Raw genomic sequence first — 241,745 nt, forward strand, 5'->3', positions numbered from 1 at the left:
AGCAGCCCATTGGACATGGCCGACGACATGCCAAGGCGCCTCCGTGAGTGACTTGAGGTAGCACGACAACACCACTCTAGGGCTGCATGGGGGCAGACGTTTGCATTACCCAACAATGTCTCTCCATCACCGGCCAGTCAAACGACGTTGTTCTGTTCCGAGAAGGGAAACCATTACCAGGAATGAACATTCCTCCACCTGAACAGATCAACCACGATCCCAAACTCACCACTCACCGCAACCCCTCTTACGTCAAAAGGTCCCAAAGGGTCCCCCGTCTCCCGTTCGGGCACACCCGCGCATGGAAACCCCCAACGCTTAGCCGCAAACACCTCTTCAAGAACCACCCCTCCCATGCCAAGCTGATAGTGACGACTCTTGGACTCCAGGGGGATGGGATGTAGTCCTCTGTACTTTTTCCCATCTGGGGCAGACTGCTCAAGTAGGGGGCAGGCTACCTCGGAAGTAGCGGTGCATTTATCGTTCGCGAACTGTCTCATCTGTAGAACATACAGAACAGTGTTGGCCTCGAGACATACATGATGTCGGTCTTGCCGGTAGCAGATAACGGCCCCCATTGCGTTGGCTCGGCAAAGCTGTATTGAAAAGCAAGGGATACAGCAGACCCGTAGTCATCCGGAAAGAAACCCAACCTGGAGACGGTATACTGGGCTGGTGGTTGCGGCCGTGCCAGAAGTTGCAGACCTGATAGTCGAATGCAATCGACGTCAGTCAGCGCAGCCAACGTGGGAAGGCGCCAGCTGACGACACGGGCAGCCTTGTACTCCCCCTATACCCAATAGTCGGGGCGTACCAATCTCTCCCTCTCTGTGATGGGGGTTTCCTCCGGATGGGCCCAGTCCACCACCCGACATTACCGACACCGACAGGCCACTTGCATCCAATATCATCAATACCGATAGCAGGCTAGTCTCTTCATCACACTCTGTGCGGGCATATCTGGAGCCGATCTTAACCTGCCGGAGGGCGAAGCCAGAGCTAACGCTCGAACGCTATCTGGTGTGAGAGAGCGAGGCAAGACTGTCTCGTGGAGAGGACCTGATGAGTACAATGAGACTTTTGAGTTTCGGACGGTCACCTGAGCCTTCACAATCCGCGCAGACCATCTCGGGATGCCTCCTTTGGTTCCTCTGCTCCCCTGCCCCCCCCATACCACACCCTTCCATAAGCCCGGGCTACGAACCCTATGTTCAGGCTGGGCTCGGGTAGTCTGGTTCGGAGGAGTGAATCCATGCCTCTTTCGACAGATGTGACCCAGCCAGGGGACATACCGATACGCCTGGCCAGTCAGGACAAAGGCGTATGTACGGGTGTTTAAACCCCCATGACACGAGAGGGTGTGCAGCAGTGCGTATACCCCATATGTGATGGCTGCGTGTCTTGATGTCGGGAGCTCAGCCGCGGTCATGATTACCAAAAAAGTGCTGTAGTCATGTCATGTTCTCTAACTATATATATATGCCCAGGTCTTATACGACCCGTGCAGACACGTGGGACATGACACTCCATTAGTAGCCCATATCTTCATATCACCTCGGCGTCCTCTTGAACCTGTCTGATTCTTTCCCGTTTTACTGGCATATACCTCTTCCGTATGATCAATATTTCTTCTTGATCCACGACCCACGATCCACTCTCGCATCATGGAGAACGAATACAACCAGGATGTGGAGGCTATCCGGGCTGTGGAGTATCCCCATATGAGCGATGGTAGGTAAGCTGCACACATGGCAGACAGTGAAATAGAGTGCTGACTGCATCGTGCCACCAGGAGTCTATCTCGACCATAGCGGCGCAACCATCTATGCGAAGTCTGCAGTCGAGGGGTTCACCCGCAAGATGCTGTCCAACCTGTACGGGAACCCCCACTCGGAGAACTCGCCGGCCAAGCGGTCGGGCGAGACCGTCGACCAGATCCGGGAAAAGACCCTGAAGTTCCTCGGCGCGGACCCGGCCCACTTCGACCTCGTGTTCGTGGCGAACGCCACGGCCGCCATCAAGCTCGTCGCCGACTCCTTCCGCGACCTGGCGGAGAAAACCAGGTCCGGCCGGTTCTGGTACGGCTTCCACAAGGACGCCCATACCAGCCTCGTCGGGGTGAGGGAACTCACCTATGGATACCACCACTGCTTTGGGAGCGACTACGAGGTCGAAGAATGGCTCGAGTCGCCAAGCAAAGCGTTAGCCGGCCGACACGGCCCCAATGATCTGGGCCTGTTTGCGTACCCTGGTCAGTCGAATATGACGGGACGAAGACTCCCGTCGTCTTGGTGTGGCAGGATCCGCCAGTCTGCCACCCTCCAGAACTGTTGTAAGCAGCCCCTGAGAAAGGGACCCACATATACCCACGGACAAGACCTGTGGCTAACCAACGGTGATGCTAGACACTCTTTTCGATGCCGCCGCTCTCGCCATGACCAGTCCCATGGAGCTCGTCTTCGGCGACCCGGACCAGGCCCCCGACTTTACCTGCCTCTCGCTCTACAAAATCTTCGGCTTCCCCGACCTCGGCGCGCTCGTCGTCCGCAAGGGCTCGGGCCACATCCTGACGCTGCGCAAGTACTTTGGCGGCGGCACCGTCACCATGATCAGCACGCTGAGCGAAACCCCGTGGCACAAGAGCAAGGGGCTCCAGGCGCCCCAGTACCACATCCACGACGGGCTCGAGGACGGGACCCTGCCGTTCCACAGCATCCTCGCGCTGGGCGAGGCGATCGACGTGCACCGGAAGCTCTACGGCGGCGACCGATCCATGAAGACGGTGTCGAGGCATACGTCGTATCTGCTGGCCCGGCTGTACCGGGGCCTCTCGGAGATCCGCCATCCGAACGGGGCGCCCGTCTGTCGGATTTATAGCGAGAATCGGGGCGCTGTGGCGTTCGAGGACCCGCGGAGACAGGGGTCTGTGATGGCGTTCAATGTGCTCAGGGCTGATGGGCAGCACATACCGTATGCGGAGGTCGAGAAGGCGGCTAATGCTGCGGGTATATACATCAGATCAGGAGGTAGGTGGATACGACGCAAAAGTTACATCCCATTAAGCCACGATAGTCTTTGAGAGGTTACGCCCATCAACGATACTAATGTTTGATGCTTATTTATAGGTGTTTGTAACCCCGGCGGTATCTTCACTTCACTTGGGTACGAGCCCTGGATGATTGATCGAGCGCTCTCGGCGGGGCATCATTGCGGATCTCATGGTATTGCCATCATCCATGGTCTCCCTACTGGGTATGTAAATTTGGGTGGTGCGTGTGAAGGATATTCCAAGTTGGCCTACTAACAGCAAACAACAACATCAGAATCGTACGAGCGAGCATTGGTGCCATGACAACGAAACGGGAGATCGACACCTTCCTCGACTTCATGCGCGCGACCTTCGTCGTCGTTAACAACGCTGAGAGCGAATCGACGACCGCTGTTACTTCGAAGGGGTCGCCATCGACGCTCTATTCTCCATCCCCCAATGATAGCGAGGCGGTGGAAATGGCACTCGACCATCCACCGGTGGGCCTGACGGGCAAGTACTACGCCGAGGTCCGGGAGCTGCCGCGGCCGGGGCCGCGTCCGCTGAGCCACATTCCGAGGATGACTTCGTTTCCGGGGCTTGTACGGGCGGGGATATGATGGATGCTTTGCAGGTTGAATACATACATAAAGTACACATACATAACACACGTGTACTAGATAGATGGAGGTTGCTACCCAATAGGTGCGGATATAAGCGGGTAGCTTGTTACAATTGCGACACTATTCAACGTGGAAAAGGGGTAGAAGGAGATCAGGAGCACATCGCTAGACGTGGTAAAACTGAGGTGGGATACATACATTACTTAGTGGCAGAACAACGGGAAATAAGAAATGGCAATACTGCTCAAGTGTCATAGTCACTCTTGTGGAAAAAGTGTGTCCCCTTGGCATGATGATTGCTGCTACTATGATTCAGCCAAAGAAAGAAGCTATCGTCCCCATTTATTACTCAGTGGCTGTCTGCCTTTGCGAGTACATATTTGGTAGTTTCTACCTTTATTCATTCATTCCTGCTGCCGGCTGTCACGACTGTCGATATATCAACATCGTGGTTTAGGGGTCATACATGTATGCTCTAGCTAAACAGCGCTTCCGTGTTAATTGCATGTCTTTGCTGTGAACTGTATTGTGTTGGGATGTTCTCTGGTTATCTTGTCTAGTAGTTATTGGCTTGCCCAATAGCTACCGCCTTCGATCCTACGATATCCACAGCTTCACCTACTTCCGCAAAGTACGGAAACCAAGTAGGTGATCCGCCCATAGGATACTCCAGCCTATGTTGTTTAAGTATGCGAAACAGGGGTGCGTATCTTGATATTGCAAAGGGGCTCCCAACTTTTGCCGAGGTCATTACCACTTAGTGTTGTACGTGCACGTCTGGCCTCTCTACCGTCCTTGCGCAAAAGATCTGTGATTGATCTCGAGCCTTTCGCATTTCTACAATGTCTCAACATGTCGGCCTTATTGATTCGGCGCTGGGTTTTCGCCGCCTCGTTGCAACTCCCCTTGATGCTACGTATGAAGCCACGTAGAGTGATGATTTGCACCAGGATGCGCTGTATTTAGCTTGACACCGGTACTTGGAAACAAGCAACTAGACAGGATCGACGTAGCCTGCATTGCAGATTGCTGTAGCTAGCATATTCTAGAAGCTGATTCGAAGGAATGGGGATGGTTGGTTTGGGTACCTACATCTTGACCGCTGTCAAGCCCTGTGTCTGCATTCATCATTGGCGATGGTCCAGAGTCAAGGGGTGCGACAGATCGTCCAGGCCCGCCACTGGGCCCCCGCTATCCCCGACTCCCAGAACAGTAGCTTGAGATTCCTATGTTGATACTGACCTACAGGGGTGGCAATTGTATGCTTGTAATCGTGCAGCAAAAAGCCGATCGGAATCCGTCCCCGTGTGCGGGACTCCGACAGTGGTCTTGGAAAATTTCGAGATACTGGGTGAGAGCCAGCGTTAGGGGGTTTCATACTCTCGGCCAAACTCCCCGTGTAAGACACATCATGGGTGTCCCTGTTACCTGGTTTTCGTTTCCATCGAGTGTCGCAGGTAACTGGGCTGTGTCTCTCATCTGAGAGCGTCGACTCGCCCCTCTGGTCTGGCGCGTAATGGCATCCGAGGCCTCTGGCAGGTCCACAACCCGCCCGGGTAATGGCCATCGCAGGTCACGGGCGATGAGACACGGGATTACCTGCATATACACACACACCAAGTCAGTGCACCGGTGAGAGGAAAGTCAGAGAGAAAGAGAAAGGAAAAAGGAAAAGAGGATGGTATAAAACATTGGCGGTGAGAGTCGTCGGTAATTGGGGGTTCAAGACATTGCGGTCTCAGGGGCACAGACGAATGCTACGTTTCTTGCAGATGCTCGTCATCACATGCTCTGAAGGGCCACTGGCCAATCAGTCCCAATGGGCCTTTCGGAGAGAGAGTTGCAGCAGATAGCCTATCATCATAGAGGCCTCTCTTCGCCCAAGAGGGCGTGGGAGAAGGCATGCAGGCATGCACAAGCCTCTTATTATTCTCGACGTTTGGACATGCAGGATTGTTGGAGGCTGGCTGAGCCTTCACCGATCCCTTCTCCTTCGAGACTTTAGCTTTTGCGGTCTCGAATAGTGAAGGGCATTGATGGTGGTTTTGTAGGCAAGCCTGCCCATACCGACTTTCCCTTTATCGCAACCCTGTCTGGGCCAGAGAGTACTCGAGCAGGGAAATACCGCCCAGGAAACAGGAATTTACAATGCCACTGCCGACATAGCCCGTCATATACCTTTTGACCTGATCGAATACAGGGAGACGGGATTGTTGTCTGCTTATCCTGTTGGTGATATCTCATATTGATATATCGAAGAGTCCGAGCTGACATGTGCGGGAGGCACTGCATGTCGTACCTCGTTTAGCGAATAACGCTCCATGCTTCTGCCGCTCGACTTTCTGCTTATGTACTTCGATGCATAAAAGAGAACCAAGAGAGAGAGATTTACGGGAGGCGCCGCGCACGCACACGTCACTGAGTCTGACTGAAAGCAAATCTGGCTCTCGCAGAGGCCCGTTCCGCGATCTTCTGCCTGTCCCTTGCCTCTTTCTTCCTGGACCGAAACAGAACCGAGTTTACGTCATAGATCTGCCAACATAGTAGTAATATCGAAATTAAGGCGTCGTGTAGGTATGCAATCTGGAAGAGCGTGTTCTTTTTCCCTACCCAGGTGCCCAGCCAAGGCTATGGGGACCCTTTGGGCATTCGCTTTGGGATTCGGATGGTTGGGGACCGCCAGATTGGCAATCTACCAAAACAATCTTGGTTGGTATGAAGAGCAATGTGGTGCTTCAGGGTGTTGGCCACCTAGTTATCTACATAGGAGACGCGAGTCTAATTACTCATTGACTTCAAACACGATCTTGATGGAGAACAGTTATATCTTGGACGTGGAAAGATGATGTAGATCAAGCTATAGCGTTGGTGTCACTAGGATACGCCCCCCATTCGTTCCGGTAATTCAAATAGGCTCATTAGCATTCGGTGAGCCGCAAGTCCAACCGGCCAGTTTCATATACAATAAACACAAGACACATGGGATGAACCGAACACAACCAGCTAAAAGTCTGCACCACTTCCCGTCGATATTGCTCAGATATACGGCCGGATCGACTTCCCGACAGAACAGCCCCCACGCCAGGTTCATCTCATGACTACCTAGTGCTGAAGAAACGACGTATCACACCGTTCCAGGCTCAACTTGTACCAGCTGAGCACATCATAGCACTATTGGCTTGGATCTCGGCATTTTTGGGAATAAAAGGGAAGCCATTTGATAGTTCTTTGCGTAAGAAATCTCCCATGATGTGGACCGCCTGCTTTGAGGCACAAGACGACAAGGGCATGGAGTAGTAAGAGGTGCATCAAACACCAGGACCATGAGGACCGGTCAAGATTTGAAGCGTGTGAGCCCCAGTCGCCAACCAACAAAATGTCTTGACAGCGGGATCTAAATCTAGCACTACCGTGCCGGTCAGATTCATCAGATGCATACGAGATTGGCATCTTCTGCGTAGACTGGGCACCAAGGCTTGGGCATTCCTCGTCTCCGGGGTCTCCTGATTTGCCTACCTCTGGATACCAATATGGATGGCTGCATTGTTTCTCTCCGGCACCGGGCCTTCTCTCTGAGAGCTTGAAGGGCCAATATGGATGGAGCCTCGGCCCATTTTCCAGAGCGGAAGCTCTTCCGGTCTCCCAGCAGCAAAATTCAAGAGGGTAACCGTCCTGCCAAAGGAACTAGTTTGGCCTGAGCGCTTCCTCCCATCTTGGCGCGCAGCTAAGTTGAGGTTATTCTTCACTGCAGATCTTATTGCTTTTGGCACGACCAGATGTGCACACCAAGCACACTTTGGCGCCATCACTATTGGGGGTGGCTTTCTACTCGCGGCTCTTCCTGCTCATCATCGAACTAGGATACAGTCAGGAATGAGGGTGACGCTGGGATGATGCCAAGATGATGCTGGTCAGCTGCTTTCTCGCAAACGCCCTGGGACGACATGGTGAAGACCTTGAATCCCTGTACCCAGGCGAGGCTCGTTGACCGTATACTTCTGGCTAAAAGACGATCAAACCAGTCAATAGTGTCTTCATTGCGGGTGAAGTACACCGTGGAAACACTTGGCTGACGTTTCAAAAGAGGCTTTTTGGTGGAAAGCCGGTGTGGGCTGGCGCTGGCGGCGGTCAAGAAAGAGTCCAGGCTCGGGACAATGCATTATATTAGAAGCCGACATATGCTGACAGCGCATGATAATGGTGATGGAGGGATTGGGTACTGTACGCGATGATGCGCTTGCTGCACAGGAGCTTGCCCAGGTGCTGTCACGAGTGAGCGGGTCAGGAGTGACGAACCCTTATGCGCAAAGAATCATGCGTGATGTGACAGCCGGGCGACTCGCACGCTGTTGATTTTCATCGTCCATTGACCAACGTGAAGCTTGGCGTTTCTGCTGGAGAAGCGGTTGGCATAGGCCGGGTCAGATCCAGCCCTGTAGGCCGAACGGCTGGCTTGCCTGGTTATACCCGCCGGGGGAGCTGTGAGGATGTACTCGCTTAGTAGAACATTCAAGGATTCATTGAGCAGCAGGTACTCCGTAACTGCTTAAGCTTGTAGAAACAGGCCAATCTGCCCCGCACCCGCCACGGCTGTAACCTTCATACTTCTCCCGATCTACTAAACTAGGTACATCCCTAGCCGGGGGTTTCAAGGTCCCAATTGTGTGTAGGCACAGAACTTGAAGGAAGGTAGGTATACAACGAGTAATAAGGTAATATTGCCTAGTACCTAAAGTAATATGTTTCCATAGTATAATAGTAGCATGCAACTATATTGCTTCTTTGCTGGCTCGGATCCAGATGACTGGTCTGGTCGGCAATCAACAGGCAGAAGAAGAAAAAAGACATCTCTCAACTCAAAGAAGGAGCTAATTTTGTTAGTGGTCAGCTGGGTTGAGCTGGGTTGGAAGGAGACACTAAAACAAGCCTTACCCACCTGGACGGCGTTCGCTCCTGCCGAATAGCATGCTGCCAAAGTTTGACCTGTCACCCTTAAAAATCCTCCGGCGATGCTGCAGCATATGCAAGGAGCAACAAAAGAAAGAGCGTTTTTGTTTTTCTTGCTGCTAGATACAAGTAGCGACTGACCAGTCTCCACTGCGGGTCTTCACGGATCGTTAGCAGCACACGCAGAAGAAAGTGCCAGCAGGGGTCATCTGTTTGCAATTGTATCACCGACATCCTGCGTTCATGTTCATGTGGATGCTGTCAAGTGATGAAGCATAATCGCCAAACATACTTTGGGGCCAGCATTGCTGACACCCCTCTCGACGGATTCCGCCGTGTCCCCAAGAGCACTCACTATACGCATACCATGCCCAATGACATGACATTGACATTGGAGCTGAGATGTTGTTGCATAAACAAAGGTACTTACTCATATGGGCAAGTGGTTATCCGTGCTCTCGGTCTCAGATGCATTGGCAACGCCCGCCCCCGCCGGGGCTGGATCTGCTACGAAACGCTACCCGACTGACGATGTGGCGGCGTAAAGATAGCAAATACAGTAGGTAGGTAGGGTGAAGAGGTAGGTGGTGGTTGTGTTGGATTGGGGAGCCGGGCGACGGGATGACAGGATGACAGGTTTGATCGACACCCGCCAGATGCGATGGCCCAAGATCTGATACAGTAATGCAAACGAGATCGTTAGCTAGCGCTCACTCGTCTCTTCCCATCCGCTCCCCTTATTGCCGTCATCCCATCCATCCTGGCCCTGTTTGGTCAAGATCTTTATTGCCAAGCAACCGCAACCATCAACAGCCCGACCCCGCCGCCCAGTTCGAACGAACGACCCCCGCCCTTGTCGCGCATCTTTCTTGATCGACGGCTAGGTAGCCAAGCACCGAGCATTCTTAACTGCTTTCCTACCTCCTTCCTGTCCTGGCCTGCACCATCGGTACGCGTGCGGCCGGTTCGGTTTCGCTACGCGCTAACTGATTTCCGCATCATCATGGTGTCGTTGGTGTCTGCGTCGTATCGTTCATCCTATCTTTTTCGATCGACTTTAACCCAACGGGATTGCACCACCTCGAGTGCAACATATCAACGAGGATACGTCGATGATCAAGATTACGCGAAAACAACCCGGGCCCGGAGTCTGAGCAACTGCCCAGGCCAGTCAGCTCAGTGGGGCCCGAGGTGGAAGTGATGTCCGGCAAGATTGCGTCTGGTATCAAATCCGTACATGCATATGCCTTGATCATAAGCTGAGCGCTGTCAAGTTGCTAACAGTCCTATTGGAGCTGTTTCAACCGTGATCGGGCCCACTTGTTGAGATTCCGGGGGAGAAGCCCGACATACTCTCTCCATGGACATACCTTGGTGCAGGTATGTACATACAGCTACCGCAATCATCAATAGGTACCCTTGGCAGTGGCCTCTCTCTCTCTCTCTCTCTCTCTCATACCACGCACACACACGATGTCATGCTCTCTTAACGACAGTAACGTCAGGCTCTGATCGCAATTAACTCGCTCCCCGGCTTTCCGGGAGAGGGCGCGACGGCAATCCATCACAGCGAATACTCAAGATCTAATTTCCATCCTATGAGCCCCCCGAAGTCTCTACGCAGCGCCTAAGACCCGATCTGCTGGATCCGCCCCTGAGCTGAGCGGCCGCTCTTCCCTAACGTATGGGTGTAGTACTATTTGAACAATTTACATGGAGCGAGGCAGTTCCGGATTGCTCCTAGATGGGTACTGCCTTACTTGCATCGATCAATCTATCTCTTCAACCACCCATTGTACCGTCGGCTCCGCGGCCGGTCGGGCTGGTCGCGCATTGCATGAGCTTACCGACGTCTCAAACCTTGTCGTTGCGTGACCAAATCAAGCAACGGCAACAGCGACGCTTAGCCTTATCAGAAGTGTGTGTGTGCGCGTGTAGGTATGTTTGTGTGGCAGACCCTGGGTGGATGGGGCGTCCTGCGTGCTGTGCGTCTTTTCACCTTTTCCGCGCCCCAATACCATGCAGAGGGTGCCAGACTTTGCAAATCCATGGGAGGCTAACGGTGTTGCATCAATAGAACCGTCGGGACCTTACGAGCTTTTACGACTTCAGCCATGGCATGTAGCTAATTGCTCCTACTCTACCTCGTAGAATTGCTAATGAGATGGAGAATGCAGGGGCAAAGAAGAGGCAAAATTGCCCGAGTCCGAATGCCCATCTCTCAATGGAAATGCCATTGAAGTTATCATGTAGGAGCATGGATGCGAATTTGGCAGAAATAGCTTGGTATGGCTGGCTCGCGATGTTCCGGCCAGGTAATAAACATTCTGTCCAATGGATTCGCTCCCTTGGCTGTTGTCTTGCGCGCATCTCGCATCTCGCATCTGGTGCTGGAAGGGGAGGGGGTGTCGAACCCATATTCCAGACAACAGCTGCATACAGACCAATGTCCACCGACATCAAATAGGCTCGTCTTGTCTGGAAAAAAGGAATCAAGGAAAGCAAATGCCAGAACATGACCAGGGGAGGGGGTGTTCATCTAGCGACAGGGATGGCACTGGGCTCGGGGATCTGTACTCACGTACCCTTCTTCATCCCAACTCACCTACTCGCGGCGCAGCAGCAGCGCAGAACCCAGCGCGTTCTTCGACTGACACCCATCTGGCACCGGGATCAACACGCTTGACATGTTACCGACAAGGATCTTTTTGACTCCACCAAGGCTCCTCTCACGTCCACCGACCAACTTCGCAGCTGTGTTGGACACATCTATGCTATAGGTAAGTAACTGCTAGCCTACACATATTTCTAAACACGTATCGTAGGTATGTACATCGTGTCCCAGTGCTCCAGTTGCAAGTTGAAATTATAAGGGACCGCATCCGTCTATTTTCGGAAGGGGACAAAGTAAAGCACGCCCGCAAGCGAGTAAGTAAGCGAGCACCGGAGAATTAATTTTCAACTGTTACCTCCACGGCGGGTACAAATCTTACAGGCCTGGAAAATCGGACTGCTGTAATTGCTGGCTCTCCAGCCAAATCCTACTCCGGGGCCTGCTGGCGTTACATACGAACCGTCCCAAGCGAATTGGGCGTGCGTCATTTGCAGGATGCTACCTTAAACAAATCATCTCATCATCTCAGGTGTAAATCTGGGGCAGGCGACATGTTGGGGACGAGGTTATTAAAATGCCCATTAGAAACCCCCGAGACTACATACATAGATACTTGGAAGCGATGGCCGTGGAGACATTGGATAACATTGGTGTATATACGGGAGTGTGTTGTGCAACGGAAAGGGTGCCAAATCTGCCCGGGCAACATTAGACATGAGGTTACTCAAAATCAACCGCCCCGGTAGCCATGCTGCCATACGGTCATGCATCTAGTAACGTTCGGGTACCTGAAGAGGGCACTTGCATTATCAGAACACCGACCCATGGGCTATGTTAAGAGAGACCGAGGAAGAATCGGTGGCCTAGTAAAGAGAAAGAAAAAGAAACAAGTAATATTCGTCTGATAGAGACCTTCCCCCCATCGACGCCGGGAGCCAGCGCCCGCCTGCATCCCCGGCCTGGGCTGGCTATTATGGGCTCAATCAGTCATAGAACGAGTGCAGGGGTGTGTCGTTTTCTGAATCGCCCCATCTGCCCATCCCCATAGCTCAGTAGGCCATCCTTGCCCCTTAGCAGGGTTGTTAATCATTCTTCAAGTTGAATGCATAGAGCGCCAACTGGCGGTTGCCAGAACACATCGGCCCAGGCTCGATGAAAAGGGAAGCCAGCATAACATAGCATCCAGTCTTCTTTTTTCGGCCAATTACCTCCCTCCCCCTCCTCAGCCAGGCAGGCCGGCCTAGGGAACTTTCCTCGCTGTTTCAGACGTAGAAGCCGAGGCGAGAAAAGGTTGAGAGTGTGCCGAGCAGAACAATGCAAAGCAGGGCTCGAGAGCTGGGTGGGAAAAAGAGAGCGTTATGCCGGCGAGACACGCGCACCGTGTGTGGTGCTATCCAAGTGATGATCCCACCTGCACCCCGTCCAGCCAGTGAGTAGGTAGGAAGCGTGGAAGAGGATTGCCTGGGCAGACATGTACATCTTCATGTTCCTTTTCCCACTTCCTAGTTGTATAAGTCAGTAGTCATCGCCGCGTGGGTCCCCAGCTAGGGAAGAAGGTCGAGTGATAAAAAAGAAAATAAGACAGGACGAGTCCCTGGGATCTCCGATATCGAATCGAAAAGGAACAAGAAGAACAAAAAACGCTACTACCACCGTACATGTAGTAGTAGCAACAGCAGCAGCAGTAGTCGACTTATTCGCCCAGCAGCCTCCGGCGTCATCCCTGCTGGCCTATTCAGGGTCCATATCCCTCCTGCCCATCTCTACTTTACCTATTCCCACGCCGCCGGCTACACGGCGAAGACGATCTGGGCGAATCGGACGGTTGAAGTCGAAAGAAGAGAAGAAAGCAGAAAACAAACAAGAAGAAGGAAAAAGAAAGCCGGACGACGACAGCGTGCTCTCGCTCGACCACGCAGACACGCAACCACATCTTCTTAGTCTTGTACAACCATTTGACAGAAAGAACAATGGCCCGTCCCTAGCTCGACCGCACCACAACGCAACGCAACGCAACCCCGTGGCGTCCAGCCATAACCGTCGCCAGGCCACGTACAGTTAGCCCTGTCGCTGTTGAGCTCCCACCACCGGAACAAGCCATGAACAGCAAATATATGCTTCACCTCTTTATATACATGGCCTGCCCTGTTGGCGTGACCACCTGAACAACCTCTCGTCGAGCCCTTAGCGAGTACCTCGCATCTCTTTCTCTCTCTCTCGCTCGCTCGCTCCCTCTACCTCTCCGTCTCTTTTTGTCGCAGCCGGGATACACACAGACACAGCGTATACCTACGCAAGCTGGACGGATACGCTGACCTCCGCACCTGGACTGGACCACGTCAATACCCATCTCACACGATCACACCTCTATACCAGCTTCCCGAGGAGTCCAAGACCAGTTTACCGGACCCAGGTCCCAAATCTTACCAGATTCAGATCATCATTGGCTCCCGCTTTCCCCTCTGGTCCTGCTTCAGATATAATAGTTGATTTAGAAGTGGACACTCTGCTGCGTTGCCGTATCACACATCGAGTTGTGCCGCGTCCAGCAGCATCCTGGCATCCTTGCCACACAGGCTTCTCAAATTGGATGCTGACTCCCTCTGTGGTCGCATCGGAAATCCAAACTCTGGCTCGCGGATCCGCAGCGTAACCGCCTTTACGGACTCGATTGGCCCGCCTCTCCTCGCTTCCCTCTCTCCATCTTCTGCTCCTTCTCTAATAACAACGACCCAACTAAACCCACCAGCCTGTTGGACGGATATCAAGTTATCATATCAGCCATAACTCGAACCCGACCTCTAGTCGCTGCTACTCAAGGACATAAACCCGGTTTGGCCCCCCCTTCCAGGAGAGAGGACCATCGGGCCAGCTAGCCGATGCAACCGACCTGACTGGTGGACTTCCCATCAACAAACACTTAGGAACCAAGCATACACATATCTGTATATGGCCGTCGCCGTCCAGCTGCCATCGAGGAACCAGCCAGTCTTCTTGGAGCCCAAACTTGGATCACACTATCTTCAGAGCTTGTTCAGGCCCATGATAGCTACCATGTCCTACCAATATCCGCCGCCGCCGCAGGACGGCGCCGATATGGACCTCCCACACGCGGGCTACATCAGTAGCTACGCGACGCCTTCCGCTTCCTCGATGGAGGTAAGAAACAGAACTGCCCATCCACCACAGCCTCCAGACCCAGCTCAGGACACCCTCATGCCCCTTGTCCAAAGGCGGGATTCTGTCCAGAAGTCGTACAAGTTACGGAGAGCGTTCTCAACCCCTAACGTAAGAAAACAGGGGGCGAATGATCCAGATAATGGACACATGGCGTTGTCAAGCAGCGAGAAGCGACGCAACAAGCTTGGTTACCATCGCACATCGGTAGCATGCGGTATGTTTTACACCCAAGCTCTTTCGATCTTGTCTTTTGAGGACATCTCCCATGATGCGGCCGTCTTGCTGACACCTCCTCCAAAGGCCATTGCCGGCGTCGAAAGATCAGATGCATCCTACAGCCTGCTGATCCTGGTGGCCGATGCATGAACTGCATCAGACTGAAAAAGGAGTGCAGCTTCTTCCCCGTGGACCAACAGCCACCGGCACTGCCTGGGCAAAAGCAAGGGACGCGCTCATCGGTAGGATCGAAGATCACCTCGACGTCCTCTTCCCCAGCCATGACGACTGGGCAACCACCGGACGCAGCGCGGCACCCAATGTACCCGCAACTCAGCACATCACAGTCGCTGCAGCACATGGGCCCCCCAGCCATGCAAAGCGCATCAGCAAACACTTATTCTGTGGCCCCTGAAGGTAAGTCCAGCTTCTGGCCTGGTTCTTTCCCACCCCCTTCATCAAACCAAGGTGTTCGATGTCGAAACCATAGAAGGCGCTTGCGTGCATATGCTAAAGTGAGAAAACGCTCCAGGAAGTACCCCTGGCACGAGAGCCTACGAGTTTGGTCATGGCGTAAGCGAATGGATGGCGACGGACGCCAGCGGTTCCAGTTCAACCAAGAGCATCGAAGACCTGAACGCGTCGTGGCGGTCGTATCCACAAGCCTCGCCCGTCTCCCCGGCATTCTCTCCCTACACAACCCACGCCGTACCCGGATCGGCCACTTGGTCGGCGGTACCAGGTGCTGTAGGTGAGGAGGCGGGATCGCGCGCGGAAGACGTGCCCTGGAGTTCGTACGCTGCAGCAACGACGAGGTCCATGCCGTATGGCAGCAGCGGCGCTGAGTCCCATGGCACATACTCGCCCATGACGGGATCACGCACCTTTGATAGCAGACGGCTCTCGACGACGGCAGCGTACGCGCCAGCTATCTCCGCGGCAGCTTTGTCGGGCGGAGTGGCAGCCGTAGACAGTGCAGTGGATCAACACGCATCATCGCTTTCAGCAGGGGCCGGAGCGCCGCCGAACTACGGGGCTTGGTCTCCACATTCGTACGGCGGTGCCTACGGGCGCAGGACCGATGGGTACGGCTCGGTATGGTACAGTGAGGGCACCGCTGGGGCCCAGGAGGCTCCTGGCGGCGGCGAGAGCATGCACCACCACGCGGGAGCCTTGTACTACGGTGGAAGATAAAACCGGGCCAGCGAAGAACACGGCTGTGTGGCGGGTTGGGGAGAAAAGGAAGGAATAGGATTTCAGAGACCGGTGGTTTGGTGAAAACGCCCATTGCGGGCATGACTGCTGCTACAATCCCAGCAGCAGCGTCGGCATTGAAGAAGAAATCGCTTGACCGGAGGGGGAAACGAGCTTGCGACGGTTTGAACCTCAATCGGACCCGGGCAACTCCAACCCAGTCCAATCTATCTGCAGGGAACAGAAAGAATCCCCATTCCCAGTTAAGGGAAAAGAATCCCCCGATTCGAACCTAGCGGAGCCACCACGCGAACCTTGTCGGGACTACACCTGCTCCTCTTAACCATTCTACATACAATTCGTGTTCTTGACGAGATCATTTGTTTCCCGAGGTTTCTCGTCCTTGATCTGGACAGACAATGCGACAGGCAGGAGAAAGACACAATATGAGGCCAAGAGAGAAAGAAGAAAAGAAGCCCGCAGAGCCTTCCGGCAAAGAGTTACGAGGCCACGGAGGGAAAAAGGCATACCTATCCGAAATGGGGTTTTGGTACGACTAGGGGTCGTGGCCGCAGCAGTCCTTTCGTACCAGAACGATTTGCGACGCGAAACGTCTCCGAACCAGCACCGCAACCGCAGTGGTAACACGGTCACTGTAACCGCAACCAGCAATTCTGGCCCGATTCGAATAATTGTTTCTTGCCCTCTCTCTCTCTCTTTTATGTTTCTTTGCCTTTCAGTTCGGCCGCCTCCTACGAACTTGTGCCACCTATCACATCACCACTATTGCTGCTACCTACACCATGCACCACCTGTTACATACACTTAACACTTACATATTATATAATCGGGAACGGATCTACCACATACATACATCTATAAAACCTAACTAACTACAATCAATCAATCAATCCTAATTCAACGACCGAGAGCCCCAATTGCATACATTACATATCCAAGAGCGGGCCAACGAACACATAGCCACGCGGAAAGAGGATTTTTGGCGCTTGCTGTGGCAGTGTTTCCACCGAACGATGACCACAGCGGGACTGGACTGAGAAGAAGAGCGAGATTGGATGGGGCGTCGATGAAGCGAAATAAGAGCCGCCGCCTTGGGCAAACCTTTTTAACACACGTACCAAGTACATAAGTATTTACAACTTGTGGCCTAAACGGGGGACGAGGGAAGGACGTGAGAGCGTCAAATTTCCGGGGAAACAAAGGGGCGTACTTCTTGGTCGGCCCGGGCAGGCTCAGACTTTGGTAGCGCAATCGCGTACTCGCGGGCCACCACCCTGCTTCCACTCTCGGATGTCAACCGGCTGGAATGGGGAACGAATGCATTTTACCTCTGGTGGGAGGAAGGAAGGAAGGAGGGAAAAGGATGGGTGGGTGGATTGAATGTTTGCATCTCTCGGCATGGGTACGGAAAATCATGGAAGAAATTTTGCTGCGGTTGGTCTCATTTGCATATTGTAATTTGTCGTCTTTGTTTTGTTTCTCTATCTTCGTGTTGACAACGTTTCTAGTCTCTGGCACAGAGTGTCATGGGAAGAAGGGTTCGACTTGGAAATTTCAACTATTGTTGTAATAATCATATCTATATTGCTCATTACATCTCCCGTGTATGGTTGTTTATATGGCGCTTTCGCACCATACTTCGCTCATCCGATGAGCTGGATTCTCTCTGACCTCAAGAAATACGAGACTCACAGAGTGATCTCTCATCTCCGGATAGCGGAGCCCGGGCACCCTGACTCCTAGGGCCGGACGGGGAGGTTCAGTTGCCGGGCCCTGCGGCACCATCCCGCGGACCGTTGACACCCCCGACGGCTCGCCCCCCACCCCTAAACCCAATCAACCATCAGGAGCTGAGCCGCCACGTGAGCACGATCAGGGTGATGTAGGCGCTCAGGCTCAGGACGGTGAGCAGCACGACGCTGTTGCCGCTGGTCCGGAACTTCTTCTGGACCTCGCCGGTGCCGCCGGAGCCGTCCGCGGCGACGTCCTGGGCGGTGAAGAACTGGCGGTTGCCCTGGTGGCGGCGGTAGATGGCGACGAGCAGGATGGCGGCGCCGTAGCAGGAGAAGAGGGCGCCGATGGCGTAGAACTCGGACGTGAAGATCTTGAGGATGATGAGGGCGAAGCTGAACTGGGAGAGCGCGGTGCGCATGTAGGCGCCTTCGAAGGTGCGCTGGGCGGCGCGGATCTCGACTAGTCTGGAGGAGGTTCGTGAGCAGAGCGAAGTAAAGGGGATGAAAGGAGTGGTTTGGCCAAGGGGTTCAAGGCAAGGCGTGGTAGATAGGATCCGAGAGACAGACACACACACTTACTCGTCATTGGTGAGAACGACCGAACGGGCACGGTGCATGCGAAGGTGCAAGTGGCTGGCAGTAGCAGTATTACATTAGATCGGTCCTGCTATGCCACCACGCGACCACAAGCTGTGGTGGCATTGTAGTTGGAATATACTCACTCTTCTGGATGCGGCTAGATGGGAGAGATCGTCATCTCAACGGGCTGTCTCTTTTGGAACAAATTTCCGTCTAAAAATGGCCACAGCCTGTCTTCTGTTTGGGGGTTGAAAAAGAAGTCGGAGCGACTAACCTGAAACATCTTCCTCGAATTCTATAAACAGTTGGTGATGGGCTGAAGTGTGAGAGAGAAGCTTATGTTACATAATTAGCCGGTAGACGTCTGGTTTTTGGCGCTGCTGTCATTGATCGATTGCTTCCAAGACCGGAAGTATTGAACGATGAAGCGGGAAAAGATGGATCAGGATCAGGTCCAAGTGTCAGCCCCATATGTCTTATGGATTTAGGTGACTGACTAGGTAGGTAAGCTTCGGCCACTACCTTGAATCAAGCACTCATCCCTTGAAGTCGAACTTTGGGGAGACAAGCAAATGGTAAAGTACCCAACTATATTCATACAAGACAGCCAATAGGGAATAAAAGACATGTAACTTAGACTTACATAATGTCCAAGTTGGGGACATAGAATGGAGCAGATCCAAGCAAGTGCACGACCCGCATACCCGAACCGATGAGAGCATAACAGGTACAATGCTATGTCTGCACAATGAAGCCAACGGGAGAGATGCCGTCTTAGTATACATTAGCTTCTGTTAGCGCGCCCGCCCTTTGGTTGTACCTGTCCTCCTGCTTTCCTCGAGTGCTTCAAGGATACGATGTGTCCGGTCCGCAGCTGTGGCTGTGTCCCGCGACATACCACCCCCAAGGACAAACAAAGTGCACCTGCATGAGGTAAGAGGTAGTGATGTCAGCTTGCTACCTACTTTACGTTGGTACCTGCCTGCGCTTTCTCGTCTCACAGTCACGACTAATCTTCTAATATCTGTACAGGACTGCAAAACTCGACAGACGCCGTTGTCCATCCGGTCTGAAAGTAGCCCGTGCATCTCCTCCATCACAAAGGTGGTCCTGTCTTGAGCCTGCAGTGCTTTGCGCCGCGTTGCGATGCGATGGATGCTAACAATTGCGGGGAAAACGGGAGCCTTACCGTTGCCTACTTATTTTCCCCACCTTCGAATATGTAAGATGTACTACTAAGTACATTCTTACAGACTTGAAGGAGCCAGAGGGAGGGGGAAAGTGCCCCCCCATGTCTCGATGGGTGGCGCGACCTGTCTTCGGTGTGCGTACTGCCACAAGTCGCAGCCCGGATGATATTCACGTCGCAACATAGATGAAACACGAATTGGGAAACGCCTAGCTGTAAAACAGGTGTGGTGCGGTTCCTGCTGAGGTATGTTGTATTGTGATTGTGTTGTGTTGGTGTGTGTGGTTGTCTGTTCGGCTGAGCAGAACGCCTAGCTGATAGACGATCCCCGTTTTTCCCGTCCAGAAAAAACTGCCTTGGGACGAGCAGAACCACCGTGGCCGAATGACAATCGGCGGAAGCCACTAAGCGCAGCAGTGTCTTAACTTGATTGGGGACTCTTGAGCCGCAGCAGCGAAGTTCGAACGAGGTACTATTGGGAGCTGGTTCGCCTACCGATCTGCCTACAGGGTCACCTTGTCCAGCCTGGCTCACCATGCCCTGCCACCCTCCAGCCTGCCGGTCTCTCGAGTCCTCTTGTGTTTCGTTTCTTCCGCCTGCACACTGCCAGAAACAACCAACCTTTCCCAAAGACCATTACAGGATTCTTCCTCCGTCATAGTTCGCGCCGCAGCATTCATGCACATCTGATTCGCGCATCGCGTTAGGCAGTATTTCCACATTGTGGCCTCCCTGGTCCCCTGGTCTCCTCGAAGTACCTCGTCCCATCCCGACTTGCGGCTCCACCGTCGCGCTGTGTGTTAAGCGCCGTTCAGGGAAGGAGGAAGTGCAGCCCCCAACTCGCTCTCTCTGCTGTACGGCTGTACAGGACGGGAAGCACACAATACTCGGGCTCTCTGCCCTTCCCTTTTTCGATCTGGAGCGAGCAAGATTTCCACCTTCTCAATCTCACCATCCGTATCATCGAGAGGGATCAATTGAGATCTTGATCGCAATACTCGCGATCCGGGTATTATTATACACGACCCGTCTCTGGCTACACTTTTCCTTGACCTGCGCTTCAGTCTTATCAGCTCACAGGGCTTCATCCAGCTCCGCGCGCGCGCGCTCCTCCACTGATCGCCGCTGGATTTTGCGCCGGAGCATGAACGTTCTCTTGCCTTCCAACACCGGGAGCTGAAGTCCTACAGTCTTTGCGACTCGACATATATACAAACCTCGGGCCACCCCCTTCACTTTCTCCACCATGTCTTCTTCAATATATACAGTTTCGCCGGCCTCATTACATGACCATCGCGGCAGCCCCAGAGACCGGATGAACGTGCCCCACCACAGCCCACCCCAGAACACCTTCTATCACCAATCCCTCAACCCTGTAGATTCACAGCAGCTCCTGTCGCCGCACTCATCCCACTTACAGAGCAACTCGGCTTCTCCCACCGGAGCCTCCAATACACCAGCCGAGTCGACTACCACCTCGACGACCTATCAACCAAGCGACTTTAGTGAGCCCGACGACCCATTCTTCGGTGCTGACTTCAATGACATTGAAGGGTCAGCACCTGCTTTCCTGGGGCCCCAAATAGCACATCTCGGCGGCACGGGGAACCCAGAACTTGCGACTTATACCTCGTCCCTGCCTTTCGCAACCCAAGTTGCAGACTTTGGTACGAAGCCTGCTGAACACCAAAGCCAACCAAATATAGCTTCAAGCTGGGCCGAAAATCAATATAGCCAAACGACATTCGGCCAGTTTAATTCGGAGGAGCCCCCACCACGAGACTCCACCTCATTTGACCACAGCTCTTCGGCCCCCCAGCTCACGCCGGACTCGAACAGCGGCGGCTGGTCCAGTGACGATAACCACGACAGCCTCGCGCCACGACACGCCAACATGGCCGGGCAAAGTCCCCGAGTCACTGTATCACTATGGGGCAAGGACGGCCAACCACCTGTGCATGCAATTGAGCGCACATTTGAACCGGAGGTCCCTGGGTCAGACCCAGCGCATCAATTGGGGAGCATGGATGACAATTTGTCCAATGTTACGCTTCACGGATCATCTTCCAATGTGTCTCATGAAGCACAAGGATGCTGGATACCGGACCATTCAACAAGGCGGCTCGGGCTCGCACCTGAGGCTCGTTCTCAAGACAGAACAACCAGTATCAATCAACTTGCCGCAACTCGTAATATCGAGGAGCGCAACGTAGATGTCGCCGCTTGGGTATCTGATGCCACTGAGAAGACTACTGGATTCCCAATTAGTGATCCAGAGACTTCTTCCACACCTGTCCAGAGTAACGTGATGGATGACAATATACCATCTACGGAGGTTCCTCTAGGAGATACCACCGAAAACAGGCACCAGCCGGGCCGGACGTACTACCAGACTGATGGCTCAGGTGGCCAGATCACCCAGGCCGACCTTGACATCATGCGGCAAGGCCGTAATTGGTCTGACGCACCGGTGGTGCATCCCATATCGCATAACGCATCTGCAAAATTGCAGCCCGAAAGTTCACAGGCCGCTATTCAACGGTTCGAGGAGATGTGTCATGACAATGGCTCGATCGTATCTCGGGCGGCCACTTGGGGACGAGAAGAAGAAGCCTACCAAGCGTTGTAGATGTCGAGGGAGTCGTGAGCGGCAACTTCTTGAAGAAACTTTCAATCAGCAGAGGCAATTCGACTTCTCGTCGGCCAAGTATCCTGCAAAGGATCGTTAGCAAGTCCAGTGCGAGTAACCTTCTCAAACGCAGGAACAGCAGCACCACAGATGATGCTACGTCGGACGAAGCCAATCAGGGCGAGAGGCGAGAGTCGAAAGATAGTCTAGCGCCCCCTTCACGCGCTACCAGTTGGACTAAGCAAAGAGCAATCCCAAGCATAAACACCACTTTGGTGGGAATGGCCCAAAGCGCTGCATCCATTGGCACTGCTCATGCCGGAAGCGGTTCGATCAACGCAGCAACGCCTGTTACTTCTCCCAAGAGCCCATTTGGTTTCCCTGCAACAGTACGAAATACAATCCGAAGGCCGCGGAGCAAGACAGAGATGCCTCAACGTGGAAACCTCGATTCGACGCCAAACATTGTGGGCTTATTAAAGAAACAAGGTGGTCCTCCTGTGGCCCGTCTGGCCGGATCGCAGTCAACGCTAGATGTCGACGATGAAGACGAGGACGAGGACGATGCTTTGGACGATTCGGACATCAAAGTTGAGCCAGGTGAGGTGGAGGACATCGTCCCTACGTTTGAAGGATTCCAGCAGCACATTCTCCGCCTCAACCCCGGCCTAGACAAGACAAACGACTACTTAGTGGAGCGTATTGCACATCAGATGATTGTTCGATACAAGAACCTGCAGAACCTCAAAATCAAGCATCTCAAGGCGGCCAATACCGGGTCATGCATGTGTGGCAGTCTCTGCATGGCCCAGGGCGGGTCTGCGGCTCCTCTTGACAGCAGAGGTGATGCTCGAGGGGTCGATCCCCTTTCCGCTCGCTCAGACTCCCCCGACGGTGAAGCCACTCCACTAGAGAACGGTATAAATGCTGAAAGCTTTCCTTCTGGAATACCAATACCACCGACGTCGTCGCTCCCGGCGGAACTGGAATGTCAGCTTTGCTATACGCACAGAAAGTTTCAGAAGCCATCCGACTGGACCAAGCATGTCCACGAGGATGTCCAGCCTTTCACCTGCACTTGGGCCCCTTGCCGTGATCCGAAGATGTTCAAGAGGAAGGCCGACTGGGTTCGCCATGAGAACGAGGGACATCGTCACCTGGAATGGTGGACTTGCGATGTTGAAGATTGTCACCACGTCTGCTACCGAAGGGACAATTTCTTGCAGCATCTTGTGCGCGAGCATAAATTTACTGAGCCAAAAGTGAAGACCAAGACTGCAATCAAAAGATCTGGCGGCAATGACCCAACCTGGCAAAAGGTAGAAAGATGTCATCAGGAGACCCGAAGTCGCCCTCAGGATGAGCCATGCCGATTTTGCGGCAAGACATTCCCAACTTGGAAGAAACTTACTGTCCACCTTGCCAAACACATGGAGCATATCAGCTTGCCTGTTCTCAGACTCGTCGAGAATGGAGATCTAAAGGAGGACACCATCATCAGCCCAGTCCAGGACCTTCCACCTCGGAACTTCAATCTGCTTCCCGTGTCTAAGCAGGGCCCTCAGCAGTTCAGCCCTTCGCGTCCTCATGCTGTTTCCAACCCTTCCCCTGTCGAGTTCCAGCAAATGAATAATAATATGTATACGTACTCAGACATGAGTCGTGCAACGCTGGACACGTCATATTATAACCAGCCGACTGTCTCGGCGCAGTATAGCGCGCCAATTACACAAAGCCACGGTTTGGCCATGCCCCAGACTGCTGGTGGATTCGTCCAACAAGAGCAGTACCACCCAATGCCTGTATCAACCGCGCCCCCGTACGGCCAGCCAGTGACCACGTTCATGGGCGGTCAGAATCAGCTGGAGGCTTTCCCGGCTTTCAATGCCTTGGGAATGCCAGATCCGATGGGAAATCAAGTATCGTACGACACTTCCACCGATCCTACGATGCAGGACCACTATAGCAACCCCGGATCGGTGTCACCGTATACACATTCGCCTCACCAGGGCCACAGCTCCTTCTATAGCTCTTGAACCGGTGTTCGACTTGCATATTTGTCTTGTTTTTGTCGCGATACATATACCCTTGCATTGGCGCTAAGTGAAAAGGGGGTTGCACGGTGCGGATTCATCGGGATCCGCCACCGTTCATGGAATACGGTGTTATGGATGGAAGCGGCGTTTCTTAGTGAAGTTTGTCTGTGATTTACGGCAATTCTTTTTCAGGACTTATCAGGAGGGGTGTTTACTGTGACTAACCTTGGAAACTTGGCTGCTTGGGGTGACAGGGACTTGAGCCCAGGGATTTCCTATGATCTATCTCACATTACGGTAACGAATATGAAGCGAGGGGCTGGATACATCTTGATTTTCAAACCACATTTATTACCTACAACATGGGCGGTTTTTAAAGAGCAGGCGGCGGCCTGTATTCTTTCTTCCGAGTTGATTCGTTTTGCAATAGACTTTACGCTCTTCAGCATGATTTGATCCCGTTTCCAGTTGTTTCCTCGGGTTGACAACACGCATAAACCTGGTCTCGGTCTCAGCACGAGCCATTAAGCCACCACATATACCATCACGTCTTGTTCAAATTGTCCAGGAAACCAAGTCAATCAAACCGTGATGATATGCCAGACTTTGGCTTGCTGGTTGGCGGCACTAAAGATGGCAATGCATGGAACATGGGTTTTGCGCCACCCCCATGGGCAATGAATGACAAAGGATCATATAGGCCTACTTAGTTTGGCTTTGGCAGATGAAGCTTGAGCCAGCAATACGTCGTTCGGCACGGCGAGCGTCTTACGCAAATTAACCGTCCTTCTTGAGAGTCCCGATGCAGCAAAGACCACACTTGCCATCTCTCCGCGATATATCGTATGCGATGTCATGTCGGAATAGCGGGTCGCACCAACCGGCAACGTTGTTTGTACGAGTACCGTACATGGCACGCCGAACAGCCACGACGTACGTACCACTACCAATGTTGGATGCCTTTCGGGTAGCAAAACCTTGAGATGGCACTGAGGTGCTAAAAATATGTCGGCTCGTAGGCAGATTACTTGGATCTACCAAGCCCGAGCGAGCGGGAGCTTACGTATTTGATGAGGTGATGGGTAGGCTTTATTAGTCGCAAGCCTGCAAGCCTTGGTCGCTTTGATTAGAGGCGAGACAATCTGTAACCTCAAGCAAGATCGGATCTATCATCTCGTCTCCTGTATCTCTGTGGAAAATATGGGTTGATGGGGCACTGGGGGACCAGACGGCTGGCGGAAATCCATTTGTCCAGGTGCCGCGTATTATCCGATATTAGACATGGAAAGCTTCTGGAAGGTCGGCCGAGTCGTCTCTTGTCGTTTGACACGTAGGGAAGGGCTGGCAAACAAGTTTTCGGTGGCCCGTCTTGCCATTTCCGATGATGGTATTTGCATTAACTCGGGTCATGCTCAGCCCCCTTGGGCCATCAATCAACCCTTTTGTTTTGACGCGCAAGATTAGTGGACAGCCACTCCACCGGCGAATGCCTGCCGCCCAGAGTTGGGATGGAGTCATTGGAGTGTGCGGGCTGGGCGTGGTGCGCAGGCCCGCCCACTTGTCATCAAACGGGACAGTGCCTGAGCCAAGGTTGGCAGAAACCGGATGGGCTGCTGCAATTACCGTCGATTTTGGGACGGGGAGGCTGTGGCAGATTGGTGGGATTGGTGGGATTGGGAGGCTTAGTAACCTGCTAATGTAGTTGTCCGTCGTTGTCGACTGCCGATCTGTTGCGACCATGCTACATATCACTATCTCCAGCGAGATCGATCAACCAGTCGCATGACCTTTTGGTCACTATTGGGCCGCCAGAGCACTGGGACTCTGGCTGCTCCTGTGTGTGCTGCAGAGCCAGAGCCAGGAACCCTCCCCTTCGGCTCCCTCATCTCGCCTTAGCGCTCGACTGTGGCCGTTTCAGCAAGAGCCGGACGAGCCTTGGGACGGGGCCCAGAGCCTAGACGGGCCCCCTAAGCCGTCCCCTGCAGCCAACCAGAGCGCTAGGCGGCCTAGTGCTGCTAGCGGCCCCCAGCAGTCCCCAGCAGGCCCCTGCAGGCCCCCTGCCCGCTGGGGTTTCGTGGGCCCAGCTTGGCTTCTCTCCCAAACAGTTATCCGACAAGGGGCTGGCCGCCTCCGAGCCGGGGTCGACTGGACGGGGTCGAACGAACGAACGAACGAACGACGCCCTTCCCGTCCACTAGGCCGTCGTCATATGGATTGAGAGGAGGAGAAGGGATGCGCGTTCGATCATGGATAGCGTCAGGGGGATTTGCTGCAACCAGATGCTGGCCGGTCGTGGATCTCGGGCGCATCTTGGGCCACCCGCTGATCCAGGAGCCTGTCGTTGCGTATCTTGCTTTTGACTCTTCACCAACCATTTTCCCTTCGAGGAACCCATTTGCTTGGCCACTTGGCTGCTATCCCACAACTTACACCCTTCTTTCCCTCTCTATCTCTTTTCCCACTCCAAACAAAGTCAGGATCCCTCTCCACACCACCACACTCATTCATCCCTCTCGTTCGATGGACCGAGTCCGACTTTTGAACCGATAATACAGACTCCTCGTTTCACCTATGCGCCGTGTGCTGTCCCGTCCCCCATCCAAACATCGTCGACCACCTCTCCAGCTCCCACGGTCGACGGCTCAACCACCACCATCATTGTAGACAACCACAGGCGCCCATCCTTTTCCCCAAAGGCATTTTATTGCCTCTTCTTCGTTCCAGGTTGATCCTCGGCCTTTTTCGAACTTCTTTTCTCTTGACTAACACGCCGTTCTTTCTTTCTCATCTTTGTTGCTACCGTTGTTTGGCTGTTGTTCTTTGTGTGTGCACTCTGCGAGTCCCTATTCTTTTCACTTCGCTTTTGAACCCGACGAAACAAAAACCACGGCATCTTGTCTAGGATTATACGGAAAAAAACTGTCGACTTCGAATTGGGTTATTTGGGTTATTACTTTTTGGAATTGCTACGACATCTCTGTAGAGCACAGCTGTCGGCTTTTTTTCAGTTCATCCACCAACACGGTCATCACCACACATCACATATATCGAATTTCCTTGCTACGTTAGGCGACGTTGTGCGCCAAAAGAAGAGTAAGAAAAAGAGAGGAACGAAATCATCATTCACCATGGCCCGGTCCGGCTTAGGGTGGAATATTAGGCGGGCGGCGATATGGGCGACGACTATGGCGGTGGGCGTGGTGGGAGACCAGATCTTGACGGCCAACGACTTCAGCAACTGCAAGACGAGCAGCGACATCGTCATCACCAAATCGAACATGCAGTACAACAACGACGCCAAGAAGGTCACGTTTGACGTGTTAGGGACGAGCAACAAGCGACAAAACGTCACGGCTCTCTTGAAGGTGACGGCATATGGCCAGGAGGTATACGCTAACAGCTTCAACCCGTGCGAGGCGAAGACGTACGTGGAACAGCTGTGCCCCGTCCCGTCGGGCACGTTCGGTGCCAAGGGCAGCCAGGATATTCCCTCCCAGTACACCGATATGATTCCCAGCATCGCCTTCCAGATTCCCGATATTGCCGCCATGGCAACCCTGCAGCTGAAGGCTCTGGACGGCGGACAAGATGTCGGTTGCATCCAATCGCAAGTCACTAACGGCAAGACAGCCCACAATTCAGCCGTCTCATTGGTCGCGGCCGGTGTTGCTGGCGCTGCCTTGGTATTATCCGGCGTCTCGGCCGCCGGAGCTGCCTTCTCGGGTGCGGGAGCGGCAAGCTCAGGCGCTGGTGGAGCGGGCACGGTCAGTCCCAGCTTCACCGAAGTCTTCGGTGTCTTTCAAGGTTTCGCGATGAACGGCATGATGTCGGTCAACGTGCCGCAGGTCTACCGCAGCTTCTCCAAGAACTTCGCCTTCTCGACGGGGCTCATCCCATGGACCCAGATGCAGATGTCGATCGACAACTTCCGCAACTCGACGGGCGGAAACCTGACGATGGACGGCGTTCAGTTTTTGAAGAATGCGACTCTCGTGTTCCCCGACGGATCGACGAACACTGCCAATGGCTCTCTCATCAAGCGCAGCATGCAAGAGTTTGCGCTGGCCATCCGAGATATCGAGACCATCGCGAACCCCACCCAGACCGCGAACGAAACCGCCGCTACCACGACGGAGTCGAGCATCCGGTCTGCTGTATCTGGCATCTCAGGCTACGTCCAGATGCTCAGTGTCCCGAAATCCAACACATTCATGACGGTTCTCCTTATTGTGGCCATTGTTATTGGCGTTATTGTGGTCGGTATTCTGTTGGTCAAGGTGGTCTTGGAGTTCTGGGCTCTGTTTGGCAGCTTCCCCGAGTCTCTGACAGGGTTCCGCAAGCATTATTGGGGTTCTATTGCCCGCGCTGTGACCTCCCTGATCATGCTGCTTTACGGTATTTGGGTTCTGTACTGCATTTTCCAGTTTACGCATGGCGATTCTTGGGCTGCCAAGATTCTGGCAGGTGTGACGCTGGCTCTCTTCACGGCCATTTTGGCGTTTTTCTCCTACAAGATCTGGAGCACGGCCAAGAAGCTGAAGGACACCCAGGGCGACTCGGCTGGCCTTTACGACGACAAGGACATCTGGGTCAAGTACAGTCTATTCTACGAATCCTACAGGAAGGACTACTGGTGGATCTTCGTCCCGACCATCATTTACATGTTCGCCAAGGGCTGTTGCCTTGCCGCGACTGACGGACACGGCATGGTCCAGACCATTGTACAGCTCATAATCGAAGGCTGTATGTTCATCGTGCTGCTTTGGAGCCGACCGTACGAGCGCAAGTCGAGCAACTGGGTCAACATCGCCATCCAGACTGTTCGCGTCCTTTCCGTCGTCTGCATTCTGGTGTTCGTGGAGGAGTTTGGCATTCAGCAAACCACCCAGACCATTACGGGTGTCGTGCTGATTGCTCTGCAATCTGCCCTTACCGGTATTCTCGCCATCCTTGTCGCCTGGAATGCCATTGTTGCCTGCTGCAAGGAGAACCCCCATCGCAAGCGTAGAAAGGAGCTGGGTAAGTCCTCATCATACAGTCTGCCTGTCGAATAAAATTTACTGACCAATACTTTACAGAGAAAATGCAACGTGAAACGGATGCGCTCACTCCTCTCGATGCCCGCAACTCGCTGCTCTTGGATCGTAAGCAGTCGCACGGCAGCACGACGTTCTCGGTGACGGACAACGTCCAGGAGAAGCAGCCGCTTGCTCGCAACACCTCCCCGATCGCTATCTCGGGGCTGAGCCAGCCAACCCGTATGGCAACGCGGCCCAGTTCAACAGCTCTGCCCGCCCTCTAACGCCCAGCACCCCGATGCATGGCGATGAAGAGCGCCTAATTGGCGGCGCCGCGCCCATGGGCCGCGAACCGACCCTACCCAACATGGGAGGCGGTGGCGGCTACGGTGGAAATGCGGGGTATGGCAACAATGGCTACGCCCCCTACCGATACTGAAGAGGACATTGCTTTACCTAGCGAGTCGTCGGAGCACAAACACTCCTTACCACATTACGAACCTAACGACATGATGGGTGGGTATCATATATATAGTCCACATTCGTTCTTCAAAGCATATGCATACGCTTGTACTAGTACCGGATTAGAGAGAGAAGAGAGACAGATTTACAGGGAGAACGGGAGAGGGCGGGAGGCCGGAAAGGAAAAGGGGTGAAGGGATTCCTTTGTGGGTGGTGTATCATAGTGGCGTCAGGCACATTCCGTCCTATAGGACTTGGAAGGTTTTTCACCGTCTTGTCCGTCTAGTAAATAACCAGTATTACCGTATATTAGCACACAACAGCCAATTACACTTTTGAAACTATTATCATTAAAAAAATAACTCAAATCTTCACGGCGGATGATGTGCTTCCCATCCTCAACTCTGAAACCGATTTGATATTCCGGCTGAGCAAGGCAAGGGGGTTCCAGTCACTCGGGAAAGTCAAATTCAGCCACATCTCTAATAAGCTCTGATGTGGCTGAAGCTCCAAACTCAACCATGTCATCCATGTACACAGATAGACACCTACAATACCCTGCCATACCCAAACCATAACACCCTCTCCCACCATTGATATGAGGGCGTCTTTGGTGCGGAACCTCGCCGGCCTGCAGGCTAGGTATCTCAGGACACCTGCCATTCATTCTGCCCGGCGAACATTTCACCAGCTGAGTATCGCCGTCACAGGCAGGCCATCCAAGGTAAGTGCAGTGCTCCTTGCTACCTGCCTCACAAAATAGCGATAGCAAAAGCTCAAACCAAAATAACAGGGGGCTGTCCTCGACTCTCTCAAACGCCAATTGAAGGGCTCGGGTCATCAAGGCGGGAGCGTATCAAATGGGGCTTCCCGGGATGGTGATCAAAGAGCACAACAGACCACCGCCGTAATTCTGGCCTCGCCGGAACTTGCGTCTTGGTCGGAGGATCAGGGTTCATGTCCCAGTTGCTCGGCACTCTCCACCAAGAGCAGCCACGAGAAGATGCGTCAGCCACGTCGGCAGCGGGTGAATCTCACACTGATGTGCTCTTCGGCGTGGTAGATGGTATCGCGGACCCGTGCCGTTTACACAGTAAGCCTAACCAGGGCCTGTCGATTATTTACGGTGGTACTGCGTCGCTCTTACCGTCACTATGGGAGCAGGGCAAGATTGCCGGCAAAGGCCACCCGGACAGGGCTTCTGCGGTCCAGTTCACTGCGCATGAAGTTGAAAACATCGATGATCAAGAGGTTCCTACACCCGTCACGCTACCTTTGGCAAATACCCTTTTCCAGAATGGCCGTCGCTCTACGTTGTTCGCCAGCCGTTGGTCGCTGGCGAGCTCCGCCTCCGCCTCCGCCTCAGGCCACCACCCGATGGAGCTCACGCGGCTGGAGGAGAAGTCTCACCAGGAGGTCGCCTGCTTGCGGGGGTTGGAAGGACTGCCGGTCCGCATCCCGCTGATGCCCATCGCGCCGCCGCGCAAGATCGTGGCGGGCCTGGGCAACATTGTGCGCCAGGTTGAGGTCGACGGCGTCGTCTCGCCGGCGTCCAAGGAGCTCGAGGCGCTGATCCCCGGCTCTTTGAGAAGAGGGCGGCCGCCTGGCTGGCCGGCGACGGCACGGGGCAGGCGCCCTCGCCCATGGGGGTGTGGGCGTGGGTCATGCCGGCGTGGACGGTCGATAAGATGCGGTATGATACCGCTTTCAAGACCTACCTGGGCAACCAGGATGCGGAGGAGTGGCGCTTAGACGTCGAAGCCCGCGAGATCTATGGGGAGCTGTTAGTGGCTGAATGCCGGATGCATAAGATTTGTAAGTCTTTATTCATATGCTCATGTGCTGCATTGTTCTACGTAGAGGCTGATGCTCGATCGTTTTCCCCCTTGTGCTAATCACACTTTTCTGGATGGACAGTGAGCGGCGGCGGTGGATGGGGCGCCAAGCAAGGCCTCCTTTCGCTGGACCCGGAGACGACGTACGCGGCGCCTGAGCAAGATGACATCGACGTGTTTATCAAGGCGTTCGAAGAGCGTAACAACTCGGCCAGTCAGTCTTCCTCGGACGGCATCGTGACGCCGGGGTCGTACATCATGTTCTGCGCCGAGCCAGATCGCAGCGGCGATGTCCCGTCATCCTCGGTCGATCCGGCCAGCGATCTGGTCAGCTCGCGGCTGACGCTGACCGTTGCCCCCAAGGACGAGGATCTGTTGCCGAGCGTCGAGGGGGCCACAGATGCGAAGGAGGGCAAGGCCGAGGTCAACGTGGTGCCCGGCCACTTCGGTGCTGCGTCGAGCACTGGACTCTACCTGAAGAGCCCCTGTCCTCACACCAGCTGGACGACCAAGATCGACGCTCCCTACAGCGCCCTGTCGTGGGACTGGACTCCCCGGATCCTTTGGACGATTGAGCCATCCACGTATGTGTGTACCAAATAATTTGTCTGCTGTAAACCATTCGTCATAGACTGTACTTTATGTGCTTATATCATATTATTGGGGTTGACCACCAGGCTACCAAATAACCTGCCAGCTGCTTAGCAGTAAGTAAAAGCAAGCAAGCAAGCGCTGAAACACAAGCCCAGCCAGCGCAGCTTCAGCGCGTGTTCAGCAGGTGGCGCCCCACTTTCTTGAGTCGTGAGCTCCGGCTACTGCACTTTAGGAGTCCATAAAAGCCCAATTAAATGGGCCGTACCTGTACATGCAGCACTCGAGCAAGCTTACTTGGATCTCTGTTCATGCTCCTTGCCTTCTCCCATTCAGACTTCTACATTACTCCAAAACCACATTCCCAAGAACATTTACGCCAAGGAAAGAACCATCATAAATCATGGATCGCAGTCTCGACGAAATCGTTGCTGATTCCCAGGTTGGTCCTCCCCTTCTCCTGCCTGTCCCTTTTCCTGAAAGACTTGACCACGACCGCGTTGTGTTATGTCATCACGCCGGCAACGCCTCAAAGCTCCAAGCTAACATCGTCGCCCTTTTTCAACAGCACAAGAAGCGCGGCCCTCGTCCTCGACGCGGCGGCAATGGCGGCGGCAGGGACAGGGACAACGGTCGCCTACGCGAGCGAGACTCGTACCCTCGCGATGGCGTCAGAAAGGCAAGTACGCCCTGCATGTTCATGCAACGCACCGCGAAACCAACCAACTACGGGAGGCTAACCGGCCACTCTTCTTCTGCGGCCATAGGTGGATTAAACTCCTATCTCTCCTCCCTGTTTGAACTATCCCTCGAAAAGAGAATCCCTCCATCTCCATTCGCTCCGTCGGAAAACAGCAAGCCTCCCAGCTCGAACAAGACCAAGATATGCATGCATAACCCTGCGAAACGCGGCTGGCTACACGATGATGTCAACACATGTTCAGAAATGCTGCCGGCTCTGCGATGGATGAAGACGTGGACGACGACGGAAAGACAGAGTTACACCTCATTGAATGCCCGGCTAACCAGCGCTCTCGTTTTGCGAGACAGTCAACTAGAGACGATTCGCGCCAGATGGATTCGTAAGATAACAACCCTACCTACCGCCCAAAGCCTCAAGCCTTGGCAAGCATTGACACAAATCGAAACGGAGAGCTGACATTCTGCTCCGCGCTTTGGGAATGGGTCCACGATAAGTTCGAGGACGCCGGCTGTACGTACTCTACGCGCTCCTGGTGTCGCCCGACCATACCAACAACCCATGGCTGACTTTTATATCTCGGACAGCCTACGGCGGACGACCTCGCGGCGGTCGCAACCGATCACCTGGACCTTCATCATCGTTCGTCTCCATTTGTTAGCCTGTCACTTCATTAAACCAAGCGCTTGCTAACCAACCGTCGAACCCCTGTAGTGATGCGCGCGGCACCAAGGTCAAGGTCGACAATCTGCACTACGAATTAACCCAAGAGGATCTCGAGGTAAGTTACGAAAACGGGTCCTTTTCTAGGAGGCCGGGCCTCAGCTAATATGTATGCGCTTCCAGGGGCTCTTCGGCAAAATCGGAGATGTTACGAAAGTCGAACTCCTTTACGACCGCGCCGGACGCTCGGAGGGAACCGCGTACGTTACGTACAACCGCAGCGATGACGCGAGGAGGCTATTCGCGAATTTGACGGCGCCAACGCAAAGGGTAGGCAGACATGAGCTATACTTCAGATCAGACCTGGGAAATTAACAGCCTCTACTCTACAGGCCAGCCGATTCGTCTCTCCATCATGCCCTCGGCACCCAGGCGCAACCCTTTCGACTCGGCCTACATGCCCGGCCGGTCCTTAGCCGACAGGATAACGGTGCCTGGCGGACGTTCCCGCTCATTGTCGCCCAACCGCTACTCGAACAGGGACCGCGACGTCGACCGCTACGTGCCTGGTGGACGATCCGGTGGCCGATCGCGAAGCCCCATGCACCGCAACCGACGCGGAGGAGATGGTCGTGGTGGCGACAGGGGACGACGACCTGGTGCGCGCCGAGAAGCCCGGGAGAAGGAAGACCGTGATGGTGGTGAGCGCAAAGCGCGAGGCCGGCCCAAGAAGACGGCGGAGGAGTTGGACGCTGAGATGGCCGACTACTTTGGCCCTGGCGAGCACGCCACGAGCGCCCCGGCTGATATCGCACCTGCCACCGACGCGCCGGCTCTGGACGATATCGACATGATCGAGTAGACGGCTCTTGCGCGCTACACTGTTTTATAGGAGGGTAGACTGCACGAAAAGGGCGTCGTAAAGAAGTAGGGGCTTTGTTTTTGCGCAATTATATGCGGTCTAGCGTCCAGATCGAAATGACTGCGAAAACGAAGCAGTATCGATTCCTCTCACTTACATCGGGCTATCGTATTCTTGTGCCGTAAAAATGGTGTGTGCGATAGGTATTGCTTGGAGGATGAACTGTTTAAAGGGGGAGTATTCACAATCCTGGCTGATAGACGGTAAGACAGTAAGCTTGTCATTGTCCCTTACGTAATACGCCTTCTTTGAATGGACATGGATATCTAAACAAGCAAGCCATGCTTGGTATTAGTTTCGAAAGCCTGGTGATAAAAACTGCGCGCCGTAACTGTATGACGTTATACTAAATAACTATAAGTGGTATCTAAATACACGGGCTAAAAAAATGTGTGGTGGTAGAAGTAAGTTTTTTCGTCCAAAGTAGTAAGATAAAGTGTGTGTGTGTGAATAGGTGGTCGTTTATATAATCATGGGCATAGATGATCATATTCAGTCGTTTCTTCCGTCGTCCTCTCGCTCCCTCTCTTTCTCCCGAGAAGGAGAGAAATGGGTTCTCGCCATCGTTCGCTCGCTCGCTTCTCATTCTATCAACAGCAAGGACAACAAAGAAGATGAAGAAGGCTCAAGGCGAGATTTGCCTTCTGGACGTTCCCCTTTTTCTCTGCCCCCGCTCGCTGTGAGCACTGGTATCAAGTTCCGCCCCTGTCCGCTCCCGATCTTGACGGGGGCGCTTTCCCTGCTGTTTCACTTTGTCGTATTTTCAAATGGCTGCTCGTCTCGATTTCATTACTACTTCTCCCCGTCAGAATCGACGTCCATTTTATCTCCCCAGCGCTGCTGGCTGTCGCGGTTGGCCCCCTCTGCTCCGTAGGGTCCAAGGCGGTACTGGCTTTGTCGTCATCCTCGTGTCGGCTCCGGTCGTCCGAGTCCTCCGTAGCAACGCGAATCGTTTTCTCCTCCGTCTTGCTGGGGGTCGAGGCGCCACCACCACCCTCCTTGGGGGCGGGTTTGGCGTGGTAGGCACAATTACATTAAGAACGCAGTCGTCGAGATGCTCGTAGAATTCCTGCGCCGATGCGAAGCGCGTCTGGCAAATCGAACACTTGGCATCTCCGCCACCACGGGAACTATTGCCTGTAATAATCATCTTGCGGCTGTTGGGCGGGGTCTGTTCAACATTGTGGACGGCGGTGAGATGGCGTTTGAAGACATCCGCCCTATTGAAGGCCTTCTCGTACGCCGTTCCCGGGCCTGGGCAGAAGGGGCATACCATGGTCCCCTTATAATGTGTTAGGGCATGCCGGTTCTTGTCGTACTTCCTAGCGAACCCCTTGATATGGTACTCGCACGTTTCAATGGGGCATTTTTCCGGCCGTTCTTCTTGATGAGTCAACATGTGTGCCGCAAGATCTTTGAAGACTCGGCCACAGTCAGGGTGAGGACACTTATTCCGGTTGTCCTCGATCTTGGGCGCTATAGGGCTACTGCTGTGCATCGCACTGTCGAGCGAAGGCGCTATTGACGGTGCCAGCAGAGGCCCCTGAGGGGGCGGAGGAGCAGGGGCCAGCCGCGGCGCTTCTAGGTATGAAGGTTGCCTTGGCATGGCAAACTCTTCGACCATCCTAGCATCGCTCTCTTCGTCTCCGCTGTCGCTGTCGTTTTCGTTGCTGACATCGATGGACTGCCGGACTTCCCGCATCCAGTCTTTCAATATAGTCATGGGAGGCCAATCTCCGCTCGCCTTGCCGCCACGGTGTGGATTGAAATGTGCCCGTCGCAAATGGGCGGCGGCATTGTAGTATGCACCATACCGTTTTTGCGTGACACAAGCTTTACATTTGGCAAGCGGTATGACAGGCTGAGGCGAGCTTGGACTATGGCTTTGTGGCTCAGTGCATACCCATCTCTTGACAAGAGCAGCGTGCTTTGCATCCGTATGCCTCCTTAGCTCGTGTTCCCCACGGAATCCTTCCGGATATTCGTTGCACTTGGAGCAGTAGACGCGACGGAGAGGTGGCCGGTGGTATGATGTCCTGAGTTTGCTGGGAGAAACCAGGCCCCTAGCTATGGCTCGCGAGAAGGCTGGGCTTTCTCCAACGGTGTGCCTCCGGGCAGGCTCTAAGCCGAACGCGGGCCCGCCAACTTCTGCTGTTTCGGCCCTCTGTCCCCAGGCCTCGATCGGTCGCCATTCCGGCACGGGTTTCCGCGGCTCGCCAAGTTGTGTCGCCACACTCGGGGTTTGGTACGACACAGTCCGATAGATCGGCGTACGCTGCCTGAAAAAGCCGTTGAACCCAATATTGTCGGCCAGGTACCCGCTACCCAGACCAAGTAGAAAGTCCTTCGATGAGCGTATTCCCCATTGTGGCCATTCGTCCTTTCGGATGGCGCCTGATGTGGCTGCAAACAAGAACTTGTCGCTGTCGTCCATGTCCACCCCCGGATCGTCAAGTACCATCGGGGTCGACCATGCAAAGACGCTGACGAGAAGCTTGTAGACACTGTGCATCGCTGTAGCGCCCGTGGGCATTGGCATCGCTGACTGGGCATGTGCGGAGCCTCCACGCGAAGGAGTAGAGATAAGATCCGCTAGGATCGTTCGCACGATGCTGAAGATGCACAAGGACAGGAAAACCGCTAGCCAACTCTTGGGCTCCGTAAGCACCCTGCGTATCGTACTGCTCTCGAAAGACTGCAGAAATTGCGTCATGCAGTTGTATATCAATCGATTTCGTCCGTCGTAATCGATATCCTCCGGAAGAAGCTGGGCGTTTGCCATATTAACATCCGTTCTAATAGAAGGTTCGGTCTGTTGCAAATCATAGAACAAAATCTCCCTGAGGAGCAACTTTGCCCGGTAAAGCACGGGGTATGTCTGTTTTTCCAACTCTCGATTAGGTGACAGATAACCGCTCAACTTGAACAGTTCCCAAAATCGGAACGGTATGCCTTCGGCGTTCCAGCTGGCGGCGAGAACCTTGAGAACGGGGGGGAGCTCGATCGATGGGGTCCTTCGAGTAGGCTGCAGTGGTGGGATTTGCGATCGGCAAAGAAGCCAAGTCCTCCGTCCACCAGAATCCATCATCAAAGTCGAGATGTGACTTGACCAGATCTGACATGGCGGGGCTGACAATGTAAGTCCGCTCCAAGTACTCGTTCATATTGCGACGTCGTGCCATGGGAGAAGTGACCGGAGTCTGGACTTGTCTTGGGGATAGAATCTCTGTAGAAGATATCAGTATGCCACTCTCATCCGAGCGCGCAAACCAAACTTACCTGGCAGCATGTAGTCAGCCAACACAAGTAGAGGTCCACGCTGACAACCTAGCACGCTCCAGAACTCGTCACCAGCGGACGCTGGAGGTTCCGCGCAGAATGCACAATCATCTTGCGAATCGCACTATCCAGATATTAGCGGTCTCCCCGAGGCAGTACAGCAACGTTGGTCACGATTAAACATACCGGCTTGGCTTGGACCTTGCATCGAAGACACGGTCCAGCATCTCGAGGCAGACGTAGCTCGCCAATGGATTCCAATCGCCCGTGGCTGACTCTGCTTCGTTTGAGTGGTGGTAGGTCAATCTCGGAATCTATCGAACCTCGGTGTTGCATTGGCATGTCGCTACCAAAAGCGTATGCAACTGGGGCTTCTCGTCTATCTCTGACCTGAGCGACAGGGGCCAAGGGGCCAGGTTCGAGGGCACGGAAAGCCGCGGTAAGGGCACCATAGAGTTCGTCTTGAGCCGGTCTGCGCTGAAAAGCCGCGCCGTGGTGTGCTCTGGGAAGACGACGTGCGGCACGCTGTTTACCGAGAGTCCAGAGTCTCTCTTGGAAGGAGTGGCGTGGTCCCTCATATGTTGGTCGCGGTCCTCGAAGTTGGCGAAGCCATATATGTAATACAGGCATCGTTCGTCCCAGCACTTAAAGGGGGCCTGGTTCCTGGGGATTACGGGTAGAGTCTCCCTCATCCTCAAGCTGCGGAAGATGGGGTCATAGAAGGATACGTTCTTCTCAAGCCAAGTACTGTACTCGGGCGGTGCATCGCTCTGGGCAGGATGCCTCAATGCCTCGAGGAAATTGGGATCAAGTAGATCTAAGCCTATTCGGACCGGTACACGTCTTAGATGATGGGATCCCACAGAGACGCTAGGCCAAAAACAAAACAAAGAGGCTGCGCTCACCTTGGTCGATCAATGAGCTCTCGATGCATTCGCATTTATACTGCAGCGCCCGAGCTTCCTCGGCATCTGAGAGGGGCCGTATGGCGGTGGCGAGATCTTGGGGAGATTGTCAATGACGCTGGAACTGATATTGGGGTATACCAAATCAAGTATATACATGTGTATATATATGTCGATGTGGTGCGGACAGAGATCAAAAAGGGAGAGAAGGACTGACTTTGGTTTTCTGCATATGCCTCGAGGGCCCGAAGCTTGTGCCGCAGCATGTCAAGCTCGAGTCTGCTGTTGGGATCATGTTTGGCAGGCAGGAGGGCAGCTAGCTTGGCCTGGATGGCAGCTTGCTGTTCGAATAAACTTCTTATCGTGGGGTCTAGGGACTGGTCAAAAGCAGATGCGCCCGGAGTGTCGAGACTCTGAGAGCCGCGACCGTCATGTCGAGGCTCAGCTGGATATGTGTCGGCCGCCATTTCTCCCGGTCTCTCTCACAGTACGCCGGCGGCTGTCCTCCCCCTGTAGTCGGGCTTCTTTTTTTGTGTTTACTTTGCTGTCTATGTGTGTGTGTGTGTGTGTGTGTGTGTGTGTGTGTGTGTGTGCCTTGCGTGTTCTGGCTCTCTGCTCTCTCTGGCTCTGGCTCTCTTCACCTTTTTCTCTCTTTCTCGCCACCTCTTGGACCTTGGATCTCTTTTGCCCTCCTTCACTCACACGTCGCACGTCTCAACTCGTGGGCGCGCACCCAAGCGGGGAGCTGACCTTGAAGCGCATCAACTGCTGATTAGTAAGGATAAGTGATCAGGATTTCCCAGATACATGATCAACGAATATACACACAGAAAACACACAACACCCGACAGTAAAAGAAAGGGAAGGAAAAAAAGGAGTAAGTATGTAGTTGAGTGGCTGTGACGGACAGAGGTCGTCGGGATGGGGTCGAGGAGAGGGAGGAAAGTATTAAGAGTCTACGAAGAAACACAATATGCAACCCGCACCGCCTCATAGACCAGTCGTGGGAGGATAAACAGCCAATAAGGTGGGAATGGAGAGCAGAACCGTACGACTCCGGTCCTTGTGGGGGTGATGGGGGAACTTATTTTTTTTATCACCCCCTTGGGTTGCAGCAATCTCTCGAGCTTGAGTAAATCGAGGTAAATTGGGAACTTGTCACGATTTGGGAAGTAGCAATAGGCAATTAGACTGGACGGGACAGGACAGGGTCGACAGGGCCCGGAGGAGGAGAACATGGACAGGACAGGGTCGGCAGGGTCAGCAGGGCAGTTGCGACGAGGGAAAGTAAGGCCAGCGATAGGTGGGGCGAGCAAAGAAAAGACCAGACCAAATCAGGCCAGCATCCCATCCCTCAACTCAGATGGGCAAATTCAATTCAACACTGACGACTGGACTGGAAGTGCTGCACGCTCACAGCTCCGTGGGTCGTGCAAGTACGTACATACATATATACATACATACATGCGTACACACGTACATGACCATCTGGCTGGTAGACAGGCGGGTGGTAGGTGGCAGGTGGTAGGTGGTAAGTAGATGAAGAGAGAGAGCAAGAGAGAGACAAGGATACATCGAGAGACTACATGAGTCTCGAGGTAGGTAGGTAGGTAAGTGATAGCGGCAGTTGACCACCTCATATTCTTGCTGTCTATCAGTCAGTCTGTAGGTATGTAGATGGACACAGGCTACCTACATGTGCACAGCCGGTAAATAAGTAGATAGGTATGTACAAAGCGACATCCCACGACTGGCCTATCCGTGCTTGTGAAGCAGCAGCAGCAGCAGCAGTTGTCGAGTCTGGCCAAGAGAGATAGAGGGAACAAGAAGTATCTTCAGCTACACCTCCAGTTTGCCAGTCCCGATTGACTGATACATCCATGCCACAATATCCTACGTTACCCACAATACTTCCCAAACGATACACCAGCCCCAGCCCAGCTCCGATGTGAACCCACAGGGCAGGCCAGTGCCAGGATCTGTCTTTGTCTTGTTCCCGGAGCTGGGGGGTGGTTGCGTCGGGGTCGGGGTATGTACGAGTAGTCAGGTAGTGGCAGTGGCAGTATGCAAATGTGTGCATTCGGCTGCCATCACTCCAGTCATCGGCCTCGGTCTGCAGTAGGCTGTATGCAGGCCAATGATTGCTACTCTATTGTACCGGTATCTATGCACTCTTTTCCAGCAGCCAGGACCAGTCATATCGCCATGCCAAATCTACCTAATCCGCCTTGCTGCACGCAGGCTGGTCAGGCTTCACACGCGCACACCAAGAGTCGGTCCGTCGCGGCAGAAGCCTATCGACCTCCCTCTCTCCTCTGCTCTGTATGTACATACAGCAGGTAGGTAGGATGGATGGGTGATTGGCAATGTCCATCCAGCCATCCACCTCCGCACGCATTTCGATCCATCCTCCGGCTCCCCTGCCATCCATCACGGTTGTAGGTAGGTAGTATGTATGTGTGTATGTACAAAGAGGACGGACGGACGTGCATCCCAAAAGCAACGTACCTAGGAGGAAGCCGAAAGCTCAAGCAGACCGATCAACCGGACATCAAAATAACTGATCATTAGGAGTACTGTTCGGCTGTTTTTGTTGTTGATGTCAACACCAAGATAATGTAATGGGCCAGATCGGTTAGCCATTTCATCATACATCCGATAATTCGTAGACACACCCCATGTTGGCATTCGATGTAACGGCTGATGTATCCTTCTCCTTGGCTTGGACCCCCTTGCCCCATTGACTTCAGCCCAACGGTCAAGCTTAGAATGGTTTTTGAGCGTCTTCGTCCTGTCAAAAAAAGCCTGGGACGGAAAGAGGATTCAGACGGGTGAGGCTAACCCACAAGTGGGTTGGGACTAGAGCGGCGCCTTCTTTTTTATTAATGTTTTCTTGATAGAGCAGAAACAAACATCAACAAGACTCAGTTGGGCAGTCAGTCGCTGTGATGCATTGGTGTCAGTCATTCAGTAAGGGAAAATGAAAGCACGCTGTATTGCTAATCAGATACTCCTGCGTACAAGTCACCAATCTCAGGACACCCTTCTCTCTGATAGGAATAGTGAATTCAACTCCCTTATTCAGTCAAGGCTGTGTGTGCATGTACTACTCGGAGCCTGCAAAGACTAGACGCCGTTAAACCCAGCTATCCCCAGCAAGGCGCAACAGGTCGCTCGCTCCCCAGAGATTGAGCTAGGCAAGCCGATAGACTAACTGCATGCACCCAAGCCATGTGTGCAGTGGGCAGCATTTGGAGGGGAAGGGGCTTGGGTAATCAAGTACGGTACGGTAGACGGCAGACGGAGGTAGCGGTAGCTACATCTACTACACATGCAGCCGTGGGAAGAAGATGGCGATCCACGAGTAATACAAAATCCCGTCCCAAGCCGCTAGCTGAGCCCGGAGGAGCTACTGTTTTAACCTTTGGGGAAAATAGAGAAGGGAAAAACGACGCAGCTCCAACGTGGTCGGTAAGAAGAAAGAAGGAAGGCGAGACTGATAGCGCCACGGCATTGAACAACTCAATCGCTAGGCGGCGGCCCTCGGGTTGATAGGCTCGAAGTCTCGTGGGCGACTGTCTCTCAATCCCGGTAGATTCTATGCAGATGGCGCAGCGCCACGGCCGCTTCTCTGGTTTCTAGAGACGCTCTGGACTCTGGACCCCCGCCGGAGCACACGGGCAATTTGCAAGCTGAAAGGAGGGTAGCGAGAAAAGCAATACACGCTGTCGCAACGCATTCTTCACCCCTCTCCCCTTTGTACACTGGCTTTTTCTTCACGCGCACAAACACGCGATAGGCAGGCTGGCTGGCAGGCAGGCACGCAGGCAGATAGATAGCCTTCCCCCATACATGCCTATTGCATCCGACGGACCATCGACGATCGACACTGGACGAGTCGTACCGACTGTCGGCGCACACGCTGAAGCTGCACCTACCTGTTGAAAGGCGTCCACCCATCTGCAGCGCCTCGCAAACCCCTCCCTTGCCCAGCGTAACGGTCGTCCCCGCCACGGCCCAATAGGCTTCTCAGACTCAGCAAACAGGCTGCACAGCTTTCCCGGCTCGAGCTCCTCGCCTGCCACTAACAAGAGGGAACGACGAGGGAAGGGGGAAAACGGCGATGGGGACGGACGGGGTAACCCTACAACAACCAGTTCCACCACAGCCCACCGAGCACCGAGTACACCATTACTACTGCTACTGCTACTGCTACGTGCTTGTACTCTCTTTCGCATGACTTGAACTTGCCGCTACGATATCAAGTTTGCAGGTCGAGGCAACGGGTAGTAGAAGCACCGATTGCATTGCATCAACGAGTCGTACATCCTCTCCCTTCTGGTACCTCTCTGATGATGAACTCGATGGAACGGAACCTTGGGACACTCAAACTCGAGCAGCCCGCAGCCTAGCTTCTTCTTCTTCGCCCATGCTGCTGGCGGCGGATGTGCGGGCGAGGTTTGCGATAACTTCCGACAAAAATGAGCTGACGATGGTGCCGATCACTGCTGTAAGAGGCACCCCTGTCTCTTAACTGCAGCTGTTAAGGCGGCCCAGATAGGCTGCTCTGATATTAAGAGCCGAGATGCAGGCCGCGAAACCAGCAGCCGGCGATAAGGGAACGCGATAGGAAACCAAGCTGGTTTCGTGATTTTTCTCTGTGCTGTGGGAATCTGTGTCGCGAAATGGCGGTGATCGAAACAAGTAGGTGCTGGTGGTGCTGGTCGTGGTGGTGGTAGTGATGGTGCATCCCGTCCATCCCATCCCGTCCCGAATTCCCACCGCATGTGCACGTGAGACTCGATTCAGCTCCTACAGGCTTACAGGGCCCTATGCTTTCAGGCGTGAGGCCATTCCAGCAACGGCGTAAGCAGGCTTCGTCCGAATTTCGCAACCTGGTGAATGTGCTCATCATCGTCTTGAGTCCGCCCATCCCACAGTCCTTTAGCTCGATGGAGAAAAAGACGCGAAGTTGGGTTGTAAACTTTTTTATTTTTCTTGTTTCCGTCCCATCTCTCTCATTAAAGCAGCAACACAAGATTGGGAGCTGGCTTGTATCGGCACATACCAAGTACTAATATTACATCAAAGCTCGCCAAGACTGGCCAATGGTCATGATGGTGGGATTAAATGTACAAAATAGCTACTGTAGATGGATATATGTAGATGACAGCCTTTTCCGAGATGGGCAATGGGAAGAGCTGAGAGGGTACATGAGCGATTATCATGAACGAACCACCGGCGCTCAAGACGGAAGGAAAGCTACTGACAGTACATTACATATAGTGGGCAAGGGACGCTCACGCCCTCTGCGGCCAAGACGATGATGCACAAGCTGTACGATGTGCATGTGTGTGGTTTGCAATGTACCGTAGTTCGAGGGTAGCGTCGTATCCCAGCCCCCTCACTCTCCGTTCGACATCGAAGAGAGAGAAAAGAAAGCGTTGCCGCCGCCCAGCCAGGCAAAAAAGAAAGATGGGGATTATCCTCCGGCTCAGCTCTCCCGCACGCCGAGAGGAGGGTGACATCGTGGCTTTGGAGCTAAGGTGGCATTCGCATCGAGAACTGCCGAGGTAAGCCTCCTCTCCCACACACGCCCAAACTCACGCTCCGGCGGCTAGGTAACGGTCTTAAAACGTTCACCTTGGATATGTGGATGCTACCATGTCATCTCGCTTTTTTGCACGCTCTCTGCCTCTCCCTGTTTGCCCGAAGAAAGCCCTTTCCCCCAGCTGGGGCTGTAGTGAGGCGAACGGGGGAAATATGATACAACGACAGCGACGGATGACTGATGAAGGCCCGTGACGGCCATGCTCATCAACAACCATGTAGCCAGCAAGCAAGCGAAAAAAAGGGCCAAACAAACAACCCAATTTCCCACAACGCTGGATAAAAAGAAAATTCGTTTGCCCATCCTGGGGCTTGCACACAGCTGGGGGTCCCGACCAGACAGACCACAAACATGGTCGGTTTCGATCGAGCAGCAGACACGTGTGTTGCTCGCCATGGTCCCCCGGTATATGGACAGGTAGAACTAATTAAAGTAGTTCGACGAAGCAGCAACCAGAGCAACAGCAGCGGCGCGCCAACACATTTTTTTTCTTTCCTTCGGAAATAACATCAGTCAGTCAAGTCAGCCAGTCCCAAGAGACTGACCGAATCCCATCTCTAGATTGGCTCGCTTGAAAGAAGGCGATGACAAAAGCTAAAATTATGCGACGATACGAAGAAAAATAAAAACTTAAGGTATAAACTCGCCCGCGCCACAGATCCAAGCGTACATGGTCTAGATCCGCTGGCCGAATGAAGAGACTTTGGTCTATTATTTTCAGCCTGAATCTCAATAGAGTTGGCCGTCACAACCGCGCCTCTCCCAGCGTTGGATGCTAGGTATTAGCCCATGCTGGTGATACGGGAACGAGGCCTCCTCTCCTCCCAGAGAGACCGAGAGGGAGAGTGGGAGTCGGACTGTGCGGGAGAGGTAGAGATGAGAGATGACGAGAGAAGAGCCGCTCGAATACTGGAAGTGAACCATGTCTACATGCACATGCCTATATGTCGTGTAGCCTACCTGATACAAGCTTGCCATGCGCGCGGTATGCGTGAAGCCTGCCGTACGCTCCTTGACTCCCAAGTGACGAAGTAGAGGAAAAGCTACATCATGACTTACACTCGTCTATCTCGTATTACCAACGTATGGAGGTCTCCGTGAGTTGGTCCTTGTTGCAGAGTTGGCTTGACAGATTGACGAAAAGTGAAGCATAAGTAGGCTACGTGCCCAGCAGTCTGGAGCGTGCAATCTGCTGTTTGACCATGTCCAGGGCATGCAAAAACTTCACCGAGGTATGGACATGACATTCTCCCACTGTCTACTTTACTTACAGGAGTTCTCGTATACGTGCTCAGCCCTGCCGGCAGTTCTTGATGAATATAAGTATAGGCTTTGTAGTTACCCCGGGCGACATGCCGTCAACGAGTTAACTGGCTTGCCCGAGATTCCACGGCGTCTGGTCCCCATGTGTCACCAATGCCCACTGCCTGCGTTAATATCGAGTGTTGTTGGTGCGAAGTTGAGCTGGCTATCCCCGACCTTTCTTCAGCCCTCGTGGAGGAGGGCAAGATGCAGTGTGACGCAGAGACATATCAAGAAACAGACAGCCACCACACCTGCTTTTTGTATGCACTAGCAGCCATGGTCGGGCTCTTCCTGATACGCTGCGAGATCCCATTCCCAAGCTCGACGACGTGCCACTGACGACATCTGGGTGACAATCCCCCACTCCCTCTGCTCCCGACCCCCTTGGACTGAGCTGGACTGGACAGTTTCAGTAGCAAGACGGAGTCACCGCATGAGTGACAGCATCAACAGAGTCGGTCGGTATATATCGACTCGCGCATTCCGAATTTCAGCCAACCACGACCCATCACCATCTTCTTTCACCAGATGCCCGCAGCTGCTCGGCCATCCATTACACAGCTTCGCGCTCCCTGCGGCGTCGTACAATGCTGCGCGCCAGAAACCTTGCCCACCACCTGCCTCTCTACCATGTGAGAGGTATGCTCGTAGCCGTTCTTCTTCGACGCGGACCTGCCGACGACCGACGCACGCCTATAAGATGCCTCGTCCCGCCCTCCTTACCCAAGTTAGTTCACTGTCTTGTTTTGTGTACGCAAGACAACCGGCTGTACGCTGTATACAAGCAAATCAAGAGGAGGGAGAAAGAATAGAGGAGCCATCGTCATGAAACACATGGATACCTACTAGAGGCAAGCTGTGTAGAACCGGCGGGTTGGGGATATCAACTCCATCCGTTACAGTCGAACAGGCTATCAATATAAACACTACTAACCAACTTTAACGCCCACCTCAACACACTGACTGTTTCAAGCAGATGCTCATTTCTTATGTGGCATGTCGTAGGTAATAATACTCATAGAGTCAAGTTTTGTTCGGGCATTCCGGTTTTACCTACCACACCCGCCTTGTTTGACCATAGATGGCGCTGAAAGGCGAGCAGCGTACAGAGCCGAGGCATTGTCGACGTACGTCACGGGCGCAGGTGGTTCACATGAGAAGTAATGTAAGATATATGGATGAAGTCTCTTCAATAATCTTCCCTCGCTCATGCCGAGCAGAGGGACAAGCACACACATAATGATTGGCGCTTTTCCCATTGGTCGTTGAGTTTAACAACGATGAGTCTATTCCAACGCCGCGGGTCGTTTGTTGAAAAACATGCAGACACCCGATGCTAATGCCGCTCGCCAAATCGCAGTAAATAAATAGGCCTCTTCATGCCTCTGCCCCCTTCCTATTTCCTCCTGCCATTTTCTCTCACGGGCAAAGTACAATGAACCCGCTCTATTCATCCCTCCCCGGGACCGCCGATATGATTATTAGTAGACAAGCAATAGACGTAAGTGGTATCTCATGCAAGTAAAACTGTCGCTTCCTTCCCCAGCCGCCACCCTTGTGAGAGCCCAGTAACGGCAGAACCCCGTTTCGATACGTATTATACAATCTCCTCCTCGGCCCACCGTTTCTCTCTTACCGGTAAGTCGTCACCGTTCTTCTTCCTCTGGCCGGTGTGTTCCGCCTTCCACGCCCAGTACTCGCCCAGCCTTATCTCCGCGTACTCGGCATAATTGAATTCTATTTGCGAAATGGTGGCCTGGATTAGCGCCCAAATGCCCCAGTAGAACCCGGGAAGCCCCTGAACGCGTCGACTTCCTCACACATCTTGTCGATTTCACTGTTCAAGTCGACATCCGCAGGCTTGTTGGGCAGCTGGGCAAAATAGGCCTTAATGTACTCCGCGATGAACTCTCGCCTTTGCGTGCGCGTTGGCAACACGGTAAAGTCGCAGTCGAAACCACCCCACTCGGCAAAGTGGTTCGCCAGGTCGAATGCAGCAGGTGACGGGGTGGCGTACTCGTAATCGATGAAAGCCACCGACTCCTCAGTGTCTGGCGAACCTGCGCCTTTAGGCTCAATAATGACGTTTCCGCTCAGGAGGTCGCAATGTGCGAAAACAAGCTGGAGAGCTACGTTAGCATTCTGTCCTTCTCCAAGGTTCAAGATTGTGGATGGGGCTACGAACCCCGTATTCGCCCAGACCAGGCCGTTGACTCAACTCCTCTATAAGCCAATTGAACTCCTCTTGCAGACTCCTTTGTCTCGATTGTTCCGCCTCCGTCTTGTTGGGGAGAGCGTTTAGCCACTTCTGCATCACGGTCCAAACGTTGGGTGGGGGCTTGTTTGGCGCAACCATATCACTAGGTGAAGTACCGTTGCTCGTGGTAGATTCGTTGTGCACACAAGGCATAGTTGCATGCCACTGCGCCAAGCGCCGGGCCACAGCTAGGTATACCCGTGGCTCCCTCAGATCCTTGGGCGTGGTGACGGTGCCTCGAAGATAACGGTACATCATGCCATTGGAGAACCTGGCGAGAAGCTCCGGAGCGAGGCCATGTTGCATGAGGAGCTCGTGGTTCTGTGTCTCGCGCTGCCTGTCGATCAGGACGTCGGTCCCGTGGCCGTATGCGCGCAGCAGCACGGCCTCGTTGTCTATGTCCTCCTTGGATGCCCCTTCTCTTTCATTGACCGATTTCAGTAACGTGTTGGTGATGCCGTCTGTAAAGCGCTTGAATTCGACCTTGGCGCCGGGTTCTGCCCAGTCCGGGTGCAGTGCGGTCACCAGCTGCAGTGCGGAGGCGTCCGGGTTGCCGGGGTCGTACGATAGGTTTATAATGGGGATCTGGACAGTGGCGCCGTTGCTGCCGGCGCCGTTAACCGTTGAAGAAGGCATCTCGTCGTCGAACCAGGGTGGGATTAGACAGGGTTGGTCGGCCGTTGTGTGAACAAAGTATATGCCAAATGCGGCAGGTGTTTTGTTTCAGTTCCTCCCTAGTCAGTCGAAAATAGGAGCTGGGCTACAGATGGAGTAGCATGCGAATCATGGAAATCCGGGGTAAGAGATGGTGTAAATGCGCAAAAGACAAGTTGGTTGTAAAACGGGAGAGAAACAATAGCTCTGTCTAGGACCGCATGTGGCTTGTTTGTATACTTGACGTAGGCAGTGCAGTGCAAGCTGTTTCTGGTTGGAGGACGCGGAAAAGGAGAAAACGTCATTGGCACGGGGGGGAGGTAACATGAAGATCAAGGGCGTGCGCCGACTGATAAAGGGTCAAAATTTCCAACTAGCGAACCGCGCCCCTGCAGGAACCGACCTAGCGATTCTCAATTCTCTCATATTGACAAAGTATTAGTTGGTGGGGTAGCACGCCTGCCCCTAAACCATTGGAAGACAGATAAAAAAAAGACTTTGTTCTTTGACTGCATGAAACCATACATCATATCATGTACGTACGTACGTAGAAAACATCCACGATCGAATCTGATGGAAGGACAACAGTTGTCCATGTATCCATTTGCGTCGATAGAAGCAAACCTAGACGCCAACCGAACGATAGAGGAAGAGGGGGGAATGTACACACACACGAGATCGACTGCCTATTCGGGCTGTTTTGGCTATTAGTGTTGCAACGGTGGAAGTGGGAGTGCAGCTGTCAGTCGCGCTCAAATCAATAAGAGAGATAGCTAAAAATTCCATGACAGGCAATGATGGGAAAGAGCGAGCGACCCTGGCAGCCATCCAAGTGTTGGTTTTGCTTGGGTTCCTTCCGTCAATTACGGTTCTTTGGTTTCTTTGTGTGCTAGCATCAAGATGTAGGTAGATCTTTGATCTTTGATCTGTGAAATTCGATTCTCAGAGATCCAAATGCTGCTACTCCTCGCGAGCATGTAAACGAAGCAGGCAAAACAATCCAACAGCCAAAAACCGAAAAGGCTTCTATCCTATGCAAGTTAAGGCGTTCCACTGCAGAAGATTAAGTAATTTGCTGACTTGACCTATTCCGCGCTATGTAAGGTGACAGGTGAAGGGTCTCGAAGCTAGCTGTACGGCTGAGAGGTTATGCATGGCAATAAGCAGCATAATGCATGTCAATCATCACATGCCAGAAAAATAATGCATTCCCCAGCAGATCGAAACGCCTCAGGGTTCGCTCGGGGGGCAGGATCTGCGTCATCAGTAGGCTCGCCTGCAACTGGTGCTTCGTGGGGAAAGGGGGCTAGTCTGTTAGTGTCGTGGCCTGCCGCAAGTATTCCCGATTAAACCCCCAAGAGCCGACGGGAAGCATGTGGGCATGACATGGGACAATGCCACTTGCCGACGACACCATGATTGATTACCGGCGATTCGGGCCACCACGATCCTAACAACATGATCCCTTTTCCATCGCAGCCCCTTTCCCACCACGAGTCAGGCCCAGCGTAGGACGAAAAACACAGTTGCAAGACACCATCAATGAGGCCGTAGCGACCTTCGACATTTGCTCCAGAGCGCCTTTCCCTCTTTCGCGCCCGCTCGCAACAAACACCACGAATAGCCGAGGCACGATGCCATCCGCCGCCATGTCATCCGCACTCACGAACGTCAAGGTGAGTGTGTTTACCACGCTATTTGCATCACCACTACAAACACCAAATACCTTGTTCCCGTCCTATCGTCTTGCCAATGCCATGCGACAACCATTGATTGCTAACCATGACCCCTATCGCGACCAACAATAGGACACCATCGAGCGCTTCCTCCTCGATCCCGCGAACCGCGACCTCCTCGCCATCGTCAAGGGCGCCCGCAATGGCGCCGTCTACGGAGCCAAGGTGCGCTTCCCGCACGCTCTGGTCATGGTGTTCCTGTTCCGCTCCGGCACCTTCCGGCAAAAGGCCGACCTCGTCGTCAAGGCGACGCGGACGCACGCGCGCAATCTCGCCAAATTTGCCACCATCTACAAGACGATATGTTACCTGTTGAAGAACTACGGCGCCACGCCTGGGAAAGAGGGTGAGTTTACTTAATTAATACACCTTCACGAACGGGAAGAACAAAGATTATGAAAGAAGAGGACAATATGACTGACTTTTGGGATTTCAAAAACATGTAGGCAAATACGACACCCTGCTCGCCGGCCTGGTCGGCGGCTACTTCGTCTTCGGCGGCCGATCACCCAAGACGGGCAAGATCTCGTCGGTGAACCAGCAGATCGTCATCTACGTCTTCGCGCGCGTGGTGCTGGCCCTGGCCCGCCTCGCCGTCAAGCCAGGCCACGGCCTGCCCGTCGTGTCGAAGGAGCGCACCTCGGCCCAAATCAGCCACTACGCCTGGCCCGTCTTCGCCGCCACCTCCTGGGCCCTCGTCATGCATCTCTTCCGCTACCACCCCGAGGACTTGCAGCCCAGCATGCGTGGCAGCATGAACTACATCTATAAAGAGTCGGACCATTGGAATAGTCTGAGGAATTTCATCTGGCATAATAAATAAGTAGGTGTGCTGGCTCTATACGACTCGCTAGAGAGTATACTTTATATATGGCAACGGCGTTTTGGGGCATTGTGACATTGGTTCGTCTGCGTGGTCAGGTTTATAGGGACCCATACACAGGGCGGCAGTCTTGACGAGACCATCATATAAGAAACTAGAGTTTGTTTACAAATGCTTTCTTACGAATTGTCGTGCAGGAGGGTATATCTATATTTCGGGTTGGAACTTATTACAAATGTTTCCATCCGTTGGACCACATGATTTGCATCTCATTGATCAGGCAAGCCTCTCCGGGCTCATACCTGGGCGGCTGGCCCTTGGGGGTGTCTGCTGCCCACTGCTCTAATCTCTTGCGGACGACTCGCGTCTCGAGGTTGGTTTGAATCCCGACCCTCCAACTTACGATGCGATTCGCCCAAGCCCCAACCACGGTCCAGAATGCGCTCGGGAAGTAGGCTTTCTTAATCTTATTGTAGGCCTTTACGTTATAGCCCACACGGACGTTGGGGTTCAACCAGACGCCCTTCTGGGAACTCAGGTAGTTGTCCGCATGGATGAGGCAGCATTCGGATCCCTCCAGGTGCAGGTCTGCTAGACTATCGTCAATGCCACGGAACTGCAGTGGTGGGTTCGCATAGTAAGGGGCCGAATCGAATACGACAATTCCGTTCCAGCAAGATACTACAGGTATAGGTTCGTTGCGCGACGCGGCCTCTTTAGATATGGGTGACTGGAACCAGGGCCAGTATAGCGAGCCAGTCTTCAGACCCATGTCGTCTCGAAGGGCAAACGTGTCGTAGTACAAGGGTGGGGCCTTGAAGTCCATGGAGCAAACGGCAGCGTAGTCGCCATCCCGGGTCTCAAATAAGGTAACGATGTCTTGCGTCTGGTGGGTAATGAGCCAATGGTTTACTTGCATGCAGGTGCAGATTCAATACTTACATCGAACACAACATCATTTAGCCAGAGAATCTTGTCGAAGCGCCTACCTTGCTCTTCTAGCTGCTTCAGAGGCGCCATTGCCTGGTTGCGCACGCGCGAAAGGTAGGGGATGCGGCGCAGCTCGAACTGGTCCTCCGGAGCGTTCCAGATCCATCCCGGCTCTCGCGGTCCTGTCGGATCGGGTCGCGCATCGATTTCGTCCAGCTGCTCCCAGACTGTCATGCCCAGGCTGATGTCGTTGGTGACCCCTCTGGCATCCAGGCCTTCCTTGAGCTCCATCAACGCATCCTTGGTACCTTCCTGCGAGCCGGACTCGACAGCCGAGAAATGGACATTGGGCGCGCCGAGATAGTCGACCAGTCCGAGGACGGCTTCATTCCAGGCCTCCCTCTGGATCTTCTCGGTGTTGCGGTGCACGGAGACGATAAAGACCGAGTTGTTGGGGGATTGGTGGGCGGCGGCTCGGGGCTTCAGGGTCGATCGCTGGGTGTCGGGGCGGCCGTTGATGAGGTGGAGGGCGTCGACGAGGAAGAAGAAAAACAGGACGTAGAGAATCCGTCGCAGGTAGGTGCGCCGGAACCGGCGGTATGTTACAATCATGAAGACAACGGGTGTATTAGGGAGTGACGAGAAATGAGAAACAGGAGAATACACGTAGGTGCGGGATGGGAAAGCAGTTCTATCGCATGCTTGTGAGGTATAGGACAGGAACAGGACAGCAGGGCAGGACAGGAACAGAACGGCACTTCTCCTCCCAGCTACCACACCTGGTTATGAAGAAAATAGGGAAGGATGAGGGAGACTCATCGAGACGCCATCAATGGAACGAAGACCCCGTACGGTACGGGCTTTAGGAAACGATGTCGTAAGCCCAAGCTACACTTTTTGTCTTGGTTTCGATCCAGGGGTGAAGCGGAAACGGGGGCCGAAGACACTTTTACTCGCAGCACAAGCACCTGGAGCCTGGGCCTTGCAACCATGCACTGCGTCGCTAGATTGGCTGCTACAGGGACCCAAGGCTGCTGAAGGTTCCCGCAAAATTAGGGGGAAGGAGCCCGTTTGCCTGTGGGGTAGGACGGTAGCACCTTACTGAACACAGGTAGCGTACCTGTAGCATGAGCCGAGCCCCGAGCTGAGGCATTCAGCTTCCATGTTCGCATTTGAGACAGCAGCATTGCACAAGATGCATATGCATCTAGCTGGGGAAGCGACAGTGGCAGATGATCAGGTTACCTTACCACTTTGGTGCGTACGACATAGCAGGTGGCACTTGCACTTCCCCAGGTTTGGGAACTGGCGGATCTGGTATCTGTAGGCGGTGCATGCAGAGATCAACTCTACTACCAAGCGCTACTTTACCAGGCAAATCTGGATAGCTTGATCAAAATACTAGCAGATGCAAGTGATATAATCGATACTTACCTATACAATTCACCTTAAAGGCAGGCCCAATTGTGTATCGACACATGTATATTGGCACCTGGGTAGAATATACATTCCCAGCCAGGAGCGCCGGGGTTGTGCAATATGTGGACCGTCATTGGACAAGTGATACCCCAAGGGCCCCAAGGTATGATGTAACCGTGCCCAAGACAACATCGATACAAGGCAGGCGCACTCTTAAGAATAGGTATTTACATCCTTCCTAGTATATCGGTAGGCAGAATCGTCGAACATCGGCAATTCATCCTCAAGACTAGCTACACAGCAATCAGTCTGTGTTCCAGATTGCAGAACCATGGCGTCTCACACCACTTTGCCGTCTGCAGCGGCCGAGGGTTTCAAGGACGCTGCATCCTACGATGCTCATCGCCCATCCTACCCCCCAGAGGTCGTAGAGTCCTTCCTGGAGGCTCTGAAGATCACAGGCCAGCCAGACATGAACATAGTCGAAGTCGCATCCGGCACGGGCAAATTCACCGAGCTTCTGGCTGGCCGCCCGGAGCGCTTTCTCATCAAAGCGATCGAGCCGCATGAGGGAATGAGGGGAAGGCTCGCGGAGAAGGACCTCTCGGCTGTTGAGGTTGTCGACGGCACCGCCGACAAGATGCCCGTGAGCAACGATTGGGGCGATGCTTGCATTGCAGCTCAGGTAAGTCGTCATGTTTCACGAGATGGTTGTCACATTCACTGACCAACCATACGGATACAGGCCTTTCATTGGTAGGTTCATGTGGCATGGCGAGATATAAGTCGTACCCGAGAGATATGCTTACTTGTACCAACAGGTTTGCAACACCGGAGTCCTTGCAAGAGATTCACAGAGTGCTCAGACCTGGCGCTGTGCTGGGGATGATTTGGAACGTCGAGGATTGTGAGTCAATTCGGTCCCCCAATATATAATGGGCTCACGTTTCTAATGCGGGACGAACTCATGTCTAGATAATGCACCACGCGATTGGGAATCAAGTACCAAATGGGAGCAGAAGTTGAACGATCTGATATGGTCTCTGGACGATGGCCTGCCCAGATTCAGACACCAAAAAGTGGAAAGACGTCTTCCAGCAACAACTGCCCGGAAACCCGTTGCAAGCACTGGCAGACACCCTGACTAATCAGCTACCCCGGTTCTCCCTCCCAATTGGCGAGAAGACTTCGAAGTGGACTGTGTGGCTCACGGAAGATGCGCTGTGGTCTCGGTTGAGCACCCTGAGCCAGATAGCAGTTCTGAAGGGTGAGGAGAAGGAGGCCGCAGTGAAGGTCTTCAAAGAAGCGATGCAGAGCGACGATGTAGAGCGGAACGGTGACGGTGAGATCGCACTCCATGGCGTGACGTACTTCGCGTGGACGGACAGGATATAGAAAGGCCAAAGTCCCGGTTATCTCAGCTGTACACAGATAATTCCCAGTAACGTCTCCGAATCACCCATAAACTCGTGTGTAGCATGCTCCCTAAGTCATTGCTGCTGCCCAGCCAGCAGAAACAGACGTGCCTTCATCTTGGCCAGGCTCGAGACGAGTGAGCAATCTTCCAGGCAGGTTGTTTAGTCTGCTGAGATGTACATGACTGTTTTCCCATTAGCTTTGGCAATGCGAAACGCATACGAACCGGTAAAGGGATCTCACCGTTGTTTCCTCGTACGAACGCATCTCCATAGCTCCTCCGCTTCACGCCGTTGACATACTCCTCTGTCTTTTCCAGAGCAATGTTCATGTAGCCATCAACTGATTGCAGCTCGCCTATGAGTTAGAATGTGTCCAGTCCGCTAGCCTGGCCTCATCTGGTGGTCGGAAGGAGTTCACCAACCCTTGTAAACCACGCCCGAGTTCAGCTTGACCGTGACCGAGTTTCCGATAATTTCGGAAAGGAATCCAGAAGGATCCTTTCCTTCGCTCTGAGAGATGGCACCGTTCTCCATGATGTGGGGGATATGGCGTCTGGTGAGATGATGGTGAGCAGTAGTTGTAGTGTTTGGCAAGTCTTGGTGAGGTTTCGTTTCCACGCCTGAATTGAGGCTGGCTGCTGCTGCTACCCTCGTAACCCGTCGCTTTTTGGCGCTTGCTTTCGATGCCCCACGTTCCAGCAGCACCTCAAACTGCAAATAGCTTTGCTGGATGTACCTGTCTCTTCCTTGTCAAGCCACACTTTCCCGCTAAGCATTTGAGGTACATGCGACGCCCGAGGATTGTACTTGCATTGGATGGAGGGGTTCAATCGCTTTTCTAGTCGCGATAGCTCTCCAGGTATTCGAGGATAGAGCCTCATCAGCCCTTGCACTGTACGCCCATTCAAACTTCCTCGTGTTCTGCCAGCAACACAAAAACAGACGCGCCATCGGGAGAACTTGATCCTGGCTCATTCGTTGCCTGAGCGATTTGCTTTCTCGTTCTTCACATCTCGCGACACACCTTCTCGCATCACATTCCCATCTGTGCGAATACATATTGCCCCATCCCGCTTTTAAGTACCTGCCTACATACACATACTTAGGTACTCAGGAACCTCATCCACACACGTACAGCTCACCATGCCTGGTCCCGACGCGCCGCCTGCCGCGCCGCGGGAAAGGAAATTGCCGTTCAAACGCACCGTAAAACGAAAGTCCGTCGAGACTCCAACCAACAATTACAAGTCAGAGCCCGACGGCATCGACCTTTTCAGGCGCTCCGGCGCGCTCTTTGACAAATTCCAACAGCAGGAATCGGCAACAAAGGCGCAACGTCGCAAAGCCAAGAATGTCGACGAAGACGCCGCAGCTGACTCGGAAATCCAGGCGCAGCTCTTGAGGGACTCTCAGAGTGCTTCTGGGAAGGCGCGCATCGACTCAGTAGACCGCGACTTGAAGCGCCAATGCATCTCCTTGAGCGATGACGAGGACGAACCTGGCAGTCGTCCTTCGACGCAGAGGTCTCCACGTAAGTCCTCTGATGCGCCGCTGGACAGATCGCCGTCCAAGTTTCGCCGATCAACACGAACAGCGACATCCAGCACACCCACCAGCGCCCGCCCAACACAATCGTCTGGGATACGCGCAGATGTAATCGCACTCGATAGTAGCGAGGATGAAGAAGATTACAAACCACCCCAAAGCAGGAGTAAGGCTAGAGAGGCCGTTCGCGACACCATGGATGCGGAAGAGACACCTGCGAGCCAACCGAGATCGCTGCGCGCCGGACATTCAGATACGGAATCGGACTTGGACCCTATAGAACCTGATGGCACCCAGAGTGACCCCTTGGCAGCCAGGTTCATAGAAGAAGCTCGCGAGCGAATGCGCAAAGAGCGCCTTGCGAGAGAAGCCAACTCGGCAGCGACAGAGTCGCCGGCCCCGATGGAAGTTGTGGAGATATATATCGAGTCTCATCTTGAAGGCACTTCGAACATGAGAGTGAAAGTACACCTCTTACAAAAGCTAGGCGTGGTCAAGAATTCGTGGGTAGGCTACAACCAGAAAAAGAAAATGCCAGTTACGGAATCCGTGCTGAACGAAATGTTCTTCACGTGGAGGGGCAACAAGCTCTATGATTTCACGACCCTTGCCTCTTTGGATATCAAGCGGAGGGGCGATGGCCATTTATACTCGAGCAGGGAGACCAAAAGGGACGGCTTCGAGGGCTGGGACAAGGTCCATATTGAGGCCTGGACCTCTGAACTATTTGGGGAATACCAAAAGAAAAGGAAACAGAGCGGTTGCGGCAACTAGGTGACCTTCCCGATGACGAACAGGAAACAGAGCCAGTACCAGAGCCAGCAGCGAAGGTGGCTACGATCAAGGTGATCCTGAAATCAAAGGACCATGGGACCCAAAATCTTACCGTCCCCATAGACGTTGAAGTCGCGAAGCTTAGCTTGGCGTTTCGCACGATGAAGAAAATTCCTGAGGGGCAGGAGATTGTGCTTCACTTTGACGGCGAAATTTTGGGTGAAGAGTCCACGATTGATGAGGCGGGCATTGAGGACATGGACAGCATTGAGGTGCATATTAAGTAAAAGTTCAAGGCTCTCGCAATTATGATGGATGCAGTAACGGTTATACAATAGTCACACTGGCTAGGAGGGACAGAATGTGCGAATTATTTGCACGGAAAGCGGTTGCATTTAGCTTATGTCGATGATACCCCCTTTTAATTGCACAAAACTCAAAACATCATTTACAAGATGGTATTCGTTCCTTTCTATGAAACATATCCCGTTCGACGCCGTTACCCCTAAAACGCCTGGCCATGATTTGTGACCGCCCTATGCATGCAGCTTGCCAGAGTTGTTCTCGTTTTCGTTGTCGCATTTCCCGTGCCAGCAAATGATCAGATGCAGGCATCTAGAACCTCTCCTTCATCCTCGACGCAACAGTTCGCAGACCGTTGTACACTTTACCAGGTTGCTTTCCGAGGACGAGGGAACTGATCGCGGACCTGGCAATGGCAATGTTTTTGAATCCACCTAGCAGGTGAATTTTCGAGTCGGCGAGCACACTGAAATCATAACCATGTGAGTAAAGTCCAAAGAGGCAGCACTGGACGACGGAGGCAATACATACATTCTCGTTTTGCTTGCGTTCTCTATGGCGTACTTGGTCTTTCCGTCTTTGCCTGCTATACGGCCAATTGCACGGGCTAATTATAATGAGATTAGTGACTGAAGCCTTTATATGATAGACGTACGCAGGTTGCTGCGCCAGCACGTCCAACCGGTCGTGGAGCTTACCCTTGTGGTCACCCTCGAGGTTCTTGATATCCCTGATTTCGAACGTCTCGATGTACAGGTCGTCGAGGCGCAGGAGAGCGATGGCGTCGTCGACGTCGAAGCCCAAGGCGAAGGCGGTGATGAAGTCGGCGCCCTTCTGGAGCGCGCCCGTGTCGGCGGTCTTGCGCGTCGTCCGCAGCTCGACGGCCTTGGACTTGACGTTCATGCGGATGGCCAGGTTGAGGTGCTCGACGACGACGGGGTAGATCTTGGGCCAGGTCGACTTCAGGGGAGACATGCGATGGGGGGGTATGGGGACCTTTCGCGTCTCGATGCGAACAGCGCCGCCGATTTCCCGCGCCGGCGCGAAGTGCGGCTTGCCCTCCTCGTCGACGTCCATTTGCGCCTCGTTGTTGCTGACAGGGACGAGCTGGATGGCGCTCGTGTCCAGGTTGTTCATTTCGGAGGCGTCCAGGAGGACCTCTTCATCTTGGTCTGGCTGCGGGAGGGGGCCTCGGCGGCAGGCTCGACTGGCTTCTGAAGAAGCGCTGTGGGGGGCCGGCATGGTTGCTATTTGGTACGAACCGACTGTCGATTGGTCCTTCAAGGAAGATATTCGGAATCAATGAAGGAAGTGTTTCTTTCGGCTGTCTTGTCTTGTGACCTCAAGCTGCTGGCTCAACAGGTCGTAAATTTACAGGTAGATAGTATGCCACCGCCCGCTATCAATCCATTGTGGACCCTTTTTCGCCATGGAAATTTTTGGGCAAAAAAATACGGCAGGTGGGGGTTCGCAGCGCCGACATATCTTATCGATAACGGGATCCCACTTCTAGTGGCGCTCGCCGTTCTAGTGGAGCCCAAGCTTGGGCAATTGATCTCCAACCTAGCAGGGGTTTGGCTTTTTTGGCCCTCCAAAGCGCTGGAGAAAGCGAGCGAGGCCGAGCATTACGCTGGAGAGAGGATGCAATTTCTCCCAATTCAGGTAGCGCGTCATCAAGGCCAATGACGAGATTTTGCTGCTCTTGCCTGCTTTGCACATGTTCATGCCTCGCCCATGTTTCAACATGCCCTCGACGCTAGTTGTCTGATATCAACATCAACAATAACGTGACTCTCAAGTTAATAACATCCTACCATCACCCCATTCTGTAGGGGTCCTGCAATTCCTCCCATACCTCTTGGTCTTGGTCGCCTGCTGAAGGCCTGTCTATTCCCACTTGGTTGTCTTGCCAGTCTCTGTGTGTGACGACACCATGATCGCCAGCAATGACATCCACAGCTAGGACATCGCTCTTTGGGCGCCAGGCCCTGCGATCGCTCTACGAGTCGCTGGACTTCTTCTCTTCCAAAGTATCCTCCCGGCAGTTCCCAGCAAGTAGAGCACGTTTTGGCCAGTCCAACTCCTCCTTCGCATCAGCGGCGGCCCACACCCAACCGTGCCCCCCGGAGCCCTTGGGATTTTGCTTCTCGGTTCTCGAAAACCTACGGCTACAATGTGCGCCGCAATTTCACCTCGAGCGGCCTCTTGCTCGTCGGCTGCAGCCCGACCTCCTCTGCCGGCAATACCGTAGCATCTTGCACAGCAGCGGCCGAGACGGCTATAATCGGTGGCATTGGTCATAATGCACACCTCGCAAAGCTCGCTCACCAGACGTTCTCGAGAGGAATGCATATTGGTCGAGGAAGGACCCTTTCGTACCGCCGCAAATCCACAAAGTCGAATGTAGATTCGAGTAAATCCGCAACACCACAGAAGAAAGCCGAAGCTCCCGAGCCTGTCGCAACACCCAAACCTGACACTAAAATCACCCAGTCTGCTCCCACAAACCACAGCTATTCAGGCTACTTCCATCTCCCGCACCTGCCACATCTTCCACATCGACCGACTCGGGAAGAGCTCCTGACTGCCGCGAATGGCTTCTGGCAGAGGATGAAGGTCCGCCTCAAGTGGGCTTCTATTCGGAGCATGCGACCGTGGAATACGGACGAGTGGGGGGCGTTCTTGTCTTTCTTCCTCTTTGGGCACCTCGTATGGATTCTAGTTGGAACGACAACCTTCGTCTCATTTCTGTTATTCTCCATTAACACTGTCTTTGCGCAAGGTAAGTCTTTCCTCTACAGCCAAGTTGGATTACGCTAATACCCAGTAGAAACCCTTGCAAAGAAGATTGGTGACTATCTTACCCAATCCGCCGGGGTCAACGTGGTTTTCGAAAGCGCCATCGTCCCCAGGTGGAAAGATGGGGTTATCTCGTTCAGGAATGTCTTCGTTTCGCGCCGGCCCGGCCAGATCAAATCCACAGTCAGCAAAGGGTCCTCGGCAAGCGCTGCTGCAGTCGCTGCTGCCGAGCGCGGTACCGTGGTTCTCGAGGAAGATGACGGCAATTACACCCAGTTCGACATCACTATAAACACTGTCAACGTCACTTTGTCCTTCGTCAAATGGTGGAACGGGAAAGGCCTTTTGAAAGATGTCGAAGTAAAGGGGGTCCGTGGCGTTGTCGATAGAACGCACGTGCACTGGTCTTCAGCGAATATTGATCCCTTATCATATAGGCATGAGCATCAGCCTGGCGACTTCGAGATTGACTACTTCAGATTAGAGGATCTGCTCGTTACCGTCCACCAGCCCGACGGGTTTCGACCTTACTCGGTGAGCATCTATTCTGGTGAGCTCCCGCAGTTAAGGAAACGGTACCTGTTCTACGACCTGCTATCGGCAACCCATATGTCTGGCTCTTACGATGGGTCGCTCTTCACAATCCACCCTCGTCAAGTACACGGAGTTGCCGCTGGCCAAGAAACGATCGCATCAGACTTGGGCGAGCCCGAGGCATGGAAGAAATTCAGTCGCCTCCGGATCGACGGGCTGAAGATTGATCATTTGAACAGAGGCGATGAAGGGCCGTTTGGTTGGATCTATGAAGGCAACGTGGATATAGTTGCCGACGTGATGTTTCCTGCAGACGATGATGAAAGCATTACAAAAGTGGTGACCGAGTTCTACGACCGCCTCGAGGAAGCCGTCACCTCGAACCGCTACCTGCATCTTCTGGACAGCAACACGCGTCGTAACAAGGAAGATGAAATCATCCACGATTCTTCGGTATTAGAAGCATCCGATGTCCCGGATGAGGCTAATCCGGAAGCTATACCATCCAACCCAGCACCCGAGAAGTCTTCAACAACGTCCATCTTGTCTCCTGCGAGCGAACCACCCCGGTATCTGGTGATGGACCTCCGCATCCATCTTAACGACGTCAAAGCAACTGTACCAGTTTTTACCTCACACTTGTCATATGTCAACCAAGCGCTTGTCCGACCTATTGTCGCTTACATCAATGCGAAAAGAACTTACATCCCCATCGGGTGCCGCATTGTCAAACGGTCCACCGACTTTGATGGTTCATGGACCCTGTTCGACTGCGGCCTGATGACCGATGTATCAGCAGAAGTATACTCGGCTTTCGCGCACGACGTGGAAGACCAGCAGAGCCGCGTGAGGAGGCTGAAAAAGGTTGGGTTCTGGACCCTGAGTCTTGCCGTACATGCCCTGTTCATGGGCATGGCAGGAAATGTGATTTGATGTATCATGAGCTTTGTGGCTGGTCCTCTCTCTTCCACTGGCCATACGTCAAGACCATGTTTGTGTAGATAGATGTATAGACGACGGCAAAAGTTGTGTACATGGTCTAGATAGTACAGCAAAGGGCTTGAATTCCTCTGCTTTTCGGGCACGGAGTTAATCTGGCGTTGGGTCTTGTTTGTTTGGGATAAGCATAGGTTACAATACCCCTCCACATGTAGGACGTAAGGGACGAAGGCATACGAAGCAGACTAGCAATAGATGGTTTATGATTACAAGTAACGATAGAACCAAGTTCATGCAAGTTGTTCTGCGGGACACCCCGTGCTCACCACTGAGCGAATGACATTTGGTACGAGAAAACTACGAGGGGCGTAGGTGGTATGATAGACTTGCTGGATAAAGGAGGCAACATCATTATTAGGTGAAGTATTTTTATTATTGGTTGATATTTTTGTTGACTTGAACAAAGTTATTTGATGTGGTATACAAAGCCCTACTGTGACAAACTCACCATGACAGAAACACTTTGCGCTCTAGACCCATCCAGTCCCCGAAATCCCCCTAATGCGCCGACATCAGTAAGGAAAGCCCTTAGCTATACACAGATATATACACAGACACACTCGTGCGAGATTCAAAAGCCGGCCGGCCAGACTCATCATCTGGGCGGACGGCGTATGAGTTGCACCAGTCTCACTACTACTACTATTACCGAGCGACGACGAAGATCAGCCGCTTCATGGCCAGGTCGAAGTCGCGGTCGGCCTGCTCGCGGACGGACTGGCGCCTCTGCTCGAGCTGGCGCCGCGCGCGGAACCAGGCGCGGTACTCGGCGCCGGTGGTGCCGTCGCCGCTCTGGGGCGGGACGATCTCGCCCGTCTGCAGGTCCCGGGCCAGGTCGGGACGGAAGGAGGCGCTCTTCTTGGCGGCGGCGCCCGAGCTGACCGAAACACTGTCCGCGGTGCTGCTGGGGCTCGAGGGCACGGGGCGCCGCAGGGCACCCCCGTGGCGGCGGCGAGGGGATCGCGGTCGAGGAGGTTATGGTGAGGGTGGTGGTTTTGGTGGTGGCCATGGCGGTGGTGGGGGTTGTAGTAGTAGGAGTGAGGAGCCGGTCCTGAGTCTCCTTGTTTTAGATGGTTCGGATGAACGGGTGGACTGGCTGCCTGCTTGTGTGTGTGGCGCTGGGTTGATGATGATGGTGGTGTGTGTTTGTTCAACAGTAGGGCAGTTTATGTGGTTTGTTGTTTGTATCATTTCTCGTAGTTCTTATACAGTGCTCTTATAGCTTCACCTGGAAGCCGGCGAGACATCGCATTGGCTGATTCCTCCTGGCAGCAAGTCTCGGGGCCTTCCTTTGTTGGTTGGGCTTTGTGTTGCGTATCTGTCTATGTGCTCCAGAAGAAGAGAGAAGAGGAGGACAAGAATTGGGCAAGTGTATTCGGGCCTTTGCCTGGCTTTTCCTTTCAGGACTTGTTCTATCTTCGATTGATAAGATGGAGAGAGAGAAGGAGAAGAACGGTGCGACGTGGTAGGTGGTTCTGGAACAGGCTGAATTGTCTGTATGTCTTGTTGTCAAGACACAGGTGGTGGAAGATAATGCAGAAGTACACCTATGAGAGCAAAGCCGACAATGGAGCGTTACATCAGTCTCTCTTGTTCGTCGACGGCATTGCGCAGTGAATCAATGAAATAGAAGATAAAAACAATAGTCCCGAGGAAACGAGCGGCTCCAGTAAATATTTGTTCTGTCTGATGATTGTTTTGATTAGTTTGGAACGCAGGCAGGGAAAGTGAAGTAAGTGTTGGGAAGTCAAGTGAGTGGTCCCCTCCCTGTGGCTCGCTAGTATTAGTGAGCGACGACCAGAAACGTGGTGCGAGTCGTGACTATGCGATCCCGCCAGGCATTCCCCGGGAACGAGCGATTCTTCCACCAACAGCACCCATGATCACTGTTCCTGGGAAGGCTGAACAAAGTGAATGGATCCTGGAGCTCTGGAATGGAGCATAAGACCTCGTCTTTTCAAGCTTGTTTCAATCACGAGAGCCCGGCTTAGCCGCCGCTGTACGTAGTAGAACAGAAGCAACCAATCCCGCCCGTGTTCTAGTGGTCTAGTGTTCTAGAACGTACGCGGTTTCTGGGTTTGGTCCCTGGGGATTTTGACATCCGAGGATAAACGAACCCAACGTCATGCGCAAGGGGCTGAGTGACTAGACGCCTACCCTCAGGAGCGGAAGGTGGGTGGTGGTTGGATTATATGGCAAAGTATACCGGCCTAATGTAGGTACCGAGTCTCTTGGAGGGGTCATAGACCATTAGCTGATTGGACAAGCCTAGAGACGATCGAGTATTTCTGTGGGCCGGCAGAAATCTTTGCACGGCTACTGCATAGTCTTGTACTTCAATAAGCTCTTCTGCTCTCATCGGTCCGTTGGCCCAATGGTAAGGCGTCTGACTACGATTATCAGTGATCAGGAGATTCTGGGTTCCGAGCCCCAGGCGGACCTTGACATTATTCTTTTGCTTCTTTTGCCTACTGACAGACACCATTTAAGTAGGGTCGACTTTTTTTCTACATAATTCAACTTCCGTCCCTCTGTCTGTCTAAGACACTCGATATGCTCATCGCGACCGGGATCATGCATAGTAGGTGTGTGTTGCTTTTCGTATTGCCCGCACATCCAACATTTCTAGAACACTCAATGTTTTCGGCACGACCGGGATGTTTTCTTTTGTTTTAATATGCAAAAGTTGGCTGAAATGCGTTCGTCTCATGAAGCCTACCCAACCTGGACCTTCCCAGCCCGACGCGGAAGCAATGTCAAACTTCATGCATGGCAATGAACAGTCTGGGATGAATTAATGCCCCGACGTCCCGAAAAGTTCGAACATGACTAGTTACGGCATCCTCACCCGACCATTCTCTGAATCCCACAGGTTCTAGATCCAGGCCCTCCTAATTCCCACCGTCCAATTCTCCTCAGAGTCCCTCAGAGTCAGGTCACTTTATTCATACGTGTAGCAGAACTCCCCACCCATCGTATCCATCGCCTGACTGATCTTCTTCATGCCCCCGATCTGGCCCAGGTTCATCTCGAACTCGAGCGTCACGTTCTTGTACGCAGGACTGGCGCCGAAGTAGTTGTACGGGTACGCGAACTGTGTGTCTGGCCCGCCAATGTCCGCCTTCCTGGCGTCCCAGTCTAGTTTCCGCCGGCATGCATTAGCCGAGGTTGCCACTTGGAGAGCATAGAGGCGGGATATTGTTGCTTCTTTCACTCACCTTTGCGTTGCCATTCATTCCAAAGCTTGTCCAAGACGCCGTGGTGCAAGTAGAAGATCGGGTCTCCGGGGCTGGAATAGGGGTTCGACATCTACATCCCCCAAAGGGGGAACACAGCATTAGCAAATCTCTATACTTAAGGCTTTCAGGGGGTAAAGGAGAGGAAGAAAGGAAACCCCACCTCTCCAGCCCGTCCCCCGACGCCGCCATGCCCGGCAGAGTGACAACTGTTGCCGATCGTCGCGCCCTCGATGCGGCGCGTGAAGTGCCAGAAGTCGGACTGGCTCAGCACCTGCGCGCTCTCGGCCTTGCCGAGCATCTGCCGCACAAAAGACGGGTTGATGTCTCGGACGAGGCAGTGCGGGTTGTAGGCCGTGCTGTTGCCGGGGCCCATGCTGACCTGGTGGTCGGCAAAGGGCCCGTCGGCGACGCAGCCGCCGCCCGTGGCGCTGGGGTCGTCGCTGGCCATGGTGATGTGCGACAGCTTGGAGGATGCGGTCAGGCCGTTGCTGCTGCCGGTGTCTCGGACGTAGCCGCCGTTGCCTGCGTGTTTACGTGTGACTCGTCAGCCTTTTCTACTTCTTGTTCTATGTCGACTTGGTGGAAACCTCACCTCCAAAACCGTGGACGGTATCGAAGATCGGAGAGCCGAGGAACTTTGCATTGGTGTCTGCGTCCAGGGTCCAGTCTATGCAGGAGTTATGTTAGGTGACGAGGCGACTCTCAGGATCCGTTCAACTAGGGAGATCCAGGAAAGCTTACTCCAATACCTGAGTGAAACTTGTTAGTATGCATCCAGGGTCATCGCGGCAACATTTGTTGTATGAAGTACTCACGGTATGCCACCTGTATACTTGCAGGCGGTCTTCAGCTCTTGCTCGTACAGCCAGAGGAAGTAGCGGTGCCACGGCAAGAAGAACCCCTTTATTCAATGCCCGAGCGTGTAAGCCAACGGCAGAAACATAGCGCACGTTGATTAGGAAGAGTAGCAAGAAAGAAACTCACAACCCAGTGTATGTTGTCAGTCTGGGAAATGTGCAAGGCCTGGAAGTCATCGTAGAGCGACTTGACGCCCGAGTAGATTTCGGCCGTCTTGCCGGACGTGGACTGCATGCACTTGACGGCGTCGATGTAGGATTGCTGCTGCGCCGACGACATTGCCCTCCTGGATAAGTAGTAAGGGGTTGCATCAGTTAACTGGGTAGGTATATTCACGCTGAGAGGCATCCGTGATAACTCACCATTCCTTTCTCACTACCGGTTCTGTACATGGCGTATCCGCTCTAGGTTCGGTGCCTCCAGCTGGTCTGGCGAGAGCACCCGTGGCACTCACGAGCACCACGAGTGCTGCCGGAGATAGCAGAGAATCCCAAAGCATGGCTGCGGTTTTGGTCAGTCTGTAGAGGGAAAGAGGAGCGAAGGCGGTGACTTGCACTCGAAAGCTTATAGACGAACCTGACCGGATTGATGTATTATATGGGAACTTCCAGGAGAAGGCGCAGGTCCCGAGATCCCATGCTACGTCGCATCCATCCATCTTGCTGCAATGGACACCTCCGCATTTTCTTCCCATGCATGCATGCAAGCCGCCTTCGCTATCCGGATCCCTTACCCACCCACGGACGGGAAGGGAGGCGCTTCAGGGTACTGACTAGCTAGAGGGTGCAGACTATATTGCTTCCCCGGATTTTGCAACCTCCAGATCAGTGGACCAACCGGGCGAGACACCACCACTATACCCAATGTGCGAAAGCGACCAGCAACCTGCATACGTTCCGGTGACCCAATGTAGGAACAGGCCAAGCAGTAGCGAAGATTAAAGTCTCTATTTCCCCAAAGCGCATCGACTTATACGAGCTGGAATAGCCGCTAACCACTGGTGGCCCTTCAGTGCTCGAAGCTTGGCAAATGTCCTGCAGCGGGTAATTCGTGGTAAGCTATAGCCGGAATACCGGTAAGCGACAGCCTAGAGCATATTTTGGAAAGACTACCGTACCTACCTGCCGTTTACTGTGATGCATCCCATGTTCGAAACTCCGGGCTTATTGTAGAGAAATGTACCTATGCATGTATACGAATAAAGTCTTTCGTGAGACTGGACATGTTAAGGATATCTGTTGACTGACAGACTGGAAATACGGGTTTCCGTAGATGTCAGGGAAGAGAGATGTCTTGAGAGATGATGGTGTTATCGTTAATCGGGACCTGGTGTTGGTAGCAGTTTATGCTCCCATACGACTACAACGTAGAAAAAGGGGCAAGTTCCCAGTAACTATAATTGGCTAGTCAATAGGTAGCATCGTCAGCTCATCGTGTATCATTTCATAACTTGAAGTAGACAGAGCCATGTTGTCGGGTAATTTGGTTCATATCAGCAGCGGAAATCAGCAAAATCTCTAGAACTGAAGCAATGTTCTCATAGGACAGGATGTATATATTGATGGCTCTATTTCTCTAGGTATAAATAAGTCGAATGTCATCACACATGTCATTGACTAGTAAAACATGATCGCCTTACCAAGGAATGGCCTCCTCAAAGAAAACCAAAGCATCTCAATGCGACGATGTAATCACAGGTTAAGCAAAACATGAGAGGGGAGGTGGAAGGAATAGGGGACGGGGACACAATGAGTTTTATAAAAAGAATCGGGCTGGGGGTGCGAAACTGGCTAATACGTACCTGTCTTGACCTATCGACCAAGTTGACTGCAGGCAATTTGCTGTTAGCCTCGAACACACAAGACAGAAATTCTAGGAAGAGAGAGAGGAGAGATGGAGAGACGGAGACAGGTAAGGGGGAGATGTAGGTGGTAAAGCCTATGAAAAGACCCAGCCTTGCTTCTCCTTTCTTTTGCCCCCCAAAATAAGTAGACCAACAACACTCAATTCATTCGCAGTTCCAAAAGTGATCACTAAAACCATCGCTCCGCTCTAATGTTCCCAGGGGCACCTCCCTAACCTGCCAAAACCCATAGGTATCCATACCGAGGCTGAACGCAAACATAATCGCCCCGATCCCAACTACGTACGTATGGCTAAGTACTATATCTGACTTGCGGCTGTCTGATTATCTGACATTGACACACATGATTGTCCAACAGTTCTCAACTATAGTTCCATTTCGTTGTCCATTTGGAACGCCCCGTACTGGTTCTCCATGGCTTCTTGCCTGCTCGCCCAGCTGTTGTTGTTGTTGGTGTTGTAGACAGGGTCCGTAGCAGGGCGGTAGTTTTGCTGCCGTCCGGCCGCCGAGCCGAAGTGGTTGTACACGACCTTGGGCCCCATCATGGACTCCTCGTAGGCTCGCTTGGCCGACTCTTCGTACTCCCGACGCGCCAGCGCCTCGTAGCCCGACGTCATGTACGGTTCCGTGTCCGCGGAGGACATGGTAACCCACGCGCCGTCGCCGGTCTGCACGGGGGTGAGCGGGGTGCCGTCCAGGCTCATGACGCTGTCCTCGGTCAGCTTCCGCTCATACCGCAGCTGCGCGAACATCTCTTCCTGCTCGAGCGTGGTACTGGACAGAGTGACGGCGGGGTTCTCTTGCGGGTTGGAGGGTGGGCAGATGCGCCACAGCTCGATCAACCGCATCTTTTGGTCGTCGTCGGCCGTCTTGAACAGCTCCATCTGCGAGGAAGACAGCAATCGGTAGTCGATGCCGTAGTTGTGGAGGATCAGCTCGGCCGAGGGCTGTTGCGTTTGTGGGGGCTCCGAAGAGGGTCTCTGGGGCTCCACGATCGGCTCCGGCTCCGGGTCCCGAGTAATGTGGGCGGAGTGGGTGTAGTGTTGGGTTATCGAGTAGATGATCGGCTGTTCTTCGGCGGGCTCCGGCTTTGACTCTGCAACTGGTTGAGGTTGTTCGAAGGGTTGCTGAGCTTGAGGCTGGAACGTCAGATTCCGCGAGAAGAGGGCAGCCAGCTCCTCGTTTGCCCGCATGTTGGAGTAGTCGTTCATTGTCATCTGTGGGGAGACGCAACCGTGTTAGAGAGGGTCCAGTAGCACACAGCCAACACTCACCTGCTTGATCAAGTTTGTGTGTAGTTGGTCTGTCCCGCGCCCGTCGATTGCGTACCGTTGCAGAACCTGTGAGACCTGTATCTGGTTTTATGTTTCGGGGCGAAAGGGAGTCGAAGGAAGATAGAGAATAGAGAGAAAGAGAGAGATCAGATAGCGACGCGAGAGGATGGCGGCAGTAGAATGTCGTGGTTTTCTTTTGGGTCGTTGGTAAGTGAACAGCTGTATCAATTTTTGTTTTATATTGACTATGCTATGTACTGGGCAAGGTCTCAGGGCGGGACGTAACTGAAGCCTCGGGTGTGTGACGAGGAGAAAGAGGAACAAAGCGAGGCAGGTGTTAGTCTTTATGCCTTGAGGAACGACGGTTCGAAGCAAGGAGGAACAGTGGGTATCGGGATAGCAGTAGTATCGTGGGGATCGAACAAGGGCACGAGCAAGCCCGAGGAGAGCCCGCTCTTGGAGAGGAGGAGGGGTGATCAAAGAAGAAGAAGATTGAGCGTGTGGATTTGGCGCGTGATGCCTGATCCAAACGTAAGGTGCACGGGAAAGAGTGCGCTGGTGACGGATGATTTGGCTTGCTTTTTTTTCGGGTATTCTTTCAGGGTATTGCAAGGTTGAGGTAGGTATTCAGTCGCAAACAGCGAGCGAACAGGAAGGGACAGTCAAGAGGCAGGCGAGATATTTGAAGCAAACAGGACGGAAGGGGCGAGGAAAGGGTGAGAAGCAGGCAACAGGTTGGGGATATTTGGGTAAGGTTTGATGACGGAACGCCTGGAATGATCCCATCGAATGAACCATTCCATAGGAGCCCCTCGGAAAGGAGGGATGGTGGGATGGGATGGCGGGATAGGCGATTGCGATGGAGGGGTAAAACAGACTACAGACAGACTGCATGCCCAAAGGCTAACCCCCGCCGGTTGGGTATTAGGTAACTGCACGCCTTGGAGCCCAATGCCGCTTTGGGAATGACCCCGCTGCGCCATGCATCTTCAGTGGAAAGTGCGTTGTCCGCTGATGCAGTTCGTCCTGTCTCGTTTGCTTCGTAGACGTTTCAGGACCTGCCAAACAGGCGGGACACTTTCATGGGTAAGTAATCACTACCTACCTAAGCTACATGTAATAAGCGCTATTCACATGTAGCCTCTTGCACATCAGCATTGTACGCAACATAACTGGGAGGGTCCTCCCTATGTCGACAAGTGCTGGCAAAATGTACGCATAGTCACTAGGGGGAGGGAATTACTCACAAGCCACGCTTGTGCATATTGCAGTATAGTCGGCGTTTTATGGCATTTCTCAGAGGAACCGTTCAAGGGTGACATGGTGGAGTCCGTACAGGATCTACACTCAACACCATCGAGGCCTATAAGGGTCTCAGTTCAATAGTACGGTTACGTGGCAGACCGCTTCTCAATGCGAACGCTCCTCTTGATATTGCAACTCTATTTTTGTTTGTTCCGTTTCCCCCTAGTGCTACCCACATATGTATATAAGTTAGGTATCGATCGTGCTTTTTATTTATCCTGGCTTTGCTGGCAAAGTGTTTCGAGTCGTTCGACCCGGTCATTGCATCCTGGAGATGCAAAAGACCGAGTCTACCGTTTCTTGCTGTTTCTCTTCTTCGCCTTGCTGCTCTGGCTTTGGCTACCAGTGGCCTTCTGCGCGAGATCCTCGACGCTCTTGCTGGTGTCCACCATCTCGTAGTCCTCAGCCGAGTCGCTGCTGGGGGTACGCTGTGGGGCGTCCGAGGAGGAGGAGTCTTCGGCAAGCTGCTCAGCTACTTCCTCGGCCAGATCCTGCTCTTCGTAGGAATCCTGCTTCGCACCAAAAGCGCGGCCAACCGTTGCCGTGTAAGCCCAAATGGGAAGTTTGAAGACGGCGGTATCGCGAATGGATGGCTGAGGCAGCTCGTTGGGCTGGCGAAATAGTCAGTGTGTAGTCGGGCGAAATTAGATTCGGAAAACTTACGTCAAGCAAGAACTCGTGCATGTTTCCGTCCTCGTCCTGCTGCTCCAGATAGACATCGCCAAGAGAGTCGACGACCAGAACCTTGCCGTTCTCGGCTACGACTCGCTTCTTCGCGCCAGTGGGACCAGATCCGTTGCCGGCTTGAGTCTGAGGAACAGGGGTGGCGCTGCCGCTGGCCGGCTTTCCAGCTCGGCCACGGCCCTGGCGGCGGTTCTCCTTGGTGTTCTCGCGCTTCGAGTCACGCTCCTGCATGCGACGCTGCTTGCGGTTCATGGCCATCATGGGTGGCTGTTCTTCCTCAACTGCCGGAGGAGTGGCGGTGCCCGCGCCAGTAGCAGCCGTGTCGATGCCAGGGATGCCAACATTCTCGCCCCACGCGGCGTTGCGCGCATACTTGATGTAGCGATCGACAAACTCGCGCTGCCGCTTCCAGCTCATGTACAAGGCAACGTAGTGGAAAAGACCTCCGCCTGCAAGGAAGCATCCGACCAGCACAGTGCCCAGGCCGGGTCTGTAGCGGTTGTAGTAGTAGCCAGTGCCCTTCCACGTGGGGAAGCCGTTGGACATGAAGTGGTCGTAGCGAGCTCTGCTGGCACCCTTCAAGATACCGGCGATGACACCAAGACGGGCCTGCTTGTCGCCGGCAGCCTTGATGGCAGCCTTGATTTCCGATTGCGACGGGGACTTGACTGCAGACTTTTTCTTGTCCTTCGACTTGGCGGTCTTGTCGGCCATGAGCTGTCGTCTCACCTTGTCCGGGTGAAGAGCCTGGGTTCTCTTGCGGTAGGCGCGACTGATCTCATCGTGGGAGGCGGAGGCGGCGACGCCAAGGACGTCGTAGAAGGAGACATCGGGGCCTTCGTGCACGGCAACCTCATCGCGGATGCGGAAGATTTCCTGGTCTAGAGAATTGCATGTGAGTGATTGCCAGGACGAGAGCAGCAGCTAAGGTGGCAATGGCAGAATTATCGTACCTTCTTTGGACCAAGCAGCAGTGAAGGGGGTCAGAAGGGCTAAAAAGCCCAGGGAGAAAGTTGAGAACTTCATCGTCGCATGCCAATGGAGCTGGGTGCGAGCAATGTGGTTTGTGCAAGAGGACGAATTCGAAGGGAAGGCAGGTCGCGAATGGAAATTCGGTCAAATGCCAGGCCAGCTGAGCTGTGGAGGGACCCCTGCGACTAAACAAAAATCGCAACGTGGACAATCTAACTTCCACAGGTCTGTTGAGGAGTTCAGAAAAGAAGGAGTCTTTTCCGGGACCTCTTTTTTCTTTTTTTCTTTTTTCCTTCTGCGTGCTCCCTTTCTCTTATCCCGGCGATGTTTCGTCTCACTATCGAGATTGGCCTCGAACAATTGCAATGTGTTCCTTATTTTTTTTAGGTATAGGCCAGAGAGGGTGGGTCGCTGGCAGGGCCTTACTATTCCAAGGTTCCTTCTACTGGAGTCTGGCCCAGGCGCGCCGCCCCGACCGCGTCTTCAACACACTAACAGGGGGCCCCTATCATATCCCCCATCTCACTTACACCCCGCGGAATCTGCCATCCATCTCAATTGACATCGACGTTGAATCCTTGCATCAAAACTGACACAGATTACGTACATGTACATGCATACGGTGATCAATTGATTTCCAACAAAAGGTGAATGCACTATAAGAAGGCAGCGTACGAGGTGGCACTGGTTACCGCTACCAAGAGATGGATTGACTCGACTAACATTGAACCGTACACTTACGCCACGTCCGGTTTATGTTATGTTGGTATATTTGATTCCTGGTTCGTAGTTCACGGGCAGCCACTCCAGACGTAATACAACCCAGCCTCCTTCTCCTTTCTCTCAACCAAATATCCGGTATGCCTCTGATGAGTGAGGACCTTGAAGAAGTTCTCGCGTCGACTTTGAGTCACTGGAAATTGTCCCTTTCAGCAGGGGACAAGCTGCGTACGTCTACCATTCAATTAACCTTCCGCTACTGTGTCTGTCTAGTCGTACACGCCCGTCGTGCCGAAACCGTCATACACTCCTGATCTTGACGTCATCCGGTTCATATGAAAGCGCAATAACCAAAGGCATTCAGGGTGCATTTCTTTCTACTGATCATGGTTGAGGCGGAAGTAAGTTTTTACAGGGTAGGCAAATCAATGCGTCAATACACTTAGATACAGGCAATGGACAATCTCGAAGCTTCGAGGGTGGTTGCCGGCGAGAGCCACACCCGCGATAGAGGTATGGTATCCTTCTTTCTCTGAGCAAGGAGTTCGGACTTCGAGGAACTCTGCTGATGATATATCTTACTTCAGCCCAAAAGGCAAAAGTGCCATCAGGCTCGTCCCTTCCAGCTGGATCAGCCGCCCAGGAAACAGGCCCGGCTCTGGGCGACTATACCGCGCCTATAGCCTCACATTGGGTCAGCCACACACGCGCGCACATATCATCACTCATCATCTGTTGTGGTTTTCTACCGCTTTGGTTTGAACCTCAGGCAGCTAACTGTACTTGGTAGGGCATAACTCCGTGCGACCCCCGTTCCGTGAACAGGACGTTTCTGGGTCACCGGATCCCCTATGACGAGGAGTCAAAACCGGTGGCTAGAATACCAAAGGAAGCTGATATAGCCAACAAACCTGCCGCGGTCGAGAATTTCCCGCAGCCTCAATGCACATAGATACGGTCTAGAACTGTGTTAAGAAGAAGATATAGCTGGTCATCTCAACACGGATCAGGGCATACGCACGTGGGAGCGGGAAACACGGCTCGGCAACCAAGTCCTGCCTGTATACTGTTCCGCGGTTTTCTGCAGTGACGACAAAGGTGACAAACCAGGAAAGGCAACCTCGGGCCATCCAACTCGCCCAGAGAAATTATGCTAATTGCAAAGCCTGTGCCGATCCGATTAGCTATAGATAGCCGAGGTGGTGCAGAGAGAGATATTAGCCGCCAAATAATAAAATTTTATACCTACATATCCACCATTGCAATGCAGCGAGTAACGCCCTCTTGTTTTCATAAAGTATACATATCCTAAATTTACAATTATGCTCCCGCATGTTGTCTCTGTGAAACACGACGAGGTGCCCACCTAACTGCAGTGGAGTGCTTCTGGGATCGCCAAAAGAGGCAGCTCCTTTCGTCAAGTGCCCTGAGACGGAGTTGCATTTCCTTGCCGTCTGTTGTACCGATATGCGAGATTACATGGTCCGGTGCGGAGATCCGGGGCCAGCAGCGGAAGCGCTGTTCCTAATGCATCGCCGATCATCGTCGGTTTTTACGTGAGGATGCTTCAACCCCTCCATACAAAAGTTCCGAACAAAAAGCCCGCACTTCCTGTCGCTGTGGTTGCGATATCACCCTACAAGCTTCTTGAGAAGATGCGGTAGAGGTTTGTCTCCTACAACGAAAACATGTCTTCCGAATCCCCCTTTCTTGGCCAGTGGTTCGGCATCTTTGCATATCTTGGACGCCACGTCTTACTACATGTGCTGGCCCTCCTAGTCGTCTATATCTTTGCAAATGAGATCGTCCGCAGCAGAAGACGGATCCCCGGCCTGAAGGGCCCGAAAGGATGGCCGATTATTGGAAACCTCCGCGAAGTGAGAGTAGACGCCGCGCTCAAGTACCGCGACTGGTCCGAGACATACGGCGATGTCTTCCAGGTCCAGATGGGGAACATACCCGTCGTGGTCGCCAATAGCCCTGCCGCCGTGAAAGCTCTCTGGATCACCAACTCGCAGGCCTTGAGCTCGCGCCCCCAGACTTATACGTTCCACAAGGTAAGCAAGTTGTGTGTTTGAAGACGACTAATCAGATGAATCTCATACAAAACCAATGTAGGTCGCTTCGGGTACCAGCGGGTTCACGATTGGAACCTCGCCGTACGATGAATCACTGAAGCGCCGGAAGAAGGGCGCAGCCATAGCCCTGAACCGGCCCGCTATCCAATCCTATATTCCCTACTTGGATCTGGAGACGAAGAACTTTGTCCAGGACCTTTTTGTCTATGGCAAGGGGGGCACAGCCGCCATCGACCCGCTCCCCATGGTCCAACGACTGGCCATGTCTCTCGCCTGTACCATCAACTGGGGCACCCGCGTGCGCTCACATGAAGACGACCTGTTCAAGGAGATTGTCGAGGTCGAAGAGCACATGAACCGGTTCCGCTCCACGCAGAGCAACCTGCAAGACTACATCCCGATCCTCCGTCTTAACCCCTTTAACACCCAGTCCGCCAAGGCCCGCGAGATGAAAGCGCGCCGGGCCCGGTTCATGAAGCGCTTCGACGACGAGCTCCGCGACAAGATCGCCCGGGGCACCAACTCGCCCTGCATCCAGGCCAGCGTCATCAAGTTCAAGGAGGACCGGCTGAACGAGACGGAGCTCAACTCCATCAGCCTCTCCATGATCTCGGGCGGGTTCGAAACCGTCTCCAACACGATCGGCTTCAGCCTCGGCTTCCTGGCGCAGCGGCCCGACATCCAGCAGAGGGCCTTTGAGGAGATCTGCAAGTTCCAGGAAGTCAGTTCTGGGAACAGCCCGGACCCGTTGTGCGATGCCGGCGACGACCAGAGGTGCACGTACGTTGCGGCTTTGGCCAAGGAGGCTCTCCGTTACTTCACCATCATACCTTTGGTTCTGCCCCGCGAATCCATTCGAGACATCAACTACGAAGGAGTCGTGATCCCGAAAGGCACCACATTCTACATGAACGCCTGGGCCTGCAATTATCGTGAGCATCCCGTCTATCACATCTCTACCGCGCACTTCTCCTCCCCCATTGTTGCTAATCCTCTCCAAACCACAGACCGCGACCTCTGGCATGACCCCGAAGTCTTCCGCCCCGAGCGCTGGATCGAGCAACCAGACGCCACGCTGTACACCTTCGGCCTGGGTTACCGGATGTGCTCGGCCCACATGCTCGCGCAGCGGCAGCTGTACCTGATCCTCATGCGGACCCTGAGCAGCTTCCGCCTCGAGCCGCACGGCGTGGTCGACTGCGACCCCCGGACCGGCAAGCGCGACCCGAGCGATCTCATCATGTCGGCGCGGCCTTACAAGATCCTGTGCATTCCCAGGGACGGCCCGAGGCTGGCACGCGCGGTCTCGGACGAGTATAAGCAGGAGCCTACCACTACTACTGCTTAGGATTCGAGGCTTGGTGGGATGAGCATTTCGACGGATGCCAGGCACTCTGTTCCCTCTTGCAGCAATTCAATTTATATATTGAAACGAGGAACCGAAACGAAGAGTCACGGGTCACTGACAGACAAGAATTAGGGTTAGTGGTCGACGATTGACTTATATGTGCAAATATTGAGAACATCATTAGGTAGATAGTCTTACATATTCGAAACACCACAAATTAATATACCACTACAGTGCAGTTTACCGTGTACGTCCTATTGGGTGCTCTGGGGTGGCCCTGCTTGTCGTACCCCCAACCCCCGTGCAGTCTTTCCTCCCGTGGCGTGGCACGACTGAGGGGAGGGGGAATGGTATCCAGTACGAGCTATCGCACATGTCCTTGTGTGCTGGACGAGTTGTCTAGATGCAGCGACCTGCTTTGCTGGCTGGCCGGTCTAATATCTTCTTACAGCAGCGCACGTGCAATGGGGTTGCAATATGCTTTGATGGGATGGCAAATAGCTCGACGAAGATGTTGGGAAATATAAACTTCATGTTTCATAAGCTCAAGCTCTCCTGCAAGACGTAGGCAGTGTTTCAAAGATAAAGTATTATTACCTTCATACATCTCGGCCAGCGAACAGCTGCCGAACAAGGTGCATAACAGTCTCAAGTGTTGTTCAACTACACCAATTTGCATAGCCCAGTAAATGAGTGCCAGCAAGTGAACATTTACCACAAAGAGACGATCTTGGAATCACCGTAGAAGCTGCAGCAATGGAATGTCCCTGGACCTGGTTGCCCGCCGTGGCGGATGATCCAAACCCAAATCTTCCAGCACCAGGCAGGGAGCGGGGAGAACCAAGATCGGCATCGGCGTTACAAAGAGGATCCCGAGACCTGCTAGCCACGTTGACAAGAGCGTTAGGTAGGAGCCAAAGTGGCTTGTTTACGAGTTTACTGGTGAATACGAGTGCCGTGGGTCAAAGGAAGAAGGCAGCGAGAATGCCTGAGCTCTGCATGGAGGAGACTCCGACTCGTGGGTAGCTTGCGGCTTACTTGGCTCGGCAAACCCCCCATCCCCTCCATTGCGTCGTGACGAAGGGGATGGCTGCTAGACCAACTAGACCAATCAGCTTTTCCAGCACCGAGGCCGCTAGCAACAGACGGCACTGCAGTAAGCAGGTTGGGCGGTCAGGCTTTTGTCTTATCCTCAACTAGATTACTTGGAAGTGCATCGGAATACTCAGAAGCGATGCGTGAATGATGGCATCGGCAAGGAAGCAGGCTGTTGACGGTGGAGGACGTGTCGCCCTGCTACAGAGAGTCTAGACGCGCTCTGTAGGCTAGGTCGAGGGTAAGCTACATGCACACTGTATACATGTATCCCAACCTGATCTAACGGCCAAAGGACTCCGTGAGTGAGGCGGCGTCGTACAGTTGAGCGAAGGACGGATAGTCGGGCAGGAATACAGGCTGCAAGCAGTGCATGTGCAAAGACAGACGAAGGTCATAGAAGCAAAGGCCCAAGCTCTCGTTACTGGCGGGCATGAAGTCAAGTGTGGGGAGGATTGACAGCTTTTTTTCTTTCCTTCTAGGTTGCAAGGCCGGGCCACCGCTAGATGGAACAAGCTGGCACCTGCAGCCCGGGCTTCTGGAGCTATCCGATTGAGAGAAAGGTATTGGATCGGGGTTTCCTGGTATTTCAACGCTCGGGTTTCTCCTTCTCTTCTCCCCCTTCTTTCTTCCTACTACTCTTTTCTCTCTTCACCATACCAAATCTTCCGCAACTTTGTGTGAGTTGGGGGCAGAGGAGGTTGCAGGAAGAGCACGCCAACACAACCACCGCCGGACGTGCGGGTACGTCTACCCTCGGATTGGGGACGTCATCACGCCCCAAACGCCCACCGCCAGGACTGGAGTCTGGTCTGGAGTCTGGACCTCGCTCGCCTGGGCTGAAATTGGAAACTGGAAACTGGACTGGCAGCCCAAATCTGCCGTTCAATTGACAGTTGTCAGCTCCTCCCCAGGGCGAGAACGAAGGTTCAGTTCGGAAGTTGCAGCCTAAACTTAGAGCGCTTTGGCGTGTTTAGTGGGCAATCTCCAGGCTGATACATTCTGTACCGCTTGCCCCTGGTTTTAGCTGCATCTCCCATCCCAGCCAAATACGGCAATCACGGTTCATTTTGCGAAAGTGCACCGACCAGATCTGCGTATCCGAACCCCAGAAAATTTATCGTCGTCAGGCCAGGGACTCTTTCAATTCATCCCCTGATCCGACCAACAAGGAAGAACAAAACAAAACCTCTCTTTGACACATCTGTCTCCCGCTCTGCACTAGCAACGCGTCAATCCAGGCCACGCCAATTGAGAAAAACCCGCTGCCGCCCAGAGTACGTAATCCTCCACCTCGTTAGCCCCTACACTGCCTTCCCCCTTATCAGTTCTGACCACTTGGCCCAAAAACCAAAAGTTGGCCTCAACCTGGTTCACCTGCCCTTCCACCCAGACAACCGCGTACACATCTCTCTGCGTGTTTTATACGCAATCTTGACCGAATTCACATTTTGTCTACACAATTGTGACCACCGTTTCTAAAATATCGCTGTTAGGCATCCTACATCGACACGTAAATCGCACTACCTACCGCGAATACCGCCTTCGACCATCCTCAACACGACACAATGGCGTCTCGTATCCAGATCCCCCTCGACGTGCTCACGTCGCGTCTGAACATTTCGGACCGCTTCGCCGGCTTCCGCAATACTTCACTCTCGAGCCGATTCTCCAACCTCCGCCCTGTTGGCGAGTTCTGCGACTTCAAGCGCCTGTCCAAGCCCGAGAACTTCTCTGAGATGCAATCGCGTGTCAACTACAACCTGGGCCATTTTTCGAGCAACTATGCCGCCTGCTTCTTCATCCTGAGCATCTATGCCTTGGTGACTAGCCCGCTCTTGCTCTTCGACATTGTCCTGCTTTTCGCCGGCTTGTGGCTCCTTGGCAAAATGAACGGAGAGGACCTCGTTATCGGAACTTTCCGCGCCACATCCTCGCAGTGCTACACTGCTCTGTTGGTCACTGTTGCCATCCTTGGTCTCATTGCTCCAACTTTCAGCACCCTGCTCTGGCTGCTTGGTGCCAGCGGCGTCGTCATTATTGGCCACGCTGCTTTTATGGATAAGCCCATCGACGAGGCTTTTTTCCGGGGAGGCGGTCTAGGTGGTCGGCCGCAAGCTCCCAAATATGCGCCCCAATGGGGAAGACCATCGAGGCGCGGGCGAGGACGGGAGGCGCCTCAAAAAGGGGACCAAGGCTTTTGGTCCCAAAGTGAAAGAGTCCATGAATTGGACAGCGATGACTCGGATACTCAAGGCGCTGGTTTGACTTCGGGAAATAGACGGTTTATTAGTGATCCACTCCATTTCACGGGTACAGAATTGGGCCGCGGAGGAAAGTCTCGCGGTGGTTATGCTTATCAAGCTTCGGATGATGATGAAGAGGATGATTCGACCGAAGTAGAATCGGAGGAGGACGAGGAAGAGGCTGAGCTGGTCGAGTATGCACTGGCCAAAATACGTAAAGCACAGGCAAAGGGCAAGCAAGACGTGAAGCTGAACAAGGAAGAGCTCGCAGCTCTGGAACGAAGACGAAAGCGGTTGGAAGCGGAGGCCGAACAGGGCGCAAAGCGAAAGCAGAAGCCAGAACGCATCGCGGTTCCCTTGTCTCAGTTCGATCCGTCGGCTATGGAGGCTCCGCGCAAGCGCAGTGGGGTGTCAGCATCATCGGAAGACTCGACAGCTGTTGTCAGCGCACGAAGCCGATCTGGTCCGCCTGTGGGCCTTTTCCCTCCGCCCAACGCTTCGCGCTCATCACATCGTTCATCAACTTCATCTTCGCAGCAGTTGGTATCGCGATCGTCGTCTGGTCGCAACACTCCCGATCCTTTCAAGTATCAGACTGCTGGCTCGCGTGCGGCGTCCGGGCACAGTGTTGCAGGTCCTAGGCGGAACATGTCTGGATCCTCAGATCCGTCTCGCCGAAGTGTTCATGGTTCGTCGAGAAGCATTCACCGGGCACAAAGCAGTGAAGAGTCTGGCGAAAGCACCACAAGCGATGAAACAGGAAACGGAGTGCACATATCGCGCAACCGAACTCCCCCTGAGGAGATCGTTGTGGTCGAGGGTTCTCCTGAGCCTGAGCCTGGCCCGCGTACGAGGAGCAAGGCTTCATCTAAGCAATCGCCTGTGAAACGGAAATCGGCCAGTGGTACCAGCACCAGTGGTAGAAAGCGCAAAGGCAAATAAGCAAACACCACAGCAATGTCAGAGGTTTAGGCACTGAAAAGTTCTTCCCTTGTGTTGTAATATCCTGCCATCATTCATAGACTTATTATTTCTTAATGGCGCAGTTTTCAACGACCAAATTACGCACGGTGATTTGGTCGAGCGATGGCTATAGTTGTCTCAATACTTGGTGATAAGTCGTGCAAAATGGTATTCCAATCAGGGTTGAGGTATGTTGTGTTTTGGTCATATTATTCTTGCTCGTTAAAATCAGTGGTATCTATATAGTGCAATCCATATTCTCAAGCCCAGCAAGAAAAAAACACCTCCGGCAGCCTTTTCCCTGCCCATGTCCAAAAACCCAGGGCGCCAGAAGGTGAAAAAAAGGGGAAAAGGGCATAATCATCACAGCGCCGAATTTTAAACAGTCGCTCCCGCCAATCACGCAAACATCTTGGAGAAACCGCTTACCAAACCACCTCCCCAGCTATCACCACCCCAGCCTTTGCCCCAGCCATCATCTTGGTAGGTTGTCCGCTCCCACCGCATATCACCCTCATAGCCACGGTCGACATGTACATTCTTGCTGCTGCTGCTGCTGCCACCCATGCCTCCAGCCATACGAACGGCCTCGCCCATGAGCCCGAATCTGTCGCCCGAGGCAGTCTTGGCGGCGATGCCGAGCATGCGTTCGATTCCGGGCGGGAGCTTCAGGCCAAACCGGGCGAGGAGGGCCGTCAGGGCCCCACCGGTGATCAGCGGCATGATGACCAGCATGAAGACCTTCATAGGGTGGCGTTTGGCGTAGTAGACCAGGTCGCGCAAGAGTCGCTTGAGCTTCTTGTACATGCGCTGGACGAAACTGTTGCGGGGCTGGCGCTTGTAGTACGAAGACGAACGGCCTGTGTTACCGAGGAGGTCTCATGTTAGTAAAAGTGGTTTGGTTTCACGAACAATGTCGACTTTTTTTGAGTGAGCGAGTTGTTGGACTTAGACTTACTACCAAGACCTCCGAAGAAGCTCTTTGAGCTGCTGTTGCCCAGGCCGAAGAAGGACCCCCGCGAGCTGCTGCTGTGCTTGTGCGAAGGGCTGCTGCCGCCGAGGAGGCCCTCGAAGGTGGAGGTGGAGTGTCGATGGCGCTCTCCCGAGTGTGAGCGCGACTTCTTGGACTTGCTTGAGGAGGACTTGTTTGATGCGGACTTCCTGGCGCGATGTGTCGTCTTGTGCGACACGACGGAGCCGCCGTCCCAACCATCGAAGAAACCCATTTTTTGTGCTTTGCGATGATATATATCAATGAATTGGGTATGTACGTTGGTTGAACGGTTTCGATTCAGGTAACGATTGTCTCGGGCCACTTCAAGTGGACTAAGAAGGAGCAGGGACAGAGGGGCAATAATGGACGGGCGTTCTTTCGTTCAACAACAGGACGTGGGTATTGTAGATCTTTTGTGTCGCCCTGGGGTTTCTTATGCTGTGTGGGCGTACGCGGTGCTATCGGGTGGATTCTGTGTGACCTGCAGCAATCTTGTCGTGCAAGGGAATAGTCTGGGATTACCAACAAGCGAGCTGCTGCAACTAACAGGAAACAGCGTCTTCTTCTCGTCCGTCTTTGCGTTGTCTCTGTTCTAACCTAGGTCCAGAAGAGTCTTTGGGCAGGGTCCCCAAGTGGAGCAAGGGACGCGATCGCGGGCGACTAATGTATGTACTGCTGTAACAGGTGCAGGCAAGGCAAGGCAAGGCCAAGGCACTGAACAGCCCAGACAAGATCTCGCGATGGGAACAGCGATTGAGAAAAGTCCACTTTGGGCACAATCGACGTTGCCGAATTCAGTGGACTGCAGTAGCCTTGACCAGACAGGATCTGGAGACGGAGAGCAAGGTTACTGCCACTGTGACTGTACAGTACAGTGCTGTACCGGGAGAGAGTGTGAGCCTGAGCGAAAGGACAGCAATACGATCCGAGCTCTCTCTGTGCGTGATCTCTCTATCTCGATGCTGCGCGTGATGGATAGATAGTATGGGGCTTCGGGTATGGGTAAACGTATGGGTCTCGCTGGCGGCTGCTTGGACGTGCTTGCTGTCGTTCAAACAGTCTCCATATAATCGAGGATATAATCGTGCAGTCGGCTGTATGTACTGTACTATATGAGTGGGAATTGGTAAAATTGGCACAACAGAAAATAAAGAATAAGACAAAAAATGATGTTCAATTGGTGAGCTGACTATGGAGACGACACCTGCGGGCAGCGAACGAGAGGGGATTGGATTGGGCAATGCTGGCAGCAGGGCCGGCCGTTGGTCAGCAGAGTTGGTTGCAGAAATTCCTCTTTCCTCCTCCCCTTCCTGCGGCTCAAACAAGCGCTGCTTGTGAGTCGATGCCCTTGCCTGCCCTGCAACCTGCCGGCCCCTCACCGACAATTCGAGTGGCTGGTCTGCCTCTTTGAATGGGCAGGCCTGGGTGGGATCGTCAGAGTCAAGACGGGCTATTCTTTCGAAATGGGCTTAGCTGTTCTCGGTGTGAGGCACATAACTAAGCGTCTTGGCCGGCCTCTCACGGTTTTCTCCCTGTCCTGTCCTGCCCGACATGCCCCCATCTTGGCTGGCACCCCCATTCCCTAGATTCTCATCTCTCCATATGGGCACCCCATGTGGCTCTCACGCAATACCCGAGAGAGGAGTCGGGGAGGGAGTCTAGGAGATATTTTTGGTGTTGGTGCCCAGGCTGTAAATCGGACTTTTTAGAAAGGCATGGGCCCGGCCGTGCTCCTTCGAGGGTCCCCATGCCCACCTCGGGCTAGCGTTGATAGGCTGAAACCTCCGATACGACAATGACTGGACTGGATGATGTGGCTGTTAGCTGATTATCTTTTTTTCAAGCCACCGTGGCTTGTTTGCGATTATGACGTCCTCATTTGGCCCCTCGATATCCCACCTAGAAAGTGACTTTAAGCCCAGCACGACTGTGACTCTGGAATGGTGCATCCAGGTCACATACACCTTTATTAGTTCACCTACAATTCTCTTCCACGATTCTAGTTGTCGTTCTCCCTCTACTGTCCCTACAAAGCTACAGAAGTAACAAATAAACTGCCGGGTTGCCAAGATGAGTGCCGGTGCTCCTCCCAACTACTGTAAGTGGCCGGCTGCCCAAAGGCGCATCTACAGCTCCTACAACCATCCGCAACCCACCTTGACTGACAACGGAACATGCAGATAAGATCCTTGAGGTATCTGATACAGCAAACACACAGCAAATCCGAGATGCATACAAGAAGTAAGATACGCACACCTCTTTGGAGAGAGACACCCATCCGCCCACACACACTACATCACGATGCTAACTTCACATGTTTACTAGAGCTGCCCTGAGAACACACCCTGATCGGGTCCCCGCCGAATCGCCAGAGCGCGCACAGCGCACCCGCAAGTTCCAGCTCGTCAACGACGCCTACTACACCCTCTCCGATCCCACACGAAGACGCGAGTATGATGCGCAGCGGCGCATGTACGGCTTCTCCGCTGGTGGTGGCGGCGGCGGGGCACGCTCTAACGCCGCTCCCCAGGGCGACTCTAAGTATGCCGACCCATTCGACGAGTACATGTTCGACGAGGAGATCCCCACGTCCGGGCCAGGTGGCGCTGCCGGCGGCATGCCCGGCGGGTTCCCCTTCAGCTGGGCGTGGAACTACTTCACGGGCGCGCAGCAGAACGGACAGAACACGCAGGAGTCGCGGCAACGGGCCGAGAACGAGCAGTTCGGCGACGTGTTCGAGGAGATGCTGCGCGAGGAAGGCATGGCCGAGCAGCAAAATAAGGGAGGCAAGCTCTGGAGCGTCGCGGGCGGCGTTAGTGGTGGCATCCTGGGCTTCATCATGGCCAACTTCCCGGGTCTCATGGCGGGCGCCGTCGCGGGCAACCGCCTGGGGGCCGTGAGAGATGCGAAGGGCAAGAGCGTCTACGCCGTCTTCCAGGAGCTGCCTCAGGGGGATCGCGCGCAGCTGCTCGCGCAGTTGGCGGCCAAGGTGTTTAGTCACACGGTGGGGGTCTAGTTTCGAATATGCGAAGGAGTCAAGTCAAGATGCATCCTTATGGCTGCATAACAGGGGTCGGCCTACTTGCTGCATCCGGACCACCACCCAAAGGAGCAACTAGTCAGGAGAGCAGGACGGGGGCCCACCTGCCAGCGCCGGGTGATTCATAGAGAAGGATGACTACATACAGACTTTGTGTCAGCAATGGACGAATGACACGACATGAACTGGGTCGAGAAACGGGAATGTGCTTTCTTTGCTTGTTTGACTAGGGAAACGGTACGTAGTCGCAGGGGCGACTTGCGAGGAGTTATGGGCGGGTTTGGTTATGGCGATATACAATAGGTAGATAGTTTCATGAGCAGAACAGAGCAAAACAGAGCTCACTCGGCAATTTGCCATCTACTCGGACTGCCGTTCTCCGCGTGAGAAGCACCTATGCAACCTAGTATAGTTCCCGAAGCGCTTGAACTTTTGTTAGCTCGTGATTACCTTCGCCTCTTGCCTGTCCAAAGAGGAAATCGTTCAAGACTGATGGAAACATTCCAACATCCAACTTACACTCACCCCTGTTCGTGCCAAGAATGCCAGTATGTCTGGTGGGTAATCCCCTTGTTTTCAGCGGCGTGAGTGCCAGCTTCTAGATAAATGAAGCGTTGAGGTCGGGCAGATGTGCATGCTAGCGCTGTAACGGCGTTATGCAGCTGCAGTCCATCCCCCTTACAGCACCACCCACACCTAGGTAAGACCTCAATTAGGTCTTTCAGGCGCTGAACTCAATAAAACCGATGCCAAATGCGTGACTGCGTATGTAAATATAAGGTCTATCTATATATGTATGTCGGGTATGTTTGTATGTGCTGTCCGTTCGCAGGTGTGCGCATGATTGGGCATTGGACCGAAGAAGGCCACTCTGCTGAAGGCCGGTCCTGCCTTGCTTTGCCTTGACAGCCACTACTGTACCTATACCTACAGACATGGTATGCACTTATGCAATGCAGGTCCAAGGTCTTGTCGAACCAGACCTCAATCTCGAAACCCAATCGGAGGACGGCAATCGGGGCACTATACGCGCGTACCGGAGGTGAAAACTCTGACATGGAAAGGAAATAGAGCGGTCTTGTTTTTGATGTGTGTTCGTCCTGCATAACTGTTTGCTTTTTTCTTTTTTTCGGCGGTGGTTCGTACAGACGAGAGCCGTTCATGTCAATCTGTTTGGCTTGCTAGTTCTCGAGGTATGGTTCGATATAACGGCACTATACGAAGCCCAGAGTGGATTCAGTAGCACATAGGTCCTGAATCAAAATGCCCAACAGGTGGAAAAAGAGTTGAAAAATTGCATCACTTTTGCCGAACAGTTCCGCATGACACGTAAGAAGAAGAGGAAAGAAAGAAAAATAGCTTCCAACCCCGAAGTGCTTGCAGAAAGGGGCGTCTCATGCACCTGGTCAGTTGTCATATTGAGACAGGGAACATAAGGTTGACACTGAACCCAATGCCGTCGCCGCCACTCTCCACCACACCACTACATCTTGTCGACGCCTCGCCGTGAAAACTCTGAAAGCTACAGGCTCGGCATTTGTTCCAGAATGGTTCGATGGATCCAATGGCTGAAGCTGAGAGGGTAGATTTGATTGTGGTCGTTATTGGACTTTGTACTGATGTAGTGGTAGGTCTCTCTGTCTGGCTCCCGCAATTATCACATGTGTTGGGCATGGGTCTTTGCAGTCTTCGAGCTGTGCCCCCTTGTCCAGCAACGCTCAAGATGCCAGCCACTTGTATCAAGGAGCCCATTCTTACTTGGCCTCTGGTTAACATGTTTAGGTGCTCCAGCCATGGCCTTATATCGAGAAGTTTCTCATCTGGTGACTGACAAGAATGCATGCACTATATAATCAGACGGCAGCAGGTGTAATTTGGCTCAAGCCACCCGCGCGACTAGCAAAGGCTCTTCCCAGCGCCTTTTGAAGACAGTCGCTGGACAACCATCTTTCTGGATAGGATCGTGTCGAAGAATGTTCCATGATGTGTAGCTTCAGTGCCGGTACGTTGTCTGCAAGCGACAGGTAGAAGCGTTGGCCAGGCTGCGGCTCTGCGGCAGTCGGGCCAGCAGCTTCTTGGAGCCCCTGAAGCTCTCGGAAGCGTTCGAATCGGTGCCGACGAGAATATTTTCTTTGATGCTTCTCGTTGATAGTGTTGGAAATATGTATATAAGAATGAACCAATCTCTTCACTGGACAAAACTTGGTAATCACTGCTCACAGCACATCAACTCCTTTACTCAACTCCAGCTCAGGCCTCATCTATCTACTCACTTTACCACTTGGAAGCCACTCCTGACCACTAGGAAGACCATCCACCAACTCACCCAACTCCCACCCAAAATGTATCGCTTCATCATCGCTCTTGCCATGGCTGCTACCAGCTTCCCCTACACCACCGCCCAGATCGCGACCCAGTTCCAGGCGCCTTCCGTCGCCTTCTCCAACAATGCCGGCTGCTCCAACCCCGGTACATCCAGCAGCATGATCGCCGGAGAGTGCACTGCCATCCCCACCACCATCCTAGGAACCGCGAGCCAGAGCATGAACGTCACGTACCCGATCGACAATGTCGATTTGAACTGCCCCCGTAGGTCGCTTCCGGGTCATGGTTTTCTGCGGCCCGTCACGTCTTGTTTCTCAATGGACTTCGAATGGCATATGATGAATGACTGACTCTGATCGCTGCTTAGTGACATTCTACAACGACGCGATGTGCGCTGTGGGCGGCGACGCCATGCCGTATACGGGGGCCAATGTGTGTGTGGAGGTCAGCAACTACGGCTCCGTCAAGGCCAAGTGCTCCAACATCCTCACCGGGGCGACTTATACTGCCCCTGCCAACTCGAGCTGAGCTTGAAGACCTGGAGCTCTGCGGAGCAGGCGGCCACATAGAGGAGGTGCAACGGGCAGTTGCCTGGTGTTAGAACGATGTCGTTCCTTTTGTTATGCTTGATTTCTCTGTATATTCAATCGTTTGAAATTTGAAGGGGAGATGGTGGTGGTTCTACGGCTTCTCAAACGCTATGCAGCAATATCTAAACGTTCCATTCGCGTAACCGCGTCGCATCGCTCGGAAAGACTGCAAGAATGCCAGGCCATCTCGCCCCTGGGAGATGGCAAAGGCCCAAAGTGATGGTGACGAGACCAACGACCAGGATATGTCCCTATATTGGTTTTCTTCGGTTAGCACATTCCGGTACATAGAAAAACAAGGAGGGCGGCCTGGAAAACATACCAAGTCCTGAGAACATCGTTGCTAATATCCATCGGCCCCTTCAGCACCTTGAAGCCGGCCTTGGTCGCCATCTCGACGTACTGGTCCGCCGTGCACAGCGGGGGCAGCAGCATGCCGTCCTCGATCGGCTTGATGTCGGCCTGCTCCTGCTCGGGCGTGAGGTCCTTGGCCTTGAACCAGTCCGCGATGACGAGGCGGGACTTGTTGCCGCCGCCGCCGCTCCCGAGCAGCTCGAACGCGGACGAGAAGAAGAGCGGCTTGTTGGGGAAGTGCGATAGCGCCTCGGAGATCCAGACGCAGTTGAAGGACGAGGCTTCTTGCTGCTGCTGCTGCTGTTTGAAGTACTCCAGCATCTTCTCAGCGTCGAGCTCGATGAAGCGCACGCTAGAGTTGCCGGAGGGGTACTTGATCATGCCCCGGGCATCGGCGGCGGCGGCCGGCGTCGAGGAAGCAGCGGTCTTGTCGCCGGCGGCAGCAATAGCGGCGTCGACCTCGGCCAGGGTCAAGCGCTGCGCGATCTCGACCTGCCGCCCGCTGATGGTGACGCCCGTGACTTGGCAGTCGTGCTCCTTGGCCAGGAAGCGCGAGGTGCCGCCGATGCCGCAGCCGACGTCGAGGACGCGGCTGGACTTGGGCAGGACCGAGATCTCGAGGAGCAGGTTGATCAGGTTCACCTGGGCCTCCTCCTTGGTCTCGTTGGGCTGCTTCCAGTAGCCGTGGTGGATGTGCTGTCCCCTGTAGTAACGACGGACAGGCGCATGCGGGATTAACAACTCTAACTGCATAAAGGGGTAGCGTGAAGGAGGGACTCTGCTTACCAGAGTGAGTAGTAGTAGTCAGAAGCAACATTGTAGTGAAGCTTTATCCGGTCTTTCAGCGAATCGAAGGTGCCGTAGGATTCGTAGCTGGGGATCTCATGTTCGTCGCCCGGGTGGTGGCCAGCAGGCTCTGTTGTTCCGGCAACCGCCTGCGGCTTTGACTGTGCTTCTTGAGCTGCCATGGTTTTGGATGTTCTACTTAAGATAGGCAAGTTTTACTACTGCTTCTTGTTCGTGATGAGTCGTCGACCGGGTGCGCTGAGATGGGGGCACGATTGGAGAACGATTATGGGAGGCAGGTCACTTCTGGGATGCGTGATGAGGTGGACTATCACTGCTCTTTTCGAATGATGGATCCCTGTTTCATCCCAGGTAACCTACCAGCCTAGACAGGACATAGAACACGCTTAATATCATGGAACTAGCCTAGTTTCGTTCCATACCGATGCAATACCTCCTTGGGAGCTCATCAGCGTGCTCTTACCATGTATGACGACATGATTGGTTCCAACCAATATGGGGCAGAGGTTTGAGCACAGAGTCCTGATACGTTTCAGCAGGACCAATGACCGGCTGGTTGTTGTGCCGTGCTCGGTCGGACACATCGTCCTGCTATTCCTGAGCGAGTATTATATTGCTGCTTCAAGCACTGAGCATTGACCTGTCGATAGGGTATCACAAGCCTGTTAAGTGTATATACACCTTAGCTCTCCGCCGATCATTTGCAGGACCTACACAGATAGAGCTATCTGTGAGGTAGCTCATAAGACAGGTACTTGTACACCCATGATCCTTCCATGGCGACCCCATTACTGAATGGCGTTCACGTGTATTTTAGCTGTATTATGTTTATGTTACGTACATAATGCTGCAATCATGCTACCAATACGTTTTGGTAGAAGTCTTGACTTAGGACAAGTCATATTGGAACAGCAATCAGCGTGAGAACCAACATTGAAAGACGGATTGATATTGACTCCAGTTGTACCTAAGGTACTTCATACTTGAGGGCCTCGGTGCTGAAAATGACGGCGCGGGGTTGTTGGGTTTAACTGATTACATAACCAGAGACACCCGGCCCGTTCCTGAGTAGGTACCTAAGGTAAGTGCTAGAGCTGGAAATGTGGCAGGGATGGCCACGATTCGATAGCACTGCTGCCTTCTACGTAATCCAGCGTAGGTGAACTTTCAGCTTGCTTGGCCCTCTCTCAGACAGACCAATCTACACGTTCACCGCATTCCGACTGCCCTTCGGCCTACCCAATCCAATCATCTTTTTTTTCGGGGAGACGCTCCAGACCCTGCGCCCACGATGTCGAAAACGATCGAGATCACCTCTTCGGAGCAGTTCAGCGACATTCTTAGCAAGTCGCGCATCGTTGTCGCCGACTGTAAGTTGGTCCCCTCCAGCCCAGGAATCAGCATCAGCCCTACCCCGCCACCCCCCGTTGCTTTCCCGCGAGAGCGACGCAGGATGCTCTTGAAATCCTTTTACGCCGCGCTGCCCTGATCATGCGCTTACTCTTCTGTTGCAATATTTAGTCTACGCAAATTGGTGTGGGCCTTGCAAGCAGATCGCGCCCGTCTACGAGCAACTGTCCATGTCCTTATCGAGACCCAACATCGCCACATTCGTCAAGGTGAACACCGAGGGAGACAAGGCCAAGGATGTCGCACAGGCTTACGCTGTCACCCACCTTCCCACTTTCATTCTGTTCCGTGATGGCAAGATTGCCGAGAAGGTCAAGGGCGCCGACCCCCAAAAGTTGAAGTCTCTTATTGAGAAGCTCAGCAACGACATCGAGACGGCCGGCGAGGGAAGCAGCAGTGGCGGCGGCGGCATGACCTGGCTGGGCGCCGACCTTCCCCGCGGCTACTCTGACATCTCCGATGTCATCGACGTGAAGGGCCTCGAGCTTCTGAACGCCGACGATACCGAATTCTCCGTTCGAACCCTGTTCAACCGGCCGAAGCCTTCGAGTCTGGAGAAGAGCGATTCCGAGCAGAAGGACTGGGTGGAAAGTGACACAGATGAACAGCTCCTGCTCTTCATGCCGTTCAACTCGTCCGTCAAGCTGCACACGATACAGGTATGTTGGCATTTCCTGGAGCGATGTAATGGCTAGATACTGACCCTAGATGTGTTACAGATCACTTCTCTACCCCCTAACGCCGGCGAGGACGAGGACGAGGACGAGATACCCATGAGACCCAAGACGATCAAGCTGTTCACCAACCGGCCGCATAACCTAGGCTTTGATGAAGCGGAGGACATTCAGCCCACTCAAGAGATTGAGATTGGCGAGGACGACTGGAATGCCAACGGGACTGCAAACGTTGGTCTCCGGTTTGTACGCTTCCAGAACATCACCAGTGTCATTCTCTTCGTGGTAGATGGCGACGGCAGCAGCGAGAAGGTACGTTTGGACCGAGTCAGGCTGATTGGAGAGTCTGGCGAGAAACGCGACCTCGGGAAGCTGGAGAAGATTGGCGATGGCGAATAGACAGTCCCTGGTATGGCATCACCAAGTTGCGATGCTTCAACAAAAAGGAGCCCCAGCAGGGAAATCTTAAGCGCAGGTGCAAATGGTTTTCAACTTGTCTCGGTAACAAGGAGCCCGCATCGCATCGTGTTATACGAATAGACATACCCAGACCAGTTCATGGACGTTGGTTCTCATGGGGGGCATTTGACATCGGATAGTCCTAATCATTAAGATATCCAAAAGGGACAAATATCTGCCACCCTTAAGACGCTGCAATCGACTACGGTCAAGATGGAAGCATGGTTTCAACTATAATAAGCACATGCTCAAGCCTTACATGAGCGTGTAGGAGGAAGTAATGTCCAGCATTCTAGTGCGATCCTGGGCGTTGGAAAGTGCCCAAGATCGACATCAGTATTTCAAACGCCGGCCTGCAATTTTGATTCTTCTGTGACATCGGACTGACGCTACGAAAAGGCATCCATGGTTACTCCGGTTAGGGAATAGGGATTCGAGCAACACGGGGATGTGTTTAAGTCCTGTCGCCGCACGAAGAAGAAAAGGGAAGAGAAGAAGAGATCACAAATTTTTGGCGGCGCTTTTAAGCTGGCAGGCAGTGGGGCATGGGCATGGAAAATCGGCACTCGGCGCGGCGATTGCTCCGGGCATCAGCTATCTAATCAGTTAGGTACCTACTTACCTGTAAGTTCAACTCAACCTCTTGCCAGTCAGCAGGCAGCTGATTCGCAGCACTCCATCAGTTCATTGATGGTCTTTGCTCAACCCCGCCGTGATCAACTCAGCCCATGGCTCACCCGCTCTCTTATTTCAGTACCTCCTTCTTAATGGCGAAAGCGCTGCTTTTCGTACAATACTTCCCGTGAATAACCAATACACTACTTTATACAGTTACACTACACATCTAGTGGAATGAACGATTAAAAACCTGTATCATAATGAAACAGTACGGAATCTGGTGAGAGCAGCGCTTTCGCCATCAAGGGAATCTCCAACAGCAGCCGGTATTGGCTGTGCTAGCATCCACTAACAAAGGTCTCGTCTACATACTTCGAACTGATTTGGCAACATATTTGATACTCTACTCAACATCCAATCCAACGATTCCAAGTTCCTCAAGTTATGCATGAAATTGTCATTATGCGCTGCAGCCATCCACACCAAAATCTTAGCCCACTTTGGCACCTTCTTGTGCTGTGTCACAAGGCTTCTTCCTAGCAACGTCACAGAAGGACCCGGAGGAGACCAGATATGTAATGCTCGACTAAGGACTTATATAATCACGTACGCGTGATACGAGATAAGCAGTCAGACGCCACATGCAGTAGCCAAGCAACTTTCCCAGAGGTAGAGACGACGGCTGCAACGCTACCTCCTCGAGCTACTCGAGTTACTCACTCAATCCAGCAGGGGGTTTGTTCTCCCCAAACCCAGCAGGGGTTCTCCCCAACCCAGCCAATATCGATTCGATGGCGATGGGAAGATTGGGGTATCAATGCAACATGTTAATGCCTGCTTCCAAATATAGCCCCAACCCTCTCTGTCGGTACCCTGTATACTCGGAAGGGGGTGGGAAGGCCAAGTCGACGTCGTTCGCTTGAATCCTTGTGCCCATGCGACGCCCATGCCCATCCCAGCCGACAAACCGGACGGCCAGGACTGAACACTTTCCTTTTCCAGCCGCCACTTCGCCGGCACGTCAGCACTGTGGCCAGCGCCGGTGCAACGACGGCTCGCCCTATGTCCATTTGCGGAAGTTGGCCCAGAGTGTGGTCATCTTCTCGCGATGCATTGCTTAGTCGATTCTCGCCGGCTTCTTTGTTGCCAGGCTAAGTCGCACTCGTCATTCCCCGCCGGCCTATGACCGTTCATGATGATGGTGCCCCCAACTCTGTTTGGATGTGCCCGGCTGTCGCGTGGCTCGCAGCCACATTCCACTAGATTGGGGGCATGAGGTCTTTATTACCTTCCGGCCCAGATGTCTGTCTGGTTTTTTTGCTCTTATGTTCTCGTTCCTGAATGTCTCGACACTCATATATACTTAAGTACTGTCCCTTGGAACCGACTCGCGATGGCTGTACCGACTGAACAGACGTTCTATCAGTTTTCCAAACTTCCCTTTGAGCTGAGAGACCTGATATGGAGTTATGCGCTCCCCGAACCCCGGGTCTACGAGGTTTTAGACTCCCCGTCCTCGGCGCATACCCATAATATCCCGTCCAGTCGACTCATGTTTGCTGATATCCGCAACGAGCCGCCTCCGACTCTCGGGCGGGTGTGCCAGGACGCGCGGAGAGCGGTTTCCCATCGGTACAAACCGCTCGTTTTTTCTGGGACCGTCAAACATGTCGACCTCTCGCGCGATATCATCCTGCTCGACTCATATCTGCAGGTCAAGAGGCTGCTAAAGGTCATGCGTCTACTTAGTCAGATCGATACCGTGCGGAGACATGCCACCAAGGTAGCTCTAGGTACTTCCTGGGGCCTATACACTGGTCTGCATCTGCGACTCTTCCACAAGTCCGTTCGGACACACCAGAATCTGGCCCGATTCCTCCAGCACATAGCCAAATTCCGCCAAATGAAGGACATTGTCCTCGTCGTCTACCAGCGGTCAGCCTTCAACCTCAAGCGACGAGTGCCAGACCGCCCAAGACTTCCATGGCATCATTACGACCTTTACGAGTCTTATCATTATAACTTCAACGTGAATTACAATGTCGACAACTACTTTGTACGACGCCCGTGCCACAGCAGGCTGGTCAGATACGATCCTGGGATTAGCAAGGCGGACAGGGCCCACCCATCCGTACCTCAACACAAGCAGTACTCATACGGACCATTGCCACTAGGTCACCAGGTACACGAACTCAAGACAACGTTCGAGAGCTGGGTGGAGAAGGTTGTTGAGGATGGATGCCTTGGGGATGCTTCGCCTCCACGATTAGAGACGGCGACATTAACCTGGATATACAAGTGATCGGCACGGAAGCCTCCTTCGGTGCTGTGCTCGGCCTTCGTCGGACTGGCTTGCGCCTCGAAAGGGCAAGACGGTCTATAGTTCTATCCGAGTCTGGAACTTGCGCGGCTGGCCACGAAGCCAAAAGGGATGGCCCCATACTGTACCATCTCTACACAATACCTAAAGCCGTGAGCACACCAGTCTTCAGAACCATGAGGACCGCGGCCATCTCAATGGTCCTCAAGTCGTATGGAATGGACACGCAAGCTGCGCCGAATTGCTGAAGTAGCTATACATCCGGACAAAGCGCCTACTGTGCCGCCTCCGACCCATCCACTCATGAGATAGGCTATCTCGAAATATATCTCTAGGAGCAGGCGGCGGGAGCTTTGAAATTTCATGGAATAACATTGAGTGGCTAGCTCGATCCGGACGTGGTAATGGTACAATCAAGTGTGTAATCCTTCTCATTCACGGTGCAGTCATGTGGTAGCCAAAGGCATAATTCTGCCCATCGAAGGCGCGGCTCCAGTTCCTGCCTTGGGAGCCGGGCAAAGACAAACTTTAACCAGTGCTATCACGAATGTTTTCCCCATTGCAGTCGGCCCGTACCAAGTAGAATCTGAAATATTTAAGGACGCACGAGTAGCTTCAATTACCGAATGCTTTTTGGCGAGCTTCTCGTCTCATATATTCTCTCTCTCTCAAAAAAAGCGCTATCAATCCCCCTGAATCACAGAAGAAACAGGCAAAGATGTGTATGTATTTCCCAACGTCGCTGATGAACTCGCTGTCCATCGAGTCCACCGACTCCGTGGGACAGGGGCAGAAGGAAGCCCGGGCACCCGCCCCCACGCCCGTGGTCGTGGACTGGCCCTGCTTCGCCACGCCGCAGGCCCTCGATCACTCGCTGAGCATCTTGTATGCCCAGTGGTCCGAGATCGACAAGCTCGCCATCTGCGTCCCCGACCTACCTCCGGAGCGTCAGATGTCACGGGACGATACCCGGCGCTGGATGTTCGTCTCGACACAGCCGCCGCCGCAGGTGGTCTGGAAGGGCGAAAGGGTCCACTGGACCGTGGTCAGACAGCACATCTACGACGTCCTCACCGAGAAGACTACGTACGACGTCGACGAGGAGGACGGCACCCTCCCCCCAGGCTTCCAAAGAGAGCAGACGTCCAACAGCGACATCAATGACAAGCAGGACGATCACATCCACCAAGCCTTCCACGGAGAGCAGATTGTCTACGGCGACAACGATTTTATGCAGGACAACTACTTCCACGGAGAGAATACGCTCTACCACGACAACAATGACAAGCAGGATAACCACCTCCATGTAGACGTCCACGGAGAGCAGCCGTTCTACCACGACGACAACGACAAGCAAGACAACCAGATCCCCGAAGCCTTCCACGGAGAGCAAACGTTCTACCAAGGTAACAACGACAATGACGATAAGGACAAGAAGGGCAAGAAGGGCAAGAAGGGCAAGAAGGGCAACAAATGCCAGAAGGGTAACAAGGCCAACAAGGGCCAGAAGGGTAACAAGGACAGCAAGGACGAGAAGGATGACAAGACTCACCAAGCCTGTCTTGGCGGGTGTATCCACGTCAGCGACAGCAAAGATAAGAAAGGCGTCAACGGGTTCTGGGCGAAACTGTCCGCAGCAATTCGGGCGGAGGATAGCAAAAGCCAAGATGTAAGATTGGTGAAGTTGCCGGAAGTCAGTGTCATGCATATCAGTGAGTTGTCCTCGCAGCCGAAGTAGAGGAAAACCACGCCGCTGCCATCATTGACGTGGGTCCGACAAAATTCTTTTTACAGCCAAGCGAAGGAGGATGCTGCTGCGAGATTACCGACACCGGGACGGGATGAAGGGGGAAGAATCGTTTTGAGAGCCGGAGACAGGATGACACTGTCGCAGCGGGCGTTTCGTTTTTGGTTACTTAGCGAGGCTTGGTTCTCTTTATGTCTACTGCGGAGAGGTCAATGTTTCGATCAAGATCATGCCTAGGTACATCATACTGGTATCATTCTAGGTACGACCACAAAAGTCTGTGTCGTCTACCTGAATCAATGAGAGGCATTTTCTTCTTCCAAACACAACTTGATATCAATATTTGGCATTCACCGTACATCGCCGGAGGAAAGCGAATGCTTGAGGTTGCTCGCCATTATCTAATGATCAGTAAACACCTGGTATGGCTACCTAAGTAGGTAAGTATGCAGAAAGGGCACATTTCGCCCTCAGAAGGCAGTTGCAGCCTGGACTCAAGACGGAACTTCCACAATGCACGTCGCTTTCTACAAGCCAACGAAACTGGCAGGAGAGGCCGAAAATCGTATGTCTGGCAGGCGCAACTCCAGAACTCAGAGTTCTCAGGGCCATACTCTGATCTGGGGATCATGTCGAAGGTCTGAAGTCTACTCCCTCCAACTTCATATTCTCACCCGAAATTCATCTATCAAAACCGTACTGCTTCATATTCGTAGTCTGGTATCACTATTTGTCCGTACCTGAACCACGACACACACGATGCCCTCAAAGAAGGAAAAAGATATCCCCGTTCTTGTCAACATCGACGATCTCAAACCCGCGTTCCGCTGCCTGCCCGAGGCCGACGATGTCATCACCACGACTACGTCCGACCTTCCTGGGTACAAGATTACTCGGATCCTCGGCGCCATATATGCCAATTCGAGGGGACCAGGGGCACCTTTTCTAGAGCAACGACATGTGCGTTGGTCCATCTATCCTCGCCTGCCTTGTTGACCTCTGTGGTTGTTCATTTAGAGGGTAGCTGACACACAGGGGATAACTAGGCGTACTCCACCTACAACCAGTCACTGAGCCGCCTCATTGCGGAGACCCGGGCACGAGGAGGCAATGCCATCCTTCGCGTACGCCCCGGCGAGTAGGGATCCATGACCGGGACGGCGGTGATTGCCGAGAAGATTTGAGTCGCGGGCTACGGCAGCGGGGTATAATGCAACAGGGACCAGGTCATGGGAGTAAGGCTGGATTGAATCAATGCATGTCTCGATGGTAGTTCAATTAGAAACGCCCTAAAATACACACGTATTGAATCTTCGAATACTGGTATAGAAATACCCTAAGCAGTCATTGGTGAAGTTGAATATTGGGTATTCTACAAAGGGGGTGCGTTAGGATCCTCCATACATTGGTCCACCCTCATCAGCTGCTTCCCCGTTGTCTTGGCCAGCTGAATGAACTGCTTGAGGTACCCGACCGTGGTCGGGTACAAGTAATGCATGACGACCAAGTTACCCCCTTGGCCAGATCCCGCTTGAACGCATCCAGCTGCTTCTCGGGCGTCGGGCCCGTGGCGTAGAGCCAGTCCTCGACATCGACGCTCCACTGGACGATGTAGGGCGCCTCGGTCCCTAGCGCGACGGCGAGGCGCTGCCGCATCCGCGCGCCCTCGTTGCCGAAGGGGGCGCGGAAGTAGGGCGTGACGAGGCCGTCGAACGTCTTCTTGACCGTGGCGATGTCGTTGTTGTACTCCCAGTCGATGGCGGCGTAGTCGGGCAGCCCCTCCATCTTGGGGTGCGTGAAGGAGTGCAGCGCGATCTGGTGGCCCTGCGACTGCATCTCGCGGTAGACGTTGGTCAGATTCGTGCTCGCGTCCTCGAGGGGGCGCGCCGACGGTGAAAAAGGTCACCTTGATGTCCTCCTCCCGGACGATCCGCATCACCTGCTGCGCCAGGGCGGGGTCGCCGTCGTCGATGGCGAAGGCGAAGGAGTTGGGCCGCTTGCAGGCGAAGACGAAGTTGCCGCTCGGGAGCTTGGACGGGATCTGGAACGTGGCCGGGATGGAGGGGACGATCTCGACCTTCTTGAGCACGACGGACTCGGTTGTGTAGAAGCCCTTGAAGGCGAGGCCGATCACCCGCGACCGGTCGATGTTGAAGTGCGAGATGGGGATGTAGATGTCGCTCGCGGACGCGTAGCGGGCGGCCTCGAGCGAGTCCCAGGTCTCGGGAAACGGCGCGATGTTCTCGTTGCATTGCGAGTTGTGTTGTTGCAGGGCGATGGAGAACTTGTTGCTCCCGCTGTACGCGATGTGGAGATAGGAGCCGTCGAAGCTGTGGAGGTTTCGACAGCTGCCCGAGAGTTGGGTGTAGAAGGCGTAGTCGGAATCGCTTGATTTGATGGTTAACTGCTTGTTGCCCCAAGTAAGCGAAATCTCCTCATCGCCCCCGTGCCAGAAACCGAGGGCATTGGCGCCATTGGAGGCGAAGTCGTCAATGACGAGTGCCGAGGCGGTGCTGCTGGGTGCTGGGACCGTCGAGGTCGGTCCCGCAGGGGCCGTGGTTGATGAGACTTGGTATTGCGATGGGGTCGAGCCGCAGTAGAAAGCCATGGGCCCAAAGGTGACGGGGCCAGTGAAGCCCGTGAAGAAGACGGTCCGGATCTTGGTGAGGTCAAGCTTGCTGAACTTGGAGAATGGGATGCTGTATAGCTTCTCCGTCCCGTCAAAAGTCCAGCCGAGCTCTGTCGATGTCTGGGCCGAGTTGACCTTGTCGACGTCATCGCCGCACTGAGCGGGCGAGCTGAGCTGGACGGTGATCTTGGCACCACGGGGAGCCTTAATGGGCAGCGAGATGCCGCCGTAGACGTTATGGGTGTTGACGCAGCCCACCTGGCTGTAGAAATACGAGTCGGTGTTCTTGGGGGTGAAGGTCACGTGGTTGTCGTTGCTGACGACGACAGAGTTCATGGTGGCATCATCTGATGAAGGCTTAATCATGGCGTTGTAGTACAGGAAGGTCAGGCGCGATTGAGACTCCCAGTCGTCGATGAGGAGGTTGGAGCAGCTCCCTGGGGTAGATGGGGCTGGGTTGGTACCCCCTGTGGCCGCGGGATTCTTTGTGGTGACGGTAGAGATGGTGGTAGGGGCTAACAACATTAGCCATAGGAACAAAATAATAGATAGCTATATGGGGCAACCATACCTGAAGTTGTCTGTCCAGGCGTACTGCAAACGAACTGGACATCATTAAGCACCCACTTGACCCCTGTCTTGGAAAAGCTTGACCACACAAGGCCTGTGATGGCATTGATCTTGGCTCCCGAGAAAGAGGAGAGAGGCACCGTGACGGTCTGCTTCGATCCAGTAAGACCGCTGACGGTGAAGTAGCTGCTGGAGTAGGCTGAGGCCGAGCACGATGACTTGGTCTGGATCTCGAGCGAAGCCGCCCCGCCGGCAGGCCCAATGACGGAGAACGAGACAGCATTGTAGCCATCATTTTTGGCCTGAGTACAAGGGAAGGTCTCGTAGAAGTACGAGTTCGCTTTAGGGGTAAAGGTCAGAGAACCATCAATGACTGAGATCGAAGTCATGGAGCTATCATCTAGGGGGTTCGTTAGTATATCGCGGGTCTAGGAGGGTATTTGACATGGAACCGGTTCATACCGCTGGTCCATCCGCCCACTGTGTTGGTGTTCGTTGACCATGTTGAGAAATTATCGATTAGAACATTAGAGCTACAGACAGCGTTGACGACATTGCTGCCAAGAAGGCCGGCAAGGATGCCGCTGGCCCACGAACGACGAGACATTGGAAGAGTAGTAGCAGAGTAAGACTCGAACGAGTGACTGGGAGATAGCCTAGAAGGTCAGATCATCGCAAGCTGATCCTCCTTCTTCATGAACAGCTGGTCGGTGGACGGCGGACTGCATATTAAATACATGAGAGAATGCTTGCGCAGTAAGCAAGGGGACAGCACATTACTGCAGCAGCAGCTGAACATACCAACTAACATGCATACCCCATAAGACGAGAAAAGAACCAACATGAAAAAACGAAGCATCCAATGGGCGAAAACTTTTGCCAATACTCTGAACACGAGCACTTGGCCCTGCACGTTATCGAGTCGCCGTTTCGTGCATTCTCGGCGCGCTCTTGTTCCGCCTTGACCGGCCTGGACTAAACAAATCTTGCCAAGATGCCTGCTTACTGGCGATCCTGAGTGAGCTAAGGAGGCAGGCATTCGATCACCCCATCTTCGGGTGCGGATGGAACCAGAAGTGGATTGTTGATCGCGGCGCTATAAGCGAGAAAAAGCGTGTCTTTCCGAAAGAAGCAACCACCGTAGCCCTCCAGCTCCTTCAGCTCCCGCAATGTAGATGAGGCACAAGCGCGGGAACGGATCGAGGCTCTCATCGAGAGTAGGCTGGTAGGGGCACGCCACGGCCCGGGGTTCAGTAAGCCCTTTATTAAAATGGCCGAACCGGGTTTTCGTCGCCAAGAGGATCGATATAGATCCAATATTGCCCGGGGTTGGGAGTGGTCAACCTCGACTCACCAATCTACAAGCAAACTCTTCTCTGAGGTGCAGACTCCAGAGATGTTGCTTTTGGCACATACGACGTTGATGACGTTGGCTGTGCATGGCCCCATCACCAGCAGCGTATTCAAGTGGTCATGTTGAGGAGGGCTTGCCGTTCATGCGCCAAAACTGCACTGCACTCTGCACTCTGCACTCTGCACTCACCGCGGCGCCCAGTGAATTTCGAGATAGGGTGCCACCGGTATAGTAAGCTTGCCAATATTTGGCCGAAAGTGGTGCTCAGCTTCGGGTGCCCATGCACCCTTCCCTCGTGTCCGCTACGACCATCAATACTGATATGATATGGAGGGCATAGCTATACTCTCTCAAGTAAGTGTAGAGGACAGACCCTGGCAAAGTAGGAAGATGGTGCCTGTTGCAGGTAGGCCTCTAGAATGAAGAATCGGGATAGCCCCCTGCGTTAGCCCAGCTTCCCCATGAACGGGGCCGTCGCTTGCGATTGATTCTCCACCACGGTAGAGATCCGTAGCTGGGGTGATCCGATCGGTCTCCATGACTTCGCTGTTCGCCATGTCGCTGTAGAAATGCTAAGACAACTGCACAAGAAAAGAAGAGATGCTGAAGCTAACACTTGTTGTCTTGCAGATTTCCCATGTTCGGTTACGATACCCTGCTTCGTCTCTCTATTAGAGGGCATAACGAAAACAAACTCTGGAATATCCGTCCCCAATCCGGTTGATCACCAGTGATACAGCAAGCAAGCTATGCGATACATGTGAGGCAATTGAAAGGCACAGCTTGGTCTATTGATTACATGTAGGTAGAGTTCGAGCGACGGTTCGGAACGAAACACAAATGCAAGGAAAAGACCCGATTCGTTGATACTGCCAACCTTCCAATTCCCTATTGAAAGACTGAATAGTTAAAGGGTTCGACTGACTCCCAAATCAAAACATAATTTAGTAGTTGTACTGATTCATGACATCCACCATGTTCTGGGGAAGATCACGTAATTGATTTGCGAGTCCCCGGGCAAATGGACGCTATTACCTATTAGCTCCAGGCGGTACCTGACGCTGTGTCAGGTCCCGATAAGCCGATAAGGGACCGCCTCTACAGGGAGTGACGCGCGCTCAACTCGAGCTGTCGTCGCATCATCAAGTAAACGCCGACAAGTCATTGAGCATCCCTCTCTTGAAACACTGTATTATCTACGATCTACCTAGCGAGATCGAAACACCAGTCAATATTCCCTTGGTCCTGTCATGGTTTGCATGGGAGGGGATAATTGAGCAACAATGGGTACGGTTCCTAATGCCACCTACGTCGAAGTATACAGTAGAATGCTAACAATGACAACAGCGTCGCCAAGACCATCGAGCGATTCGCTCTCGTCCGTTTCGACAACCAGCCTTGTATTCGAGCGTATCAGCGAACGAGAAAAACTGCATGAAAGCAACACCGACTTCGACGACGAAGATCCCCTGAAGGATGTCACCGAAGGCGAAAGAGAGGCCTTCCTGGCCTCCGCTGCCGGCGGCGGTAGAAGGTATATCGCCTTCGACCGGAAAATGAGGAATATACTTTTGGCAGTGACTGCCTTGATTGTCGCTGCTTGGGGTGTCGGATTCTTCATCTTCATTACCACCAAGCCGTATCAACAACAACCCAAGGAAAACGACCCAGTTGCGAGCTCACAAGCAGCCGCTAGGAAGATTACCATGGACCAGGTCCAGACAGGCTACTGGTATCCTGCAAGACACGAAATCAGCTGGATTGATGGGGCGAACGGCGAAGATGGTCTGCTTCTGGAGCAAGGCAGCTCCGGCAAAGACTACCTCGTTGTTGAGGATGTCCACACTTTGAGTCCCGAAGCGGTTGCGGCCGGCACGAAGACCATGGCATCTCAAACTTTGATGCGCAACAGTTGGTTCTCTTACAAGGACAAGCAAGTCATGCCCGACAAGGTCTGGCCGAGCCCAGATCTGAAGAAGGTCTTGGTCGCATCTCATGTCAAGAGCAATTGGAGACATTCTTTCACAGCCGTCTACTGGGTCTTTGATGTTGAAACTCAAACCGCCGAACCGCTGGATCCGAAGAATCCCGATTTGCGAGTTCAACTGGCTCAGTGGAGCCCCAGAAGCAATGCCATCTCATACACTGCCGGGAACAATCTCTACATTCGGCGCCTTGGCGGAACAAGTGTGACGCAGGTTACCAAGGACGGAGGCCCAGAGTACTTCTATGGCATTCCCGACTGGGTATATGAGGAGGAGGTCTTTGGCGGGAACAGCGCGACCTGGTGGTCAACCGACGGCCAGTACATGGCTTTCCTGCGAACCAACGAGACATTGGTGCCTGAATACCCTGTCCAGTATTTTATTGGACGGCCGAGTGGCACCCAGCCGCAAAAGGGGGAGGAGAATTATCCAGAAGTACGCCAGATCAAGTATCCCAAAGCTGGATCTCCGAACCCCTTTGTGGATCTTCTGTTCTATGACCTTACCAGGGGTGACATGTTCTCAGTTGACATCTCGGGCGGTTTTACCCCCGAGGATCTCCTCATCACTGAGATTGTGTGGGCTGGGGACAAGGTCATAATCAAGGAGACCAACCGCGTCAGCGATATTATGCGTGTCGTTCTTGTCGATGCAGTTGCCAGGAGTGGACAGACCGTCAGGACAGTCGATGTAGGCAAGATTGATGGGGGATGGTTTGAGATTGGTCACAATACCCGATACATTCCGGCGGACCCAGCCAACGGCCGCGCAAATGATGGCTATGTCGACCAAATCATTCACGATGACGGCGACCATCTGGCCTACTTTACTCCGTTGGAAAACCCAGAGCCGATCATGCTCACTTCGGGCAAATGGGAGGTCGATGAAGCCCCGTCCGCCGTCGACCTGAAGAACAACCTGGTATATTTCCATGCCGCCAAGGAGTCCTCGATTCAGCGCCACGTGTACAGCGTTAAACTTGATGGTTCTGATCTCCGGGCCATCGTGGACACCAAGACCGAGGGCATGTATGAGGCGTCCTTCTCCAGCAAGGCCGGATATACTCTCCTCACCTACAAAGGCCCGAAGGTACCCTGGCAGAAGGTGATCAGCACACCAAACAACACCGACAGGTTTGAGTACATCGTGGAAGACAACAAGGAGTTGGTGTCCAAGGTTCAGAAACATGACCTGCCAGATCTCAACTATGGTACAATCAATGTCGACGGCTTTGAGCTCAATTTCCTGGAGCGCCGTCCACCTAACTTCAGCAAGGATAAGAAGTACCCGGTTCTGTTCCAGCAGTACTCTGGCCCTGGTTCCCAGAGCGTCAAGAAGTCTTTCACTGTCGACTTCCAGGCCTTCGTGGCTGCCAATCTGGGTTATATTGTTGTCACAGTCGACGGCCGCGGTACAGGTTTCATTGGCCGCAAAGCTCGCGTGTGCGTGCGTAAGGAACTGGGCAAATGGGAGGCGCATGATCAGATTGCGGCCGCTAAGATCTGGGCTGCCAAACCCTATATCGATGCTAGCCGCATCGCTATCTGGGGCTGGTCTTACGGTGGCTTCAACACTCTCAAGACGCTTGAGCAGGACGCCGGCCAGACATTCCGCTACGGCATGGCTGTTGCCCCCGTCACCGACTGGCGCTTCTACGACAGCATCTACACCGAGCGCTACATGCTGACGCCGCAAGAGAACGAGGACGGCTACACCCGCACTGCCATCAACAACGTCACGGCGCTCTCTGGAAACGTTCGCTTCTTGGTTATGCACGGCGTCGCCGATGACAATGTGCACATGCAAAACACGCTCACGTTGCTGGACAAGCTTGACCTGGCCAATATCGAGAACTACGACCTCCACATGTTCCCCGACAGCGATCACGGCATCTATTTCCACAACGCGAACCGCATCGTCTATGATAGTAAGTCTGGCTCTTCCAATTTGACCCGACCGCCAGCTAACATCTTGTAGAATTGACCAACTGGCTCATAAACGCCTTCAACGGCGAGTGGCTCAAGATTACGGACGCAAAGCCTAACCCCATTCGCAAGAGGAGTATGCAGGAGATCCGGGAAAGGGGCGACATCGGGATCTCGGTCACGGGTGGAGGTGCGAACCCGGTCCCATTATCCCTCTTGTCGGGATTGGAGTCTGCTTGAAGCATGGTAATTGGCGCAACGGTTGAGCATTGATTTTTGTATATTTTCCTTTTAGAACCATGTAGATTGGATTACTGTCATTCGGTACTGACTGATTGAAATGGCATCCTTGGCTGCTCGACTTTTAATTTCATCACCTGATGTGACCAAGACCAGCAAGTTGGGCCTTGGTTCAAACACCATGCACGAGACACTAATGGGGGAGGACATAGCAATAATCTGTCACAGCGAAACATCTTTATGCTTACTACCAATAGATATCCCAGCCTCAAGGGACGATGCTCAAGTCAGTTCAACATAATGGGTTGAACCGTTCTGTCCCCAGCCAGCCCGACGCAAGGCAAACAAACACGTCCTTCCCCCTATTAGCAAGATGTAGACACCAAGCCCACAGTAACTAGCAACCGCGACCACGACGATAAGCCACCCCACCATCGGCGGCAGCACCCAGCTCAGCATGGCGCCGACCCCCTCGTCGCTGCCGCGGACGACGAGCTCGGCGCCGAACCAGGCGAACATGGCCAGCATCTGCAGCGACCAGAGCGCGGCAGTTGCCACGACGAGGCCCGCACGGCCGCGCGTCATGAGCGGCGTCGTCGTCGCGACGGCCGCCTCTTCCTCCTGGAAGAAGAAGGCGTCGTGTCGCCGGCGAAAGTCGGGCAGCGGCCAGACCGACAGCGCGTACCGCGCCGCCACCCAGGCGGCGCGCGTCGCGGCGTTGAGGACGACGAGCAGGGTCAGCGGGAGCAGGCGCAGATCGGCCGCGGTCAGGTCCAGCAGGCGCGTCCAGATGACGGTGCCCTCGACTAGGAGCAGGGCGAGGGCGGAGAGGGCCCAGGGGACGGCGAGGAGGGTGGGTTGGAACATTTGGGGCCGTGGCGGGCGGCTCCCTTCCTGGGGACCGGGTCTTAGTCAGATCTGGACTGGCTTGGCTCTTTTGCGATGTTCTGGCGGGAAGGTACTGATTTGTCATTGATTGAGACGGATGAGAGGTTGAGAGTGAGGCGGCAAATGAGTGAATAGAGAAACGGCGATTTGGCCTGGGGGCGGATGCAGAATTGTGCATCAATGTGGTTATTGCTCGCTTCGTTGGCCGGATGACCCCATCGTGTGTGGCTGCGGCAGGTGTGTTGGCCGCCCGCCCGCGCTGCAGGTAGTTTCAAGCGACGGGTTAGCCAATGGCCTCCTCGGCACCAAAAGGCGACTGTGCCATCCCTGCCTGTCGATCGGTTGAACTGTGGTCCTTTTGCCAAGACCGTGATGGCGATTCTTCAACTTCAGTTCTATGCATAAATCATTACTTACTCACCAAGAGTCATATACTGGGTAGAAAATACAGGCCACAGAACGAAATGCAATTTGATTACTGGAGAGAAATGGGAACTGGAAACAGTTATCACATCATACCACATGGGGCTCCAATGATGGGAAAACGCCAAGGACGGGAAAAGGCTTGGTGAGAGTACTTCCAGGAGGTGCCTGGCATCCAGACTGGCATCACATACGGGGATAACGCCGTAGGAAATCTGCGATCATTGCGTATGCGTCTCGTATAGTCAGTCGAATGGGCCTAAACGTTACTCTGGTCTGCAGTGGTCGAATCCGGGGAGGTTCTACGGTCAGCAACGCCGGAACCTCCGGCGCCACCATCGCGTTTCGTTGTCATTGGTCCGCCGGGGTATCAACTCAAGATATCTTGGTTCAATCCGGAGGCCCTATGTACCTTGAGTGACTTCATCTTCTAGCAAAGTCTCAGCCTACACCTTTACGACGTATGACATCACGCCTCCTTTTCAAGGGCCTTGCAATTCAGCTGGGCCAGCTTGCTGGCCAATTGAAGTTACATGAGCACTTGAACCGGGCAAAAACACATTCTATGGACGAAAAGACAGGCAGAAAACTGCAGATGCTCGGTGCTCTTTGGCTACTGTGGCACCGCGGCAGTTTTGTGGTTGAGTTGTCAAAGGGTGTCCGGCAAGAAGCTTACCCCCTCTTCGCGGTATGTGTATGACAATGTGGGAGACGAAGTGAAACCCTCTTGCGGGATCGAGTTACTGAGATCTGTACACCGTACAACTCATTGTTGGTTGCATCCGATGCGTTTCAGCTCCTGCAGTAACCGGCTACTTGCATTTAGTGACATGCGAAATGGACACAGCTTCCTTTGGGGAAAAAGATAAGTTTCCCTTTGCCAGAGTGGTTTCCATTCAACTATACTAATCATTTGGCCCCCATGCACCGGAGTATAAGTATATCAACACGTATAGCACCGTCCCTATACTTTGGGCGTCCGGGCATAATCTCGGCACCTTATCTTGGCTTGATAATGCACTTCATTCTTTAGTTCCACCGTCAGTAATTGTCCTCGCACAGCCGTAGCCCTCATGTGACTCCGAGACATCCAAGCTGAGACGTAAGATACCAAGTTCATTCGGTAGTTGCACTTTCCACGTTATCTACTTTGGCCCATGACGTGTTTTAGGGCAATCTGCTCTTTCTAAGTTTCCTGCATCTTTAGAGCTGTTCTATTTCCGAGAACGAAACGTCTGGGAAATTTACGCTTAATATTACGTATTATGCTTCTAGGACAGGCATTGGTCGCAAATCGTCACCATCATTGCCAATAGCCTATTGCCCTTTGCACCTTCGGATAGCGTTCCAATAGGGGCTTGTTGATTAAGCCCTTATCTCGCGTGATCCTACCCTGTAGTGCTATGTTGGTGTTTCATGATGCGTCTGACACCGCGATCACCATATTTGGAATAAGGTCACATCTGAGGTTTTTGCACCTGGTTATAAAATTAAGTCCGGAGGTGTTGACAAGAGTCGTGCCATAAAGCTGCTTATTTGAGGCTGAAAGAGCCGATACAACAATACAACAGCTGCTCGGCTGCCTCGTAGGTGAAGAATTCCTCTAGATTCGTAGCATTGATACCCCTACGAGAAACGCAGTTGGCTTGAGATTGTCCGCAGTACATTTGAAAACGACGAAAACCTTTTGCCAATACACTCCTTTCTCTAATGAGCTAATAATTTTCCTCGCGTGGTAGACGATGCCGACTTCATTCAAACAGTAGATGTTCCCATCGCGAGCTCGGGAACATGGTATCAGCAAGGCAGCCGATGATTCGGCCAGATCCTGGACAGCGCCGCGTAAGGAATTGCATCATTGCATGGCCGCGGAGGATGACTGCAGATCTGATAAGCAGCCATGCTCACTCAGCCCCATGATTTGGCACATGGGCTTACGATAAGTGGAAGAAGATCGAACGGCCAGAGACCGGCAGTATCTGCCTAGGGAGAAGAAAGCTAAATTGAACGACCCGGTATATATCTACTTATATTCAGTACTAATCGGTGTTGCTATCTGTCGGGAGTACCCCGGAGCCTCCGACTCGGATACCGAGACCTCCTCCGGAGAAATGGAAGGCCACCAGGGAAAAGACGGACAAAGGGTGTTTCAATCTGCAATAATGGAGTACCGGGATAGCCCAAGATTCACCCGACGCAGGCTTACGATTTCGGTCTTGGTTTGGCCTTGGCAAGCAGTTGAACCTTTACGTACGAGCGTGTTGGAAGTCGAGCCAGGCTCCGGCTCCGGCTCGCCCCGTTGAATGACGGTCAGCAAAGCAGTCCTACTACTTGCTTACATGGCTGCCTGACACCCCCACCATCCCTGATAGCTGAGTATTTCTATCTTTTCCTTTTCCTTGTCCTTGAGTCCGGTATGGCCAGCTTTTACGAGCAGCGGTCGGAGTACGTGCGGGACGGTTGGTCGTGGTTCAAGTTCCGTTTGGCTTGTTGTCTTACACCCCACCCCCTAAAACAGATAAGTTCCCGTTTGAGTAACTGCCCGACCACCCACACCCACACCCACCATCCCCCACCCTGCCCTTCCCCGAACATTACTGACAGGCAGTCATCGGGCTATTTTACGGTGTGGCAGATGCACAACCCCACGCCCGTCACTGCCTGCCACGACGACAACGCCTTGCCAGAGTGCAGATCTGCGCAATATCCGTGATTACGGCCGGGCCTGCTTCTCGGACTATATGTGTATATGTCGGGGCTTGAATGCAAGCCTTGGCAAGCCACACCTTACATTTGTATGCTACAGGTGCGCTCACGCCAATCAGCTCACTGCCCATATTTGGCGAGTTCGAGTTTATAGACAGAAAAGTACGCCCTATTGTACGACTTTTCCACCCTCAGTAAGTGTGCCTCTAGGCCGTGCTTACTCTACATGAGCCTCTTGGACGCTAACGCCAACTGACATCGACCTGCCACGAAGGGGTGTAGGTGCCAAGGTTGCATCGGAACGCTTCCCCTACCTTATCTGGAGACGTCAGAGCCAATGAGAAAGGCGCGGCAGGCCAAGCGTCCGCATCAGCATCTCACGCGCTCACCTCATCATTGCCGTCTAAGACTGGTCTTAAGAGACGAAGACGCCTGGCACGGTCCTGGAGCCTGCCCGCTCACCTTGCTTTCTTCATTTCTGGGGTTTGATTGCGCTGCTAACCGGTATTCATATCTGCGGTTTCCGCTCGCAACATGGCCAAGGCTCCGTAGATCTGACCTGCGTAAGGCTGCCCGATGACCACGAGCCAACTCCATATTTACCAGGTTCTCCCCCGGATCGTTCCAGATCACCCCATTGAACCTTGTTCTCAGGCACCTCATTCCCCACCTTGAATCACGTCGTCCACTATCAACCGTGGGTCATCCGCACACGACTATCAAAAAGCATCCTGCGGTGACGATGTCCTCAAAAGGGAACGACGCTGGTGGACAAAGGAAGAAGACCAGATCTTGAAAGCTGGTGTCGAGTCTCAAAGTACTTCACCCTCCCACCCCCCAATTACCCAAGCTTCAAGTACTGGAATTGGCTCTGACATGAAGAAGCAAAGCAAATAGGCGAGGTTAACAGCTTGATGAGCTGGAATGAAATCGCCGCCATGCTGCCAAGGCGTACCAACAAGGACTGCCGCAAACGATGGTACAAAGTGAGATCCGATTTCATCAAAGGGACTTGGAGTCACGAGGAGGATCGGAAGCTACAGCAAGCGGTTCAGCAGCATGGGTTGAAGTGAGTCTTTATGTCTGTTTACAAACAACCTAATACTCTCGGCCCCCGATACTCTCCACTTTTGGGAGATATCACTATCGTCTCAGTATGGAGTTTCCCGGAAAAGCACCAGTACACTGACAGATCTCCTAGATGGGCCCTTGTATCACGGGATGTGGAAAGTCGCAACGCTGATCGTAAGTAGAAAGTGTCATCCAAACGTTTGTCACTATCTTTACTGATCCCCTGGACGTTCTATAGAGTGTGCAAAAGGTGGCAGCACGGGCTGAGGCCCGACCTGAAGCACACGCCCTGGCAACCCGAGGAAGATGCAAAGTTGCTCCAGGCTATGGAGAAACATGGAAACAAGTGGAAGAAGATAGCGACGTTGGACCTTCCCAATCGGTCGAGTCACGACATCAGGAACCGGTAAGCCCTCTTATCATGTGCTCAGTGGTCAAGGCACAAACTAATGCATACCAACAGGAGCGTAGTACTGAGCCGCCGGGAAAAGCGTCTCTCTAAAAAGGGTCATAGCACAGCGGCCCATTGCCAAGACCAAGCTGCTTCGCAACCAGACCTTCGATGCAGGACGCTGGATGACATGCTACAGTCCCAGGGCGGCGACGAAGTCAACGACGAGGATACTGCGCCCGAGTCTGAAGAAGACGACGGCTGCGATGATTATGATGACAGTGGAGTCTCGGTCATAAGCTATCATTCGCAGCTACAAAGTCCGTCCTCGGATATACACATGGACTCCGGCTTCACCAGTGGAGCTGCAAGCCCACGACCCCGACGGTCACATTCCATCCAAGAGGGCAGCAATATGGTGGCGGTCGATGACCACGACTGGACACGGTTCACCATGCTACAGGAGCAGTTGCTCAAGGCGGAACAGCTCCAACAACTGCACCAGTTGCAGCAAGTGCAAGCAACGCCACCGCCGACCCCTGTTACGCCTACTTGGTACGAGATGCCGGGATTATCGGACGCTACTGTGACAACCCCGAAGAACTGCTACCCGTCCTACCTGCCCATGAGCGTCATGCCGTTCCCGACTTTAGCGCAGGACAACATGACGGACGAAAGCTATCTCGGTATCTTCGACAACTACGTTCATTCCAACGACATTGGGCCTATGGATTTCCGACCACAAGTCAGTCATGACTGGAGATATGAAATGGGATATACGGCAGACCCCTTTATGGGCTAGACCATGTGGAGCTATGCTGGCCTTCTGATGCTCGGCATAACAGAGGCAATGTCACTCGCTTCGGGATTTTCCTTGGAAGGCTATACTAGACCTTGTATAGAGGTAGACTTAGAAAGGTCCCCTCGGACCTCGGGAGACAGAGCTCTTTGAGATATCTTGTTCTGTTCAAGCTGACGTCCACACGTCTATATCTCTCGTTTTATGCTTGTATGTTTATATACGAGAACATGTTGGGGGAATAGAGGATACCTGCCGGATCTCAATACAGTGGCTGATGTCAAGATTGGGCGAGGACTGCAGAACATGAGAGTAAGAATGCATAACCGCAACTGAAATCCTGTCCGCTTTAGGAAGGTTGTCACTTCCCAGGCAGTCACCGGTGCCAATATTACTAGCAGAGATCAATAAATGAGATGCGTCGCCATCTGACATTCAGCCGCCACAGAAAGTGACTCGGCAATTCAATGATCGACACGGAGGGCCAGGCCCGGACCTGAGCGGGGGTCCATCCACGGCACGGCTCGTATTGACGTGAGGGGTGAATATGCACGTCGGAATTACGCATCACGCCTGCAGCATCTCGTCAGTGCAACGTGCCATTGGCCTTGCTGGGGGCCATGAAAAAAGAAAGAAAAAGGAAATGGGAGAACGAAAGAAAGAAAAAGGAAGCCGTCCAATCTACATGACGATTGATGACAGCCCACGTCGAGTCAGGCCAAGTCAGGACAAGTCAGGTTCACAGCCGTTGCTCATCTTTGGCGGGGTACATGTAGTGGCCGGTGTGCTGCATATTTTATCAATCAAATCGAATTGATTGCCGACGGCGATTGAGCCATCTCTTTTGCGCTGCTGCTTACTTTCAGCTTTTGCGTCGATCCTCGTTTTTGGCCGTCATACAGCATCCCTTCGAGATGTGGCCTCGCATCCCGCTGGTCTATCTTCTGTTTGGCGGAGTCGTTGAAGCAATCAGTCGTTCCCCGTACCCAACGTCAGTGCCCTCACCCAAGCCGTCGTCCTTTGTCGTGCCATCATGGGACATCCACACTTCGCCGCAAGATGGGAAGCCATTGCCCAGCTGTCTCTGCCTGGTGCCAATGTCACGGATTGGCATCACATTAACACCTCTCGGTGCACCCTCATGGGCTGTTTGCTGCACGCGGGAGTGTACGACGACTCCAAGCTGTTCTTCTCGGACAACCTCAAATCGTTCAATCGCAGCCAGTTCGCCGTTCCTTGGTTATACCGAAACGAGTTCAAGCTCAATCCCAAGCCGGGCCAGCACTACTTCCTCCAGACCAACGGCATCACCTCGAAGGCCGACATCCTGCTCAATGGCCACAGCGTCACGACCAAGGACTTCCAGGTCGGATCGTACGCGGGCTACGAGTACGAGGTCACGGAGATGGTGAATCGGGGCCCCAACGGGCTGCTGATCCAGGTGTACCCGACGGATTACAACTACGACTTCGCCCTGGGGTTTGTGGATTGGAACCCGTACCCGCCTGACAACGGCACAGGTGTTTGGCGGGACGTGGTCGTCAGACAGACTGGCCCCGTGGCCTTGGAGCCTCTGAGGGTGGCCACAGACTTCGAGCTGCCCGTTGGAAAGGGAGTGGCGAACGTGACGCTGAAGGCTACGGCTCGAAACTTGGAAAATCGCAACTTGACCTTTGCCGTACAGAGCACCATCCTGGCTAAGTCCGGAGGCGCCCCTACTGTTAAGACGCAGTCTGTCACTCTGGGTCCATACCAGTCGGTGGACATCTCGTTGACCACGACCCTAACCCGCCCGTCCATCTGGTGGCCAAAGGCTTGGGGTGGCCAACCTCTCTACAGCGGGAAGATCTCCGTTTTGATGGAAAACAGCAGCGTTTCGGACACGGTGGGGCAAGACTTTGGGATCCGAAAGGTGACATCCTCCATAAACGCGCACAACGACACAATTTTCAGTATAAACGGCCACCCTTTCCAAGTTATCGGTGGTGGATATAGCTCGGATATGTTCCTTCGATGGGACACGGCCAAGTTTGAGACGCAAGCACAATACATGCTGGACCTAGGCCACAACACTGTCCGACTAGAGGGCAAAATGGAACACCCAGAGGCTCTACGAGGTGGCGGACCGGTTGGGCTTGATGGTATTGCCGGGGTGGGAGTGCTGCGACAAGTGGGAAGCGTGGCAGTATAACAATGACCTGGCAGTGAAGTCGGACTGGGCAGCGCACGATTATGGAATCGCGAATGCCAGTATGCGCCATGAAGCTGCCATGCTACAGTCACACCCTAGCCTGCTAGGCTTCTTAGTGGGGAGTGACTATTGGCCAGACGACAATGCCACCGCCATCTACATGGATGCATTCAAGAGCACTGACTGGCAGAATCCGATCGTTGCATCCGCATCCAAGAGGAGCTACCCGGCCGCTTTGGGTCCCGGAGGTATGAAGATGGATGGTCCATACGACTGGGTACCACCCAACTATTGGTATGATGCCGAACCCTCTGAAGATCGACTAGGTGCCGCGTTTGGTTTCGGGTCGGAGCTCGGTGCAGGCGTGGGAACACCGGAGCTTGGTAGCCTGAAGAAATTCTTGACCAAGGAAGACTTGGACGATCTTTGGAAGAAGCCCGAAAAGGGGTTATATCACATGTCCACTAACGTGTCGTCGTTCTATGACCGGAAGATCTACAACGAGGCGTTGTGGAAGCGCATGGGTGCGCCCACGTCACTGGATGACTATCTCATGAAAGCCCAGATGATGGACTACGAGGCGACCAGGGCCCAGTTCGAAAGCGTCTCCGCGTTCTGGAGCAAGAAGCGGCCGGCTACAGGCCTAATCTACTGGATGCTCAACAACGCCTGGCCAAGCCTGCACTGGAATTTGTTCGACTATTACATGCGCCCTGCTGGATCGTACTTTGGAGCCAAGGTCGGTGCCAGGCCAGAGCATGTGGCATTCGACTATGCGTCCAGGGAGCTGTATCTGATCAACCATTCTATCGACCGTCGTGGTCCGCGGACCATCAGTGTCGATATAGTCGGCCTGCGTGGCGAGAAGCTTGCAAGCACGACCGTCCGAGCTCGGACCGAGCCGAACAAGAGCAAGTCGGTCCACAAGCTCTCGCCTCTCAAGGGTGCAACCGATGTTGACTTTCTCCGCGTGGTTCTCACGGATGAGAAGAGGCAGACGTTGAGCCGAAACGTTTACTGGATTGCCAAAACTATCGATCGTCTGGATTGGGATAACTCGGACTGGTTTTACACGCCCGTCACCAAGTATGCAAACTACAGTGCCCTCAACCAGCTGGAAGCTGCTGAAGTCACCACCACTGTGACTCCCTCCAAAGGTGGCTTGAATAGCTCTGCCGGACACGATGTTCTGCTGGAGAACCATTCCTCGGTGCCGGCGGTTTTCGTGTCGTTGAATTTGGTGGATGGGGCTGGTGGGGATGTGGTGCCGGTTTTCTGGTCTGATAACTACGTGACGCTCTTGCCTCATGAGAAACTGACGCTTCGTGTCACGTCCCGGGCTAAAGGGGCTGCGGCTGTTCAGGTGCGAGGGAAGAACGTTGCGCCAGTGACGGTTGCACTTGGATAGTATTTATGAGTTCAGGGGCCGTCTAACATGAAAGATGGAATCAGTTGATTATTATATCAGGGGCCCCTACCACGCATCACCCAAACTTGAACGAATTTCACTTCTGGTCCCTTTCATAATAATGCTATGATACAAAGGCTGGATTTCTATGGAAAAGGCATCTTGGGTTTTGGTACCACGAATACTCCTAATATACGTACACGAAGTTCGGGTTCTCCTTGTCCGTCAAGTCCGTAAACCCCGTCGCGTTCAAGTCCTTCGTGACATCGTTCCCCGCGGCCCGAAGCTCCTCGCGCCGCCTCTCCTTGCGCCTGTTCTCCCACTTGAAGGCGTAGCGCAGGACGAAGAACAGGGCGAACTCGATGCAGTTGGCGACGAGCAGCGAGCCGATGCCGAGGGAGTACGAGGGCGCCTGCTCCGTCTTGTAGAAGAAGGGGCTGGCGATGTTGCCGATGCAGGCGCCGAACCAAATCATGCCCGAGACGATCATCTTCTTGGACTGGCCGCCCGTGTTGGAGGTGATGAGGGAGAGGGAGATGACGAAGGAGGCTTGGTAGGAGCCGGTTAAGTAGCTAGTTGGACGTCGGTTAGCATACGTTCAGGTGTATGTTCAGGGTAGATCGGTCCACACTTACAAGCAGATCAGGCGACCCACATAGGCGTCGTCAGGGGCCAAGAGGAAACCGAGCGCGCCGGCGATGGTCGGCAGCATGAAGAGGGAGCACACGAGCGTGCGGCTGTTCGGGGGCATGTACCGGTTCGCGAGCGCGCCGAGTCCGATCCAGATGACGACGAGGGCGCCCTGCGGGATCCCGAGCAGGGCCGTCTCGAGCGTGCCGAAGCCGAGCCCCCGGATGACGAGGGTGGAGAAGTTGGAGATGCCGCCGTTGGGGACGTTGGACACGAAGCCGAGCAGGGTGAAGAGCCAGGTCTTGTAGTCGCCCAGGTAGGCCTCGCGGACCTGGCCCCAGTGGACGCGGCGCTGCTCGATGCCGGTCTGGTTCCGCCGCATGCGCGCGATCATGAGGAGCTTCTCGTCGTGGGAGAAGCCGCGGATCGTGCGCGGGGAGTTGGGCAACAAGAGGGCCAGGACGAGGGCCCAGGTGGCGCAGAAGGAGCCGACGACGATGAATTCGTAGCGCCAGGAGGCTAGGGCGCCTCGGATGTGGCCGATGCCGTAGCCTAGAGGGTCGGATCGTCAGTTCTCCTTTGGCCGCCGTCTTGTCGTCGTGGAAGGATGTGATGATGGTGGGACTTACCGATGAGCCCGCCCCCCCGGCGACGCCGATGCCGTTCCAGATGTACCAGGCCGCGATCCGCGACGGCTGCTCGGCGCGGGTGTAGTACATGGACGTGACGAGCATGAAGGCCGGGTCGGCGATGGCCTCGAAGGCGCCCGAGAGGATGCGCAGGGCGAGGAGGCCGGCGAAGTTGCGCGCGGCGGCCTGGGCCATGAGCAGGACGCCCCACATGAGGATGTTGAAGGCGAGGTAGGTGGCCGGCGGGCAGCGCTGCATGATGAGGTTGGACGGGATGGCCCAGACCAGCCAGCCGAAGTAGAAGCAGCTCGAGAGCCAGGAGTACTCCTCGCCTTGGAGGTGGAGGCCGTCTTTGAGGCCGAAGATGGCGGCGTAGGACCTGTGTGAGGGCCCCTGTTAGCTACCTCCTATGTTTTACTGGCGACATGCCCAGAGAGGGGAGTGAGGGAGGGCAACGTACAGCGTCGTCTTGTCGACGTAGTAGAAGAAATAGCAGATGCCGAGCAGCGGCAGGATCCGCATGTCGAGCTTGCGGACGAGCCTCTTCTCCTCGGCCTGGTCGACGGACTCGTCATTGGGATAGCGAGCCAGGGCCTCGAGGTACATCTCCGGATGTTGCTGCTGGATGTCTACATGATGCCCTTGCGCCTTGTCGACGCCGCCATATTCGGCATGATCCGCATTGCTAGCAGGCGACTTCACGTCAATGTCGTCTGACGTCATGGCGATGTCAGTTGTAACAGAGCTCTTGAAGCTCTTGTCGTCGTCGTCGTAGTCGTCGGCGTCGATGGACACAGCGGCGAGTCCTGTCGTGATTATGAAGTACTCAAATGTACCCCCTCTTCTCCAATCGCTTATCTCCGCGCTCTTTATATCTCCCGAAGTGTTACGATAGCCTTTCGGGACCGGCAGATGTGCCGGCGGGTCAATGACACCTGCATGATGAGTTGGGGGAAGTTGGGGTCGATCTGCGGGGAAATCCTCCGGGGAACGAATGGGGTGGGGAGAAAAGGGGGCAATATCTATCACGGTTATATTTTCCCACCAATGGGAGTGCATGATATCAAGGACGGCGACATACGTAGTTGCACTGCTTGCATACACAGGACATCATTGAAAGAAAATCTCATTTAGGAGCCAGGTTTACATAGGAATCTAAACGCCAAATACGATTCGCCAGGGCAGCGAAATCATGATACCGTATTCTTATCAAAGAACTGCTAAATTCGACAAAATGCCCGCTGTCGACCCCTGAATCCCCCAAACGCCTAAGGAAGTGTATTAACCACGCTTTTACTTTATGATTGGGGAGGAGGGGCCCTCCAAGAGCCTCTAAAGTTGTGCCTCAGCAGTGCACTTGGAGGAATGGTGCCGTCATTCGTACTATTCGAATGTGGCTGGCCCATGCCGAAGCCGTCGATGGGCAATACGAGGATGTCGCCGTAGAGCCTGGGCTTCGTCATCCCTGAGAGGTCACGCAGACTCTGGACGGATGAGTCGGCGAGCTGAATCTGCTCAAAGACCATATCGGTCCACGCCGCGGGTCCCGTCGTGTTCATGGTCTCGAAACTGGAGGCCTGGAGGGCTGCGACGGTCGTGCCGTGTGCGGCTGCCGTCGCTTTTAGAGACGTGATGGCTCTGTCTACCATCCTAGTGAAAAGGGGATGCCCCGGAGCCGCCGCGATGGTCCATTGGCAGAACTGCAAACGAAACGCTTAGTAAATGCTATCAAGAACCGCTAAAATAATGACAACCAACTTACCTGCAGGTCATGCGGTATATCGACCCAGTTGGGCCCGTCGAGCTTGTCGAACTCGATCCCAACAATCACGCGTGCCCGGTCTCGGAACTCCTCGGGGACCCATCGGTCAATCGGCTGGAAACAGACCGTATCCGTGTCTGTATAGACGCCACCCTCGACGGACAGGATCAGGTACCGGAGCAGGTCCGACTTGAGCCCGGGGTTCTTGAGCTGCTGGTACGTCCGCCGTATCGTCCAGTTGGAGACGAAGTTGTTCCTGACGAAGCGGTCGGCGGCGTCGAGGCTCATGAGGGTGTACTGGTGGTCCGGGTTCATGGCGATCCACGAGGCCGTGTCGCCGAGCGCCTCATGGTTGATCCCGCCCGTCTTGCTGGTCTTGAAGTCGCGCGGGGTCAGGAAGATCTGCCAGATCTTGGGCGGGATCAGGTCAGGCGTCTCGGCCGGGACGTGCTTCTCGCGGTAGCTGAAGGCCTCCTCGTAGTCGGTGATGTGCGGGGCGCTCCGGGGCGCGAACGTCAGCAGGCCGTAGATGGCTATGAACACGACCGAGATGACGAGGCAGAGGCCGCGCACGTTGAAGAGCGATTTGGAGAGCATGGTGAGTTTACTCGGGCACGCCGATGAAGTACTAGGTTGTTGGCATGGATACACGTCTGGATTCAAGTACGAAGCCGAAACGCGTTTCTCCTATTCGAAAGAATTTTCAGAAGCGAAAGGTGTACCTATACTCAAACCCATCAAGTCGGGTGTCTGGAATGTGAATCGGCTAGGTGGCAACATGTGAACCCTCTTATACCAACTCAGTTGGAGTTATGGAAAATGCAAATAAACACATTCCAGGCTCGTCATGGAGATCATCTTTCATCACACTTTTGCCGACCCATGGCAATTGAAGATATTTATAACGGCAACTCTATTTCGGTGAGCCTTTTGTCGTTGACTGGGTCCACCTGGTATCAGTCCCAGGACTATATCTCATGTAATTTCTTGCTATCGAGGAAATGTAAAGGACCTCTTAAGTTTAATTCGCTTGGCACTTGTGGTTCAGCATTCCCGGCATTCTAAATTTCATGTCCACATCCAGCTTGTTTTATCTTTTGTCTTCGCAAGACCTACAAGAGGGGTTGATAGTTAAAATACCATTTCGCCAATTCACCAATGAGACAAGCAATTTACAATGTCCCAAGGGGCCAGGGAATTTCAAGATTTGAAGAATGACGGTAGGTAAAATCAAGCCCTCAGACTCAGGGGACAGGTGTTGGGAATGGTAGATCTATTGGTTTTAGACAGGCATGGGGCCCTAGCTGGAGAGCCAGTCTCCCTGCGATGCCCATGCTACTAGGTACTGAGCAAGGGGTCCCTCGAAGGAGAACGTGGCTTCAATAGTTCCCTCAAGCTACGGTACGCCACGTCTATTTATAGAAACACATGCAAGCCAACTGCCTGCAAGCTGACTCGAGATTGCGCTGATGTTTATATACAGTTTGTGGGGTACATAATTGGCCCCTTTTCCACGTTGCTAAGGTTGTCGTCAGGTCCCACAAGCAAGCGTTCGCCTATAAAAGCTGCCATCATATCCTGCGAAATCCCAGAACCACATTGAACCAATTGTTGCCAGCTTGGTGTCAAAATTGAGCAATGTGCATAGGTACCTTTGCACTTCGAGCTGCTCCCGCGGGGATTCGCCGAGGAGCGAATGGAACAACTACACATCAGCCTTATAGAACGAATACCACTGGTAAGTTGCATGTATAGGCTTAACAGTACAAGAAGTCTCTCGCATGTCTTTGCGTCGATCTTTGGTCGGATGACCCGAGAGTGTCTCGGATGACCCTTGAACAAGCCACAGCCAAGCCACGTTTAGACTTTGTTTGCTTCCAGCCCAAGTGAAACCGCGAGAAAACTCTGCCCGCTGATCATTCATTCTCACAATCATTCTCACAACTTAACGCAATCGCCATGTCGGGACCTCGGCTATCAAGTCTACTCAAGCGGGTGCGGGAGTATGATGAAGACCCTCGACCATCAAAACAGACCAGAAGGGATCAGGGGTATGGTGAAGACACCATAGAGCCACACAAAGGCGGACAGCCTCATAGCACGCGCGACACATACCCTCGAGCGGGCGACTACGCCATGTTCAAGCGTGAAATGCCAACGGATCCTTTGGAGCTGGACATGAGAGGACATCTTGGCTTTCGACATGTCCGCTGCCCACGAGGCGTGTCCAAGTGCCAATGCGGACTCCACGCCTATCACCTCGACTCTCTGGTCATCGCTATTGACGGGGCCTGCCCGGGCAATGGCAGCCACAAGGCAACGCGTTCGGGCGGAGGCATCTATTTCGGCGACGGTATGGGCACCGATTCCACTCGGTCCGATTATCAGCAGAACTTTGCCTTCTCGGTGCCGGACCACGCCGACTTGCCGCACACCAGCCAGAGGGCAGAACTGTATGCCGCCGCCGGCGCGTTGCTCAAGGCACGACACTATGTGGAGAAAGGGGGACAGTACCCCTGCGGCGACAAATGCGCCACACCTTGCACGGTGAAGCACATCGTCCTGAAGACGGACTCGGCCTACCTGGTGAACGGCATCACCAACCACATCAACAAGTGGGAAACCAACGGGTGGCAGACGGCAGCCGGCACAGACGTCAAGAACCGGGATCTTTGGGTGTGGGTGTCGACTTTTGGCTGGTACCCCGAGAGCACAACAAGGAGGCGGACAGGTTGGCTGCCGCGGGTTTGGTGTCGAATCTGACTATGACGGTCGAGGCAGGCTTCGCACACACTTACGTCTTTTGATGAAAGTCATTGACGTCAAAATCAGGACTGGAGGCTGGCTTACTGCCCAAAAGAAGCCAAGGAGAAATTCATTAGAGGAGATTGAGATAGCCTAAACAGTTTCAAGTTTGTATGCTCTGGAAAGTGCAAGCTGTATGTAATAACATATTTACACATTTCTTTTTCCTCCACAAACTCCCAAGCTTATATAACACTGTAAGCCCAGAGCCAGTAGTAGGCCAGTCATGATTCAGACGTTGAGCTTCGGCAGGAATTCGACTTCGCTCGACACGCTGTACTCGGTAATGACCTGTATGGTTTTCAAAGTCTCATTACTGTGCCCCGGACGCCGCCCTCCGACTTTATTCGCGATCATCATACCCTCGTCACTCTCGCTTAGTGGCAACCGCCTCGTGCTACCGCGGACCAACGTCCGTGACGGTCTGCGAGCAGCACCCTCCTGATACCCGCAGGAGTGCATTTCCTGACCCCCTCCACTGATCTGAACGCTCTGGTAGCCATCCCAAGTGCCGCCGGTGCTACGTTCGTAATAAGATATATTCCCCGAGGACGATGAAATGGTCTTCTTTGCCGGACCGCCGCTGCCCTGGAGCCCACTCCGCCAGGTCGACTTGAGGAACATCGGCCGCAGGCAGGGTATCGAGACGGTGGCGGCGGCGACGAAGAATTCGCGCGAGGACCAGAAGGCCGACTGGAGGCTTTGGTCCAGGGGCTGGAGCGAGTAGTACGAGCGCAGGATGGAGGCGGCCGTGACGAAGAGGCCGGAGAGGAATAGGGGGCAGAGCAGCAGCTTGTGCTTCGTCGGGAGCTGGAGTTTGATCAGGATCGGGACTGGCAGCATGCAGCAGATTAGGTCGGTGCTGGTCGAAGCAACGAGTAAGCAGACGAGAAGAAGGTGTGTATAGGAGAAGTGCGACGGCTTACAACGGGTCGAGGACCCCTATGATGTAGAAATTGAGTATGCGGGTGGTGCACTGCTCCCCAGGGAACGGGAAAACCTGCCACGAGTGGTGCACGGGCAGACATCCCAGCACCTGGGTGAGGATGGAAGCCAGGTAGCTCATCCCGGTGAAAAGAGCCACGTATCTGACTGCGGACATCTCTCTTGGCAGTCCGGCGCAGAGACGAGCAAAGAAGGAGAGCGCGGCGGCTTTGATGCCCCAGACGTACGCCACGTAGGAGATCCAGGACACGAATACCACCTGACCGCCGCGCTCGTAGGTTGCGTACTGGTCGCTGGGAACCGCTGCCGCCGTCTCGGGCGTGAGGCCGACGTTGGATGGCATCGTGAGGGCGTAAAAGGCGCAGGCTGTATAGACGGCCCACACGGCCTGGCGTACAGATGCATCCGCAAGATCAGCTTCACTCACTCGATCCAAAAGGAGGCAAACGTTACCATGGCAAGTCCAGTGAAGTAATCGTCAAGAGCGAATCCTCGCAGTCCTACCGTCTTGTACCGCGACGCAAGGCGAAGGAGCAGGAACGCATTCCCAACGGCGTATTCAGCCCATAGCTCCTTCAAGTATGCGTCTACCACGGCCTGTTGGTCCGCCATAGTCGCGAAGTGAAGCTTCAAGCAAGATAAATGAACAAATGTTAGATCAAGAATGTCAAAGTGTCAGAAAACAACAGCAGCGACCGCATTGGGACAGCGGCAACATCCCGTCAGTTACCTAACTGGGATGTCTCCATTCTTTTATGGACTCCACCAAGGTCAAGAAGATGCCAGTCTACGTCCAACGTGACTGCTCAAACCGGCAAACCGGCGGTGTGCACTTGGAAACAACTTGAAAGCTGAGGCAGGGATAGAAGTTATGATACAGTCTTGTTGGAAATCTCATGGCGAACGACCCTTGGGTTAGATCCGGGACGATCGTGCCATTGTCATCGGAGCCGGCAGATGATGGGTGTTGCAAGAATCCAGAGAAGGCTAGCCGGAAAATACACATCACAAACCGTAACACGCCAGTAGAAGGTCGGATATCCATTTGCCAATTGCCGTAATGCTGCAACGTCTCGCCCCTCATTACCCCCGTCCAGTGCAACTGTGGCGCGCTGGGTATTGGTCCGGGGTGCCCCCCTGTGCTGTCTGATCGTCCATTCAACGCCAGCAGCTCTCTTAACCCCCAACAGATGCTCAAGCCATACGTGGCGTAGGACGTCTCCGGCTTTCTCGATGTGTTCATGAAGCGTAATGGCTTGGATTTGACTAATTACGACATGTAACGAACCTCTGCTACTAGTCTGTCGATATGGTGACATCGGTTTTGCGCACAATTCCCTTGCGGCTGGAGCAATCATCGTCCAATTCCTCCCATCCGGTCGTGCGCGGGCCGACTTGAGCAGAGGCGCGGTAATCGTTTTTCAACGGCGTCAGCTTGAAAGGACGTCCCTCCAAGTTTTCATTCTGGAACCAAATGTTAGCACAACCAGGATGTTATAGACGACATGCTTGAGATGGATCCAGACTCACCTTGGGGTTGCTGCGTTCACTCGTAGACCCGTAATACGACCGGAACAGCTTCCGCAAGGGCGGCAGCGAACAGGCGATGATCCCCAGGCTATTCTCGGTGATGGAGCATATGATAATAACGGCAACATGGTCTGAGTCAATATTAGTACCGATGCAAGCCATGTATGTGGATACACTCACACAACAGGTTGTTGGGGTACTTGGCAGCGTCCCAATACTTGAGATAAGGCATGCGGACGCACGTTGCAATGCTCGCCAGTATCCCCAGGCCGAGGATCCCGACAACGGATACCTTTGCCCGGCGTGGCATCTGGAGATCGGCCACGATGAAGAACGGTATGATGGCGCAAGCCCAATCGGTGGCCATCTGGATGGACGAAACGATGTAGCTTACGGTCGTGAGCGTGATGACCTTTTGGCATGTGCCTCTGTTGATACTCGGATGGTCAGCTCAATGATACACAAAGGATGATTATAAACAAAGGAGACTCATTAGGTACTCACAATGCCGGATTCCAGTTTGCGGCGAACGGCCTGCAGTTGGCAAACACAAAGGCCAACGCCCCTATAGCCACCACGATCATCAAACACATGTAGAACGAGATGGAATACGTGATGCGTCTGCGTCGATCGATCCGGATGCAAGTAATGCCAATGGCACACTTTATTATGGTCGACGAGATGAAGTACAGCACTTCCCAGTAGATTATGTATTCGAAAGCACGCATCTGGTACAAGGGGTTGGGGATCTGCTCGTCGCGCGATCCGACGCCATACCGTACTGCACACACGCCAAATACGGTGGCCGGGATGTATGGAAACTGCGAGGCGAATGTTGGTCAGACATTTGAGAGCGAGGCTGGCTACTTCCGTAGCTACCTATACAGGAGTGACTCACGAACCCGACGACTACTAGGTAGTCATCCGCCCCCCATACTGCGTTGCCCACACGCGAGAAACCCGCACGAACCCAGATCCGGAGAAGCACGACGATGGACGTGATGACGCTGAGCAGGACCAGAACCGTTTCGGTAGCCAGGCCCAGGCCTTTCGGTGGCAGAGGTGGCAGAGTATACGCGAGGTCTGCCAATTCATCGCCAGACGGGGCGTCCTGCAAGCTGGCCATTGTCACTCACTCATTCGGCGATTCTGAATACCAGGAGAGGGAGCACCAACAAAGTCGATTCACTAGGTAATTACAAAACGAGAAGTGACGACCATAAAGGCGCGGTGCGGGAGGATTAAAAACGAGAGAAGCACTCCGGGCCACATATTTCAATTTCTAGCTATGGCGAAAGGGGAAGACGACGGCCGCCCTCAAGACAACTTGAGGGTGGCACAGGAAGATACGCCGCGGCGGCGCAGTTTCCAGAGCCTTGGCACGGAGGATTGTGTTGCCTGCCAGTTTTCATTTCCGGGGAAGGGCCAGAACGCGTCTTGGACGTCTTAATCACTGATCGGCGGTCTCATCATCCTGGCAGTTCGCATTCCTTTTGTATGTATAGATGCACCAGCCTGCCACCCGCTCGGAGCGTCAAATCATCTGCTGGAGTCCAACGGCTGTGGATTCGCGGGATCGTCCCCCCTGGTTACCCGTCGGCCAAGAACTCCACATGTCGTACCACTTTGTGTTGTTGTTTGGTTTGGTTGCGGCACAGTCGCCGTAGGGTGCTGAGTCTAGCCAGAAGTGTAGATGGTGGTATATAGCGGTCCGCACACACAACCAACCGGATATCCGAATGCAGTCCCCGCTCCGAGGATTGATAGGATAGGACAAGGCCCAGCAAATATTTATGCTTACCCCTGCGGGAAGAATTCCTTGCGAATCACCACGTTTGTCCGGGCGGGCGCGCGTGCGTGAGGTATAATACCCATCCAATATAATCCAGTCTCCCCCCGGAGAACGTTGACATTACGAAGCATCAAACCAGCAGCAGTCGCCAACGACACCATGTCGACTCCCTTTCTCTTGCTTCCAGTACCCGGCCTGGCTTTGATCCTGATCAGCATCGCACTTGCCTACCTGGTGACGAGCTCAGTCTACGCCATCACCCTCCATCCTCTCGCAAGCGTTCCCGGTCCGAAGCTATGTGCTATCAGTCGCTTGCCGTACTGGCTGGCCTACTTCCGAGGCGTTGACGTGTACTGGCTGAACAGACTGCATCAACGGTACGGGCCCGTCGTCCGCTTTGGGCCGACCGATCTCAGCTATACGGCGGCCGAGGCCTGGCAGGACATCCACGGGTTCGCCAAGGGCCAGCCCGAGAACCCAAAGGCCCCAGAGTTCTCGGTGCAGCCCGTCAATGGTACGTTGCAATGCAGTCTCTCTGGTGCATTTCACCTGACCATCGACTGACCAACCATGACGGAACGCAGGCGTGCCGAGCATGCTCACAGCTACCTTCGAGGACCATGCCCGAGTCCGCAAGGCCTTCTCGCCCGCCTTCTCCGAGCGTGCTCTCAGAGCACAGGAGCCTCTTTTCGAAAATAGTAAGTTGGGAAGTCCCAAGAGGCAAGGCCAAGCCAACACATGCTGTGAGATGTGACTAATACGTTCTTTTCATTCCAGTATTGACCTCCTGGCCCAAAAGATTGGCGAACTTGGCAAAGACCAGCAGCCCCTGGAACTGACCAGACTTCTCAACTTCACCACATTCGACATCATGGCAGAGCTGTGCTTTGGCTCCCCATTGGGCCTTCTGGAAAAGAACGAGTTCAGTCCCGTAAGTATCATTACGCGCCCAACTCTTACTACTTTGAGAGTCAGCGCTGACGAATATGATACCAAATCTACAGTGGGTAGCATCCGTATTCCAAGGCGTCAAGATGTTACCTATCGTGTCGATGATATGCTATTATCCCCTGCTCAATGCCCTGTTTACCCACTTCGAACCCAAGTCGGTCACGGAGCAAAGAGTTACGCACTGCAAGCACTCGGCGGATCGGGTCGATCAACGGTTACGTGAAGGATCCAATCAGCCGGACGTGTGGACACTGGTATCGGAGGACACCGAGAAGTCCGATACAAAACTCTCGCTGAAGGAAATGCATTCGAACGCTGAGCTGTTCATGCTCGCTGGGTCGGAAACTACTGGTACGTACCTATCTCTCATTCTTGCCCCTTTCACTTGTTGAAGTATCCTGAAATCCATGCTGATTAGTCATAAAGCTACCTTGCTCAGTGGTGTGATGTACTTGTTGCTGAAAGACGCTGCGGCCATGCTTCGTTTGTCTCAGGAAGTACGTACAAGCTTCCAGACCGAAGAGGAAATCACGTTTTCCGGCCTTTCTACCTTGCCCTTCCTCAATGCCTGTCTGAAGGAAGCGCTACGAGTATACCCACCAGTGCCGATCGGCTCCCCAGAGTCGTTCCAGAGGGCGGCAAGTCCATCCTTGGACGTTGGGTTCCCCCGGAGACGCGTGTCGCCGTGCACCATTACTCGACGTACCATTCCGAGGCCAACTTCAAGGACGCCGCGTCTTTCGTCCCCGAGCGGTGGCTTGGGGACCCTCGCTATGCCAACGATAACCAGGCATCCCACGCCCCCTTTGGCTGGGGTCACCGCAACTGTTTGGGTCAGAAGTAAGTGTGATGTGGTCCCTGCCCCCTCCCCCTAATCGCCCCATCCATCCCCACTAACAGTGAATCTAGTATGGCCATGCACGAAATGCGACTCATCCTCGCGAGACTGATATTCGCCTACGACTGGCAGCTCTGCGAAGAGAGTCGGGGGTGGTTGGAGCAAAAGGCTTACGCGCTGTGGCAGAAGGAAAGGCTGTGTGTTACAGTGACACCCAAATAGAGGCATATATAATTACCACGCTGTATATAGAAACGGGACCGTACTTGTCATTCTTGCCCCGACTTGTGAGGAAGTCTATAATCAGCTGTAAATGCAATCCACGTGTCAGTCTAGGCTACCTCAGCCATTTGGCCGTATCGGACCATCGGGCACGAAATGCTTCATCAGCGTCCTGTTCCCGCTCCTCTCGGTGGCAATCTGATACCGCCTCTCCAGCTGCCGGGCCTTCTTCAGCTGCTTCAGCGACGCGGCGATGACGGAGCGCTGCTGCGGCAACGGAAGATGGGCCAGAGCTTGGCGATCGCCCGCCCGCATGTTGGCCAGCTGCGTCGTGAAGGCGTTCTCCCGCTTCTCGCTTCTGGTGAGGGCTTTCGAGCCGGACGAAGTAGAGCACTCGACTACGCTTGTGGAAGTCTCCGGCTGCTGCGGGAGATCAATGCCAGTCGAAGCCCCGGGGCCTCCATGCTGACGGTTTGCTTCCGCTGCGCGCGGATTCTTCCTCGGGCGCAGAAGACCAGACACATTTTCCGACCGGCTCGAAATGACCTTGCCTGACGGTAGACGCAGTGAGCTGTCGTCCGTCCACACTCTTTCTTTCGTTGCATGTGGCACAGGATCAGTTGCTTCATCGTCTCCATCACCCTGGCTGCCATCTCCCGAGTCGGAAAAGTCGTAGAAATCAGCAAACTCGGAACCTTCGCGGTCAATATCAAATCTGCAGTGGTTCTTGCCCAGCATGTCTAATGAATTACTAGTGAGCTCCCGTGGGCAGGGGGGGAAAAGGGGTTCATGGCAGGACGTACGTTGTTGTGCGGCCACGGGGCTGCTTCGCTTAGTGCCGCAGCTTATGCACTCGTTGTAGCCAAAGATGACAAGATGTAGGTAGTCGAACAATGTCTCCAGGTCCACTAGTAGCCTGTCTCGACTTGGAATGAAGAGCCCGTGTACCATTTGCATGTGTAGCCGGTTGGATTCGAGGTCATCAAGTTGTGTGTTGCAGAACAGGCAGCGTTCTGGAGCGAATGTCGGACGGATATAGTCCTCATCCCCTAGTTGCAATGCGGCTGAGCTGCCGTTGCTGCTACCCGTAGTTGTCGTGTCCATTGTCGGTGGAAATGAGGGGCAATCTGTGAAGTGCCTTGGGTCTGAAGGCGTTTGTTGACTGCCACTTTCTCTCAAGTTCGTACCGACTATATACATTCTTGGAAAACAAACATCCTATACTATACCACTGACTTAGTAATACATTACGAAAGCTAGTTACACAAACGATGGCCCATTGGTCAATTGGTACCTCCGTGTGAGTCAGGAAAGCATAATCCGTATGAACAACAGGGGTAGGTATGCTCAATGCGGACAAGTGGAGTTGGTTTGGGCCTTGATCTTGCTGTCCATTGGCTGGAGCTTAGTTACCCCAGACTATGAATCATACTGAATCAAAGGGGTAGAGTCATTTTGGCAAGCGGTTTGACACACTCGTATCCCCTTTTGCATAAGTCTGCATTTGTGCATTGGTTTGTGCAACATGCCTTCGGTCCCCAAATACGGACGCTCCCGATCAGTGGATAGACTACGGATTACCAAAAGGCTATTGCCGAGGTCCGAGTCGAGAACCGGAATGCGACAGCGTCGACTCCGTGACCACCGCTGGCCACTGCGACGCTATGCGCAACCTTCAATGGTGATAAATCTGTGCTCTGCTTGGTACCACGCTAAACGCATGTAATGCATCTTGCCTGATATGCCTTCAAGCCACAATATAAGGGCTTGTGCCTCGACTATTCGGGACGGCACTGCATTGCTCCGGGTTCTTGCTCGCACGCACCGCATTCGGCTTATACCACGGGCCCTTTAAAATCCAGAACGGTCCAGACTGGCTGTCAAACGTCCGCTTATGCACTATGCAGGTGGTGTGCATCAATCCTCCTGGTTGCCGCAAACCCCGGGCCAGCCATCTAATGTGATGTCTAGATAAGGGGTGCATGCAAATGTGAGGTCAACATGAGCGAACCTGGACAATCAAAATTACAGCGCTTCCCACACTGCGGTGCCTTGCGGTGCCTTACAGTTCTTGGCTTGTCCCACATTCCGGCGATGCAATTCCGGCGCTGGATAGGATCGACTTCCAAGCCTCACTAACGATAGTTTTCTGCCCCTTTCCGTTTTCTTGGGCTGGTTGAGTGTTGTACCGCCAATGCGAGTTCCGGTTCATTTGACTCCGACGTCAAAATGGCGTTGGCTGTTCCTCGAATGGGAAATTATGACAGTCCTACTATCATGTCGCGATTTAGCCTGAACCAATGGAAATCGGTTTCCGCTCCCTAACTGGACAAGCCCCCTGCTGTTACCCATGGAAGGCTGTCTGTCTATTTGCCTAAAGCTCCTAGTCTGCGGTGCCCAGCTTGCAACATATCATTATTTGCGTATCGTGTCGTTACAGTAGTATTGCAACAGATTAGCACGTGGATTCGACCTATGATTGACCCAGGTATAAAACGAACCCGGAACCACCAAAAGGGACTATGAATGCATCTACTGCACATGATCTCGGTACTTAAGCCGTAGTAACAATTTCTAGGTACCACCTGGTGAACTCGACAAGATGACGGCCTTGCAATGGTTTCTGTACCTACTCTCCTTCGGGATGCCCCTGGCGCTCGCGAACCCGAACTGCCCCATCTACGGAGCCGAGTTCCCCAAGCCGCAGCGCCTGACCGAAAGCGCCATATGGAAGTCCGCGATGGAGAATCTCACGGCCACCTTTAACGAAGTAGATACCACGGCCATCAACTACAGCTACACAGTCCAGGTCTTTTCCACGAATCCGGGACCGCCGATCTTGTTCGAAAGGTTCACGACCGCCCAGAACCTGCCCAGCAACACGACAGGGGTCAAGAAGGTAGACGTGGATACGGTATTCCGGATCGGGAGCGTCACCAAAATCTTCACGGTCCTCGCGTTCTTGGCAGAGACGGGCGACCAGTACTTCAACCGTCCGATCACGGAGTTTATACCTGAGTTGCAGGACATAGTGAATCGCCGGGGAAACGAGACGGTTGACGAACTGCGGACGGTGAAATGGGAAGACATCACGATAGAGGCGCTTCTGTCACAGGTAAATAAGTCACAAATTCTACTTTCATGGGGTATCTTATACTAACCTACCCGATTACAGATGTCTGGAATTGAGCGAGACTGTGAGACCCCCGGAGCCGATATTTAAGGCCCGTTTCATGACGTGTCCAAACACTTACTGACAGAACCGACCTTGGTGGTAGACCTCATTCTCGGGGAGATCATTGGATCTGTACCCTTGGACAGAGCAGTGAGACTGGGGTTTCCCCCACTAGCCTCTCGCCCCCTTGCGGCGTCAACCCTCTGTGCAGCCGAACGCGTAAGAGCAACATTATCACGACTTGGCCGCGGTGACGGCCACCAGATAACAGAAAACTGACTATCCCAACAGAATTCTTCGAGGGCATCGCGAATTCGTACCCCTCCTTCGCGCCCTGGAAGACCCCGGCCTACTCCAACATCGCCTTCCAGCTGCTCGCCTACGCCCTGGAGAAGATGACGGGCCGCCCGTTCCTCACGTCCCTGACCGAGCGGGTGCTGAACCCCTGGACCTGCGGCACACGTACTACCGCGACCCGCCCGAGCGGGTCGGCGTCATCCCGCGCAACATCAGCCAGACGGGCTGGCGCGCCTACATCGGCGACGAGAGCCCGTCGGGCAACATGTTCGCCTCGACGGGCGACCTCACCGCGCTCGGCCGCGCGGTGCTGGGCTCGACCGTGCTCAAGCCCGCGATGACGCGCCGCTGGCTCAAGCCCGTCACCTACTCGTCCGACAACGTGGCCGCCGTCGGCATGCCCTGGGGCCTGCGGCGCCTGCGCCTCAGCGCCGCGAACCCGCACCGGACCGTCACGGCCTTCACCAAGGCCGGCGGCGTCGGCGACTACTCGTCGCTGCTGACCGTCCTGCCCGAGTTCGACCTGGGCATCACTGTCATGGTCGCGGGCCCGCAGACGGCGGGCGGCATCTGGACCATGGCCGACTACATTGGGGCCGTTGTGCTGCCGGCCTACGACGCGGCGACGCGCGAGGACGCCAACGGCCGGTACGCGGGCCGGTACGCCGCGGACCCGGCCGCGTACCCGAACCTGACGTCGTCGCTCGAGATCACGACGGACCCGGCCAAGCCCGGGCTGGGCCTCACCTCGTGGGCCAGCAACGGGACCGACATGGTCCTCGTGGCGCAGTCGCTGCAGTCGGGCATGTCGGTGCCCTCGGACCCGGGCGCTGGTAACTCGAGCACGCCCTCGGTGCGGCTGTACTACACGGGCCTGCAGTCGGGGCCGCGCGAGGCCTTCAAGGCCGTCTTCGAGGCCCAGGGCGCGCCCGACAACCCGGGCACGGGCTTCTCGACCGACTGCGGGACCTGGATCGACTACACGGGCGTCACGTACGCCGGCATGCCGCTCGACGAGTTCATCTTCGAGTCGGACGACGCGGGCAAGGTCTTGAGCGTCAAGAACCTGGCGCTCAACGTCACGCTGCAGAAGGTGTAAGTTTGTAGCTCTGTCTAGGAGCAGGCTGGCTGGAGGATATGGCGATTTTCCTTTCAAATGTAGTCGAGAATACGCTGTCGCACCTCCCGGGTCTGGCCGGTAAACTCGCTGTGTAATTATATCTTTCATATCTCACTGACTCGGAATTGCGACATGAGAAACTACCAATCGGGGCGTATCAAGGATGTTTAATTATGAAACTGGCATAGGCGAGATAGTGAATGTGTACTTTCGCTGGGGTGATACTAAATTACTGTGATTTCATGGGATTAATACTGCTCGTCGGATCCAAAGAAGCCTCATCGATGAGATCTGATGCGCCTTGGTATCCGCGGCACGAATGAGGAAAGGGGCTCAACCGAGGAAACAGACAGGGCAGTTGAGGGGGCGGTGGGTGAGTCTAGACCCAAGTTCTACTGCGCTTGAAAGACGAATTCGAACGATTCGCAGCCGGTCTGCTCCGTGTCCGAGATCACCAGATTCGTCTGGTCGTCGCACGTCTGGAAGACGACGGGGTCGGGGGCCCCGTCCGTGCCCGTCGGGCGGACGCAGGACACGATCCCGGTACCGGCGCCGGAGGTGCAGGACATGTAGACGAGGTCGTTGCTGACGTCGCGGATGGCGTAGGGCGGTTCGAAGAAGAGCTGGGCGGTGGTCTCGTGCCGCGGGCTGCTGGCGCCGTAGCCCGCGAAGCTGAGCGTGTTGCTGTTGCTCGAGTCGAGGAAGGCGTAGCTCGCCTGGGAGCGGCCGTTGATGAAATCCACGGCGTAGTGGTTGGTGCCGTCCGTCGTGGAAGTCCGGCTGGCAAAGGCGTAGCTACCGTCGTACCGGGAGCCGCGGATTAACAGGACTCCTTGGGTGGGTCCAGGCGCCGGCGGTACTGCGTGTGCAAGGAGGATCAAGTCAGTGGGTTGTTATCAGAGGGGGTAGGGAGCAGGTTTTCGTTTTCTGTTTCTTTTTTCATCTTCCCACTGAAAGACAGACCGCCTGTCGATCAAAGGGGGTACCGGGCAACTTACCCGTGGTGAACGCAGTTGTAGTCGCTATCTCAAGAACGCCGGTGGTGGTTGTTTCGAGCGCGGTAGTGGTGCCCGTCTGTGGTAAACGTATAGTTAGTAAACCTCATCTCGCCACATTAAGGATACGCATGTTTTATCCGTTGGTAGGAAACCCAATAATATGTCGGGTATAAAGTGCAATGAATCAAAATGACTGACCTGATCTACCGTAGAAGTAGCAGCAACGGTCGAGGTCGCCGTGGCCACCTCGGTGATGATGACAGTCTGCGTTTCAATCGCCGTCGTGGTGAAGCTCACGGTCAACTCCGTCTGAGCCGTCTCAGTGACCTGCGCGTCGCCGTCGGTCACGGTCAGGGTGGCCCTAGGAGCCGGGGCGGTGACGGTGGTCGGGCGTACGCCGTGGCATCGGCAGGCGCTGAAGAAGGCCTTATCGCTTAGACAGACGTCGGTCGCGTACGCTGGGATCGACACACCGGCGACACTAGCACTCGCGCTCACATCCGCGCTCACCGAGGGCAAGTTCCTTCTGCGATCGGCGGCAATCGCAAGGCTTAGGCTGGGGTTGTCAACAACACAGCCCCTTCTGATTTGCTTCACGCTCCCCACGTTGCCCGACCCAGTGACGGTGGCCATGCAGGTGAGGGTTTGAGTGGCGGTGGACTGGGATGGGTGTCAGCAACTACTACATACGTAGTGTGGCACGCGAGAATAGTAACGTACCGTCAGGGTTGCTGTCTCGGTGACGGTAACGGCCACAGAGTTGATCTCAAAGCGCTTGGATTAGTAATTACTCTTGCCTCCCAGTCTCGAAGCACAGGACCAACATACCTTAGTGGTAACATCGTTGACAGTAGCGATGCTGGTCTCCGCGGTAGTAACGCTGGTCGTGTCGGTCTGTTCCAAACCCCAATCAGCATATGCCCCGAAGTTCCATACGGAGTGATTCTTTCCGCGGTTCGGCTTACCTGGGTGGCCGTGTCGAAATTACTCTTGGTTAAAATATCCGTGACGTCAACGGTCTGGAACGCGGTTACGGTGACAGTGTCATAGCTAATCGAATGCGTCACGGTCGTGCGCATAAAAGCCGAGCATTGCGCCTTGGGGTCCTGCGCGGCGTCGAGGCCAGTCTGGAGAGCCACCAGATAACACGAGTCAGGAGTGCATGTTAAGCAGGGCTTGGCCTGGACGCCGCCCAATAGCAGGAAAGGAACGAAAGCGAGCGTGGTCTTGTACATGGTGATTGAAAGATTGACTTGGGGTGAGCTGTGTTGAGAATCGTCGGGGGACCGCAAATCGAAAGAAAGGCGATTTCAACACATATTGGACCCCCAAGCGTATATAGCGGCTTCTTTTTAGTATCAGCCTGGTGCATTTCCTAGATGGCTTCTGTGGCGTTCCTCATTTACCATTAGTCTTTCAGCCTAGCGCTATCGTGCTAGAAGGGAGCCGGACAAACTACCCCTGGGAAAGCCAGTGTGAGTCTCAGCTGACTACAGCTTTGAGATCGACAACTTTCAGCTCACCTGTATCTGGAGTACCCCTGCAGGTGGTAGCTAGGCAGTCCTTAGTACGTCCCTAGATGGCTACGCTAACCTCAACGTTGCCTAACGTGGATAGAAACGCAGTAGTTTTCCTTCCTAGCTCACCTTTCGCCCATCTTAGGTCGCATGGATTTAAACAGTTCCAACGTGTCTTTGCAAATGCAGGCGAATGCAAGGAGCTGTTCCGTCGACGAGACTTGCTGCTCGTTTCTTTGTAGATCTTCCACCACCATCCGAAAACATCCAAGGAACTCGGACTCGGAGCAGTTCGTCGCGGCCGTTGTGGAGATTTCCCCTGTGTGTGGATCTGCCTTCCGACCCAGTCGCAGGATCCGGAGCAGACTCGACGAAGTAGCTTTCCGGGGCTTCAGTATTAAAGGGTCTAGAAGTTTCCCTGGAGGCTGTCTTTCAGAGCTGTCGGCGAATCGTGCCTCCCAAGCACCAGACCTTGGATGGCAGACTAGCTGTAAAGGCGGATACTCATCGTCATATTCCACGTTTGCACCAGTCTGGCGCGAGTGATACACTGATGCCGAAAGCTGTATGGTGAGACGTTTGGTCCACGCAACGTCGAGATACAACCGCATGTTTCTTGATACATCCAACATTGTCTGGATCACCGTCGTATTTTGGCTCCTTCGCGCCTGTATTTCATCACCGTTGTCACCGCCTTGGGTCTTTAGGCGGCCTTCAGAAAGCTCTAGGTCTTCAATTAGGGCATGTTTGACCAAAAGTGCAAACTCAGCCATTAGTGTGATTTCTTCGCTGTCGTCTGGGCTGTCATTATTGAGCCCCAGGCTGGCGTAGGAGACAAAACTCAAATGTGGTCTTTCCCAATGCCGCAATCCATACAGTGGTGTTGTATAGCAGGAAACTCTGACAGAGGTGTAACGGTGTGACCATGGCTTCATATGATTCAAGAAATCCATGTGAATATGGGGATCGTCCTTTGGAAGAAACCCATGGCGTTGGAGGAGGGCTTGAGTAACCGGTGCGGCCTCATGAACATGGGAATGAATATAGTTCGGGAAACTTTGGCCACAGTAGAGCCAGAACATGACGTGCGCGGGCCATGGTACCCTTTCTGGGCAGAGAACCGATCGGAGCTCAACCCTATCTATACGAGTGGTCATGCGAAAGAGGCCCTGGGCCGCAGAGTCTGTCAAACGAGGATGATCGTTTTCCAGACCCTTCAGGATATACAATAGGTTTTGCATCCGCAGTGTCATGAGCGTAGTCTTGAGCCCATTCACGACCTGTCCGTACGATGGAGCAAAAGCGATCCATCTTAAGTAAGCCTCCAAGAGTCTCTCGTAAGCGTTCTCGAACGAAATATGCGGCAGTGAGAGCTTCTCTATGTTCTGCGGATCGCGGAGAGCTTCGTATGCTGAGCGATGGACCCAGTCCACGTACCTTGTCTCGTAGTGGAGGGTCGAAGGGAATGGCGGAGGGCGATCCAGGACCGTTCGCTGGAGTTGGTGTGAAAATTCATCGCTCCATACATCGGTGTTGTTTATCTTGGATGGATAAATCCAGGCACAGCCTGACTTCCAATTCCTCTCCTCCCATCCGTACCGTTTCCGGTGTCTTATCTCCATCAGTCCAGCGCTCCTGGCTGCAACTTGCCACTCCGTCTGCTGGCACATTGAAGCGAAAGAGGCGTCTGATGAAAAGGCGACACCCGGCTTTGCAGCGGTCAGGACCGGCACAGAAAGGATCTGTTCGCGGCAATAGGGGCCGTACGGTGCTTGAGGCGAGACTTTATTCGCAATTTCCAAAAGCCTCGAATAAAACATCAGGGACTCGGTATGAAACTCGTCAATCTTTCCAAGCATTGACGCAAATATCTCCTCAATAATTTTTGGTGTCTTTACAATCCTGCGGAGGATGATATCCGTATCGTCGCCGCACTCGGCGCCTTGAATAGCAGCCTGCGTCACCAGTATAGCCCACAAAAAGACGCCTTCGGCGTTTTCGGCAATCCGATATGCTATCTCTTCGGTTCTATCACGAATGACTTGGATATCCATGACGCTGTTCTCGAGCTTCGACTTGGCGAAGTGACAGATGTCGTCGAAATTGAGATCCTGCAGGCGAAGCTGTTTGCAGTGGGCTAGCCTTCGTACCAATGGGACCTCTGGACGGCTTGAAACGCATAGTTTTACGTTGCTGTTGTTGTTGTTCTGGACTCCGCGGAGCAAGCAAAAGAGGTTGTCGTATTCGCCGACGTACTCATCCAAGGCGTCAACAAAGATACAGACATGTTCGCCGTCGAGTAAGTGTATCGCCACGTCGAATGCTTCGGTTAGTGTTTTCTCAGTCCATGCTGGTATCCTGTACCTTTCGATGCCCAGCTTGCCCATTATTCTGCTTATGTATTGGGAAGTGCTGCCACGTTTTGCCGAACAAATCTGGTAGAGCAGGCTTCTCAGAAGCCCCGACATGGTATTTTGAAGATCAGTGCCAAGACGCCAGAAGTAAAACGACAATACCAGGACGTCTTCAGTCCCGGACCAGACCTTCAGGAACTTCTCGGTATTCTGGTCGTCGATGATATAGGACATCAGAGTCGACTTTCCCGATCCAAGTTTTCCCGAGATCCAGTACTCGCAATCATCGTACCGCAGCCAATCCACAAATCCTTCAAAGGTTGCCCTATTCCATTTTATGGAATCTTCTCCATCCGATTCTGCGACAAGCTCTTGTCCGTAAATCCAGTGAAGCGTCCCGGGGGCAGCATCTTTGATCTCGGACTCTCGACGAGCCATCTCCGGGAAAAACAGACTCTGCATGAACTCTTCATGAAATTCCATCTGCCGAGATTCCTTATGGAAAGCGGCGCCAGTTTGGTCTGTTTGGTCGAGTCTCTTCTTTACTGCGGTCTCAAGCCCATCAAGGCGGCTGCTTAACTTGGTCGGAATTGCCTCGATCTCCTTCACCAGCTGCGCGTTGTCTGCTTCCGAGGAACCCTGTAAGTTGTCCAATCCTTCCAGGATCTCCTGGACCCGCCTATCGAGCGTATGGAATCTTTGGGTACGCTCACGAGACTCGATATTGAGTAAACGCCTGGAACGGGTCAGTACGCTGAGCCACATTCAATATTGGCATCGCGTTTTCAGAACCCACCAAATGTCATCAACGAGTAATGATTGTAACAGCTTCTCCTTGTCTTGGATTGACCTTTCCAGTTTCTCAATCTGTTTTTTCTCCTTCATAACACGGAACAGCCTCTTGGCTGTGCTGACATGCGTATTGGCCCCAGCGCCACGTACAGATTCGAGCAAATGCAATAGTTCATCGGCTGCCTGGGCGCATTTCGTTGCCAGATCGCTGATGCGCCTCGGAACTCTCTGGGGTGGGCTCGTGAGTAGCTCCTTTCTGGACTCCCGAGTCTCACGAACTAGACTTTCGAGTGCCTTGTTCCTATCGGTCGAGGAATCCGCATTGTCGCGAATCTCCTTGCAGAGTGCTGCAGCCTTGATGCCGATGCCGATGAACTGTGCTGCGGCCGCAGCTATACCGACAGCAGATACTGGATCCATCGGCGCCGTTGTTGATGCAGTTGGCTAAGTAGGTGGAATCGAGCATGAGATAGGCGGGGCTATCTCGTTGGTGTTGAGGTGATTGCCTAGCTTATGTCACGTGACGTCACTGCCTCACTGTGGGCCAATATAGAAGCTGAAAGGGATGATAGATTATATTAAGTATATATTTTTCTCGACAGACTAACTACCTGGGTTGAACAATTATATATCATCGTCGTTTCTACGGATTAGCTTTCTTAAAAGCTGGGCAATAGGTGTATACCATCATGCTACATACGTGGATAACGATATCATAAAAATAGGTTGAATTACCCCTGAATAACTGCTTACTCTTATATACAAGCCTTTAGCCGACTTATACGCCGACACTACGCTGGGGTGTTGCAGCCGGGTCATTATTATACAAGTTCCTCGAATCTATGAGTATCGGAGCAGCTCAGGGCTAACGAGAATCAAAACGACACAGTCATGCTCTTCTCCCAGCCCAAATGTAACCTTCGGGGCCATGATGACCGACATGTGCTCGAGCTATTACCCCGAGGCGAAAGAGGCGGGTATTTGGTGCTGTCGGCCGACTGGCGGTGCCACTTGTACCCGATACGTCATTTTCGAGGGATTATCTAGCTTACAGACAGGACAACATAGGAGCATATATAAGTACATTTAATATAACATTATAGAACTACATGATGGCCATATGCACAAATTGCCCATATGGAGACTCCGCTATCTCAGTGCCAACATCTCACGCGTCTGTCGACTCAGACAACCGAAACCTCCAGTACTTGTGCCCCGTTGGGTTCTTCAGGAGGTCCTCCATGCTCGCGATGAACACCTTCCCGGGCCCCTTGAACTTCAGCCCGCTATCGATGCATAACCGCGCATACCTCATGGCCGGGACAATCTTCCCCACGCCCAGGTACTCGACGGCGGCGCGGTAGTAAGCCTCCTGCATCCTTCCCTCGAGCCGCTCAAGCCGGTACAGCTCGATCAGCAGCTCCGCCTTCTCGGGACTCGGCGCCTTGACGGACGTGGACGCCTTCGCCGAGTAGTCGTCCAGCTCGGACCAGAGCTGCAGGATCTGCTCGATCCGGCTGTCGGACTCGCTCACCAGGAACGGCTCCGCCGTGCACGCGGGGCAGCCACACTCAAAACCCCAGTGCTCGTGCAGGCGCGCCTGGCGCCCAGCGGCCGTCTGGAAGCCGTCGATATACGATACAGTGATCTCCTCGCCGGGCATGATGTCCCGTACGGCGTAGACCTTGTTGCTGAGGGTTTCGGGGTCGAAATAGTAGACGCAGTTGGGGCGGCAGTCATGGTTTAGACGCGAGACTGTGCGAGTCAGCATGAGTTTTCTCCCCTTTTCTTGTATCGGATGGACGACACTTACTTTCTGTGAAGACGGAGTGGAAATCGGCTCCTTGGTCACCAACACCGGTCCGGAACGAATTTACAGCGAAAATCTGGCTGATTCTCATCTCCCGGCTGGGAACGCTCATGTGCGTCGTGAGGTTCAGGTAGCGGTCCCGGTGAACGCTTGGCAATGCCTCGACACCCTGTATCAATAATTCAACGGACTCGTCCTCGGATAGCGTATCCAGGGCGCCGCGGTCTAACATAACCGCGGGCGTCCGCGCCATGATGCGCTGACCGGTGCGAATGGGCTTCGTGGCTATGAGGCCGATGCCCTTCCCGGGGATCTCGGCGTCTTCATAAGAGTCTGCACTGTTGTGTGACAGCTGTGCCTGTCCCGGTTTGTCCGAGAATATCCCCTTTGCCAGTTTGGACAACCGTTCTGGCGTCGTCACGACCGATACACCCTCACTGCTGCTGAAGGATGGTTTCGTGAAGGCGCAGTACTCCGTCTTGCCCGCGCTGATGCATGGTTTGCTGCGCACCCACGAAGGGGCACCTGCTGCTCGACATTCTTGGTTACGTTGCCCAGACGAGTGGAAGTAGACTCTGACTCCAGGCATATCTGACTCTTTGAATGATAGTATATCGGTTTGGGCAGCGGACATTGCTGCGAGATCAGGGCGTCACGACCTGTGAGCTAGCCGAGGCGAACGCAACGAGTGTGGGAAAGATGAGGGTATTGGTGGCCACCATGACTGCTTCTGATTAAAGATAAAGATAAAGTGAAGTTGGTTTTGGATTTACATGAGATGAACCTAGAAGGAAAGTTGACAGAAGACGGGCTGGCAGTTGAAACGACTTGATATCCAGCATCTGAGACAAGGGGCAGGGACAACATGAGACGAACGAAGCTTGGCAATTGGACCCCACTGGCATTGGCCCCCTGACGATCCAGAGCATCTCGATGCCCATAGCAATGTGGATTTGCAACGCCGGAACTGCGCCATGTCTATAGATGCGATCTTTGCTATTTTGACGTTGCTATACGAGAGCATACTCAGCTTAGTCATCAACCGTCCATATTTCAACATGCTTTTCTCCCTGCAGAGCGGAAACGGCTTATGTAATGGCTACATCATTATGAAGAACCATCCATCCTTAGTAGTAGCTGTCTTGATTGAACAGACTCATCAATCAATATCTCTGTATCTGCAATTAATTCGAATTTTGTGGCCAATAAGCAGCAAAAGCTGTGAGCAGGCCAAAGTAGGCGGATGGGCTGCTGTAGCCGGTGCTGAGCCCCGGGCTTATGGCTTATCAGCGGCCCCACTTGGCATGAATAGCGTCAAGATACAGTTTCGATCTTCAATGATCCAAAAGAGCTACGGAAAAGGACTGCCAAAAGAACTGCATGCCTCGTATTCTTGTCCAGGGGAAGGGGAAAAAAGAAACAAAGGTCAATTTGCCTTGGTCTGTGAAACGCTAGCAATTGAGAGAGGTGCATCGCTTTGAGTGCAACAGGCGGCCGCAATGAATAGGAGGACTCTTTATTGCTTTTAGCCCGACCCGATTATTTCCTGTTTTTCTTCTTTTTCTTTCTTTCTTTTTTTCTCTCCTTTGATTTTTTTTTCTTCCGGACACAAGACCCGCACCTCTTCCATTCACCCCCAACACCAACATTCCACCTTCAACAAGCTTGCCCTATTCCGGGTTCAAGATAACTACAACCCTCTCAGAAAGTTTTCGGTCAACGCCGACAACTAGTTATCCATGAGTCAATTCAACCAACCCAATCTATTCCAGGGAAATAGCAACGCCGACAGGCTGTATCCAAGTTCTTCTTTTATACCAGCCAACACGCGGCCTCAACGGATGGACACAGCCTGCATGCCAACCATGGCCTCAAAACAGGGAGGCTTCATAGCCCAAGGCTATTCGCTGGCCCTGAACCGCGAAATGCCTGATATCCACCAACTTATACCAGAGGTAAGGTTCGGACCCGTCTCTTATACCCCTATAACCCCGGTTTTGCATATCTGTATAGGCAGCAACGGGTCTTGCGGAACGGGCATGCAGTGCCTCAAACCAAGGAAGGAGCGATGAACCGGACGGTCACACTTTCCCTCGTGACCTTGTGTTGCGCCTGCTGCCCAGAAACCCTACCCCGGACAAGGCTGGTTCTTTCTTTCTCTTCACGTTGTGATGTTTGGCTGCGAGTTTCACTTCTCTTTCATCCTCCTCTTACTTCTCCTGCACAAAGCACATGTGCAAGACCCAAGAAAGTACCTACATCAAACTGAACACAAAACTGACATCGGCGGCCCAGGTGCCAACTCTGGCAAGTACTGGCAACAACATGATGAACAGCAACGGGACCCTACCAGACCAGCACAGCGTGAACTATGAGTCGAGTGTCGACCTCAACCAGATCACTCGCCGGCAGCTGGAGGAAGACATTCTGGCCTACCGCTATGACCTGGACTCCTGCCGCCACCACCTCGCCGCGCCCGATCTGACGCCCCAGGAGGCCCGCACCGTGCAGCTGCGCGTCCTGGACATGGGCCACCAGATCCGCCACTGCCAGCACCGGCTTGAGATGATCGATGCCCAGGCGCGCCAGTCGGCCCTGTCGGCATCGGCTTCTTCCGTCAGCAAGCGCCAGCAGATGTTCAACTTCGACCCGGCCCCCAAGCGGCAATCGGCCGAGATGCAGCAGAACGGCGGCGGTAGCAACAGCGTCAAGCGCCCGCGCCTGTCGTCCAAGCCCAGCCACAAGCAGCTTCCTCCCGTCGTCGGTAGCGGCCACAACGGCCTCGCCCACAGCGATGACACCAATGAAGACACGATCGAGGTCGACATCACGCCCAACTTCTTCAACGGCGGGGGCGAGCGCGCGGTGCAGCGCCTCGGCTTCTGGAAGTGCCGCCTGTGCACGTCTAACAAATACCTCTCAGCGGGCTCCAGTCGCGTGCCTAGTGCGCCATGCAAGTGGCCGCTGAAGGACATCAGCAAGATGCTGAACCATTTCCTCGACATGCACACGGAGCACACGGCCGAGGAGCGCTGCATGGAGCTTGGTGACGCATTAGACCAAAACCGTAAGTTTTCCCCTCATTCATCCTTGGCTTCCTTCCTAATCCACTCCGGACGAACATAATTTGTGTATGAGAATATGACTAACTTGATGCATCAGGCGGACCCTTTGAGTACTGGTTAACCAGGACACGACGCCAGGACCTTCGAGACGGGACTTTTGTGGACGACTGTGTCGAGGCTTTGCAAAACGGTTCACTTCCGGACAGCCTCCGTGGATTGAACCGCGCTGCAGCGGACTTCCCCAACAGCATTGTGTTCACAAAGTCGGAAGATCCCGCCGATATGTAGATGAATGTTAGCCACCAGAGGATGGGGTTGGATAGGCTAGTCCTGTCCACGCGATGCAACACATATCGTCCTGTATTCTACGGCATATTTTGCGTAGAGGCATGAGATGGGGTTACCAATTTAATGAGAAAGAAAACGGCAATGCACCAAATCCTGTCCCCAAGACCTTTGCGCCCAAACCAACCTTGAGCTTGTTTGTGATTTCACAGTGGCTATTGGAATATATATTTTTCTTTGTTGTTTCTCATCACATAGATACAATTATTGGTTCCTCTTTCCCGAAGTGTGATGCATTGTAGTGCGCCCTTGTGCTCACTGTCAAGTAGGTCGAATGAAAGTTCATCTTCCACATGTCGTGCCATTATGGACTTCAGATATGTTCTGAACAAGGCGTTGAGGACTGCGGTATGTAAACTGTACGCATGGTAAGAACAACTTACAAGGTCGTAGTATGAGTACCTAATGCAATAGAATCGCCGACATATGCGCTCAACCTTCTTCATGGGCCTCTAGACAATGTATTGTCGCTCTTGAAACCGGTGGGTGTCGTCTCACGACACCTGGGAATGTCGTGCTTCTTGCGGTGTTGGCAAGCCTTTCTTTGAATTACGTCCATTTCTAGATCATACCCTCAGCGGAGGTTGTGGGAAGTTTCAGCTCAATAAACTTGAATCCAGGGCTTTCCAGGTGTTCTGCCGGGTTCTAAGGAGTTGCGCCGGTGAAGATATGATCTCATCTATATTTCTAAACAATTACATCGGCAATTGTTCGTTGGCCTGCTGGTTCTTCTATTGAAGTATACCTATTAGGTACGCTCGTCCAAACAAACATCTTGACCAAAACCTGCCGTATTCAAAATTCCAGAACACCAAAAAGAATTGGCACCAAGGGTTCAAGGCATCAACATTGAACCACAATGGCTGCCAACATCATGCGCCCGCCCCGGCAACTGAGTCGATGGGAGGACCTCTCTCCCAACGACTTGAACTGGTTCAGGCAAGAAGCCTTGCACTGCCTTCGAATGACCATCCCCACGGCAGTCGATGACGACCTGGAACGGCTCAACGGCGAATATTACATTAATCTAAAATTCTGGTCGACGAAGGTCTTCGACAACGGCTTCTGGGACAGTACCCAAAAGCCATCGGTAAGTGCGGCCTTTGAACGCATCTTTTTCTGCGTCTATCTAACGACATGAGTGAATAGCCTCCCACTGACCCCAAGGTGAATGGCATTGAAGGATGCGTACTCGTCGGAAGATTTAAGGAAGTAAGGGCACAAAACACTGGCAACTTCGAGTTGTTGGAACAATATTGACGTTCATAGGATCTGCCCAAATCTGCCAAAACCCGGGAGCAGTGGGCTCGAAGACTGGAGGGCGGACATGACGTAGACCAGCAGCAGGTCCAAACCCATCGGAGCCGCAAGGGAGGTGCAGCAGCCTACATGCGTTACCGAGTAGACAAGCTGCTCGACGCCATCATCCCGGAGTACCTGGATGCCAAGTGCAGATGGGCCCCGGCCGACCTCATCGATTTTAGCGACGGCGAGAAGCCCAGCGCCACCACCAGGGCACAGGCTATGATGAAGCAGGACACCTACCAGAAGTCTATAACCCTCAACTGGAACGGTCATTTGCTGGTATACCTATTCCGAAAGAAACTCTATGAGGACAAGTATGAAGCCCTAGCCTACCACCCGTTACCGTAACTACCAACCTTCAAAATAGTCACGAGGAGGACCATCAGTCCATGGAGGTCACCGGCATCCGGGAGTACACCAACGCGGACTATCGCGAGACTACCTTGATTCAGCCTTACGTCCAAGACATGATGCAAGGGATGATGCTGAGCTTACTCGACTATAATGTCCCTCGCGTCTGGCTTTGATCCGAATCGTACTCTGCATTGTTATGAGCCAAAACAAATAATGGTGTGCATATCAGCTCAATGCTTTCGACGAGGAAAATGCATCCACTTAGCTTAGGAGAGACCAGTCAAGACTGCTTAAACAGGATTAACCTAGATTATGAATGTGGCATAGTAAGCCTAACATTCCATGGAACTTGTAAAGCCCTCTCCTTGCACCCATGGGTTCCGCATAGGAGTAATGATTATGATGACTATAGGATGGGGTAGAGATTCCTCGTCAGACTAACTTCTCATACATCAGTGTTTACAAATCGTGACGAGCACGCTTGCTCTTGTGCCGCAACATCTCCCCGTACTTGAAGAGGAAGAAAGGTATGGGTATGAAGGCAACGGAGATAAAGGCTAGAGTGGAAGAGGCCCAGTCAACACCTAGATAGTCGTACATGGCCCTTGCAAACAATGGCTGTAATTATTGAAATTAGAAACCTTGCCTTTTGCTTGTGGTTCCCTAGTTGATGGGAGAGTATTGAGACTAGGGGAGGGAACAACTTACAAACCCAGCACCAAAACTACTCCTCAACAAATCATTTCCAGCAAGAACGCTGGCGATATACTCCGGGTAGGCATCGCTGAGGTAGTTCATGACGCAGTTGAACAGCAAGAACGTACCGACGCTGAACCAGGCGGTGCCAATGATTGGAACGATCCAGTGGATCTCGGGCCTAGACGTCCAGCCGAACCAGAAGAGGCAAATGGGAATGGTGAATGAACCGATAAAAGCCGGAGGCAGGCGCCACTCAGGCTTTAACTCGCCATTATCGTTAAATTTCGGTTCAATGTATTTGTTATGGTACCAGGCGAACGGTGCGAGGACGACGAAGACGCCGACGAGGATGCCGATGAACGCCAGGCCCTGCTTTCCGAGGCTGAAGCCGTAGATTTCGGTAAAGACAATGGGATAGCTTTCGAACCATACCTGTTTCACTGTTGTTAGTACTCTCTGCTGTGACAAAAGATGGGGTAGATCATACGTATAATAGGCCGTATATGAGCGCGATGTACAGGTCAAGGGCGAAGACGATCGGCTCCGTGAACAACAACGAGAAGGGGCGGATGAGGACCATTGACACGACATCCTTGCCAGTCATCTCCTGTCCCACCAGCTCTGGCTCACATATGAGCTTGTCGTTACCGGTGAGCTTGCGGAGACGGCGGGCTCGACGGTATAAAATGTTGGCTGACGATGTTTCGGGCAGGAAGAAGATGAGAAGAATCAACGTAGCTCCGGAGAGCCACATGATCTCCCAGATGGACCAGCGCCAACCCTCCTTTTCGACGGCGAACCCACCAACCAAGGGTCCAAGAGTCGGACCTGAGTGATCTGTTAGTATTACATTCAAGAAAGTTCCTATGTAAAAGTGAGACACTTACCGCAAACAGCACCAATACCCCAGACCGCGAGGCCATAGGTGCGCTTGGATGGGGAGTACATGTCTCCGATACTGGCCCCGCCGGTAGCGAGTGATGGGCTGCCAATGAAACCGGTGATGAAACGAAACGCCAAGAGCATTCCAAAGTTCGTCGCCAGGGCGGTGGGGACCTGGAGAACCACAAACAATGCCAGTGTCAAGATATAGATAGGATTCCGACCGGTCTGAGGAATCTCGGAAAGGGGCGACCAGAGCATAGGACCCAGTCCATAACCAGCAACGAATAACGTTAGACCTAGTGTCGCAGCCACTGGGGAGACGCCGAACTCCTGGGTGACGCCAATGATGCCGGCAGAGTAGATGGCGGATCCGATGTACACACTGAACGTCAGAAGGCAGATTTCAAAGGTGACGAAGAACTTCTTCGGTCGGGACCAGTTCCGAGGATTCTGGAACATGTTAGTTGGGGTGTAATCAAGAAAGGGGGCTTAGACAGAGTCGGCTGCTGATGTTCCATACCTCAGGGTCGCTGGGCCCGTACCAGTCGACGATGTAGTGATCTCTGCCCTTCTCGGGATCGACAGGCCGTTTATGATTATTATTGGTGATCGCGTCGTGGTCCAACTCCGTTGCCGATGACGAGCGAGAGCCGGGCGTCGGCTGTCGTGGGTCTTGGGCAGGACTCTCTTGAGACGACCCTTCGGGCGCGGTGGTCTGGCCGTATTGGGCCATGTTGGCCGACTTCCCGGCGTGGACGTACTTTGTCCATATCGACGAATCGACTTCTTCGGGATATTTGAAGACCCTGCCGCCGGTAACGAAACGCAAACAATGACTGAAGAACGTGTCTCGCAGAAGACTCTCCATCTTGGGTGAGAGTGTGCCACTGATTGACGATTGACTACGACCGACGAGAGGCAGGACTTCACAATAAGAAGGACTGTCGAGTTTGGCAATTGATCATGGGAATTAAGCGGATGAAAGTCCAAACGCAAAGACGAAAGCAGCAGGGAGCAGCAATATAATGTACGGCCATCCATGGGACAGACCCCAGTTCACCTCCGATAGTTGACACTCAACTCAATCAGGCACGTCATGCATTTTCACCTACCTGCGGGAAAGGCCCTGTCGCACGGCGAGTACGGCGGCAGGTCAGAGAGCTCTATCGGGGAAACACTGTTTGCCCACATCCAGGTGGGTTATCAATAGCATCATGACTCTTGAAGACTGCAAGCCGCAATGCAGGGCCATGTGGATCAAGTCGGGCGCCAAAAAGCAAAGTGATTAGGCCCGGAGCAGTCGTTGAGTCCGAAGCGTAGTGTAGTGGTGGCCCAGTATGTCGGGAAACACGTGGGCGGGTGGCCGGCAAGATGGTAGTGATGCAAGGGGCATATCTCCCGGGAGATTTCAATCGGGATAGATAACTGGCATCTTTGAAAGTTGGAGAATGCCATGGGACTACCAGGCGAGAAAGATTTGCTGTCAAGGGTGGTGGTGATGAAGGAGAAATCAATGACGTTGAGATGGGAGATTGGGAGATTGGGAGATTGGGACATGATCGTCGCGGGAACTAACAAATCCGATGCCGCTATGAGGATTAGGCGGCCAACGCTAGCCAGCATCGGCACCTCAGGTCCTCAGCAGCTGTCTGATCTTGTCATCACTCAACCTTACCTCTAACCTTGGGTCAAGGTAAGGCTGTTCCGACTTAACGTTAGCCTATTCTCTGATCGCGGTGGCAGTTGAATCGGTCCGCTGCAGCCTCTCCGTTTCAACAACATGCACATTGGAAAGCTTCAATCTGTCTTTTGTGTTTAATCTACTAATACCAACCTCTTGAGAAGACGACAAAGGAAACAGAAAGCCGAAGAATCGGTGGCAAGGAGTGGGAGAAAGAAAGCAGGTATGTATGCAGAAAAGACTGGTTTGGCCAGGTCAGGCTGATGATAAATGAAGAATGGTAAGAGAAATGCGCCTGACTCTGAGAGTGCAATATGCTGAAACAACAGTAGGTAATCCAAACAAGAATCGGATAACCCTTCAACCCCCAAACGCCGCGCCAATGCAACCGGCCCAAATGCTTACATCTAGTTCTTTTTATCGCCCACAAACACCTTCTGAGAATGCAGACAAACAACACACACCGCAAATGGGTACACAGCTCTCCAGCTCTCTCCCTCCTCTATGCTCGGTCAGCTACCAGACCCTCGTAGGCCCTCTCTACAGCGCGGCCGCCCATTCCAGGGATGGCACGCAACTGGTCAAGCGATGTTATCACACCAGCTTCCTCATCTCTCGTGGCCGACAGGTAATCCACCAAGTCACGCGCCTTCTTCGGCCCGAATCCCTGCAAGCTCATGATAGCGCTCAAGTCTTTCGAGTTGATGATATCGAGCAATTCCTGCATATGGGGCGTCAAGAGTGTGTCGTCAAGGGGGAGGTCCAACTTGAGGGCCTTGACCTTCTTGTTCTTCTTTCGGTTCCGTGAGTAGTCTTCTTCGTCATCGTCGGCTTCAGAGGCCTCGTCGTAATCCTCCTCGTTGTCCGTTTGTCGGTGGACCTTCTTCTTTCGGATGGGGCTGCCGCCTGACTCGAGGCCAATATCACAGCCGCTGTCCTTTCCCTCCGCCTTAGCTGCCAGCTTCACTCTGAGTCGGTCCATCTTTGCAAGGAGCTTCACTTGCCCAGGGAAGAACGGAAGCGCCATCTCGTACATCTTGAGCGCACTGGCGTCCTCGCCCCTCTCCTTGTGCTGTCTTGCCATTAACAGAAACCTGAGTCCATCCGACTTGGAGTCGTCATGACGACCATCCTCAATCCGGCGCTCGAGTGCGTCCAGGCGTTTCTGCACTGCATCACTAATCTCGGGTTCTTGCTGGGCCGGAGCTTGCTGACCACGCGAAGCGAGAATCTCCGCGACCTTCTTCTCAACCATGGCTTCAATCAGTTCTGCTGAAATGGCAGGTTGGACCGGTTCTGCTGGAACCGAGGGTTGGGCCGGCTTGCTAGGCTGGGGAAGAGACGAGAACACGGGCCGGGTGATCTTGCTAGGTCGCGCTATGCCGCTCTCGGAATCCCCAGGACGTTTGGAAACGGCCACTGCTGAACGCTTGACAGCAGTATTCGCGGGTCGTGGAACAGCGGACGGACTGGTCATGGCGATGGTAGGCTTCGCAGGAACGGGAGGTTTCGAGCGATCGGTATAGACATTGAAGAGCTTCACAGGTTTATCCGCGGCCGCCTTCTCCTTCTCCTTTTCCTTGGCAGCCAGTGCACCAGTATGGACATTGTGGGCGTTGGCCGCATTGGCGATCGGCCGGAGAGGCTGTCGGGCCACGCCCTGAATGTTGCCGGAATTGGTACGAGGGACCTGCTTGTAGACGATTTCGTTTTCGATTTCACGCACTTCGATCCTCTTGGCCCTGGAACTGACGTTGAGACTGCTGAGAGTATCCAGATGGTAGCTTCGGAGGGGCGCAAGGTTCAGAATCATGACGGTGATTCCGTTGTTCTGTCCCAAGGAGAGGATCCGGGTCATCTTGGATTCCCGGAAGGGAATACGTTTGTCGCCTCGCGAGATCGCGTCGATGCATTGACTCAGCACGAACAAACTCTTGTTGATGGCTGCCGATTCCACCAGACGCTCCTTGCCGTTGTCTGTCCTTCGGTTATCCTCAGATCCCGCCAAATCGATGGCCGAGGCTGTGCTCTCCAGCACTCCCTCCTCTGTCGTTTGGGTCACTTTGACGCGAAGAATGGCATGACTTCTACTGCTGTGGGCATTGAGCTTTGTCGACGCAGTCACTCGGTTGAGGTTCGACTCAATGTATAGCTTCTCGAAGTCCTTCAAGTCCTCGCATGGCCGTTCCGACAGGCCGACGACGTGGGTCTTGCCATTGGCTTCACGCAACGGCAGGCCCGCCGGGGTCCGCTTTTCCGGGGATTCGAGGAGGTCGAAGACCTTGTCGTTGTAAATTTCGTAGTAGGACAGGGCCACAGATACCTGAGTACCGCCGTTGGTGTCTTTGGCAATCTTCTTCGATCTGCGGAAGACACTGCTGAGAAGTCGAGGGATAACACCGCGTTCGGCCAGCTTCATCCCTCCTCGCATCGTATGTGTTTTGCCAGTTCCAGTGACGCCATACGCGAAGAGAGTGACATCGAGACCTTGGAATAGCGCCTTGAGGTGAGGCGCAACTAGAGAAGGTGACAGTCAGTAAGGGGTCCTGCTCTGTAGACGTGCTTCCGTGGCAAGGCATGGGGGTGTTGGCGTACCTTCTTGAGTGAACAGCTCCTCTTGTGAGGTCTGCTGGTCGTAGACGCTGTTAAAGGCAAAGGTGAACTCCTCGGCCCCGTTCTTCGGACTCGGGATCCGGACAAGCGTGGTGGGCTTCCCATCTTCGGTGCTGGCGGCGTGGACAATGATGTCTTTGTCGAGCTCTTTTTCCAGCAGTGGCCGGATTCGGGCCACGACGCGTACGGACATGGCGGTGAGGAGCAGGTAGAGAGTCGAGGAGTCGATTGATGCCAGACGTGTGTCCCAAGGGAAGGGATGAAGCTAAGGGTCGTGAGCAGTGCAATAAGACTGGTGATAAGAAGTTTGGCGTCTACGCGACTTGGAGATCCCGGTCGCGTCTTCCAGAGGCGCTTGCTCCTTTCTTCGAGAAGGCATCGAAGTTGGCCAATTTGTGTGGGAAATTAGCATGAGAAGCTTGGGCGCACTGAGGCCCCTAGCTCAGGGACCAGTAGGGGCCAGTAGGGGCCCTGTCGTCGTTTTTAGTGGGTTGCCGGGCAACTGGGGCAAAGTCGCTTAAAAAAAGAAGTGGCAGGCGGGCGCAGCCAGGTTGATGGGAAAAGACCAGTGCACTCCCGCCCTACCCTTACCGCAACCCAGCCGTCCACTTCTTGTGGAAAATCGTCATCTTGCAGGTGACATATTCTTAATATTTCCTTCATAAAAAGACGGCCATACCCCGCGAGGCATGAATTATGCGAACATTGACTGCAATGATTTCCTCGATAAGCGTCACGCGTGCAGGCTCACTCTCCCCCACCGCTCTGAATTTCCAGTGGTTCAGGAATAAGGGGGGCTTTGAAGACCACAACCCACACTTCGGTACACCGGCTCTCAATCCGAACATTAGAGAGCCTCGCTACCAGATCCTACGCTGTAATTACGAGCTTGGGATTGATATTTATGCGATGAATTATACGACGATGGACAGTATGCCGGAATGCCCGTCACCTGAACAGCACATTTTCTATGTTGGAAATCTTTACGAGATCACTGCGCCGAAATTTGGTCATCCAGCTTCGCCTGCGCAGAGGTTCCAAACGCTGTGCCGGTAGACTACTGAAAGTCGACCTCAACCTGCGACATGACGAGATGCACCCAACAGTGGACAGTGACGAAAATACCAACCGACGGTTATTCGCGTCCCATTACGCTTTTGCCGAATTCTATTATTGCCTCGATCTTCTCGGGCTTAACTCGCTGCCCGTGTCTTCCTTTTACCGTCGGTGCCCCAACCTCCAATTCGCACGTTTTCCCCAACGCTCCACCCCTTCAGGATAGCCGTTCGATCGCAAGTGCGACTGGAGTTCTCCGGGTAAACGGTTCTACCCGGTTCTCGTGTCTGATAGGGTACGATGGGAGCTTTGCAATGCTATTTTCTCAATCCTCTGCTCGACGTCTTTGAGCATGCACGCTCGGACATATTCATCGACAATGCCCTGTGTTGGCATTAGTATGGGGCTCCCTCTGCTTGTGTTCCTGCTCTCAATCTACTTACCTTGACGAGCGTGTGCAGTTCTTCCTGCACTTCCGCCAATCCTCTGTCACTGTTGATGCGCTTGACCTGGAAGCCTTGGTCCTCTAGTTTGGCCAGCATCGGCTCGCTCTCCTTGCGGTGTCTGAGGAGCCGATCGAGGGTGACGTCCTGGTCTCCATCCTCCGGCCTCCCGGATCCGCTCGCCCGACCGCTGATCCGGGAAGCGGAGACCGACATGGGGGCAAAGAGGTAGATGACCGGCTGCACAGAAGCGGCCTGCTCCATCCATTTGGCCACCTGCCGGTGGTTTCTCGGGAACCCGTCCACGAGCCAGGCCATCTTGTTGTCGTTTCGCATGCCCTGCTCGATCTCCTTCCACACCAGGAGGGCCCCGAGATCGTCGGGCACGCTCGGGCTCTTCGACCCCTCTTTGAGCGGCAGGGTGGAGACGACCGACGCTCGGTCGTCGCTGAGCTTACGCATGAGGTCGCCATAGGAGAGGTGGGTGAGCCCGAATGTAGAGGCGAGATACGCCGACTGGGTGCCTTTGCCCACGCCTGGAGCACCCAGAATGAGTATGATGAGGGGTTTCTGGTCCTTGCACAAGCCCCTGTAGTCCTGTGCCTTGGGTGGCGCGAGGACTTGAGAGGTCTTCCTGGGCCTGTTCGGTTTTTGTAGGGCGCACCAGAGGTGATGGAACCCGATGCCCAAGCTGAATGACAACCAGATCGTCTTGGCACTGTGACTGACGATATTGAAGCGCTGTCCCAAACTCAACATGGTGTCCATTGTTACTGTATGTAATATTGCGAAAGAGTTTATGTGTTGCTATGCCTATTATAATTGATGTTGGAGAGCTGTATCTACTCACTACCGCGACCTCGAAGCCCCTTAAATAAATGGAAGCGATACGGCTGTGAACTTTCAGATTTCATTGTCGTTGGATCATGAAAGTTGTCGATGGTTCAAGCGAGACACCACCACCATACGTTGCGAACCCTCGTAGACTCTCATTGAATGGCGACGTTTCTGGTTTGACATGTACAATGGCAGCACCGAGACACCTGTAGACACACCTCGATTGGCAATAGCTATTTGAACAAAGAGGCTTTCCCTTTCCTCTTTGAAGTACATAAGTCATGAATTGGAAATGCAGTCAATTGTGTTTTACCATATCTTGGAGCTTGTGGGGGGTGGGCGAGGACTCGTCGCCGTACATGCTCAGGGGTGGGCAAGTTATGCTACCTACATGTAGACAATCATACCGCTTTGACATGAGAAGCGAATACTTGTTGAAACGAAACGAATGCATGCACTCATCCCTTTCTACACGCGCCTTGCGCCTATAGTTGTTTCGCGCACAGTTTCGGTTGGCTCATACAGACCTTATAGTTGGGGGATTATAGCCAAGAGTGCTCTCCCTGTACGCTATGTTGCTCATTGGGGGGCAAGAGATCGACCAATGTAAGGGCGGAGCTCGTGCCATGCGTTCGGGTAATATTCCGATGTGTTAAGAGAGATCCAGCGTTACCCCTGAAGGCTCTTGTGTTATATGCAGGCGCGGAGAATTAGTGAGATCCCCGCACTTGGCTTCCGGTGGCCTTATTCTTGCATCAGCATGTAAAGGAGAGTGGCAGGAGGTCGTTTCTTTCTCTTGGTATTGGCGCGATCTGCCTTGGCTGCAACGCGATCATGTCATATTCAGATCTTGTTCATTTCACAGGTTGTCTGCAGAGTTGCAGAGTTCGATTGGACGACGATATGGTTGGTGATTGAGCCACACAACCGGTGAATGCGAGAACCTTGCTGATGTGTGTTCCAGTGCCCCTTACTAGAAGCAGGGGAGTGCTGGATATGTTCTTTTTACATAATTGCCGACAAACAAGCTAATAAGGTGCACCCAGCCAGATTAGTCGAGTATGAGGCCGGGATGCTGAAGGCCAACTTTGGGACGATCGGACGTGTTCAATGACGGGTACCGACCTGACTGCAAAACAGTTTTGTTTGAAATTTGTCCAGGAGCGTGTTTTGGGCCAAGCTGTATCTGCATCCCTCGCCTCTAACCGAATGACATCATCATCCGGACTTTTTCCGATTCGCCCAGCCCGACAGACGACTCGTCTCTTTTCTCTCGCTGGTTGGCAATCGCTTAGCGCACACTCTGTAAGGTGAAAGGCACCCCCCGGTGAAGCCAGTCTGGAGGATTGGTTTGACTTCTTGGCCTTTTCGGCACTTCTACCACATCTGACGTACTGGCCTCCAAAGACTTCCAATTGATCACCACCAATCTTGGGACAGAAAGCCAACAACCTGTTTCGCTCACTTAGGGATGTTACTATCAGCATCGCATGGACTGGTGGTATCGAGATTCTCTTCCACTGGGTCGGATCCGATCCGAAGTGACTAATCATTAGTGACCTGTAGCTGCATTGCGATGACCCCGATCCGAACGCGCGCCCGCCGATAGTATTTCATTTGAAGTATGATCCTACTCGGCTGGACCCGGGCCCGCCTCCTATGTACTACTTATGCCCTTCGGTATTGGACGGGCTCAGAATACTCCGAATTAGGATAAAGTGAGGATGCTAATTTCAGGAGAGGATGCAGGGGTTTGAATGCCTCTCCTTGCTGCACTTCATGTAGCATTGGCGCCATGTCACCCAAACCGACTCGGTCTACGTCGCATTCTCGCCAACAAGCGGACAAGCGGACAAGCAAACTGCCAACCTCTGAACAAGAAGTCACCCCATTCTCAAGTTTCTCGACCGTTTTACTTCTGAACCCGGAACGATCGCTTCGATGGGAACTGTAAATACAGGGCATCTCTCTGCCTTGGTTGGGCGGGCCGCCTATGATGTTACGGGAAACCTGCATATATGATGCGCAGCTACCGGTGTATCGAGGATAAGAACATGAGGTGAACCAGCACTCCGATACATCATCTTTTACCTTTGAGAGAAAAATATCCGAATGTGAGATTTGGGCTGAACCCCCGATCGTGATCTGACCGGAGAATATAAGCAGTTGATCATTTCTCCTGATCTTCCTCCTCGCTTTGGGTAGTTCATGCGCTCCTCGGGATTTCGATGTACGTTTGATAACCAACCTTCTAGAAGGCTCTCAACTCAACGCCTTTGACATCCTACCTCAAGCCCCAACACCCAATACCAAAGCCTTAAGTCTGGCAGACTGGCTAATATTTGCAAGCCAGAAACACCTTTTCAACATGGACGTGAGCTTGCCACCGCTTAGCCATGACTCTAATGGGCCATGGATGATCTGGTCGAGCTGGGCCTTGACCGGATTGGCGTCCGTCTTCCTTGGCCTACGGTGTTACTGTCGAGTTTCTCGTAACAAATATCTTTGGTGGGATGACTATGTTCTTATTCTATCATGGGTACGTCGTTGTATTTATTCTTACGGTTCATTTCACACCACCGACCACTGGATCTTGGACGGCGCTTTTGCAAGACCACTCGCTAACCAATATACACAGGTATTTCTAGTGGCCTCAGCGATAAACGTCACTCACAATGTCAGCCAAGGGTTCGGCCGACATATATATAACCTAGATCCGAGGCAGCTTCCCATGGTAGGCCTGTTGGCCCAAGTGGATCTCATATTCGCCATCCTTGGCGCAGTCTGGTCCAAGACTTCGTGGGCCATAACGCTATTGCGTCTGTCCAAGGGTCTGCTGCACAATGTGATTCTCTTCATTGTCATCTCGATTAATATCCTAATGGGCCTCAGTATTGTAAGTATCCAACCTGAGCTCCTATGCTTGCCTCATATACTCACAACTGAGTTTGTCTGCAGGTGTTCAATTTCATCCAGTGCATACCTAGCCGAAAGCTATGGGAACCCTACCTCGAGGGTGCTTGTTGGCCTTCACAGATCGTCCCAATCTACAGCACAGTCTCTGGAGGTACGAGTATTCAAATGTCCCGCCTCCAACCAGCCTCCGGACCTTGTCTGACATATACATTAGCATACTCCGGTGCCATGGACATCACACTGGCTCTTCTTCCGTGGTTCCTCATCATGAAGGTCAACATGCGTTTAGCTGAGAGGATCGGTGTGGCCGTGGCCATGAGCTGCGGTGTATTGTAAGTGATTAAATCTTATTCCTCCTCACGTGGGCAACCAGACGCTAAGTAATATGCACCTACTCAGCGCTGGAGCTACAGCATTCGTCAAGACGGCCTATGTCATCAACCTTGGAAGCAAAGACCCCATCTATGACACCGCACCGCTCGTCGTGTGGAGCCACGCCGAGATTGCTGTGACCATCGTTGCGGCCTCGATCCCCGTGCTGCGTGTTCTTGCCAAAGACGTTCCGCTGTCGGCAATTTGGTCCGGGTTGCGAACAAAAAGAGCCAGAGGAACTCCTCGTCGATGGCGACACGCAACTCGGGTGACGGCGCTCCCAGGATAGACAGCAGCTGGCTGCTGCTCAAGAACACGTTCTCCTCCAAGGGCACCACCAGCACCACCCTCTCCTCGTCGATGGTGACGACCACGACGACGACGTGCTCCGCCAACCCCGCCGACCAACGCCGCAACAATGCCGTCGAGGACGATAAAGGGTACGACGGTACGTATGCCAGTACCTTCAGCGAGACGTCACCGCAGCGTGGTCGCGGCATGAGCCGCGACGGCTCAAGCGAGCGCGAGCTGCTACCCATTGGTACGATAGAGAACCCTTGTTAGACCGCGGGATGTCCACATTTTCAACGACACGTTATGGGACCCGACACTGTATGTGCAGGCGCTGGTGTTGGTGGGAAGGGACACATGGTTCAGGAGGAAGCTTCACCTCAGGCATTCGAATTCGACCACTGTACATACTACTTCTTGTATAAGGTATTACTTACTAGCCTCGCAAATCACATTATTAGGTCGCCGTGCTCTGGACTTTCGCTTTGCATGTCATTAACTCAGTGTGCATCTTAATCTATCGCTAACTCAGTTTACCCATGAAACCATAGTTGATCTAGTCAACTGCCACTCTCAAATAACTACGGTATATGTATGTTTGGCCTAATCTTGCTTAGAGCCAGTATGTGTATCCCCTTGATTACACCATAGAAGCGATTGGACCCAAGCCGTGGTCCAAATGATAAAAAGAGCACGAAGATGAGTGCCCGCGCGCCGAAATTCCCAAAACTCCCATGAAACGCCTCGCCTGCTTGATCTGTTCGAGTAAAGATCCAAACCAATTCTATCACAACCAATTCTCAAAAAAGGAAAATAAACAACACCAATGACCCGGCTTGAGTCCCAAATCAACCAAAACGTACCCATGAATCGTGTTCACCTGTATCCTTTCTCTCCCTCCCTCCCTCTCTCTCTCTCGCCCAGAGCGGCTCCAATCACAGCTCCCATGGGCGCCAACGTCCAAACCGATGAAGGAACGGCGGTAGGAAGGCGGCGGCAGAAACAGGAACACAGCCGAAGGGAACGTACGGTTGCTCCTGCTGTTGCTCCTGCTGCTGTTGTTGCTGCTTGCACTGGCCACAGTAGGGTGCTGGCTCCATCACCATCGGCGGCTGGAAGGAGGCGGCAACAGCAACAGGGGCCTCGGAGTAGTACCCATTCGGTTGCTGTTGCTGTTGCCGTTGTTCTTGCTCTTGCCATTGCTGCTCCTGCTCCTCCCGGCGGTGCTTTTGCTCCCTCTTCTCCAACTCGGCCTGGTAAAAGGTAACTAACGTCTTCCGGTACTCGTCGTCCGCCTGGAGTTCCTCCAGGGTGAAGACCCGTCGGAGAGCGTCGCTGTCGGCAACACGCATGACGGGGGCGAGGGCGAGGGCGGAGGCGAAGGCGAGGGCGAGGGTGCGCGGACCGGCGCTGCCTGGAGCGGCGCGTTGCAATAAGTGGTGAGCTTACAGCTGCTCCAACGGTAATCCTGCTTCCGGGTCTGGGTCCGCTGCTCGTCCTCCGCGGTCCACCGGGCCAGGGTCTCCTGGACCGTTTGCTGGGTGACGGCCGGGGGCACGGGGCGAGGGGCCGCGATGGCTTCATCATAGTGGAATGGTGGCCGTTGCTGACATAGGATGTAAGCCAGGTTTACTTTTCCCTGGGGCCGTTGTCGCTGGTGGTGGTGTTGGTGTCCCTGGGATGTAAGGGGCCGGGGACGCCAGAACGGGGCCACCAAGGCAGGCCTTGAAGGGCCTGGGAGTTGGCGAGCCTGGTGGGCATGCTGGTGGCTGGGCCAAGCCAGGAGACCGAGGCTCAGGCGCAGGGAGCGGCTCTGGTACATATACCGGGGACTCGGCCCTGGGCGAAGATTCAGAGAAGCTGTCACACGCAGATCCAACAGTCACTCTGCAGGACTAACTGGCATGCAGTATCGGCCCAACAGGGGCTTACATTCCGAAAATGGCTACGGCGCCTGAGGGTAGAAAATAAAGGAAGGAAAGATTTTAAGGTCCCTTACGATGTGTATATAAACTTTACACTCGATTTTACTTTAAGTAAAAAAAGACTTAAAGATTTTAAAAATATTATAATTAAATATTAATTAAATTAAATCTAAATTCTTAAGCCTTTATTATAAATATTTAATAATTATTTTTTATTAATTACTTTTTATAAGTTCTTTTAAATTATTATTAATATTATTAGTAATTACTATAACTATAAAAACTTTTACGTATTACTTACTTTTTTAATATTAAACTTTAAAGAGTTTAAATTCAAATTTAATTCTAAAAAAGAATCTAGTTTTAAGGAATTAAAAAGCTTAACTTTTAATTATTAATTATAATTAAAAATATTCTTTTATTAATATTTTTCTTAATTAATTAAAATATATTTATTACTTTAATAATTAACCGAAATATTTCGCGTTACGCGTATATTTTATTTCGTTTAATTAATTGAACCTTAATAACCTTTACTTAAAATAGAAAATATTACCTTTTAACGCGCTTAATTAATTAACTAATTACCTTAATTATTTTTACCGTTAAACTTCGTTTTTTAAAAAAATTAACCACTTATTATCACCGCTTTTTAAAATACGTAAAAAAACGTTATTATAACTTTTACTTCGCTTTAATTAAATAATATTAACCGTATCATTTTATATAACCCGTTAAAACTCGTTAGAATTCGATTTAATTAAAATAACTTCTTTATAATAAACGTAGTTATTATTAACCTCGCCGAATAAATTATAAAACTATATTAGTATATATAAGACACTTTTTAAATTATTTAATAATACTTTTAAAATATTAAAGCTAATAAGTTTAATAACTTTAGCTTTAAAATTTAATAACGTGGTTTACCACTTAATGGCGCATATTACCTAGTGGCGTACTATTATCACTTCTCGACACTTTTATATAAAATAATTTAATTATAACGCTTTAAATTAATTAATATCGCTCGCTATTCGATTCGTTAATTAATTTTACATCCTTTTCGCATGTTTGCGTATTATCACCTGTTTCGCCGTAGATACCGCAGCGCCTTTCACCGGTCGTCCTCCGCTTTGACGAACCCCTATTTTGCCCTTTATTAGTCGCTGGACGCTTCCTTATTACCTTCTCGTCCTGTATCTTTTGAGACTCTTTAATAGTAAGGGCTCTTTTAAGCTGGACTCGCGATTTTTTAGCTCTCCGGCGCTTTAAAAGGGCTAAATTAGCCTTTTTTAAAGTACGCATCCGATCACGTATAAAGGTTATTTTATAAACTATTTTATTTATACCTTTCGTTATTTAATTTACGGTATTTAAAATTACTATTAAAAAGCTTTTTTAATAGGTAAAAACCCTGTTTTTAATAAACGTAAAGTGTTTAATCGTTTATTAAGGGTTAAACGGCGTTTAGAGATTATAAGTGCTAGCCGTCCCCGAACGTAACGAGATAAGTGTAGGCGTTCGAAAACGTATATCCAGCTTATTAATTACCTCGTTCGAATAGTAAGGTACTAAATTAAATATATTAAATTTAAATTTAATATTAATTTCCGTAAAAGTGGTAAAATGCGCGGCCTTAAAAGCGATAAAGAACTTTAGCTTCGTAATATAATTTATTAACGCCTTAATAAATAGCCTTAATTTTTTCGAATATACGCGTTTTAACGGCGAATAAAGTGCTATATTTAATAGTTAAAATAAGTAAAATAAATAAAGAGGTATACTAAGCGTAATAATGTCGTTATTTTTATAATATACTTTAAACTACGTTAAAATATAGCTTTTATAGCCGTTAAGAATTAATAGGCGATAGCGACCCTTTATTCGCGACTTAGTATACTTATCGAAATATTTAATTTAATCTAAGCTTATTTCGTTATCGGTTTAACCGTTAAAAGTTAGTTTAATTACTTAATCGCTCGGTAAATCGTATTCGCGAACTTAATTCGTAAGGTAATATTAACTTTAAACGATTAAAAACGGCGGGATATATTAGCTTTAAGAATTAATACATTTAATAGCCGTCGACTATTCTTAATTACTAGGCTAAACCGACTTCGCTTTCCTACGCCGATCGGCGCGTATTACGACGAGTATTAACCCGATTATATTTATTATAAAACCGGTTTCGTTAAAATTAAAAATGTCTTCGTTAAAAATGCCGTATTTCGCCTTAATATTCGTAACTAGCCTAAACTAGCCGGAAATAACACCTGGATCTTTATAAAGAGCCCTTTAATAATCGTATCGACGATTTATTCGAGTCTTAAGGTCCGGGTTCCGATCGATAAAGCGCTTAACTTAGTGCTTACCGACGCGGTCGCCGCCGTGCGACGCGGTAAAAAAAATTAGCTATATTTCCCATAACACTGAAATTAAAAAGCATCCCTCGGGTATTTAAATTAATTATATAATTACGAAACACCTCTTTTTTACTAAATTTAATTTATGTCGTAAGTGTCGAATTTCGCGTCGTAGGGTTCGGCCGTTAATTCGGTAATTTAAAATAGCTTAAGGGACATCGTATATTTTCGTAGCAGCTCGTTCGCTTAAAGGATTTATCGGATTTCGCGTCGCTTAAATTATTAAAACGATTCTATCTTCTTTAAATTAAATCGGCATTATAATTATAAAAATATTACGTATTAAAGTTTAAGTATATTAAAAAACTAAAAAAAGTGGCCCGCTTAATAATATAACCCGCTTAATAGTAAACCACGTTATATAAACTTTACACTCGACTTTACTTTAAGTAAAAAAAAAGAACCAGAAACCCTAGAAGTGCCATAATTAAATATTAGCTAAATTAGATCTAAGCCCTTTAAGCCCTTGTCACAGAAGCCCACGATTGGGGACCCGGGCGAATACGTTGGTGACTGGGCCCTGATAGACAATTGAGGGGCCACGAAAGGTGCTTGAGATAAGGCTGCCGTGGGTTGCCACGGAAGCCGAGGCTGGTAGACTGGCGAGCGCTTCCCAGGGCTTTGGGACCGCTCACGGCTGCCCCGGGGTGATCTGGACGATGTTCTGCCTGGTTGAGAAGAAGAAGCCCATCCTGAATAGTGGTCGATTGGCTCGTCGGCCCACGCGGATATATGTGATGCAGGGAGGGACGGAGGGTAGTCACGCTCCCGGTAACAACTGGTTGCGTAGTAGGCATCCATATTTGTTTTTGTTGACGAGAGCGAAAGTAAAATGGTTTTGGATTGGTGGTAGCAGGTAAGACGGAGGAAAGAGGTCTCGTCGAAAAGGAATTAGTGCTTGATTTCCTTTAATCTTTTGGCAATTGAGAAAATGGTTGTAAACCAAGTTTCGTAGAAAAGAGCCAAGGATAGTAAAAGAAGATGTGCGTCTTTGAATTGAGCTCGAGAGAACGGTGTAATTGAACAGAGTAGTTGAAGAGAAATACTGCCGTTGGCGAGTTGAGTGAAGTGAGAGATGTTCAATATGGATGGATGGATGTAATGGGATGAGAGCCGGGTCAAATGGTTTTTTGCGTGGAAGAACAGGGGAGAGATATTCCTTTTATATGTTCAGAAACTCCCCGAGTTTAAATAACACACACAGTGAAAGCCACATGATATTCAGGCACCCGCCCGAGAATGAATTCAGCTTTCTCCGTTATGAGGCTGCAACGCAGGGAAAGACGAAAAAGAGAGCACCCTTGCTTCGGCCGAGGCTTAACCAGAGTCTCATCCACAGTTGAAAAGCAGTCAAGGGGATGTGATGTGGGAGAGGGCCGAGGAGACTCTGGAGTAAGCAGTGCGGAAGGCAGCGGCAACAAGGAGTTGTGTGGTCTGGATGATCTGGTGGATGTGCTGGTTCCCTCTGGTATTTTGATTTGGTGTAGTCAGTGTTCAACTATAGGAACATCTTCCAGGTATGTGTACCTAGAGCATTCTGAACAGCATCGTAACTACATTTCGGCAGGGAATAAATCCCTTACAACATGTCCAGGTGCCACCCCTGAATCAATTGATCGGACTAAGAGAGCAGTGGACACCAGTTGCGCGAGTTTGTAAATGTGGGAGTGGATCACATACCGTGTATTGAAAGTTAACAGTACATTATGGGATAATCAGAATAATTTGTCTTTTCCTGTTCTCCGGCAGGTGTTGAACACGCTGCTGGGAACACCCAATCCTAGGAGCCGGCCCTCCTAAGGGCAGAGTAATCAGCCCCCTTTTCCATATCACAACCCAACTCAGTTCTGCATCAATCCACTTCACGAAAATGACCGCTCAGTAATAATTGCCTTGAAACTTTCAGCAGCTCTGCTCTTGGTGCCGCATCTCGAATCGCACCAGGTCAATTGCACCAACGTTCTTCATGCCAATGCTCGTTCAATGCCACCATAAGCCGAAGCTTAATTCGGGCATGAGCATATTCCACGCACAATTATTGATCGCTCCTCTTGTTCCATGGGTACTTGAAAGTATAACCGTATAGTCGAGTGGAGTTGGGTTTTTTCTTCAATGGCGATCAGGGCAACTATATGACCGTAAGATCCAGACCTGTTGGACCTGGCCATGGTTCAAATTACATGTAGACAAGTTGAGAGTATCACAAATTGTGGCATATTCGGTATCTTGAGGCAGCTGAGTCTCCTTTCATGAAGCTAGCATGTATGTTCCTGGACAGCATTGAGATAAGTTATGGGACCTTGAGAAGATTCTCACCATCAATTAAGATGGCGTCGACATCTCGGGTTTGCCCTTGCCGTTTCCTGGGGCCTTCTCGAACTTATCTTTCCAAACGCTCTCCTGATTGAACATGGTAACACACTGCATCGCCGAAGGAGATCCGAGATCCGGATCAGCCAGGCCTTCAAGTAGGACCTAGTCAGGTGTTAGTCTGAGTTCGTAATTGGTTGCACAGAGGTAAAACCCTTACCTCAATCACTCTGTCCTCCTTCTTGAAGACAGCTCCCGCCAGAGGGCTCTGACCCCTATCGTTTATACGATTCGGATCCGCCCCATGCTGTATCAGCAGCTCCACCAACTCGGCATGGCCATGATATGCAGCTAGCATAAGCTATCGTAACTGTGGGTCAGCGAGAGTTGTTAATGGCTTATTCGCTCTAAAGCATACAAGAGTGTCACCCTTCTCATTGGTCATGTTGGCCGGCAAGCCCAACGGAAGAGCTTGTTTGAAGACATCGACCTGGCCAGTGCGAGCGGCATCGTACATCCGGCCAGCGAATGCAATGGCATCCGGCGGCAGTTCACTCACGGTCCGAGCCGGTGAAGTGGGATCGGAAGCATCGGAGGGTAGATCCATTGAGGCCCCTGAGACCCTCAGGTCCTAGATATCGATCCAACCTGTCCGTGACGATTGAGGAGGGGTGAGGGCGGGGTATATATAGATCAATATGTAACCGTGTTACTTTTGCCAAAGTTTTTGAGCATGTTATTTCTGTGAGAAATACGAGGCGATAAAACGAGAAAAAGGGAAACTTAAGGTGATTCCAGTCAGATTAAACAACGTTCCAAGGCCAGACTGTGAGATGTCGTTCGAGATTAAGTGGAGTGACGGACGCTCGTTCGAGGGATATGGCATCTTGATTGGGTGGGTGAATCAGGCGGGCTCACCACAAACCAGTGTATTCCTGTGGGCTAGGGGGCAGGCACGCAGCACATGTCTGTACATCTACCTGGGACATCCAAAACTTGAGCAGGTATCAGATGAGAAACTCTTTGGCCTTTACAAACTGCTGTTGGTTACAATTGAATGGCGTCGCTAGCTTCAGCAATGAGAGGGAAGTAGTGGGCAATCCAGCAACCTTGACGAAGTTGCTCGTAGCTCAGGTGGGGGGTGCTCAAGTGGACACCATGGATCAAGTGCCGGACCTGGAATACTCAGAACATACCGAATGAGGCCCTGTAAAAGGGTACGGTCTATCTCTTATTTGGAAAGAGAGGCGGAAGAAGGGGGAGACCAAGCTCAATGTCCGTACTATAGTGAATCTGCTGCAGTGAATTCAAGATAGAAGGCAATTGAACAGAATGCTGCTGCTGCTGCTGCAGGTTGACGCCCGGTGTTAGCCGCTGCTAAACGCCGTGCTCACGATTGCACCGACGTCACCCACTTGGACCTGGGCCTCGGCACTCGAGGTCGAGCTCACGAAATCCCACCACGATGCAGCATCAATCGGCCATCTCCATTCAACTACAAAAGCCCAATTGACCATGCCGCCACGAATAAAAATCCAGCTCAGCTCATTAGCGCGCTTCCGTTTCGTCCGAGCCTACTCGAGCGATACTGGGCCTATTGTCAATGTTGTGAATTTACCAGCTCCCAACTCGGGCCACATTAGGATCCTGGAGCTGAACCGACCATCCGCCCGAAATGCCATCTCGAAAGCATTGCTCGCCTCCCTGAGGGCAGAGATCGATGATGTACAGTCACAGTATACTGCCGACGGCCAGGAAAATCCAGCAGCACCTCGCTTCGGCGGGGCTGCAGGGCCAGACCAGAAGGGCCCGACAAGAGCTCTGGTTCTTGCCAGCGCTGTCGACGCAAGCTTCTGTGCCGGCGCCGACCTGAAAGAGCGACGAAGCTTCACCCCGAAGAGTCAGTACCAACCTAATACATTCAATTTCCTCTTGTTCAATTTGCGACGAGCAACAGACTGACGTGTCACCCTCTCAATTAGAACCGCCGACTTCCTCGGCAACCTTCGCGACACCTTCGCCGCGCTCTCCGACCTCCCCATCCCGACCATCTCCGCCATCTCCTCCATGGCCTTAGGCGGCGGCCTCGAGCTCGCCCTCTCGACGCACTTCCGCGTCCTCGCTTCGACCGCGACCATCGGCCTACCCGAGACGCGCCTAGGAATCATCCCGGGCGCCGGCGGCACCTACCGACTGCCTGCGCTGATCGGCGTGGGGCGGGCGCGCGACCTCATCCTGACGGGCCGCCGCGTTTCGGCGCCCGAGGCCTACTTCCTGGGCATCGCAGACCGGCTGGTCGAGGTGCTGCCCGAGGACGAGCGCGACGCCCTCGAGCAACAAGAGGGGCCGGGCCCCAGAAGGGCGAGCCGTCCGCCATGGCGACCCGCGCGCGCCAGCTGGCGCTCACTGAGGCGGTGCGTCTCGCGGCCGAGATCTGCGAGGGCGGGCCCGTGGCTATTCGGGCTGGGCTCCAGGCTGTCGCTTGGGCGCGCGAGGATAAGGAGAATGCTATGTACGAGCGGGTCGTCAAGACGGAGGATCGGGACGAGGCACTGCTGGCGTTCAAGGAAAAGAGAAGGCCTGTCTTCAAGGGCCGCTAAACGAAGCCTAGGTCGAACATGGTTTTCACTGGCAGTGATTGCTCAGGCGTGGCCAATGGTGACCCTGCTATTTTGTAGCGAACAGTCGTAATCGATAATCGCGGAATGAATAAGCATTGAACCAACATGTCATGTACGTCCACGAGTTGTCTCTGTGTCTCTGTGAGCGCCGATGGACTCAATTAGCCGCTGTTCTTGTAACCCTGTGACGGAGTCCACGTATTTGCTTCCATTGCCTGGCACCCATCACCCGAAGCGTATTGCGTATCACAATGGTGCATCAACAAGATGGAAAGCAAACACGTTGTGTGACACTACATGCTCACTGCTGGGGATATAGGTTTCCGTAGCAGGGTAAGTTAATACATACGACCATATCCTGCTGAATACTAGGGATCCCGTCCGCTCTCCCATATATAAGCAGCAGAGAGCCGAATTAGTACTAGGGTCGGTGACGACCTGGGAATCCTCGGTGTTGTATGTTTTTTTGTCTTTTTGTTCATGGGGTATCTTCGCAATCAACATGATTGGCTGTATATTGAAGTTAGGGTGGATTTTATAATGTTCAGGCTGTCCTGCTCAATCGCTGGAGGCCATATGGTCGCTGGTGGATCTCTTGATCTCGTGTCTTTTGTCCCTAGCCTCGGTGGCTCGCTCACTTGCAGCGGATCTGGTGAAGTCCAAGTTCCCATATCTGTCCAGATAGTAATGATCGCCGTGGCTCATTGGATCGTCCGCCTTCAAAACGTGAAGGAGTCATGTAGTTGGTTAGCACTGTGTTCAGCTGCTTCTGGTTTCTGTTAAACATATTGTTTAGAAGGACTCGGAGACATATCCCAATCTATTAAGACTCTATATCCCAGACCTTACATCGAAAATGTTCTCTACGTGGGATTTTCGCTCGTATCAAACAACACCAGCCCTTACAGAGACACTTTTGACCATGGTCAGATGCCTTTGGAGACTTGAATACAAATGTGATCTGGGTGGTGGTCTGTACCTTGGCCCCATTACTCCTGATTTATAACAAGGTAATATGCTTCAGTCATCAGCATGGTAATGTAGACCATCTTTTGTGTTTTAATCTCTCTTGGGCCAGCACACTTGACACGTGGCATACCAAGTTCTTGTATCGATCAAATGGCCTAAGAAGGTGAAGTGCAGCGCAGAGTCGTAACAAAAAAGGAGAAACCATCATATGTTAGTATAACAAGGGGGTTTTAGCTTTCCCTATCAGTATATACGTATCCCCCTAATTAATGGACTGTATGTCAGACCGTCAATCATGGCCGTTGTCTCAAGGAAATGGGGCCCATTCGGACCCATCCAACACAGATAGTATAGGACTACAAGACATACAGGCCACTCGTCCGGGTTCGGCTGCAAGAGGTGTCTTCCCTAAGGATTTGCCATATAGTTGTCTCTTATACTAGGCTCCGTATCGAGTAAAATTTCTTGTGGACAAGAGTGTTATGTCAAGTTCTGTCAAAGTGATGCCTCGTGCAGGGTGTCGGGGCAGTGACCTATCACACCCAAATACCAAGCTTGTGTTTGATGCCCCTTGCTTCGAGTTGCGGTCGAGGTGAACCAACAGCCAGTACCAACCTCCTACCCCGCCACTGGCTATTCGTTTAGTACTTCACGGCTCTCCTCAAATATATCCAAGTCAGTCACTCTCATTTCTCAGTTCTCATCACTCGGCAAGCATCAACCCTTTTCGACATGGCGACTCGTCGGTTGACCTTGGGAGCTTTGGTCGTGACCATCTCCGCGCTGCTGCTATCGCAATGGCAGACACAGGTATCAAGAATCTCACCCGTAGTCGGCAGGAACAACACCGCCTTGTTCGTTGTGACGAGCGATCATGGTCTTTCGAATGTACACCTAGCTACAGCTCAGGGCCTCCTTGAGCGACATCCACATGTGCGCCTGCACTTTGCCTCCTTCGCACCACTCAAGCCCAGACTGCATCGCATATCCTCGCATAGCCAGAATCCAAACAAGCATGATGTACAGTTCCATCTAATCGACGGCTTGTCAGTCATCGATACGTGCATTACGCACGGAAAGAACACGTCCAACTTGATACATCCACGAGGCTTGGCAGGCATCGCCCATCTGTGCAAGGACATGCAGCTCTTGGTTTCGCCGTGGGCAGGGGACGAGCACTTGAGCATATACAGCCAGGTCAAATCCATCATAGACGAAGTTGACCCAGCTGTTGTCGTCGATACTGCCCTTCGTCCCGCCCTTGATGCAACCAGGGACAAGAACCGGTTATATGCTTTTATCACACCAAACACGTTAATCGATAACTTTCCCGCTGAACAGCCCTGGGCCAAAATGCTTTGGAAATATCCCGCGTACGGCTCCGGCATCCCATACCCCGTACCGTGGAGTAACATTCCAGAGAATATCTTACTTAACGTCCGTTTTATTTGGTCCATGCTCTCCATGCCGGGTATGAAGGAGAAAAGGAACTTCTTCAAAGCCCACGGGCTTACTGATCCTATCAGTTTTCTTCGACTGCACCGGCCAGACGTGCCCTGGCTCACACAGACGACACCCGGTGCATCGCTGCCGGTAGATTTCGTGCCACCGAATGTGACCTGCACTGGACCTATGACACTGTCTCTCGGATCAGCAGCTGAACAGGATGAGGAGCTGGCTGCATGGTTGGCACGGGCGCCCACCATTCTCATCAATCTAGGAGGGGGTTTGTGTACCCCGAGTCGCACGTCCTCGCAATGGCGCAGGCCATAGCAAAACTGCTCCAAGATCTTCGTGTTCAGGTGCTGTGGAAGTTTCGTAAGGAAGGCCTTTACAGCGACAGTTTCATGGACAGCCTCGCCCCCTTTACCAAGAATGGCAGGCTTAGGGTGGAACATTGGTTGGCAGTCGAACCACTGTCATTGATGGAAACAGGAAATGTCATTGTTTCAGTACATCATGGGGGCTCAGGTTGCTACCACGAGGCTATCAGGTATGTTCGTGTCCGAATACTAGGAGACTGAACATCTGCTCATGAAATTGTATCAGTGCCGGCATCCCACATGTTATTCTACCACTATGGCTTGACTTGTATGGGTTCGCGCAGCTTGGCGAGAGCATCGGCGTTGCTGTTTGGGGTTGTCGGGAAACAAACCCCTACTGGACCCCAAATTGTCTCTACCGTGATATCGTCAGAGAAATTCAAAGCAGTGAGGGCCTCACTCTGCAAGAGAAGTCGCGAGAGCTCGGCTTGCGACTGCAGCAAAATCCTGGACGGTATATTGCTGCGCAAGAGATTGCGAAGTTGGCGGGTGCCGGTATCTAGTATCGGCCGCATACATTAGGCAGTCTATTATCAGTTAATCATCTTGGAAAGGACTATAAGCCTTCCGGTGAGTGAATCCCTGATTGGACAGGATATAACAATACCCATAAACGTTTCTCAAGTTGGTACCCACTTCTACAAGGGGACCTCTGATACTTGCTGGACTGTCGTCACTACGTGAGATGCTCCGAGGAAAACCATGTTCGACATGAATCCGATGACGGGGAAGAGGGTGATGTCACGGTCAGAGCCATGGCTTCTGTCTACGCTACTCATCGAAGGGCCTTTACCTTCTCGGACGCACCTTGTCGCGATGGACGGTCGAGCAAGATGCTCTGCGTTTGCGCTACCAGCTTCATAGTACCGGAACAAGTACATCAGACATCTAGTAGTAGGATCGAGGCTAGACCGCAAACGAAGCTGTTTCATGCAACAGTGCTTGGAGTAGGTCGCCGCCGGGCCATTTGTGAATGATGATGTAACACGGCATCGGGTTTGGAAAGCACAGTAGCACTCCCTTTGGTGAAGAGCCGCTGGGCCTGGGCAGCCAGTCTCCGTGGTAGTTGATCACGGGCATCGTGGCGTATATCGAACACGAAAAAGGTTCCCGGGGGAGTGGGTGATGTGACCAGCGATGGGCTCAAGTAGCTTCTGGCCGTTTCCCGACACCATGCTGGGGGACTGAAGGCGAGAGAGACCGCCTGTCTGCGTGGGCGGGATTGACAACAAGCCCGTCGCTGATCTCAAAGCACAAGTCGGGCGCGCAGCATCATGAACTGAACGATTTCGGCATCAAAACAACGTCCAGGAGTGCCAATACGGCGATCATGGCGAGTGGTGGTAAAACATGTGTCGCAGGCAGTGCTGTGTCGTCCCCCTCCTGAATCGGAAATACATAGCTGGCATTGCAACATGTTAGACTTCTTCCACCCCAAAAAGCGTCCCAGATGTTTATTGTCTCTGATGAACGAGTCATGATGAAGTGGCAAGGATGCTCTGGAAGGCCGATTGTTGGAACTCGAGAGAATGAATGATGTCCCAGCCGCCGTTTAATGGAGAAGACATGGCGCCCGCTAATGGTTAAGCCACGATCTTTCTATGCTCTGTGTGAGTCTATTAATTTTGTTGGCTTGTCCGGTATGAAGGGAGGGGAAAGGAGAAGAAGAAGAAAAAAAAGAAGAAAAAGAGAGGCGCTATTGACAGCCATCACGGCGATACCAACCCAGTCCTGCTTTGCGCAGCCTTTGACCCCTCACCATGGACTTCATGGGACCGTGCCTCAAGAGGCAAAACACTCAGGGCCGGCATTGGTATATAACGGATATCTCTAGGCTATGAGACTCGAGGCGAAGGCGCTGCCAAGGATGACCCCGATGAAGCTGCTGACTTTCCATAAGGCGACGTGACGGCAAGGCAAGAGTGGCTTCCGCTCGTCCTTGCTTGTCATGATGTTGACGTAGGTGAGGGCGGAGCTATCCTAGTCTTGGGCAAATCAGCACGAGTGCCGACCTTGATGCCCATAATTGTTCACACTGTCTTGCTGTTGGCACTGCCTTCGTCGAAAGATCTTCCGAGTTTGGTATTCTGGGCCTGCGTTGTTGCGTCGATGGAGCCGTTCTTCCTTCCCTTCTCTGTCACCAGAGAGAGTCAGTCAGGTAGACGAGTTGCATTTTGGATATGATAATCTTAGGTCTTATGGTAAATGAGAAAAATGGGATTTCGTCAGCATTTCTGCATGTATGAAATACCCGGCCAGCCGTGCAGCACTCGCTCATTTGCTCCTGGGAGAGCGGAATCCGGGATAGGGAGCCCAGACGATCAAAGGATCCATGCGAGCTTTCACGGCAGTGGGCCGACGGAAAAACCACAAATACCCACGCTGCCCAATCGCGCCATCGTCTTGCACCTTCAGCCCAAGACCGCGTAGCAATCGCGTTCTCTTCACTCCCAACCTACCTGAAGTTTTGGGATTTGACGAAATCGCCCAAACCAACAGCCGGCTCGTGTCTTTATGAGGCTCGACCTGATTGTTGGTTCGCACCCCCAGTGATGAATTACGTGTCCAGCCAGTCCTTTTTTCTCCCTGGTAATGTAAACCAACGTTTAAAACCACAGTTTACGCAGGCTAGATGGCCCGGCGCGCTACAGGACCTTAGCTGCAGCTGTCAAGCGTGCGTATATGTAAGATGGATTGCCGAAGCTGCAGGTGTGGCTACATTCGACGACCCCCCATCCCTTCCGGCCAAATCGGATCGCAACAGTAAAGTGGCGAGATATTGATTGTGTTTCATGGGTATGTATGTAGGCATTCAACGGCTTTTCTCTTTGTGCTGTGTCTCGAGTGCTCGTCAACTGGGAAACGAAAAGCAAGACATTAGACACGACGTCTTGTTCTTCGGTTTTGCTCGATAATATGTTTCATCCAATTGAGAACACTTTCTTTCAGCTGTAAGGCAATAAACAATCGAATACTAGGTACATCCGGATAGCCGGCGTTGCTATCAATGACGGACGAGGATAAGCAGACTCCGGAGACTACATGCCCAAAAGTATCCCGACTCGGTAAGATGTTGGCTGACACCGTATGTTGCTTGCGTTGCTGGGGCACTGGAGTTGAACGTCAACAACGATTGGCGGCAGGCTCTGGAAGCTTGGAAGCCTGGGGGGACAGTCAGCAATACGAAAGAAGCTGGCCCAGAAATTCAGGTACAGCAGACATAAAACCCGCCGGCGCCCCAAAAACAGGCTCCAGTGTCCTGCAGCTTGCAGCAAGATGCATTGAACATGGGGCAGCAAGCAGAGAGAACGGGCCATTCCAGATCAGCCAACTTGACAGAATGACATCTTCCTCCCCATCGGCTCCCTTGTCTTATTTGATCGAACAAAGCCGCGGTCGCGGTGATCAGCCGAACTTGTAGCTAGCCGTAGCTGTAGTAATCTGTCGGAAGCAGCTCTCTAATTGCAATGACGTTTCACAATGCTGAGTTTTTTAAGGTTGAATTGGGCCGGGCACGGGTGGATAGCAGCGTTAGCGCTGAAACTCGCGCCAGGATCAGCTGGAGGATTCCCAAACCGGCGGCGCTTGCTGGATTGCTAGGCCCTGCCAGGTCCTCGCCAGGCCCTTGCCAGGTCAGGCCGACGCCCCCGATGTGGTCGATCCAGCGCCCTCGCTCAGGCGCCAGCCAGGCTCAAGCGCGACAGTCCCCCGTCGTCGCCCCTGGCAACGGCAAGATCCCCAGCATCAACAAAGCACATCCGACTTATCTTTAGGACCTCCTGCACCAACCCACCGCGCCGTCCGGGATTGCACAACTTCAGATCTCTGTATCTATCCTACCTCTGTCTATTCTTTTGTGGAATCTCCTCAAGAGTCAATCCGCAGAGAGGGTATCCTGCCAAATCACATCACATCTCATCCAAACAAATCCTCTACCACACCGTCTGTCTGTCTGGTAGCCCAGCGAGACTAACACGCGCATCCATATCTAACCGCCTGAATAAGGCAATTGACATCTTCTAGTTCTCGTTCTGCCAAGTTCGTTCGCTGCTGAGTACAATCCAAAGAGCCCAATTGCCCGGCCAGACTGGCTTGCGCTGCGTGAGGTGAGTAACCGCACCCCCTGCATCTGCATCTGCTTAGTAGGGCGACCCTTGAGGAGAAAGAGACGGTGACTGACCGCCTGGCCAATGCCACGATGCAGTTACGGATCAATTGATAGCCCACAGGCCAAATCAACATCTATCGACAACTAACCCACCCATTCCGGACTCGACTCCCTTCACGATGCTGTCCCATCCGCCCCAGAGCGGTCTTCAGGCCCGTCAACAACACCTACGACAACACAGACGACAAAATTCGACTCCCACGGCCACAGAAGCGATGAAGATCGCCACCAACAACAGTAACCTGCCGCCGATGCATCAATTCCAGCAACAACAACAACGACAGCGGATGTCCCACCGACGAGGCATGAGCCTGGACACCCGACGACACCCGATGCACACCCCGACACGGCAGGAGTTCCCAACGGTAAGTGAACAAAATACTAACACAGGATTAAATCAGACATCACAGCATGTGCTGCGAGAAACGCAGCAGCAACGCATAGCTCGTCCGGGCCAGAACCAGCAAGCGATCTCGAACTTGGCAAATGACGAGAACTACCTAATCTCCCCCACGGGACCCCCCAGATGCAAGGGTTTGATCCCAACTGCTTTGACGGGCTCCCACCCCAGCAGGATATGAACCTGCAGTTTAACTTCTATGAAGCGCAGATGAACATGATGATGAAGAAGAACCAGGAGAACTTCTCGGATAGCATGTCAAGCTCTCAGGATTTCGAGCTGTACCCTTCCAGCTCCATGTCCACGCCCACATTCATGAGCTTCAGCGACAGCCCGAACGGAGGACAAGGATGGATCTCCGAAGGAGAGTCATCGCATTCGAGGCGCAGCTCTAGAAGAATCAGCAACGGCATCATGGACAGAGTGAGCAAGTTCGAAAACATGCAGTCGGGAATGGAGGGTTCGCAGAGACCACTTACGCCTCCTCATCAGAATGCTACAGGTAAGCCCCAGCAACCAAGAGTGTGAGTGAGTAGCCGTCGCTAATAACGAACTCAGACTACTTCCCAATTACACCCTCGGGCGCACCTCACAACCGAACTATCAAGAAGAGCCGAGTGCCCCAAAGATTTGCTGAGGGCTACGACGAGTCTATGGAAGAGACCATCAAGCCCAACCGCGGAAACCAGCGTTCCAGAACCACGTTTGACGAGATGCGTCAAGCGGCTGAAGTTCAACCCATTGCCCCCGCCCCTGCCCCCGCCCGATCGCATACCATGCCAATGCCAGGAGCATATGAGGCAGCATCAGCTCAAGAAAACAACTACCTTGCCATGGGCCAGATGAACAATGGCATGACCATCCAGACCCAATTCCACCACGCTATGCCTCGTCCATCGCACCCACTCAGCGCAAGCTCCGACTACTCACATGACGCTTCGCCCATGACGCCGTTTATGAGCGAGTACCACGCCCCTTTGGACATGGACGTCAAGCCAGACCTCCGCCAGCTAGATTCTGGATCCGATTTCAACTCTGGAAATGGTTCCCAGTCAACGGAGATGCCATCCCGTCGTATCTCGCCACATAGGCGAACGGAGTCCGTGGCAAGCATCGCGAGTGCCGCCAGCATAGCGGACATTGACATTGAGCAAACAAAATTGACCACCGGTATCACTATCGAGGACATTCACCAGTACATCGAAGGGCCGGACCCCAAGGACAACAAGTGGGTCTGCGTCTTTGAAGATTGCAACAAGCGTTTCGGCAGGAAGGAGAACATCAAGTCACACGTCCAGACTCACTTGAACGACCGACAGTACAAGTGCCCGACCTGCCAAAAGTGCTTTGTTCGCCAGCACGATCTCAAGCGTCATGCCAAGATCCACACTGGCATTAAGCCATACCCCTGTGAATGCGGAAACAGTTTTGCCCGACACGATGCTCTGACGCGACACAAGCAACGCGGCATGTGCATTGGAGCATTCGACGGAGTCGTCAGGAAGGTGGTAAAGCGCGGGCGTCCACGCAAGCACCGTCCTGACATGGACGAGCGGAAAGACAAGTCAACTCGCACGCGCAGGAAGAACGAGTCGATCTCTTCTTGTTCCTCACAGTCGGGCTACTCGGACAGCTCAGCAGTCAACTCGCCTGAAAACCCTGACACGGAATTCGAGATGCTGGATGACATAATGCAAGATATATCAGTCGGTGGAGTGACACTGAACCCAAGCAGGCTCCAAGGCGTTGGGTCGTCCACCGCGACGATGCCAACCCTGGAAATCGACAGCGCGAGTAGTGCGCATTCTCCGTCCGCTACAAGCATACACTCGTATGTCTCGCAGCTGTCGCACATGTCACTGCACCCGGAGCGCGCGGCAGATTTGCCATCGCATCCGGCATCGCCTGCGAAGAGCACCTCGAGTCCGTACAACGAGCCTCCTGAGCTTTCTCAATCGTCTTCGCCTCCGCCCAGCAACCGCTACTTTGACAGCGAACCGATTGCTCCGAGGCATGATGTAATGATCAGCGCGGGAGCCGACAATTCGAACATGGCGAACCTGAGCGGCTTGGAAAGCAGCGATGATGACATCCTGCTGCAGTTCACACACAGCGACCCGAACATGTTGATGCTGGGAGGAGACAGCAAGTTCGACGACGCCTTCGACAGCACAGTCGACATGTTCACTTCCAACGATGACCTCTTCTTTGGCAGCAATTGATTTACTTGTTGAGCCTGTTTCCAGCCACTGTTTGTTCAAGAATCCTGGTTTTTGTTTCTCCCAGCGAGCCCTGCATGCTTTTTGTTGGCGCCCTGGCTTGGTTTTGGCGGATACGGCGGCTGGGAAAGCCCCTCTTTTTCGAACGGCTTAGGATTTATGAAGCTCATGTTTGGAACGTAATAATTCTTTCTTTCTTCTTTCTGGTTTTGGAATAACAAATGTTCTTGTTGTCCAATCGGAAATAGGGCGGGAAACGATGTATGATAGAACGACACAGAACCTGTTTGATGGAGCGAGTGGATGTGGGACGATTGAAACGTTTTTCGTTTGGAGGTATAGGGGGAACGGCGGCGGCAGGCGGACAGGCGGATGGGAGGCGGAGGAGGAGGATGAGGAACAGGTGGATGGTTTATTATATACTACATCTGGAGAGGTATTTCCATTGGTGGTCTGGTCGTGGCGCGTTGGCGTTTCCCACTTGGACCGCCTCGTCGCGAGCGACTTGGTTCAGGGTTCTCGATGGTTTTTGGTCTTGGCTCTTGGTTTTGAGGCCGAGGGAAATTTCGATATATATGGAGGGTCCGACTCGTATAGGAAATTCATTGGGTTGAAAGTCTAACTAAACTGTCCATTGCCATATGATATGTGTGAAACGTGATCGTCTTGTCTACATACTTAGGACCCCAGGCCACCCATTGCGATGAGGGATCTCTCATGATGTGATGCCTTACCTGGGCACTTAGGATCTAATGTTGGGCCCTGGTGATGCCAATTGCTCAGTGAGCCGCCCTCATTCTCCTATACATACGAAAACGCATGGGAAAACGATTCGTGGGCAACATAGTCACGTACACTTGAGAAGATTAGGTAGGCTGGCCGTGTCTATGGCTCTTCAGCTCTTCTAGTAAGACCATATTCCCCAGGAGCGTGCGTTCTGTCTCCATGAAAAGAAGGCGGGGTTGGTAACATAGCTGGTGGTTGGCTACCTTTTAGATCAGCATGTACCGTGCCTTCGTTTCTCAACGAGAAAATTATCGTTCTCTGTACAACTATCTTCCATGGAGTAGATTGGAGATGGGCATAGAAATAGATTGGGATTGAGATCTCATCCTTGGGATTGAACGGTTCTAGTTCTTTTCCTTGATAATGCACGCTACTAAGGTTATGGTCTGTACGGGTCAAGCTGAGCAATCGTAGTCTCAGTGGGTTTAACGTCGATTGCAGGGCCCCGCCTCGCAACACCTGATGTACCAAAAAAAGCAAACATCAAACTGCACATCAATTCACATATCGTCAAGAATATTGGTTATGTGCGTAGTCGAACTTCCCAAGCTGCCTTTCTCCAACCCAGGGTGAGCCTTGCTAGATGAAATCGGGACGTTTTTTTAATCTACTATTCTTTTCACTTACCAACTAGGCGTCAAGCAATTCCAACGCTTGCTGGCCCGACTCGCGAGATCCGATCACCTCGTATCTATCTGGTCTCTATCTCGCCCATTGGACACATGCGTCGAGACATCGGAGATCCACTCCTTGATTTCTACCCATAAGTACATCTAAGAACAGAACTGTAGTCCAAGATGCGGGTTCCGACGATAGCCAGCTACATCTCGCAGTTCTACCCAATTGGGAACACTCCGGCTGTCTGCTTAAGTCGAGGCTTGCCTCAAGGGGTCGACGCCGACATATTGCTCCTCGGATCTGGAGACCTTCGCAACATCCTCTATACCACCTACGCGAATGTCGGACTTCGTAGGTCTTCTTGGGTTGTCCAGTTGGGATACGATAACTGACCTGTCCCAGCTCCCCCGCAAGCTCAATTTCACGTGTTGTGATATCGAAACCGCAGTCGCAGGTGAGTAGAAACTGTCGGCACCAAAAGTACTATATTCTAATGCAACTATAGGAAGGAATGTTCTACTTCTATCTCTCATCATAGATGAAAATGATAGTAGCAACTCAAGCATCTTGTGGAATATTTACTATGATATCTATCTAACAAAGGCCGCAGCAGCCGTTCTCGAGGGCCAGTTAGAGAAGTTACTTGCGGTCTCCGATTCTCTGGAGACATGGCGTCAGAGCAAATATGGCGAGGCTCTTTCGTTCTGTGACGAGGGAACCCTAGCCTTGGCCAGAGAATTCTGGAGTAAATGTTTGGCTTCAGCAAGAGCCTTGGACAAGCCCGCGCTTGAGAAAGAACTGAAGCGAACCCGCCAGTTAGAGGCTGGAGGCGAAGGCAGCCTTATGTTGACTGGGTTTCGATCTGCCTCGCCGGGTGCAGTCAATGCCTTGCAAGTGCTTCCGGAAACCCATGCTCATTACTGGAGAACGGGAAGCCTCACTGAACCGACCGCCGACTTACCCAATCCGCTCATGGGCAGCATCCTCTCAGAACATACACTGCTTCATCGAGCAACTGACCCTGTCCTCGGGTTTCATCTCGCTACGGCCTTTTCCAAGATCGCTCCCGGCTCGCCTCTGCGAATCGATGGGCAAAGTCAAGGGAAGGACAGGCTTGTCCAAGCCGCCATAACGCAATTCCGAGAGTGGGTCGGGGCTTTCCAGAGTCAGCTGAAGCACGGAGTGGATGTATCATTTGCAATTGCAGATGCGCTCAACTTTTGCCAAGCTCTGAAGGATGCTAGGGGTGGCATCAGTAGTACGCCGACTCTATACCGCCGCCAGTTCGATATGTCTGGCTTTGATTTGGATCCGAAGCGCTACTCCTCTTCCACCGTCAAGGGTCTCTTGTTCGATGTCGTCGACACGTCAAATCTTGCAGACCACCTGGGCGCCGTGAATCTTTTAATATCGGCTTCACCTTTGCTGAAACCGGTAGCGAGCTCTACTCTATATGTCGAGACACTCATGAAAGGGGCGAATCACCGCCAAGCCGAGCTGGACGAATTGCTACTCGGCCATGCGCCAATGGTTTCTCTCATCCTTGGTGTAAGTGCAGTTGAGTCTTGGACCAATGCCACTACGACATCCGCTGTGGATTCAATTGTGATCGGGGCGGTCTACAAACAGGGGAATGAGAGCCATCACCATTCCAGGATCGCTTGGAAACGTGGCTCTTCTCTCTCGATGTCGAACGGGTCAGCTCCAATGCTGTATGTCGAACCCGATGCCATGAGCAGTGTCTTCTTCGGAATCTATCACCGCATGTTCGAGAACGAGGATCCGTACGGCTTCATGGGGGCCTCTCAAGATCAGATGTTAGCGGCAATGCGGAAGAGCGCCTACCCGAGATTCCATCGTGGCAGTCTGGCTGCTCTTCTGAAGCATGCCCGAACGACTTTCGATACCGACTGGCCGCTTGTTTACCGGTCGTTGATAAATAAGATCCGGGATGATCGCAAAATGCTTCTTGGCAGCGTTTACGTCCAAGACTTGACTCTGAATATGCACAGCATGGGGCTTTTCACTGATACTTGGCTGCAAAACGACATCAGACCAAATCCTGGTGCAGAAGACTTCAGCGCTTGGAGTGATATTCCTGCAGCTGTCGCTGTAACTCTAGTGGTGCCGAGGGCGCTTTTTGACAAGATCTATTATGCAGACCCTACGAAGCGAAGCGCACCGACCCTGCAAGTCGGGCTTTCATCGAGTACCCCAGGTCAGTGGCAAAACTTCTTCGCTGATGTGCAACTTGCCTTTGGAAGCGTGGAGCCTCAGGGTCATCCAAAGGAGGACTCTTTCCAGGCTTCGGTCAACCCGGATTCCAGAGGATGGGGCGGAAACTCGAATATTATAGCTTCGGCAATGCTTCCGACGGCCGCTCTACAGGTTGAGCCCGGGTCGGCCAAGATCAGCCTCAGAATCCAAACGACAGCTCAGTCTATTGCCACTTTTAGAAGTGCAGGCCTGGGACCCGAACTGGTAGTTTACGAAACGAATATGGCGGATGCTGCACATGTTTTCGTCACGAAAAGCCTACCTGGCTTGTCTCCTCTTACACCCAACCTCGACAGTCAATTGCACCCTCCGAGTGGTTCAACGCCACGATTACAGATCACAGCCAATGTCGATGCGAACTCTGCCAGGTTGTTGTCGCTTACCGGACATGTCGACATAACTACTGATCAGGGAAAGAAGCTGTTGGAAGACAAAGTGCCAATTGAGCTACGACAAACTTCACCGTTTGCAATTGATATTGTCTTTGGCAAGGACAAGCTGGTCCTTGCTGTTGTGTTCCCGGTACCAGTTGATCAGGAGACCAGCAAGACAAGGATTGCGCGGAAGTCTGCGTATGTTGAAGCCATTGCGCCGCTTGCAGATCCTCTGAAGTCCAAAGCCTTGGCAAGTTATCTCTACCCGACAATACTCGGACCCGATGCTATACCGATCACATTGAATGGCCAAAACCTCAGTCTGGATAGACTGCCAATCCTCGACGTGGATCCAAAACACAAGCGAGACAACCAGTGGCTCGCCACTTTGGCGTCGCACGTATTCTCTCTCAAGGAAAAACGCCTGCGAGAGTCGGGTAAGACCCAGGAGGGCGTCAACAAAGACTTGCGTGTCAATTTCAAAGAGTCAGTTTTCACCATGTTCATGTTGGCTTCCGGGCTTCAGGGTGGCCAGACGGGTCTTTTCTCTCTCAACCAACCCGATAAAGGCATCGTTCTTCTGATTTTTATCCGGTGTATCCGCATCGATGCCGCCGCCGGCTCAGTAGTTGCCGATGCTGCTATTATGCCGCTAACCCTTGACACTGTCCTCTCGAGAAAGCTTGAAGACTTCTTCCTGCTGTTGCGCGAGCTTGAGATATGTGCCATCACTGTGAACGACGAAGAGCTACGGCTCTGGAAACAGGTCCTTCCAGATATGGTAGAGCGGTGCCGCACCTGGAGCCACACGGCGGATTGCGAGTACAAGAAGCCTGGCGCCGGGATCCCGCTGACGTTTGAGACGGGCAAACAGCTACTCTGCAGTTGCGGTAACGGCAAGCTGCCCGAGAACTATATGAATATCCCGGGCTGGGACTTAGCGTCGCGGTACGCCGTACGCGCGGCCATCAGCTTGTCGTTCTCGGTCCCGTTTATCGAGGACATCGTGAATACCGACACGCTGAACTTCAACCAGGGTATGCAGGACATGGCTATTTCCGAAAAGTGCCGCAGCTGCGGCAAGACCAAGACGGCGACCGGGGGCAAACTGATGCAGTGTGCGCGGTGCAAGGAAGTCGCCTACTGTTCCAAGGAATGCCAGAAGGCGGACTGGAAGAAGCATCGCCAAGAATGTGCTTGAGTAGCATGTCACCGGGAGAGTCTTGGCCTACATCTAGGCGATTGCCCGCTTTTTCGCGATATTCAATAGCTTGAGCATGGTGCCAACGCTACTGAGCAGCCATTAACTTCACGGTGCATTGAAATCGGGTTTATGACGGATGACAAGTTGTAATGCAACTTGAATGTTGATTGAAATTGAAAAATATCAAAAAATGTCGCTGTTCTAACCAGTCTGAGTTGTTCGAAGCGAAGTATATCCCAGTTACGCCTTTGCCCAATGCCCAATGCTCAACCCATGCTTACTGCTCAATGAAGCTTCCTGCATCCTACATCGTTATACATGATTTTCGTTTTCGTTTTCGTTTTCCTTATGTTCCTGTTATACAAGCCTGTGGCTCCCTCCTTACTCGATCCTGACCCTCTCGCCGTCGAGACCCTCATACACTGCTCCACCCCGAATCCAGGTGAGCAGGCGGCTGTTGGACCGTCTGTGTCTTCTAGACTTGGGGCCGGTCTTTGCGGCTGCGTGGTTCTTGGCCTTCAAGCCGACGTCCTGGGTCCTGGTGCCGAAGCGACATATCCGGTCACCGATGTGCCACCAGATGCCCTGCTTCTTGGCCCGGGCCAGCTGGAAGAAGTTGTAGAAGCGGCTGACCAGCTCTCTGGGGATGCTGGTTGGGAATACGGAGATGATGTGCTCCTTGATGGTGATGATGGAGGCGGCGATGCCGGCTGCTCCCGTCCAGCCGGCGAAGAGACCGTCGAAGACGTTGTTGAACCGCTGGTACCAGAGGAGGTTGGAGCGGCCGCACGAAGGGCAGCAGGCCAGCTGCTGCTGCTTGTCGTTGTGGCCAGTCTCCTTCTTGGCGACTTTTCTCATGGCGGATTGCATGGTGTGAGGCATGGTGTGTGATTTGATTATGAAGTTGTTAAGAGGCCGCGTTGGTAGTGAAGGGGATTGATAGCTGCTCTGTCTGGTAGGCGCTTCCCTGATGAATTAAGTCTTATGATGAAGAAGAAAAATGTTGACAATGAGTTGAGAGTTCGATCAAATAGTATACAAGAAGGTTATGGCTTTAACACCTGTCTGATGGATAGACGGTTAACGGGTCGTTTGACTCTGAAGTTGCGTATCTCTTCTCTCTCACCTTCAAGGCCTTCTTCGAGGCACCTATTTATCTACGGAATCAGAGCGCATCGGCGTCGGGTGAGGCCATTGACAGACGAGGCTTCGTCTATCCTCAAGTATCCTCCTTGACGAATCCTTAGCTTCTCCCACTCTGCGAGGATCAAAATTCTCATCTTCGAGAACAATTCGCAGGGAGTCCCCGGGAAGAAGCAAACGGCCCGCCGCTAAGCCATGGGCCGGCGTCAGGCACCAATCGACACGGACCCCTAGATGGCCGGACCACGGTGTCTAGCGGCCCGAATGGTTTCCTCGTGGTCCGGGCGAGAGAGAGTAATGACGACAATGTCGACTGATCGATCTTCGATTGTGCCTCTCATCAGCCCTATGTGCTGCACCACGGTGGAAGGGCCCGGTTCTGCCCACGAGGCTGCCCTGGGCCCCCGGCATGCGGGCAGGCAGACAGGCCGGCTGGGTGCGCCGCGTGCCCCGTCCGCCCTGGACAGCCGCCGTTTGAACGTTTAGGCCAAGGTCGAAGCAGTGTGGGCATTCCGGGGTGCCTTGTCACACTCCATATCCCCATTCACTTGCCGGCTGTTTGATTGTGAGTCCAATCATTCTCGATATCCAGATGCCGTGGGACTCATGAAATTGCGACGAAGGAAGAGAAAAAACTAGCAACGACGACCACCAGTACCACTCAGTGGGACGTCCAATCGGCTCATTCTTTTTTGGTGTTAGTCCAGGAACAAGTTTTTCTTTTTTGCCCTTTTCTTTCTATGCTCGCGAAACACTGACTCCATTCGCGATCTCGATTTGGCGGTTTCAACCGTCTTTGGCCGAGATTAGACCTCGTAACGGGCGGATGAGTCTCCATTGAGTGTGAGGCTTCGTTAGCAAGAGTGGGATTGCGTCCTATTCGTGCGATGTGCTCGCGATCGATTCAATGTGTGTTTCGTGAATGCCCAAAGGTTGCGTGACCTGATAGCACCGTTGGGTTTCGATACAGCGGGTGCATTTTCGGGAGCGATGGAGGAGGACTCTGCTTACTAGCTAAGTCTTCTAGTCGCTGAGCAACTCGGCAAATGTGGTCAAACATAACAAAGTCCCTCATATCCAGTCACAAGTTAATCAATCGAATACATGTCTAAAACCCTAACCTACATAAACTGTGTTGCCGGATTTTCCGTCGAACATCCGATGATGAACCGATGAGATTCGGTGCCTCTCCGATGCCATGCCATTTGCCGTATCCTCTGGCGAGATAACGACAGCAGCGCTCTCCAACACTTGAACTCCAACTCCAATCACTCCCTTGTATTAGCTGTAGCGTTACGTCTAGGTAGTTATCTGTGTATCGAACAATCTTATGATACTTCCCCAAAAACATGACATGGGTGCCGTATTGGTCATCCCGCCTTGAAAGACCGTAACAACTCTCCCCGCGTCCGGCTCTCTTATCATCCGAATGCGGGGGAGCAGCCACATGACGTTTGGAAAGAAGAGCCCTTTCGGCAGTGACCGATACTGACTTGAGTAGCTATATATGAGTCGTCGCGACGGGACAATATGGAGGGGGAATGCTGTGTCCGCCGGGTCTATTTATATTGGCTTCTCTCTAGACTCGGATAATATATCATTTGCGTGTGCAATATGTCCAGCGACGAGGGAGTTCTGGGCAAAGGCCCCGCGCCCGTTCGAGATGGCGATGCGGCGCTGCAGTATGTCAATGAGGGCGAGATGATTGAAATGACGCCGGAGGACGAGAAGAGTCTACTACGGAAGATCGATCTCAGGATCGTCCCTTTGATGTGTACGTGCTCATATACTTACTGAAACATGCCTGTTTGTGAAATGTGTAGCTAACTCAAACTATAGTTGGGTGTTACTTCTTGCAATACTTAGACAAGACACTGAGTGAGTATTCGAGCAATTGTCTGTTGATGAATGAACCCCTCGTGCCTAATAATCTCCCAGTCAACTATGCCAACGTCATGGGCCTGAGAAAGGACACCGGCATCACCGGCGACCAGTATTCCGAGCTGGCGACGGTGTTCTACGTCACATACCTGGCCTTCGAGTTCCCGACAGCCTACCTGATGCAGCGACTGCCGACCGCCAAATTCCTCGGCGTCAACGTCCTCTTGTGGGGGCTCATGGTGACTTGCAACGCGACCTCGCACAACTGGGCTGGCCTCGTTTCGTTACGAGTCTTGCTCGGCTGCTTCGAGGCCGCGGTGGCGCCCGCTTTGATCTTGATTACGACCATGTGGTACAAGAAGTCGGAGCAGCCGCCGCGGGTCGGGTTCTGGTACGTCGGGACGGGCGTGGCCAAGATCGTGGGCGCGCTCACGTCGTTCGGGTTCCAGCACTACACGCGGAACGACTTCAAGTCATGGCAGGTCATGTTCCTGGTGTGGGGTCTTGCGACCATCGCCGTGGGCATCCTGGTGCTGCTATTCATGCCCGATAACCCTATGACGGCGCGGCTGTCGGAGCGGGAGAAGCGCTGGGCCATCGAGCGGCTCCGGACCAACATGACGGGCGTCGAGAACAAGCACTTCAAGCTGCCGCAGTTCCTCGAGTGCCTCGCGGATCCCCAGACGTACCTGCTCGTGCTCATGGTCCTCACGTCCAACATCCCCAACGGGTTTATTAGTAGCTACCAGGCGACCGTCATCCAGAGCTTCGGCTGGACGTCCAAGCAGACGGCGCTCTTGTCCATGCCGTCGGGGGCCATCGCCATCATGTGCACGCTCGGGGCCACCTGGTTCGCGGGCAAGTTTGGGCTGCGTGGGCCGGGCATCATTGCGCTCCTGGGAGTTGGATTCACGGGGAGCTGTCTGATGGCGTTTCTGCCGTCCGAGGGATATGTCGCGGGGAAGATGGTGGGAAACTACCTGGCGAATTTCATCGGGTCTTCATTGCCTTTGATGGTATGTTATTCTCTTGTGAGGACCGAATAACGATGACAAGATATTCACATTTTGCTCAGTATTCTTATGCGGGCGCCAACTACGCGGGCCACACCAAGAAAGTTACCATGAACGCCATCGTTCTCATCTCCTTTTGTAAGCCCCTTCCGGACTTACTGGCAGCGCTTAGGTCCAACGAGTGTTTATTAATACTAACTCAATCAACTCAAGGCGCCGGCAACATCATCGGCCCCCTTACCTTCCGCGACGAGGACGCGCCCGAGTACATCCCGGCCAAGATCGTCATGGTCGTCACCACGGCGTCTGCGGCGGTCTTGACGGGCGTCTTGATGATGTATTACCGGTGGGAGAACAAGCGGAGGAACAGGCTCTACGCGGGCGAGGCGCATACGGAGAACAGCGAGTTCTTCGATCTGACGGACAGGGAGAACCATGAGTTTCGTTATGTATTTTAGCATTGACTGCGACAAATATGTCATCGCCCATAATGTTATGTAGTTACGGTCTACGGGACAAGTCGGTAGCCATGTAGAAAGAAACCGGAGCATGGTGTTGGGAAAGAGCGATCACTGACAAGACTAGCAAGGAAGGCCTGACCACTTACTAGTTGATACATTTTCCAGCGATGCGCTTACGCCGCAATAAACTGGTGAAAGGGATAACTTGCTCAAGTTACTCCATCCGTCAAGTCTCGTACATATTTTCTTGCTAGGGTACCTGGTATTCTTCCATGAAACCACCAAGGCTCTGTCGGGGACAAGATACACACGCAAGCACTCCGCGAAGTCGATGTCAAAACTTCTTCAACAGTTTCCTACTTGGCATAGCCTTAGGGTCATCCAATTTGCATGCAGCATTGCATCGTAGGGCAACCCGCCCACCACCAAATCCCGTCGTGTTGGCGCACGTAGCCGAGCCGAGCCCAATTGCTCGCCATCTCCACTTCGGGGCTTCGCTACTACTCTTCCCAGTCTCCCGCTATCTCTCCCATGGGGTTAGTGCCCGTAGTCGCTCAGGGGTCAGGCGGGGTTGACAGATGATTCTCTCAAGTCGCGCGCGCCCTTCGCTTCGCAAACTCATGCTCGCGCCGTTAGAAGCACTGCATCGCAAGCGTGGGCTCGTCAAAACAACACATCGCTTGGGACGAACCTCCCAACTCGTATTGGGAGGCGACACTTGCCACACGCGACGGCCATAGACCGTTGGCGCGGGCCCTCCATGATGATATACTCCGAAGTTCTCGTCCAGCCCTTTCGCTTCCCGGCTTCGTTGCCCAACCTTAGGGCCCCGTCGTATCTGTAGGAGGCATGTAGGTCGATGTATTGCAAGGGCGTCTAGCCCACTGCCGCTTATCTCCGGTTCGTGGAAATGGGCTCACCGGTCATCGGCTCGAGTCCTATTGGCCGCTATCTATCTCGTCACTCGCTCGGCTTCGGTGCATCAAGCGGTCGGTTATTCGACGCGACCTCCCGTAGGTATGTAGTGATGGGGCTCAAATGCCTGTCTGTCTGCCCAAGCCAAGCCTACCTTACCGGAAAGAGGAAACCGGCTGCCGGGAGTAAAGAAACTGACCAGCGACTGCGTGTGTGTGTGTGTTTGTTAATCAGCATCAGTATGAGTCTTCATCCTGTTGCTGACGTATTTCTCCTCATTTCTTAAGATGATCCCATTATTTACCCAGCCATTAAGCCCAATAAACCCATCCATTCCCATGGTATCATCGACTTCGTACGAACTTGAAATAACCCCACTGGCATCAATCAGCCTCAGCCTTCGAAGGAAGGCGTAACCACCGATATCATCTGACCCATCGCGACTTCCACCAGCACACAATGACCGAAGACAAGGCTGGCGAAAAGGAACCGTCGCCTCGCGACATGCGAGACGACAGTTCGTTCCACGGATCGTCTGATAACAACAGCATGGAATCATTGCGCGCTCCACCCAAGCAGGAGGGATTCCTCAAGCACGCCAGGCGCCACAGCCGCGCGAGCCAACTTTCTCACACTTCCCACGATACAGACCCTTTAGAGCCCCTGGAGCTCGCCATCTCAGGTGCCTATAATACGATGGGAGATGGGGAAAACTATGACCGAGAAGCCGTCTCGCGGGTACACACGGCAGCCAGCGTGGGAAGTATGGCCTCGCGACCTCCGGACTTTTGAGATTTACTTCGAGGACGACGACCCTGCTAACCCGAGATATTGGCCACTATGGTACCGGACATGGTGCCTTGTCTGCATCTCTTTCACGACCTGGGTAGTCGTCTTCTACTCAACCAGTTACACCGCCTCCATCCCTGGTCTTCAGGCCGAGTTCGGTGTCACTAATACGGCAGTGACAACCTTGGGCGTCACAGCATACTTGCTCGGCCTAGCGTCAGGCAGTCTCTGCGCAGCGCCGTCCAGCGAGCTGTTTGGGCGTCGGCCCGTTTACATAGCAAGCATGGTCGTTTTCACCCTCCTTGTCATTCCTGCATGTCTTGCCACCTCTCTGGAGGAGATCATTGTCGTGCGATTCTTTGGGTACGTCGTATCTCGGTGATCTGTATCTACTCTCTCGTCGTCCCCAAAGCTAATGCTTTCCGTTAGTGCGCTATTCGGTGCCGTGATGATAACAAACTCAGCGGGATCCGTAGTAGATATATCAACCGAAGAGACACGAGCTCTAGTCATGTCACTCTGGAGCATAGCGCCAATGAACGGCCCGACCACTGGCCCGGTCATAGGTGGTTTTGTTTACCAGTACCTGGGCTGGCGTTGGGACAACTGGCTTGTCCTCATCATGGCCGGCGTGGGCACGTTGCTCATGGTCACGGTAAAAGAAACGTATGCGCCTATCATTCTGCAGAAGAAGGCAGCGCAACTTCGGAAAGAAACGGACGATGGCCGGTGGTGGTGTCGCTATGATGTAAAGAAATCGACTGCCGAACTCTTGAAGATTAACCTCATCAGGCCCTTTACTTTGGCCTTCACTGAGCCGATTCTTTGGTTTTTCAACCTGTGGATTTCACTTATTTACGGCGTACTGTACATGTGCTTTGCTGCGTACCCCATCGTCTTTTCTCAATACCGGGGGTGGGGTCCGGGTATCAGCGGTCTCTCGTTTATTGGCATTGGAACCGGTACGATGATGACGATATGCGCAGAGCCGTTGCTGAGGAAGATCATCAACTCGCACCCCAAAGATCCCGAGACGGGCAAGGTCGCTCCGGAGGCGACGGCCCGCGTCATGATCCTCGGGGCCATCCTCACGCCGATCGGCCAGCTGGTGTTCTCGTGGACGTGCCTGCCCGTGACGATCCACTGGGCCGTGCCGATCGCGTTCGGCATCCCCTTTGGCGCGGGCAACACCATCAGTTTCATCTACGGGTCCAACTACCTGGCAGGCGCGTACGGCGTGTACGCAGCCTCGGCGCTGGCGGGCAACGCCGTTACGCGCAGCTTGTTCGGCGGGACGCTGCCGCTGGCGGCACCGTCCATGTACAAGGCGCTGACGCCGCAGTGGGCGGGTACGCTGATGGGCTTGCTTGAGGTCGCCATGATCCCAATCCCGATCATCTTCTACAAGTACGGCGCACGGATCCGGGCCAAGAGTAAGGTGATCAAGCGCATGCGGGAAGACCAGGAGCGAAACGAGAGGCGGGTGACGAGGAGGACACGGCGGCAGGAAGAGAAAAGGGAAGAGGCACAGTCGCCAGAGGACAACCCACCTGTTGGCGAAGCAGTGTTCGAGAAAGAGACGGGTGTGCCTCCCCGGGATAGAGACATGGAAAAGGAGGCCGGGAAATTGCCATGATGAGCCAAGAAGCGAGAGTGATTTGACGAGTAAAAGTACACATCGAGAGAAAACAATAGTCTCGAATGAGTGATGAACTAGATTGAGCGATTTGAACCCGGATGAAACAACAAATAGGCAGATTAGGAGTATTGATTTCTAGGAGGCTGAATGACTCGGGACATATGCAACTGCAATAAAAAAAAGCTGTTGCATTGCGCATGCATGGAAAGATGCATGATGCCTTGCAGCTCGTGTCTTTTGCCTCGAGCGCCACCATATGCGCCAAGAGATTCGTATGGGTGCATCTACACGCGGCTTGAGAGAAAGTAAAGAATCTGAACGCATGTGGTTCGCCTGGCAAAGGTTGACATGTACTTACTGTACCGTAATAATAGTTTTGCTACAGTGGGAGGATGGTCCCAGAATCAAGGCTTAAAGTTGAGCCTGGAGAATATAGCGAAGCAAATGCCTAATGTAGCAAGTGTTCTTCCCCAAGCAAACATGCATCAATGGCCGCAACACAGCAACCGAATGGAAGGAACCCCGCATTCTTCAACACTCGTCGGCATCTTGTCCGTTCTTGGAGATAAATCTTCTCAACACGTACATTTACAATCGTGCACATAGTCAGGAGATACCAGTTCGACTATCACACTTCTTCTCTCTACGTTGACGGGGTTTCCTTACTTGCAACTTACCTTACCCCATAACCGCCACCAATGACTAACAGCGGCGGCATCAGCTCAGCCCCAACCCCAACGCCGACCCCACCGGCGCCGGCAAAGGGCAGCAAGCTCTGGCTCGCGGAGAAGCTGAGCCGCAAGCAGAGCGTGCTGACCTACGCGCTCGGCACGGTCGCGAGCGGGCGTCTGCTCTGGATCATCTCGTCGACCCTCAGACAGCAGCGGCGGGTTTTCACATCTGGTGGCGGTAGTGTTGGTGCCCTCAAGCCCAAGCCGCCCGTGCTGCCGGTTGCGCAGTTGGCGGTATGGGCCGTCTTCTGGCCGGCGGCTTATGTTGGGCTCCGGGCGGGCGAGAGGTGGGCGGATAGGGCGGTGCGGGGAGAGTGGGATTGATAGGCCGGGTGAGTGAGCGGGATGAGGTGCATACGAGTGAGAGCGTGGAGAAGGACGATTGATGACAATGAGTTGGGTCTTCAGGATGTTTGGGGGTTGAGGGGGAGGACTTCTACAGATCAGAGTTTTCGGACCAATTTGCTGGGCTGCTCTGAATCTCGGTACGGATCGTGCATTGGCGTTCAATGAATTACTGTTCCATTGATTGCGGCCCTGGAGAATACAAGGCAAGATGGCTCGCACTCTCAAGAAATCCCGAAAGACCCATCCATACCGCTAATTATGGGGAATCACACGGCCCATCCAGCCATCCCCTAGAGATCTCATGTTTATCGCTTACGCAGCGCTTGCATGTCGATCCCGTTGCTAGATTGCGGCCGGACAGTAAAAGCGAATCAACTAGCAGCACTGCCAGGTCACCAACTACCTCGTAAACCAAATCAAGGTGCATTCCATCATGCAGACTTCCCGTCTGCTGGCAACCTGTTTTACAAGCCGTCCGCTAGTGCTTGGTTATTTTTGGTTATTGGGCCCTTTTAGACTTGCAGAAACGACGAAACCTCGTAATGGTAGACTAGAGAGTCTCGCACTCGGCCGCGCTGGTAATAGGCAGTGAAGTGCCTAGCACGGGCACTGCGCATGGCTGCGTAACGTTGTACACGCGTTCTAGAATCGTTGGAAGCTCGTATTTGCCAAAATATGCACAAGCCAAGGAAGGACTGTGACGTTATGGGGAGAGGAAAGCTGGGAAGGAGGAAGCCCGTCGGTTGGGCACTGTTCAAGGAGAATGAGGCTAACAGACTACACCCATCTAATAAGAGGAGTTGCTGTCGATCTGCTGGAGCACCGGTGAAGTTTAAAGACCAGCCTCCATCCACTGTTCACTGTTCAGCTCTCTCTAGCAAAGCACGCCCGAAAGCATACATCAGCAATATACAACCGTAATAACTAAAGAGCCATTTATTATTCTACGCATTTCCCCAAGAACTCAAACGCTTCTATATACTTCCTTGAAACGAGTTTCTCTACCTATAATACTTCATATATAGATACTTTTCAAGCCTATATCACCACCATGCAGTTCACCGTCTTCCTCACCTCCATCGCCGCCTTCGCCGCCGGCACCGCCCACGCCGCGGCCGTCCCGCGCCAGGGCAAAGACAACCCGCGCCTCGCCCAGTTCCGCATCTTCTCGGACGTCGGGTGCTCGAACCTGAACCAGGGCTTCTACACCGTCGACAGGGACCAGACCAGCACATGCGGGCAGCTGAACAACGTGCCGGTGGAGTCGTTGAAGCTGGAGCGCCTGGAACCGGCCGCTGACGGCTGTGAGCGTAAGTCTACCTTTGATTCCCTACTGTGTGTTACTATACTCATGATGTTTTTTTATATTTAGTGCGTCTTTACATCTCCAACGACTGCACGGAAAAGGCTGTCAAGGCCAGCGTGGGGGTTTGCAACGATGCCACGGAGACGGGGCCGTCGGTGGGTATTCCTACTTGGAACTCGTGGCAGATGGTCTGCCCTTCGTCGGCAAGGAATGGGACTATGAGCATGTAAACGGTTGGTATACCGGCGCATGCGTTTTAATGATTTGATGGCAGTGGAGGACTTTAATGCATAGCTAATGACATAATGAAACGCTCGCATATATTGACCATGTCTCTTAGAAAGACAGTGGTGTCGGTCAGCATCTATAGAGAATATATAGCTTTATGCCAATAATTCTCCAAGTATTCATCACATTTCACTTTTGAATGATATGTTCACTATGTTACAGGTGGGCATCATGAGCTATGTGAGGAGTGAAGCTTGAATATGTTGGGTGTAATGCTGGAGTCGTAGGTGGCTGGATTGAGTTGTTCAGGCCTCGAAGCAGGGTCTCCCCACAGGCCCCGCCACCCATCTCATCCGTGCATGTAGCACCCCAGCGCTCCAGACGCGCTGGACCTTAAATTTTTAGGCTGTCAGCGGCGTCATTGTCGCATTCTACCATTACGTCCTCGCACTTTATTACACCACCACCAACAGCAATCTTCCTCTACCTGGCGACTTGATCGGCGGCCTGTAAACGAAATCCGACTCCCAAAGCTTCGATTAGCCTTTATTCCCCTACGTCCAGCCACACCAACGCAAATGGAGAAGCACGACACAAGATCGCCGCCGCCGCGACGGTCGCGTCACGACGATTCGGACCACGAACGCAGCCGAGAAAGAAGAACTTCTCGACGCGATGAGGGTGCTCGCACCTCGGAAAGACGCAGAGAAAGAGAAACATTCGAAGACAGGGGGCAAGGACAGGCGGCGACACCGACGATCTCGGTCGCCGAGGTCACCGAAACCTCGCAGGCGCTCACGATCTCGAGACGACGAACGTAGGCATCGCAGCAGAAGAGACGACGAAACACGAGGCAGCGACGGAGGGAGGGGCAAAGAGGGAGCTCGGCGAAGATCAAGAGACCGAGGTAGCCATGACTCTCGGCGAAGGAGGGACTACGACGACGACAGCAAGAGCAAAAGCGACAAAGACAAACAAGTGGTTAGACGGAACGGGCCCTTGCCTTCGCAATCCGATTCGTTTGCCGTGACGAATGGCGAAGAGCCACCGAAGCCCAAAGAGCAGCCTAATTTCGGGACCACTGGAACCTTGGCGGCCGCTTCCAACTCCATCGCACAAGCAGACGGTTCCACCATTGTGCTCAAGTATCACGAGCCGCCCGAGGCGCGAAAGCCATCGCCCAAGGACGTGTGGAAACTGTTCGTATTCAAGGGCGCCGACATAATCGACACCATCGAGCTGAGTCACCGGAGCTGCTGGCTCGTAGGCAGAGAGCTCGCCGTGGTCGATATGATCGCCGAACACCCGAGCATCAGCAAACAGCATGCGGTCATACAATTCCGCTACCAGGAGAAGAGAAATGAGTATGGCGACAAGATCGGTAAAGTTAAGCCGTACCTGCTGGACCTGGAAAGCGCCAACGGGACCATGCTTAACTCGAAGAAGATCCCGGATAGTCGGTTTCTAGAACTGAAGGACAAGGATCTCGTCCAGTTTGGTCAAAGTACGAGAGAATATGTCCTGATGTTTGAGCGCAAGTAACGATCCTTCATGCTTCCCAGGCCTCCAAGATTTTAGGCAGTCCGCTACGGAAGCTGTCAACCTATCAACAGTTTTTCCACCTGGGCGCAGATGTGTCGATCAGGCAGGCTTCCATAATCCTCACTCGTACTCCAGTCTCCAGTTGTATAGATTGGGTTCTTGCACGACCATAAACATCAAAGTGAGGCTGGTCATCCACTCTGAGTCACCCCGGCGGGAATATCACTTGTCCGTCTCATGGGGATTGCACGTACTCGCCTCCTAACTAGGGCCTAAATGCTCGTGAGTTGAGAATGCGTGTGGAGTAGACTGCGGATATCCAAGGCTTATTATTCTCTTGATATTGCCTGAGGACGAGAAGAAAGACTCCAATATTGCACGTCCAATATGGGACAATTGTTCGTCTGTCGCATAGAATATCTGAATGCGATCACGGTCGGTTGCGGTCAATATATAGTAGCACAAGGCACAGCCGCTTGGACGCACAACGTGACCTGCAAGTCAAAACATACCCAGTACCGCTGCCGCCCCCATTTTGTTTGCCAATAGATGCTCGTACTTTGCTCCTGTGACTCTTTTCCACATCGGACACTTGGATGATTGCATCACCGATGTTACCTCAGAATGAACCTCGTGAGCCTTGGTCGTGTGGGGGTTGGGTTTAATAGCTCGGCGCTACCTGCAATGCAAGCAATCCTGATATACATAGGAAAGTTTCCTTGCCGAATTTCCCTTATTGACACCGGCATCACGACGCCGTGTAAACACCTGGCCCTCTCTGTGCAACCGGCCAAGCGCTCGCAGTCATAGAATTGATTACCCGCCACTTGCTTTCCTTGAATGCTACTTTGGTACGAGGCCCTCGGATGATTCACTACTCGGACGTAGAATGACTGATGATTGAACATTATGCTTGCGTGTCGAGCCTTGCTGTCTCAATCCTTCTTCGCCACTCTCGCAACATGACTGGACATATCTGAGATATTCTCAAATCTGTTGAAGAAATGCAAGACAGCGAATGGGAACCGGGCTTGATTGGTTACCCGTGCATGCACGCCGTACGTGGGAATAATGGTAAGCAAGAAATCAATCTGATTGAATTCGACGAACCGGCTTATGCGCGTATCCAGATAAGGTTCTCGAGTTAAGCTTCGGTACTAGCGGCTGTCGTGGAACTGCTGTTGCAGCTACAGTAGAGTGTTGCAATGCAGCAACAAGAACGCCAGCCAGGCAGGCAGTCGCGACCAACCTGTACGCACGAACTGCTTCAGTTGTGGTGGCGTCTACGTTACAGCTAGAATTCCGGCTGCCTCGTGGGAGACAGAAGCTTAAGTTGCCAGCGATGCATTTCCCTTCCACACACAAACTCCAGCTTGGAATCCAGAATCTGGGCTGGGTGTGCGAGTGCCGGGTCTTGTTCCTGAGTTCGGGACAGGCAGGTAATTGTCGTCATCGCCGCATTTGGATGCCTGCCTGGCCTTGCATCGCCCCCCGTCCACCCAAACCAACCCACTTTGCAGCAAACACAGCACCAGTCAAGGGCAGCGAGCAGGGATGGTACCCTGGAGAAAGAGGGACCCTGGCACTTCCCGCTGGAAGAGGGTGTGTAGATGGGCGGGACGAGATGCTGCTAAGGCGGCCAACTAACGCCCGTTATCGCTTAGCCGCACCAGTTTTAAGGGGGGTGCCGGAGGCTCAGCTGGTCTCCATCCCTTCATCACGCACCCTTTGCGGTCTTTGACTTGGAACACCGGTTCATGCTGCGAATGACAGCCTGGGACCCCGTGACACAGGCGTCTATAATCAGACCCAACATCGTCGTCGTTTATCTTGCTCTCTCGTGCCTTTCTCTCTCTCTCGCTCCCCTTCTATGTCGTGCAGGAATGTTTGAACCGTCCCAACCACTTCGCCAACGCTAGCTCACAGTCTCCAAAGTCCCAAGTACACAAGGACTCCGCTACTGAATCATCAGACCCTCGAACACATTGGGCATATGTAGTAACGTTTCGTGTTCGGAGTCCTCGCGGTCCTACCCACCGAAGCTGCTGCCGCTGCTGCTATACACAGATGGCGTAGGATTGACCTGATCCGCAGGCCATGCACCCCATGTCTCGCTAACAGCGCCTCTCCCTCTCCCTCTCCCTGCCTCTGCTGTGCCTCGAATTACCGATGCACTTATTCTGTCATACCGAACTTCGACTTTCATATATATAAGTGGGCGAGCGTAGAGTACTGCCCTAGTTTACACCTGCTGGCGCGACTTCATTAACAACCAGTCCCCCAGAGATAGCAGTGAGAACAACAACAAGTATACGCCTTGGCTTTGGCCAGTGTAAGTATGGTAAGTGATGTATCCATTCTCTTTTTTTTTCTCTCCCTCGGCCCTTTGCGCATCCCTTGTTGGCTGTTTGGCGCACTCGATTCTTCAGGCGCACGTGTCGTACCAAGCTTATCTGAATACTTGCGATGGCTTGGTCCGGTCTCAGACCCGGGCGTAGTGGCTGAATTTTTGGTCGATGGTAGACCGGACGAGAGCATCTTATCAGCTGCTAACCTTTCTATCCCTTGGTTTCAGGGCTCGATCAATAAACAGATATCTCGCTTCGAGACGACAGCCGTATACACACATCCGGATGCGAAGGTCGATGTTGTTCTGGTCCACGGGCTCAACGGGGACCCGCAAAGAACTTGGACCGGAAAGAACGACGTCTTCTGGCCCACTGATCTCCTCCCGCAGTCGCTCCGGAACACCCGCGCAAACATCCTCGTGTATGGGTACAATGCCGACGTCTACTCGAAGAAGCATGGCGTCAACCCGTCGGATAACTTCATTTTCATGCATGCTCAAACCCTGGTGACGAGCTTGACGCATTACCGGAAAGATGAGCAGACCTCGAACAACCCAATTATCTGGGTATGCCACAGTCTGGGCGGCATACTCGTCAAGAGAGCTCTGCTATACTCCAACGACCTAAGGGCCTCTCAGCATGAAGACTATCGCCAAATATTCGTATCCACGTTCGGCATCATCTTTCTTGGTACTCCACACGTCGGCTCGGACATGGGCTCGTGGGCCGTCATGCTGCAAGGCATGTCGGACGCTGTCATACCCAAGGCCTTTTGGCATTCGGAGTCTGTGTTACTCAAAACTCTCAAAAGAGACAACGAAACGTTACAAAACATCAACAACCACTTCCTAGATATCTACCAGCGATTTAAGATCCTCATGGCTCATGAAAACCACAAGACCGACTTGAAGGGTACGAAGATGCTGGTGGTGGATGCTCAGTCGGCCAGCCCGCAGCTTCCCGGCGTCACCTACTTCGCCATCGAAGCAACGCATTCCGGCATGTGCAAATTCGAAAGCCGCAATTCGCCGGGCTACCGGACGGTCGCCATCACCATCAAGGAGTGGGCCGAAGAAGCACCAGATGTGGTTTCGACGAGGTGGCGGGTCGAAGAAGAAGAGAAGTTCGCACGGGCGCAACATGAAATAACGGAGAGAATGCAACCTTGGGTAAGTAATTGAATGTGTTGCGGTTCATAAGACTCGATACTGACCGTTACGCAGTTGAAGTCGCAACGAGCTGTTCAGCATTCAGGTCAAGGTTCAAGTACGTTCTCTGGAGAAACCCCCTACTCAGCTCTACCCAGTCCTGGTCCTTCCCATCGGGTTTTGCGTCAAAGCAGATCAGGACATGTCCTTTTGCCTTACGAGATCGAGGAGATGTTTGAAAGTGACAGCGTGTTCGTTGAGCGTTGATATTTCTGGGATATTTGGCTGATTCCTTGTTTCCGTAGCACAAGACCTTGATAATCTTAATAAGTCCCTTTCAGAACTCAAGTCTCCCCCAATGCTTGATGCCGTCGATAGGCCCAACCTTCCAGCTCCAGAGGAACCCGAGCAAGGACTCGAGCCCCCATCCCAAGAGTCCACTTCGGACACGGCTCCCTCCCGGGATCCTCTGTTCGTGAAACCGTCATCCTTCAAACCCAACACACTTTTCAAAGGCCGAGAAAAGGAAATGAAAAGGTTACACAAGATGCTGATGGATAAGGAGAGGCGATCAAGGGGAACGTCATCAGTTCTTATCCAGTCCTTGCCAGGTGGAGGCAAGTCCCACCTAGCTCGTCAGTACGTCTTCGAGCATAAAGACGAGTACCCGGGCGGGGTGTTCTGGATCCGGTGCAAGTCATTACAGGAGCTGGAATACGGCTATTGGGATATTGCCAGATCGGTGGCATCCCAACGGATCAAGCACCTGGACGAGGTGGCGGATACCAAGAAAATGGTCCGGACTGTGCATAGATGGCTCAGCTCGAACGAAGATTGGCTGCTCGTCCTCGATGGCGTTCATTTCGATTATGAAAATCTGGAGGACTTTATCCCTTTCACCAAAGGAACAAGTATAATCTATACATCTACCGAAAAGACGACGCCGGAAGACTATCAGTTCGACAATCCCCAGGTGATAGCGCTCGAGTCGCTTTCGGCGCGAGAAGCCCAGGAACTTTTGCTAGAAGAAATGGGGAAGAGCAAACCTTGGAATTCCGATGATCTCAGTCGGGCTCATGAGTTGGTCCAGCTTATGGAAAGACTCCCGCTCATGATCCATGTGGCTGCATTGCACTTGAAGGCTACGAGAGAGCCTTTGTCAAAGTATCTCCGATCGTATCGAAGCCGGCCGAAGGCTGGCAATTTGCCTGCTTACCGAGCAGTCAAGGAACAGCTTCAGCACCGCGGTAATGTAGCTGCGCTCAACTTGATGTCACTTATTGCCTTCTTTGGTCAGCACGTTCCGGTGGAGATGCTCGCCCTAGGTAAGCACTATCAAATCAGTGGAGGCGCTGAACAGTCGCTAATAAGTCAACAGGCATTCGTGCTTTGGACAAGAGAACCCCGATGAAAACCTATGACCCGCAAACGCGGCGGTCTTCTCTAAACAGTACCCTCAAGGTTTTGATCGCTTTTGCCCTAATCGAGCGTAATGAGGACGATCAAGTTTCCTCCAATAGTGGGCACAGCTCGCGTAGTGTCGACATGAACCAGGACAGCCTAGACATATTGAGGATTCACAGCATCGTTCAGGCATTCTTCATCGACACCCTGGCTGACGAAAAGCAAGCGTCTTTCTGGCTAGAACGCGCCGTCCGCGTCTTCTGTCGCGCCTTTGATGAAAGCGACCGTCGAATCAGGGATGATTCTACGACAGGCTTGCCGGAGGACTACCGACGGTTCCTCATACACGGGAAGAAGCTGTCGTCTTCCATAGACCGGTTTGAGCGCAAATATCCGGAGCTTGCTGTTCCTAGGGAAGAGCTGGAGTTGCGTCTAGAAGGCATCCAGATCAGAGTTGACCGACTTACCAAGAGAAAGCGGTCAAATGATGAGGAAGGCTCGGGCGAATTGCCACTTGTATCTGTCTTCGAGCGCACCAGTAGCAGCTCAGAAGCCGACTCAGTTTCGACTCCTCCTAGCGACCCGAGCTTGATCGAATGGAACCTATGGGACGACAGCACCGCACCTCTAGAGTCACCATCGGTTTACAGCCCCGGTGATTATAACCCATATCATTGGCATGTCACTTGGCCCTATGGCATGCCCGAGGTGGACGACGACAGCGTTTCGCGGACGGTTACGCCTGAGCAGGCCCCTACTGAGATATTCGAGTCAATCTCAGTGCCTGACGAATATGAACCTGTCAACGCGGCACCTTCGTCAAGCCACCGCACAGTAAAGCGCCATGTGGAACGCCGGTATCGAGATCACGCTGGGTCATGGAGAGCGTCGCCACAGATTCTGAGTGACCCGCGAGTCAGTCTTAGCAGGGAGACCGTAAAGGGGTTCATCAGTCACACGAACACGCACGGCCATAACGATAACATTATCATCCTCCCTTCTAACAACAACAGGGTCACAGCCAATAGCGATGCAGAGTCCACGCTTACTAAAATATCAAAAGTCAACCCACCGCCACCGAGGGAAAGCGGCGAACCTATTTTCGATATGAGCAAACCCCCGGTCACCGACGCACCACCGGTACGGCCTAAGCTCATCGCAGGTCGCCCATCTTACACCGGAAACCCTTACACCGAGCCGTCATCACCTGAAGAAGAAACCCCGACCCCAACGTTCTCTCAAGTGGTCGGGTCATACCCAGTCCCGTCCTCTAGCTACACTGCGCATACCATCAAACGTCTCAAGGAGAATGACAAGCCCGTCTCCAGCGAGGGTCTCAGTCCCGTCAGAGTGTCAAGCCCACTTGCAGCAGAGCCGCTCACCTCGAACATGCCAGCGGGTAATGCCTCGCCTGCTCCTCAGCGCGCTTCCGGTAATGTCTCGCCTCCTTCCCAACGCGCCTCGCCTAAACTTCCGTCCCCGCCCCTGGTAGGCCGGACGAGCAGGCCTCCATCTGATCCACCAAGTCGAACAGCCCACTCAAGTCCGGCGCAGTACACTGGGCCTTTCCGACCTCCCCCTATCCCCGTCGAAGTGAATACATCCAGTGCTCTACGGACCTCGCCTACCAACTCCTCGAATAGTGTACGGCGATTAGACTTGCATAGCCGACCAGACCCTGTTTTTGCCGACATCAGCGAAGAACCGGATCATCATCTCTCGCACTCTGGGTCTTCGATCCGATCTCACTCGGTGCAACCGCCATACCCCCAAACCGTCCCTGTCCATCCCGCTGGTTATCCGCCAATATCAGTACATCCTGCGCCGTGGGCCGCGCCCACAGACCAGTACCCGCAGGGCTATTCTAGTCAGCCGATGAGCCGTGATCATAGCCACCAAAGCTCAAACAGCACCCACTCCTTGCCGCTTCCCCATTCTCCCCCATTGCAGTACCGGTCTAGCAGCCCGCTCGCCCGCGGCGCCTCGCAGAGCCCCCAGATCATGCAGAAACCGCGCTCGCGCCGACCGAGCGTGGTGGAGACAGAGCCTAGTCCGCGACTGGCAAGCTTCGATCTCGAAACCCCTCCAACTAGCTACAGTCTTTACAACGGTTCCGCCAGCAGAGGGAGGCGGCGCGCGGACAGCGGCACTGGTGCCAGTGTGATTAGTAACACTAGCGATACGATCTCTGCCGGCCCCGTCATGGGAGGAGGTGTCTACCCTGGTGCGTTGGGCAATGGCAGTGGTGAGCTGAGTAAGCATTCCAAGTTCTGGAGCCGACTGGGGCGGCGGGGCAGGAGCCTAGGGTCTCAACACCGCAGGACCGAGAGTGCCGGGGAATACTCAGGAGGAGTCCCAGAGTGAGCCCTGATCTGAGAGGCGCCGCTTTTGAAGCCGTGGGAAGGCACAGCATCGAAGGTGGTGAGGCGATGAGCCGGACTGCCTCGGCAGCATCAGGGGGATCCGGCTGGCGGATGGATCGATAGTCGAGTTCGGATCGAGTTCGCCCGGGCCGCCACCTTCCAACGGCACTGGTGGGCCAAGTCGGCGACACAGCAGTAGGCGATGGAGCAGCAGGGGCAAAGACAAGGGGAAGGGCAGTGGCGGTAGTGGTGGCATAGGGTTGGGTATCTTGGGGTAGAGAGGAGAGAAACAGAAACACGCTTAATGTTTTGCTTCTCTTGGAATCGAGGGCGGGGTGGCTTGTTTATAATTCGCGGTGGCTTCAGTCAGTGTGCTCTAGTTGATGCGAGGCTCATATCGTGAGGGAAGAAGTAGTAAATAGTATTTGCATTTTGTCGCATTTCCAGGTTCGGAAAACGCTGTTTTTACATACATACCTTAGATAGATTGGGAGCATAACTTAAACTAGAGCATGTAGTATATTGCACGTTTTTGACGGTTTCCAACAGAGTATCTTGACTATCAATCACTAGACCAGCCTCTCTTATAGGTCGTCCCTATCCTGCCAGCTGTTGTCACTGTGTCCAGCGACAAGTGACTCGGCATCAACCGGTGATGCTGGCCCGGTGGTGGTGGCTTTGGCGACCCGCCCGGCCATTTGCGTTAACTCGTCTAGAGTGATGGCCTTTTCTGCTCTCTCCCATCCCGGTGGAAATCGCTCATTCTCTATTTTCGAGGAGGCGATTTTCCGATTGTTAGCCAATAGCCCCCACGAACGAGTTTTACTCGGAGCCAACACCCCTTTTCATTTAGAGAGGGTAACCTGGATGAAATGAGATGAACATACCGAAGAAGTAGACGAACGTCTCTTTCGGGATAGTGGCGGCCTCACGATCGCCAAACGCGATCAGGTAGATGGCCGTCTCCAGGAAGCTGTTGTTCCGGAGGACGTCGGACAGGGCGAACTCGGGGTTTGTCCGGCTCGAGGCGTCGATGCGCGCCTGCCGGGCCCGCGCGGCTTGGGCGAGGTCGATGACGGGGTCGGGGAAGTGGGAGAGGGTCTCGGCGAAGATGCTCGGGTCGAGGAGGTCGGCGCGGGCGAAGTGGGCGTCTTGACGGCTGGGGTTGAAGTTAGGATCGATCACATGGGCCAACTCCCAACTCTCGCCCGTATGCACGTGACTTCAAGGAGGGGGAGGGGGAGAAAGGGGAGGGTCGCTTACCTCAAGCTGCCGTCGTGCTCGAGGATGTTGTGCCGGGTGAGATCGCTCAGGGAGAAGGTCGTCGCGTTCGACGCGGGGTTGGTCGTGATGGCCGAGGCGAAGAAGGCGCCGGCGAGACGGGGGTCGGCGTTCAGGCTCGTCGCCAGGGCGCGGCTCAGCGTGGCCGCGTCGATGTCGCGGCCGTCGCGGGGGAGGAAGCCGTGGTTGGCTAGGGTGTTGAGGCCGGGACAGGGGCCGCGCGCTGGGTGTTTGTAGTACGCCGATTAGTACTTCGTCTTCGTCTCCGGTAATGTGTGGCTCTGGTATTACCATCGCTGGGGGCCGGAGGACTCCATTCGTTCCCGGGTGTGTTGGCTTGGGCTGGGGTTATGGCCACCACAGCCGCCGATATTGCTAGGAGAGACGTCTTCATTTCGGTTGAGTTGGAATTCGTAAAATGGCTGTTTGGAGATCACAACTAAAGAACATCATCCCATGGTCTCCCAACGAATCATGGTACTTGGAAAGAACTACCTCGCCATGCCTCTCAACGGGACCCGTCTCCTAAATATATTAGGAACATCATTAGACACACAGTCAGCGAGGTCTGACCTCCATTATGGGACCCTTGAGCCGCGGTGCCAAGAAAAGCATTCTCGTATATGTGATAGGCTGGTTTGCGGTTACGAGGGGCCTTCTTATTGGCTACGAGCCGAATTTCAGCTGCGGCGGGTAAGTTTTGGCGTTGAGCTGAAATGCTCACCTACATATCCATGCACCGTGTAAGCACGACGCCTCCCTCGGCTATCGGCGATAAGGTTAACTGAGACGACATTCGAGATTTCATTATTTCGTTTCCTATTCAACAGTGGCATAGCTTAGTGCTGGCTAACGACCGCTTTCAACCATGAGCGCTGGATATCCCCTCAAACTTGTCCTGCTCAACTCATAGGTTTGAGATGAGTTTAGGGACTCAAATATATGACAACTAGTATGATACCTACCCAGTCCCCTGTGCCAGTTCTGATATTTCATCTAGGTGGGCTGAGAAACATGTATTAACATTACAGCCATTAAATGCCAGAGTACAAGGAATGATTACACCAGCCAGTCTCGGCATGATGTCATAAAGCAGTTGTTATGTATTGAGTGGTCATGACAGAGGCCAAGGCTGCCAACGGAAACGGGTGTGGCCTAAGTGAGGGTAATATGGACCAGCGCCGATAGGTATTATCTCAGTGCTATATAAAAGCAGCAAATATAGTTTGTTGTTTATAGCTAATCTGGGATTCAGTATTGCAATCAGTGTTCAATGTCAACAGCATAAGACTGTCCCTGACAATGCGTAGCTAAACACTCTAAGCAGTATCGAATACATAAGACAGTGAAATACGGGGACCTGAAAGACTATACTATGTGCTTTATGGCTTTCTCTTCTTTTAAACACACTGGCTGGGTTATACTCCTGATAGAGTCTCTGGCTTTGTACTCACTGGGTGTTAGTCGACCTCTTAGATACTACCAGTATTGTTTGTAGTCTTCTAATAAAAAAGGAGTATTATTTCGAGGCCAGACTTAGTTGGAGACAGAAGTCACGCCACTTTGTTGCCCAGTGTCTTCCATTTTCTTCCGAGCCGCTTTTAAAATCTAACATTGCACGATTGATCGATTCTCCACACAAGAATGTAATGATCAGGCTGGTTATCATAGATATAAAGGAGATCCCTTAAGATATAGTTACGGCGAGATGGGGAAGCAGTCTGGCCCCGTGAAGCTTTTCATATCAGGCATGGGAAGTAGTTGTATCTTTCGCTAGCCTAGTATGAGAAATCAAGAGAAGTAGCTACTCCGTAAAGCGCAATAGGGAGTGTGTACCCATCATTATCGTCTTCACGACGAAGAACTTGCTTTATGGATGTGAGCTAATCACAGGGTATTACCCATGTGGCGCACTAAGCATAGTCTCTTCTTCTTGATGATATCGGATGTCGGTGTCGGCGTCCACAGGACCTTACGCTTCAGCCAAGCGGATGCATTTCCCTCTTGCTCTCGGTTGCTTAGAGTAGCGTGCACCACCCCGAAACGAAGAGATGAGAAATTCCATCATGGTAAACCATACTCTAGTGTAAGCGCACCAGTAGCGCACGTGGCCCATGAAGCCCTAACGTTATGTGGTGGTGTGCGGCCAGACGGAGCCTCAGTATCTGTTCCGCTATCAAAGACAGCCCAAGTAGGATGAAGTGTGCATCTTGTGAAGGCTTGAGGCCTCGAAACATAGCCGACACGACAGCCGAGTCTGGACCGGCCTGTTGCGTTGACCATCGTGGTGTCTTGGCGCGGAGTAGACACCCGTCCTGCCAGTGGGTGTTGTCAGGCCAGCTCCAGGCGGTGAACGAACCTGGTTGAAGGCGATTGCACGACGTGGGATGGAAAACGACTAGCACTCGGCCCAGTGCCATGGTTGAATGGAGTGTCAATGGACTGAAGCGCAAACGATGGGAAGAAAAACGACCATGGTCGAAACCGGGTAACGGCCGTGTTGATCAAGCTTGGCCAATGCGAGCTGGGCTCAAGCTGATTCGTGGGATTTCAGCGAGCCTGCAAAGAAATCTATCAGGGTAGCATCGCCCGACCCGTCGTTCGAGTTATATAGCACGTTTCCCCGCAAACCGTGAACGCATATAGACGACACCATCCCGCAAAGGCTCGCGACATGACATGTTGGCCGGCGCGGCATGAGGAGTAGGGCCGAAAGGCTGGGAACTACAACATCTAACAGTAAGATAAGCCCAGACTGGCGATGGTGGCCGACCGACGCCGTTTCCCCATTCCCAAAAAGACCCCATGAGCCTCGACCCCTTCGGAAGTGTCTCAATTGAGAGCGGAAGGAACTTTTGTACGCCGTACCAGTTGTGACGAGCTAAAATAGGAAAAGACCAGGTTCGGTGCCGACAGGTGCGGATCCCTCGCACCCCTGAGCTGGTATAAGCCCCCCGCCAGTCTGGGGTCCGATTGGCCATGTTCTACCAAATCATTCGGCATCCTGCCTGAGCCTGGCGCCACATACTCCTGACAAAACAATAATAGCACTTGGCAGCGTCGTCATAATAAGAATAGAAATGTCTATATATCTAGACCTTCACGGCCGGCCGTATGCCCGAAGAAGTCTTGCTTCATCTGCAACCGAAGCTTCACCGTCCATTCAACGCCACTAGCCACACACTCTCAAGATGAAGTCCACCCTCGTCGTCCTCGGCGCCCTCGCGTCCCTGGGCGTGGCCCAGCAGGCCTCGCTCTGCGACCAGTACGGCTACCACGCCTCGAGCGGCTACTACTTCAACAACAACATGTGGGGCAAGAACTCGGGCTCCGGCAGCGGCTGCACCTACGTCGACTACGCCAACAGCAACAGCGTCGGCTTCCACGTCAACTGGCAGTGGTCCGGCGGCGACAACAACGTCAAGGCCTACCCCTACGCGGGGCGCACCCTCGACAGCAAGCGCACCGTCGCCTCCATCGGCTCCATCCAGTCCGCCGCCTCGTGGCAGTACAGCGGCAACAACCTGCGCGCCAACGTCGCCTACGACCTCTTCACCGCCGCCGACCCCAACCACGACACCAGCAGCGGCGACTACGAGCTCATGATCTGGCTCGGCCGCCTCGGCGGCATCCAGCCCATCGGCAGCAACGTCGGCTCCGTCAACGTCGCCGGCCGCACCTGGGAGCTCTGGGACGGCTACAACGGCGCCATGCACGTCTACAGCTTCGTCGCCCCCAGCCAGGCCAACTCCTTCAACGCCAACATCAAGGATTTCTTCAACTACCTCTCCAGCAACAAGGGCTTCCCCGCCAACAACCAGTACCTCATCAGTAAGTCATACTAACATGTACCCGTTCTGTCGATGCGCGATAACTGACTCTCGGAAAGCTGCTCAATTCGGAACCGAGCCCTTCACCGGTGGCCCGGCAACTTTCACCGTCTCCAGCTTCTCCTTGAATGCCAACTAGACTTTCAATTGAAAGGTGTATTGGCCTGTCCCTCGACTGACAACGGTTTCATGTTGCGGATCTGTAAAAGCGAGGAGTGAAGAAACGATGGGTGCATTTTATGAACATATTCTCTTCAAGTACATAATCGGTCTCTTGCAATCAATAAACACCAGCTTTCTTGATCATGCCATAACCGCATCTCCAGCAACACTGAAGAAATGCAGATCATTGCGAGTCGAATATTGACGCACAGCAGGAACGGCGCGGATGCCTGCGCAGTACAGCTGGAGAAGCAGGATATAGCACTGATCGACACGTTAGCCAACGAACTCGCCATTGACACTCGACGAGAATGGTAAGGACAGTAGTAATGATCAGAGATAGAACAATATGGTGTAAAAGAATCATGCTCGTTGTACGAGTCATTAACAGCCTCAAAAAGGTCATCATATTACTTGGGAGAGAAAAAGGAGAAACAGGGCGCTTGTTTGTACTTACCAGTTGGCGAAGGACTGCGGATGACCTGGGAAGGTACATCACGGCACGACCATCACGGGATAGGAGACATAAGCCTGTATTCGTCCCTTATGCGACGCAAGAAAATCCGATTGCTTTATGTACAGTTCTACAAGTCTTGTTTGGCTGGTTTCTGCTTCTAGTCCGAACCATCGACGGTGGCCTTGACCGGGTCGATCTCGACGCCGTACTTGGCCTTTATCCGCTCTCGTCGTCTCTCCTCGTATCCCGGAGGCTTGATACCTAGAAGAGCTGTTAGAATGCAACCGAGGGACACTGGATATGGCATTTTTGCTAGATCATCGTCTTACCTCTGCCCTCACCCACTTCCGCAATAGTCTCGACCAACGGTCGCCTTCGGTTCTTGCGCAGGTACTCTTTTCTCTCGTATTCGTCGATGACATCGGGTCTCTCGTTCTTGCCCTTACCCACCAGGCTACCGCCAGTGAATTGCAGGGCTGACATGACGATCGAAATGCCCGCACCCCAACCGAAGATCTGGGGCATGCGACCAGCTGTTTCACAGTCAGATTTCCCGCCCTTGCCCAATTGAATAGGGGGACTTGTACGTACATCGCAGGCCGAGAATACCGCCTCCCAGGAAAGCTCCAATCGTGGTGTTCCAGGTGTCGTCCTTCTCTCTGAGGTTGGCCGAGGCATCCTTGACGAACATGTAGACGGCGGGAACGGCGGCTGCGCGGGATCAATTAGCTCCAGTTACGCTCGCGACAGGTACTCCGAATGAATTGGGCCCGTACTCATGGTAGCGACAGTGCCGCCGGTGCGTGTGACGACGCCCCAAGCTCCGATGTTCTGCTTGGCGAGGGAGTTCTGGACGGCGGACGCGAAGAAACCAGCAGCGCCTCCGACCAGGCCGCCGGTGACGGACGACTTCAAGGCATTCTTCTGGTGGAAGGGCTCCTGCGGGCGCAGAACGGTGATGGGATGGGGGTTCGCCATCTTGGGGCGGTTGTGATGTGCCAACACAAGCGCTTCGTGGGGATTTGACGGACGTTGGGGGAGGTTTCGGGTCTCGAAAATGCGTCAAGCAATCAATCAATTGAAGCGGCAGCTACCACGGCCAGGCTGGATTCCAATTGGAAGCTTGGACGTTTCGAGCGAGAGAGGCAGAAGCTCGGACATTCTTTTGGCTGGGAGGAGTTTAGCCGAGGATTATACGGAGGGACTGTTCAATTGGCGCTGACTTGCTCCAATGCCTCGAAAGCCACTCTTGGAGCGGGCGGACGGGCGCTTCGAGATGTGGCGCAACGGAAACCTCTCACCCTACGCCAACGTCACCTCTTTCAAATCCACAGGGATTGCCCGCCCGCATCAGACCCAGCTCCCCAAGTTCCAGCCCAAGGGCAGCTAGACATCACAGACAGACAGAACAGGCAGACCTCCATTATTTAATGACGCGACAGCAGACTTGAGCAACAGTTCCATGCCGAACTACGTCTCGGCCATCTTTGCATCCGTGGGAGTCTCCGGGCAGCGCCCAGTTTACTCTACGTCTTCTTCCCTGTCTTTATTGCAACTGTGCCCCATCTGTTCTTAGACTGGCAGTCGTCGTTTCCTTCTCGTTCCCTGCGCTTCATGCATAACGCTTACATGATACCCTATCCGCCACGCTTCATCCGCCACACATATATACCGTCAACTGCTGAAGGAGACTCAAACTCTCCCAGGCCTACTCAATTTCGGTGAACCAGGTCTCGTTATTCGGAAAACACATACCAAGGTGCGACTCTTTTCTTTGCTGCTGTCTTATTCTATGTCGCTTTTGTTCCCATGAGTTCCCAGGACTGCGACCTGTGGCGTTCTCATCTTCAACTTCAGTAGTTCTGCATTTGGGATCTTCGAAATGGTGTACAAGTGAACAGCCATGCCTCTCCCGGCGCTCTTTTGTTATTTTGCATTTGTTCTTTATCACCCAGCCCCGGCCCCCCCTTTTCATAGAGTGTCTTGCTCAACCCTTCCGCGCTTGGCCATGTGTACGAAGCTGGAGTACCACTCGATGGAACACTGAATATGCTTATATGGCTTTTCAAGTAAGAGGCTTCATAAGTATGAATATGCCCATATAAAACTTCGAGCTCAGCTGTCATGCCGTGTGCGCTAGCAAGTACTATGGGTTGTGTTCAATGTATGCGATATAACCCAGGGGTTTCATGGATGAAGTCGCTTCCTTGCCCCTTATATACAAGTTCGTCTCCAGCAGCAGAAGCCCGTCCCTGGTGTTATGTTTTCGTCCATGGTGATTCCCAGGCTCATGGCTCTGTGGTATCTTGTCGCCGAGTGTGTGGCATATCCGTACCTTCGACCATGCTCATTCGAAACATCTCTTCACCCTTGTGCATAACTTGTCGTATTAACGAACAAAGAAGCCGAAACTGATATTTTCTCTCTTGCCAGAGGAGATATCCATTTAAGTGGTGATCGGGTTCAAGCTGCCTCACGCATCGGAACGGAGGGGTTCCTTGTTGCGTTTGCTATCCCGAGTCGGAGCCTAGACCTTGTCGTCGCCCCCGGTGGCAAGCCCCTCGATAATTAGACCCCCAGTCTTTCAGCAGCGCACAGCTAGCAATTGTCAAGCTCTTTTTCACCATCGCAAGTGTTTAAGTAGAGATTATCGGCCATTTCTTGTGTATTTCACTCAAGAAACCGAAATTGTTTGCTCCAGGGCGCAGCCCTGAACAGGTACTTTCGGCCGTCCTCACTGTTATCCTGTACTGCGTTACCATCGCCGCTGGCAACAAGGCTTGTTCGCACCCATCTGTTTGTGACTCCGGAGAAGGTCAGTACTTTTCTCATCTACACTCTCATCTGTTTCAGCAAGTACCTGGAACATGAAACTTCTCGTGTAGCTCCCACAAACCATCCCCAGGCTGCATCGTATTTCCCGATAGTCGAATTTCATCGCACCTGCCTTCTGCCTCTGCTTTTCGACAAAATCTGCAAGTCTGATTTCTCGTCGAGCTTTTCCAATTGTTTACCCTTTGCCTACTGAAGTACATGGAATTAGCTGAAGCTCCCCAGTTCGGACTGCTTCACGCAATACGCAGCGCAACTTGCTGATTCTTCCCTTCAAGATCGTACTTGAGAACACGAGAACAGTGTAAAGCAGCCATGGCGAACCTCGCTGGCTCCCAAGGCAAGGAGACTGCAGCCATGGTCAAGGACAACGCCCTTGCGTTGCTGAACGAGAACCGCGAACCACATGTGAGAGGTGAGTTGGCAGGCAACACCTCATCGGCTTGATGTAATACTGACAACTGTTGGCCAAAGTTTATACTTCGCCCCGCCTGCTGCGCGATCTTACAGCTGGGGAATTGCTGGTCGGCTGCAACGGCATTGGCGACAACGTACATGAGCTCTTTCTTGTTTCTCCGCAATGTGGGGATGTCGCCTCAGACTTGGATACGTCCATCATCTCTTGTGTCTGCGCCAACTGCCGGAAGCACTTCCATGTGATATACAGGAACGACCGGGCAAGCGAAGAGAACTTCGGTAAGATTCATCGCAATGGGATCCACGTCTTCATTCTCTATCAGCGCAAAGACCGCAATGATTTCAGGCTGGAAAACCAGCACAGACACTCATTCCCAGTCGGAGAAACCAAATTTGTCTGCGCAGTTGATGGTTGCTACTGCAGCGTCGATGTTATTGCCCTGAATCATGTGCTGTCCAATTCGGACCTTGACAATCTCCAGGACCTCAATCGAGGCAGACGGAATCTTGCAGCGGCACGTCGAGAAGATCCAGATCGGTTCCTGAGCACCGCAAATTCGTTCGGCGACAACTCATTGGAGGTCTTCCTCAAATATGTTCGGGATGGTCTGGAGTCGGAAGTCGGGCAGAGACGCATTCGAAAGCGCAACAAGAAGTTCATGGTTTGCTTTGGAAGCGACTTTGACCCGCTGTTCCGGAGTCTGCGGTTCCAGGAAACGAGCGACCTCAACCCCGAGACTGGCGAGTTGGAGGAGTCTTGGCTTTTTCCTGAAATGGATCAGGCGACACCCATTACACGCTCCGATACACTGCGTGCCAAGTGGGAGGACGCCGGTGCTGAACTGAGAGCCTCCCTCCAGCGTCGGAACTTAGCATTCGAGGGCCCACTGTTGGAACAAGCTTGGCATCAGCTCGCAAAAAGAATTCGAGTTCAGTATCATGCCGTCACTATACCAATGGGCCAGCCAAAGGACGATGAAAAACCATATGACCTGCTTGGCTGCTGGGCAGATTACACAGCCGAGTTATTCGCGGGAGTAGCCGTCCTCCTGGCTGAGAAGTGTCCGTCTCGCGCCACCGAGTTTTACGAAGCAGCCAGAAGCATCATCAACAAACGGAGTTTTGATGGCACATGCCTGGAAGCTATGACGCAGCTAGCTGAACATGAATCCTTGCGTGAGGCATCCATGCAACCTGCACAGTCGCAGGGAATGGGACCGAAAGACGCCGCTGAGCTGCTCAACGTCGAGTTAAACTACCCGGCCGACTTAATTCAGGACTTCGTGAACAACCTGGTAAGTCAGTCCGAGTTGTCCTATCATTCGACCCCACCCCCACCCTGGAGTAAACGGGACATGCAAACAACCATCCTTGAATTTCCAAACTTCCACCTCATTCCTCAATGATCATCGCACTTGTTACCTAAGGCATGTAATTATGCACCCCACTGACTTTCCCAGGCTGCGGAATTAGCAAAGGATCCCGCAAAGACCGAAAAGGCTGCTAAGGCTATCGAAGCTCTTCAGACCCTTGCCAACTACAAACGCACCAACGACGCTTCGGGAGCTGCTGCCGGCGAGCAAGAAGCTCAGAAGCTAGAGTCGTTGGCCGGCGTTTTTCAAAGCTACGCAGGTGCCGACGCACAGCAGTGGTTCGGCATGCCAGGTCTAGAGACGACGCAGCCTGCCGAGCAGGATACCAGCTTCAAGAACACTCCTCCGGGTCTTCACAACATTGGCAATACTTGTTACTTGAACAGTCTGCTACAATACTTGTACAATGTGAAGCCTATCCGTGATGTGGTACTTCGTCGCGATCAGGATAGGCTTGAGCTCACTCCCGAAAGTGTTGCCGCACGTCGGATTGGAGGCACTGGGGAGTCATTCACTCTCGAGGAAGCTATTGTAGCTCAACAATGTAAGTTCTCAGACAACCACCAGTAATGGAAGATCACTAATGTATGCGAATAGTCATGGAAAGCCTTGCGCAGCTTTTTGATGATCTCCAGACGACGAAAGAAGCATCAGCTCAACCCTCTCAGAAGCTGGCCAACACCGCACTAAAGTCGGCCAGTGCGCTGCTCGTTCCGAAGCAACAGGCAGAGCCTCCTCCTCTGCCAGCTCGACCCTCGCCAGCAGCACCGACCGAGACTCAGCAGGATGTTGATATGGTTAATGTCACGGTGGAGCCCTTGGTGGATGCCAATGATGTCCCCAGCTCGATGAGTTCCCAGACACTGGTGAATGACAGTGAGGCTACGTCCATGGGCTCCTACGTGGAGGTCAAGGCGCCTAGCGATGCTGATGACAAGGCGAAAAACGCTGTTTCTGGAGACGAGGAATCTCCCAAAGTCTCGCACGTCGAGGAGATAAAGCCGGATGATCTGGCTTTGAACGAGACCACATTCGAGGAGAAATACCAGATCATATCCGAGCGCCTGGAGCAATCGGATAGAAAGGGCACAAACCAGAACGACGTCGGTGAGATCGTCGGTAATGTTCTTGAACACCTGATGCGGTCGATTCCGTCGGATGGCCCAGTACCTGGACGCCCTGATCTGCAGTCAGACAAGATCACCAGGACTTTCTTTCCCATGTTCGTCAACTATTCGCATCGAATGGACGGTAACAAAGACACGGTGAGCAAGGAAGTCATCCCAGATCGCTGGCTTAGTGCCTTTCCCCATGGCACTGAAGGCGTCAAGAGAACGATCTACGAGGCCTTGGATGAGGCCACGCAAATCAGCTTTGTCAACGACACTCTTGCACGCAGCACCGTGTACCAAAGTCTACCCCCGATTCTGCATATCTACATCCAGCGGACTGGCAGCACCAAGAATAGAAATCCCGTGCTGATCGAGGACGTCCTATACATGGACCGCTATATGGAGGCCGGTCCTGATTCGGAGCTGGAGAAGCGCCGCAGACAAGCGGCTGCCCTCAAAATGCGCTTGTCCCATATCGGTGGTCTCTCCAAAGATGATACTTCTAATAAGACGAATGCTTCCACTGACGTTCCGCTACCGCTAAGTGCGGACGACGAGGTTAAATGTATTGATCCGGAGACGCTCACGTGGGAGGAATTCATGACATTTTCGCCATCCAATACAGAACCGGATATGGAGTCTTTGAAGCGCAAGGCAGAGGTTTCTCCTCTCACCGTCCGCAAGAGATACTCGAATGGACAGGCCTCTGGGATATGTTCCCAAGCCGCAGTTGAGTTGACCAGCGCAATTGAAGAGCAAGACAAACGCGATGAGGAGGAGCGTAAGAGCCTTCAGGCAGAACTAGCCCAACTATTCAACGGCTTCGAGAACGAGAAGTATCTCTTGCACGCCGTCATCTGCCACGGCGGCGGCGTCACGGCCGGGCACTACTGGGTCTGGATTCGCGACTTCAAGAAGAAGGTGTGGCTGAAGTACAACGACAGCACCGTCACCGAGGACCCCCGCGACTCCCAAGCCGTGCTCGACGAGCTCAACTCGGGCGGCGACCCTTACTACCTGGCCTATGTTCGCGATGACATGCGAGACGAGATGGTGGACGTGCCCCAGCGCGCCCCCATCCCCGACGAGCAGGACGATGCGCAGGCTGCTGCGCCCGGCCACGTCATTGAGATGGAAACCATTGAGGGCGTCGAGCCTGCTTCGCTCGTGACTATTAAGGAACAGCCCGAGCTGCAGAAGCCCGAGGCAATGGATATGGACGAGCCGCCGCCTTACCAGGTTCTTTGAGAATGAGTTGCTTTACAGGAGCGAGATTTCTGTTAAGCTGCTGGGATGAAAACGGTGGAGAAAGGCCTCGTCCGTCTTGTAGTGTTATGTGCGTGTGCCTTCCTGGGAGAGAGTTCCGAGCTTTGTTGCATAAGTTACTGCATGTCTATGTGTTGCAGCGGCGGAGTTGGTCAGAAGCATAATCGTAGTAGTCTTTCAGGCCTGCTGAGGGAGGACGCCGGGCCAATTCGCTAGATAGGTAGTCGAGTCAATGAAGGATGATTTTGCTGACATTTGAGTTTGGCGTACATATCTGGTCGTGGCAGGTGGGTATGAAGCAATAGGAGTAGTCTACCGCCGTGTAACACAGTAACTGGCCGGGCACACGGATCATGGCCGGCGTGAGAATCAGGAAATGGTGTTCAATATCATCAATTATAAAAAGCCTATCAAACCCAGTATATACCATAGCTGGCCACATGGCGCTCAAGCTATTGCCATAACACCCCTAACTCCGGTCATTTGAACCCGCTACCTAAACCCCAAATAAAATTAAAGTCGATCGTAAAGGGCACAATATCCTCGCGTTTCTCAATCACGCGCGGCCTATCAGTCCGAGGTCACCAGGAACATGCCACCGAGCAGACCCGCCAACACGAGCGTCGTCAGGATGCCCGCACCGGCGCGGTCGGCCGCCGTGATCTCACGGGGCTTCTCGATCTTCTTATCGTCCTTGGCGCCGGCGTCTGGATCGCCCTTGGAGGAGCCGCCGGTCTTGGAGGTAAACGGGGGCTTCGCCTTGTCGACGAGGGTCGAGTAGATGACGGACAGGGCGTTCATCTGCTCGCCGACGCCGGCGTTCTTGTCGTACTCGGAGCCCTTGAGCCAGCTGAAGCCGCAGGCCTGGCCGGCGGGGCCCTTGAAGTCGCTGCTGGTGCCGCCGCACTGCTGCGCTGCCGCCTTGGCCGACGACTGCAGCAGCGGGGTCAGGGTCTCGTGGGTCTCGGGCAGGAGCTGGGCCGTCGTCGCCATCCAGCGCGACAGGTGGCCCTTGAAGGCCTGCTGATCTGTGTTGCAGCTGCCCTGGGGCTCGCAGGCGATCTCGTACATGATGCCCTTTTCGTTGAAAAAGGTCTTGGTCGTGAACTTAGCAAGACCCGTCGTCCGGTCCTTCCAAACGCCGTCCTCGGTGATGTTGTACATGTGCGCCGCGCCGACCATGAAGATGCCGGCGTTGTACGTGAACAGGGCGCCGTTGACCTCGGAGCAGTTCTCGCCGTTGGCGTAGCCGGCGCCGTCGCGGACCGTGTAGTCGTCATCGATAAACTTCAAGTCCTGCTGCCACTTGAAGATCTTCTCGGCCCAGTCGGCGTACTTTTGGTCGCCGGTGAAGCGGTAGAGGCGTGCGGCGATGTTGAAGAAGCAGCCGTTGGAGATGGAGTTCTTGTAGTTGTAGCCGTTGTTGAAGGTCCAGATCTGCCAGCGCAGGCCTCCCGCGCAGTCCTTGGAGTCCCAGCGCGACACGTACTCATTGAAGACGGCCTGGGTCAGCGCGAGCCAGCCGGGCTCGCCGTCGGGCGGGTTCTCGAAGTTGGCCTCGGCAGCCGTCATGGCGGCCATGGCCCAGAAACCCTGGTCGTCGTTGCCCAGACTCCGCGTCTGGTTCTCGGGCATATAGTCGTGGTCGTCGCCGGCTTGGTGCAGCATGGCCTGGTAGGTGATCTTGTTGTACGTGTCGTCGCCGGTGTACACCCAATAGTCGATCAAAGCGCCAAACATTGCTCCAGCCTCCCACCCTGTATTCCCAAGTCAGCCTGGTTGGACAACAGCCAGACATGGAGTTTGACTTACAATAATATGGATCTGGCAAGTTTCCAGCCACATCGCCAGTGTTGTTACCCGAATAGTATTTCACCATGCCATATGCTACCTGGCTGGCGGCAGCCTTGACGGAATCTGTTGGATATTCTGTCAGCTAATGATGTGAGAGGGGCACAAGTCCGGAAAGATTGCATACCATCGCTGGACCAGTCAACATCGAGGGCAGAGGCCACACTTCCAAGCAAGGCAGTAACGCTTGCCACTCCGGCTAAAAACCGCATATTATATGTGTATACTGCTGTGTGTGGGGGTATCGATTTAGTTTTAGTAGAATATGTACAGACTTATAAGAATAGAATACACAGCAGAAGGAGGAATCGAGGGAGGCGTAGGTGTGGGAGAGTCGAGAAGGAGTGAATATGATGTTGAAGGAGTGAAAACGAGTGACGAGGTATGCGACCAGTCGACCAAAGGTGTGACTGAGAAGGAGTGTTTCGTGGTGTTTCCTTCTATTCAAGTCTGAAAAGCGACTGCGACTGCACGACCAAGTTCGCGAGACGGTGGAGTTGGCGGGCCCCCGACTCGTAATGGATGGCTGTCCATCACCTGCATCAAATCAATAAGCGTGCGGTCGATATTACCATCTACACACACGCTGCCAGTGACTGGCATAGTCCCGGTCTGACCCCCACAGTTGTCCCCGCCGTGTATCGGCGCGCATCCCGGCAAAGGTGTGTTGACAGTCCCGCAAAACAGAAACTGCACAGCGGTAGTAGTAGAACAGGAAGGGGAAGACCACAGGAAGATCACAAGTCGGGCTTGGCATTGCGACGTCTAGGTCGGACATTTGAACGCAAGGCCCTTTGGCTCTATATTTGGTACCTCCCACTTGACCGATAAAGCTGCAAGATTCGAGACCAAACGCTGCATTGGCGAGAACCTCGAAATGTTTGACAGGTACCGTGAGTGCTTTATAAGCTAGGTAGTGGGAATAACCGCTGGCGTAGTATTGCTCATTCCGACAATACGTAAGGCGGCTCATGCGACTAGGTCCTGCAGACTGCCAGCGGTTCCGAGGCAGCGAAATCCCAGGCGAAGCACAGGGTTACGCAAGCGCAGGGCTCTTATCAGACCTCTTCGGCCGCTGCGCACACGAATTGTGTCCAGCACAAAGGGCCTTTTGGCCTTGGGCACATCTTCATTAAACCGTCACAACTAACAAGTGGGTTGATATCCGAAGTAATGCCTCGAGCTATAACAGTCATGGTTGGAGCTTTTCGCAGGGCGTACTGGCCTGCTGCGGATATTCCGGGGATAAAGGAACAAGCTTTTGGGGCAGTGCTTGGCGACGACTAACCAGCTAACCAGCGCCAGGGCAGCCAGAACCTGCGTCGACACGTCGAGCAGCCAGCAACAAAGCAAATTGGATGTGCGTACGTGGGCTGCCGGAGTGGGAACGTGTGTTCGGACCGATGGTCATGTTGGTAGTTTTTGTTGGACCTTGGTCCTGAAGATTCGTAACGTGATTAAAATCTCTGGTGGACTGGCTACGTCACATCTGGTGAAGACTTTTGGGGCTCCCACCACTCCAATGCGAGGGAAAAGGGGTTTGAAATCCCCGAGAGACTCGGGTTTGAAACATCCAATCACACGTTCTATAATCAAACATCTTCAATTGATTTCTTTCCCCAGCTCGACCGGTCAACTTGCAAATGGGCAAGGAGGAAAATCCAATCGGTTTATTTACAGCCCGCCTCAATGTCGTTATGACGGAACCCTTTGGGTCCATGCCTCGTGCCTGCCAAGAACTGGGCTAACGGGTAAGATCTACGTGTGGAGCCTGAGCCTTGCAGCTTTAGTGGGGGAAGGAGCATCCCTTGTACGCAATGGTTTGGTTCTCTGCCCTACGGACGGCCATGACGACCGACGACCTTGGGACGCCTTCGCATTTGAAGGGTGCATGGTGTCAGATTGGTATCAGATATCAAATGTCAGGTCCGAATAAATCATCCAGGCGGAAATCGAGATCATAAGGAGGCGTTTTGTTCATTCGTTGGCCAACGTCGAAACATCGCATCAGCTTGAGTAGCCTCTTTTCTTTGCATTTTCCCGAGGTGTTTCAGTCGCACCACCAAGTACATGGTTTGGCGGCGGCGCATCACGCAATGTGACCACAATCAAAGTGTAAGTACTAAACTAATACGTTGGCGAATTGGCAAAGGGCATAGATCGCATTGGAGACGATTTGGCGATCGATGCTACTTAGTCATAGCAGTGAGTGTCGATAATTCTGTTCAGCCCTGATAGTATGCAGTGAAGAAGGACGGCTGCGCAGCATCTTCGAATCTTGAGGACCGCCACTTTTCTTGGGGCAAAATGTACTTGCTACCCCTTTTCGATGACTGCGAGGTCCAAATAGGGGTAGCTCTTACATTTTTGAGTTGAGGCATTATTGGTCGACGGATGTCAAAGTGCGCGTTTAACAGCTCGGGCTCATTGGTTTTACAACGAGGACGATTTCGCATGCCCCGAAGTGAGTTAGACAGCGGTGATCACCAAGCATTGCAGGAACTGCTATGTGTTTTGCTTTTCTTCCTGTATTGCACCTAAGCACCACGGGTAGCGAAGCACTAGAGTCAGTTAACCAGAGACTTGAGACTAAGCCATTGATGACATCATCGAAGTCTTTCAACATGATTCCATCATAGCAACGAGGGCTTAGAGACCCTACTAACATCGCAACTGACAACATCGCAACCAAGGATGCCCCAAGACGAACTGACCTCTTGACCAAAGTAAAGTCATGCCCTCCCCGAAAGCGACACCGCCGTCCTCACCTTCGTCACTCCCCCTCATCAAAACCACCCCCGCGCGCACCGCATGACCTACCGCATCGGCCGTGGCGAACAAGGCGTCCTAACCTTCGAGCCCTACAAATCGTCCCTACTCCCGCTATGGCGGTTCCGGACCGTCGCGCTGGCGCGCCAGAGCGCCGCGGACCTGTGGGCGCGGTTCGAGCGGTTCGAGGCGGACGACGAGGCCGACTTCGTGGGCATGGACATGACGCGCAAGTTCATCCAGATGGGCATGACGCGCGCCAAGCGCTACGCCAACCACGCGGGCGGGCGCAAGTACCGCAAGGACGGGGGCGCCCGCCGCGAGGAGCTGCCCCGGTGCACTGACGAGGCCCAGATGAGCCCCGACCAGCGCGAGAAGGCGGCTGCTAGCCTGGTCTTCCGCGAGGTCTGGGAGCGGTGCCGCGCCCATGAGGGATACCAGCGGCGCAAGGCCGAGTTCCTGGCCGAGCAGAAGGAGTGGGAGAAACAGCAAGCGAAGTCATGGTGATGACTGCAATGTGGGAAGCACTCCACCAGCGACCTAGCAAGTAGGCGTTTGGCTATTTTGAACGGTAACTAGGACGCGCAGCACGTAGAGTCTGTGTAGAAATGCATGGCAAGGCCACAATTAGCAGCATATCAATGAGCCACGCGATGATGGCTTCGAATTTATTGATGTTGGCTTTTCTTTTTTCAAGCAACGACGCTATCGTCCGCTTTGCCACCTTCCAGATCTTCCTGCTCGTCATCCTTGGTTCCATCCTCTGAAGTAGTTGCCCCGTCCTCTGCATTCTTCAAATGGCCACCTTTGCGAGGAGGTATGACTTTCATGAAGGCCTCTCCCCAGTCACCCGTTTCGAGCCAGCGCAGCATGATCTCGACTACGTGGTTCGTGGCCAGGACGTGCCTATCTAGCAGCACCATGAACTCACCAATGGGCAGTTTCGCGGTCCTTACTTTGCGGTCACGGGCAACCTTGTAGCACAGTCCCTTGTGCCTGTTCCTATCGATGATGCCACCTACCACATAAGAGGTGTTGGGCTCGATACGATCCAAAGTATAGGGGGAGTCGGCCGTCAGATAGACAATGGACTTGTCGACATCTTCCGGTTCTGGCTCAGGCTCGGGTTCAACGCCGCTCTTCCTCCTAGCTTGGGAGGCAGTAGTGTGTGGTTCTTCCCATGAAAGAAAGTCCTTGCCTTCATCCGCTTTGAGCAGGTCCACTAGTTTCCCGCCTTCGGGGCCGGCCATAATCTCCTTCGCTTGTTGAGCAGCTCCAACGAAATCTTCCTCGACAAACCGTATGTCCCTCCACTTCAAGTGGTGATTGTGCAGGACGGTCTCGTGTCGTTGCTTCAGAGCACCGCCATAGGAGCTAACAGCCAGATGGACCGGATATTCAGCTGTTCTGTTGTCTGAGTAGCACCTAGTGACTTGATTGGCCAAAGATACCATCTCATTGTCCATCATGTATTTCTCGTAGTTGCAGTCGAGGATGATGGAGACGGGCACTTTCGTCTGCTTTTGCGGGTTCCGCTCGCGCTCTCTCTTCCTGAGTACGGGATTCCTTCCTTCCTTTTTGGCCTGCTCGACCTCGGCATCGTTCTCCAACCTCTTGCGCTCTTGCCTGGTTCTTCGCTTCTCTCTGCGCTTTTCCGCACGCTCGGCCTTGCCCTCTTCCCATTTCTGCCGGCGCCTCAATTTCTTCAGCTGGTTTTTGGTTTGGGGTTGTGTTGAGTCGGTGGTGATTTGGACCCCATCCCTTGGTCCGCGGCGTCTGAGTCGTCGCCGTCATCGGATTCATCAGGTTCGCCCTCAGCTGGTCGCTTCACCCCGCGTGGACCTTCGGACGGTGCGGCGGTTGTTGCGCTATTGGCGGCCATTGTCTGAATTTCGGGGTTCTTGTCGTTCTCTTCCCGTGAGAGAATCTCCGATTTCTCTGCGGCGACTGTTTCGAGCCCGCCATCTGTCATGGAGGCATCCATCTTTGCGGCGGCAATTGGGGTTGGCTCTTGTGTGAGAATCTACACAAGCTTGACAAGAAGTTTTGGTGGGGTTGATCAGCATCAATTGGAGCTGGAGAGCTGTGGCAGAATTTCCGCCCAGCAACTGGCCGTGCTGGAAAATTGAGCGGCCAGCACCGTGCACAGTGCATGTGTAGCGGGGAACACGCTTGCTAGCACCGAAAGCTAGCGCGTCGCGTCCCTGCGTAAGTCCCCGTTAATGGACTTGTGACGCGACTTCCACTTTACGCACTCATCCCATGTGCCGCTTTCTTTACGCGACAAGCTCCGGAAATATAGGACATTGATTCATCTTCACTAAAAAAGGCCACTCGAAAGTGCATGAACAACCTCCCATCATCCTGAAACAGTGGTCTTCGTTGTACTTAACTAATGGTCTGACGAGAATTACCTAGCCATATGGTAATTGTTGATCCCGGTACACGTCAGTCAACATGTCCAGTCGCCCCGAGCTAAAACTCGACGACGAGGTCGGTTTTATCCGATACTTCAAGTCTTTGCCTGCAGTGGGCAACGAGACAGTCCGAATCTTCGATCGAGGAGACTGGTACACAGCCCATGGCGACGATGCCAACTTCCTGGCCCGAACCGTCTACAAGACCACCTCGGTCGTTCGACAGCTGGGCCGCAACGATGCCAGCGGTCTTCCCTCGGTTACCATGACCATCACGGTCTTCCGACAATTCCTACGAGAAGCCCTCTTCAAGTTGGGCAAACGAATCGAGATATATGCGAGCCCCAATGGTCGGATGAACTGGAAGGTCGTAAAGCAAGCCTCTCCGGGTAACCTCCAAGATGTCGAGGACGAACTTGGTGGCTTCGAATCAGCACCCATGATAATGGCAGTCAAGATCACAGCCAAGGCCTCAGAAGCACGGAATGTAGGAATCTGCTTCGCTGATGCCAGTGTACGCGAACTCGGCGTGAGCGAGTTCTTGGACAACGACTTGTACTCCAACTTCGAAGCTCTTCTTATCCAGCTCGGCGTCAAGGAGTGCCTGGTTCAGATCGACAAGGCCGTGAAGGATAAAAATCCGGAACTGGCCAAGCTACGTCAAATCATCGATAGCTGTGGCGTTGCCATCGCTGAGCGGCCAGCTGGCGAGTTCGGAACTAAGGATATTGAGCAAGATCTCTCAAGACTGCTGAAGGATGAGCGTTCCACGACGCTACTTCCGCAGACAGAGTTGAAGCTCGCTATGGGATCTGCTGCAGCGCTGATCAAGTACCTCAGCGTATTGCAAGACCCTTCCAACTTCGGCCAATATCAGCTGTACCAGCACGACCTTTCACATTTCATGAAGCTTGATGCTGCCGCACTCAAAGCCCTCAACCTCATGCCCGGTGCCCGAGATGGCGCCAAGACCATGAGTGTTTTTGGCTTACTGAACCATTGCCGGACACCAGTAGGCAGCCGATTATTAGCACAGTGGCTCAAGCAACCACTCATGAACAGAGACGAGATAGAGAAGCGCCTACAGCTCGTCGAGGCATTTGCGAATGATACAGAACTGCGCCAGACAATGCAGGAAGAGCACCTGAAGTCCATTCCCGACTTGTATCGTTTGGCAAAACGCTTCCAGCGCAACAAGGCGAACCTCGAAGATGTTGTCCGAGCGTACCAAGTGGTCATCCGTCTGCCTGGTTTCCTGGGAACTCTGGAGGCTGTGATGGATGAGCAATACAAGGACCCTCTCGACGAAGCTTACACCAACAAACTCCGCCAGGCTTCCGATAGTCTCGGGAAACTTGCCGAGATGGTTGAAACAACCGTCGATCTCGATGCACTCGACAATCACGAATTCATAATCAAGTCCGAGTTCGATGACAGCTTGCGTATCATCCGTAAGCGGTTGGACAAGATCAGGTCTGATATGGACCGCGAGTTCCGTAATGCAGCCGATGATCTCAACCAAGAGCAGAACAAGAAGATCTTCCTCGATAACCACAAAGTGCATGGATGGTGCATGCGGCTTACCAGGACGGAGGCAGGATGCATCCGCAACAACTCGAAATACAAGGAATGCTCCACACAGAAGAACGGTGTCTACTTCACGACCAATAAACTTCTAGCCCTACGTCGAGACTTCGATCAACTCTCCCAGAATTATAACAGAACTCAGAGCAGTCTGGTCAACGAAGTCATCACAGTCGCTGCGTCATACTGCCCTGTTCTCGAGCAGCTTGCCGGCGTCCTCGCGCATCTCGATGTTATCGTGTCCTTTGCGCACTGCTCAGTCCATGCCCCAACAGCTTACGTTCGCCCCAAGATCCATCCTCGGGGAAAGGGCCAAACCGTTCTGAAAGAGGCTCGCCATCCTTGTATGGAGATGCAAGATGATGTCCAGTTTATTACCAATGACGTCGAACTGACCCGCGACCAATCCTCCTTCCTTGTCATCACAGGCCCCAACATGGGTGGTAAATCGACGTACATTCGCCAGATTGGCGTCGTTGCCCTCATGGCCCAGGTCGGCTGCTTCGTCCCCTGTTCGGAGGCGGAGCTGACCATCTTTGATTCGATCTTGGCCCGTGTGGGTGCCAGTGACTCGCAGCTCAAGGGTGTCTCGACCTTCATGGCGGAAATGCTCGAGACTGCTAACATCCTCAAGTCTGCTACCAAAGAGTCCTTGATCATCATCGACGAGCTCGGTCGTGGCACTTCTACATACGACGGCTTCGGTCTTGCTTGGGCCATATCGGAGCACATTGTCAAGGAGATCGGCTGTTTCGCCATGTTTGCGACCCACTTCCACGAACTGACTGCTCTATCCGAACAGTACCCTCAGGTTCGCAACCTCCACGTTACTGCACACATCTCAGGCACCAACTCGAGCGTTGTTTCCGACAAGCGGGAAGTCACGCTTTATACAAAGTTGAGCCTGGCATCTGTGACCAGTCTTTTGGTATACATGTTGCCGAACTTGTCCGCTTCCCCGACAAGGTCATCCGCATGGCGAAGCGCAAGGCCGACGAGCTGGAGGACTTCACAGGCAAGCATGAACAGAACGGTCTGGGGCACACCAAGGAGGAAGTCCAGGAAGGTAGCGCCAGACTCAAGGAAGTCCTGGTGAAGTGGAAGAAGGATGTCGAAGGCGGAAACATGTCGCGTGAAGACATGGTGCAGAAGCTGAGGGACCTGGTCAAGGCGGACCAGGCGCTGCTTGCCAACCCCTTCTTCCAATCTGTAAAGGCGCTGTGATATGAATCATGGGTTTTACTTGTATTTTACTACCCCCGTAGTCTAGGGCGGCTGCCGAGACCTGGGAGATTATGCGGTATAAGGGGTTACGGCGTTGAGGAGAAGGGCGGTATCTATGTATGGTATAGAAAGCCCTGTGCATGTATAGCGAGTTGATCCTTTTAATTACTTGAGTTGCTTGATCAAAAACGCTTTGTCACTTCAAGTTTCATATTTCGGAATTGTTCATTGCACAAGCATAGGCACAATTATGGCCACTAACAGATCGTGGCCACCGTTCACTCGTATTCAAGCTTTCAAAAGGCATGTTGCTAGTCTGGCTAGTATAACTAGATCCCAAATATATACATTTTGAAGAAGACGGGGCACACAGAGAGCCCTGATGAACAAAGTGATTCTAGACAGCCGAGTGGCTGTTACATCGAACCCTGTCCACTATCGCTCTCAACGACGAGTCATCACGACTGTCAGCACCTGTTGTCCTGGCATACTTGCCAATATCTAGGCAAGGACCGGGCACGCTGCCTAAGCCAGCCAGAGCTTTACGCTGAGCACTTGCCGTTCTTGCAGACCCAGTCCTGGTCGCAGTCGTTCTCGTTGCTGCATTTGTCTCCTATTTTCGGTTAGCTCGAGCAGTCTCAAGGGGTCAATAGATCGTATAGTGTGATGATATGATGATGGGAAGGTAATGCCAGTAAACTCACCAAGACAATGGCCAGCCCACGCGCACGTCGGCTTCGGCTGACCGGCCGTCGTGGTGGGGCTGCCGCCGCCACCCGAACCGCCGAGGCGCTGGATGAGCTGGTCGCCCTTGGCCTGGATGCTCTTCTCGAAGGCGTCGTAGCTGGCCGCGCCCCAGGCCGCGCCGTTGGCGCCCGGGACCGCCTCGGACCCGGGGAAGGCGATGTAGAGCACATCGGTCTGGTCGTGGCCGTTGTTGCCGTTGATCGACTTGCCGTAGCACGCCGTCGCGAGCGAGATGGAGGCCTCGCCGACCATGGACTTGGACCCGTCGACGCCGTTCTCATCGCCCCAGACGCCGTAGATCTACGACGTCATCGGTTACCTCATTTCCGTTGATTGGGAGGGAAAAGGACAGAAGGAAGGAGTCGTTTTCACACGTACCAGCTTGTCCCCGCACACGACCGCCATAATGCTCAGCGGCTTGACCCCGTGCGCCCGGGGGTCGAAGGTCTTGAAGCCGCTCTTGTCGCCCGCGTTGCCGAAGACGACGTAGGGGTGGATCTTGGAGTCGAGGTCCTTGATGCCCTTGTTGTAGCCCCGGACGGTGTCGGCGAACGACGTGATGGCCTGCGTGTCGTCCGACTTGCCGCAGCGCCCGTCGTCGGCGGGCCCGCCCTGGCGGCCGTCGCAGTCGATGTCCATGTCGGCGAGGGCGCCGCCGGTGCCCTGGAGGTACAGGACGTTGGTTTTGGGGTCTTGGCAGTAGGCGAAGTCTGTTTTTCGTAATAGTCAGTAAAGCCTCTTCTCGAACAATTTGGGGATGCCACTGCGCGCCCATTCGTCACAGCATGTAAGTAGTCACGTACTGCCCGGTCCGTTGTCTTTAGCATAGAAGCCTGATGCTAGCTTGTTGGGGCATTGGCCTTGGCCTTTTACGGTGTTGTAGAAGTTCCGAACAATGGCTGGGACGTCCCGAGTCGCGGCAAGGGGGTGAAGGCCAGGCTGACCGCCAGAAGCTGGAGAGTGGTCTGGGACAACATGATTACTGGAAGGAGGCGGTGCTTGAGACTTGCTGTAAAGGATCTTTTGCGGCTTGGGGTATCAGGAATGTCATATTAATGGTCAGGAATCCGTCAGTCTATATATACCATCTATGTACGCTGTACTAGAGGGCGGTGCTGTGCAGGAATCATGAGAGCGACATGTAGCACGCCCTCCTGTTAGGCCTGTCATTAGATAGATGTCGATGCTCGTCATCCTTCTTCCTTCAAAATGCATTTTTGTCTCCTATGGAATCCCAGAAGGGCAAAATGTAGACCCCATGTTCCACCAAGCGTATTACAAGACATGGCCATAAGCAGGGGATATGGGGCGAGCTAACCAAACGAGATCCCCCTGGCCGCCAAAGGAGGAAGGTCTGGCAGCGCTAAGCCTCCAAGAATAGATCCTGGAATGAAACGTTTTCCTCCTAGCCCTTAGTAACCGAGCAGGGAGATCGAGCGCGCATCTCCATATCTCACTCCACTCCGCGCCCAGCTGAAGCGCGTCCTTCCAATCCGGTCGCTTGCTGCGAGTAGGGCTGTCCGCCCGGTGCCCGCGCCCCGTCCACCGTTCCACCGTCGTCAGCCAAACTCATATCAGCAACGTGCAGGACAGGCGGAGTGTACGTGACTAATCCGGCTGACACAAGAGTCCAATAAATGCCCAATGCAGACAGAAGAGCCGAGGCCTGTCTTATATTGGTTGCGATTGAGTGAGATCTTGCCCTTTGCTTATGCTTAGTAAAGTTCGTCATCACCCGTTCGTTCCAGGCCAGAGCTACAGTATTATACAGGTTCACGGTGGATAAGTATACACCAAAGTGGGTAAGAATAGGACCTGGAGGGAAAGGCCTGTGAGGGCTGAACTGTCAAGGGCTTGTTTAATTTGTCGAGTCCCGCACCGCCCGCTGGTCACCTGCGATGAAGACGATATCCTATTTGACGGCTCTCAGAGTGGATAGTTCTGCCTTATACGAGTCTTGATTGCAAAAGGGGTTGCATGCATATGTGTGGTAGTCCTACGGGTGAAAGGCTAAATGGGAATAGATTCACCTCAGCTCCGGGGGCTATTACTCACATAGGTGTTGGTCATGACCAGATCCTTCCCTGACGATGCAGCAGCACATCCACGGCGACCGCAATCGAAGAGCCTGTCCAAGGTTGTCTAGAAGACGCCCCTGATAGGATATCGCATTGCCAGTCAGCTATACACTGAAAACCAACGACCTGTCATCTTCGGCTCCGCCCCCATCTACCTCCTCGGGCATGGCATGGCCTTCACGTTGGGGGCCAGAGCTGTGATTCCTTGACAGGTGTAGGAGTTTCATAACGGCTCAGAACGGCATCGTCATATCCAATTCCAGGGTGTTCGTCATATCTTCTATATGGGGGTAAATTGTTCATTACGAGCCTCCTGTTTCTACTGAGCTGACTTCCTTCGACCAATCCAATGTTTAAGATACGCCAACTTCCCATCACATAGCGGCACCCACAGTATTGCTGGATTGCATTATCGGAAATGGTGTCTGTCGAACTCTATCGATATCTAACCTGACAATACCCTCACTTTCAGTTCCGACCAGATGATCATTCAATCCCAGTATCGATTCGAATTTCAAGAACGAATTTCAAGAACGCAAACTCGCTAGGCGGCTTCCAACATAGCACCCAGACGACATAACATGCCTTTATGAAGAGCATCGACGTCGGGTCATTGCTCGACGCAGCCCGGATATATCTGCCGATGATCCAACATTAGCAGGTGACATGAGAAAGAGAGTCATGTAGCCGGAAGAGCATGCCAGGGGCGGCGGGAATGTGTTTATCCTTCCCCACAACCCTTCCCCCGCACGATCGAGTCCTCATGGCCCGGCCGGCAACCTCCACCAGGGAAGACGATACTATGCAAATTCGGCTACCATTCGGTAACAGGGGTCTGCTCCGATCTGAGATGGAGCCGATCCACGCGGAGAAAGATGGTAAATATTGACCCGAGAATGACGCCAGCGCACCCGGGTCAGACAATGGCCGAACGCCTCCGCACTCCCCTACGCCAGTGGAAACTCATTCTGCTCCCATAGCAAGAAGTCTTTACTTAAAGGCATTGGAGGTGGCCGCCCACTAAGTTTCAACAGTGTTTACCACTGCCGGTTGTCCTCGTCTCTACGACTGTCAAGACGCTACATTCCGTCGACAATGCGTATCACCTCATCATTCGTAGCCCTTGCTGCTCTTCGAGGTGCCCATATACTCGTAGCCAAGGCGGCCGATGGCCTCACTGTATCGACCACCAGCGGCTTGCTCCATGGCTTCATCAACGAGACGGCCCCCAACGTCCGCCAGTGGCTCGGCGTGCCCTACGCCGAACCGCCGGTCGGAGCCCTGCGCTTCATGCGCCCCCAGAGGAAGAAGGCGGACACGGGCCCGATAGAGGCCACCAAGTACTCGCCGGCCTGCATGCAGCAAAAGAGCAACACCACGACCATCTACACCAAGTACATCCGCGAGTTCCTCATCAACGGCGGCGAGTCGGAGGACTGCCTCTACCTCAACGTTTACGCGCCCCGGAACCCCGCCTCGCCCCAGCTGCCGGTCTTCGTCTACATCCCGGGCGGCGGCTTCACGAGCGGCGGCTCCGACTCCCTCTACAAGATCCCCGACAAGTGGATCGAGCGCACGCAGTCGCACCTCGTCGTCGTCATGAACTACCGCCTCAACGTCTTCGGGTACCCCTCGGCCGACTCCGCCATGCTCAACGTCGGCCTGCTCGACCAGCGCATGGTGGTCGAGTGGACGCACGACAACATCGCCGCCTTCGGCGGGGACCCGGACAAGATCGTCCTCTGGGGCCAGTCGGCCGGCGCCGGCTCCGTGGGCTATTACTCGTACGCGCACTACGCGGACCCGATCGTGAGCGGTCTCATCGCCGACTCGGGCGCCGCGTCCATGCTCCTCAAGACGCCGCACTTGGGCTTCAGCACGCTGGCGGCCATGGTCGGCTGCGGAGGAGGACTGGACCCCGAGGCCGAGCTGGCGTGCATGCAAGCCGTCGACGCCGACGCGCTCGAGGCCGCCGTGTCGGCGAGCACCATCTCCTTCACGCCCGTCGCCGACAACGTCACCGCCTTCGCCAACACGACGGAGCGCCTGGCCCGCGGGCTCATCGCCCAGCTCCCCTGATCACGGGCAGCAACGCGAACGAGGGCGCGGGCTTCGGCGCGCTCAACGAGAGCGGGCTGTCGCCGGAACGGTACGAGAACGGGTTCGCGGTGATCGGGTGCCCAGTCTCCGCCGAGGCACACCGGCGCGCCGACGCCGGGCTGGCCACGTATCGGTACGAGTACGCGGGCAATTTTAGTAATGTGTCGCCGCTGCCGTGGGTCGGCGCCACGCACAGCGCGGAGCTGCCCCTGCTGTTCGGGACGCACTACGAGTACCGCAGCAACTCGACCGACTTCGAGTGGGACGTGAGCTACGGCATGCAGGGCTTGTGGCTGGCGTTCGCTAACGACCCCTCGCGGGACCCGGCGGTGGATAATGGCGAGAGTGGCGGTGTGGTTTGGCCCAAGTATCGGCCGGGCACGGATACGATGGCGCTGTTCGCGGAAGAGGACAAGGCGGTGCAGTTTGTTAGTGCGGATCGGGTTGATAGTCACTGCTCGTAAGGCTGGAGATGAAGCAAATAAACAGTCTCATAGCTTGCTGCTACAATAAGGAACATGATTCGTCAGGGTCAATATTTGACACATCGTAAGGCTTGGACTGCGAGTTGTCTTAGATTCAGCTCCGCCGCATAGTCTATGGCATTTGAGTGGGTAGCCCTTCCACGTAACGGCCATGCGGGCGCTGCCCAAAAGGATACCAATACGTCGTATCCAGCTTAAACATCCAATACATTTCCACACCGGCCGTCATTGTGGCTATAGACGGACGAAGTCCTCCGGTATGTGCGACCACGACTTCATTTCCACCGGCAAAGGACGTGCGGGGGAACCGGCAGTGTAGAACGATCTGGACCAAAGTAGGTCGTTGTAGCTGCAGATTCAGCTCTTGGAAACTGGAATGCTTCAGCAGATAGTAAGCGCTTCAGCTGCGTCTGGATGAATCATAGGAGGCAAGCCGGACGCCATTTACCTGAAACTAGCTGGGATTTGAACCCAGTTGATGCACTTCGGAGGCGATTTATCATTTTTTTACCTCTGTTGAGGGCGTATGGCGACGAAGCTGGCTCGAGACACAGGGTGCTCGATATTCGCAATGTCGTCGCCTTGCTTGGCCGAGGCTGGTCACCCATCTCATCGGGCCTATATAACGGCCAAGATGTCCTCGCTGACTTCGCTCAGAGGGTGATGTATCCCTTCACCTTTGCTCATCACCCAACTTTACCGTGTAGATTCATCCGTGATCATGGCCGACCAGTCCCAAGTCCCAGAACCCGCCCCTATCCAGGAGCTCTCGCACCGCTCACAATGGGCATCCTTTGCTATGCGGAAAAGGGTGTGGAACTTTCAGAGAGACGTCAGTGTCTTGGTGAGTCAAGATTTATTCCCCTCCCCCTTGCGAGACCAAATCACGACTGACTTGTTTCATTATAGCCAGATCCAAAGAAAGGAGAAATTCTCCCAGCCGAGGAAACTCGCTATCCCAAGGACACCGACGGTACCCTGGAAAAGAAGCTCCGAGTGGGGATCATCGGCGCAGGCGTCTCGGGGCTCTTCACGGCCATGACGTTTGACTACCTGAAAGAGAAGTATGGCCTCGATGTCGAGTACGAGATCCTCGAGGCCAATGGCGAAGAGCGGCTCGGCGGCAGACTCTTCACTTATTACTTCAAGAACAAGATCGACAGCGAAGGCGAAGTAGTGCCCCCCGAAGTAGGGCCTCACGACTACTACGATGTTGGGGCCATGCGATTCCCGGATATCGATATCATGGAGAGGTCAGTACCGAGTCCAATGGTAGCATGAAGTGTGCTGACTCTACCGAAGAACTTTCAAACTGTTCAAGGAGCTCGGTATGGAATTCAACGACCAGGACGTCAAGAAGAACAGGGAGACGAACCCACCCAAGCCAGGCCAGCTGGTGCCGTACCACCTCAATGGCAAGAATCAACCAATGCTATACAACAGCGTCCAGGTCATCACCGATGGGGTGAAGGTACCAACAGCAGAAGCATTCAACATCACAGGTCTCCCCATCGAGTGAGTCCCATGAATATTGATGTGAAAACATATTAAGAGTGATGCTCATCTTCGTCCAGGATCATGAAGTCCAGCCCCGACGAACTGTTCAGTAGCCAGATCAAGTACTACACCTACTTGTACAAGACAGCTGGGCCGCAGATCTTCTGGAACTCTTTGATGCATACTGCTGACCACTATAGCGTGCGTCAGTATCTCACACAAATGTCAGTTCCAACAATCATGCTAGATGCCATGCACTACTGATGACAAATGATAGCGCGACCTACGACTACAACACGATTGAGTACTTGGAAACGATGAACTTGTAGGTAACAGCATCGAAGCCCCGTGCATTTTTTCACCATCACTTACCAAGGCTGCAGCGGGAATCGTTGGTATGACCAAGCCTTCAGCGAGGCAGTCCTCGAATCCCTTGATTTCGACGCCACGGCCCGATGGTGGTGCGTCGAGGAGGCTCCCAGCAGATTGCGAATCGCATGAGGGACCGCATGCGGCATAAGGAAGCCATCGAGTACAACAAAGGGTGCTCGCCATGTCCTACGTCGACAATAACCACCAGCATATCGACGTCACCGTTCAGGGCGAGGAGGACAAGCCGCGGCGGTTCGATGCCGTCTTCAACTCGGCACCGCTGGGCGCCATGCAGCAGATGGGCCTCGAAGGCCTGAAACTGAACTGGGGCACCAAGCAGGCGATCCGCTCGCTGGGTTATGGCGCCTCCTGCAAGATCGGCGTCCGCTTCAGGAGCCTCTGGTGGATCCACAAGCTTGGCATCCGCGACGGGGGCCAGGCCAAGACGGACCTGCCCATCCGCTGCTGCGTATACCCGTCCTACAATATGCACGACCCTCCCGAGCAGCCCGGCGTGCTGTTCGTCTCCTACACGTGGTCGCAGGAGGCCGAGCGGATCGGCGCCCTCATCAGCCGCGAGTCGCCCGACAAGGAGGAGGCACTGAAGCGGGTGGTTCTGCACGACCTGGCCCGGCTGCACTCGTCGACCGACGCGGCGTACGAGGATCTGAAGCACACCATCACGGCCGAGTACCTGGACCACTACGCGTACAACTGGTACGCAGACCCGACGTCGGTCGGGGCCTTTGCCTACTTCGGCCCGGGCCAGTTTCAGAAGATGTACCCGTCCATCGTGCAATCGCACGGCAAACATGTCATCATCGGCGAGGCGGCGTCGTCGCACCACGCGTGGGTCGTGGGCGCGCTCGAAAGCGCCGTGCGGGGCGTCTACCAGTTCCTCTGGCAGCACTCGCGCGTCAGCGAGGCCGCCCATCGCGCCGCCGAGGACTACGCCGCCGACCGGGTGCCCATGCCTTTTGGCCCCGTGCCGGCCGAGTACGACCGCACCCAAGACATCCGGGTACCCGACGGCGTCGACGACGCGGCTGTGCCGTCGCCCAGAGGGGAGCTGGCTCGCCAGCAGGCCATGATGGAGGAGATCCGGCTGAAACAGGGAGGGGACTTCTTGGATCCGAGTATTGTCAGTGAGAGGGATGTGGCCCCAATCTTGGCGGTTGTTAGCGCTTAGATGGTGGGATTGGGGCGCGGTCAAAAGTGAGGATAAATCAATATAAGGGGTGAATTAGCCCAGAGTGACGTGGAGAGTCCGCCGCGATCCTTGAAGCTTGGTGAGGGTCCAATCCAGGAGGAAGGTTTGCAACGTCCTTCAACGTATGGACTGGGTAAACTCACAATTGCTCAAAAGTGTGTAACACCTTGTTATCTGCATGTGACATGTCGTCCATGGATGATGTGCCCTTGCTTGACTGCCTACTTGCACGTTGCTTTGGCGCACACTAAAGAGAGACTTTGGTAGAGAGGCGTCGCTGAAGGCGTCGCTGACAGCCTTACCAGCAAGTGCGAGGTAGAGTGATGGCGGTACCGAAAACGGCCACTGAGCAGGGTGACGACCCAGTAGTTCCGTCTGCCAAAGTGCGCCAGTCACCAGTGGTCGCAGGGCACAAAAACGCGGCGATGTCGTCATTGTGATATACTGGGAGACTAATCTCCCCAGTCAACGAGCGGCATCTGTCGGTTCGCGCGTGGCCAGCCGCCGGGAAATCTTCTTGTGACGGTTCAACAGCCCGGCGTAGTCTAACAAGTGTAGTGCCTGTCTCACCGGACGCGAACGAATCAGGCGCAATCTGACAGCCAGATAGTCGGACCAGCACGATGGATGCTCGCATGCTGGTTGGAGCGGAGACACAACCGTAATTAAGCATTTATCTAGTTCTTGAGGCATTTCTCATCCGGGTGCCGGGGGCCTGCTTCAACAGACCTGGCGTTGTTGAGGATGCTAGCGGCTGGTCTGCTAGCTAAGCACATGGCTTGCCTTGAAGGCCGAACTGGCGGATAGCGATAGCCTACCTACCGTTGGCGAATCTTGCCAGTACAGTGCAGAAGGAATGAACACCAATGAAATCCGGTCATGGGAAATTCATTTTGACCGTGCCGCTCTGTACCGCGCGCTGCAGAGAGGGCGGGAAAAGGAGGAGCAACCCCAGCTGACAAGTCTCAGCATGGTCGGGTCACTCCTGTCTTCAGCCCAGCAAGCATCAACAGGCGTCTTCGCTGCTTCGGTGTTTTCAGCTGGTTCCAGATCAGGAGCTTAATCCAAAATTGAAAGACTGGGGCAGACAAGGCTGTTCCCTGGTGGATTCTTGCCGGCCATGATCCAGCTTTTCAAGGGTCATGGGCACAGGGGAGCACGAGAAAAAGAAAGGAATTCGCGATGAACTGGTGCTTGTCGGGGTGGATTGCCAGGGTGCTTCCTCTCCCATGCAGCACGATAGCTTCAAATCAATAATGCGTGTCCCTGGGCTAGCAAAACCAGCGTATGGGGAAAGCACCCGGCAAGCGATGCAGGCAAATAGAGCGTGAGAGAGGGCAGCCAAAAGGCCTATGGCAGCTGGCTCCATCATCCCGGGGTGGACGAGAAGAAAAAGAAAATAACGACAGAAAAAAGAAAGAAAAAGTGCTGGCGGGAGGACCGGTCGACACACCGTCCTTTCTGTCTTTGCTTATCGCGGTAAAGAGTCGTCGATCATGGCTTTTAGAGACAATCTAAGTGGCTTGACTCAAACGCCAAGGCTTCCATGATGGCCTGCTAGCTCTTCCACGGAGAAGGAACCTTTTCAACGGAACGATTCAAGACTGCGCTGCATCTCATGAGCATGAGCTGCCCTTGAGCGCAACTCGATTGCAACATATGACTGGGTATTACTGTGTGAGTGTGTATGGGCGGCCCGTGTAGATAAGAGACAGACGCAGAGAGGGGAGGAGGTTGCCTGTTGCACCATGCTTGGGGGGTGTGATGGGGGAAGGATGTCCCACGTTCAGCAATATAGGCTGTCAGATCGGGGCCTCCTTCAACTGTCGATCGCCGGGTAACTCCTCCGAACTTCAGATGTCCCCTTTACTTGTAGTACCCCCTAGACGTCTTTAGACACACTTGGCCCAAGCTCCTCAAGTGTCATCAAATGAGTTGAAACGGCGTATTGGCACGGGCAGATATTTTCGTCGATGATTGCACTGGCTGGCGAATGAGAATCAGGATGGGGATGAAGCAGAAAAGCCCAGTATGAATGTGTGAATCCTTGACCGCTCTGCTGCTGCTGGGGGGGATTGGAGTCGTCGGCCTCGCGGCTGCAGACTTGCTGGCTAAATAGCTGCTCTGCTGGAGTGGGTGGATGGCCGTCCAACCTGGTTGCAGGCAGGAAGAAGCCCACCCATCCTGGCGGAGAAATCAATCGGGTTCTATTAAAAGATTTCGTGACGGTCACGACACGAAAGAGGAACTGGGTGGCATTCCTTGCAAGGAAAGAGACGACGACCATCTCGACTCCTGGGTCTGAGACGCTCGAGGTGCGAGGAGGTTGAGGTGATCACGGTCAGGAGGCATACACACACACATACACATATTGCCGTCGCAATGTGCCTGACTACTTCTGCCCTAAGATTAGCAATTCGTCGAGGAGGTTCGCGCGCTCGAGTTGCCCGCTTCCCGCGCCGCGCCGTCGATGCGGATGGATGCCATTGTAGTCCTGAATCGGCTAACCTTCCAGTTTTTCCAGACTACGGGGGCAGAGGGTAGGGGTACACGGTACACCATGGTTGCACGGCTCTTAAGACAAGAGCCATTCGCCGGTGATCACGAGAACCGACCCAGGCAGTGGGAGGTGTCGTAACAACCGGACTGGGGATACCGAATGATACCCTCATCTAACATCACAAGATTTATAAACAAAGGGCGACGGGAGCATGACATTGACAGGGCCGCTATCAATCTAAAATCAGCATTCATGTGTACATGCCAGAGCGGGTAGGTTGCCTTTTTTCGGGACAGAAGGGTCGGGACCCCCCCCCCCCGCACCTGGCTTCAATGGCTGGGACACATACGGAACCTTCAACCTTGCTCTCTCTCTCTCTCTCGCAATCTCACCCACCCCCGAATGTCCAATGCTTTACCTACCTGGGTCATCATTGGACGCACAGCAGGCTCACAGGGCGACAGAAAGAGAGCTCCCCCCTCGATTTTCCAATGCTGATTGCGGCGACACCACCCCAGATAGGCTAGCACTTTTTTTCTTGCCAGCCGATCGGAATAAGCAGTACGTGCAGCACGATGCCTTTTCATACAGTACACATGCAATGAATGAATGACTGCTCATGTACCTATCGAGCTACCTTGGCCAGCCGACCTAACTTACGCATCGCCCTACGTTGACCTAACCTACGTCTTACTTACCTACCTTGGGTCTTGGTAGCGGAGGCAGTCTGCAAGTGCAGGGACAGGCATGGATGTCGGGCCTTGGATGATCTGTGAGCGAACCAGGGTCTCCCACCACTCAGAAAGTGTTGCATGCCGTCAGTGACCCTCCACTTGGGATTTCGGCTACAGAAGGAGAGTAGTCTGCTCGAGCCTAGCGTCAGTACAGTACGAAGTACGGAGAGCCAAGTGAGATGGCTTTTTTCATTGATGTTCCCTCCCTCTCGCCTGCCTCGCCGTTGTCCAAACCCCCAAGCAGTACCCAAGCACCCAGCACCCAGCACCCAGCACCACGATTGTGGGTGTTCAGTCAGTGTCAGTGTCTGCCTCTGCACTCTGCACTCTCTGCATCTTTGTAGCGTCCTGCGTCTGTCTGTCTGTCTGTCCGTCTTTTGTCTGTCCTGGCAGTGCATTTTCGCTTTTGCTTTCCCGCCCGTTTCGTCCCTCGGCTCCTCAACTCTATTTCGTCCCATTTCCCTCGATTCAAAAGTGCGACAAGGTGCTCTCACGCTTGACAACTGTTGTTGCGGAGTCTAGAACTCATTCCGGCCATACATATCAGAATCCGAGACTCTAGCTGCCAACCGAGAGCATAGGCCCCCATCGCCCATTGGATATACCCGACAACCGCGCTCAAGGCGCCAAACGTCACTTTCGTCAAAACCAGTCTGGTCCTCCTCGTCGCTCACGCCCTCTCGCCCTTGACCTCGACCTCGACCTCGACCTTGATCTTGACCTCGACCTCGACGACCTTCAGTTTTGAATTTCCAATTCAACCACGGTTCTTCGGGTGCACCCGATAATCGCACCTTTGTGTTGATTGACACGGTCGCGCTTTGTCTCACGAGTTTCCATTGCACGGAGACCACCTCAAATCTTGCTTTAGCATAACTTTTGTCGCCAGCCGAGTTGGAGTATCCACGAGTCGGCACAACCTCTACCTGCGTCACACACGCAGCCTTTTGTACGGTTTGCGCCTTACAGTGACACCATCGGCTGTCACCCTCACCAAATCGCCGTTGAGGAAGGAGTACGAGATTGGCAGCTGATTCCTTTGGCAGGTCCTCGCCTGGCCAATTCGAATTATCACAAGAGACCACAGGGTATAATCTATCACGATGCCCGAAGGCGACATGGCTGTCGCCCAGGGCAGCAGCAACAACTCCAGCGATTTCGTGAGTTTACCCCATATAATCCCTCTATACTTTGCGCCCCTGCTTGCTGCATTATACTAGACTATACAATTTGCTAATCTGAGTTGTGCTGGTGATTTAGGTTCGCAAGTTATACAAGTAAATAAACCCTCTTGCTTAATCGATTTTGACCGTTGCGTCGTACTCTATGTCGCGCTGTCCCTCGATGCGACCGACTGACAAACTCGCCTTCGCAGGATGCTGGAAGACCCGAATTATAGCGAGGTTGTAAGATGGGGCGATGGAGGAGACAGCTTTGTGGTCTTGGAGGTTCGTCTCTCGGCGTCCGGTTCTGGTCGCAACCGTCCCTCTTAGTGTTTGGTATTAACGTTTATGCTGCAGAACGAGAAGTTCACCAAGACCATTCTGCCGAAACATTTCAAGCACAGCAACTTCGCCAGCTTCGTCCGGCAGTTGAACAAGTACGACTTCCACAAGGTCCGGCAAAGTGAAGAGAATGGCCAATCGCCATACGGCAAAGAGGTATGTCAACCATATGGTCAAGCGGTTTTGGGCGAGGCGGGCAATGCTGATCGCATCTTGTGATGCAGGCCTGGGAGTTCAAACACCCAGCGTTCCGCGCAGATGCCAAGAACAATCTTGATAATATCAGGAGGAAAGCGCCGGCACCAAGGAAGAACCAAGCAACGGAGGACCAGTTCTCCTCGAATACACAAATCGCGGCTCTCAGCGAAACATTAGCCGCAACCCAACAACAAGTGCAGGCACTTCAGGACTCGTACTTTGAGATGGCGCATGCCAACAAGGTTTTTGTCGATGAGATCATGCACCTTCAGAAGATGATCAAAGCCCAGAACTCGGTCAACAACGAACTCGTGAATCATCTCGGCAAGATAGACCACGAACGTAGGCACGCCCGCGCTACCTCCAATCATTCCAACCAGTTCAATGGGAACAACATCATGTCGGACGGAACCGAAGAGCCCCCGGCAGAACTTCGTCGTGCGCGGGATATCCTGAACAGTGTCTCGGGCGACCACATCCCGGAGAAGGACTTGAGGCAAATGTCGATTCAATTTCAGCAGATTGGTGCCTCTCCAGACTCGGCCTCGTCGTCGTCTATGATGGGCCCACCCGGTTCTGCTGGCATGCAGAACAACTACATCCATGACCCAATGAACGACTTGAGGCATATGGTGTATCCAGTCGGGCAGACAATTGGTATCGACCCCTTTGCTGCCGAGCATATGGGAAATATTCCATACAACCGGCCACTTTCCCAAAACAACATGGGACCAGGCCAGGGCCCAGGTGCAGTGCCCGAGCCAGGTCCCGCTGCTATGCCAACTGCCAGCCCGCCAGTTGGTGCGCCCGGCGCCCAGTCCACTTCCCCATGGGGACAGAAGAAGCCTCGTGTGTTGCTGGTCGAAGACGACAAGATATGTTCTCGGATCGGTTCGAAGTTCCTTGCTCAGTATGACTGCGGTGTTGAGGTCGCGGTATGTTGCTCCTAATTCCTCGTATCCGCCTTCGTAATAGGTAACTGACTGTCAGCCACAGCGCGATGGACTGGAAGCTGTGAACAAAATCAATACTAACCCCAGCTGGTTTGATCTTATCTTCATGGATATTGTTATGCCTCATCTTGACGGCGTATCTGCCACTGCGATGATTCGGGAAGTGTCGCCGCGAGTGCCTATTATTGCTATGACCTCGAATATCAACCAGCAAGACCTGGAGATGTATTTCCACTGGGGTAAGTCAAGCTTTTCTAAAAGTAAACATGATGCAGAATACTAACGCTGGACGGTTAGGTATGCGCGATGTACTGGCGAAGCCATTCACCAAGGAGGGTATGATTGGCAAACTGAAGAAGCATCTTCCCAGCTTTCTTCGCAACCCCCACAGGAGTCAGTGATGGACCCGATGTATTCGAATGGCGGCACTGGCCAGCCACCAACTCCAGGTCCATATGCCAATCCTAACATGAGTCTGCCCATGTCGGCAGCTTCGTCGGGTCCGATTGCAAAATTTGAGACAACGCCAGTGCAATCGCCATCAACAAGCACTTCTTGGCATTCTCCGGCGCAGCTTCCGCATGCTTCGCCCAACATGGGACAAGATCAGGAGGTTACCTGACGGCCGGCAGTGGAGGCCCCATGGCAATGACACCAGGGGGCACGCAAAGGCCACAGCAATACGCGGGTGGGATGATACCAGCGATGAGCGGCCAGCAAATGGGTCACATGCCAGATGATGGCCCCCCGGAGAAACGACAGCGTCTCTATGGACCCGGGCCCCAAGGACCGTACGCATAAATCACAACATCTTCAACATCTTAACACTTGTATATATGTATCCGAATATTTACCCCAAAATCCGTGTGGTTGGGTCCACACTTGGGGGCTCGAGGATCTCGCCAGCACCGGTTTTTGTTTTGTCAATGATGAGTTGGGGTATATCGAATTAACCGTCGTATCGGGGGCTTGCCATTAGATGATGAAATACCCCCTTATTATGTTTCTTAGTTGGATGAGTCGGCGATCCCTGCAAATGTATGAGTAGAGGAGCTCCGAGGAACAGGAGCGTCCATTCCAGTATTTCGAAATACTGGTCTCATACAAGATGATTCATGACAATTCAGAAAAGAAAAGTGACATGAGAAGTATTCGTGACAAGTGAGAAAGAAAAGGAATTTCCAGCCAAACCAAGCATTGTCAGCCCAAGGCTGTCTTTCGGGGGACACCACGAGCCAGTTGATGATGAGTGGGGTGTTGCCAAGTACAGTTGCTAATGTTGATAACAGCAGAACAAGCAGAAGCTTGCGAGGCTCTGAAGGAAAATGTTGGGCGCTTCTCGATCAGACCGCGCGATGAGACAGATGTGCGTCGGCATGAGAACGAATGAAACATCATGTGGTTGCTTGGGCGAGCCTTCTCAATCCGTGAAAGCAGATATGGGCATCCGTTTGCAATCCGTCGTTCGAGCAAACGCCCTGCCCCAAGCGCGCGCAAAGAGGGCGTGTGGTTGCAAACTAAAGCCGGTCGGAACATATTTCATACGACGCATGGATCGCAGTGCCTGGTCATAGGTATCGTGGGCAAGAATAAAGAAGAGAGGCACTGGAGTGAGAGGGTTAGAGGGTGAGTGGGTAGATAACGGACTTGGTCAGGTGGGAGGGCAGGACCGACAAATCCGGGCGCCCGCCTGCTTACATACTTGCAGCAGTAACGGCAACCGTAGGCCCAGAGATGCTGCTGGACTGGCAAGACCCAACCCCGACGACGAGGTCGATGAAAGGCCAGACCAGCCCAGAAACCCAGGGACCAGCCTCCCAGGCCGCGTACCCGCATGTGAACTACTCACCACTACTACGAAATACCACCACTATCACAACCGCCCAAACGCCATCGATGCCACAACAGCCTGTTTCTTATTCGCGGGCAACAGCAGATAGACCTAGCTGTATGTCGACAGGCAAACGCACAGAGAAACAAACTCCAGACAAACGCATTAGGTACGTTGGACGGGCTTCGGCGCAAAGGAGTGAATCAGTCTAACTCGCCTTTGTCGCTGGTTTGCAGATCAACAAACGGCCGCAGCAGGTATGGGGGGGATGCACAAGCCCTCCCTTGGTGCTTGGGTAGTAAGTAGGGTAGACCGTCTGTTGGCCGGCCGGGGGTATCGGTCATGGAAAAGTCGAGAACCCTTCTCGGCCCATTCTGGACCCTGCTGTACCTGCATTGGGTCGCATGCTTCGAGCAGAAGTGCCCGGGTCACCCTTGCTACAAGTACGATACATGGCAAGTACCTACTCCTCTCAAGAGCAGTCCGTCTTGTCATCCAAGCGCTCAAGTGCTCTCTCTCTCTCTCTCTCTCTCGCTCGCTCGTTTCTTTCGTGAGTTCCCCATATGTGCGGGAGAGTGGCATGCTCTTCGACTGTTGTAGAGAGAGAAAGACGCACCACATACTTGGCAAAACTGATAGACTGGTATTGGCTGAGTAGCAAAGCAAATAGTAGGACATGCTAGGCCAAGGGAGACATAGTTCGACAGTGGGCAGTTTCGTCTATTCTGGACGGCATCTAGTGCCCGCTGGCATCCGATCTTCTGCTTGTGGCTAACAGCTTGGTAGAGAGACGGACGAGCAAGCTCCCAAGTCGCTACCTTCCTTCCCCAGTCACCCCGTGCAGTCGTAGTGTAGCCCCAGCTTCTGGCAAAATGGTGCAACCCGCCTCGGCATGTCATCTCCCCTTGTCTGACCGTGGAAAGTACCAGCCAGTATAGACCGGGGTGGGTTTCTGGGCCAGACATGCGAGCAAGGGGGCAGGACTTGGGAGGGAGGGAGGTCGCGGCAGTGTGGGCGGTTGAGGTCTGGACCGTTGTTCGTTGTGGCACCCCGGCATGGGTCCATGGCGGTCTAGACCGCGGTTGGTATCCGCCCGGGGTAAGTCACGCTGCACGCATTCCTTTTATCGATAGATAGCAGTAGCTGTTAGGTACTGGTGAATCATTACCAAACAATCACCTCTGGATTATGTATTTGGTAGACGCACATTTAGTATTATTTGCCATATTGGCTATGTACCCAGGTATTCATAAAGTTCTGTCAAGGATATCTCAAATGATTCGTTTTCAATAAGAAAAAAAAGGTCGAATCCATTCGTCATATCCCAAAGATCGAACCATCTTATGAACTGCAGTTGGCTCTTCAGATGATGCAAGGTCGGGGCTGGCCAAGATGTTTCAAGCTTGGACATCCTGCTGAACAGAGCGTGGAACAGAGCGTGGAACAGAGCGTGGGAGAGCCTGAGAGGGGCATCGGGTGGTGGTAAATGCAGCGACAGTTGAAAATCCACTTTCAACGACTTTTCGGGCTTGACTCGCAATGACGTAAGCAACCCTTCTAAGTGATTGCACTATACTACCACCACCTTCACTCGTTCAACATGGCAACCACTTCCGGAAGTGTCAAAATCGCCCCCTCGGGCATCGCCGGCGCCGGGCGCGGGCTCTTCGCCTGCCAGAAGTTCGAGCCCGGCGACGTGGTGGCGAGCGTCGACCGCCCCTTCGTCGCCGAGCTCGAGATGGACCGCATGGAGGACACATGCGCCTGGTGCTTCCAGCGTGGCGAGACGGATCCGGACGCGCGCGCCAAGGCCGCCATGATGGGCATGCCCGCGGGCTTCATCGAGACCAAGGCCTGCGCCGGCTGCCACCGCGCCAGCTACTGCTCCAAGACGTGCCAGAGCCGCGCCTGGAAGCGCGAGCACAAGTACGAGTGCGGCGTCATCGCGCCCCGCGCCCGGAGCTGCCCGAGAGCGTCCGCGCCGCCATCAAGCTGCTCGGCCGCCTCAAGGCCGCTGACCCCAAGGGCGCCGAGCACAAGAAGCTGCTCGACCTCCTCATGGAGTTCCGCCCCGCTGGCGCCGACACCAACCTGCTCGAGACTTTCAAGCAGCAGGATAAGCAGAAGTTTGACGATTTCAATATGCTTGCCTGGGCGGCGTGGTCTTACTGCGGCAAGCCGGGCAACTATGGTGCTGTCGATAGCAGGGCCGGTGCGACCGGTTTCGTGTTCAATGTGCGTTGCCTCCATCCTTGGAAGATAAGGTGGCGGGTGATTGGGTCCAAAGAACAAATGGCTGACGGGAAACCCCCAACAGATACTATGCAATGCACTCACTCTGGCATCGCCCGTGGATGGAGTCAAGTTTGGCATTGGCTTCGACAACACCATCTGCGCTGCTAACCACTCCTGCGACCCCAATGTCGTCATGACCTTCCTGCAGCCCAAAGTCGAGCTCCGAGCACTTCGGCCCATCAAGAACGGCGAGGAGATCTTCGTCAAGTATGTCGACGTCACAAACCCGATCGGCGTCCGTCAGGCCGAGTTGAAGCAGACGTATTTCTTCGATTGCAAGTGTCCCAAGTGTTCGAAGGGACCCGGCTCCGCAGAAGACAGGTTCGCCGAGTCTCCCGAGGAGCTCCCTCCCGATACTTTGCCATTGCGGACATGCTCATCAAGAAGTACGACGCGCAGCTCTCTCATTTCTTGGCGTCGCCTGTGGAAACTGCCACCACGGCCCAGAAGCGGGTCGCAGCTATGGAGGCAGAGGCCTTTTCCATCAGCGGCACGACGCTGGGCGGTGGGGAATCCGTGGAGAGCAATGAGGAGAATGCCAGGAATGCGTTGAAGATGTGCCTCGACTCGGGCATGTGGAGCCTGGCCCGCCAGCCGGTACCCCAGCTGTGCCGGCAGCTCTTCCAGATGTATCTCGAGGGCGGCAGCCCGTACCGCGCCTTCCGCATCGGGCTCAAGGCCTACTTCGAGATCCTGCCCAAGGTGAGCCCGCAGGAGTTCTACCCGGATCGCATCATCGACACGTGGGGCCTCGCGACCGTCACCAACGTCCTCTGCGGACCCGCGTTCGCCGAGATTTACGGCGAGCTGCAGGCCAGCGGCGTCGACCTGCGCGTCGTGTTTATTGGTTTGCTCTTCGAGGTCTACGACCAGCTGCCGCGCATGTACGGCCTCGCCTCGCCCTTTGGCAAGGTCATGGAGAACACGTACAAGCAGATCGTCGCGGGTATGGGGATGAGCGAGGCGGACCTCCGCGATCGGGTCAAGCAGACTTGGCCATCGCTGGAGACGGCGGCCAGGAGCATCGATTTGCTCAAGGACTGAAACGGCTTTGTTTGCTGAAGAGGCATCAACGGATGTTTGGAAAGTTGGGGATTGATGGCGGGAACCAATGGCGTCTAAAATTGCGCAGTTGACGCGAACCCCTATTTAGGGGTGGCGCAAGCAGCTATATCTAGGTTTCTCTGAACAACCCCCTTAAGGTCAAGGGTGCCTTGACACTCGTATGTACAAAATGACAAACTGATCAAATATATGTCATGATACATCTTTTGCGTCTATGTATTCCCATTACTGAGTGGCCGCATGCCGAGCTAAGATTCCACGGCCACCTTGGCAGTGGTATCGAATAGACCTAGATGAGGAAGAAACCCGAGGTGTTCGGGAAGTTGAAGTGCCATGCATGCCATGGTGTGAACGATGATCTATGCTTGGTAGAGGTAAGCCATGAAGGCTTGATATTTGCTCTTCTTGGCATCTGTATAGGGCATGCGTCGCCAAACAGGACAACTCGGATATTACCCTTTCTTATTTGTTTAACAGGGAAATAACATGCTCAGTGGTAAGCCTTTAAGGGTATATTTGCTGCATCTGTATTTCGGTAACCAGTTATTCAAGTAAACACGACAAGTGCATTACTTTCTTTTATTTGTGGACAACTCGGTTTGCGGATAATCATAATCTCATACGGCTTAATGCCACCCTCGTGTGTTTAGATGTCCAATATCCACATCATAGAAGAGGACGTAGCACAAGTTAAATTATCATACGAATTTGTCCCGTAGTAAATGGTATAACTCATCCTGTTTCCGGGGCTCATAAAGGTTTTCCAACACAGCAAGGCCAATATCAACACCCCGACCTTAGGTCTAAGTGAATAGCGTCTTTCACTAGAAAGCTTGTAGAGTTCTCAGGGAAGAGTACAGCAGTTACCTAGGGCCGTTTAGTATCGACAGAGCTGTGAACATCGACCAAGTTCAATCTTCGTCGTCGTCCTTCGCATCTATATAACAGAATAGAAAAAGAAAAAGGGGGAAGGAAAAAACTGTGCTATCAACCCTGGCTCGATTACCCCTAATCCAGTGTCAACAAGTATTACCGTCATCGATGAGCCAAACTTGTGATTGCAACTTGCCAACAGCCATGCTGTATCTTCATAAAGTGTGGTCGACCACTCTAGACCTCTCAGATCAAATGCCTTACAGCCTTTTTTCAGTTTGAAA

The 241,745-nt window shown here is 53.3% G+C and overlaps 79 protein-coding genes across 79 annotated transcripts; 47 read left to right on the forward strand and 32 right to left on the reverse strand.

The window, feature by feature from the left end:
• Positions 1-1,664: 1,664 nt before the first annotated feature.
• PG997_003206 (uncharacterized protein) lies at positions 1,665-3,648 on the forward strand (the record flags this gene model as incomplete). Its single annotated transcript, XM_066807521.1, has 5 exons — positions 1,665-1,731; positions 1,793-2,332; positions 2,406-3,026; positions 3,126-3,252; positions 3,324-3,648. The coding sequence occupies 5 exons, from the start codon at positions 1,665-1,667 to the stop codon at positions 3,646-3,648; spliced, it is 1,680 nt and encodes a 559-aa protein (XP_066671139.1).
• Positions 3,649-14,266: 10,618 nt separating this feature from the next.
• Positions 14,267-15,802, forward strand: PG997_003207 (uncharacterized protein; the record flags this gene model as incomplete). The annotated part of the gene is given in 4 exon segments (XM_066807522.1): positions 14,267-14,606; positions 14,693-15,025; positions 15,036-15,123; positions 15,145-15,802. 4 exon segments carry the CDS (start codon positions 14,267-14,269, stop codon positions 15,800-15,802), a joined length of 1,419 nt encoding a protein of 472 aa, XP_066671140.1.
• A 1,864-nt stretch (positions 15,803-17,666) lies between these two features.
• PG997_003208 (uncharacterized protein) lies at positions 17,667-18,258 on the reverse strand (the record flags this gene model as incomplete). Its single annotated transcript, XM_066807523.1, has 3 exons — positions 17,667-18,021; positions 18,136-18,189; positions 18,233-18,258. 3 exons carry the CDS (start codon positions 18,256-18,258, stop codon positions 17,667-17,669), a joined length of 435 nt encoding a protein of 144 aa, XP_066671141.1.
• A 2,312-nt stretch (positions 18,259-20,570) lies between these two features.
• PG997_003209 (uncharacterized protein) lies at positions 20,571-23,989 on the forward strand (the record flags this gene model as incomplete). The annotated part of the gene is made up of 2 exons (XM_066807524.1): positions 20,571-21,949; positions 22,006-23,989. The coding sequence occupies 2 exons, from the start codon at positions 20,571-20,573 to the stop codon at positions 23,987-23,989; spliced, it is 3,363 nt and encodes a 1,120-aa protein (XP_066671142.1).
• Positions 23,990-27,117: 3,128 nt separating this feature from the next.
• Positions 27,118-29,446, forward strand: PG997_003210 (transient receptor potential ion channel; the record flags this gene model as incomplete). Its single annotated transcript, XM_066807525.1, has 3 exons — positions 27,118-29,008; positions 29,068-29,247; positions 29,322-29,446. 3 exons carry the CDS (start codon positions 27,118-27,120, stop codon positions 29,444-29,446), a joined length of 2,196 nt encoding a protein of 731 aa, XP_066671143.1.
• A 980-nt stretch (positions 29,447-30,426) lies between these two features.
• Positions 30,427-31,907, forward strand: PG997_003211 (uncharacterized protein; the record flags this gene model as incomplete). Its single annotated transcript, XM_066807526.1, has 3 exons — positions 30,427-31,019; positions 31,064-31,284; positions 31,387-31,907. The coding sequence occupies 3 exons, from the start codon at positions 30,427-30,429 to the stop codon at positions 31,905-31,907; spliced, it is 1,335 nt and encodes a 444-aa protein (XP_066671144.1).
• Positions 31,908-33,156: 1,249 nt separating this feature from the next.
• On the forward strand, positions 33,157-34,120 carry PG997_003212 (RNA binding domain-containing protein; the record flags this gene model as incomplete). Its single annotated transcript, XM_066807527.1, has 4 exons — positions 33,157-33,251; positions 33,310-33,376; positions 33,442-33,588; positions 33,620-34,120. 4 exons carry the CDS (start codon positions 33,157-33,159, stop codon positions 34,118-34,120), a joined length of 810 nt encoding a protein of 269 aa, XP_066671145.1.
• Positions 34,121-34,972: 852 nt separating this feature from the next.
• On the reverse strand, positions 34,973-38,831 carry PG997_003213 (Zinc finger protein RME1; the record flags this gene model as incomplete). Its single annotated transcript, XM_066807528.1, has 8 exons — positions 34,973-35,043; positions 35,070-35,178; positions 35,214-37,205; positions 37,291-37,406; positions 37,460-37,583; positions 37,810-38,282; positions 38,365-38,460; positions 38,582-38,831. The coding sequence occupies 8 exons, from the start codon at positions 38,829-38,831 to the stop codon at positions 34,973-34,975; spliced, it is 3,231 nt and encodes a 1,076-aa protein (XP_066671146.1).
• Positions 38,832-46,877: 8,046 nt separating this feature from the next.
• On the reverse strand, positions 46,878-48,173 carry PG997_003214 (uncharacterized protein; the record flags this gene model as incomplete). Its single annotated transcript, XM_066807529.1, is given in 3 exon segments — positions 46,878-47,091; positions 47,103-47,401; positions 47,466-48,173. 3 exon segments carry the CDS (start codon positions 48,171-48,173, stop codon positions 46,878-46,880), a joined length of 1,221 nt encoding a protein of 406 aa, XP_066671147.1.
• Positions 48,174-49,840: 1,667 nt separating this feature from the next.
• On the forward strand, positions 49,841-50,750 carry PG997_003215 (peroxisomal membrane protein 4; the record flags this gene model as incomplete). Its single annotated transcript, XM_066807530.1, has 3 exons — positions 49,841-49,867; positions 50,000-50,273; positions 50,374-50,750. The coding sequence occupies 3 exons, from the start codon at positions 49,841-49,843 to the stop codon at positions 50,748-50,750; spliced, it is 678 nt and encodes a 225-aa protein (XP_066671148.1).
• A 229-nt stretch (positions 50,751-50,979) lies between these two features.
• Positions 50,980-52,292, reverse strand: PG997_003216 (polysaccharide export protein; the record flags this gene model as incomplete). Its single annotated transcript, XM_066807531.1, has 2 exons — positions 50,980-51,636; positions 51,693-52,292. The coding sequence occupies 2 exons, from the start codon at positions 52,290-52,292 to the stop codon at positions 50,980-50,982; spliced, it is 1,257 nt and encodes a 418-aa protein (XP_066671149.1).
• Positions 52,293-53,430: 1,138 nt separating this feature from the next.
• PG997_003217 (methyltransferase) lies at positions 53,431-54,494 on the forward strand (the record flags this gene model as incomplete). The annotated part of the gene is made up of 4 exons (XM_066807532.1): positions 53,431-53,784; positions 53,845-53,855; positions 53,921-54,006; positions 54,169-54,494. The coding sequence occupies 4 exons, from the start codon at positions 53,431-53,433 to the stop codon at positions 54,492-54,494; spliced, it is 777 nt and encodes a 258-aa protein (XP_066671150.1).
• A 182-nt stretch (positions 54,495-54,676) lies between these two features.
• On the reverse strand, positions 54,677-55,051 carry PG997_003218 (uncharacterized protein; the record flags this gene model as incomplete). The annotated part of the gene is made up of 3 exons (XM_066807533.1): positions 54,677-54,699; positions 54,759-54,872; positions 54,940-55,051. The coding sequence occupies 3 exons, from the start codon at positions 55,049-55,051 to the stop codon at positions 54,677-54,679; spliced, it is 249 nt and encodes an 82-aa protein (XP_066671151.1).
• A 609-nt stretch (positions 55,052-55,660) lies between these two features.
• Positions 55,661-57,123, forward strand: PG997_003219 (uncharacterized protein; the record flags this gene model as incomplete). The annotated part of the gene is made up of 2 exons (XM_066807534.1): positions 55,661-56,758; positions 56,812-57,123. The coding sequence occupies 2 exons, from the start codon at positions 55,661-55,663 to the stop codon at positions 57,121-57,123; spliced, it is 1,410 nt and encodes a 469-aa protein (XP_066671152.1).
• Positions 57,124-57,451: 328 nt separating this feature from the next.
• PG997_003220 (pre-rrna-processing pno1) lies at positions 57,452-58,381 on the reverse strand (the record flags this gene model as incomplete). Its single annotated transcript, XM_066807535.1, has 3 exons — positions 57,452-57,605; positions 57,671-57,746; positions 57,838-58,381. The coding sequence occupies 3 exons, from the start codon at positions 58,379-58,381 to the stop codon at positions 57,452-57,454; spliced, it is 774 nt and encodes a 257-aa protein (XP_066671153.1).
• A 704-nt stretch (positions 58,382-59,085) lies between these two features.
• On the forward strand, positions 59,086-62,455 carry PG997_003221 (Mitochondrial distribution and morphology protein 31; the record flags this gene model as incomplete). Its single annotated transcript, XM_066807536.1, has 5 exons — positions 59,086-59,169; positions 59,237-59,921; positions 59,970-61,396; positions 61,946-61,986; positions 62,125-62,455. The coding sequence occupies 5 exons, from the start codon at positions 59,086-59,088 to the stop codon at positions 62,453-62,455; spliced, it is 2,568 nt and encodes an 855-aa protein (XP_066671154.1).
• Positions 62,456-64,412: 1,957 nt separating this feature from the next.
• Positions 64,413-66,067, reverse strand: PG997_003222 (N-acetyl-6-hydroxytryptophan oxidase ivoB; the record flags this gene model as incomplete). Its single annotated transcript, XM_066807537.1, has 7 exons — positions 64,413-64,645; positions 64,690-64,780; positions 64,871-65,232; positions 65,303-65,377; positions 65,526-65,535; positions 65,695-65,854; positions 65,931-66,067. The coding sequence occupies 7 exons, from the start codon at positions 66,065-66,067 to the stop codon at positions 64,413-64,415; spliced, it is 1,068 nt and encodes a 355-aa protein (XP_066671155.1).
• Positions 66,068-67,797: 1,730 nt separating this feature from the next.
• PG997_003223 (uncharacterized protein) lies at positions 67,798-68,643 on the reverse strand (the record flags this gene model as incomplete). The annotated part of the gene is made up of 1 exon (XM_066807538.1): positions 67,798-68,643. One exon carries the CDS (start codon positions 68,641-68,643, stop codon positions 67,798-67,800), a length of 846 nt encoding a protein of 281 aa, XP_066671156.1.
• Positions 68,644-70,301: 1,658 nt separating this feature from the next.
• PG997_003224 (DnaJ domain-containing protein) lies at positions 70,302-71,721 on the reverse strand (the record flags this gene model as incomplete). The annotated part of the gene is made up of 3 exons (XM_066807539.1): positions 70,302-70,622; positions 70,675-71,576; positions 71,649-71,721. 3 exons carry the CDS (start codon positions 71,719-71,721, stop codon positions 70,302-70,304), a joined length of 1,296 nt encoding a protein of 431 aa, XP_066671157.1.
• Positions 71,722-74,075: 2,354 nt separating this feature from the next.
• Positions 74,076-75,813, forward strand: PG997_003225 (uncharacterized protein; the record flags this gene model as incomplete). The annotated part of the gene is made up of 2 exons (XM_066807540.1): positions 74,076-74,444; positions 74,506-75,813. 2 exons carry the CDS (start codon positions 74,076-74,078, stop codon positions 75,811-75,813), a joined length of 1,677 nt encoding a protein of 558 aa, XP_066671158.1.
• A 2,663-nt stretch (positions 75,814-78,476) lies between these two features.
• Positions 78,477-80,096, forward strand: PG997_003226 (prenylated Rab acceptor 1; the record flags this gene model as incomplete). Its single annotated transcript, XM_066807541.1, has 1 exon — positions 78,477-80,096. One exon carries the CDS (start codon positions 78,477-78,479, stop codon positions 80,094-80,096), a length of 1,620 nt encoding a protein of 539 aa, XP_066671159.1.
• A 420-nt stretch (positions 80,097-80,516) lies between these two features.
• PG997_003227 (uncharacterized protein) lies at positions 80,517-81,343 on the reverse strand (the record flags this gene model as incomplete). Its single annotated transcript, XM_066807542.1, has 2 exons — positions 80,517-80,977; positions 81,076-81,343. 2 exons carry the CDS (start codon positions 81,341-81,343, stop codon positions 80,517-80,519), a joined length of 729 nt encoding a protein of 242 aa, XP_066671160.1.
• A 1,838-nt stretch (positions 81,344-83,181) lies between these two features.
• Positions 83,182-84,127, forward strand: PG997_003228 (DnaJ domain; the record flags this gene model as incomplete). The annotated part of the gene is made up of 3 exons (XM_066807543.1): positions 83,182-83,209; positions 83,292-83,352; positions 83,437-84,127. 3 exons carry the CDS (start codon positions 83,182-83,184, stop codon positions 84,125-84,127), a joined length of 780 nt encoding a protein of 259 aa, XP_066671161.1.
• Positions 84,128-86,493: 2,366 nt separating this feature from the next.
• Positions 86,494-87,004, forward strand: PG997_003229 (uncharacterized protein; the record flags this gene model as incomplete). The annotated part of the gene is made up of 2 exons (XM_066807544.1): positions 86,494-86,740; positions 86,844-87,004. 2 exons carry the CDS (start codon positions 86,494-86,496, stop codon positions 87,002-87,004), a joined length of 408 nt encoding a protein of 135 aa, XP_066671162.1.
• A 153-nt stretch (positions 87,005-87,157) lies between these two features.
• PG997_003230 (methyltransferase domain-containing protein) lies at positions 87,158-88,388 on the reverse strand (the record flags this gene model as incomplete). The annotated part of the gene is made up of 3 exons (XM_066807545.1): positions 87,158-87,317; positions 87,389-88,123; positions 88,207-88,388. 3 exons carry the CDS (start codon positions 88,386-88,388, stop codon positions 87,158-87,160), a joined length of 1,077 nt encoding a protein of 358 aa, XP_066671163.1.
• A 1,130-nt stretch (positions 88,389-89,518) lies between these two features.
• Positions 89,519-90,710, forward strand: PG997_003231 (thioredoxin; the record flags this gene model as incomplete). Its single annotated transcript, XM_066807546.1, has 3 exons — positions 89,519-89,597; positions 89,749-90,296; positions 90,357-90,710. 3 exons carry the CDS (start codon positions 89,519-89,521, stop codon positions 90,708-90,710), a joined length of 981 nt encoding a protein of 326 aa, XP_066671164.1.
• A 2,071-nt stretch (positions 90,711-92,781) lies between these two features.
• On the forward strand, positions 92,782-93,690 carry PG997_003232 (uncharacterized protein; the record flags this gene model as incomplete). Its single annotated transcript, XM_066807547.1, has 1 exon — positions 92,782-93,690. The coding sequence occupies one exon, from the start codon at positions 92,782-92,784 to the stop codon at positions 93,688-93,690; it is 909 nt and encodes a 302-aa protein (XP_066671165.1).
• A 966-nt stretch (positions 93,691-94,656) lies between these two features.
• PG997_003233 (uncharacterized protein) lies at positions 94,657-95,416 on the reverse strand (the record flags this gene model as incomplete). The annotated part of the gene is made up of 2 exons (XM_066807548.1): positions 94,657-94,743; positions 94,799-95,416. The coding sequence occupies 2 exons, from the start codon at positions 95,414-95,416 to the stop codon at positions 94,657-94,659; spliced, it is 705 nt and encodes a 234-aa protein (XP_066671166.1).
• Positions 95,417-96,522: 1,106 nt separating this feature from the next.
• On the reverse strand, positions 96,523-99,043 carry PG997_003234 (carbohydrate esterase family 4 protein; the record flags this gene model as incomplete). The annotated part of the gene is made up of 4 exons (XM_066807549.1): positions 96,523-96,696; positions 96,968-97,285; positions 97,347-98,551; positions 98,680-99,043. The coding sequence occupies 4 exons, from the start codon at positions 99,041-99,043 to the stop codon at positions 96,523-96,525; spliced, it is 2,061 nt and encodes a 686-aa protein (XP_066671167.1).
• A 2,248-nt stretch (positions 99,044-101,291) lies between these two features.
• Positions 101,292-104,158, forward strand: PG997_003235 (uncharacterized protein; the record flags this gene model as incomplete). Its single annotated transcript, XM_066807550.1, has 3 exons — positions 101,292-101,295; positions 101,356-103,920; positions 103,971-104,158. 3 exons carry the CDS (start codon positions 101,292-101,294, stop codon positions 104,156-104,158), a joined length of 2,757 nt encoding a protein of 918 aa, XP_066671168.1.
• Positions 104,159-104,440: 282 nt separating this feature from the next.
• Positions 104,441-105,025, reverse strand: PG997_003236 (uncharacterized protein; the record flags this gene model as incomplete). The annotated part of the gene is made up of 1 exon (XM_066807551.1): positions 104,441-105,025. The coding sequence occupies one exon, from the start codon at positions 105,023-105,025 to the stop codon at positions 104,441-104,443; it is 585 nt and encodes a 194-aa protein (XP_066671169.1).
• Positions 105,026-109,113: 4,088 nt separating this feature from the next.
• On the forward strand, positions 109,114-110,439 carry PG997_003237 (uncharacterized protein; the record flags this gene model as incomplete). The annotated part of the gene is made up of 4 exons (XM_066807552.1): positions 109,114-109,244; positions 109,377-109,424; positions 109,485-109,652; positions 109,710-110,439. 4 exons carry the CDS (start codon positions 109,114-109,116, stop codon positions 110,437-110,439), a joined length of 1,077 nt encoding a protein of 358 aa, XP_066671170.1.
• A 1,030-nt stretch (positions 110,440-111,469) lies between these two features.
• On the forward strand, positions 111,470-114,035 carry PG997_003238 (uncharacterized protein; the record flags this gene model as incomplete). The annotated part of the gene is given in 2 exon segments (XM_066807553.1): positions 111,470-112,510; positions 112,521-114,035. The coding sequence occupies 2 exon segments, from the start codon at positions 111,470-111,472 to the stop codon at positions 114,033-114,035; spliced, it is 2,556 nt and encodes an 851-aa protein (XP_066671171.1).
• Positions 114,036-114,222: 187 nt separating this feature from the next.
• Positions 114,223-116,353, reverse strand: PG997_003239 (major facilitator superfamily domain-containing protein; the record flags this gene model as incomplete). The annotated part of the gene is made up of 4 exons (XM_066807554.1): positions 114,223-114,607; positions 114,671-115,217; positions 115,291-115,673; positions 115,755-116,353. 4 exons carry the CDS (start codon positions 116,351-116,353, stop codon positions 114,223-114,225), a joined length of 1,914 nt encoding a protein of 637 aa, XP_066671172.1.
• A 239-nt stretch (positions 116,354-116,592) lies between these two features.
• On the reverse strand, positions 116,593-117,653 carry PG997_003240 (Initiation-specific alpha-1-6-mannosyltransferase; the record flags this gene model as incomplete). The annotated part of the gene is made up of 2 exons (XM_066807555.1): positions 116,593-116,994; positions 117,057-117,653. The coding sequence occupies 2 exons, from the start codon at positions 117,651-117,653 to the stop codon at positions 116,593-116,595; spliced, it is 999 nt and encodes a 332-aa protein (XP_066671173.1).
• Positions 117,654-119,015: 1,362 nt separating this feature from the next.
• PG997_003241 (Ribonuclease H1) lies at positions 119,016-119,819 on the forward strand (the record flags this gene model as incomplete). Its single annotated transcript, XM_066807556.1, has 1 exon — positions 119,016-119,819. The coding sequence occupies one exon, from the start codon at positions 119,016-119,018 to the stop codon at positions 119,817-119,819; it is 804 nt and encodes a 267-aa protein (XP_066671174.1).
• A 273-nt stretch (positions 119,820-120,092) lies between these two features.
• On the reverse strand, positions 120,093-120,704 carry PG997_003242 (uncharacterized protein; the record flags this gene model as incomplete). Its single annotated transcript, XM_066807557.1, has 1 exon — positions 120,093-120,704. The coding sequence occupies one exon, from the start codon at positions 120,702-120,704 to the stop codon at positions 120,093-120,095; it is 612 nt and encodes a 203-aa protein (XP_066671175.1).
• A 79-nt stretch (positions 120,705-120,783) lies between these two features.
• Positions 120,784-121,149, reverse strand: PG997_003243 (uncharacterized protein; the record flags this gene model as incomplete). Its single annotated transcript, XM_066807558.1, has 1 exon — positions 120,784-121,149. The coding sequence occupies one exon, from the start codon at positions 121,147-121,149 to the stop codon at positions 120,784-120,786; it is 366 nt and encodes a 121-aa protein (XP_066671176.1).
• Positions 121,150-122,102: 953 nt separating this feature from the next.
• Positions 122,103-123,462, reverse strand: PG997_003244 (uncharacterized protein; the record flags this gene model as incomplete). Its single annotated transcript, XM_066807559.1, has 5 exons — positions 122,103-122,270; positions 122,337-122,467; positions 122,517-122,764; positions 122,841-123,157; positions 123,235-123,462. 5 exons carry the CDS (start codon positions 123,460-123,462, stop codon positions 122,103-122,105), a joined length of 1,092 nt encoding a protein of 363 aa, XP_066671177.1.
• Positions 123,463-124,287: 825 nt separating this feature from the next.
• PG997_003245 (uncharacterized protein) lies at positions 124,288-126,139 on the forward strand (the record flags this gene model as incomplete). The annotated part of the gene is given in 7 exon segments (XM_066807560.1): positions 124,288-124,642; positions 124,713-124,878; positions 124,906-125,059; positions 125,133-125,434; positions 125,474-125,576; positions 125,588-125,919; positions 125,989-126,139. The coding sequence occupies 7 exon segments, from the start codon at positions 124,288-124,290 to the stop codon at positions 126,137-126,139; spliced, it is 1,563 nt and encodes a 520-aa protein (XP_066671178.1).
• A 120-nt stretch (positions 126,140-126,259) lies between these two features.
• On the reverse strand, positions 126,260-127,243 carry PG997_003246 (uncharacterized protein; the record flags this gene model as incomplete). Its single annotated transcript, XM_066807561.1, has 2 exons — positions 126,260-126,879; positions 126,943-127,243. The coding sequence occupies 2 exons, from the start codon at positions 127,241-127,243 to the stop codon at positions 126,260-126,262; spliced, it is 921 nt and encodes a 306-aa protein (XP_066671179.1).
• Positions 127,244-128,741: 1,498 nt separating this feature from the next.
• On the forward strand, positions 128,742-130,710 carry PG997_003247 (beta-lactamase/transpeptidase-like protein; the record flags this gene model as incomplete). Its single annotated transcript, XM_066807562.1, has 5 exons — positions 128,742-129,254; positions 129,315-129,336; positions 129,418-129,446; positions 129,617-129,748; positions 129,799-130,710. 5 exons carry the CDS (start codon positions 128,742-128,744, stop codon positions 130,708-130,710), a joined length of 1,608 nt encoding a protein of 535 aa, XP_066671180.1.
• Positions 130,711-131,918: 1,208 nt separating this feature from the next.
• On the forward strand, positions 131,919-132,167 carry PG997_003248 (uncharacterized protein; the record flags this gene model as incomplete). Its single annotated transcript, XM_066807563.1, has 1 exon — positions 131,919-132,167. The coding sequence occupies one exon, from the start codon at positions 131,919-131,921 to the stop codon at positions 132,165-132,167; it is 249 nt and encodes an 82-aa protein (XP_066671181.1).
• A 2,799-nt stretch (positions 132,168-134,966) lies between these two features.
• On the reverse strand, positions 134,967-136,812 carry PG997_003249 (uncharacterized protein; the record flags this gene model as incomplete). Its single annotated transcript, XM_066807564.1, has 3 exons — positions 134,967-134,988; positions 135,014-136,279; positions 136,451-136,812. The coding sequence occupies 3 exons, from the start codon at positions 136,810-136,812 to the stop codon at positions 134,967-134,969; spliced, it is 1,650 nt and encodes a 549-aa protein (XP_066671182.1).
• Positions 136,813-137,560: 748 nt separating this feature from the next.
• On the reverse strand, positions 137,561-138,836 carry PG997_003250 (uncharacterized protein; the record flags this gene model as incomplete). Its single annotated transcript, XM_066807565.1, has 2 exons — positions 137,561-138,147; positions 138,206-138,836. 2 exons carry the CDS (start codon positions 138,834-138,836, stop codon positions 137,561-137,563), a joined length of 1,218 nt encoding a protein of 405 aa, XP_066671183.1.
• A 1,691-nt stretch (positions 138,837-140,527) lies between these two features.
• PG997_003251 (uncharacterized protein) lies at positions 140,528-141,555 on the forward strand (the record flags this gene model as incomplete). The annotated part of the gene is made up of 2 exons (XM_066807566.1): positions 140,528-141,269; positions 141,365-141,555. The coding sequence occupies 2 exons, from the start codon at positions 140,528-140,530 to the stop codon at positions 141,553-141,555; spliced, it is 933 nt and encodes a 310-aa protein (XP_066671184.1).
• A 916-nt stretch (positions 141,556-142,471) lies between these two features.
• PG997_003252 (uncharacterized protein) lies at positions 142,472-143,444 on the forward strand (the record flags this gene model as incomplete). The annotated part of the gene is made up of 4 exons (XM_066807567.1): positions 142,472-142,702; positions 142,762-142,824; positions 142,882-143,231; positions 143,285-143,444. The coding sequence occupies 4 exons, from the start codon at positions 142,472-142,474 to the stop codon at positions 143,442-143,444; spliced, it is 804 nt and encodes a 267-aa protein (XP_066671185.1).
• A 286-nt stretch (positions 143,445-143,730) lies between these two features.
• PG997_003253 (uncharacterized protein) lies at positions 143,731-145,723 on the reverse strand (the record flags this gene model as incomplete). The annotated part of the gene is made up of 5 exons (XM_066807568.1): positions 143,731-143,889; positions 143,980-144,402; positions 144,458-144,798; positions 144,858-145,305; positions 145,376-145,723. 5 exons carry the CDS (start codon positions 145,721-145,723, stop codon positions 143,731-143,733), a joined length of 1,719 nt encoding a protein of 572 aa, XP_066671186.1.
• A 1,315-nt stretch (positions 145,724-147,038) lies between these two features.
• Positions 147,039-149,342, reverse strand: PG997_003254 (kinesin family member 22; the record flags this gene model as incomplete). The annotated part of the gene is made up of 2 exons (XM_066807569.1): positions 147,039-149,053; positions 149,132-149,342. 2 exons carry the CDS (start codon positions 149,340-149,342, stop codon positions 147,039-147,041), a joined length of 2,226 nt encoding a protein of 741 aa, XP_066671187.1.
• Positions 149,343-150,600: 1,258 nt separating this feature from the next.
• PG997_003255 (uncharacterized protein) lies at positions 150,601-151,407 on the reverse strand (the record flags this gene model as incomplete). The annotated part of the gene is made up of 1 exon (XM_066807570.1): positions 150,601-151,407. The coding sequence occupies one exon, from the start codon at positions 151,405-151,407 to the stop codon at positions 150,601-150,603; it is 807 nt and encodes a 268-aa protein (XP_066671188.1).
• A 2,809-nt stretch (positions 151,408-154,216) lies between these two features.
• On the forward strand, positions 154,217-155,563 carry PG997_003256 (uncharacterized protein; the record flags this gene model as incomplete). The annotated part of the gene is made up of 7 exons (XM_066807571.1): positions 154,217-154,381; positions 154,444-154,552; positions 154,616-154,733; positions 154,801-154,980; positions 155,058-155,314; positions 155,396-155,467; positions 155,526-155,563. 7 exons carry the CDS (start codon positions 154,217-154,219, stop codon positions 155,561-155,563), a joined length of 939 nt encoding a protein of 312 aa, XP_066671189.1.
• Positions 155,564-155,999: 436 nt separating this feature from the next.
• Positions 156,000-156,416, reverse strand: PG997_003257 (uncharacterized protein; the record flags this gene model as incomplete). The annotated part of the gene is made up of 1 exon (XM_066807572.1): positions 156,000-156,416. The coding sequence occupies one exon, from the start codon at positions 156,414-156,416 to the stop codon at positions 156,000-156,002; it is 417 nt and encodes a 138-aa protein (XP_066671190.1).
• A 5,321-nt stretch (positions 156,417-161,737) lies between these two features.
• PG997_003258 (uncharacterized protein) lies at positions 161,738-162,332 on the reverse strand (the record flags this gene model as incomplete). Its single annotated transcript, XM_066807573.1, has 3 exons — positions 161,738-161,890; positions 161,946-162,086; positions 162,144-162,332. The coding sequence occupies 3 exons, from the start codon at positions 162,330-162,332 to the stop codon at positions 161,738-161,740; spliced, it is 483 nt and encodes a 160-aa protein (XP_066671191.1).
• Positions 162,333-163,240: 908 nt separating this feature from the next.
• Positions 163,241-164,325, forward strand: PG997_003259 (methylglutaconyl hydratase; the record flags this gene model as incomplete). Its single annotated transcript, XM_066807574.1, is given in 3 exon segments — positions 163,241-163,629; positions 163,708-164,143; positions 164,158-164,325. 3 exon segments carry the CDS (start codon positions 163,241-163,243, stop codon positions 164,323-164,325), a joined length of 993 nt encoding a protein of 330 aa, XP_066671192.1.
• A 1,722-nt stretch (positions 164,326-166,047) lies between these two features.
• Positions 166,048-167,641, forward strand: PG997_003260 (2-hydroxyacylsphingosine 1-beta-galactosyltransferase; the record flags this gene model as incomplete). The annotated part of the gene is made up of 3 exons (XM_066807575.1): positions 166,048-167,041; positions 167,104-167,308; positions 167,365-167,641. The coding sequence occupies 3 exons, from the start codon at positions 166,048-166,050 to the stop codon at positions 167,639-167,641; spliced, it is 1,476 nt and encodes a 491-aa protein (XP_066671193.1).
• A 3,784-nt stretch (positions 167,642-171,425) lies between these two features.
• On the forward strand, positions 171,426-173,928 carry PG997_003261 (uncharacterized protein; the record flags this gene model as incomplete). Its single annotated transcript, XM_066807576.1, has 3 exons — positions 171,426-171,671; positions 171,833-172,208; positions 172,265-173,928. 3 exons carry the CDS (start codon positions 171,426-171,428, stop codon positions 173,926-173,928), a joined length of 2,286 nt encoding a protein of 761 aa, XP_066671194.1.
• Positions 173,929-175,508: 1,580 nt separating this feature from the next.
• Positions 175,509-179,181, forward strand: PG997_003262 (uncharacterized protein; the record flags this gene model as incomplete). The annotated part of the gene is made up of 3 exons (XM_066807577.1): positions 175,509-175,670; positions 175,732-175,783; positions 175,835-179,181. The coding sequence occupies 3 exons, from the start codon at positions 175,509-175,511 to the stop codon at positions 179,179-179,181; spliced, it is 3,561 nt and encodes a 1,186-aa protein (XP_066671195.1).
• Positions 179,182-179,502: 321 nt separating this feature from the next.
• PG997_003263 (uncharacterized protein) lies at positions 179,503-180,075 on the forward strand (the record flags this gene model as incomplete). Its single annotated transcript, XM_066807578.1, has 1 exon — positions 179,503-180,075. The coding sequence occupies one exon, from the start codon at positions 179,503-179,505 to the stop codon at positions 180,073-180,075; it is 573 nt and encodes a 190-aa protein (XP_066671196.1).
• A 558-nt stretch (positions 180,076-180,633) lies between these two features.
• Positions 180,634-180,813, forward strand: PG997_003264 (uncharacterized protein; the record flags this gene model as incomplete). The annotated part of the gene is made up of 1 exon (XM_066807579.1): positions 180,634-180,813. One exon carries the CDS (start codon positions 180,634-180,636, stop codon positions 180,811-180,813), a length of 180 nt encoding a protein of 59 aa, XP_066671197.1.
• A 1,128-nt stretch (positions 180,814-181,941) lies between these two features.
• PG997_003265 (allantoate permease) lies at positions 181,942-183,679 on the forward strand (the record flags this gene model as incomplete). Its single annotated transcript, XM_066807580.1, has 5 exons — positions 181,942-182,101; positions 182,167-182,205; positions 182,266-183,224; positions 183,284-183,359; positions 183,435-183,679. The coding sequence occupies 5 exons, from the start codon at positions 181,942-181,944 to the stop codon at positions 183,677-183,679; spliced, it is 1,479 nt and encodes a 492-aa protein (XP_066671198.1).
• A 1,377-nt stretch (positions 183,680-185,056) lies between these two features.
• On the forward strand, positions 185,057-187,022 carry PG997_003266 (major facilitator superfamily domain-containing protein; the record flags this gene model as incomplete). Its single annotated transcript, XM_066807581.1, has 3 exons — positions 185,057-185,335; positions 185,391-185,749; positions 185,816-187,022. 3 exons carry the CDS (start codon positions 185,057-185,059, stop codon positions 187,020-187,022), a joined length of 1,845 nt encoding a protein of 614 aa, XP_066671199.1.
• A 701-nt stretch (positions 187,023-187,723) lies between these two features.
• Positions 187,724-188,080, forward strand: PG997_003267 (uncharacterized protein; the record flags this gene model as incomplete). Its single annotated transcript, XM_066807582.1, has 1 exon — positions 187,724-188,080. One exon carries the CDS (start codon positions 187,724-187,726, stop codon positions 188,078-188,080), a length of 357 nt encoding a protein of 118 aa, XP_066671200.1.
• Positions 188,081-189,155: 1,075 nt separating this feature from the next.
• On the forward strand, positions 189,156-189,640 carry PG997_003268 (uncharacterized protein; the record flags this gene model as incomplete). Its single annotated transcript, XM_066807583.1, has 2 exons — positions 189,156-189,414; positions 189,477-189,640. The coding sequence occupies 2 exons, from the start codon at positions 189,156-189,158 to the stop codon at positions 189,638-189,640; spliced, it is 423 nt and encodes a 140-aa protein (XP_066671201.1).
• Positions 189,641-190,216: 576 nt separating this feature from the next.
• Positions 190,217-191,180, forward strand: PG997_003269 (uncharacterized protein; the record flags this gene model as incomplete). Its single annotated transcript, XM_066807584.1, has 2 exons — positions 190,217-190,455; positions 190,568-191,180. 2 exons carry the CDS (start codon positions 190,217-190,219, stop codon positions 191,178-191,180), a joined length of 852 nt encoding a protein of 283 aa, XP_066671202.1.
• A 2,431-nt stretch (positions 191,181-193,611) lies between these two features.
• PG997_003270 (uncharacterized protein) lies at positions 193,612-198,444 on the forward strand (the record flags this gene model as incomplete). The annotated part of the gene is made up of 4 exons (XM_066807585.1): positions 193,612-194,701; positions 194,783-194,917; positions 194,982-196,001; positions 196,055-198,444. Coding segments are annotated over 4 exons (4,635 nt in total), but the record flags the coding sequence as incomplete, so codon positions are not given.
• Positions 198,445-199,027: 583 nt separating this feature from the next.
• Positions 199,028-200,118, reverse strand: PG997_003271 (Cloroperoxidase; the record flags this gene model as incomplete). The annotated part of the gene is made up of 4 exons (XM_066807586.1): positions 199,028-199,209; positions 199,331-199,602; positions 199,707-199,947; positions 200,016-200,118. 4 exons carry the CDS (start codon positions 200,116-200,118, stop codon positions 199,028-199,030), a joined length of 798 nt encoding a protein of 265 aa, XP_066671204.1.
• Positions 200,119-202,915: 2,797 nt separating this feature from the next.
• PG997_003272 (endoglucanase-1) lies at positions 202,916-203,693 on the forward strand (the record flags this gene model as incomplete). The annotated part of the gene is made up of 2 exons (XM_066807587.1): positions 202,916-203,555; positions 203,614-203,693. The coding sequence occupies 2 exons, from the start codon at positions 202,916-202,918 to the stop codon at positions 203,691-203,693; spliced, it is 720 nt and encodes a 239-aa protein (XP_066671205.1).
• A 637-nt stretch (positions 203,694-204,330) lies between these two features.
• PG997_003273 (uncharacterized protein) lies at positions 204,331-205,151 on the reverse strand (the record flags this gene model as incomplete). The annotated part of the gene is made up of 4 exons (XM_066807588.1): positions 204,331-204,434; positions 204,503-204,706; positions 204,765-204,884; positions 204,950-205,151. The coding sequence occupies 4 exons, from the start codon at positions 205,149-205,151 to the stop codon at positions 204,331-204,333; spliced, it is 630 nt and encodes a 209-aa protein (XP_066671206.1).
• Positions 205,152-207,320: 2,169 nt separating this feature from the next.
• PG997_003274 (uncharacterized protein) lies at positions 207,321-211,155 on the forward strand (the record flags this gene model as incomplete). Its single annotated transcript, XM_066807589.1, has 4 exons — positions 207,321-207,420; positions 207,480-208,717; positions 208,883-209,339; positions 209,393-211,155. The coding sequence occupies 4 exons, from the start codon at positions 207,321-207,323 to the stop codon at positions 211,153-211,155; spliced, it is 3,558 nt and encodes a 1,185-aa protein (XP_066671207.1).
• Positions 211,156-211,743: 588 nt separating this feature from the next.
• On the reverse strand, positions 211,744-213,236 carry PG997_003275 (uncharacterized protein; the record flags this gene model as incomplete). Its single annotated transcript, XM_066807590.1, has 3 exons — positions 211,744-212,930; positions 212,986-213,090; positions 213,152-213,236. The coding sequence occupies 3 exons, from the start codon at positions 213,234-213,236 to the stop codon at positions 211,744-211,746; spliced, it is 1,377 nt and encodes a 458-aa protein (XP_066671208.1).
• A 2,599-nt stretch (positions 213,237-215,835) lies between these two features.
• PG997_003276 (uncharacterized protein) lies at positions 215,836-216,300 on the forward strand (the record flags this gene model as incomplete). Its single annotated transcript, XM_066807591.1, has 1 exon — positions 215,836-216,300. The coding sequence occupies one exon, from the start codon at positions 215,836-215,838 to the stop codon at positions 216,298-216,300; it is 465 nt and encodes a 154-aa protein (XP_066671209.1).
• A 185-nt stretch (positions 216,301-216,485) lies between these two features.
• On the reverse strand, positions 216,486-217,777 carry PG997_003277 (tRNA (guanine(9)-N1)-methyltransferase; the record flags this gene model as incomplete). Its single annotated transcript, XM_066807592.1, has 2 exons — positions 216,486-217,488; positions 217,548-217,777. The coding sequence occupies 2 exons, from the start codon at positions 217,775-217,777 to the stop codon at positions 216,486-216,488; spliced, it is 1,233 nt and encodes a 410-aa protein (XP_066671210.1).
• Positions 217,778-218,250: 473 nt separating this feature from the next.
• PG997_003278 (DNA mismatch repair protein msh-2) lies at positions 218,251-221,018 on the forward strand (the record flags this gene model as incomplete). The annotated part of the gene is made up of 2 exons (XM_066807593.1): positions 218,251-220,595; positions 220,640-221,018. 2 exons carry the CDS (start codon positions 218,251-218,253, stop codon positions 221,016-221,018), a joined length of 2,724 nt encoding a protein of 907 aa, XP_066671211.1.
• A 542-nt stretch (positions 221,019-221,560) lies between these two features.
• On the reverse strand, positions 221,561-222,895 carry PG997_003279 (chitosanase; the record flags this gene model as incomplete). Its single annotated transcript, XM_066807594.1, has 5 exons — positions 221,561-221,631; positions 221,723-222,065; positions 222,144-222,475; positions 222,569-222,794; positions 222,869-222,895. 5 exons carry the CDS (start codon positions 222,893-222,895, stop codon positions 221,561-221,563), a joined length of 999 nt encoding a protein of 332 aa, XP_066671212.1.
• Positions 222,896-224,938: 2,043 nt separating this feature from the next.
• On the forward strand, positions 224,939-226,407 carry PG997_003280 (uncharacterized protein; the record flags this gene model as incomplete). The annotated part of the gene is made up of 2 exons (XM_066807595.1): positions 224,939-225,900; positions 225,933-226,407. 2 exons carry the CDS (start codon positions 224,939-224,941, stop codon positions 226,405-226,407), a joined length of 1,437 nt encoding a protein of 478 aa, XP_066671213.1.
• Positions 226,408-227,149: 742 nt separating this feature from the next.
• Positions 227,150-228,426, forward strand: PG997_003281 (uncharacterized protein; the record flags this gene model as incomplete). The annotated part of the gene is made up of 6 exons (XM_066807596.1): positions 227,150-227,272; positions 227,338-227,681; positions 227,731-227,943; positions 228,003-228,149; positions 228,203-228,250; positions 228,309-228,426. 6 exons carry the CDS (start codon positions 227,150-227,152, stop codon positions 228,424-228,426), a joined length of 993 nt encoding a protein of 330 aa, XP_066671214.1.
• A 52-nt stretch (positions 228,427-228,478) lies between these two features.
• Positions 228,479-229,486, forward strand: PG997_003282 (amino-acid oxidase; the record flags this gene model as incomplete). Its single annotated transcript, XM_066807597.1, has 1 exon — positions 228,479-229,486. One exon carries the CDS (start codon positions 228,479-228,481, stop codon positions 229,484-229,486), a length of 1,008 nt encoding a protein of 335 aa, XP_066671215.1.
• A 4,358-nt stretch (positions 229,487-233,844) lies between these two features.
• Positions 233,845-236,198, forward strand: PG997_003283 (response regulator; the record flags this gene model as incomplete). The annotated part of the gene is made up of 8 exons (XM_066807598.1): positions 233,845-233,901; positions 234,002-234,018; positions 234,117-234,189; positions 234,262-234,402; positions 234,471-235,379; positions 235,441-235,622; positions 235,695-235,926; positions 235,947-236,198. 8 exons carry the CDS (start codon positions 233,845-233,847, stop codon positions 236,196-236,198), a joined length of 1,863 nt encoding a protein of 620 aa, XP_066671216.1.
• A 2,630-nt stretch (positions 236,199-238,828) lies between these two features.
• On the forward strand, positions 238,829-240,567 carry PG997_003284 (SET domain-containing protein; the record flags this gene model as incomplete). The annotated part of the gene is made up of 4 exons (XM_066807599.1): positions 238,829-239,167; positions 239,191-239,463; positions 239,546-239,784; positions 239,838-240,567. 4 exons carry the CDS (start codon positions 238,829-238,831, stop codon positions 240,565-240,567), a joined length of 1,581 nt encoding a protein of 526 aa, XP_066671217.1.
• Between the last annotated feature and the right edge of the window lie 1,178 nt (positions 240,568-241,745).

Source organism: Apiospora hydei (genome assembly GCF_038363865.1).
Source record: "Apiospora hydei strain CBS 114990 chromosome Unknown utg000004l_segment0_segment0, whole genome shotgun sequence".
Taxonomy (NCBI): Eukaryota; Fungi; Ascomycota; class Sordariomycetes; order Amphisphaeriales; family Apiosporaceae; genus Apiospora; species Apiospora hydei.